The sequence below is a fragment of the Dasypus novemcinctus genome, chromosome 25 (assembly GCF_030445035.2).
Source record: "Dasypus novemcinctus isolate mDasNov1 chromosome 25, mDasNov1.1.hap2, whole genome shotgun sequence".
Lineage (NCBI taxonomy): Eukaryota > Metazoa > Chordata > Mammalia > Cingulata > Dasypodidae > Dasypus > Dasypus novemcinctus.
In genome coordinates, this window is record NC_080697.1 from 38,844,592 (window position 1) to 39,132,949 (window position 288,358).

A 288,358-nucleotide genomic window follows, 5' to 3' on the forward strand; every position below is an offset into this window, starting at 1 on the left:
CAAAGCTTTAGAAGGACAGCTTTTTCAGATAAAGGATAAATTGGCAATGGGCCCTTCCTTGTCCACATTTTCTTTTCACTGAGAGATGCCACTTTTGAGAAATTGGAGACAGATTTACCCTATTCACCATCCCCAACACACACTTCTCCTTTCTTCATCATCTGCTCTGAGTAGTCAAACAACTCTATTGTGATCATGCCTCTGGGAAATAGAGGAAATAAAAATATTTTTTCAACTGAAATTGAAACTTCTCCATGTCTGAGGGACATGTTAGTAGGGAAGACCTAAAAACAGGACTATGCAGACTATTAACTTCGGCATGCTTGTTTTTCTTTCTGAGGCATATGCTTGCCACCTCTGTGCTTGAATAGGGAAAAAACTACCCTCTCAAATCTTCATGTCCTATTCCTGAGTTGGACTAAAGAGCCAGTTTCATATGTTTAGAAGGAATTATTTATTGGAGGCTTGTAACGAGACTAGCCACAATTCAATTTTCTCTTTCTGAGCATGTAGAAAGAGGGAAGCATATTTTCCATCTCGTTTTGCAGTGTTAGGACTCTTGTATGGATTCTGGCTAATGTAATATGGGCAAAAATGATGTATACCACATCCAGGCCTGGTAATAAAATATGCCACACTACTACCTTCCATTTTTTTTCTCTGTAAAGGCACCAGTGCCACAAGATAGAGTTGATCTGGACCTTTGAGATGTCTGCTAGAAAGGAGGCCAAGAAAATCCATCTGCCTCACACTAAACTGTGACATGAGCAAGCAATAAATCTCTATTGAGATACGGTGCAAATTCTAGGAATTTTCCTCCCACCACCCTCAGCATTATTTAATTTCTGGTCCCTGTTATATTGGAATAATGTGCTAATATAATTTTTGAAATATAATATATATGCCCTTGGACAACCATATGAGCAATAGGGAGAAGATCATTGGTATCAAAGACTCAGATGGTAGAGACATGAACTATGCAGTATAAATCAATTGGTCAACCATGTGCCCACTCAGCCTCTGGCTCCAAGTGAGATGCTTGAAAATGTTAAAGAATTATTGTGTGTTTGTGATTACTGACTATTTCTAGAAAGTAATACAAGAAAGAAGTGAGCTCAAGAAATAATTTTTCAAGATAGATAGATACATGATATATCAGATACAATAAACAGTTAAAGGTAGAATCTACAGGGCATGAATATGGATGTTCACTGTAAAATTCCTTCAACTCTGCTATATGTTGGGGAAAATAACTGATGACAAAATATTTTTAAATGGAGAAGAAATTAGCCAGTATGTAAAAGAAATTAAAGGGACTCAAGGGAAACCAGAAATTCAGGGGATTACAGGTTGGAAAAGCTAGCAGCTTCCATGCCCTAAAACATGAGAGATAAAATTCGAAAAAGCTTTGAACAAAAAGAAACCAGCAAAATTTCTCAGTTGAAAGCAAAGATCAGATTTTTAAAATTTACCTTAAACTATTTTTGCAGTTAGCCTCAGAAGAGAGATAGTAAATCAAAAGAGAAAGACATGGAGGGAAAGGTAAAGAAAGGAAGCAGATTTGAGAACTATATTTTGGGGAAAAATTAGGGATATTTATTGAAAAATGGTGCTTACCAGTAGCAAATAAATCAGAAGCCAACTAAATTTTTGAGGTAATTCTATTGTCAAGGAAACAAGCAGCTCATTTTTCAGAAAGTTTTTTATTGTTCAAGAATTTTAAAGATCTTTACATCCCAGTCTTCAGGCAGGGCTTGGAAATACTAAAAACCCCAAGAATGCATCCTCCTCAATATCAGCTACACATATAGTTGTGAAGAATAATGACAAGGAATACCCTCCCAGAAGGCAGAGCCAGGGTCATGGAGAAAGTGGGAAAGGGAATTCCTCTCAGGGAACCTAAATAGGCCTGAACCCCAAATCTTTTAAAATTTCCTCTCTCATGTGTTGGTGCCTGGAAGTAGTTACACTTTCCATCTTGCAGTTCCTTGAATTTCTGTATTCTCTTCAGTTCCTTTCATTTCTTTTACATTCTGGCTACTTTCTCCTTTCAAAAATATTTTTATCCAATTTTCTGTCACCCTCAAGGTGGCAGTTTCCCACAGTGACATCACAGTGGGAGTTCAGAATTGTTGTGGAGCATTATGGCTGTGTGTCTTTCATTCCTGGCCCTTCTGAATGACAGTATGGGTTGCATTGACCCTGACTCTACCCCACCATTGGATATGGCAGACGTTGGGATCAGGGGGCAGACAATTTGTATTTTTATTTTTGTATTTGTATTTTTTCCTCTTTTGCCAGATCAAGAAGACCCCATCTGGACCTGATGGAAAGGAGTGAGTGAGCATCACTTAGCTGTGGATGGGGAATTGGGTTGTCTGGCTCCTTTTAGGAGAGGTTTAGTGTGTTCTGTGAATAGGAGGAAGGTGAAATGGTGGTCAGAGTGAAAGAGTGTGACTTAGTGCTCTCCAAATCCCATCTTCCATGTCACAGGAAGATGACATTTCCAGGCTTCCTTTACAATAAAATGGAGCCATATGACTCAGTTCTAGCTAATGGACGGTGGGTAGAAATAATGGATACCATTTCTAGGCCTGACTTAAAGTCTCCTGCATAATTTTTCATGTTTTTTTTTTTCCTGTCCTGATGAACATGGAAGCCACATGTAGAAGGAAGCCTTGTCCCAAGCTGGAAGGAGCCAGATCCCTAAATCACTGCCTGAAGGACAGTGGCCCAGAATATCTACCAGCTCTGCATTGGCGAGTTCGGTGAGCAAACATGAGACCTTGTCTGCTTCAAAGCAACTTATATTTTAGTGGCCATTACACAACATGGCCTAGTGTATAATTCAAGCCCAATAGCTCTTTTTCAAACTTGGATTGTGTTAGCTGCTCTCTACAATTCCTTAACTCTTTAGACATCCCCATATGAATTTGAACTTAATCATAGGTCTGTTTCTTGCCATGCTCCTCAGTCACATGCAGAAGAGAATAGGCAAAATGATAGCCAAGCTTCACATCTGACATCATCCTCCAAGCCAAAGTCCAGCCCAGCATGATCCAAGTCAAAGGGACATTATCTCATAACAATTCTCAGAGGTGTTGTTACTGCCATTTTTTAGACATGGAACCTAGAATTTAGGGAATTTAAGTGCCTTGTATAAGATTCACAGATCTGGGAAACAGATGTGGTTCAAGCAATTGGGCTCCCATTTACCATATGGGAGGACCATATGGTCTAATTCCCAGGGCCTCATGGTGAAGGCAAGCAGGCCCATGCGGAGTCCTGGCCCATGCATGAGTGCTGCCCCACGCAGAGTGCTGGTCCTTGGCCCATGCGGAAAGCTGGTGCAGCAAGATGGCGCAACAAAAAGAGACACAGAGGAGAGACAATAAGAGACGCAGTAGACCAGGGAGCTGAGGTGGCACAAGCAAGTGAGCACCTCTCTCCCATTCTGGAAGGTCCCAAGATTGGTTCTTGGTGTTGCCTAAAGAGAAGATAAGCAGACACAGAAGAACACAAAGCAAATGGACACGTGAATGGACACAGAGAGCAGTAAGGAAGAGCAAACAACAATGGGGCGGGGTGGGGGGGTGCGGTGTGGATAAATTTTAAAAAAAAGATTGAACCAGGAACAAAATTCAGACATACCTTACAGCAAAGACAATGCTTTTTTCCTTCTATGATTCTTCAAGTACTTCCTACATTTCCATGAATAATCTTTTACTGACAATGCCCTTGTGACCTCTGTCTAAGACCCGGTTTCCTCACCCTCAGCAGATGTGACAAAGGTTACTGATGGCCTGTCCCCTCAGTCATAGGACTGAACAAAAACTCATACAATAGTTCAAGTATTTCTAATAAATGTCACTCAGTTATGTATATTTTTAATTGTTTTTAACATCGTTCTTTGGCTCTGAGACAATTTCCTAAACAGTAAAATATTAGATACTTTAAAAGATGAGTTAAAGTTCCTAGAAAATAATGTTTCAAGGTTTTAAAAGGACAGGAATTGTGTAAACAGAACCTGGAAGAAGGCAGCTGCAATGCCATACTTGATTAATTAAATCCATAACATTCTCAAACAAGGCTTGACCCTCACAGAAATTTACCAGAAAATAGAGGAGGGAGTCAGGGAAAGGATTTTCAATGAAGAAAACTGGCAAATAATGTATTTGAAATCATAAAAGGTATTTTTTAGCAATCTAGTCATTTTAAGTCAAATAACCCTGTAGTTGCCCAAAATTATTTTGGCTTCTGATTTCATATCTAGCTACAATGTTTTACATAACGTTCTGTGTCATTTTTCTCTTCTAAAATTACAATTTGGATAGATGTTAGGAGTAACCTCCACTTCCAACTGGAATATTTTAGGTGTATTTCTAATTTGACCATTGCACTTTTCTAAATAAATAAGTAAATAGATACAAACACCTAAGGTCACACAAATGAAAGCACATACTTACTTTCCATGAAAAGCTCTATGAAATACCTCTTCTACATAGGAAATCACCAAGTTCCATCTTTATCTTAAATAAACTTAATCTGCAACTACATCCCTTTGAAGTTCAGGGTAGAAGAAGAAAGCATGATTCAGGGCTATTATTCCCTGATCATTTTGGCAGAGATTTGCAGCATGTATTTGTATTATTGACCTTTAAAAAGCATAACCAAAAATCTATTTGAGATCCTTAACATCTAAAGCCTTTTGAAAAACTCAGCCTATATTATTTGAGTTAATAGGCTCCTGTGGCTTGAAATTCTATAAATTGGCTTTGCATGATAGGTGGGAGTGTTGTACTTTAACAGGTCAGAATTCACTATTCGGTAATCTCATGAAGCATCAACAGGCAGGAACTGGTGATGTAATTCATGGGGGCCTTCATCTCAGATTAAGTCGAACCTTCTTCTGAAAAGTAACCTGTTAATTAGATGGAGCTCTGAGGAGCCAGCCTATGGATACCCAAGGGCACAGGGCAGTCTCACTCAGACCCAAGGTCAGGTCTTAGAGAAGTCAATGACCTTTTTCTTGGAAGGGGAGGGAAAAAGAGGGGAGGAGAAGAAATAAAAAACACAGCTGACAACATTTCCAGATTCATAGAAACTAAGGAGACATAGCAACCAAACACAACATGTGATCCTGAATTGGAACAGAGGCTATAATAAGATGAAGTTAAAGAATATCCTTGTTCTTAAGAAACAGATACCGAAGTATTAAGGAGTAAAGAGGCATGGTGTGTGCAACTTATTCTCAAATGGTTCACACAAACATGGTTAATGTGTCTGTGTGTGTGTGTGCATGTGTGGGTGACAGCAAGAGAGAACAATAAAGTAAAATGTGACAAAATGTTAACAATTGAATTTGGGTAAAGTACATATAGGAATTCTTTGTACTATTCTTGCAACTTTTTCATATGTTGAAAATGATTTCAAAATTGAAAGCTAAAAAAGGAAATCCATAGAAAAATAATGGAGCAATGCAGGGAACAGAAAATCATTGTTTAAAGCATAATTAATATTCTATGGGGAATCTGAGAAGCTACTACATCCATGAAACTAACACACAAATAAAAAAGAATCATTCAGAGAACAACATCAACAACATCGAACATTTCTTGGAAACAAATACGGTTTCAGAAATGAAAATTTCACTGAAAGGATTAGAAGGTAAGTGTGAAGAAATCAACCAAGATATGGAACAAAACACAGAGAGATAAAAATGGGGGAGGGGTGTCAAAAAAGAGATAGTACAGGAGTAAGTTCAATTTTATGACTAATTAAAGTGGAAGCAAGAAAATGTGATAAATAGTTCAAAGAAATGCCATGAGCTGAAGGATGCGAATGAAAGGACTGATACTGCATCATGAATTTTCAGAGCACTGAGGTCAGACTAAAATCCTAAAAGCTTCCTGACATATGGGGAGAGGAGAGCAACAAGTCCTTTAAAAATAATTAGAAACAGAATTTCAATTACACTGGGATTTCTTAAAAGCAACGCTGGATGATTGAAGAAAAATGACTGCTTTAAAATTCTGGGAAAATGATTTTGAAAATAGAATTTTATATTTAGGAAATGATCAAATGAAGGGCAAAGTCTAAAAAACTCTACTCTCCTACACTCTTTCTTAAGAAGTTACTAGAGAGGAGTGGGTATAGCTCAAATTTACCTCACATATAAGAGGTACTGGGTTCAATACTGTTACCACCTTAAAAAAAAAAGAAAAAAAAAGGGAGTGACTAGAAGATTGTTGTATGCAACATAAGAACATAAACCAACAAAGACGACACTGCAGGATCAAAATAGGTGATTCAAAAGAATAGAGAGGCAAGGGATGATGCACATGAAGCTCAACTGTGCAGCTATCCTAGGAAGTATCATGTCCAGAAAGGATCAGGAGGCAGAAGGTTCTACAAGGAATGTCTCTGACAAAATGATGAACATGATAGAATACCTCATGTGGTTGAATGGATCGAGAGAGTCAGGTTCTGGAAATCAGGTTGGAGCTGAGTAAGTGATCGGTGTACAGAAAACGAAGCAAATGAAAGAAAAAGGAAAATCATTAATTCTGGGAGGCTGTACATGATAAAAGAAAGAAAATGTGCATGAAAATGTACATGATAAAAGAAAGAATACTTTGCATTTCTTATATGTTCAAATGTGAATAAAATGACCTAACGTAAAACACCAAATATTGACTGAATTAAAATTGAGGTTTTAAGTATATTGGGAGTCTAGGGTTCAGAGAACTTTGTGAGTAGGATGTTGGGGAGAGGAAGGTACAAAAACTAATGCCTTATGTTCCGCAGTACAAATCACTAGGTAATACATAACATTGGGAAAGAATTATTAGCATATTACTTTAGAAATGCTGGTGGTAAACAGTAAAAGGAAGATTGTAAAACATGAAAGTCTTTGGGAAGCTGAAATCAGGAGACATTTGATTTTTTAAAATATCTTACATAACTCTGAGAAAATAAAAATTAACTGCTCTCTTAAAAGTAAATAAATAAAATGAGAGGGGTTAGCCTAAAAAAGAGAGTAGAAGAAATATCTCTGGGTTTTAGTTATGATCCTACATATGCCATAAAGCGATCTAGCAAAGAAGTCCTAGGCAGATAAACAGATGAAAATATTAATTTATACATACATCAAGTTTCCTGTCTGATGGTTTGCCTGAAATGCACTTTGTGTTATTGAACGCCATAGCTGCAAACTGGTTTTACTGTTCCCTAATCTACCCCTCAGAGACAGAGCTCCTTGTAACCCCACACAAGTACAAGAAACTGGCTCTTCAGTATCAAGGTGAAAGATGGGTTCTTGAAGTCTAGAGGAAGAAATTATTCAAAGGAGCATTTGTTGGTATTTTGTTTAAGAAGCAAAATGCTAGGTAATCGAATGATGGAAATAACCTACCAGGCATAGTTAAGTGCCCTCATAAAAGACTCTTTATAGAATCGTAATTCTGCAAAAGGCTTCCTCTCCTATGAGTAAGGAAACTGGTCCCAGCAGGCCAAGGTCATTTACGCAGGGTCACGCCACTGTTTAGCAGAATGGCCGGGAGAAGAGAGAACCCGCTCTTTCTGAGGCTTGTTTAGGATGCTATAAAGAATTTTCATTTTCTTCTTAAGCAGAAATTGTTAAGTATATAGGTACAAAGGCTGAAAAGTAAAAGGCAGGTATTTACAAGACAATGGAAAATGAGTAAAATGATCAAATATGAGGCAGAGAAACTTGGGGGCTCAGGGTTATTTAAAGGCATCCTAATTAAAGACCTTCAATCCTGGAAATACTGGTGAATATGTTCTGGAAACTTCATGCTCACACTCATTTCTGGGACCACTTGTTTCCACCCCATTTAGAGTCTCTGTGTGGGAAGCAGATGAAGTAAGTTTCACCCATTGGAAAATGTTCCTGACTGAATGAATGATGTATGAATTGGATCTGACACTTTAAAGGAATATTTTTTTTTTGTAAGGCTGTTTTCCTCTTGTAATGAAGTACAACATGATTTTTTTAAATTTAAGATTAATAATATTATCACTGATAAGTGTTACTTCATCTCCTTTAAGAACAAAACTTTTGGCAGGAAAGTTTCTAGCAGTCTGTGTTCCTACGCCTGAGATTTCAGAGATCTTTCTAACAAAGGAAGTTGTTTCAGCCTATTCATTAATTCCATACCCTGTTTGCCAAGAAGAAGATTTTTATGTCTTAATGGTATATCTGGATACATACCCCTATAGTTGATTTGTGTTTAGTTCCTATGTTCAACTAATAACTTTAAGAGTAATATTTCAAGCCCTAGGATAAAATCATGAGGAAACAGCCAATGAGCATCCCTGCTAGCTAAATCACATGCAATGGCCCTCAGAAAGAGAGGCATCATCACATTATGGAACCGAAAGATCAAGGTGACTGCAGCAGAGAAAATGGAGGACACGGGTTAAGATAAGGTCGACAAGGTAAGGAGGAGATAGATTACTAAGGGTCTTAGAGACAACTACTCAAAGAGGCTAGCTGTGGATCTGTGGAGGACAATTACTCCCTTAGTGAGGTGGAACCCTTCTATGTGATGACGTGTAGGAGCTTCTTTTCATGAAAAGCCAGGGATGTTGTGAAACACTAAGGAAAAGAGGATATGATCCTTTAGCAGGAAGCTTTGTGTAACCAGTAGGGGCATTAAAGGAGCTAAGACGTTAGTTGCAAAGTAGAAGGTAGGAAAAGCCATAGGGAGACAAGAAGAAAATACTGGAGGGATGCAGGGGGTAGATATTTTATTCATAGCTCTATCTCTAGTGAACAGCACAGTGCCCAGGCCATAGTGGGCATTCTGTCAAGTTAAATTCATGAATGGAGTGTAATCATTATTGGGAAATCAGAAAAGGCTTCCTGGAGGTGCCAAGATAGGAGTCTGTAAGGATGGGTTAAATTTGGCTGGTGAGTCTTATTGACAGAGACAGGAGAAGAATGAAAGTGGAGCAAACAAAGATAGCAAAGGTACAGAGAAAAGCCGAAGAGTCACTTTGAAGCCTGAACTGGAGGGGAATCAGGTGGGGTAACAAGGTGCCAACCTTACCTCCAGAAGTTTAAGCTGACTTGTGTCTATAGATGGACTTGTTCTTATGGTCTTGTGAGGATCACTTATTCATGAAGGACTGCCTAGTGGCCCATCATAAAGGCCTGTTGTTATGTGCTGCCCCCAATACCCAAGTTCTTTCCACTTCCATCCTCCTAACCTCATTCATTCTCTTAAAGATTCTTGCTCCCTCCAAGGTGAAAGCTCTCCAAGTAATGGATGCTATGTGCCTAGCTGGGTAAGCTCTTTCCAGATAATCTTCATAAGGACAACCTCAGTCTAAGGATGAACACCAAGCTGAAGCAGTGGAGTGAGACTGCATGAGGCCAGGAAAAGAACTACTGGGAATTTATAAGCTCACATAAGGCTGAGAGACACATAAGCTTCATACAGTCAAAGAATGATTCATCAAACAGAGACATTCAGTAGATCCCAGAAGAATCACAGAAATATCTCAGTAGAGCTGTGATTAAACTAATAACAATAATAATAAGTCTTTCTGGAAGAGGGTAGTAGCAGGAGCAATAGCAAGTTGCCAGCTGTGGCTGATTCCTGAGTTTCCTGTGGCATCAGTGATACAGACTGGATAGCTTATATTCAGCGAGAGAGGCATGGCAACAGTGTCCTAACAGGTGAATCAGTGGCATGATTCTGACAGTGGTTTTTGCTCCATCCTAGCATCCTTTATTCCTGCCCATTTTCCGAGTCTGGTTCTCTCATCTCCCTCAGCCTTTCTATGAGTTATATAACATACATTCAGTAATTTTTTGTTTGGTTAAATCATGCATTATCAGTTTCTCTTTTTTGCAATTAAGTACTGTGCAAGATACAGGATGTGGTACCTACAATGGTTCTAGATAGGAAACTCAGGGAAATAATAGAAATTATGGATTTGGGCCTGTTGAGGTTAGTTAGTAAATATTCAAGTGGTATTAGGGGAGGACTCTGGAAGCACATGATAAAACATCTATTTAAAATAGTAATTGTAGTCACCTTGGATGAATGTCAATACTTTAGAGAAATAGTGGTCACTGCCACAAATGTACTTGAGAGCATTAGGAATTCATGTCTGCTAGAGTTGGTTGGCTAATTTAATTGTGCTAATTTCACTTAAGAAAATGAAAAGTTCAAATCCATAAATATTTTGATCAAGACATGGACTGAGAACCAGGAACTTTTAATGGCCAGGATAAAAGTATCACTGATCCAGTGCAGCTGCAAGGATGTGTCAGCTACAAACCAAACAAACTTTAATTATTCAGGTGGCTACTTGATAGTTTATTGAATTATATAAATGCCAGTTCTCTTGTGTGAATGGGCATTAACTAGGGGAAAAAAATAGACCTCAGGAATTGGGATGAAGGCTTATAAAAAATATAGTAAACTCAGAAAACCTCCAACCCTTCACCTCTACTAAGCCTCTCTAGCCAGTCAAAGCATGCCCTCACGCTCATTTGATGATGCTATTCCTGCTAGATTGGAGTACATGGAAAGCCTTCACTTAAGGGAGCTATTAATACCTTACAAGGGGAAACTACTTTACCTCTTGCCTCAATATGATCAATACTCATTGTCTACAAATCTATAATGAGTCAGACCTCAACATGCTCTAGAATAGGGTTGCTATAAATGTAAATTCTAGAAGAGAATCACCAAATTAATAAAATCTCAAGTCCTTCCTAATTTCTTTAGGTAACAATCTAAGCAAAACTTTCTGGAATGTCACCTGAAGGCTGGTTTTAATTTGCAAAAGTTTGCCAAGGCAATATACCAGAAATGGGTTGTTTTTATAATGGGGAATTATTAATTTATAAGCTTACAGTTTCAAGGCCATTAAAGTGTCCAAATTAAGGTATCATCAGGAGATGCTTTCTCTCCAAGCTACAGCTATGGGTGGTCAGGCACCTAGGGTTATCTGCTCATATCTCCCCTCTCCTCCAGGCTTTGTTACTTTCAGCTTCTGGCTTCAGTGGATTCTCTCAGCTTCTGTATTTCATTGATTTTAGCTTCTGGCTCCCTGGGCCTTTTCTCTCAGCCTCTGGAGATTTCTTTCTGTTTCTGTGACTTTTTTTCCCCTCTGCATTAATCCCATTTATAAAGGACTCCCACAGGAGAATCACAAACCACCCTGGATCATGCCTCAATGAAGTAATCTAATCAAAGACTCCCAACTTAAGTACTTCAACCAAAAGTCCCACACCCACAGCAATGGACCAATTTAAGCACATAATTTTCTAGGGTTCCAAAAAGACTTAAACTGCCACAAGGTTTTAGACCATAGACCAGCAAACTACTATACATGGACCAAGACTGATCTGCTGTCTATTTATGTAAATGAAGCATTATTACTTTCTAGGAACATAGTACTGTCCTTTGGTTTAAGTATATCCTATGGCTGCTATCATGCTACAAGGGCAGAAATGAGTAGATAAAAAAGATCACATGGCCTGCAGTGCCAAAAATATTTACTATCTAGCTCTTTACAGTAAAAGTTTGCTCATCCCTGGCTTAGACCAAAGAAGGAAGAATAAGATTTTATACCAGGCTGTATTTATCACATGGGCACAATAAAAATAGCAGTTCTAGTTTCAATATGCTATCTGGAAAAACTGGAGGTATTTCTAATTATATGGCCAGTGGATTTATGAAACTTAGGCATAATTGTAGCACATCTGAAATAAGACTGAGAAACCAGAAATTTCCTAGTAAAATGTAGAAGTCAAAGATTTAGGGTGGGTGGCAGAGTTGTTGGCAAGGTTGCATCATAGGTTCACCTGCCTACCTATCATCCAACCAGGCCTTTTTGGAAGGCATAAAAATTTATTGGTGAGAGTGGCATCAGTGTCTTTGAAAATCACCTTGGTGGCTACCCTTTGTAGGTCCATATTACCACTGGAAAGAGAACCAGACTGTGTCTTATCTAAAATCTCCTATTTTAGATGAAGCTTTTAATAGTCTTGTGAACAACATGATTTCTCTGTAAATTATAGGAATTACATTCCCAGCTTCCCAGTGCTAGTACAATAGGATAAAGGACAAAGGCTATTGGGACATGGATGAGGGCTTGGCATGGACCCAGAAATATCAGCATCCCCTCATCAAAGCTGGCTTGAATACTGTTACTTTTGAGCCCCTAATTTGCTATCAACAGAGATAAACCAGGTGCTCCAAAACAGCACACTTCTTCTGGCAGACCAGTCAGTCTGATAGGCCAATTACACTGATTTCTTCCATACAGAAAGTGGTAGTTATTTGTCTTCACTCGGATAGGTTCTTAGTCTGGGTAAGAATGCATTAGCCTTTTCTATCATTATCTGTTAATGTGTGAACCTTCAAATTATCATTAGGGTCATGGGATACAGTTTTAGATTTTGAGTGTCTTGCTTTAGCAGTTGTAAAAATTTGTAAGGACTCCTTTTATATAACTTTTAATTTTTTTCTTAGGAAATATTCTAAAGGAAAAAGAGAAATTTTACTCATTTAAAAAAATAGAATAAATCTCATTCTATGTGCATTTACCAGATCATTCTGTTGGATCCTTTTATAAATGATACAAAAAAATCAGCACAATGATGGCATTATCCAGAAGGATGACAAGTGGCAAAATAAACTGTAATCCTTTGGGTTCTTTTTATTGCATGTCCTAAAGTAGTATACCTTCTTTTGAGAAGGAATTAAGTAACACAACATCTTCGCAGTCTGTTTATAACTTTCCTGGAATATAATCAATAATTCAGAATTGTTCATTGTTATCAATAACAGCTGTCAAGAATTGTGAAGGGTCTGAGGTATTTCTGCACTTGCAAGCTACCAAGTTGGTCAACCACAGTTTCATGGAGGTTGGCAGAAAACACAGGGCTCCTGCATCAGAGACCATAGATTTTATTACTGGAAGCATGGAAAGTGGTATGAGCTTCATGATTTTATTGGTTCCTCCTGGCACCCAAGTCTCCTAGGGACAATGTTAAGGCTCCAGGGTACTGCACAAGCAGTGCATTTGTGCCACAGCTAAGGAACCTGAAACTTTGGGTAACCAAATCTTTTATAATGGGCTACAAACCAAACCCGCCCTTGGCTCTGGAGAGAAGCATTATCTTTATTATACTGAAAGTAAACAAACCTGCCCGGAAGGGAGACTTCTTCTGTCTTCCAAGGTGATTTGCTATAAAACCATCCTTGAAAAGACTGAGCAGAAGGCAGACAGCCATTTGCCATTGTCTCTGCTCATAAGACTTGAAGAAATCTAAGACACCCATGGAAAATTGTCTTCCAACAATGGCAAAGAAAATGGACAGAGGAAGATGTTTTATAATTGTTAATGGATCAGAAAAGGCATGCCAAAGGACAGACAGCAGGACTCTTGCTATGAGAAAAATGTCCTGTATCTGTACTGTCCAATAAGTAGCTGCCAGTCACATAGGACTGGTGGGCACTTCAAATGTAGATGGTGTGACTAAGGAGTTGAATTTTTTATTGCATTTAATTTTAAATAATTTGAATTTGAGTACTCATAGGTAAACAATAAAACATCGTTAGACTTGAATGCTGATTATGAAATAGATTTTATAAGTTAAATGTCATATTAAGGGCCTTCAAAAAGAAATATGGTATTCTCATCAAGTTACTCATTAGCAGGAAGGGCTCTAGACTTTGAGACAAGAACCGGGACTATCCCACTTAGTTAAAAGGGCATGTAATAGAATTCTTCCATCATTTTTGATGCTTTTATACCAAAATTCACTTGAAACTAAAAAGTTGTCTGAGTTTAAATTCTTATTAAAATTTGTAATAAATTTGTTTTTCCCTATCCCTTTATGTTTACTTCTGTAAATTCTACCTTTTGGCTTAAAATAAATATTTTTTTAAAGGTTCCATTTGGCTCAGATGCTAAATGGTAATTACTGCTTTTACTGATGTCTGGAGTGGTTAACATCATCTTCATACCCCACAGCAAAGGAAAGACAGAAAACAATGGGCTAATGTCCATGGGATTCACTAGTATTACCACATACTCCCTCCCATAGAAGTTGCTTTTTAAAACTGGGATGAATTACTAAATCAACACCCCCACAATATAGCTGTTCCTCCCATATCCTCTCTTCATTAAACTCAAAGATCGGGAAGTGGACTTGGCCCAGTGGTTAGAGCGTCCGTCTACCACAAGAGAGGTCCGCAGTTCAATCCCTGGGCCTCCTTGACCCATGTAGAGCTGGCCCATGCGCACAAGGAGTACATGTCACACAGGGGTGTCCCCGCATACGGGAGACCCACGCACAAGGAGTGCGCCCCGTAAGGAGAGCTGTCCAGCGTGAAAGAAAGTTTAACCTGCCCAGGAATGGCACCGCACACACAGAGAGCTGACACAACAAGATGACGCAACAAAAAAGAAACACAGATTCATGTTCCACTGACAACAACAGAAGCGGACAAAGAAGAACACGCAGCAAATAGAGACAGAACAGACAAATGGGGTGGGGGAGAAGGGGAGAGAAATAAATAAATAAATCTTTAAAAAAAAAAAAAAAACCTCAAAGATAAAGTCAATGGTACATTCAAAAATTGTTCATTCCTGATTCTGTGACACTAGGCTCTGCTGATTTCAAAGTTTTAGTTCCCAAACGAGGAATGATTCATGAAGGAAAACAAAATTTTTCTAACGAATTTTTAGGAGGTCATTTGGAGATACTTAGAACACGGGTCAACAGCAAGGCATGAGATTCCTGTGTTGGCTGGGTAATTGACCCAGACATCCACCCCAGGTCCTTTCAGTAGTCTCCTTTTCTGTTTATATAGTTTGAGTTGTGTTCTGCCCTTTTAACAGGACACCTTAACTGATATAATCTGACAAAAAGACACTGATTGTTCAATATTGGCTGTCATTCCACCAGCAACTAAGAAATGCCAATTAAAATATGGTTAGAGAACTATGTTTTTACGACATATTATACCCTACATGTCTAAATGCTACTCTTAATTTTGCATTTTCCCTATTTATTTTACACCAAGATATTTTGGTCCACTCTTAAGACTTTCTCCACTAAAAGGATATAAAATACTTATTTTCTTCTTTACTTCCAAGCACTTTCCTCTTGCTTATATCTTTCAAATCAATTCCCCTAATCAATTGATTACATAAACAGAGTTTTAAATTCTATGTATATTGATTTCTTTTTCAGTCTTCAACCTATTGATCAAACTATTTGATTAATTGAATAAAGTAACAGCATCACCTGCCATATTCCACACTTGGGCATTTTTGCTTGAAAGAACAGAACGCAGATGTTTGTTTTTATTCTCTCTCTCAGTGATCCCAACTTTAAATGCCACATTGGAGATGCACGTCAATAAACCTTATAAAAATCACTCCTACCTCTGTTTTCTAGGCTATTTCCAGAGATCTGAGGCCCAATCAGCCTGTAAACAAAACAAAAATTATTTATTTACATAGAGCCTTTCATTTGCTAAGTAGCAGCTTCAAACTTTAACCTTTTATCTATCTCCATCATAACATATCACATTGTACTATTTACTTGTCTTTCTATCCCATTATATTAAAACCTCTTTAAAATGCTCTATATATTCTGTAGAGGAAATGATGGAAAAAAGAGAAAGAAGGAAGGAATAAAGGAAAGAAGAGAGGGAGGAGGGGAGGAAGGAATGGAAAGAGGACGAAATGATTTATCCTAAGAAGTAATTGGCATCCAACATGATCCACTTACATCCAAAAGCATTTAAGAACACTTAAATATGATCTCTTGAACATTTTTATTCTAATATTTCCATTATTCTATCTTCTCCAAAATAGCACTCCTCTAGAGGCATTGGTTAGATATTAAGAGAATATTGGTTGCAGGTATTCAAATTATTAGCACATCTCTCTCTTGTCCTGGCACTAGAGTTTGTCAAGAGTTTACAATAGATGGCTACTAGTAACGTCTAATAAATTGTATTAGCTCCTCAGAAGGCAAAGTTGGTTCGAAATCTCAGAGAGCTTCTTTACTAAGCTCTCAGGTACTGATTCTTCTAGTAAGACTACTCTCGGATGCCTAACTACCTCTATACCTAAGGGTCAACAGAGACAGCCTAAGGGTCAACATTCCAATGGGAGATATAGACATGTAAACAGACAATTATATTATATTATGGCAACATTTTGAGGGAACTAAGAGGAGGGACATCTAAGTAATGTCTGAAAGCTATGCCATACTCAGAACAGCCAAAGATTTATCTAGAATACCTGTAGGGAGCTAATAAATGTCTGAATTATTCTAGAGCAGTATTTTTCAATTTTCAGGCTCTGACCCAGTGGATCAAGAAGTCAATTTACTGAATTGTGACCAGTATTCTTAAAAAATAAAAGAGTAAAATAGAAGAGAATAGAATAAAAAAGGACAAAAAAACGTGTGTGTGAAATATTTATTTGCATTTGTGAATAATGGTTTAAAATGTAAATTTTTTTTACTCTGGTTCTCTGTCAAAACAAATAAGCAACCCATGTTTGATTAAGAGAACACAATAAGAGGGAAAAATAGGTGTAATTTTGGGGCATTTTCAGGACATTGGAATTGTCCTGCATGACATTGCAATGGCGGATGCAGATCATTATATATTTTGTCATAACTTACAAAATGTGTGGGACTGAGTGTAAACTATAAAGTAAATTATAACTCGTGGTTAATAGGAATGCTTCATTATGTGTTCACCAATTGTAACAAATGTGCAACACTAATGAAGGATGTTGTCAATGTGGGGAGGTGAGGGAGGGAGAGGCAGTGGGGCATATGAGAATCCCTTACATTTTTTGTGTAGCATTTATGTGATCTAAAGTTTCTTTAAAATAAATAAACAAGAGAACATGGTAACCAACCCTGACCCTAAAATTACAGTGAGGCTGTCAAAAATCCTGAGACCCGGGTCATTCTTCTCTGAGGCCTATTACTTAAGCTTCAGAACTGGCTGCTAAAATGAATACAGAGTACACTGCTAGAGTGACCTTGGGACAGTCCATCTTCACTCCTTTTCCTTTCTCCTCCTCCACCAACTTCTCCAGGCTGTCCCATCCCAGAGGCATGTGGATTGGAATGGCCTGGCATGGCTTCACCTTCCGAAGAAAGCCTGTCACAACTGGTGAGGCTGGCCTACCACACTCTAGGGAGAAGCACAAAGCGCACATATCAGACTAATTTTAAATGATTTTTTACAGCTAGAAAAACTTCAAAGGCAAGAAGAGAACTTTTCTGCCATCCAGGGGAATAGCATACTTTAATATGTTCAATCTATCCATGCTCCCTGGAATTTGGAGACCCTATTTGCAGTGAAGAAAGCACTGAGTTTGTTACATAACCTGGGACTGAACCCATTTTCTACCCTTTCAGAGGTCTCGGAGAACGCTCTGAGCTACAATAGTTTCATCCTGTAAAGTCATTAGTAATAACTACACTGCTGAGTGGTTACTAATAGACATAAAATAATGTCTATAAAACTCCTGGCATCACATCAGGCAAATATTAGACATACTAATTTAAGTCTCCATTGAGTTTTGTAGGACATATTATTGTACCAAAATAGTAATAGTTAGAGTTTTGCAAAAACTCAGATTCAGGATTTTAAAGGAACTAGGAACACCAAGGGTTCAGGACAAAGGCCCTCAATATTATTTAACATGATGGTAACATTGGAAAGAGAACATCTCAGCTGGAATTAACTGATTTGAACAATTCAAGTCCACCAGGCAAATCAGCACAGGACAACGTACCATGCTGGCAGAGTTAATTTTTTTTTTTTTTTTAACCTCATTTTTGAATGACTGTGATGTTAACAGGAGAGTGTAGGCTCTGGGGTGAATAAAACCTACCTGAGCTGACTGCGAAAGTTCTGTGCAGTAATTTCCTTTGTGGCTAGTAGGGTTGAAGCGGTGTGATGTATTTAGGTCACATTCAGGCAATGACTCCTGCTGTGGTCATTGTGAATGGAAGTTGGCACGTGTGCACCTCTGCCAGCCCTGCCATCCTAACACCCTATTAAAATACTCATTCCCTGTACTTTGGACTGATTCAAATATCTCTGTGTCTGTTATCTCATTTAAACTTCACACCTCATCTGCCTGTGACCAGATATCATGCTAGCTGCTGAGCATGCCCTTTGGGGTGTGAGTTCTGTCCCATTTTGCAGATGAGGAAGATGAAATTCAGTGATTCAGAGGAACTTTCCTAAGGACACACAGCTCACAGGTGGCAGAACAGGGTGTGAATCCAGGGCTCTGGATTCATAATCGAAGGCTTTCAAATTGCAACTCTTGGCTACCTAGATACCCAGTGAAGGCCACAAGTCCTCCTGGAATTCTCTTTTTGATTGTTATGATTTGGCAGAAACAATAGTCTGGCGAATCAAAATACTTTAACACCTTACGCTATCTATCCTCTTGCCTCATTTTTCTTCAATGACAGTCACCCTTCCACCCATCTTCTTCTAGCAAGTTGCTCCTCCTCTTTCTTTCTTTCAAAATCCAATCCAGAAGGCCTCTTCTCTAGGAAGTCTTCCTTGATTTTCCCACTTTGGACTAGATGCCCGTCTTTTGTGCTCGCGGAGAACTTTTCACTTCTTTCTATCATATCATTTACCAAATTGTGTTATTACATTTTTATTTTCTAATCTGCCTTTCTCACTAAACAATGATTTCATTGAGGACTGGGAACAAATTTTATTTCTCTTTGTTTCTTTATTACCTAATTCTCATGCCAAACACATAGTAGGCGTTGAGCAAATTACTGCTGATTAAATGATTGAAGTTCCCATATGTTCATCTGTCTATGAACATATTAATATAGAATTAAAAGAAGACCAAATCATTAGTGGTGCTTAAAATAGCAAAACGGAAAATAAGTAGTTTGCTGTTTCAATATTTAACAACAGCTTGGCCTAAATGAACTCTAAAATTTTACTGACTTAAATAATCAGCAAAGGAGATTTTCCTTCTCACTTTTATAATGTGATGCAACTGGATTTCTCATCATTTTCTATAGAACTGAAGACTCTGCCTTATTTATTGGCTTAGTGAGGTGGTCAGAACATTATAAATTATGGGAAATCTCAGCCAGATAATTTATGCCCCTGGGCATGAAAAAATAAATGTGATTTTTACTAAAACATACACTTCCGAAATTATAAAACATTTTTGCTGTTTTGCGACTTTTATTTTTAATAAAAATAACACATCTACAAAAAACACATACAATATATATGTATCATTTCATATTAACAGTAAAACCAACAGCTGAGCTTGAGAAATACCCAACACAAAGCTTGAGAAATGAAATATTACCAATAATTTTGAAGTATTCTCTTGCCACTGCACAATTACAAACTCCATTATCCCCTTAGAGGTAGACACAATCATCCATTGTATTTTAATAACTCACTTTCCTTCATAATTTTATCTATCTGTCTGTCTGTCTGCCTATCTATCACACTAATTCCCTGACAGATTGTTTCATTTCCCATTTTCTTCAATTTATTTTACTATTTTTATTATACTACAAATTACCTTTTTTCACTCAACATTAAATTTGTAGCTTCGTCCACATTTATATGCATAGCTGAGATTCATGCATCTTTATTGATGTATAGTGTTCCTAATTTGTAAATATATCACATTTTATTTAGTCAGTGTTCTAGCAAATGTTTCTGTGACTTAACTGGCACATATGCCAGAGTTCCCAGTGTAGGTCCCCAGAAGTGAAATTTCCTAATTCAGATTTACTGGACAGTTGCAAACAGCCCTCCAAATAGCCCACCAATTGTGCCAATGTGCACTCCCACCAGCAGGTAAGAGACTTCCCACTGCTTCACAGCCTCACCAGTATTTGGTTCTGTTAGAATTTTGTATTTTTCCGCTCTGGTGGTTTCACTGTGGCTTTAATTTGCTCTTGGTCACTGCCCAATGCGATTGAGCACACTGCTATGTGAACTGAGCAGGCATGAGGCCCAGTCGTGTTAGCAGCTGCGGGGCTGAGGCCTCTGTGTCTTTTTCCCACTCACTTTAAAAGACAATTTTTTTTTAACGTATTGAAGTATATTGCTCATACATAAACATAAACAGTAAGCATATAGCAATAGTTGTAAACTTACAGCTCTTTCATCTTTAGTTAAAAATGTTTGCCATTCACTTTTATAGATGGGAAGACCTGAATTTGAACAAGGCAGAAGTGAGCTGCACCCAGCTCTGCTTTTTACTGGACATGTAATCTTGGCAAAATCCCAGATTCTTCTTAAGCATGAGTTTTTTAAACTATAAAATGAGAATAATAATCCAACCTTATAAGGCTATCATGAGCATTAAATAAGATACTGTGCGGAAAACACTTAGAATATAGTAGGTATTTAAAGTATAGTGGTATTTCCAGCTTTCAAAATATTTTATGTTCCTTACCTCTTACCCCATTCTCCCTACTCAAGACCTGTGTCATCTGATGGGCAGTGATAGGACATCCAACATATGTGTGTGAAATACTTTACTATCTATCCACTGATGGTGGAAATTTCACCATTTAGAGCTTTTAAGAGTTGAGCCTTAAACTGAGAATATGTTACAATTCAACTCTCCTAGTAAGAGGAAATTTTGAGCTGCTGTTAGTCTCTCACCTAATTCTCAGGATATAAATCAGGGATAAACGGAGGGAAGGGAAATAATAGTAATCCAAGAGGGGGCGCTGCTGTCCAGGTGACTCACCCAGTCTTAGGCAAAATCACCACACACAAGTCAAGAGGCAAAAGCAAAGATGCGGACAGAGCTGGGCCAAGGTCAAATATCACAGAGAATGAAGAGAGAAGGTTAAAATCTAGGATGTGAAAAGCAGGTGAATCGACGCAGCAGGCAGCATCACATCCATCCGGGGTGTTGCTTGAGAATCTGACTCTACAAATAATTCTCACTCAAAATCAGCAGGAGCTGAAAATGAGCAAAGCAAAGATCTAGTCAGAAAATATATTTTGAAACCCAACTATGTGTCCAGGAACTTCCTAGGTCCTGGGACTACAAGAGTTTTGAGCTCCACTTATATTCTAGGAGAGAAATTAAACACAAAACTAATTATGGCAAATAATATATTTGTCTCTGTACAAAATGATAAAAAGAAAATAAGGAGATTCTATAGGAAGGTCAAAGACGGGTACTTGGTCTAGTGAACGCCTTCCTAAGAATAAGAAGGAGAAACAAGTGTCACAGAACATTCCAGAAAGTAGCCTTAAGGGAGGAGAAAGGAGGCATGGGGAAAAAAACCTGAAAACAGCCAAGTATGATTAAAGAGAAGAAAGTGAAAAACAGATAATGTTCAATGAAGGTAGAGAGGTAGTTGGGGTGAAAACACACAAAGACTTTTAGGTAAGCAAAATGATGTTGAGCTTTATTCCAAGAGGTATGAAAACTATGGGCAGTTTTGAAGCAGGAAGGTATTACGATGTGATTTGCCTGTTTAGGAGAATCACTGCTGAAGTGAGAACAGATTGGAGAGAGGCAAGACAGACCATTTGGAAAATCAAGTTCAAGTGATTCTTAATGGCAACCTGGAAAATTGTGAATACATCTGGAAAAAACTGTGTTAAAATTTCAAATAGTTCAGGAAAATTCTTATAAATGTGTATTATAATATGTTGCTACTCAATGGTACTAATAAGAGATAAAATAAAGAACAAATTACTAATGTGTGTATATGCTTTAATGAAATCTTGTTATTTGTTTGCAAAGAGGAGCAAAAATTAAGGGAAATCAGGAGGACAGGGAAAAAAGGCACTAACTTGGTACTGAGAAGAAATGAATTTTGATCCTGACTCTGTCATGAGCTTTCAATATAACTTTAAATATTTACTTAACATGCCATGGCCTGCCTTCTTCTGGTGTGAAAAGATGGAATTTGATCATGTATTTTTTTCAGGCTCTTTCCAAATATAAAATAAAACATAGGTATGGAAAAAATAATTGTATTTGTTCCAGTATTACATAACATTGCATTTCACTTTCAATTAAAAATAATTCAGCACCATTCTAAGACTGCAAGAGGCATAAAAACATGACATAGATTGCTACATTTATAAGAGTTTTTTAAATTGAAGAAGTTGGGTAAAATATAAAGATTGCTGTATAATGATTTTAGACAACATAAGGGAACACTTCAAGCTGAGAATTGTACCAATAATATTATAATATTATAATAATATTATAAATATGACCAAATTTTTCTTATTATTCAGTGCCACTATTCAGAGCCAGGTACCCATATTTGCATTGATCTCAAATTTCATCAAACTATCTTAACATGCAGACACATGGCTTTAGGAATATTATAGTTTTCAAAGGGGTTTCATATTCATAGATCACCCTCTATCCTTATTACAAACTCTTGAGGTAGGTAGAACAGATACTACCAGGCCTATTTTGTGGTGAATTCAACTGAGGAGCAATGAAAAAAAGTGTTATTGGACATGCCCAAGATTAGATAGGTGGTCAGTGATGGAGAAAGGCATTGAGTTTAGGTCCAAGGCTCACTGCACATATCACACTGCTTCCAGGAGTAAGATGGCAGAGGAGGGATTCGAATCCATCTTTGGGAAAATAAACTTCACTCATGCATAAACACACACAGCCCCAAAATTGGACAATAAATGTAGGCAATGCTTAGTCTTCTATTCAATCAACCTCCAGCTTGAAAAGTCAGAACTGTTAAGGAGTGCCAGGGGACGAGTCCCTGTCGAGGGGAATCTTCTAATAACAACTTGAACTGACAACATCCACTTATTATCTCTGTCACTGGGATGAGCTCTTAAGGCATTTGTGGCATCTCTGCATTTAGAAAGCTCCACATAAAACATCAATCTTTCCACATTCTAGACTGGCCTTTCTTGACAGCTAGTAATAACAATCCATATGACTGCAAACCCTGACAGGGAAAGCCTAAATACTTGATAATTACTAGTCGAGAGCAAGGCAGAATAAGGAAGACTGAGCAAAAGCCCTTTGAGACAAAGTGGAACAGAAGTGCATCTGGAGCTAAGGGATTAAGGAGTAGAATATGAGCATGGAGAAGGTTATATTTGTAGTGGAAGAACAGGATTAAATAAGGAGGAATGTCTGGAAAAGCTTTAATAGCTGTAACAGATGAGCAAAAATAGAAAATGTGAAGAATATGAAATGCTGGTGGACAATGATAGGTTCTTGTAGAAATTAAAGAAGAAGTACTATGCTAAATGTATAATGAACAATAAAGGCAGAAATACAGATAATTGTTTTCTAAGCCAAACTCAGCATATAAATGCACCACCCTCCCCCTGGCATGGGACATGATTCCCGGGGATGAGCCTCCCTGGCATTGAGGGATTATTACCAAGTGTCAACTAGCAATGCACCTGGAAAAAGACCAAAAGGGAAAAGGTAAATACAAATGAATTTTTATGGCTAAGAGATTTCAAAGTGAATCGGAAGGTCATTCCAGAGGTTACACTTATGCATGTCACAGCAGAATCTCACTGACTACCATAGTAAATACTGCCTCAAATAGTGGAGCTCCTGAGGGCCCTAGAGACATCCAGACACTATAAGCAGGGAAGACCCCTCAGGAGTCTGGCACCTTGCCAGTGGGTCTTACTTTGGAATTTATGGTCCCCAGTGTGACAGAGTTGGACTCAGGTTTGGTTTCCCTACATGTATGAACCTATAGGTAATAGTATATTTGATAGATGTATATCCAAAAGACTTAAATTGTTGGGTTGTCCATGTGCCAGCTGGTCCCTGAATCTCAAAAGAGGTACAACACCTCCTCTCCAGTTCATTAGATTCACCCAGGACAATTAACAAGGAGATAATGACAGACATGCCTATCCCAAGAAACAGAGAGAGTCTGCAACTGCAAGCAAGATAGTCCCATCCATCTGTCCCATGGGATCTAAGCCCCCTCTCAATTAGAGGCAGAGTGGATATCACCATTCCCAAATCCTCAAGATTGGGGAATGAACAATGAAGTAAAGTAGACTTACTCTTATTCTACTATAGACTTATTATTATTCTAGCAATGGAAGAACTTATATCATTGATGTGGAGTCGGTGGCCACTGGACATTCTGAGGAGAGGTGTGATATGGGGGCATTTTCAGGACATTGGAACTGTCCTGCTTGATGTTGCAATAATGGTTACAGGCCATTATATATTTTTTTCATAACTTACAAAATTGTGTGGAACAAAGTGTAAATAACAATGTATACTATGATTCATGGTTAGTGGCAATGCTCCAATATGTGTTTATCAATTGTAAGAAATTACCATACTAATGAAAGATATTATTAATGTGGGAAAGTGTGGGAGGGGTAGGGAGTGGGGATGGGACTACCCTATATTTTTTTATGTAACATTTATGTAAACAAAAGTATCTTTAAAAAATTTTTAATGTATTTAAAAAAAACAGAAATACAGAGAATTGAAAAAAATCATACTAACTGAAATCAACCAACTTTAAGAAATACATCTGTATATACTGCTGTCTCTCTAAGGTTGCTCTGAGGATAAAATGATATAATATATACATATAGGCCTTGCATGCTATAAACCATGATGTAGATGAAAGGTATCAGGCTTGAATTCCCCTTAAACAGATTACTGTGTTTCTTCCCCATGCATTAAATTAAACTATTACCAAAAATGTTGTAGGGATCTATATTTGCAGTTTAAACTCAGGCATCTTTAAATTCAGTCATGTCTGGCTAATAGTAAAGGTTCTATTTGCATGAAGGACCAAGCCATTTCTCAGGAAAGAACTCATTCTAGTGAGAGTGAGTTGTGTTGCATAAGCTTTACATGAACAAAATGCTCTAGCTTTTGAAGAGAGGAGTATTTCTAAGTAAAACTCAAATCAGATAGTTCTCAAGCCCAAATTCCATGAATTCACATCTGAGTACTTAGAAAAGGAGCTGTGCATTAAAATCTAAAAGAAATGTTTAACTAAAATCTCTGGATAATATTGAGAATACAAAGAAGGCCTGCCTGGTAGATTGACTAACATATGGGATTATTGGTAGAGTTTGATGGAACACAGAAGGTCCATAGCTGCTTGAGTGACAAAATACCCAAAATCTAGAAGGGAAAAGAAAGTCAGAGGCTTCAGGAGTCAGCAAGGCACTAGTTTAGAGGCAGCATTAGCTGCTTCAGCAGTGACTCATTGATAAGTTTGGGCAGCATGAATGGTGGCACCACACCACTGGGAGGTGAAACTGGAAAGGAGGAAAGGGATGGGTGCCATGCATTGACCATGTGTTGGTCAAGATGCCTGGTCTGTGTGCATATACACACTTGGACCCTCAAGATCGGTGGAAGGCAATTCTGATCTTGAACCTGAGTTCCAACAAGTCTCAGAGGGGCCTAGAGAAATCAGTTTTCTGACTCTCATTTTGACTCTTTGGGATGAACCAGGTATTAAATGCTTTCCCTTTTTTAGCACCATGTTTTTAGGCCATGATTTTATCATCTTGAGGCATGTTTTTATCCCTTCCTGCTGCCCATTCATTTCTTATCCATTCATACTAATCATTGTAGCTTGCCATTCCACTGGTTATTTCAGCCCCTGTCTTGGTTCCTTTTCAGTTCAGTTAAAGCTCCTTTCTGATCACATAACCTGGTACTCATGGAGAGCCAAGCTGATGTGCATAATCCATGCTTTACATAAAGCAGAAGTTTCTTTTGCCTGTTTCCTTACTGATCCCTCTTTCATGGGGAGTTATTTTGAATTTCTTCCAAGTCCCCATTGGAACAACCTAGTAATCACCCTTCCTTTTCTTACATTCTACACCTAAACAGGTTCAACTATTTAGGATTTTCCCATAGGCAAAGCCTGCCTGTTCTCTTTGTTCATGCTACTCTAATCACTAGGCTAACTAGTACTCATTTTTCGCTGGGCTCTGCTGTTCCCTCTCCTCTCAGGTGAGCTGAATTCTTCCTCATGTGTTCCCACCACACCTTCAGCAAAGCATTTCATTCTTTCATTTATTCTTTTACTCTTCCAATCATTTAAACACTTATTTATTGAGCACATAACTGTGTTAGATTGTATATATAAAAAGGATATGTAAAATTCTCATGAATTTTACAGTTTTTTAAAAAATATGTGTTGAGAACTTATTATATATTAGGCACTGTCCTAGCTTCTAGTGATATAATAGTGAATAAAACCCCCTGATTTAGTTGAGCAGGGAGAAAGGTTAACCAAATAATTACACTAAGAAAAAAATGTGATTATCTCTTAAGCAGATAAATACTCTGAAGGAAAACAAACATTCTGTGAGATCATATTACAAACAAAGTAGGAAGTCAAAGAAGTTTCCTTTGAGAAAATGACACTTGAGCTGAGATCAGAAGGAGATAACTAGACAAAATACGTGAGCAAGAGCTTCCCAAAGAGTGGGAACAGCATGGGCACAAACTGTGATGAGAAGGAACCTGTATATTTCCATAATGGAAATATGACCAGAGTGGCCAAGGCAAAGAGAGAAGAATGTGAAGAATGAGGCTCCAAAGAGTGGGCAGGCAACTGATTCAGTAGTACCATATTGTATGTTATGAATTTTAATTTTTATCCTGAAACCAAAGAGAATTATCTTGATCCAATAAATAAAATAGATTAAAGAATAACATGAGAAGATGCTTAGAAACACAGGTGAGAAATGCCACTCATCTCAGAGTGTTGGCAAGAGATAAGAAAAAATAATGAATAGATATAGGTAAGATTTTAGAGTCAAATTCAGAATGTATGTTTATGGATTAGATATGAGTGGATAATGAATAGCAATATGCCAAGGGTCATTCTTAGTTTCCTAGTTTATGCAACTAGGAGCTGGTGCCTCTTATCATGGACACTTGCAAGCAAAAAGCAGAAGAGGACCAGGTGTAGAAGAGTTCAGGAGTGCTGTCCTGGATGTGTTCAGCCTCAGATGCCTTGAGATATTCAAATGGAGGTGTGAGTAGGAAGCTGAATATATATGGTTCTGGAACATAGAGGTTTGGGGCTAAATATGTAAATTTGGGAGTCCTGGCTGTATAGATAATATTTTAAGCTGTCAGCAAGGATAAGTTTCACAAGACAGAAACTATTACAATGATCTACCTCTACCCTATCTTCTCCCACTAACATGTGAGCTACATGAAATTAGTGATCAAATCTTATCTTTAAATATTCAATTCTTAATATCTATCATACATTTGAATAATGAATGACTAAAAGAATGAACATCAGTAACAATATCAATAGAGGGTGGGGGGTATATGGAGACCTCATATTTTTCGAATGTAACATTAAAAATTAAATAAAAACCAAAAAAAAACAATATCAATAGAGTCAGACACGAAATAAAGAACTTCACAAGATCTTAACCCTCAAAGCAAGTCCATGAGTAAAAGAAAACAATGTTCATCATTTTCTTCATTGAGTAGCTAGATGAAGAGAAGATAAGTAACTTGGCCAAGGTTAATATCAAAGAAATGATCAAATTGGAACTCAACATGAGGTCTATCTAATGCCAGACTTAATGCTACAACTACTACACTCTACTCTCACTGCCCTGAATGACAACAAATACCAAATAAAAACAAATTAAAAAACCAAAAACAAGTCTTCCATAAACTAAACTACCTTTGCTAACATCCAGAATGTCCCAGCCGAGCTTTGTCCAAACTAAATCAAGTGAAAGGGTAGTCATGTAGACCATAGTCTATTAAATATAAAGTTCACCTATTCTCAATGTCATAATCAGAAAGTGCTGATATCATCATCAAGAACTTCAGGAAAAATCAACTGGTCTTATGGATGTTTAAAAACAACTGATTTTTGGCAGTGGACTTGGCCCAGTGGTTAGGGCGTCCATCTGCCACATGGGAGGTCCGCGGTTCAAACCCCCGTCCTCCTTGACCCATGTGGAGCTGGCCCATGCACAGTGTTGACGTGCACAAGGAGTGACATGCCACGCAAGGGTGTCCCCCGCGTAGGGGAGCCCCACTCACAAGGAGTGCACCCCGTAAGGAGAGCCGCCCAGTGCGAAAGAAAGTGCAGCCTACCCAGGAATGGTGCGGCACACATGGAGAGCTGACACAACAAGAGGACGCAACGATATGAAACACAGATTCCCGTGCCACTGGCAACAACAGAAGTGGACAAAGAAGACGCAACAAATAGACACAGAGAACAAAGAACCCAGGGGGGATAAATAAATTAATGAATTAAAAAATAAATCTTTTAAAAAAATAAAAAAATAAAAACAACTGGTTTTAAAACAACTGGTTTTATGGAACTTTCTTTGAAAGCCCATGTGTCACTGAAGAACTGAAAAGGAATTCAGTGTTGGTTTTAAAATAAGTTCAGTGCAACAGATATATATATAGAGAGAGAGAGATGAACAATGGAAGAAATCATCCTTTTTACCTCACTCCGATAGAGGTTTCCTTTCACCTAGATCACCAATAAATTGTTGATTTGATTGGATCTCTCTTTCATCACTTCTAATTATGTACTATTTTATTTAGTTATCTATCAGGTACTCTTTGACAAATATAAAGTCAGATGAATATGAGAAAAAGTCTTTGAGTCAAATTCTAGATTTCAATTCACATCATTTCTTACCAGCTGAGTGTCCTTGATTAATTTCTTTAAAAACTCTCTTCCCAGGATGTGGCTCAAGTAGTTGAGCACCTGCTTCCCACATGGGAGGTCCTGGGTTCAGTTTCTGGTGCCTCCTGAAAATGAAACAAAAAACAACAAGCAAACAATCAGAAAAACCACCTCATGGGAGCTGAAGTAGGTCAGTGGTTGAGGGCCAACTTCCCACATACGAGGTTCCAGGTTGAATCCCTGGTCCTGTTACTGCAAAACAAACAAACAAACAAAAAGCCTCTCTTCCCCTCAGATTCTTCCTCTGCAGTAGAAAAAGAAATAAATAATAAATAAATAAACAAACAAACTGACCTTGCAAGGTTGTCAAGAGGACTGGATACAATATACATAAATCAGCAATGGCAGCATTTAACCAATAACGATAATTCAATAAGTACTATGCTGTTCCAGGATTAGGCTTCTTAAAACTTGCCACAGAGGACTATACTATTTTCCTTCCCTGCACAGCTGAAGTTTCAAGCAGATTTAATTAGTGCCCTTTAAGTAAAAAGCTAAATTGAAAAAATAAGCATAAAAAGATGATTATTCCTTGCAGGTGAAGATGATGGTTTGAATACATGCATATCTATATTAGCTCCCTGCCATTTCTCCTCTAAATCTGCGTTTATAAAGACATAAACCCACAAAAACTGTGAGAACAGCAGTGGCTACAACTCCAACATTGTGGGAACTTGGAAGAAAATGGAAGAGAAGTAAATGGATTTGCAGATCTAAGAAAGTCAAATCCTAAACCTGGTGTAGGTAAAGCCACGAACTAACTTAATCTCCACTAAGACTCCTTGGAGGCTAAATAACCCATAGCACCGGGTGTCGGGATATCTCTCAGAGGGACCGGAGTAAGGAAACAGGGTTAAACTCTCTTAGAAACAAGGTTTCTAATGTCTTCCCCCCTACTCCATGCCCTTGCACAACTGTCTTTCCTTTACCCCAGGCAAGATGGAAATTTTTACTTTCTGAAGATGGAAAAATAGAGGCTCTTTGAATCACAAGGATACTCTTTCCCAAAACAAAACTACCACGTGAATAAAAGCATTACCAAATGCTGCAGGCTGAGCTGGCAGCCCTCAGTCCTGGCCTCCTATTACACAGGCTGGAGAGTCTCCGTTTCCTCCAAGGAATCTCACCATCCTAAGGAGAAAAACCCAGAAATCCTGACATACGGGGTTTTCTAAGATATGCTCCAGCCAGAACACACGACAAAGAAACTGCCCACATGCTCAGTGTTTGCACTCAGGTTCTTAACAGTCAGGTTTTCAATACATGCAGATGACCAAGGATTCTTAAAGAAATCTGCTAACATAAAAGAGATTAAAATACCCAGAAAACACAACTTACAGGAAACAGAGATTGTCCAGAGAGGAAAATAAAGTAAAACAAAACAAACAAAAAACTACCATGTGTTTGGAAAAGTGTGGGAAGTTATCACATTCGTGCATTATGGACCAGACTCTACTGAAAAAAGGGATATTCAGAGAACAAAAACATGGGTCTTGAAAAATAAAGCAATATGATCACAGAAATGAAAAACTTGTCAGAAAGATTGGAAGTTAAAGTTAAGCCTAAAAAAAAAAAAAAAAGGCTTATGACATGAACAGGGAAGAAGAGGAAATGAGATGAGTTCAAGAAGTACAACAGTAGAAATATAAGAGTTCCAGAAATCAAGAATAAAAGATATGAAAGGAGGAAATCAGAAATAAAATTATTCAAAGGAATTTCGTAGAACTGAAGGACATGAGTTTCCAGATTGAAAGAGTCCTTGAAATGGTCAATTCAAGGAATGAAACTAGATCCACATGGTAGGAAATATTATTTCTGCATCACTATGGGCAGAGAAACATCCTTGCTCTTTTGACTTTGGGCTTGGCTATTTGGATGTGTACTGGACAATGGAATGTAAGTGGATATAACATATGCTACATCCAACCAAAGGTTTCAAGTATGCTTGTGTGGTTTGGCTTGACATCTTGCAGTCCTGCCTCGCACCCTGAGGAAAACATGCTGCAGGTAGCTGATATTCTTTCAACCTGCATCCTCTAATGGGAAACACAAGAGACAGACCTGAATTTGACCCATAGCCTCATACAGACCCAGGATCAAATGACCTGCAGATCCAAGAGTGAGAAAAGTCACTGATAATTGGGGATCATTTGTTACGCAGCTCTTTTGCAGCAATAATTGTCCATTACACCCACTGAGAGTATTATTATGAAAGATCAGAACACAAGAGACAAAGAAAAGATCCTAAATGCTATCATAGAAAAAAATCAATTTGTTTACAAAGAATTTTTTAAAAAATCAGAATGGTTTTCAGATTTTTTAACACCAATCTGGAACTTAAAAAATAGCGGAACAATGTCTTTGTGTTTCTGAAAGAAAATTATTTCCAACCTAGATTTCGATATTTAATTCAAAGGCATTTTCAGACATGCTGGGGGTCAAATAATCAGTCTCTTACACTCAATTTCTCAGGTTGAAGAGAGTAGAATAAGGGAATAAAACAAGAAAAGAGACAACGTGAGATATAGGAAGGAGGAAACACAAGAGAAGAAAATTATTTTCTAGGGTCCCAAAACAAGAAATGATGAGAGTCATGGAAGGCAACCTGCTCAGTTTGGAACAGCAAAGTTCAAGGAACAGACTTATTGAGAGTGTGCTCATTGTACCTTTTGCGTTATGGTGTATCTTTAACCTGATGAAGCATCTAAAAATATGGTCCAACAAAATAAAGGTGACAACATTGAGAAGAAGACTTGAGATCCAGAAAGCAGGAATCTGAGTCAAGGCAAAGGGACTTTCTACAATGACTGTGATGAGAAATCCCGGGAGGAGAGCAATGTAGCTGGCCTAGAAAAAAGCCAATCCTGAAAGTAAGAGAATGGAGCTCTCCAGGGGTGGCTCCAAGAAAAAAAAAAATGGAACTGCTGTGGTACCTGATGGGACTGAACTTGCTGGAAGTGATTTAAAGAGGCTACTGTAAGATGTGGAAGGAATGAACAAGGGTGCCCAAAATCTGAAGAAATGATAAAACAAGACACTTATTAATTTCAGGATAAACAAAGAAAGGAAATGCAATCATAATATCTGACCATGCTCAACTGTGAATAGTATTTGCACAGGCATAATAAGAACACTGAATACTGACTTACTCAAAACTTCAAAATTACTTTTTGGGAGGATAGGGGAGATAAAATAAAGGAATGCTAGCATCTGGGAGTTAAATCTTCATCTACAGTAACAGGAATTTAAAAGATAATATCTAAACTTGACTAATGAAAATGTATATGTATGTATATATATATATATATATATATATATTTTAAAGGGCCAGTAAAAACAGCTAAAAAGGTTGAAAATGATTGTGTCTGAGAATGGAGACTTGCTAAATGAGACGAAAAACAGTAAAACAGAACTGCTGCATTTTATCAAAAAACTTTTAATATTATTTTAATAAAATAATATTTTTAAATCAAAAAACAAAAAAAAGGCTCAAAAATCCCAGTTCTGTCATTCAAACCAATGAATGTACCAATGACATAATGTAATGAATCAATACTCAGTCCAGAAATTTTCATTTTAAGGTGTGGAGACTGAGAATTTTTTTCTTTTTTTAAAATTTTCCTATCATCTCACAACTAAGTAAATGATGAATTGGTACTAGAATCTACTATTCATTTTCCCACAGCACAAGTATTGTCCCACTATTTTGTTATAGCATAGGCTTGACTAAAATGAATGGCTAATTACAGGATCCTGGGCTGAAGACTGGTTATAGTCAGTGTTGGTTTTAGAATGGTTAAGCAAAGTATACAAGGTCATGCTTTTCACCTATGGATTGAGCCACTCAGCTTCATGGGGCCTCAGAAATTCCCACTAATCCCAAACAGCTGCCCTGCAATGTATCATGAGTTCTTTATTAATTCCCTCATGCAACAGGCAGTTATTTAGCACCTGCTACTTTTCAGGCACTTTTCTTAAGTACTGGGTATTGCAAAAAGGGAAATAATTTGGTTGCAGAGAAAGGGGCATTTTTTAAACAATGATTCTCTATGAGGGTGGGGAAAATATCATGGAACTTATATCATACATTCCATTAACAAATGCACTCAGATTTACTATTTCATCTGATCCTTCCCAAGAAAGCCTGTGTAGTATATATTTGCTCTTCTCCTTTGACAGATGAGACTTAAGTCTCGAGAAGATTAAGAAACTTTGTTAGGCTCACAGAGCTCACCTACGATAATTCTAAGGCCTTGAATTCATGTATTCTGAGGACAAGTCCAGGAGTATTTAAACGATACCATATTTCCTTGGAATGACTCACCCACTCTTCTCCTTCAACATATCAGGAAATTGAAAGGATGTGGTTTTTACATGTTGGGCACAGAACGCCGAGCCCACAAGTTGAATGACTACAATATCAGCTCTCTTGGTTCCCGTTAGGTATGTCCATTGGTACCTCCAATGACTTCCCAAGACCTTAGCCTTGAGTAGGGTACAAGTTTTAAAGGCCATCACAGTCCACTCTGGCTGGCTCCAGAGCAATCGTTGCCCTAAGTTAAGGTAAGGACAGATACGATTGCTGTTCTAACTTCCCTAGTCTTCCCAGAGGAATTTATCTTGACTAAATATGTAAATTTGCAACCTAAACTGTTAAATTGCTGTTGTAATTCGATGTCATATCAGTATAAGGGATATCTAGGTACAGTCATTTTGGCATCCCTTTAAAACTTTAAATGTAGTTCTGTTAAATAGGGCAGCTCTCTATACCAAGCCCCCACGAGATTCGCTGAATTCAAAGACCAGGGGAATGGATGTAGCTCAAGTGGTTGGGTGCCTGCTTGCCATGTATGAGGTCCTGGGTGTGATCCTCAGTACTTTCTAAGAAAAAAAAAAAAATATATATATATATATATATGTATATATTTATATATGTGTACAACTCAACCCGTGTTATATTTGTCCTCAAGGAGCTCACTAATTAAAATGATTTCAAAGTGATGGGTACTGTGCCAGAATACAAAAATGGTCTGATATACACATAAAGACTGGCAGTATGGAGAAGACATAGAAAAAGAAAAAAAAAAATGTTCATTTTAACCAGTCATTTCTTGTATATTTGAATTCTTGAACTGGAGACTTAAATTTACTTTTAGTGTCTACCATTCTAAGTGCTTATATCTTTCCTTTGCAACACTTATCATAAATTAAATTTATATATTTATTTGTTTTTGCTTCTTTGTATGTCTTTCTTTTACACAAAATACAAAGTTACATGAAAGCAGGAATTGTATCTGTTTTGTTATCCTTAGGCTTGTAACCCAAAGACTTGCATACTTCCTGGCATATAATAGATGGTCAATAAATATTGGTTAAATGAATGATAAAGAGTAGCTTGTGTGTTGACTCTTTCTTGTGAAAGAGTAGCCAAGCCTTTGGACTTTTCAGCTTGCCTAAATAAAATAAATGTATGTTTTCAATTTTAATAATTTATTGGAAAGAATAAAATGAGGTAAAAATGGAGACTGCACAAGAGAATAAAAGATATAACAATGGACCATAGCAGGTTGTTCACATTGGCAAAAAAAAAAAAGTTCAGTTCAGGTTGCTTAGGACCCTAAAATAGACTTGGGGAGAAAGGATTATCATTTATTAACTGTAATCCTCCGAAAAGGTAATATTTCTGCCATTGTCTGGAAGATTGGTGCTTTGTGCTGTGAGACCTGCAGTATAGCGACTGTAGCTCTTCCGTGGCGGTATTCTGGAAAACTAGGATTTGGAGAGTTTGTTACCAGAAAAGCCTTTGTGTGTTCTGCTGTGCCTCTAGACCTTTCCTTGAGTGTATTGTTAGTTTGTTCGTTTTTTAAGTAAACTTTATTTCAAGTTCAAAAATTAAAATGATAGACAATAGGCAGCTTAACAAATATAATAAATATTAATGAGGCCAATTATGAACCAGGCAGTTTGCTGGCTGGAAGGGAGGCAGACTCCAATCAGAGGCATCTACTGCTCCCCAGGAGCTACACAGTGCAAGCAGAGCCCAGTGAGGGCAGCAAACCACGTGATCAGTGCTGTCGAGGGACTGGCCTGCGCTGATGGCGCAGAGGATAAAGTGCTCAGGCAGTATGGATCAGAGGGCACACCAAGAAAGCTTAGCCATTCATTTTTCATATGGAAGTATTTGTGCCCAGCATGGTCAATGCGAAGAATTAGAGAAAAAGGAAGTGCAGTTACTACTCATGATAAAGGCATTAATAATCAAATGGTAAATGGGGGAGAAAGGAAAAACTCCCAAAGCACCTGAAAAGAAAGTGGGTGTTCGCCAAACAGCGCAGATGCTGGGACAGAGAAAAGTCAAAAGAATGTAGCAAGTCTGTTCTTTGCTCCCCAAGACACACCAAATTCCATGTGCTCTCCCCCTAAGGTTTTGGTTTTCATTCCTGAATGACTAAAAGATTTCTGGAAGAGACTCTAACCTTTTCCAGTGTTTGAGGTGAGCCTGTGGAGAGATACTGCCCCACGGGCTACTCGGCCCATGGCTCTCTTCCACCTGACCCGGCAGGCCCTGTGGCACTAGAAACGCTGAGTAACAGAAACTTACATACTCAGTCACATCTGAAACATACTATGGCTTTCCAAACCCATCTTTCAAATGAGGAAATTGAGATTCCTTGCCATAAAGTAAAAATTCCAATGTCAAGTGGGTATTTAGGGGCAGAAGCAGGATTCAAATCCTGAAGTGTCTGATTCCAGATCTTGTGTATTTTTAATGGTGTTTTTCCCCCTAAGATCATGCAGATTATAACTACTAACACACAGGTCTTTTGAAATTTTACTGATTCTAAGGATGGTTCAAAATTATTCTCTCTTTTTCAGTCATTAAATTTTTTTTTCATATTGCTTGCTTTTTTTTTTTAACTCTGGAGTTAACAATGATGAAAATAAGAATTAAAAAAATACTAACTGTCCTCCATTCTGCTAGACAGTACTATAATTATTTATAAATACAAATCAGAAAACCAAGATAGAGAGGTTAATTTGAACACAGTACAACTGAGTACTTGAAGTCAATGAAAACTGAATATTTAAAGTCAACAAAATAGACCTTAGGAAAATAGAAGGGATATAAATAGGAAAATCAGATATTACTAACTTTGAGCATCTAGCATTTAAATATCAGGTTGACTTCCCATGGTTATTTAATGATTTGGCTAGTATGTCTCTTTGCATGGAAAAAAAGACACTGACAACTGAAAATTCCTGGTCAAGCAAAAGAGAAAACATTTACATATGCTGGTTTATTTCAAAAGTGTACAGAATTAGTAGGATCCTTAGTTTTTTTAAAAATTTGCACGAAGTATAAAAATCTACAATTTCCTTCTTGACTTAATAGTATATAATATATTCCATGGTATTAAGCATTTTAATTTAGAGCAATGAAATAGCACTTGGAAAATCACTACCCCTTGTCAATATAATAATACCTTAGCATATATTAAAGAGTTGGATTCCTATCATTCATCAACATCTTCAGCTACCGCCACAGACACCTAACAGTGCTGCCAAGGAGGCAGCCAAGAGTTTACCGGTGAAGCCATAAACTCACCTGCGAATATCTTATATTGACACACATAATTGTTGCTTTTCTTGTTATTTTTAAAATTTGAATTAGTAGCTAACATTTACAGTCTCCTCCCAAAACATCAAAAGGTCCACCAGCACTGATCTAACATCCTCCCGTGGCAGTCAGTGGCTGCTCTTTAGAAGGAGCTTACACTCGGGTTTTCCTCAGTCTCCACTCTTCTCCATTGCTTTATAGTTGGTCTACTTCTTTTATTTATCTTACAAATGTGGCCCTGGGAAACATCTGTATTTGTCACTCCTGGAATAGGGTCCTTTTGACTAAAAGGCTACTCTATTGGTGTGTTCTGCTGCAGCAGCACCTAAAGAAGTAGATTTACTCCCGAGCATGTCCTAAAATCCTTCATTTCGGGATGAAGGAGCCAGTTAGAACTTGTATGGGCCGAGTGCTGAAGAAAGAGGTGGGGCAAAAGTTTGTGAAGTACAGATTACATAAATATTCCCTGAGTGCCTTAATGTGAAGAGCAGTGTGCTAGGTGTGTTCCGAGAAGAAATTTTCTGTCCTGTACTTGAATACCTCTAGGAACAAGATACTCACTACCTATCAGCACCATTTTCATTTAGGGACATGTAATACTGCTAAAACAGAAAAGAGCGCACCGTTACTGAGTTTGTGCTAGTGGACAATGTTGACAGTTTGACTATATTATGCAATTTGAATAGTCACAGTGACCATATAAGGCAAATGCTTTTGTCTTTGCTTTATAGAAAAAGAAAATGGGAAGGCTTAGGGAGGTTAAGGGATTTGGCCAAGAACACAGCAAGTAAGTGCAGCCACAAGCATCTCAACTCACACTTCTCTAACTGGAAAGCCAATATATTATTGGCCCGAAACCCATGGCCTTGTAATTACCTCAGAGATTTACAAAGCTACAGTGTGTTAATCCCTTACAGACCAATTCACATTAAAATGATAACAACTGGAAATGGTTTATTGGGTTACTCCTCACAGAAATACTGACATTTAAAAGAGGGCTTCTGGATTCACTGGGCTTTAACCACAAAGGAATGTATCTCTAATAGAATAGCTCTTGGGCCTTGTGGGAAATGCTTGGCAACGTAAGACTGCAGCCTTGGGTCAAATCACACCCCATTCTGCTCTCCCTGAGCATGAACTCCATGCGTATTCTTGAACAAATTGCCTCCCCTAGGAGGTCCTGCTTTCCTTTCCTGTTAAATGAGGGAATTGTACTTGATTATTCCCAAGAAGACCTGAAGCTCAGTCGACTCTGAGATTCTAACTGCGATTTTGCCTCATTTTACTCACTTCCTGAAAATAATTTAGATACCCAGGTGACTGGATGAATACATGAACAAATGAGTGAATTAGTAAATATTGGGATGGGGGTGTAGTTAGCTGAGCTCAGGATTGGAAAAATAATTCTGTCGTTATCCACACATGTTGGAAGTTACCTGAAGGGTCAGTTTTTCCCTAGTAACATCTTTTTATCTTGGATCCATCTCATTTAAGGCCCTTGGTCTAAGGAAGAGACTGTCACAGTACTCAATAAAAAGCACTGGCTTAATTATAACAGCCAATACTGAATGTTGGAACAGGATGAGGTTTGGAATAAGGCACACTCGGATTGGAATATTCGTCTTACACTTTAAAACTTTATGACTGAACACATTTTCAGCCTTCTAAGTCTTTTTACCATGTAATAATTACAGATTTTTCAGAGTTGCTGTGATGATTAAAGTATTATACAGTAAAATTATACCCTGCAAAAAATAGGGACAATAAATGATGAATATTATTATTTTACTATAGAATGGACCATTCTGAGCACTATGATGAATCTCAGAGGAAAAATCACACTTGAATGAAAGAATGAAGGACAATTACAGAAGCCAGATAAAAGCTTTATGAGTTTAAAGATACGATTATCACTATATTTCAGATAACCAACAGATACTGAGATCTATATTTTTATATTTCTATTCTCCCAGGCATTACCCTTATATTTAAGACGTATGCTTAACCTTTATTTTTCTCACAACGTATCAAGTTACTCAAAATCCCCATACTTCTCTAAAAGAAGATGAAGATCATAGAAAGTTTTATGTGTTTTTTCCTATTTCCACATTGCTATAGTCTAATCTTTTATTTGTTATTAACAATCACAAAATAAGTTTGTTCAACTAGTATTAGCATAGTCTGGTAACCATTTATTGCTTTAATTTTCACCATTGCTTTATGCTCCAAATCCTATCTTCTGTATTAATATTTCTTCTTCCTGAAATATATCTTCAGAAATATTTGCCAAATTCCTGTGGATGGCAAACCATCTTAGATTTGTCACTGCAGCTCCGCCACTGACCCAGCACGGCCATGCGCAGTTGCCCCAGTCCCGCGGGAGGCCTTTTAGATTTTGCATGTTGGAAAAGAAATAGCTTTCACCCTCAGCCTCAAATTCTAGTTCGGCTTTTTTTTTTTTCGCCATCACTGTCTTGAAAGTATTAGTCAATTCTCTTCTCTCATCTGGTGTTGCTAATGAAAACTCCGCTATTTCTTTGAGGGTAATCCTTTTTAACTCTCTCTTTTTTAAAGAACTTCTTCTTAATTCTATATTTTTGTGTAAAATACTCAATATTTTTCAATTTGAAGTCTCTTCAGTTCAGGAATGTAGGAAATTTCTTTGCCTTTAACATTATCCTCCTAACAATTCCTCTATTCTTTCCTTCTATTAAGAGCATGCTAGGCCTTCTCATCCTATCCAACGCATCTCTAAACTCACCTTTCATAATTCCTATGTCTTTTTCCTCTTGTGATGCTTCGGGTTCCTTTTCTCAGATTTATTATCCAATTATCTTAAGACTTTCTTCAGCTTTGTTTAGTCTAAAGTTTATCTCATCCTTTAAATTTTTTATTGTAAATTTGTTTCAACAACTTTGATTTTCATATTTAAAATTTCTGTTTATTTCATTTTAAACTATGCAAATTTATACTATTATATTCTCCTTTTTATGGATTCTATCTATTCTTTTATACTATCAACTTTTCTAAACATTCTTAAAGAATGATTTCACGTCATGCTATATTTATAATTCATCAGGTATAAATTAAATCTTTCGTTACACTAGTGAGTTTCTTTGTACTTTTGGACTATGAGGTTATGTTGAATGGGAATTATTAATATCACCCACTGGAGTTTACATATGCACTAGTTGTAGGAGCATCCATGTTCAACAGTTGGTCTTTCTTTCCAATCAGTCTTCTGTGGAATTTACCAACTCCAGATCTTTTACATGTTAGTTTCTTAGCTGGCTTCCACTCTAGTCGGTAGCACAAATGTGAAACCTATGTGTCTCTAAAGGGGCATATTTTGCTTTTTGATGTATCTCATGTGATTGTTTCCAATCTCTTGTTAGTTGGCTGGGTAAAGAGTTGGACTAAGGAACAAGATTTTCCCAGCCCCCTTCACCAATGTGGCAGCATCTTCTTCCTAGATCCCAGGTACCTAGAGGGAGTCCAACTCTAATTCTCCTCCATGACCAAGGCCTTATCTATATGTGGACATGAATAAACCATTAGGGCATATGCCTTTCTTGGTAGCAGCCATACTGTGTGCCTTAAAAAATGGTCGCAAACACTTCATGGATCCTATCATCAAGAGATGGGGTCTGTTTCCCTTTCCCTTGAATCCAAACTGGTCCTGTGACTTCATTTCACCAATAAAATGTGGCAGAAATGACAGTGGGCCATTTTCAGGCCTACCCCTGAGATTCCTGGTACCTTTCACCTTTGCTCTGTTAGAAATGAGTTGCCCTGCTTTAAAGAAGCTCCAGCTGGATTGTGAAGCCTCATTGGTAAAAGGTCACATAGAGAGTGGCTCTGGAAATGAGAGTCTATTTTGGATGTTCTAGTCCCTAGTGAGCTCCCAGACAAATGCAACCACATACTTGACTTCACCTATAACAGATGCAACAAAGATCTATCCTGATGAACTCAGTCAACTCACAAAATTGTTATAAATTATAAATCATTATGATTTTAAGTGGCTAAGCTTTATGGTAGCTTGCTATGCCGTAAAAGCTTCAAGGCTTCAAATCCTGCTCATTGTTGTGGCTTGGAGTACTCACACCTTTCCCTTTATATCTACTTATTAAGCTGCCATACAGTATACTATTTATCCTCTATTTCTATGCGATTAAAGTGTATTCATTTGGGGATGGGGAGGAGACGTGGTGTTTGTATTTACTCAGTTCTCAATTTTGAACAAATTCAAATGCCGATGACTCTTAGAAAATAATCTAACACCATGTCTTGGCTTCTAAATACCTCTGTGGTGTGACTCTTGCCTGATTCTTGAATATCAGTACTTAACATATTTCTACTTGCTTACCACTTTCTTACAGCTGTTCCAATATGCCATTGTCTTTTTGCTCTGGGGCCATTATGTACCTTCTTCCCCTACCAAAATGGTTGCTCCCCAGTGAATACCTTGTCAGTTCCTTTTCATCTTATAATTCTCAGCTTAATCACCATTCTGTGAATAAAGCTTGCTCAACCCTTCTTATTAAATAGGTTCGTTTCCTGATTCTATTGTCTTTCTCAGGAAGCTACTAGTTTCCTTCACAGAACTTTGCATTTTAAATTTTTTTTTCTTGTTTATGTTCACTACCTTTGTTACAGATTATAAACTCTTTGATTGTAGGGGTTTTGCTTACCCCTGTAACTTAAGTGCCTAGCAAGTGAAAAGTAGATGCTTGAAAAAGAGTTGTTGAAGTAAGTGAAGATGCATAACAATGAACTATAATTCAAGTCAGAAGGACACAGGCATTAGAAATGTCACAAATTAACATGGGAACCATTTCATGAGAGGTCATAGGAAATTACTGGGTAGATGATCTGGAAATCCTGTCAAAGGAAGCAGCCTTTGCATTGAACTTTGGAAAAAAAGAAGAATGCAAATCATGGATGGTGGAGAAGAACCCGAAGGCATAAAGAAAAGCAATGTGCGTAGTGGGGCTCATGCCATGTTGAAGACACAGTAAGTGATGGGAGAGAGAAGTACACGTAAAGGTGTTAGCGGGAGATGGAAGAAACCAGAAGTGTGCAGTTGGGCTAGAAAGACAAAGGTCTTACATTCAAGTGGAGTTTTACTTCTCAACATCTGTTTTGTAGAACTCCCAATGAGAAATCTATCTCCACTCCCCCCTGCAAAACAAAAAGGAAATATGCAAACACACTTTTTCTTATCATTTCTATTGCTTCAGGTATCAACTGGTACCATTTAAACAGAGAGAAGATGTGCTATGCTTGATGAAGGTGAATACACCCAAGAAATGCATACATACACAAATACACAACCACCAGCCCAGTTCGCGCTGTTCACAAGGTCATTTATTGAGGTTTTTACAGAGTACCAGAGAATGTGCTAGATGAGATGGCAGAGTCTGTACAAATGAATATGCACAGAAATAATTGTGCCAAGAGCTGGTGTTTGAGAGGCCAAAAATGTGCTATTTAACTGCCCTGTGTCTCTGCTGCCCTGGAAACTGCCTCAACGGACGGTATTTCTATCCAATACTCATCCTGCACAATGACACCACACATCGTAGCCAATAACCTACCTACATTTAGGATATCAACAGAGAGCCAATTCTCCTTAGACTCAGGAATTTCAGAAAATGTTAGAATCTAATGGTCTCTGATGTCATTCTGATGCTGGCAGTTAAAATATGCTCTCAAACAGAGAGGAGTTATTGTAAATGTTTAATGAGTCCAGCCTAACTTCCTAAGTAGAGTTTGAATTTAAGTCCTTTAATTCCAGCAGCCTGTCCTGGTAAGTACTTGTGCATGGTCTATCTTTCATATATAGGTTGTTAGAGGTGTTCTGATTTTACCATAACTTTCAATATTTGAGGGCTCTGGTCAAAAATCAATTTTCAGAGAAAATTTCTGTACTATTTTTTCCCTCCATTTTTCCCAAAAGTCTCTTTGCTAGTTTTTGTTAAATAGATCACTGCTTTTTAATTAAGGACTCTTTCAGATGCTTAAAAAGGTACAAAAATGTAATATGAAAACCTTGGTATCCTATACTCTGACTAAGAAGTAAAAAATCATACAGTCAAAGCCTCTAGTTTAACCCTCCCTGAATCTGCTTCTTTGCCTAACCTCCTGCCCCAGATTACCACTATTTTCAATTTGATATTTACCTTTGCTGTACATTCCATTGTATTGTAACTACATATGCATACAAATACACATACAATATGTAGTCATAAATTCAATAAAGAATTATTTTCATAGTGTTAGTGAGTGAAAATGTAAACATAAATAGGATATTAGCATAGATTTCCCAAAATCAAATATTAGTTAAAAATGAAAAATAGTTACTTTACTGTGGAGACATCTCCAGACACCATCTTTGTTGAGTATCAAGTTCAACATCATCAGTAAGAACGTATCAGTTATAAAAGACATCATGTGCATCCTGACACGCTGCACCGAGAAGGGCACATCACTAGGTAACATTCTTGACAAAACTCTTTAATTGCAATCTAATCAGGAAAAAACATCAGGCAAACTTAAACTGACATTCTACAAAATAACTGATCTGTACTTCTCAAATGCCAAGATAATGAATGACAAGGAAAGAGTAGAGGAACTCTCACCAATTGGAGAAGGCTAAAAACACTTGATGGAAAAATGGAAGGTGGGATCCTGGACTAGAGTCTGGAAGAGAAAAATGGCATTATTGAAAGTGGTGAAATCAGAATAAAGTTTACTAATGAATGCTACCGTACCAACGTTAACTGCTTCATTTGTCATACTATGATGATGCTGGGTGAAGGGTACATGGGGAGTCTGTAAAGTTTTTGCAACATTTTTAAAGTCTAAAATTAGTTCAATATAAAAGTATTTTTAAAGTAATCCATTGTGCCACTCATCTTTGACTTTTCAGAGAGCCATAGACAGAAAAGTCCATATGCTTTACAGTAAGAAAGAAATGGTCTCTTTACTTGGCCCTGCCACCTATTGTTGTGTAACCCAGGCCTCATTGGGTTAATTATGTGGATTAACTAAGTTAATGTGTTGTGTCACACACTGGCACGTGGAAGGCCCTTAAAAATGTTCACTCCATTCCCCCCCCCCCTTGGTATTTATATTCAAGAGAGTAAATAATTCATAATATGTCATTGTTAAAAAGACATGCCAGAGAAGCAGATGTGGCTCAAGCGATTGAGCTCCCACCTACCCCATGGGAGGTCCAGATTTGGTTCCCAGTGCCTCCTAAAGAAGACCAGCAAGACAGTGAGCTAAGGTTACGGGCTGGTGCAGCAAGCTGATGCAACAAGATGACACAACAAGAGACACAGCGAGGAAAATCATAATGAAAGATACAACAAAGCAGGGAGTGGTGGTGGTTCCCGCAATTAGGCATCTCCTTTCCACATGGGAGTTCCCAGGTTCGGTTCCTGGTACCTCCTGAAAAAAAGAGAGAAAATCAGCACACAACAAACAGACACAGCAAATGCAAACAATGAAGGGGTGGGAAGAGATAAATAAACAAAAATAAATCATTAAAAAAAAGACATGTCACCTTTTTAGTAAAAAAAAAAAAATCCATTCAGGAAAGGCATTTCTGACTACCATGTATAGAAGTCTTTTCTTCTTTGGTTAAATCAGACCAACTTATTAAACACTAAACTAATTTTCTCTCAAGAAACATCAGCATAATTGTAACCATCAAAATTGGTTAACTGTTTAGAAGACAGTTAAGGTTCCCTATTGCATCAGGCAAGAGTAAATTAAAACTTCATTAAACCTTGTTAAAATTGTATGGGTTGAGGGAAAATTACCCCAAATGTGAGATATGGGCTATAGTGAGTAGTAATATCTTAACAATGCTTTTTTATAGTCTGTAAGAAATGTTTCACAGCAATGCCAGGGGTTGGTGGTGGGGAGATGTATGAGAGCCTTCTATGATGATATGCATGTCTGTTTTGTAAACTCATAAATATTATTATACATTTATTGTTTTTCTATGTTCATGTATGAAAGATATACTTCAGTAAAATTTTATTTTAAAAAAACAAAAACCTGTTAGAGCCTTAAAAAGGAAATGAGGTCAATAAAACGAAGCTCTCTTCTGTTTGTCCCTCCAGATCATCTTCCACTCATACCTACTCTGCTTTGTGCCCCAAGAGCTGGTCTCTATGGTCCTCAGTCCTGAAGTTGGGCTCAGCCAATGTGAGGCACTGGGAGAAAATCAAATATTACAGGAGACAAAAATCGGGATTTTCCCACTCCTTTTCCCTGCTCTAGACCATGTCTCTTGTGAGATAATCCTCTCCTACTGCCATAGCTGTCTCACGGTTGGAGAACAACTCTCCCTATACCCTTTTAGGTCTAGAGGTGGTAAAAGGTCCTCATGTTGGTAGATTAAGGTGCTTCACCATCCCTTGTTGGTTTCCTTTAGCTTATCCATTCATTCCATGGAAAATACTTGTCATTAAACATAATTCAGTTACCCTATTTAAGAGTGCTGTTTTCTGCCAGAATCCTGAGAAAGAAAATGTTTTCTGCCAGAATCCTGAGAGAAACAATTCTGCAGATCATCCTAAGAGATGTCTTACAGAAAAAGTCATCTTAGTCTGTATTGGTGGTGTGATTTCAGCAATTTCTGCTAAACTTTTCTCCTCTTGGTAAACTTCTTAAAAGTGGACTTAAAGGCAAAAGGGGGCCATTTAGAACTATTTGGCATCAAACTCCAATTCTGCACTTGTATTGTTCATATGTTGTCAACAGGGAAATAAAAGGTGAAGAGATAATCGATGTGACCTTGGGTTTAGGGGTTAAAAAATCTATATTTCAAGTATTTTCCAATTAGTGAAGGGATTGAATAAAAAATGAGTCAGTAATTCATTAGCTGGGGCCTGTTTTTCTCTGTATGGTTCATGTCTTCAGGTAGCATCTTTAAAATAGCTACTCATCTCATTTGGAGATGGTTATGATATGTTTATATATCTTCCTCTTTCAGCTATTAAAAAATGGCTGTGTATCTCATGCAGTTGACCTACCATTTACCAAACAGGTACTCAGTGTCAGGAACACTGGATGCTCCGTATTCCTTATCCCTCCACTCAGGAAAATGCAGATTTAAGTATCTCTTTGATTCTAAGAATTTCTGAATTTGTGCTACATTGTATAATAGAAATTATAAACCAATAATATAAAAGTAATCTCTCTAGCTACTACGCAGGGCAATAAAATCATTGTAATAATAGCTGTCATTGCTTTTGCATATGAATTTTGTCAATTTTAAAAAGGAGTGATTCATGGTGATTTCAGTTTTGATATTCTCAATGATAGAAATACATTCAATTTTAACTTAAATTTGAATCTTTAAATGTCACTTAAAGTGTTACTAGAATATTGCATTAAAAAGACATTATATTCAAGAATATTTATTGCCTTTCACATAGTGTCAATTAAATTAAAGGTAGTAGAAATCGACGAATCTCTCAGAAGAAAATTACAGAATTATCAAACTAAGAAAACCTAATGTAACTCTCAGGCACCAAGTATCTCTGTTTGAAAGGGTTCTACCTAACTCTTTAGTTTCCAAATTGGGAGGAAGGTAGACATATTTGACTTGAAATTTTCTAATTTTTTTCATGATAGCTGATAATATATATTTTTAATTTGCTGAGACATTATTAGTGAGCTAAGTGTTAATTAATTTTTGTACATGTCCCATTTGTGCTTAAGAAGAATAAATATAGTCTATTTATGGAGTATTCATTTCTCCATCTTTTACTAAATTTTTATCCATATACATATCAGATACACACATATAAATACATCTTCAAAATATATATTCAGATATATGGTTCATAGATATATATGATTCATATTTAGATATATTCATGACTCAAAATATTGATTCTATGTAGGTTAAAAAGTCAAGCTTGTTATTTGTGTTAATCAAATCCCACGTGGCCTTTTTGAATTGTTATAAATTTTATTGTTTTTTGAGCTAACTTATACCTCTAGCAATTTGCTTTCTAATTTTGAAGTTACATTGTTGAGAATATAAAGTTCATATATGCTTTAACTTCCCAGATTAATATTCTTCTTTGTTCCTTTGCTTTTGCATTTCTATAATACTTTGACTGCACTGACTTTATTTTTATTAACATTTTCCTGGGATATCTTCCCTTATTTTCAGCTGTTTTGAAATTTTGTGTTAGGTATTTCTTTTTTACTTTTAGTATGTACTTTAATCCTTTCATACTTATCATGGTTCTGATATGTTAGAACTCATTTCTGTCAATTTTGTGTTTTTTTAATTTACCATGCTTCTCTTTCTTTTCCTTTTTCCTCACATCCTTTGGTCTGACAGAGTTTTCTTTTTCCCATTTGGTCTTCCTCTGTAGGTTGGAAGGTAATTTTCTCTATTATTTCTTTCTACTATTCATCTTAAATGTTTGACAGGTATATATAAACTGGCATTTTTCTAAATTAGTAGCTTAATCCCCATCACTACCACCAACACAGCAGCAAGAATTAGTGTGTCTTGACACACTAGTCTTGGCACACAGACTAGTGTGTCAAGACCTTAGTGTTGTTGGAATTATCTATGAATCTTGTCCTTCAAGGAGTGAAGCTGGGTTTTCACTGTGGGACCCAAGGGGAGGGGGGGAGGGAGGAATAGAATATCTGGAAAAGGGGGTAGTTAGTGTGGAATTGAAGTGTTCTGCATGATCTTGCAATGATAGATACAGGCTATGTTAATTTCATCAAAAACTTATAAAAGTGTAAGGTCTACAATGTAAACCATAATGTAAACCACTGACCATGGTTAGTAGCTATGTTTCAATATTTACACATCAGTTGTAACAAATGTACCATCCACATGAAAAAGGTTATGAATAGGGAAGAGAGAAAAAGGGGAGGATGTTGGGTGCATGTGAGTCCTCTGTTCTGTATGTGACTTTACTGTGACTTGAAACTTCTTTGAAGACAAAATAATAAAAAAAGGAAGACACTGGGGAAGAAATGGGAAAAAAATGCCACTATACATACAGGACAAGTTATTACAGTGATGAAAGGCAAAACGCAAAAAAAAAAAAAAGTTTAGTAATTTCTTAATATCTGAATTTTTTTTACTTCTACTTTTTCTAAATAATTATGAATTTTATTTCTTATGTTTAAATCTATCATTACTATCTCATTTTCTTATTAATTGAATTTGGCAATACTCTTGGCTTCATTTTTGAAGAAGTTTCGGATCACAGAAGGGTTACAACTATGACAGAGGAGGATCATTGGTGTGGGGTGCCAGTGATGGGGAATACATGAGAGGGAGTTCAACTTTAGTATACATATAAGGTATATAAATATGCTCAAATGCTCATGGGGCATTATCACAGTGAATAGAGACTCACACAACTGAAAGAATACTGAATTCCCATCCTGGGGAGCTCTGCCACATTCTCTAATGTAACAGCAAAAATCCCCCAAGTACAGGGGCAAAGACTAGTGAATAAGGATGGCCCATTATGGGTGCTTGATATTGACAACTATGCTTATGAGTCTTTTGTTCTTGAAATTGCAGTTTAGCCTAGTGTTGTAGGGTGCCTAAGAGTTATCTCCTGAGAGCCTCCATGTTGCTCAAATGTGGACTCTCTATAAGCCAAACTCAGCATATGAATGTATTACCTTCCCCCCATCATGGGACAAGACTCCCAGGTATGAGCCTCCCTGGCACTGAGAGATTAATACCAAGCACTGGCTTGTGATGCAACTGGAAAAAGACCTTGAATAAAAGGGGGAAAAGGTAAAGATAAGCAAGTTTATACAGCCAAGAGACCTCAAAGTGAGTCAGGAAGTCATTAGAGAACTTAAGGCTTATGCACCTCTCAGCAGGACCTCATAGACTGCCAAAGTAGATACTACCCCAAATAGTGGGGCTCCTGAGGGCTCCAGAGACACCCAGGTCCCACAGTCATAGCAGATAGATCTGGAATTTGGTGCCTTGCCAGTGGGCCCTACTTTGATGTTTGTGCTCCTGAGTGTGGCAGAGTTGGGCTCAGATGTGACTTCTTTACACATGCCTTTTCTGTCCCATTTATTTGAACCTATAGTTGGTGCTGGAGTTGGTAGGTGTATGTCCAAGGGATTTGAATCTCTCAACTGTCCTTGAACCAGCTTGGCTCTGAGCCTCAGCAGAGTTGCATCACCTACTCTCCATTTCATTGGACTCACCCAGGAAAACTAACAAGGAGGTGAGGATAAACAATCATCACACCAAGGAACCAAGAGAGTCTACAACTGCAAGCAAGAGAGCCATATAGGATCAAATCCCCTTCTCAACTAAAGGTGGCATGGGCATCACCATCTCTGAATCCTCAGGATTGGGGGATAAAATATGGACTAGAGTGGACTTACTGGCATTCTACTACAGACTTATTATGATTCTAGCAATGGAAGAAATTATATCATTTATATATCATTGATGTGCAGACAGTGGCCACTGGGGGTGCTGAAGTCAGGGAAAGAGAAAAAGAGGTGTATTATGGGGGCATTTTTGGTACTTGGAATTGTCCTGAACGACATTGCAACAACAGATTCAGGCCATTATATATTCTGCCATAACCTACAGAATTGATTGGAAGACAGTGTAAACTACAATGTAAACTATAATCTACGCTTAGAGGCAATGCTCCAAAATGTGTTCATCAATTGCAATGAATGTTCCACACTAATGAAAGAAGTTGTTAATGTGGGAAAAAGTGGGAGGTGTGGGGAATGGGGCATATGGGAATCCCTTATATCTTTTTAAGTAGCATTTTATGTAATCTAAGTATCTTTTAAAAATAAATTAAAAATATATTTTTTTAAAAAACAAACAAGTCGGAATGGATGTGGTTCAAACAGTTGAGCACCTGCCTCCCACATGGGAGATCCTGGGTTCAGTTCCCAGTGCCTCCTAAAGAAAAAAAAAAAAAATGAGCAGGCAACAAGCAAAAACAAAAAGCAGATGAGCACAAAGCAATGAGAAAAAAACAATGAGGAAACAGACAAGGGAGCCATCTCATAGGGGAAAAGAAAATAATTCAGTATGATTTATTCCCTACAACTTTTCACTTCCCTTCTTGTACTCTTTAGTTTTTCTATTGTGGGCTTGGCTTTTTTTTTTTTTAAATTATGTATTTTTTATTTTCAAATTCTCTATTTTCATTTCCAATTCTCTACTTTGTATTTTTTTCTCATAACAAACTATTCTTGCTTTATATTCTTCAGTTCTTCTTTCATGGATGATACCTCTTTATTTTTTCAATCATCTCAAATTGACTTATGTTCAAGCACCTTCTGGATTTCTCTTTTGCTTTATTTCTTTCATTTGTTGAGTGTGTTTTCTCTCTTTAATGGCAGTGGGTTTCCTCAGGTTGTTCCTATGGGTCTGGTGCTAGAGGAAAATTTAAGCATGTCCTCATCTTCCTATCTTGAACCTAGATATCTTATCTAGCTGACTTTTAAGAGAATCTGCTTACCAAGCAGGAATAAATCATTTAATTAAGAAAAAAATTTAAAGTGTAAGTTGAACTAGAAGAAATGTAGGCAAAATACTGGTATTCTTCATTTTGCCTCAAAGTTAAATTATCAATAAAAAGTGCTAAGAAAAGAAGATTATGAGCTTGCATTATAAAAATTCATTATGATGTGATATTCAACTTCCTGTCGTAAAATTTTAGCTTCATATGTTGATGGTAATGCTGTATGTTTTAGTTTGCTAAAAGCTGCTGGGAACAATAGTTCAGAAATAGTTTGGCTTTTATAATGGGGATTTATTATGTTAAATGCTTACCGTTCTGAGGCCATGGATGAGTTCAGATAGGTATCACCAGGAGATCCTGTCTCCCCAAGCTGCAGCTCCAGTGTCTCCAAGCTGTAGCATCCTCTCATCTCTCCCTTCTCCTCCAAGCCTTGCTACTTTCTGCTTCTGGATAAAGTGGCTTACTCACAGGTTTTTACTCCATTGATTTCAGATTTTGGTTCTCACGGCCTTCTCTCTCAGCTTTTGTGCCCAGAAGTTCTCTATATCTGCAGCCTGTTTCTATGACTGCAGCTTTTTATTCCTCCTTTATAAAGGGCTCCAGTAAGAGGATTAAGATCAACCCTGGGTCATGTCTTACTGAAGTGATCTAATCAAAAGGAAAATTCCCTAACTGAATCTAATCAAAAGATCCAAGATCTCCAATAGGTTTATGTGTACAGGAATGGATATGCTCTAAGGACAAGATTTTTGGGGGTCCACAAAAGCTTCAAACTTAAAAAAGTGTTATGAAATATTATGAAAATGTTACTATTGCTTGAATATGTGTATGTGTGTATGTTTACATACACATATTATGAAGTACTTTATTTATCTGATAAGTTATTAAATCCATCATGTGTCTTATAAATAATGGCTTTTTATAGTCAGGAAAATGTGTTATCATCCCAAATTTACAGATGAGGTTATCAAAGCAAAAGAGGTTAACTAATTTGACCAAGGTCAGGAAGAATCAGAATTTGAACTTAAGATGTTGGACTTCAAAGCCCTCTTTTCTACACCTGGGAGTCATGTGATCTTTTTATAGTTGGTTAACATGCTTAATTTCTTTGCAGAATAGAAGAAGAAAGCATCTTGGAATGCGAATACTAAATTTTACTTCACTTTCCTCAACACCCCAATGTTGGGTTAGTTAACCTTCCCAGAGTTGCCATAGCATTGCTTTGCTTCAAGTATAACCCTTCTTAAAAAACTTCTACTATGGTTACATAATTGTTTGTCTTTGCTAGTGTTCTACAATCTCATTGGGACCTAGGGCTGAGTTAATTCTCAGTATTTGGCACAGTGCCTGATACATAATAGAATATTAACAAATAGCTGTGGAATGAAAAAATACTTCACTTGACACAATTCAAAATAAGCTTATTTTTTTAAAAAAAGAGTTTGGAAATGAAATAACAGGATTATGTGCTATTTTTCTTCTCTAGTTTCCAAACACATTTAGGATGAGCTGTTAATACTTTGTAAGAGTAAGTATTATCAAAGAAAACTTCGAAGTTCACTGGAGTCAGCAGGAGTGGGTTACTGAACTAGATCTTCAACGAACTAAGTTTGTGGACTTAACATCTTTGGGTTTAAGTAAAATATAAATTTAGGAGATTGGATTAGATGCTCTCAAAAGTTCCTTCCAGCTATAGCAGTAAGTAATATTAAATAACAAACCCCTTCTTAATAATAAAATTAGAAATCTCTGTTCTACTCAAGCATGCATTATAATATCTGACAGGTAGGAAAGAGCAGCCAGGGAGACATTCAACTAAACATTGTGACCATCTACTCTGCTCTCTGCATATGAACATTAACAAAACTGGAGATGAAAATCGAAACCACAACTGGGCATAAACATGTCAAAAGAATCGCACAAAAATAACTGTCAAGGTAGGTCTGAGTGTGTAATTAGGACAAACTTGGTGAATAATTTGACCCTGGGGAAACTGGTCAGACCAGGAACTGACTGTCTTCACAACCATATGATAGTTCTCAGCCTGAATGAACAAGCTCTAGAAGGGTTTCCTTCTTGGACACGTCCATTGAAGGGATACTTTGAGGTCATTTGATCGTTTATTTCCAGGCACTATCTCAGAGGATTGTTATTTTTCTGTTTAAGTATCTACAGGACTCTCTCTTATGCTCTGCCTAACACACTTAATCATTACTTTACAGAAAATAATATGCCTCTTAGGGGCTAACACACCATAGAAAAAATGCTTAAGTACTCAGATTTCAGGCTTTTTTTAATGACTGGAAAGATTAAAGAGGGAAAATGAAGTCACATATGAGCATAAAGTACACTCAAGGAAAGCTCAGACCTTCCCTATAGAGTAAAATTATCTAGGTATTTGAAATGGGATCTAGTGAAGCTGAAGCAGCTTTATAATACTCCGTCTGGAATCTTACATGTGTGAGTATCATTTTGCCTGGAGGGTAAAAGTTATAAAATAGGAATATCTTGTTTAAATAGAAATGTAGCTAATTGGAAACTCCAAATAAGCTGTTAGATGACTTGTCAATTTTAGAAGAAGGAATCAATTCGTAAGAGAAAGGCAATGTATGTATTATAGCTTGGCTCAGTAGAGCAGGAAGCCATTTCTCAACATGCACCACGTGGGCATGTCTATATTCTATTGCATTCTATTCTTTAGAATATTCTATTTTATTCTTTAGAACTGATGTTTTAAAGACTTTTCAAGATCCTCTGTCTCTGCCCAGAGGTTTAGCTACAATCATTAGGTCCAAAGTCTCAGGGGTGAGGTATAGGGTAGGGGGGAATATCCTTCTTTTTTTCAACATTTAAAATTTTTTTTTTATTTGAGAAGTTGTGAGCTTATAAAACAATCATATACAATGTGCAGAATTCCTTTATATACCCTCCCCACCAACACCTTGCATTGTCGTAGAACATTTTTACAGGTTTTGAAAGAACATCATCAGACTATTACCACTAACTTTAGTCCATAGCTTACATTTGGTATATTTTTTTCATATACCCCCTATTATTAACACCATGTATTAGTATTGTACATTAGTTAAGGTTCATGAGAGAACACTCTTATATCTGTACTGTGAACCACAGAACTAGTAGTATTGTCAACTCCACCTTAACTTTACTAAGAGTAGGAGCTTTATTTTTCTCTAAGGAAAATCAAGATGATGCTACCAGAAAAAGAAAAAATGGTCAATGCACAGCAAAACCATAATAATTGTTATCACAACAGAAGACACAGAGAAAACTATTGGGATTTTTATTCTACTGATGAAATGATCTAACACATCTTTGCCAATTGTTACTTCCAAAGAAGCCAAGAAAGATATTTTAGGCTACTTTGGGCTTAAATATCAAACACGAAGGAAGGGTGGACAAAGATTGTGGCCATTTCCCTTTGGGAAAGAACTTTGATCTAGACATTTGTATTTCTCTAGGATTCACTGTTCCAGGCACTGTCCAATATCCTAGATTAGAATTAGGGTGAAGATAGAGTCAAATAAACATTGGAACCTAGAATACTAGATTACAAATTCTTTAGATAAAAAAGAGCAGAAAGATTCTAAAGAGTCACTAGATGAATGAGATATAGGTTAAAAATAAAACAAGTTTTAAACTATATGCAAAACACTGTAGTATTTATGTAACAGAGTGTTACTTAAAATAAAAAGGCAATTAAGTTGCACAGGGAAATATATAAGTTCAGAAGACTGCAAAAGACAGAAAGTACCTGCCCCTAACTCATTCAGTAGGTCCCATTTTCTCAGAGCTATATTCTCCAATGTCCCACATCTACCTTTAATTCAGCTATCTTCCAGTTTAGGAATCAAGTGTGACTAATGTAAGTATATTGCCTTTTTTGGGTGCCACTATTTGGAAGTATTGGTTACTAGAAACAAGATCTGATACATTCCCATTGTCCCGCCCTTAGTAGTCATTTCTTCCATTCAGATTTGAAATCCAAGTATAAGGGAAAATGGGCCTGTATAGCACCCTAATCTTAGTACCAAATTGGCCAAAATCATTGCCTTGATCATCTCCCTAATTTACCTCTCTTCAGTTTCTGCCTACTTCCCTTGTCTTGCCTCTAGCTCTTTCTGAAGCTAAACCATGTTCTAAACATTAGCTGCTTTCTGAAGTTCTTCACCCAGAATCTAATCTTTTTTTTCTTTTTCTTTTCTTATTTTCTTCTTTATTTTTTTTTAATGTTACAGTAAAAAAATATAAGGTCCCCATATACCCCACACTCCCCTCACCCCACTCCTCCCACATCAACAACTTCTTTCATCATCATGGGACATTCATTGCACTTGGTGAATACATTTTGGAGCACAGCTGCAACACATGGAGAGTGGTTTACATTGTAGTTTACATTCTTTCCCAGTCCACCCAGTGGGCCATGGCAGGACATACAATATCCAGCTTCTGTCTCTGCAGTACCACCCAGGACAACTCCAAGGCCTGAAAGTGCCCCTACATCATATCTCTTCTTCCTTATCCAGACCCTCAGCAGTTACCATGGCCACTTTCTCCACATCAATGCTACAGTCTAATCCATTACTAATAACAATAGTTCCATAGTAGAATATCAGTAAGTCCACTCTAATCCATACTCTATTCCGCCATCCTGTGGACCCTGGGATGGTTATGTCCACTCCCCCTCTGTATCGAGAGGGATCTTAGATTCCATATGGATGATGGATGCAATTCTCCTGCTTGCAGTTGTAGGGACTCTTGGCTCCCTGGTGTGGTGGTTGACCTTCTTCATCTCCCTCTTAGCTGGATGAGGTAAGCCCAATAAACCAGAGGGTAGGAGTTGCAAGTCTGCTGAGGCTCAGGGCCTGGCTGTCCCATGGACAGTCCAGAGATTCAGGCCTCCTGAATATACACAAACTCCAGTGCCAACCACAGGTCCAGTAAAAGTAACAGAAGAAGCATGTGTCCAACTCCATCACACTCAGGACACAAACTCCAAAGTAGGGCCAACTGACATGACACTGAACTCCAGAGCCATCTGCCATGACCATAGAAGCTATGGGTCTCTGTAGCCCTCAGGAGAACCAGTACCTGGGCTTCTATCTACTTTGGCTGTCTCTGGGACCCTGCTGAGGTGTGCATAAGCATTACCCCTCTGATGACCTCCCGACTGTTTTTTAGAAACTCATATAGTTATATAAACTCATTTGTCCTTTCCATTTCCCCCTTTTATCCAAAGTCATAAGTTTTTTAACACCTGATATTACATGTAGGCTGAGATATTATGCTGGTCTGAGTTGACCCTTTTATTCAAGGTCTTTTTCTAGTTACATCATTAGTTGGTGCTTGATAGTAATCCCTCAGTGCCAGGGAGGCTCATCTCCAGGAGTCATGTCCCACGCTGGGGGCAGGGTGAGGTAATGCATTTACATGCTGAGTTTGGCTTAGAGAGTGGCCACATTTGCGCAACATGGAGGCTCTCAGGAGGTAAATCTTAGGCACCCTGCAGCTCTAGGCCTAGTTTATATTTCAGGTGCACAGGCTCATAGTTACAGCCATCAGTATCAAGGGCTCATTATTGGACCATCTGTCTTCATTGGTCTTTGCCATTGCACTTGGGGGATTGTTGCTGTTCCATTGGGGAATGTGATAGAACTCCCCTGTCTAGGAACTGAGCACTCCCTCGGTTGTCATTTTTAACTGAAACCACTATGTAAAATGTGCCCCCTATCAATAACACCCCACACCAGTGTTCCTCCCCTGCCATAGTTAAACCCCTCTGTCATCCGAAACTCCTTTAAAAATGAAGCCTAATATATTGCCAGGTTCCATTAATGATAAAATTGAATATAGTGATGGGTTTAAAGGTTAGGTATAGAATACAGACTTAGAAAAATTAAATAAAGTAAAAATAAATTGGGGTATCAAAAAATGAAAAAATGAAAAAGCTTTGTTTTTGACGTTTTGCCTTTCATCACTGCTATAAGTGTTGCCGTGTATGTACAGTGGCAAGGCAATTTCTTCCATTTCTTCCTCTGTGTCTACATCCTTTTTTTTTACTTATTAAGTTTGTCTTCACAAAAGTTTTAGATCACAGTAATTCACATATACAATGTATGATACTCCCACATATCCAACATCAAACCTTTTGTCCCTTCCCCAGCAATGATCTTTTTACATGTTCATATTATATTTGCTGCAGTGATATACAAATTTTGAAACAATAGCTTTCAAACATGGCTCCATTTGGGTGTACATTATGGTTTATATTTTAGATTACAATTTCCTACAATTTAGATTACAATTAGATTACAATTTCCTAAAATTTTAGTTATCTTATGTTTTACATTATGGTTTACATTTTAGCCTATAGACTTTTATACATTTTTGGTATAATTTAGCATGTCCTATACCCATTACTGCATGATCTTGTGGAACACTTCCATTGCCCCACAGTTACACTGATTCCATCTATTCAATACCTCTTTCCCCCTCTCCTCAGGGCCCTCAGTGACAATCAATCTTCATTACCTGAAGGACCATATTAAGACCTACTTGCAACAATGTTGAGGGTTTGACATACTCAACTGTCCTAACTCATTGGGAGTCATCAATCTCTCAAGAGATACAATTCCGTCTGTTTGAGAATATCAGTCCTCCCCAGGGTGTGAGTATACTTTCTCTCTCAATGTATGGGTCTCCACCCAATAATATAACCCACTATGACAAAGTGAGCACTCGCACACTCCCTAGAAGCTTGCCCTATGTCAGATGCCGCCCCCCCCCCTTATTAACAGGTACCCTTCCTTATTATAATTTCTAAAGAGTTTTCTCTACATTATAATTTCAACCATATACCTGGCAATCTCCTATGTTCAAATGTTCCCCCCACACTTACCCAATATCTTTGGCCCTCTGTCCCTTCCCCCCATCCCTAGCCCCCTCAAGCCCACAAAGCCCCACCCAAAGTTATCCCTATGCCCCCATTTTATCCCTTCCCTGCACAAATACTTACCTCCAGCTTACCATAGATTTCACCCATATAGGAATCAGCTCGCAACCTTCCTCTACACCCCAACTTCCTTTAAGCCTATCATCCAGTCTCAAGCTCTCCGAGACAGCTTAATTTACTTATTTCATATCAGAGAGGTCATGTAGTATTTGTCCTTCAATGCCTGGGTTGCTTCATTCAACATAAGGTTCTCAAGATTCATCCATGTTATCACATGTGTTTGTATTGTATTTGCTCTTATAGCTAAGTAGTATTCTATTGTATGTATATACCACATTTTATTTATCCATTCACCTTTTGATTGGCATTTGGGTGGATTTCAACTTTTGGCAATACTGAATAGTGCTGCTATGAACATTGGTGTGCATATATCAGTTTGTGTCCTTGTTTTCAGTTCTGCTGGGTATATACCCAGCAGTGGGTCATATGGCAAATCTATAGCTAGTTTGTTGAGAAACTGCCAAACTGTCCTCCAGAATGGCTGGATCCTTCTGCATTCCCACCAGCAGTGGATGTAGGTTCCCATTTCTCCACAACCTCTCCAGCACTTGTAGTCTTATGATTTTTTGATAGCTGTCAGTCTTATGGGAATAAGATGGTATCTCATTGTTGTTTGGATTTGCATTTCTCTAATAACTTGTGATTTTGAACATTTTTCATGTGCTTTTTAGCCATTTCTACATATTCTTTGGAGAAGTATGTTTTCAAATCTTTTTCCCAATTTTTGAATGTGTTGTCTGATTTTTTATTTTCGAGATATAGGATTTCTTTTTATATGCAGGATATAAGTCTCCTATAAGATATATGATTACCAAATATTTTCTCCCACTGTGGAGGCTCAATTTTCACTTTCTTGACAAACTCCTTTGAGGTGCAGAAGGCTTTAATATTGAGGAAGTCCCATTTATTTGTTCTTTTGCTGCTCATGCTTTTGGTGTGAAGTTCATGAACCCACTTTCTATTACAAGATCCTGTAGATGCTTCCCTACATTGTTTTCCAAGGTCTTTACGGTCTTGGCTCTTATATTTAGGTCTTTGATCCATCTTGAATTGATTTTTGCGTAACATGTGAGTTGGTAATACTCTTTCATTCTTTTACATATGGATATTCAGTTCTCCAGGCACCATTTGTTGAAAATGCTATTCTTTCCCAGTTGAGAGGGTGTGGTGGCCTTGTTGAATGACATATGGCTTTATATATCAGGATCTATATCAGAACTCTCAATTCAGTTCCATTGGTCAGTGTGTCTATCCTTGTGCCAATATCGTGCTGTTTTCACTACTGTAGCTTTGTAGTATGCTTTGAAGTCAGGTAGTGTGATTCCTCCAATTTCATTTTTCTTTTTCAATATATCTTTTCTATTTGGGGCCTCTTTCCTTTCCAAATAAATTTCATAGTTAGTTTCTCTAGTTCATTAAAGAGTGTTATGTTGATTTTTATTGGGATTGCTTTGAATCTGTAGATCAGTTTTGGTAAGATAGACATCTTAATAATATTTAGTCTTCTTATCCACGAACAGGGAATATTCCTTCATTTATTTAGATCTTCTTTGATTTCCTTGAACAGTGTTGTGTAGCTTTCTGTGTATAAATCTTTTATATCTTTAGTTAGATTATTCATAGGTATTTGATGTTTTTATTTACTATTGTAAATGGTATTTGTTTCCTGATTTCCTCTTCAGATTGCTCATTATTGGTGTACAGAAATGCTACTGATTTTTGCGCAATGATCTTGTAACCTGCAACCTTACTGAGCTCATTTACGAGTTCTAGAAGCTTTGTGGTAGACATCTCAGGGTTTTCTATGTATAGGATCATATCATCTGCAAATAGAGAAATTTTGACTTCCTCCTTTCTAATTTGGATACCTTTTATGTCTGGTTCTTGCCTCAATGCTCAAGCAAATACTTCTAAGACTATGTTAAAGAGAAGGGGTGATAGTGGGCATCCTTGTCTTCCTGATCTTAGAGGGAAAGATTTTAAGATTTCACCATTGTAAGTGATGTTAGCTGTGGGCATTTCATATATACTCTTTATCATGTTTAGAAAGTTTCCTTCTATTTTGATCTTTTGCTGTGTTTTCATCAAGAAACAGTGATGTATTTTGTCAAATGCTTTTTCTGCATCTATAGTTACAATCATGTGATTTTTTTTCCTTCAATCTGTTTATATGGTGTATTACTTTAATTTATTTTCTTATGTTGAACCATCCTTACATACCAGGAATGATTCCCACTTGGCCATGGCGTATAATTCATTTAATGTGTTGTTGAATATGATAAGCAATTATTTTGTTGAGGATTTTCATGTCTTGGTTCATTAGAGAGATTGGTCTGTAATTTTCCTTTCTTGTGGTATCTTTGTTTGGCTTTGGTACTAGAGTAATGCTGGCATCATAAAATGAATTAGGCAATGTTCCTTCTGTTTTGATTTTTTGGAAGAGTTTAAGCAAGATTGGTGTTAGTTCTTTCCAGAATGTTTGGTAGAATTCACCTGTGAAGTCATCTGGCCCAGGGCTCTTCTTAGTTGGGAGGTTTTTAATGACTGATTCTATCTCTTTACTTGTGATTGGTTTGTTGAGATCATCAACTTCTTCTTTTGTCAATGTAGGCTGCTTATGTGTTTCTAGGAATTTGTCCATTTCCTCTGAATTGTTATTTGTTGGAATATAGTTTTTCAAAGTATCCTCTTATGATAGTCTTTATTTCTGTGGGATCAGTGGTGATATCGCCTTTCTCATTTCTTATTTTGTGTATTTGCATCTTGTCTCTTTTTTTCTTTGTTAATCTAGCTAACGGTTTGTCAATTTTATTGATTTTCTCGAAGAACCAGCTCTTGGTTTTGTTTATTTTTTCAAGTGCTTTCTTATTTTCTATTTCACTTAGTTCTGCTCTGATCTTTGTTATTTCTTTCTTTCTTCTTCCTTTGAGGTTAGTTTACTGTTTTTTAACTAATTCCACCAAGTGTACAATTAGGTCTTCAATTTTAGCTCTTTCTTCTTTTTTGATGTATACATTTATGACTATAAATTTCCCTCTCAGTACTGCTTTTGCTGCATCTCATAAGTTTCGATATGTTGTGTTGTCATTTTCATCAGTTTCAAGGTAGTTATTGATTTCTTTTGAGATTTCCTCCTTCACTCACTGTTTTTTGAAGAGTGTGTTATTTAACTTCCAAATCTTGTTCCAGATCTGGGTTTCTGGCCCTTGCAGATTTCCAGCTTCTTTCCACTGTGGTCAAAGAATTTCTTTTGTATGATTTCAATCTTTCTGAATTCATCAAGACTTTTTCTGTGGCCTAGCCTATGGTATATCTTGGAGAATGATCCATGTGCACTTGAGAAGAATGTATATCCTGCTGCATTTGGGTGTAATGTTCTGTATATGTCTATTAGGTTCAGCTCCTCTAACATATTGTTCATAGTCTTTGTTTCTTTACTGATTCTCTTTTGAGATGTTCTATCCAAAGTTGATAGTAGTGTATTAAAGTCCCCCACTATAGTTGTAGAAGCATCTATTCCTTCACTTAGTTTGTCCAGTGTTTGCCTCACGTATTTGGAGGTACCCTTCTTAGGAGCAAAAATGTTTATTGTTATTCTTTCTTCTTGAAAGATTATCCCTTTCACTAATATGTAGTGTCCATCTTTGTCTCTCACAATTGTTTTGCATTTAAAGTATATTTTTTTCTGATATTAATATAGCTACTTGTGCCCTTTATTGGTTATTGTTTGCTTGTAAGATTGTTTTCCAGACATTCACTTTCAACCTCTTTGAATCCCTGGGTCTAAGATGTGTTTCTTGTAGACAGCATATAGATGGGTATTTCCTTATCCAATCATTCAGTCTGAGTCTCTTGACAGGTGAGTTTAATGCATTGATATTCAGTGCTATTACTTTCAAGGTATTACTTATATTAGCCATATTTTCTTTGTCATTTTGATTTTTTTTCTCTTTTTGTCTTTTTAGTTGCTCTTAATCTCTCCTCCAATTCTGTCTCTCTTGTTTTTTTTCTTTCTTCCTGCAGAACTCCCTTTAGTATTTCTTGAAAGGCAGGATTCTTGTTGGCATACCCTCTTAGTTTCTGTCTATCTGTGAATATTTTGAAATCTCCATTGTTTTTGAATGCTAACTTTGTGGGATAGAGTATTCTTGGTTGGAATTTTTTTCTTTTAGTACTTTGACTACATCATACCACTGTCTTCTTGCCTCCATGGTTTCAGATGAGAAATCAGCACTTAATCTTATGGAGCCTCCCTTGTATGTGATGGTTCTCTTGTCTCTTGCTGCTTTTAGTATTTTTTCTTTGTCTTGTGCATTGGATAATTTGATAAATATATGTCTTGGGGTAGGCCTGTTGGGATTTATTCTGTTTGGGGTGCGTTGTGCTTCCTGGACATGTACATCCATCTCCTTCAGTAGGTTTGGGAAGTTTTCAGCCATTATTTCCTCCAACACCCCTTCTGTACCATTTTCCTTCTTTTTTCCTTCTGGGATGCCTATAATGCATGGGTTTGTGCATCTTGCATTGTCATTCAGGTCCCTAAATACCTGCTGGATTTTTTCTATTTTTTTATCAATCACTTTTACTATCTGTTTGATTTCAGATGTACTGTCTTCCACATTGAAAATTCTTTCCTCTGCCTCTTTGAGTCTGCTGTTATTTCCTGAGTGTGTATTTTTGATTTCTTGAATTGTGCAGTTCATCACCATCATATCTGTTATCTTTTTGTGTATGAGTGCAATTTCTTCTGTATTCTCTCCAAGTGTTTTCTTCATATTCTTAATCTCTTCCTTTACTTAATCAAATTGATAGCTAATATACATTTTGAGAGCTTTTATTATTTGTTCGATGTTCTGTTACTTTTCCTGATTTTCAGTTTGTTTATTGGATTGGGGCATGTTTCCTGATCATTAGTTTGGTTTGCAGGTTTTTGTTGCTGTCTGGTCATCATTTTATATTGACAGGTTTAATCAGTTGCTTTGCTTCTTTGTCTAGTTTGGGGTTTAATTAGTTGTTTTTGCATGCATGTTAAGTCTTCTCTTTGTCACTTTGTTCTTTTTATTGTATTTCCTTGTTGTTGGATAAGTTCACTTAAAGGAAAATAGTAGGGCCAGAGAAAGCAAAAGGAGTAAGAAAAGAAAATGAATAATAGTGGTATTGACAGTAAATATTAACAGAAGAACCATGTTAGATCTAGGAGAATGGATATTAGACTCATGTTAGCTCTGTAGAGTTATAATAGAAAGAAAAGTAGAGTACCTATAATGAGACAGTAAACTGAAAATGGGGAGGAATATAGTGTGCATTAAAAAGGCCAGTGTGTTCAGGAGAGAGGGAAAGAGGAAAGAAAGGACAATAATATAAAAAGTGAATATGAAACAGAAAACAGAGCAAAAGTATTAGAAATTAAAAGTCAGAAAAATTGGGGGCCAAACAAAGAGAGGTGTAATGTAAGAGAAACAATAAATGATGGAGGATAGAAAGATGTAGAGGAAATGGGATAGTGTTGGTGGCCAAAATTAATACACACAGAAAGAGGAAATGGAGGATGAGGAATACAGCAATTGTGAAGTGCTCCCTGCAGCACCTAATATAAAAAAAATAAAAAAGAAGAGAAAGAAAGAAAGAAAGAAAGAAAGAAAGAAAGAAAGAAAGAAAGAAAGAAAGAAAGAGAAAGAAAGAAAGAAAGAAAGAAAGAAAAGGGACAAAAGGATGGGGAAGCAAGCAAGAAAAATAAAAAGAGAGGGACGAAAAAGAAAAAGAGAGGGGAAAAAAGAAAGAAAAAAGGGCCTTGTGGGGATAAAGAGGAAGGAAAAACAAGAAGACAAACCAACAAAATACCAGACAAGATTTCAAGCAAGGAATACTCTTGGCAGTTAAATAAAACACTTTAGGAATCTGACATTCCCCCTTTCTCCCTTCCTCACTTTCCTCTCTTCCAGGGCAGCAGGACAGCTGCCTGAGAACTCTGGTAGGAGATTCAAGTGGCTCCTTGTTGAACCAGCCCAGCACAGTAAACAATGACTCTTAATTTCCAGAGAGAGAGCACCCACACCTCACCAGGAACCCCAAGTGTGCTACTGGAATCTTGGAAAGCACCTCCTACAGTCCCTCTCCCTTAGGTGTGTTACAAGAGGGCTAGTTGATTTTCTGACTCCACCTTCTCCAGACCAAGTTTCCTATCCCAGGGTGTTTAGGTAAATTGGGCTTTCTCAGCACATATGCCACTTCTTTCTTCCAGGCTCTCCCCAAGTTACCTGGTATGCTCCTTCAAGTGCAAAAAGAAAACACAAAGGGTCGGGGGAAGGGACCAGAAAATTGAACCCGCACTCATTTGGCCTCTCTGGACCTCCCACCGAATCCTTCCCATTCACGGAGTCAGTCCAAAACTGGAGGGCTAGGGTAATCCTGGACCTCTGGGCATGCTGGATTTGGGAAAGGGAAGTCCAGGACACTGCAGACTCAGGGTATGTAGGTCTGTGGGACATGTGCTATGGGGACTTAGGGGACACTGACCTGGGGACCATGCATCTGGCGATCACTGAGCTTGGGGATGCCGCTGCACAAACAACAGTTTTCAGGGAACACTGAGGCCACCAGCCCTAGGGGAAAGGGTCCCGCCTCCCCACAACTTCTGACCTCTGTGCTAGTAACCCACAATTCTACCTTTAGCAAGCACTACTTTTGTCACGGTCTCTCCAAATTGACGTCCATACACCTCCTGCCTTGCAAGACCCCAAAACAGCCCACTCTGGCAAGATTCCAACCCTACTTGGCTGTTTCTTTGCAGGAGAGATTGTGAGGTGCACTCACTCAGATGCCATCTTGCTACCACCCCCCCTCGAAATATACTTTTGTAGAAGACTTTTTCTATGGTCAAAGCACTTAACTCTTTCTGGTGAATCCTCAATTAAGTTTCTCTGAACCCTCCTTTTCCTCCAGGCACCTGTATTTTAACCCTGGATGCACTGAAAGTAAAGGGAAATAAAAATTAAAGTAATATCAACAGCGATAAGGGACACAGGATTTAATTATGGGGCTATATAAGATCCTGTCCTTATGTTGATTCTATATTTGTTGCTTTAAGTGAGAAATATATGAACTGTACCTGCCTATTCAGTTCTCAGATAGGAGATTTATAAGAAGAATCTGTGAACCTGTTTTCTCCCTTACCATGTAGGGATCACAATTCTTGTGCAACCGATTTCTGAGAATTGCTTGAATTAAACTGACACAATAGAATATTGTGGTTAATAATGCAAATACAAGAAAGTTCCCCTATTACAAGGTATTACGAATATGGTGATACATGGCAAAAATACAATTAATGTAAGTTATAGACTAAGGTTTACAATATTGCAATATTTTCATAGCTAAAGCAAAGAAGATACTCTATCAATGACAAAGGTCAAAAAAGAATATGGGATTTAGTTTTATGAATATGATCAAGCATTTTTTTTTCATTTTCTTCATTAGCAAGGAGACCTTGGTCATGTCATTTAACTAATCTGTACTCATTTATTATTCATCGTTTTGAACACTGGAGAAACAATTGAGTATGTTTTTAGGATTAAATAAAATAAATGTGCCTGGGCAAGATTTTTTGAAGTGACGCTTCCATAATTTGTTAAGCTGCCTTTTATCTGTTATTTTATTTTCTGAAGTTGAAATAAGGTGTATTTCAAAAAATAAAATAAAAATAAAATGATGCCATTAAATCTTAGCTTAATATAAGTTGAGAGATGCTACACAAATGTTGAAAATCATCATTATTAAAAGTAAACTATAGTCCCTTAACCCATGCCTTTTTAAATAAAATGTGGGCCTACAATCTATATTTTTCTGACAAGGGGCCATGCTGAAGTTCCTTTGACTCCTACAACCTTCACACGCAGAACAAAGTTACTTTCAAGACACCTTTAAGGCTCACCTGTGAGCCAAAACGTAATGACGAGAGGTCAACCTAGAAAGCATGGAGGAAGGCATCTCTCAAATGGAGTGATTTCCAGCTCTGCAGCCCACCACACTGATTCACAAAGCATGGTCCTCGAGCAGCTGCACTGGCCTCACCTGCGTCCTTGTAAGGAATGCGGAATCTCAGGCCCCTCCCCAGACTTACTGAGTCAGAGTCTTTGGGGGCGGGACCGGCAAACCGTGGATGCCCTGGGAGGTTGCCATGTGCCTTGAAGTTTGAGAAACATTCCCCCATAAAAATCCAAGCCTCAAAGGCCCGGGTCAAACATAGGAGAGATGTGGTCTTGGACTCTGGGAGCTGCACTGTCCACTTCAGGACGTCAGGATGGGTTGGGACTTTTTGATTCCTAATTCTGGGTATTTTCTAATAGACTAGCCTGTCCCCAAATAATCTTTCAAAGGAGAAATAAAAAATACCTGTTAAGACGGTTGCAGTATAAGATATTTATGGTGCAAGATCGGATACTGGATTCTAATGAATTCTGGTTCTTTCACCAACCAACAGTGTGTGAGTGTGTATGTGAGTGAGAGAGTGAGAGAGCTAGAGAGAGAGGAAGGAGAGAGAGAGAGAGAGACAGAGAGAGAGAGAAGAGAGTTGTATATGGATACAGTATTTAGAGAGATTGCAAATGTTCAGATTTTTGATTCATCGTGGTGAATCCTGTAGGACCTGTCTATCAGTTATCTGGAAGTACCAGATTACTTGGGCCACCCAGATCTCTAGTATTCACCTCTCTACTCCAGATATATGCTTTTAGTGAATGTGTCTTTTAATATTGGGCTGAACATCTGCTCCAGCTCACCCCCACCTCCTCCATCAGGACGCATGGAAGGCAGCTGGTACCATCCCTCCTAAGTCCACATTTTCAAAGAAAGAATTCTTCACAATTATCTCACCAACTCTTTTTCCAGATACCTATGAGCTCTGGGGTTGCACCTGTGCCTTTCCTGTATTGAGCTGCACCTGTGCCTTCCTTGTGTTGACTCATGGATAATGTTGTGTGAGTCCCCAGCTTTTCCTGGAAACTCATTTGTGTCTTCGGTGACACATTTAAAGGAACTTTCACCACTAGGTAATTGCTCAACTTTCACAGCAGGCTTATCTCCCACATGATAAGCATTTTTTATGTATATACTGACAGGAGCATGTAGTGAAAGAATTCCAAACATTGCTTTTTCTTGTTTCATGGAAAGCATATGGTCAACTCATTTATGTTATAAGTAGTAGAATCGCCAATTTTGACATTCCAGCCTTTTTTTAAAATTAAAGCATGGTCATTTCTCAAATCATGTCTTTGCTCTCTATTCATTTCTTTTATCAAGATCAATAGTGAACTTTCTTTAGTGCAGAATTTTCCATAAATGTTTTGGTAACTTCACCAGAATCTTATCAACATGTTCAAATGCAGAGTGTCCAGGTTCACTCACCAGCTAAGTGGCTTTTTCTGAAACTCAATTTCGACAAGATTCAAATTTACAAATAGAAAAATCCAGCATTCACCCATTGAAGAAATACATAGCATCTGCTACGTGTAGGGAGAACTAGGAAGACAAATTTCTATATGTTATGAACTATTGGTATACTTGGAAATAATGGAGGCTGAAAACGTTAAAGCTAATCATCTTAGATTCGCATAGCACTTTAGCATTTCATATTCCTTTTCCAATTATCTTTCATCTGAAAAGAGTTATTTTCTTTGATACAAGAAGAGACCAAATAATGTGCCCTTCTACTAAATTAGGACTTCAATATAATCCTTTATCATCAAATTTCTGTCTTTCTACGACATTACAGATAATTATTAAATACCTATTGTTCACTCTTTCCTTCTAGTCTTTGTGTGCAATCATTTCTCCCTGAAACTAGATGGTAACCTCCTGAAGCCTAGACGTTGTGGTTTTTTTAGGAGGCACCAGGGATTGAACCCAGGACCTCCTGCATGGGAGCAGGCAGCGCTCAAACCACTTGAGCTACATCCGCTCCCCATCTGCCCTATTAGTTAATTGGTCCTTTCTGCTCTCTTCCGTCTTCCATTCCTGTGCCTGTGCCAGTTAGGCACGCTGGATTCTTACTGAGGAAGGATAAGGTGGGAAAATGACGGGCACTGGATTCAGGAAAATCTAGGCTCGACTCTCAGCTCTTGAAGGATCGTATATCTCTGAGCCTCGGCTTCCTCGCAGCATAAATGGGGGATAAGAATGCTCACCTGGAAAAGCCGTACCACAAGCTGGGGGTGCTAGCCCGGGGCGCGGGGTACACAGCCCCGCCCCCCCCCCCCCCCCCGGACCCCCTTCTCCCAGCTGCGCCTGCTCCAGGCATCTGCCGAGAGCGAGGTGTGTTCTGCAGCCGCTGCCGGCACGCGCCGCTGTCTGGGCTCCTCTCCAAACTGCTGACTCGGGAGAGTTTGAACCCCAACTTCCCAAGACAACCCACTGGCACCCTTCCCTAGGCCGTGCCGTCGGGTGCTGCATGGGGACTGCCACCTGGCATAAAACCTTGCTGGGGACCTCCTCCATAGCCACTGGAGGAGGGTTCCTGAACCCGGGGGCTGGAGAGGGGCGCGTACATCCTGCAATGGCCCCAGCAGAGTAAGGTTTGGGCCCTGGGCTGCGAGCTTAGGTACCCAATCTGGGATGCACCTCATTCAGGCGCCCCCCTTCGGATCTCGATGGGGGACCTCAGGTAAGAAGCAGAGGTCTCCTTTCCCGACTACCTGAAAGGCCTACCTGTGGGACACATTTGAACCAGTATTCAAATGGACTTGGCCCAAACAAGAAAAGTGACATCTGGCATCTCAAGATTACTTAAGAATATGATCATCTCTCCTTGTCAGTTTCAGCCACATTTTAGCACTTAACTGTTAATATAAAACGAATGAGCGCTACCTCTACAAAACAGGAAAATATCTGAATGAATATGACAGAGTTTGGCCGTTCGGTCAGTTCCTTGGCCAGACACCAAGCTGTGCCCAACACATCCAGAGAGCCACAACTGCATTTTCTTTTTTTTAACTTTACAAAAACAGTGTGACACCATCATAGCAATTTCACATCTTATTGAAATCTAACATGATTTATTTTAATGAGATTTTTTTCTTCTATGAAAATATTCCCAACCTCCTTTAAAGGATCTCAAATAATTCAAAATAGTGGAATGATATCCCAAGTCCTTATAATTTTGCATACCCTGTAATCATCAAAGCTGAATAATGTGGCTCTATTAAAACTTCCCTAACCTGGCTCAATAAATCAGTGAATTTTGAATAAAAGTTTCTTTTTTCCACTCAAAAAAGACATAAATAAATACATGAAAGAATGCTTACCCAACGGGGTTATTTTCAGGATCGCATTAGGATTTCTGTATTTACATGGAGCCTGGTACATTGGAAGGACTCTGTACATGTTCACATCTGTCCACCTTGCTGAGTCCCAATGTTTCACAGATGTCTACTGATCTCTAATTCACTTTCTAACTCATGCCTGGAGGATAGTTACCAACACACTCCAAGTACTGCCACCACAGCAAGCCTCAGGTAACTGGTATGCAAAGTCTGTGTCTTGACTCATTGCACGAATTCCAGATAAGAAAAAATTAATTAAAATTAATGCCATTTGAGTCAGTTCAAGAGTCTCAAGACACCTTCTGCCTTTTGTAGAGAAAATGGAGGAATCCCAACTGTGGAATTATCCTAAAATTCTTAACCCAAGCCCACTCTTCCTCAAAAATGGTTTGTGAAAAAATATAAGCATAAAAATGCTTTTATATTTATGTAAAAGATATCAGTAATCATGATAGGAGAGGTCATAATAATTTCTCCCTTGTAGCTGAAGTTTTGCAAAATTTTAGAGATGCTTGGGGTTAATCTATGGGGTAGAAATTAGACCAAAGGTCAAACATTGTACACAGGAGGTATATTTTAGCTTGATGTAAAAAAGACTGTCAAGAAGAGGCATCCATTCGTGGATTACACTGCTTTGGCAAATAATGAGATCTCTGTTTACAGACACTATACAAGGAGATAATGGTTGCCTTTCTGTCAAGAATGAATGCTACAGAAGATCAATGATATCTAAATTCTGCAAATATTTTAAATTAAATATTTTAAATAATTGCATGTGGTATTAAGTTACCTCCAAAAGCCATTATCATAAAAATGAGATTTTAATTTGTATAATTTTTACTGTCATTATCATTATTATTGTTCTGATGGACTAATAATTCTGGAAATAGCAGTTCCAGTTCTCTGGCCTTTAGTAAAGTGTAGCTCAGAGAGACTTTGCAGGTGTGTGCTGGAGTGGGAAGAGTTTGCAACCTCTAGGACCCTCCCGAATCTCTGACTGACAATAGGCACTTGGATTTCCTTCCCTGGGAAAACGCTTTGTACATTTTGAGGGTCCAAACAAAGGTGAAGTAATACAGGCAGAGAGAAATAGCTTTTTGTTTTCATGATCACAACTATTTACTCAGTCATTTTCTCTCACTTATTTTATAAAGGAAAAAAAAAACACATTTCCTGCATAACATTTGCCCCTGTTTCCACATTTCCCACCACAATGAGGTTGTTTGTTTGTTTTAAAAGAAACTCATTCTAACAGAGGCTTTTCTAAGTGGAATATGCATTGCTGTTCCCTAGATAAACAAACACAGGGCTACGTGAAGGCTCCTGTGGGATGGGGGAGGGGGAAATAGTCAGGATTTTGTCTTTGGTGCTCACTGCATTATCTTCAATCCCATAGTCCTTTATCTCAGTCCCCCCCAACCCCCCAGCTCTTGATTGCCCCAAAACCTCCAAATCCACAGACCAGTTGAGTTGAGGTTGCGTGATGAGCTGTACTCCTCTCTCCTCATGCCTTCATCCTTATTGCTTCTTCTGCATCCACTCTTGTCTCACATGAATTTACCAAGGTCACTATGACCTCCTGACTTTTCAGTTCTTATTTTTCTGGACCTCTCTGTTGTTACTGACACAGTTAACCATTTCCTTCTTCCAGGAGTTCCTTTGGTTTTTCTTGGAACATTTCATTGGTTCTTATCTTCATGAAGCAGTTTCATAAATAACATTGTTCCAAGATTCACACTTATAATTCTCTCTTTTCTTCTTGTACCATCTTCTCACACATTCTTGATGTCAACAACCTTTAAATATTTATTTTCAGGGAAGAGGAAATTGCACCTACCACCATTACTATCAGTCACCTAAGCCCCACTGGTTTACTCATCAGCTCTTCAGGATGACCTTAAGGCAACCCAAACTGAGTCCCTCCATGCCTTTCTTTAAATGGTTCCCTCTGTTCCTATTTCAAACACCCTTCTTCCCATCTCCCCTAAACTCCCACAACTTCCAACCCTCCTTCCAAGTCTCAACTCTGGCTTCTCCTACGTGATGCCATCCATATTCCACATCCCCCAGGCAGCCTGAAGCATCTCATACATACTTCCATCCGTTTTAGTAATTACTCTGTTTACCTGTCTTTTCTGATAGATGATGAGCTCCTGCAAGACAGGAGCTGTGTTTTACTAAGTACTGCATCCCTTCACCCAACACCATGCTTGGATAATTTTGGTTTTTAGAAATATTTTAGAAAGGAGGTAGATGTATCAAACTTTTGTTAAAGCTCTTGACAAATTCTCATTAAAATCCCCAAGCAACAACACAAGGGAAAAACTGCTAGTAACACTGAAACCACATGGCAACCATTCTGCAAAGATATCTATAATCTAGACAAGTTTATTTCAATTCAGAGACCAATAGGACTTAATAGGGAAGAAACCAGTTGATGTCTTACTCAAGCCTTGTGAAACAGATAAAACTTACCCTTCTGAAAATACTAGGAAAACACTTCATTCTTCCTCCACATTTTTCTTTCTGGTCAGATGCTCAAACCAAGAAGAAAAATTTGCAGCCAATTCTCTATTGAATAAATGCACTATTTTTTCATAGCCTGAGCACTGAGCCTATAACACACACATGACATTCATAACACAATTTTTTTTACATTCACTCAGAGACTACAAGTTCTTAAAAAACAGAAGTCAAGAAGCATGGAGAGGAGAAGCTGTGATGGCTTATTGTGTCTTAGAAGATGATTTACATGTTGTAAAACATTTGTGTTTGTTTAAAGACAAAGAAAGGAAGGAAAAGAACAGGACAGCAAAAGGTTAACATTGGTTTTCTGTGAGAGTGAGGTCTTTCTCCTTTTTGCTCATTTGTGTATTTTGACAACTGTCTTTAAGGAGCCTTATCTTAGTCGAAAATCAGAGAAAATGTATTTTTTAATATTTATAGATCAACAGAAGGCTGATGAAAGACCAAAAAAAAAAAAGTTCTTATTCAAATTTGAAACTTGAAAACCAAGATCTTTTCAATATGATTCTCACTTGGAGACACATGAAAATCTTTCTCTGATTTCCAATTCTGATTCTCCTTCCTACAAATAAATATAAACTGCCCACCACTGCCTGTCATTCCAAGAAGATAAGATTTACTGTAGGGGTGGGGAAGAAAAAATGTCGGGAGATATTGATTGCAATTAACTTTGCCACTGATTGCTGTGTGACTCCAGGTGAGCCACTGCTATTTAGCAAATGGGGTGAGCCTCTCAAAGATTAATGAAGGCTGTCAATATGCTAGTGGACTAGGACCCAGAGGGTCACATAACTCCATTTTTCCCACTTTGAAAGTGAAATTATCAGGGAAACTGGGAGAGACATTATGAGAATAAAGAAAGTGATCAATGCCACTGATCATATTCCCATCCCTAATCACCTTGGCTGAGCACAGAAAACAAAACAAAGCTCCTTGTATTGACGTGCTAAAGTGCATGGTCTGGATGCCTCATGCAATTAGATATAATTGCAAGATTCTGTTTGCTTCCTGCTTGATGCTCTTATTTCTGGCTCCAGTTGATGGTTGGTGGAGGCGTGGGTTGCCCTCTTCCACTGTACTCCCTTTACTAAATGCTTTTGTACAGATTTCATGGTGCTGAAGAAAGAAACTGATGTGAATCACAAGAAAGAGGTACCTGAGTAGGGTGCTCCCAAGTCCCTTTATATTATACTAGGCATGTGCACAGCAAGGAGTATAGTTTGGTCACGTCAGGACAGACTGAACAGAAACCATTTCTCCTGGGAATCAGGACTCAAACAGAGATAGGAGATAACCTTGTGTGCCTCTTCCTCAACGTTTCTTCATCACTCTTGGCAACAAACATCTCCCTATTGATTAGCTCATGTGAAAGGCTACCAAGATAAGTACAATTCTTTGAGCTGATTAAAGAATGCAAGAAATCAAGATAGTAGTGTCAAGGATGGAATTAAAAATGCATTACCACTTTACTCATGCAGAGTAATATTGCAGCAGAAAATCTCAGGAAGAAAAGGAGTTTGGGGCAGGTTGATGAATTCATCTTAACCTTAGTGTGAGCATCCAAATCTCCCATAACGGGCTTTTGTAGCAGGGAATGCAGGTTCCCCTAAATCAATATGTTTTCTCAGGGACCATGGTGCTCTCATAAATCATCATTTGCACGACATATTTGTTCTAATAAATCTACCTTGAAGAGAGGGAGAGAAAGGAAACTGGTTAACAATAAACCACAGTTCTAAGCTATAGGGAGAATAACATAAAACCTGGGTTTCTATGGACACAAAAATTTGTATCATATCCCTTCAGTGGCTGCAGTCAAATTAATGTGTTTTCTCCCCTGGGTGTCTGTGGACGCATTTCAGCATAGAATGAATCTAGTGGAATGTAACTTCCTTTTGGAAGAAGGGGCACCATGAGTTGTTCACGTGAGGGAAACCAGTAGAAAGCAAAGCCGTGACAGAGCCAATTGTAAGTTCATTTGTCTTGGATTCTTCTCAAATACTTTTCCGAAAAGGATAAAAATGGAGTAAGTTTATTTTGTGGTTTGGATTGAAAAGGAAGCAGCAGATTACTGAACAAACGAAAAATTTCCTTTTGAACCTCAACTGAAGGCTCAATAACCAGGAACTTTCCTAACATTTCAACATTAAGTTAAGAAGCCAGATGGTTCTGACAACTGAGTGTGACATTCAAAACTTCTTCATAGTTCACTAACCTTATTTGCTGTTTTGTAGATTAAATTGTTTTATCCTTTCATGCAAAATATCACACCTCAAATGTAAAGAAGTTATTGAAAATGACAATGAAAAAGGATAGCTACGGACTCAGACAGACTTAGCTTAGAATTCTTTTACCATCCTGTATTACATGGGCACATGAGTTTCCTGTCCTCTGTAATAGGAATAATAATGATCACATCAGAAGATTATTGGAATGGGGAAGCAGACTTGGCCCAGTAGATAGGGCATCCATCTACCACATGGGAGGTCCATGGTTCAAACCCCGGGCCTCCTTGACCCATGTGGAGCTGGCCTATGTGCAGTGCTGATGTGCGCAAGGAGTGCCCTGCCACGCAGGGGTGTCCCCCGTGTAGGGGAGCCCCACATGCAAGGAGTGTGCCCGGTAAGGAGAACTGCCCCGCACGAAAGGAAATGCAACCTGCCCAGGAATGCCACTGCACACACAGAGAGCTGACGCAACAAAAAGAAAAGAAACATAGATTCCCGGTGCTGCTGATAAGGATAGAAGTGGGGGAGAGGGAGAGAAATTAAAAAGAAAATCTAAAAAAAAAAAAAAAAGATTATTGGAAGGAATAAATAATATATCCTAATTTTTAAAATTCACATGACAACTCATAGCCTAGAAACAGATATGTAGCATATCAATAACGTTCATTTTTCTTTTCACCTTTTAACCAAAAACCATAGAGTTGTAAGGGACCTGAGGAATCACCTAGGCCACCGTCTCTCCTTTTGCACGGATAAACTAGAACTCAGAAACTTTGGAGGACTGCTTGAGCTAAATCAACTAGTTAATAACAGAGAGTCTAAGATAAAAAAACTCAGAATTTCTAATTTAAGCTTTCTTCCCACATCAAATCTTTCCTGTCAAGAGAGGTTGTTTTTGGTGTTTTTTGTTTTCTTTCTGTTTACCCAAATAAAACTTGTATATGGCTCAACATGTGAAAATTGCAAAATAAAACATAAAGGCACTTGAGAATACAACTGCTATAATGAAATATAAATAACATGTAAAAATAACAACAATCACCCTTAACACCCATACCCAGAAATAATTACTATTAGTGCTTTGGTATGGGAATTTGGGGATCATCCACACTGGTTTTAAGAGGATATATGAGAAAGAAATGGCCTTCTTCACATGCAATCAAAGAACGAAATGAATGTCCTTTACCCTTTTCAGATGATGGGTGTCCTCTCTTATATCATCTCCTTCTGACAAGGCAGCTCTTAAAAATGATTATCTTATTTTCACATGTGAACACAAAAGCAGCTGTTTCCAGCATTTTCTTCTCCCTATAGACAGACATAGAGCAAAGGTCATTTTTGGCTAAATGTCCCACTAGCCAGACTCTGCTAAATTTGGAATTAATAAAGTTTTTTAAACTGAAATATTGTTTTATTACATGGTGGAAAATATGCATTGAAACAATTGCCCAAATGTTTAAATTGTTTGGCCTTATAAAAAGCCAAGTTTAAAACAAGAATGTTTGGCAAGAAGGGCTCTCCTGATAAAAAGCATGTGCTGAAAAGAAAACAAAAATATAGTCGGAGTCCATGCTTTCCCTCAGAGTTGGTGGACAAATAATTTACCTTGATCTATATTATAAACCAAAACCATTTATTGCAATGTTTACCTTAACAAAAACTTGTCCTCATTTTAGAAACTTACGGAATCAAATCAAACAATTACATGTAACCATATCTTTGCATGTATATGCACAAACATACAAACATTATATGTAGGTGTATATACAGATAAAGCAATACCAATGCTTTAAGTGTATGTGTTGTATGGTTGTGTACTGAGACACAAAGTACTACATATTGCATAATTCCATTTACTTAATATGTAAATGTAAATCAATTTATAAAGATGAAATTAGATTACTGTTTTTTGTTTATTATTATTATTGAAATAATAAAAATGCTCTAATAATGATTGAAATGATGAATGCACAACTATGTGCATTATGTCAAATACCACTGATTGTATACTTTGGATGAAATGTATGCTTTACTAATATGTATCAATAAAATTGGCTTGTTAAAACTGCTTTTCTTTGGAGGGGGGGATTAAATTTTTATTTCCAAGGCTTTGATAGCTTCAATATCCAGGTTGTGGCCAAATCAGGACATGCATAAATTACCTTCCAATATATTAGACTCCCAAAGATACCAAAAAGAACGGCAAAATTAACACTTTCTTTACAGGAAAGGTATGATACAAATAATATAAAATTAAAAGGCAAAAAACAGTGACACTGGTTTCCTAGATACTGTGACTCTTTACTACTAGGGTCGCCAAAGCCAGGCTGCAGAGCAGCAGCGGGCAGCAGGCCCCCGCGCTGGCTCTGGAGAATTGGTGCCATCCACCCACAATGCCGCTCTGGCCTTGGATATACCGCACACTAAGCAACACAGCTAGAGCTCTGGAAATAGTAAACAGCAGAGTGATTTCCAGGGGGAAATTTTTAAATAAGATGCACATGGACCGGGCCATAGAATGTTTGCCAAGTTAAATTTGGTACATAATTGTTAGTGACAGCAAGAGGGAGAGAGATGGAGAAAAAAAGATGTTGTTAATTGATTCTGAATCAAAAGAAGATGGCACTGAAAACTTTCTGTAGCTAAAGAGGCCAAGGGAAATGGAGATTCTCCAAAAAAGTTGACACTTATACCAGCCACTATGCATGTATGAATTAAGTGCAATATCTATAATCCTCACAAAAATCCCAAAAGGTTGCTCTTTTATCTTTATTGTCCAAGCGGGGTAAAAACTTAAAGAGACAACACAGTGACACACAACTAGACATTAAACCCAGGTCCATGTAATTTCAAATAATTCTCTCTTTTCCCCCCACTGTCCTTCTCTTTCCCTCTTCCACCCAATAAAGGGTAAGCCCAAAGCACTTAGTCTAACAGGGGTTGGGAAGTGAAGAAAATTCATTGAATCCTATAGGAGGTGCCAAAATAAGCCTTTATCTATAGGCACTTCTTGGAATAATCTACAATTTCAAAAGAGTATTGGAAGGAAAATCATGCACCAAAGGAGAATCATTTTTTTTTTCCTAACCTCATTCCTTTTTCCATTAAATATTTTTTATTATCTTTTTTTTACATACATAAATCATACAAAATGTTACATTAAAAAATACGAGGTTCCCATATACCCCACTCCCCACACCCCCCACTCCTCCCACATCGACAACTTCTTTCATCAGTGTGGTACATTCATTGCATTTGATGAGTACATTTTGGAGCACTGCTGCACAGCATGCATTATAGCTTATGTTGTAGTTTACACTCTCTCCCAGTTCATTCTGTGGGTTTGGGTGAGATATATAGTATCCTGCATAAGTCCCTGGAATATCATTGAGGACAACTCCAAGTCCCGAAAATGCCTAATATCACACCTCTTTTTCCCTCTCCCTGCCCGTGATCCTGTGGCCACTCTCTCCACATCAATGATATAATTTCTTCCACTACTAGAGTCACGCTACTTTTATAGTAGAATATCAGTAAGTCCACTCTAATCCATATTTTATTCCTCCTTCCCGAGGACAGTGAGATGGTAATGTCCACTCCACCTCTAAATCAAGAGGGGAATTAGATCCCACTTGGCTGATAGATGGAATTCTCCTGCTTGCAGCTGTAGACTCTCTGGGTTCCCTGGTGTGGTGGTTGACCATCCTCACCTCCCTGTTAGCTGACCTGGATAAGTCCAATGAACTGGAGAGCAGGTGTTGCAACTCTGCTGAGGCTCAGGGCCCAGCTGGCACATAGACAGACCAGAGATTCAAGTAGGAGAATCAATTTTTAACGTCTCTCTCCTCTATATAACAAAAGTTATTTTCACTGCTAGTCATGTAATTCTCAGTAATAAATTTCTTGGTGTACTCTTTTCTTTCAAAACAACAAGTTAGGGAAAAAATAATTTTAATTTTAAAGATATACAAATTTAGTAAATGGCATTACAAATGAACTAAAATTTGCACTTAGCCAAACAAAAATATTACACCTCTCAGTTCGCACCCTGTCTTACTGTTTTAAATTTTAAACACAAATAGAACTTCCAAATGCTTGCACAGAATGACAGAACTGCAAGAACTTGAGTTCTGTTTCTTCATCTTTCCAAACTCTGATACCTTCTAAATTTAAATCTAAATCTTGTGTTTAAACATGGGAATATATAGTACCCCAGGTGTTAGTGACCCCAACTGTGCCTGAGGGCGTTCAAAGGATTGCAAGCAGTTGAACTTACCCTTAAAATAAAAGCGTGAAGGCAGAGCCAAGAGTAGGACCTACAAGCTCTAAGTCATTGTGCTGGCAGTGCATGGTCTTGTATACTTCTGCACCCCAAGCATCCCCCCTTTTGGGGGGAGAAGGTTATTTTTCCTGCCACCAATAGATACTAAGGATAAATAGCGTTTCTTTGCAATTCCCAACACTTAACCAGTCTCCCTATTTGGGGAGAAGACAGGTCTCTTGATATGATCTGTGGTTATCAAATAGATATGGTTGATGTGATGGCCTCAGGCTCCACAGCCAGTGTTTAGAGGAGACGACGTAGAAACTCTAGGCTGCCTGACTCCAAAACTTATGTACCTTGCCATCTAGAATTTGTGCAGGCACATTTTGGGAGACAGAGTGGAATACAAGGACTATGACTAATCTATGAAGAGACTTGTCTACTCAGTTTGGAAATTATCATTTAGGCGGTAATGGGGAAAGGGGCAGGCAGTGGAGTGGAAAGAATGGAAACCACTGCAGGTTCCTGACTAAGGGTAAGGTTTAAGAAAGATTAGAACAGCAGAGGGCTAGAGTGTAAACTGGAGGGAAAAACCTTTCACAAGATTTTCTAGGGAAAAAACATTACTTTTCTTTAAAGAAAGATGAATATTACTTCAATAGCCAGGTATTCATGTGAGGCAACCAACAACATCATACAATACCTTCCATGCCAAATTGGAGTTTTACTCATGCCTGACTTTCTGTGAGTTGCTGACTCTTGTTTGCTGAAAAATAAATGCCTCTTATTTCCATGGAATGTTTTTTCCCCAACTGACATACCTAGAGCTCCTTTCTCCAGCTGGAGTAGGCATTCTGCCAGTTTTGCCAGAAAGACATATCCATGCATGTTTTACTGGGCCTTTGGGGCAGCTTTATCCCATATTGCAAATGTGAAAGCCACATTTGGAGTGGTGTTTCCCTCACTATTTTATGCTGATGATTTTTCATTTCTACACTGTCTGTATTTGCCAAAAGGCTTCTTTTCTTAATTAGGGAAACAGGTTTAGGGAATAAAATTGCATGAACTAACAGAAAATAATTGCATCTCAGATGTAGGGTTTTAGGTAAATTGTCCACTGATCCCCTCTCTTTGGCTACTTACCTCCAGCAGCCCCTTGCCAATATGTATCCATTGGGAAGAATATTTTCAAAGGCAGCAGGTAATTAAGATGTTTTTGGCATAGAATAAAAGTTCCATGTGATTCTTGATTGTACAATGGATTTGAAAGCATCCCCATGTGGTCTAAGTATCATCAAAAACTGACAAACTTGAAAAGTTGGAATTGAAAAAAAAATCAGAATTTTTAAGTAGAAAGCAACCTTGGCAATTCATCTTAATGTCCTTACTTCACAGATGAGCAAACTGAGGCACAGAGAGGTTACCTGACTTGCCCAAAACTAGTTAGTGTCAGAAGAGAGAACAAAACCCAGACACATTGTATCTCAAGCTCAGTTATTTCCATACCGTTGTCTTATTTCACAGAAGAATAAAAGCTTTTATTTTATTTCACAGCTCAGGTTAAAAAAAAAGATTACTTGAATTTGCTTAAGCAAAAATACATTTAAATTATGAGCTTAATTATAACTATAAAATCACTACATAGTGTTCATACAATTCAACAGTATTAACATAATATTAAGCTAGTCCCACAATAAATAGAAATCAAATTAAAACTATGACATCAAAAGGGGGAAGGAGAAGGAATGAAGGACATAAAGTCATTTCTTTCATTCATTCACCTATTCATTTACTAAAAAAACATGGACTTTTCAGTTTTGTTTTTGTTAACGATGGTATAAGGACAACTAAAGGAGTTCTAACTCCATGTTTTAGCCAGGAAATGATAATCAAAAACAAAAGGTGTTTGATATACATAATAAACACCATGATGGTGGTATATATAATGAGCTACAAATACACAGTGAGAGAGAGAATATGTTCCGGCAATGTATCCCTAATAAAGAAATATTTGCGCTGGTTTTTCACCATTTCAAATCCATGATTCAAACACTCCATGGACACTTATTATATGCCAGGTGCTTTATTTGGATGATGAACAAAATATAGTCTCTGCCCTCAAGGAGTTTTCAGTCTTAATTGCGGGGGCAGAAACTTAAACATGACTTTCACATAAAGTATCTCCACAGAAGAGGGAGTGTGCAATGCAGCCCAAGGGTGTTCAAGAAATGCCTTCAGAGGAAGCGGACTTGGCCCAGTGGTTAGGGCGTCTGTCTACTACATGGGAGATCCAAGGTTCAAACCCCGGGCCTCCTTGACCCGTGTGGGGCTGGCCCATGTGCAGCGCTGATGCGCACAAGGAGTGCCGTGCCATGCAGGGGTGTCCCCCACGTAGGGGAGCCCCACGCGCAAGGAGTGCGCCCCATAAGGAGAGCTGCCCAGCACAAAAGAAAGTGCAGCCTGCCCAGGAATGGCGCCACACACACAGAGAGCTGACACAAGATGACACAACAAGAAGAAACATAGATTCCCATGCCACTGACAACAACAGAAGCAGACAAAGCCGATGACACAGCAAAAAGACACACAGAACAGACAACCGGGGCAAGGCTGGGGGAAGAGAAATAAATAAATCTTATTTTTTAAAAAAGAAAGAAAGAAATGCCTTCAGTAAAGAATAAGCCTCCCAAGAGTTGATGAAGAAGAAAGAGGTAGCTGATATGTTAATCTTCTAGAAGAAAAGTGAAAGGGCAAAATGCACTGCAAGAATTTCAGAAATTCTGGGACATCATTTCATTGGGAGGAGCAATGAGCAACAAGCCTAGTTCAGTGGGCAGAGGCTAGGGAATGGGAAGCTTCCTTAGGACAATGAGGACACACTGAGATTTCAAGCAGACAAATGACATAGTAAGTTCTGCCCATTAGATAAGGTCAGTTCAGAGAATGAGAGAATATGTGTGGGCTAAGCCTAGAGGTTGGGGTCCAATTTAGATGACATTTAAAATGTTCAAGCAAGATATGGTAAACACTTGAACTAGGGGAGAGGCAGTAGAGATGGAAAGGAAGGAATAGATTTTAATTTAAAAATTTGGGGCACAGATGTGGCTCAAGCAGTTGTGCACCCACCTCCCACATGGGAGGGCCCAGGTTCAGTTCCCCATACCACCTAAAGAAGACAAGAAGACAACAAGAAGATGCAAAGGGCTAGTACAGCAAGCTGACACAACAAGATGCCACAATGAGGAGACACAACGAGGAGGCACAATGAGAGAGCCAACAAGCAGGGAGTGGATGTGGCTCAAGTGATTAGGCACCTCCTTCCCTCATGGGACATTCCAGATTCAGTTTCCAGTGCTTCCTAAAAGATGAACAGACAGAGCACACAACGAAAAGACACAGAGAGCAGACAGCGAGTGCAAACAATGGGGGAGAGGGGAAGAAAGAAAGAAATCTTTAAATAAAGTTTTGGTGGTGATCAGTAAGATACAAAGGAGACTGAGTTCAAGAAGCTCTGCTCCATTTCCTATTTGCATGATTAGATGAATGCTGATGTCATCAACTGAGATGGTAAAAAAAGTCTGAGAAGTAGGTTTTGACAGGGTTAGGTGTTAAGTCACATAAAAGGGCAAGAGTTATGATTTAATTCGACAAATTGAATAAAATAGTTGGAATATAGGGCATTTTTAGGGCGTTGGAACTGTTCTGGCCATGACACATTTTGTAAAAACCTATAAAATTGTATGGTACAAAATGTAAACCTGAGTGTGAACTATAGACCAGGGTTAGTAGCAATGCTTCAATATTTGTTCATCAATTGTAACAAATACACCATCCTAGTATAAGATGCTATTAATAGGGGAAAACTCGTGAGTGGGGAAGGGAGTAGGATATATGGGAGTCCCCTATATTTTTTAGGTAACTTTTCTGTAAACTAAAACTTCTTTAAAAATAAAGTTTAAAAAATTGGAATGTAAAAAGTTCTGTTTACTGTAAGAGATTATTATTATCAATACTAGTAATGCTATTAATTAATTTGAATAGCTATTTAATTAAATACAAGGTTTAACTGAGCATCCAAGTGCTGGGCCTCCTCAGAGAGTGGCATGAGCTTAACAGAAGCAAAACAATCCCTGATGATTGAATGAGTACACAAAATCCCACATCACACATTTTTAATAGTGGACATTTTATTATAATCTAGGTACCTGTGAATTGGTCGTGCCTATGTAATGAGCCTGGGAGATCCTGTGAAGTCTACTCCCACCCCCTTTGTTCATGACTGTAGGTCACATTATCATGAAGGGGGAAAGAGGGAACCAGCTGCCCCACCAGCCCTCCGAAAACCTCCAGACATGAAATTAAGTGTCTCCCTGAAGGGCTATGGATGTCACCAGAGGTTGTCTTACACGAGTTCACCATCCTCTCTGCTAAAATCCCGTGGTGTCTGCCTTTCACCTCCTTTTCTTCTTCACTCCTGATGATGATGATTTTCGTCCAAACCTCAAAAATCCCAGAATGTCAACTCTGCGCTTGGAAACTGCTCTCGGAGCTGCTGACCCCTGCCCTGGCGGCACCGAGGGCATTCGTTGCCCTCGCATTCCACTGAGCCTCCTGCACCACATCCTCAGCTGGAGTCTGCCCAGCCTTACTGGATTATCCTCTTTCCCTTCAACTTGAGCCATACTCTGCTTTTTTTTTTTACTTTAAATAAAATTTAATTAAAGTATCTCATTCATACATGAACATACTTAAACAAGTGTATATAGTAAAGGCTGTGAATTTGCAAAATAAACATGCATACCATTATGCAAGGCTGCCATACATCTCCCCACCACCAACACCTTGCATTGCTGAGAAACATTTGTTACAAACTACGAAAGAGCATAATCAAAATATTGCTGCTAAGTATAGCCCATATCTTACATTTGCTGTTTTTTCCCCAATCCACCCAATTATTAACAAGCTGTATTAGTATTATATATTTGCTATTGTTCATGAGAGGATGTTCTTATATTTGTCCTGTTAACCATAGTCCCTCATCCACCGCAGAATTCCTGTGTTATACAGCCCTATGTTCTGTACAATCCATTCAGAGTGAACGCTCAGTGGCTCTCATTTTCATCACAGAGTTGTGCTGTCATCACCTCAGTCAATTTTAGAAAGTTTCATTACTCAAAAAGGAAAAATCTCATACTACCTTATACCCCATTGTTGTCCATTAGAATTAAAATAATATCTTCTTACCACTGCTACAGAATCTTACAACATTACTGTTAAGTATCACCCGTTGGTTACATTAGTTACGATTTTCCCATTATCATTATATTCTTAGCACTCTGTAAAAGAAGAGCTTTCTTATATTTATATCATTAACACACAATCTTCATCTACCACCAAAATCACTATTCTATACATTCCCTAGATTATTCTCTAGTTTTCTTTCAATTGACATTTACACATTTATAAATCAGTAGTGTTAATTATACTCACTATAATCACATTCTGCCTTTTGAGGTCCAAAAAAACTCTGCCTGGTGTTACTGATACTTTTGTAGAGAGGCATTTCTGTCAGCTTTTATCTGTAGCCTCTTACCCTAACTTAGCCATGAGTCCTACGAACAAGATGAAGTAAGTCATGATTGCTGACCTTCTCAAAGTGGATCTTTCCCTTAGATTACGACTACGTGCTTGCCTCCCTCTGCACTGACATAGGTTTTCTCTCAGAAGGATCCTTCATTTCCAAGCAACCAGACAACAATCTAGCCTTTACAGCAGCACCCTTATTTACCTGAATTCTAGGGTAAAAATCTACTTAGGCTCAAACTGGGACTCCTGTAGGTCTTTGCTCAAAGATCACCTTCTCAATATAACTTCCACTGACCAACATTAAAAATTGCAAACCGCCCCACCCCATCCTCAGCTCTCTCTATCCTTGCTTTTTATGTTTTCCATAATATTTAGCACTCTCTAATATTTCTCTGTAGATATCAATAATGTATTTATTATTGTGTATCTCTGTCCGATTGAACATAAGCTTCATGAAGGCAGGGATTTTTGCATGTTTCGCTCACTGCTATATCATAGTGCCGAGAAGAGTACTCCAAATGGTAGGTCCTTGATAAATATTTGTTGAATGGATGCTTTATAGATGATGGAATTGAGCCCCACAAGAGTTAAATACCTGGTATTTACATATAGAATCCTAATTTCCTTAGCAACCAGGTTAGGTAGGCAGGTTAGTTTAACTCCACCAAGGCAATGAGAGTTAGAAGACCTCACAGACTTTCTCGAGGTTACAAGCTCTGGGTAGGTACTTGGCAGAGCCACAACTGGAATTCAGATCTTCTGACACCTGTCCCAGGATTTATCCTCTCCCTACAATTCTGGCCTGAATAACTTTGCAATGGTCACACAGCTAAGTAATCAGTGGCACACATCTGGTATACCACCTTTCGGGCTGGAGTCATTTCCATTAATCCAGATTGCTTCTCAAGAGGGCTCAAAACATCTTAATCCAAAACTATGAGGCTCAATGGAAAATTTCCAGAAAAATCTCCTAAGCTTTCCTTAAACATGAGATGAAAGGGGGTATTATTTGAAATCAACAGTTGGTTTGGATGGCATCCCAGTTTTATGGTTATCACCATCCTAGTATTGTTTATTACTAATTATGTCATAACAAAATAGAAGGTTCAGGAAGCTGGTACTGCAAACATATGTTGCTATGATATATTTTCTTTTTTTATTCTCCTAAATAAATTCTCAATTATAAAATCTAACTTACCTGCATGACTGTGTTTCTGAGCAAGACAGCCTCTCCAGGCTGTTCTTGCCAAACATCTTTCACAACCAGATCTTAATCCAAAGGAACTGTGGGTGGCAAGATATTTTTTTAAAAAATCTTAACTTATGTTGACTTTTACTTTTGCTAACATCATATAAATCACCTCCATCCTTTGGAAGAGGAAGGTTAAATCTTTTGAGTAAGTTAAGATAAGAGTCTTAATGTAGATTGTTTTGCATTTTAATTTATAGGGTGATTGATTGTGTATTTCCTGTTCTGGGCATCTCTCATCCTAAGACACCTTCAGATATAAGATGCAACATCGCCACTGGTTCTTCTTCCAAAACACATTAATAAATGTTTTAAAAGTGGTAACATATAGGCTTGTATGATCCTTTTATAGTTTGTTGTATGGAATTTTAGCTGTCTCTTCAATCTTTTCCCTGGTCTTTCCATTTCTAATTTCAAGGCTTAAAAATTACTTTTGAGAGCCAAAAGATAATACAGTTAAGCTGAGGACAAAAGAAGGGGAGCGACATGGCACTCTAAATACGAATGATTTGCGGATTAAGTTGGACAGAGCTGTTTTCTCCTGTGTCAGCCTTTTACAGCCTTGCAGAATAAAGACACCCTTGTGCCTCTGTTCTATGCTGCCCGAGCCTGTGTTTTTATGGGGCGCTTTCATTTAAAGCACATAAACTTCTCATGCTCTCTCAAGAAGAGTGGTCCGTGCCTTTCCTACACTGTGCTAATAAGTGGGGCGGAGTCTGCCCCTGAAAACCCACCCGCGACTAACTTTCATAAAGCTGCTCTAAGCCTGTGATCGCTCTGGCTCCATGGAACTCCTTGCAGCCCACACCCCAGGAAAGAAGCAGCCGTTCCTGAAGACGGCTTTCCATGGTAGTGACAACAACACTTAAGGAGTCTGTACACAGAGGCAAATCTGTCATGTGTGGGAGCAGCCTCAGACGATGCTCAGCAGAGACAGAACCCAGAAGAGGAAACTTGGAGAAGTGAAGAGAAGATCCGTCCACCTCTTTGAGTATTTTGTAACATGATAAACCTGCATGCTTTATGTAGTTAGCACTGATATTTATTCTCTCACTGTATGCAGGACCCTCTGCCTCATTTATCTTTGATCACCGGGGCTTGCCTTGGTGGGTGGTACACAGTGGTCCATTCATGCTGCTGCTTAATGAATGCTGCAAGAATAAATGCATTGCCCACTTCATGGGTATAAAACTAGGGCTACCCAGCCATAAAGTTGCTAAGTAACTTAAAAAAGAGCAGAGGAAGAGTCAAAGAACACAGCAGTAATATCTGTGCAGGGCTGGTCATGACAACAACTGGATCTTACAATTTCCTTTATCTGTATGTATGAGAATCACAGAACATTGAAAAGTTCTTAGCAGATTTTAAAGCAATCTTCTCCCGTCCTAAATAGAGAAATTGTGTCAGAGGTTAAGCGGTTTCAGATCACACAGCTAGTTAATGGAGAAAGCAGTAGCAGAGCCGAGATCTTCCAGCTCCCAATTCAGTGCTCTTCTCAATACACTCCCCTGCTTCCAAGGCATCCACCTCTCCTGTGGCATGATAAACTATGTCTTAGATCTCTTCATCTGTGCCACAAATAGTAGCCTACATACAGTAGGTGCTCAATAAATACTTAAGAATAAATAAATGAATACATGGGTAGATGGATGGATGGGTAGATATATATATATATATGTATATATATAATATAATTATAAGTGAAACAGGATCTTAATCTTATAATCCACTAAAAACACTTGTCAAGTGATACAGGATATTAGCCAAAATATTTCCCCCTCCTACATCTGCCCAAAACCACTAGGTAGCCAGAATAAAGATTTTTTTATCTCCCTTACATATCTTGGGTCTATCCCTAGTCTTTCCCACTGCAGCATGTTGAACACACAAAGAAATAGGCACCATCGGTAAAGAATATAAAATGAATGAATAGTACAGTTATGTGTGCCTCTTCAGGATATATGTTTATGGGAGGCAGCGAAAATTCTTGCTCTCTTTCTGTTTGTTAAATGAACATATGTAAGGAACAGAATGTTATGTACTCTGCAATGCCTCCAGTTAAAACCCTTCTCAGCCACGTTTCAAGTGCATTCAAAATTGATATAAATGAATGCAGTGACTTGACATCAGTATACATTTCCTTCTAGTGTATCGTCAGCTCTACCTATGAAATGTTCCTTGAATGTTTCCTCTCCTCTACCCGCTTGTGCCTCCATCAAGCCGACATCTTCTCTATATCGATTAGTGCCCAACACATATCAAGCATGATATTAGTAGGAATGGTCTTAGTCATTGTACTCAGTCATTTTCCCTAAAGGAAATTTAATCTGCTCTGCATCTCCATCTGCCAGCTTCACAGAAATTTCTATCTCAGTAATTACTGGGGTTTCCTGCTCCAACCCAAGGTTTTGTGAAGATCCTGTGGAACAGGCCTCTGAGAGAGCGATGGGCAGGCTGGACTAAGAGCGGTACCAGGCACTGTTCATGCGCTCCAAGAGGAATCCTTCGTGCTGTTTCAAAACCAGGCGGCCAGCTCCATGGCCCTTTGGCCAACCTGGAGTGTGTGGCCTTAGCTGAGGCTGGCAGCCTCTGTGCTCAAGCTCCAGTTTCCCTAAGTCTTTCTTCCACACAGTCCATCCCCTCTAAGGTTCAGCTCCCTCCCTGAGATGCTTTGAGAAGACAAGAGTTATATTTCTGCTTCTACTAGACCCACATGCCTCCTTCCTCGGTTAAAACTTGATTTTACCCCAAGCCTTTTTGACTCAAAGTCCTTGTAAGAAATTAAAGAGGTAAGAAGTGGGAAGAGAAGAAAAAAGCTGCTCTCATTACTTCTGCTCATTCTACAGCAATGAAAACAAAATACAAATTGGCATTTTCAATAAATTATCCTGCCACAGAAAGTACTGTGTGATAACTTCCAGATTAGGTTCCTAAAACTTCCTTGCCTGCACACCTGCCATTCCCTAAAGCAACATATACTTTACCATGGATTTGTACCATTTTACCTCTCATTCCCTCATCCATGTCTTGCCTAGAAGAGAGAACTCCTAGCCATCCTTCAAAACCCTTATCAAACAGTACCTCCTCTGGCAAATGTGCTCAAATTTCTCCCCACGGAATTTTTTTCCTGCCCTCATCTAGACTTAGCTCTGAGATTCCTAATAGCCACTACAGAAGGAAAGCTCCATGGGCTGAACAGCTCTCACTGACCAAGGAAAACCTGGTGAGCCCATGAGAGAAACACCTACAATGTCTGGAATGGGCCAATCTTCCCAGAAACCTTGGCATCTCACACTGCCTAGAAGCAGACCTAGATGGGCCCGTCCCCTTCGTTCACAGTTTTCACCCGACAATATCAAATCTTGGGCTGAGCGATGCGACAGGAATTGCTTAAAAATCCTCTCATTTTGTTAATGCCAATAGCAGTGTCAAATGGTTTGCTCTGGCAATAGTGGAGTTTGGAGTCTCAGACATTGGAATTCTCCCCTCGGCTTTTCTCCCAGGTGGGTGCGTGACCTTGAGCGATTCCCTTGACCCCTCGGAGACTTTGTGTCCCCCTCCACTCTCCCTTGGATGCTTGCGAGGCGCTGACTTGAGACAAGGCGTGGGGAAGCACGGGGGAAGCGCCCCATCAATGCGAACGCGCCGTCCTCCCCTCCCGGTGAGCAGCTCGCTTTACTCAGAGACCTCGCGCAGACTGCTCTAGCCTTACTGATGTTCCGGGCCAAGGGGTAGCTGCACTTCAACAGCCGTAATGAAGGAGGCAAGGCCTGGGCAGGATGGACCGGGGAGTTTTTGCCCTGAGAGGAGGCCCTGAGGTTCCTTTTCCAAGCAGGGACTTGTTCGGGCTGCGGAGGAGCTGTCTCAACTTGAAAGATGCTTGATAACTTGATAACTCTCTCCCTTTCCTGGGGCTCCCATTCCAGCTACTGAGCAGCCAGACCTCAGGAAAGCAATAACCTGGGGAGACTCAAGGATCTTCCTTCTTTTAATATTGGCTCCCAGTGCTCACGTGAGCAGGTTGCTCTTCTGCTGATTGTATGAGAACCACCACGCCCGTAGAGGGATGCAGCTCAGAACGGTTTACATAATGCCTCTGCCCTCACCCTCCCGCTTAATTCGGACCAGGACCCTGTGAGTTTGGGCAGAGGCAATGTGTTTTCTCCATTTCAGAGAGGAGGGAACTGAGGCTCCGAGGGGTGAAATAACTTGTTCAAGGTGACACGCAAGTCATTGGAAGAGCTGGCAGGAAAAAGTAGGTTGTCTAATACTTCCTGATACACAGCTATTAATTAAGCCATGCTGAAATTAAAATACCCATCTTCTCCGTCTAAATAATTTTTTTTTTAAATTTTCTCAAAAAGCATTAGAGTGGAACAAGTTGCCAATATTCTTAAGTACTGAGTACAAGCCAGGCACATTATTTACATTGTTCTATTCCTCAGGAACATTCTAGAAGCCAATAATATAATTTGCATTTTACAAAGAAAGAAACTGAATCTCAGCAAAGTAAAGTAGCCTGCAGAGAGTCACAGCAACAGTAAACATGAGAAGTTGGGCTTCTGGTCGAGAGAATGCTACTTTGTACTGCCTCTTGTCAGCCTATGACAGAGGACACAAACCAGCACAAGTGGCTGAGATACCAGGCACTTCCACGGACTCCTTTGACTCGTGCTGACTCTGTGACCTAGGCGGTTCTTGTAACTTTGCTGAGTGTGTGCTCTTCTAAAAGGGGGATAATAATATCTCTCGCAACTACCTTGCAAGTTTAGAGTGAGGTTTAAATCCATGCATTTAACAAACATTCTTCCAATAAATATTTATTGAGTGTTTACTATGTGCCGGCCATGGCTCTAGACTCTGGGAATACCCTGGTGGACAAAGTAGTCAAAGATCTCTGCCCTCAGGAGTTTATTGTCCAGTAGGTCAAATGCGATCATTGCTCTAAAAATGTAGAAATTTCAAAGCGTCAGGCAAACTCTTTTATTCCCTGTACATGCTCACAATGTTTTCACTGCTTCAGAAGCTCTTTTCTTATTCATCACAATTCCCAAGTCTGACTTCTTCTTGGAAACCCTTCTTTAATACTATATAACCTTTATAAACCTTTCCTGATTCCCCCAGCCAAAAGCAAGCTCTTCCTAATTTGAGCCAGTAGCCATCTTCCTGGACCCGTTACCTTCCTAGGAACCTTGTTTTCTAACGTCACATTCTTCAGGACAAAATCCAAGACTGTTATGTTTTATAACCCTATAGTACTTGGCACAGGATCTCACCCACAGAAGGTTCTGGATATTTAATGAGTGAATAAATGAGCAAGTTTAAGTTCATGGCCATGTGTTATTTATATATTAAGACTTCAAAAGCACCAACAGGAATTGTCAAGTTCACTAAACCTTTTGCTATTACCAATAGCTGAGATCTAGTAGGCTCCTATTTAAAAAGCAGATCTAACAGTCAAAAACAACCATTGATCGAACAACATACATTGAGAAAGGTGCTTAGTATGTGTGCCTGATCACCCACAGCCAAACTTCTATGAGACAGCATCTCTGAAGATACCTAGATGTGGACATTTTCACAGCCTCAGAACAGTAAGCTGTTAACCTAATAAGTTCCCATTATAAAAGCAAAACCATTTCTAGTATACTGCTCTCAGCAGCCTTTAGCAAACCAGGAAAATGAGGTGCTGCTGCTATGCAAATACTAAAAATGTTGGAAAAGTTTTATAAAAGGGTGAGGGGTAGATTCTGGAATAACTGTGAGATTTTTTTTTATTAAAAAAGGCCTAGATTGCTCTGAAGAGACTGTTGGTAAAAATATGGATGCTAAAGATATTTCTGATGAAGGCTTAGACAGAAACGATGACTGAAGCATTGCAAACTGAAAGGAAGGCAATCCTTGCTTTAAGGTGGCAGAGAACAAGGCAAAATTGACTCCTGATGCTAGATGGAAGGTGTAAATGGAAAGTAGCAAGCTTGGATATTTAGCTAAGGAGATTTCCAAACTAAATTTAGAAAATGCACCCTGACTTCTCCTTGCAGCTTATAGCAAAATTTGGGAGGAAAGGGATAAGCTGAGAACTGAACTCCTGGATACAGAGAAACCAGAAATTGATAATATAGGAAATTCCCAGCTTCTGGATAATGAGTCTCCAGAGAATAGATCCCCACATGAAGATTTACCTGAACATGGAACCAGTCTTCTCAGCACAAGTTAGGATTGAAAATGCAGTTATCAGGAAGGATTAGTGGAAAGCCATAGTGTCTGATGCCTTGGAACCTTGTGACCGCGTGCTAAAACAACAAGTTTTTGCAAGACCTGTATGAATGAAAGCACTGTCAACCCTAGCTAAAAAGGGACAGAAAAGGGAGACTGAAGGAAAAATGACTTTAAGAGCAAAACCATGGAAGCTGATGTCTGGACATAAGACATCTCCTCCAGTCAAGAGAGGGACCCCCACCCATGAATGTGGAAAGGTAGAGTTTGCCCTGGCATTTGAAAAGGAAGGGCTTTCCACCCATTCTTCAGAGAGAATGCTGCTACTCTAGGCAATAGAGAGGGTAGGAACATGTTCCCTAGGGGTTGGGGAGAGCTAGGTGGCCACCCCACTGTTCTGAAGGGGTTGGGCCTGAGTCCTGGAGATTAGGGAGAGTCTGGCCCTCACCTCAGTGTTTTTAGAGGCTGCGGCCTAGAGCTTCACCACCATCCAATGTTTCATGAGGGTAGAACCAAGAAGATGGCCACTGGGCTAGCCATCTCTCCATAAGGCACCAAGGAGAGGAAAACGTCATTCTATAGATGACTCTGAGACTCTGAAATCTAATGGCGTATACCCCGCAGGTTTTCAGAACTGCTTGGATCTGTGACTCTTGTTTGCCTCCTAATTTCTCCCTATGGAAATGGGATCTTTTATTCCAAGACTGTCTCTCTTTTGTATACTGGAAGCAGACAACTTGTTTTCTAAGTTTCACAGGTTTACAGCTGGAGGAGAATGATTTCCCAAGACAGACTTCATGACCATAATGGATTTTGATGAAATTTTGTACTTAGCATTGTTGCTGAAATGATTTAAGGTTTTTGAAATATTGTGATGGAATGAATGTTGTTTTCATTTCAAAAAACATGTCTTTTTGGTATCCAGAGGGTAGAGTGTGGCAGTTTAAAGCTTTTTGTGAATCCCAGAAAAAAACCCACATCATGTTCTTAGAATGAATCCATTCCTGTGAGTGTGGGACCCTTTGATTGGATTAGATTCAGTGGGGGAGGGAGGGGTTGATTGTATTATTTCAGTGAAGTGTGACTCAGGGTGAATCTTGGTCTTTGTATCACTCAGAGTTCTCTAGGAAAACAGAATCAACAGGAGATATCTGTAAATAGTAAAAGATCTTATAAAATTCTCTCACATGCCCATGGGATGCACAAGTCCAGGTTCCACAGACTGGCTGCAAACCAGGGGTTCCGATAAAAGTCCAATGAAGGTCCTTGATGAGTTTCAGGGAGACGTTAGCTTTCCAGAGATAAGCTAGGAAATTCTTTCTGAATGCTGAAATCACTTGCTCTTTTAAGGCATTCAATTGATTGGCTAAAATGTCACTCGTTGCTGACAACAATCTCCCTAGTTGATAGTGGATGTAATCAGCCATCAATACAGTAAACTCACTGATGATTAAAGTCCATAGATGTTCTTGTATTACAATTAGCCCAGTGTTTGCTTGGCCAAACAACTGGGTACTACTACCTGGCCAAGTTGTCACATTAGCCTAACCATCACAGTCCCCTTGCTGGTGTCCTTTATTAAAGGAGGACTGAACGCAGCAGACATGGAGGAAAAATGGCAGAGACAGAGAAATCCTGAGGCTGAGGAAGAGGCTTGGAAGGGGACAGGCTAGACATAGCTCAATATGAGCTTAGAGAGAAAGCATCTCTGATGCTGTCTTGATTGAGACATTTTCACTGCTTCAGAATTATGTTTTTAATCTATTAAAAACAAACCCATTTCTGATATATTGCTCCTGATAGCCTCTAGCAAACCAAAACAGTAGGCATTCATTTAAGCATCTCTACAACTTCATGGAGTATGTGAGATTGTTTTCCTATTCCATCCCTGACTGAAGACTTAAGGATATGAAACATCTCATCCAAAGTTTAAGTGTACAAGTCTATGGAAAAGCCAGGATCTGAATCCAAGTCTGTGGGACTCCACTGTATAGAATCTTAACTACTCTCCCACACTGCCGATTCCACTTCATGGATATTGTAAATAAAAAAGAAACTCTACCTGTCTGCCATATGGCTGATCTCAACTTCATCCCTAATGGCTTTCTTTGAAATGTGAGGTTAGACTCGGGGCAGAAAGACATGTGGAACACATTAGAGACTATCTGAGGCAAGGATTATAAGCACCTCTTGTGTAAATCACATTGGCATCTCCCCTTTGGGGAGGTAGATGGGGAGAATTGTTTCTAAATTCAATTAATTTTAGGCTCACATTTTCTTATTTTGTGAAAATGGCAGCTATTTTCAAATTTCCTGTAATTTTTATAAAATTATCTTAAAACGCCGAGAAGTGAAAAATCCTCTCAGAGTGACCTTTCCTTATGGCAAAAATTATTTCTAAAGCCTAAGTGTACAAAATGTTTCATTTTAAACCTGGCAGTCAATACTGGGAGTTAAAGCTAAAGCTAACAGATTTCATATTTGTATAGCAATTTTAAACTCTGTTTGGAGGTGGGGCTGGGTGCCCGAAGCAAGAAGCGGCAGTGGAGTTGGGATGTGAAGAAGCAAAAGGAGTGTCCACAGCCAGACATGGGCAGCACTGTCTGTCAAGCAAACTTGGGGAAGTTACGGCAGGTAGGCCACAAGGCCACAGGCTGTGCTTTGAGGGTTGCCTGGAGGACTGCTGCTTCCTACATGGGACAAATCAACAGGTTAGGCAGGCTCTTCCCTTGGAAACCATTCAAACACCAGTGTTATTCTGAAAATGTCCAAGTCGCAGGACATGCCACAAGGCAGGTTTTCATCATAGGAAGCTACAGATAAACAGAGCAAAGAAGGTAGCTTCAGACTCTCAGCCAAAGGTTCTGTATAGCTTCTCGTGAAGTCAAATAATGACACCCTGAGACGAGCTTCACCTGCGAGGCACACGGGCCCTTGATGGCTCTCCTTCTGTAAGGATGAGCTAGATGCCCCATTCTGTTGGGAAAATCATCCGCATATTCAGTTCCAGGGCTTTGCCAGTGGTTCAGACCTTGAGTACAGGCCCGTTATCACTTGTCCCCTCTTAGACTCCACAGAAATATATTCATTAAGTCATTCAACGAATATTAACTGACTACTTTTATAGGTGTTAGGGTCTGTTCTAGGCTCTAGTGTTAAAACAGTGAACAAAGCATGGGCAAATCCATATAGAATTGGAGTTTACATTCCAGGGGGCGAGAGAGAATAAGCACGTAAATTGTGTAGTAAATTAGAGATGAAACATGCTATGGTTAAAAATAACGCAGGCACGGGAAACGGACTTTGGCCCAGTGGTTAGGGCGACCGTCTACCATATGGGAGGTCCGCGGTTCAAACCCCGGGCCTCCTTGACCCGTGTGGAGCTGGCCATGCGCAGCGCTGATGCGCGCAAGGAGTGCCGTGCCACGCAAGGGTGTCCCCCGCGTTGGGGAGCCCCACGCGCAAGGAGTGCGCCCGTGAGGAAAGCCGCCCAGCGTGAAAAGAAAGTGCAGCCTGCCCAGGAATGGCGCCACCCACACCTCGCTGAGGACAACAGAAGCGGACAAAGAAACAAAAGCAGACAAAGAAACAAGACGCAGCAAATAGACACCAAGAACAGACAACCAAGGGGAGGGGGGGAAATTAAATAAATAAATAAATCTTTAAAAAAAAAAAATAACGCAGGCAAAGAGAACAGAAGGTCTAAAGGAAAGGGTGACAGTGCAAAATAGAGTGTTGGGAGACCTCACTCAGAAGGTGAAATTTGAGCCAAGATTTGAAGGCAATGGGGAAGAGGGAGTGGAGCCAGGAGGGAAATGGCTAGCCCTGAGGGTACCTGGAGACAGGAGTCCCAGGCAAAAGGTACAGGTCTAAAGGCCCAGGGATGTGTGGGGCTGACATGTTGCGTGATACCACTGCCAGGAGGCCAGGGAGACTGGAGCAGACCGAGCATGGGGCTGTGATGGGTCTAATTGCACCCAGCAAACAGATTATGTTGAGGGAAGTGAACTTGGACCAGTGATTAGGGCATCCGTCTACCACATGGAAGGTCCACGTTCCAAATCTGGGCCTCCTTGACCCGTATGGAGCTGGCCCATGCGCAGTGTTGATGAGCGCAAGGAGTGCCCTGCCACGCAGGGGTGTCCCCGTGTAGGGGAGCCCCATGCGCAAGGAGTACGCCCCGTAAGGAGAGCTGCCCAGTGCAAAAGAAAGTTCAGCCTGCCCAGGAATGGCACCACACACATGGAAAGCTGACACAAGATGATGCAACAAAAAGAAACACAGATTCCAGTGCCGCTGACAACAACAGAAGCGGACAAAGAAGAACACACAGCAAAATAGACACAGAGAACAAACAACTGGGGTGCAGGTGGGGGGAAGGGAAAAGAAATAAATAAATAAATAAATCTTTAAAAAAAAAAAAAGATTACGTTGAAACCCTTACCCCCAGTACCTCACAGTGTGACCTTTGGAAATAGGGCCCTCGCTGATGGGATTAAAGATTGTTAAGATGAGGTCATATTTGAGTAGGGCAGTCCTTACCCCAATATGACTGATATCCTTATATGATGAGGAGACTCAGGGAGAATATCATGTGACAACTGAGACAGAGAGCAAAGTGCTGCAAGCCAAAAATTGCCAGCAAACTGCCAGAAAGTAGGAAGAAGGGAAAGATTCTCCCCAACGGGTTTCAGAGGGAGCTTGACCCTGGAAACACCTTGATTTCAGAGAGCTAGCCTCCAGAATTGTGAGGCAATAACTTTATGTCATTTGAATCCTCCAAGTTATGGTGCTCTGTTACAGCAGTGCTAGCAATCTAAGACAAGGGCACAGAGGGTATGGGATCTGGAGGGGATTAAAAAAAAATTTATTCCCTCATCCCCCTTGTTTGTTGTTGTGCTTGCTGTCTGTTCTCTGTGTCCATTCGCTGTGTGTTCTTCCATGTCTGCTTGTCTTTTCTTCTTGTCTTTCTCTTTAGGAGTCACTGGGAACCGATCCCAGGACCTCCGGTATGGGAGAGAGGCACTCAGTTGCCTGAGCCACCTCATCTCCCTGGTCTGCTGTGTCCCTCGTTGTCTCTCCTCTGTTCTCCCTTTGTTGTGTCATCTTGCTATGCCAGCTCTCCACAGGGTGAGCCAGCTTGCCTTCACCAGGAGGCCCTGGGAATCGAACCCAGGCCTCCCATATGGTAGATGGAAGCCCTATTGCTTGAGCCACATCTGCTTTCCTCTGTAGTGCACTTAATGGACTGAAGATTTTATTCTGAGCAGGTTAGGGAAAAGAAAGGTATTTGAACCAAAGAGTAACTTGATCTTACCTGGATTTTAACAGATCGTTTTAGCTGCTATGTGGGACTTGTGCCTACCTGAATAATATTGTGATAATCCAGGCTAGAGATAATGGTGATTTGAACCAAAAAAAATGATGGTTTTGAAACATACATTTTAAAGCACAATCAAAAGGACTTGCTGGTAGATTATGTGAGAAAACAAAGATGCAAATATTCCTCTTTGGCTTGAGATAGAGTCAATCACCAGCTGAGAAGGGAAAGTTTGCAGGTTATATCAGTTGGAGTAGCTGAAGATCAGGAAGTTAGTTTTGGACATGTTAAGTATGAGATTTTCTTAGAATTTTAAGAGATATCAAGTGGGCAAATTAACATACAAACCTGGATTGAGAGGGAAGCAGATGTGACTCTGGTAATTGGGCTCCTGTCTACCATATAGGAGGTCCAGGGTTTGATACCCAGGGCCTCCTGGTGAGGGCAAGCTGGCCTGTGTAGCAAGCTGGTCCACATCGAGTGCTGCTCTAAGCAAGGAGTGCTGCCCCGCACAGGAATACTGGCCCACAGGCAGAGCTGACACGGCAAGATGATGCAACAAAAAGAGACACAGAGGGGAGACAATAAGAGACACAGCAGACCAGGGAGCTGAGGTGATGCAAGAGAATGATCGCCTCTCTCCCACTCCGGAAGGTCCCAGAATTGGTTCCTGAAGCCGCATGATAAGAATATACAGAAGAACACACAATGGAGGGAGGGGGGAGAAATAAATATCTTTACCTTTAAATTAGATCTTGAAAAAAAAAAGAAAAAAAAAACCTAGACTGAGAGACTGGGATTGGAAATGTAAATTTGGTTGATTCGGCATACATATGGTATTTAAAAAGATGAAAATAGATGAGATTAACAAGCCAAGAAATAGATGAGAAGAGGTTCACAGCTGAACCTCCAATGTCAAGGAGATGAAAGAAAGCAGCAAAGGACATAACATCCTGGAAACCAAGTGAAGAAAGCATTCCTCACAGCAAGGGATTATGCTACTGATACGTCAAGATAATGCTTATGAACTACTCATAAGATTGAGCAAAGTAGGAGGTAAAATAAGTTTAGAATAGCTTAAAGGAAATGGTAGAAGGGATGTTCTGGGTTTATAAGAGACTGGGAAAGAAGAATTAGAGACAGCAAAAACTCTCTCAAGGAGTTTTACTCTGAATGTACAAATAAATAAGACTGCAGGCACAAGGGGACATGCGATTAAGAACATTGTGCTTTTGTTGTTGTTTCTCATTTAAGATGGAAGAACATGTTTTTGGGTTGATGAGAATGCTCTGATAGAGAAGACAAGTTGAGGATGCCGAGGTGAGAGAGGAGAATTGCTGAAGTGATATCCTTGAGTAGGCAATAAGGTACAAATGGCAAGTGGAAGGCTTGATCTAAGGTACATAAAAGTGTGGCCAGTTCATCAACAATAAAAGGATACACAGAATACATATGATGCAAATCCTGGCAGGTAGGTAGATGTGGTAGCAACAGCTTATGAAAATTATGGTTCATTCTTAATTTTTCTTACTCAACTAGGAAACAATGTTTTTCACTGAGAATGACAATCTGCAAGGTGTTAAAGATTGAAGAAGAAAGAAGGTATGAAATAGCTGTCTAATGGGAGAGTGAATAGCCTATGCAAATTCTGGGTAGATTTAAGTGCTCACTTGAGGTTAAAGCTCATAAATTAAAAGTGAGGCCAATCGCCATAGCTGTGTTTTTACTTCAGCCACATTCAGCCGCCCAGGTAAAGATGTGCCCAAGAAAAGAACTTGAGGTCTTTAAGATGAAAAAAATAAAGATACAAAATGGTGTAAGAATAGCACAGCTTTTAAACATATTTAAAAGCTTACGCATTCTGGAGTGTGAGTTCATTGATATAAGTAAGTGATTTATGTATATCTGAAACCATCTCAAAATTGTTGCCTCCCAGTGGAACCCAAAACAATTTGTTGAATTTAAGATTGCTAAGACAGCACAAAATAGCAAACTAAGTGCTGGAAGATTTAGGTATGAGCTCCAGGTCTGGCCTTTAAGCACAGAGCTACCTCAAGAAAATCATCCAGTGTCCCTAAGTTTTAGCCCTTTGCCAAAAAATGAGAGTAACAGTTAAAGTGCCCACCCCCTCCATTTTCCCAGGACTGTCCTGACTGAAGCCCGAAAGTCTCTGGGAAAGTCTCTCAGTCCAGGAACAGCTGGAGGGTTGGTCATCCTTCGCCCAGAATTTTTAAAGAGAACAAAAAAAAATGACTGATGAGCAGGTTAAGGATCTACAAACTATAAAAATTTAAAAAAAAGGAAAAAAAATTATTGTGGTTAAATATGTCCAAAGCTGGCTGTTACTTAAATTCTTTCCTCAAATAACTGAAGGCCATTGCTTAGCTGTGAGTACCAAGCAAAGGGGTAGAGTTTTCCTTGGTGTTCAGTGAAATAAGGAAAACTACAGAATGAGTTTTTCATCAAGCTAAATATCGTCCATTTAAATGACAGTCCTTTACGCTAAGATTATAGCCTTTCACTGGGGGGTATTAAAAGTTTGTCGTTTTTGAAATGGCAGGTGATTGTTTTATCATTTCCTTACTTGGCAAAAGAAGGAGTTGTCAAGTTTATGTCAGTCCCCTAAGTTCTTTTTGAAATTTTAGTACTCTGTGAAATCCAAAAGGCTGAGAACGCCTGCCCTCGAGCACATTATAAGGAGCTCTGGAATTTACACTGCTTACCTGTCTGCCCCAAACACAATTCAGTCCTCCCTTCAAAGTCCTAAATTGTCTCAGGTATGCTTACTCAAGTGAGCTTTTTCACTACTCCAGCATTCTGACAGCCCCTGAGCAACTAAATCGTTCCTGCTAACACACCGGAGCTTTTGAACTTTAAGAGCTTGGGTCAGGTCACTTTCTATAAAAATACTCATTTCTTTGAAATTCACTTTTCTCACAGATCCAACAAGGGCCACATTCACTGGCATTCAAAAGATGCCTTCACAGCTCTCTCTTTGTACTTTGCAGTGTTTTTTATTTTCCAGGTGTGTTAGAGAAGTCTGTTAAGTTACTCAGAAAACTATGTAAATTTTCTGCATTTAAATAACTTTAAGGTTAACCTAGGGTGAGGTGGGCCCAGAATTCAATTGCAACTACCTTGGTGATACAAAATCACCCTTTCTGACCAACCTTCAAGGAAAGGCCAGCAGAAAGGAGAAAAGCGAAAGAAACTCCCCTCCTTGACTGTTTGCTATCTGCTAGGCAACTGCTGCGTGTTTTAAATCTCTCATTTGAGCTTCAGTTTGAAACTGAAAGCCAGGATTTGTTTTTGTTTTTTAATTTTTTAAGAAACTTTAGATTACACAAATGTTACATCAGAAATATAGCTGGGATATACTTACCTGGCAGGGGAGATACCATGATCACAGAGATGGTTTTCCCAGGGTGAGGCTTATCCATTGCATTCCAGATGTGCTGACCCCTGCGATTTTTCCAAATGTGAGAAACTAGACTGCAAAAAAAGAAAAGAAAGAGAAACTAAAAAGAAATATAGCAGGGGAACCGATGTGGCGTAGCGGTTGAGCGCTAGCTTCCCACATCCAAGGTCTCAGATCCATTCCTGGCCCCTGGTATCTAAAAAAAAAGAAAAAGGATTCCTATATACCCACTCGCTCTTCCTCCCACACTTCCCCACATTAACATCTTCCATCAGTGTGGTACATTTGTTACAATTGATGAACACATATTGAAACATTGCTACTAACCATAGACTATAGTTTACATTACAGATTTGTCCTGCACAATTGTATAGGTTTTGACAAAATGTATGATAGCCTGTATTCATCATTGCAATGTCATGCAGGATATTTCCAATGTCCCAAAAATGCCCACATGTTATACCCATTCTTCCCTCTCCCACCCCTCAGAACCTCTGGTGGCCATTGCCTTTACATCAATTACATTGTTAGAATAATATTGAGTCTACTTTAGTCCACAGTTGAAAGCAAGGTATTTTTAATTTTATTGTACAGCTGAAGGTCAGAGAATTTAAGTAACTTGCTCAAGGTCCCCAGTTAGTAAATGGCTGAGATTTGATACCAATAAAATGAAGGCATGCTTTTCTACATGGCCTTTCCTTGGATCGGTAACAAATTTTTCTTACAGGGTTTCATTTTTCCTTAACCTTTTTGTACATTTCAGTTATTTGTTTCACCTCAAAACACTAGGGATGCCAAGCACTTAGAGGATAACAAAAGTTCTGAGAACACCTTTTCCTTATTAAATTGTCCTTTGGAGTTTGGTGTGTCCAAGATCCCAAAAGACTGTGTTCCAAATCCAACCAATATTTATCAAACACTCAGCGTAAGTCTAGCATTCTGTAACATATAGAGGGCCTAAAAATGGATTGTAAAGAGATTTAAGACAAGTTATTTTAGGGGCATTATATTCAACTGACTCTAGAATACCATAAAAAAATGTAGAAAACTTCATTAATAAAAAGCCCAAGGGGGTTCCTTCTCCCATTGATAAATTAGTCTAAATATATCATAAAATAAGAACCTAGTCTGTTTTCCTCTTTCCTATACCATCATTTTAATCCACATATGACAATTTGCTTTCTTAATTTCTCACGTTGAGACAGTTCTCTATATCACAAAGGACTCCTCATTGCAAAATACTACAGTTCTCATTTTAGCAACTCATAGAAGCCAATGTTTAGTAAAAGTCTATTATAGGCCTAGCACTATTTTAAGTGGTTTATATGAAGTAGGAATAAATATTATCTATTTTGCAGATGAGAAGACTGAGACTTAGAATGATTCACTAACATGTCCAAGATCACAGGGCAGGCAAAGTTGTATCAAGCCTAGTCTTTATTTCTGCACTTGAAGTTTACTGTTACCATCTTTAAACTTGAGGATGCCTCTGCACATTGAAATTATTATTTTTTCTCCACTTCTATGGTAGCCATTTCCATCTGTAGTCTCTATCTCAGCTCGGTCTCCTATAGCTATTTTCTTTCGCCCTCCAACTGCCATTTAAATGTATGTTCTAATTATAAAACTGATGTGGAGACAGTGCCCACTGGAGTTGCTGAAGGCAGGGTGAGGGAAAGAGATGTAATATAGGGGCATTTTCGGGACTTGGAGTTGTCCTGAATGATATTGTAGGGACAGATGCAGGACATTATATAGCCTGCCATAACCCACTGAACAGACTGGGAGAGAGTGTAAACTACAATGTAAACTATAATGCATGCAGTGTAGCAGTGCTCCAAAATGTATTCATCAATTGCAATGAATGTAGCACACTAATGAAAGAAGTTGTTGATATGAGAAAAGTGGGGGTGTGGGGAGTGGGGTATATGGGAATCTTATATATATAATATATATTTTTTAAGATTTTTAAAATTTATTTCTCTCCCCTTCCCTCCACCCCCCCCCCCCCCCACAGTTGTCTGTTCTCTGTGTCCATTTTGCTGCGTGTTCTTCTTTGTCCACTTCTGTTGTTGTCAGTGGCATGGGAATCTGTGTCTCTTTTTTTTGCGCCATCTTGCTGTGTCAGCTCTCCGTGTGTGCTGCACCATTCCTGGGCAGGCTGTACTTTCTTTCGTGATGGGCGGCTCTCCTTATGGGGTACACTCCTTGCACGTGGGGCTCCTCTACACGGGGGGCACCCCTGTGTGGCACGGCACTCCTTGCACAAATCAGCACTGCGCATGGGCCAGCTCCACACGGGTCAAGGAGCCCCGGGGTTTGAACCGTGGACCTCCCATGTGATAGACGGACGCCCTAACCACTGGGCCAAGTCTGCTTCCCTCTATATTTTTTAATTTAACATTTTCTGTGATCTATATATCTAAAAAATATATTTTTAAAAATAAATATGTGTTCCAAGAGATCTCTTTTTATTTATTCTACTGCTTCTTCCTGGGTTGCTCTTCTCTTTCATTTGTGGCTTCAGTGTGACTCCCAAATCTCTATGTCCCCTGGGAGGTGATCAAACTCAAAAAAAGGATTGAGGATCAGAAACTATGATATTTTAGTTGTTCCAAGCTACACTCTGGGCAATTTTAGGAATGTTTATGGGATTGATCCTATTGAGGTTGTAAGATAGCCCAGGAGCTGGATAGCCACGAGGACAGAATGTGGATTCTAGAATCATTCTGGTTGTCTCTCTGTCCTCATAATGAGAGACCTAGGGCACAAGAATCTGGTTTTTAGCAAGCATACCAGGTGAAGCCGATGCAAGTAGTGGGCATATCATACTTTCTGAAATACTCCAGCCCAGTAATTTGCAAACAGCAAACCAGAATTACCAAACAAATCAAACAGGACCTAGTTAAGGTAGTTCCTAGAGTAGGTTAATGAGGAGCCAATAGGGTGGAGAAAAAGACTACGGCAGGCTATTAGGGAAGGAGCCCAGCACTGGAAGTCAGACCATGGAGCCCTAGGTTTTTCATTGAGGCAACATATTTAACAACCTCCTTTGCAAATTTACCATGGGCATGAGATTCAGTTTGCAAAATTCCTCACATGACACCAGACATATAGAAGGCACTTTATAAACCTTCACTAAATGGATGAAAATATCAAGTTCTTCTTAAATTGTAGCCTAATTACTAAACTTAATAATTGTTGATTAAAAGTCATATTATTAATAATGTGATGTAGCAGTGGATGGTTGTCCCTATTTGAAAACTAAAAGAAAATCTTGCGAGGGGAAAGAAACAAATCTTTATGTTATAGTGACGGTGATAGAAATGAAAATAACATTTTGAGAAGCCAAGCAAAGGGCACAAATTCACATAAAGAATGGGCTTCTTTGGGCGTGTTCACATACCAAGATTCTAACCACTAAAGGAGTTTTGCCCTGTCAGAAAGGAAGAAGAAAAATCCCTCATCTTGTTTTGGCTTGTGCAACCGGAGAGGGCTGGGATTTTGGAAAGAAAGCCTATATTTATGCTCGACCTCAATGTGATTTACTGTAACCGACAAGTCAGCCTAAAGCGACGAGCTCTGTGTATCCCGTTTGCCATCTCACCTCTCCTGCTTTGTAGGAACTAGAAAGCCATACCTGTCAGCTGATTCCAAATTTAATTTCAACTGTCCCTCTCAGACTTCCCTGGAGCAAATAGGAAATGAGCGGCTGTGGTATCAGAATACTTCCTGGATATAGGGCAAGCAGCACTCCAAGTGTAAACAGGTAGTTGAGAAACGAAGCCAGATTAGCCACAGATAAACTGCAATTTGGAGAGTTTACTTCTGAGAAATAGAAATATGCATGCAGGGAAGAGCTCTTTCTGTAATCATGTGTCCTTTCAAGCCATAGTCAAATGAGTTACTCTTTAGCTGGGGGAAGGAATCTAAATTTTTAGAGGCCTGGAATAGTTAAAATTGAAAAGGGAAATATCTTCATTTCCCTCTCTCCTCCCTTTGGCTCACAGTATAAGAACATGCCCAAAGGATCTGTTCCTTGACCAATAAATGGAATTTCAGACTTTTACCTCCCCATTTCCTTATAGTTTTGTGGCCTGCATGATTCTCTAGAGAAATGAATCTTGTATTCATGCATTTATTCATTTCAGCAGACACTCATTGACTTATACAGCAGGTGTATATTGAGCCAGGTTGGTGCCAGGTGCAGGAAGCACACCGAACAGCGCTATGGGTGTGCTCCGCCAGTTTTTTAAAGGCAATTGAAAAAGAAATGCCATTCTATGTGATTAGTGAAAAGACAGAAACGAATGTAGGATGCTACAGAAAGTCAAAACAAGAGCATCTAGTCCAGTAGAATGCAGGGGGTGGGGTGAGGAGCAGATGGAAGAATTCCCAGAGAAAGAGACAAATAAGACTATCATTGGAAGGTAAGTGTGTTAGGTGTTAGCTAGCTCATATACGAAGAGAATGGCGCATACTAATTCTAGGTTTTTGAGTAACTAAATTGGTTCATCCAGAGTGAGAGCAAAGTTGGTAGTAGGGAGATAAGTCAGAAAGGTGAACTGGAACCAGATAGCAATGGCATAGAGGCCCTTATAAATCTTAAATGTTTGTATTAAGAAAAATTGAGTGCATTTGAAGAACTTAAGGAGAACAGTGACTTGATTAGATTTGCATTTTTTCCTCTATTTTATTTTTTAACGTTACATTCAAAAAAATGAGGTCCCCATGTAACCCCATCCCCTTCACCCCACTCCTCCCACATTAACACCCTCTTTCATCATCATGGGACATTCATTGCATTTAGTGAATACATTTTGGGGCACTGCTGCATCACATGGATATGGTTTACATTATAGTTTACATTCTCCCCATCCACCCAGTGGGCCATGGCAGAACATACAATATCCAGCACCTGTCCCTGTAGTACCACCTAGAACAACTCCAAGTCCTGAAAATGCCCCCACATCATATCTCTTCTTCCCTCTCCAGACCTTTAGCAGCTACCGTGACCACTTTCTCCACATCAATGTTACAATTTCTTCCATTACTAATCACAATAGTTCCATTGTAAAATATCAGTAAGTCCACTCTAATCCATACTCTATTCCTCCATCCTGTGGACCCTGAGATGGTGATGTCCACTCCACCTCTATATTGAGAGGGGGCTTAGATTCCACACAGATGATGGATGCAATTCTCCTGCTTGCAGTTGTAGGCACTGTTGGCTCCCTGGTGTGGTAGTTGACCTTCTTCATCTCCCTGTTAGCTGGATGGGGTAAACCCAATAAACCAGAGGGTAATAGTTGCAAGTCTCTGAGGCTCAGGGTCTGGCTGTCCCAGGGACAGCCCAGAGATTCAGGTCTCCTGAGTATACACCAACCCCAGCTCCAACCACAGGTCCAGTAAAAGTGACAGAAGAGGCTTGTGTAGAAAGGTCATATCTGAGTCCAACTCTATCACACTCAGGAGCACAAACTCCAAAGTAGGGCCAACTGACATGGCCCTGAACTCCAGAGCCTTCTGCCATGACCATACAACCTCTGGGTTTCTGTAGCCCTCAGGAAATCCAGTACCTGGGTTTGTATCTACTTTGACTGTCTCTGGGACCCTGCTGAGGTTTGCATAAGCGCAACCCTCTGATGACCTCCCAACTCTTTTTTGGAGACTCAAAGCCATATATACTCATTTGTCCTTTCCATTTCCCCCTTTTATTCAAGGTCATTTTAAAGATCACTCAATAGTGCATGGAATGGACGCAGGGGAAGCCAGACTGGACTCAAAGGGATTGTTATCATGCTATAGGAGAGAGATGCCTATAACCTGAACAGTGATAGTGGTTGCTGAGATAGAGAGAGATAAAAGGAAAAGAGAGCAGAAGGATCTGGAGAGAACTTTCCCACAGTGATAGAGGGTTGACACCTGTGAAAGGAGAGAAGGAAGGAAGATGGGGTATGAAGAGCTTCCAGTCACAATGTATGTCAGAACAAGTCTCAGCCAGGCAGGTGGGAAGATCTGGAGCAGAGGATGCTCATTTCTGCAGGAAACCACTAGGGAGAGTGTGGCCTCAGTGCAAGCGCCACAGCTGAGCTAGAGGCATGGCAGCTGGGGAATGCCAGATAACCACACTCCTGGCAGCAGGTTCTCTCTTGAAGGGAGAGTTGAGCAGTATGCATGACTCTTTTTTTTTTTTTTTTTTTATATGCATGACTCTTAAATGGCTGCCTTGGCTAGTTGGGCAATGATGGTGCCATTTAGGGTGACAGGGAAAAATGAAGAAAAATCACATTTTTCAAGGGTCAGAGAAGTTGATGATGAGATCAAACTTGAGTATATCAAGTATGGGGATGTCTCTCAGAAATTCATGAGAAGATGGCAAATGGGCAATCAGAACTATGGATTCAGAACAGAGAACAGAGAGGTCTGGACTAGAAATATGTGGTGATGGGACTGCCATGGGACAATGGAAGAGAGAGGAGGGGAGGGGAGGGTAAAGGAGGGGACAGGAGAGGACTTTACAGAAAACTACTTTAAAGTACAAACAGAAAACAAAGAAGCAATAAAGGATCTTGAGAAGGAAACAGTAGATAAGCACGAGGATAGTAAACTAAAGTATCATGGGAAGCAAGAGAAAATCTAAAAACAAGGAAAATCAGTCAAACATTAACAGCAGTAAAGAAAATAAGGGTTTAAAATGCCTGTTGAGTTTACATACTCCAAAAAGTCAAGGGTGCCTTTGACAAGAGCAGTTTCAGTGGACCCATGGAAACCAAAATCTGATGAACGAATGGCAGATGGGGAAGTAAAGGGGGTGTATAAAGCACAATGTAAAATATGTCTGAAAAAGGGACAAGAGAAAATGTGGCAACTAAATGTGGAAACGAGTTTGAGGGAATTTTTTAAGTTTGCATAAACTTGAGGTATTTGCTTAATACAGGAAAGAACCAGTAGGCAGGGAAAGGTTGAAGAGTTTAGAAAAGGGACATAAGGAATAGAGAGAAGCAACACCATTCCCAATGCAAGTGAAAAGAGAGAAAAAAGATGATCATGATGAAAATAATTTTGTAGTCTTTGTGGCAATAGGTTGACAATTTTTTTTTTTTAACCTTAGGTTTCCAAGTGCTGTGAAGCAGATAAGATTAACTGTTGAAGTTCAAGAGAGGTGGCCAGACCTACAGGGAGAGGAACCTGGTTCCTGCGGAGCACCCAGGAGTGAGAGGTGTGTGGGAAATCCTGGGAGAGGATTAGCAGGGCAGCTAAGAGAGCTCAGTTGGAAACCAAACATTGTTCCACCTCTAAACTAGAAGTGGGGGTCTTGCCTTTCACTTGGTCAGGGCATCCTGTGACATATTTCCGTTAATAATGACTTTTAGGGGAGCAGGTGTAGCTCAGTGGTTGAGTGCCTGCTTCTCATGTACAAGGTCCTGGATTCAATCCCCAGTACCTTCAGAAAAGAAAAAAAAAAAAGAATAATGACTTTTTAAAGAAGAAGATGAGACCTCCATATTATCATAAAGCCAAAGTATTCAATGTTGCCGCCTGATCCAATCTCCTATCCTCTTTTTCGAATGAAAAATGAATAAGTTTGCATGCTTTTGAAATTGTAGTCTGATTCTGTTTTCAAACTAGCTAAACCATAATCAATCCTTTTCAGGAAAAAATCCAAAAGATTTTCACAGCCCCTTGATAATACATACTAAAAAGTTCTATCCTTATATTAACTTCTAAACCATGATCTTAGTTAACCCTTCTTATGCACTAGACAATGCACATGGAGTACTTCCATTAATTTTGTATTAATTGATCAATTTAATATTTATTCATTAAATCTAAGAAGTATGGGGGCATAAAGTGTGCAACTCAAGAACTTTAACCTAATGAAGAACCATGTGGACCAAAGCCCAGTAAATGTTTTAGGCATGTTTTTCTTTGTTTAAACAGAAACTCAGTTTATCAGCTAGATCAAAGTAGCAGCAATTACTAATGCTACAATAGTACCAACCCATCCTTCCTCTTAACCTGTCCAGTTTTCCCCAGAGCCACTAAGGGGTTTCTACAGCACACAGAGGGATCTGGAAATCACAATTTAAAAACTACTGCTTTGTACTAACTAGCCATACTCGGCATTCAGCAAATTGTCCTCATAAGAGAGGAAATGGTACATCTGCCCAAGAAACCATTCTCAAATCTTACTTGAACACATTTCTCTAGCAGAAAGGCATTCCACTGTCATGGGCATCTGAGCTAAAATGGTGATGGCACAATGTTTGGAGAAGACAATTTCGATATGAGAATCTGCTGCAGATGAAAAGCTTGCAATACATAAGACCCCAGCCAAGAAAATTCTTTATATTTTGTATTTCAATTTAAGCATTTCATGTGATTCATTGATTCTGACCTCTGACAATTGATTCTTTGCTTTGATTAACATGCCCAAACACAGATTTTCACTGATTTTAATTTAAAAAATCTTAATATAGTTTCTTAAAATAAATTGGCTGTTACAAATTGAATATTAGGTTATCTTAAAATAGTACTCAAAATACCTCAATGCAGAATTTTTTTATTAAAAAATCAGAAATGACAATGCACATTTCAAAGGCAGCTAGCTCAACATTCAGCTGCCTATTTTTAAGGAAAAGATTGAAATCTAATCACTAACGAGTAGTCATTCCTTTTAATATGGTTCAACACCTTCTTTTTCCTGGGCCTTTTCTTTTTATTGCCAAAGTCATGCAACTGGACAGTCAGAATTACGCGTGAGGTTTAGAATAATGCCCTTCTTTCAAAGCTCAGGAACTTATGAAGGTCAGAGAAAGGAATGGAAAAGGAAAGAAAGACATACTCACTGGTTCCCATATTAGGTCCCACAAAAAGGCGATATTACCTTTTGTAAAGTGCATGCAATACCAAAACAAGCCCATGTAGATCCCCTTTCATTTCAATCTTCACCACAAACCTGCTGGATGAAAAATTCTCATTTCTTTTTTTTTTTCTATTAAGTGTGTAATACTATCCCCCGCCTTGTGGCTTTTTGTATGCTGTCTGCTCTGTGTCCATTCTCTGTGCGTTCTTCTGTGTCTGTATTTATTTTATTTCCCCTCCCCACTTGTGGCTTGCTTGTTGCTTGCTCTCTGTGTCCATTCGCTGTGTACTCTTCTGTGTTTTTGCTTGTCTCCCTTTTTTTTTATTTCTTGCACCACCTTGCTGAGTCAGCTCTCCGCGGCGCTTATGGGCAAGCCTGCCTCCACAAGGAGATCCTGGGACACGAACCCAGGGCCTCCCATGTGGTAGACAAGATCCCAACTGATTGAGCCACAGCCACTTCCTTCTCATTCCCTTTTTACAGATGAGGTGACTGAGGCTCACCCAGCCAGATTCAACAACCACCTTCCCTGGAAACCTTCCTAGATCTCCTCTGTCTTCCCAAGTTAAACTGATCCCTCTCAGGTACTTGTACACACCTCCAATGTTGTTTTATCCATACTGTGTCAAAAGTAATTAGCTAACATGTCAGTCTTTTACTGCAGATTGGGAATCACTTGTTATACTTGTATACTTAATAATGAATGAAGGAATGAATAGACTTATCTTGAAATAAAATAAGTAAACAAAATTTAGAGTAGGTATCTGATAAACTTTCCTCACAGATGTCCACTACAGAAACAGCTTATGTAATTACGGTTGAAAAGCACCATAAGTAGTGATTCTTGGGGTGTCATTTATTCACAAACATGTCTTCTTCAAGCAAATTCTAAAGTACTCTGGCATCCATTAGTAATAAAACTATGCTTATGATATCTTTTAGCAGTCCACTTTAGGGGCCTCGTTGGTTTCATAATGTGAAATTGAGAAAGCAATGAGCCTAGTTTCTCCTCATGGCAGAAAGCTATATTCCATATTGTTTTATGAGTGCTGGTAAAGAGTGCAATGTCAATCTAATGCTGTGAGAAAACGTGGGTCATTAGCTTAAATAAATCTCGAAACCCACAAGAATTCTGAAAGAAGGCAAAAACTGATGTAGCAGCTTGGATGTACCCCAGAAAAATGTGTTCTTACTCGTAATCCATGCCTGTGGTGTGAACCCATTGTAAGCAGAACCTACCGATGAGGTGACTTCAGTTGAGGTATGACCCAAGTGAATTAAGATTTGTCTTAATCTTATTACTGTAGGCTGTCTAGAAAAGGCCACAGAGAAAGAACCTGCAGGAAGCAGCCAGAAGCTGGCAGTCAATGGAACTCAGTAGAGAAAGGAAAATGCACCACCATGGGTACTGCCATGTGATGGAAAAGCCAAGATACCCTCAAACCTCTAAAATTATGAGCCAATAAATTCCTGTTGTTAAGCCAAGCCATTGCATGGTATTTGTTTTAGCAGCTAGGAAACTAGAACAGCTGGCATATCCATTTTATGACACTTAAGATTCTAAAGGCTTTGCATCTTCTTTTATCTCCAGTATTGACCACTAGGACAAGAAAATGTCCCATCTACCAAATTTTTATTAAATTGATGAAGTTGCTTCTAAGGAAGCACTTAGCAAATTTTTAGCTTGTCTTGATTATGTAAGTATAACAGGGATACACTATTAAGCCTTTAAAAGTCTGAGTAATGGGCTCTGAATTCTACCGTGGAAGGTTAATGTGCACTTACATCTAATTTTTTCTGTAGCATTTACTCTATAATGTGCATGTGCAGTGTGACCATAAAACCCTGCTGCTGTTTTTCTTTGCCTGGAAATAAATGTCCCTTTTCCAGAAAACTCTTTTAGCTTTAATGTCAAGCACCACACAGTTATACCTGCAAATGAGTAATAATCACTAGTAATTCTAACACGGATTCCTCTTCAATAAAGACTGTTACAGGAGATTGGGTTTTTTTCTTTCTTTCCTTTTAATTCATGATGATGTTTCACAATTTCCAAAAAAAAGCAAACAGATGCTTAACCTGTTTTTGCCAAGATCTCATTTTAGCATGCATGAAAGAAAAAAAAACAACAAAACCCAAAAACTGGTAAATTCACTTTACATTTCCTAGAAGTTCACCACAGAGACGAGGCAATGCAGGATATGAAACATAGTGTTTTAAGTACCTTATTTAAGTACATGCATACACACACACATAAGGAATAAATAGTAAGCTTTTAAACCTAAAACCCATGGAAGAAATCACCATTCTAGTTATATTAGTAAAAATTTGGAAAATCCCGACTTACTAACCTTCTTCACACAGGCAGACCTCCTGCCTCCTGAGGCACAGTCTGAAAAGTGGAGTGCCCAGTGTGATTATTGCCACACCCAGGAAGGTGGCAGGTTAGCTTGCCAACAAGATTTTAGCTGCCCCAATTTTCCAGAACAGCCTGTCCCTTCCCAGTGATTGCATCAATCTCTAAAGCATTTGCCTTAGTTATAAAATCAATTAGAACTTTAAGAAATGGCATGAAATCAAATTTATTCTTTTCCTTTAACTGATATTCCTCAGTGACCAGTAGAAAAGACATGCAAAAAGGGGGGTGGGGGGGGGTGGCAAAGGGATAAAAGAAAACAAAACAAAAAAACAAAAACTAAACACAAAGGGAAAGAAGAGGATCCACTGCCCTAAGGCGAATACCTCTGGTTACTAGTTATAGCCACTTGGTGAGAACATCAAGGAGCCCAGCAAATGTTCCTCATAGGCAGTGAGGCCTCAGTTTCTTTGGGAGCTCACCTGTAATCATCTGTACAAGTAGAACAAGTGACTGCAATAAAAACGAATATGTAAGTGTAGCCTGAGGGGAAAGCCACAGCATGGTAAATATACACCGAGGTGCTCTAAGGAAAGACCATAAGACAGCAAAGGATGTAGCCACTCCCATGTGCTAATAGTGCAAGCCAAGAAAACAAGAAAAGCCTAGACTCCTGCCTAGAGGGCAAATTACTGCAAAGTTGGTGTAGGTTGGATTCCCAGTCTCCAGGCTTGATTACTTCTAGTCAAATCCCGGACTAATGGGGAACAGTTAGTCCCACAGTCCTGCAGCCGCTTCAGAAGGAACATGTCACCCATGCCTTAAGAGTCAAGTTGTTGCACGGCACTACCATCCCCCAAGGCTGCATGAAGAATCAACCCAACTGAATGCCCTGCTTGGCTGTAGAGTGTTCAGAAGTCCCAGATACAATCCAACTATTTCAGGCTAGGAGGTGAAATGCGTAGAGAAAATACAAACCTAACCCCAGCTGTGCTGTTGGGGAAGAACTCAGGGGTGGATCTGGATTCATTTGGACTGGTTTGTTGCTGCTACTGACCCTCCCTTTACTGCACTCCTCCCAGTCCCACACTGGCCCTTCCACATTCTCCTGATCCCTCCGAGGGCTTGAGGATGTTCTATTCCTATAGGATGTCTTGTTTGTTTTTCTCTCTCATCTCCTCTAGTTTTCTGCTTGCCAACCTACACAGACTCCCCATTTCCTCTTAGACAAAGTTGTTCCCTAAATGTGGTGTCGATTCTGGCCCACCTTTCCAGACTCCTCTGGTTCTGTCTTCATTCTCTAGCCACAATGAGCCACCTGACGTTTCCAAAGTTTATCGTCTACTCTGCCTGCACATCCTGCCGTCTTGGTCATGGAGACCTGCCCCATCATTGTGGTAAACGTCCCTTCTTTAAGGACAAGCATGAACGCTGCCTTTTTCCTGTTGCATTCTCTTGTCTTCCATCCCATCCAGGCAGATATCCCTTCCTCAGCTGTATTCCACAGATCGCCATAAATAACTCCACTACAACCTAGGGTCACCCAGAGTCTTAGCTCTTTCGTGGTGATTCCTGGGACATTTGTTGGTGAGCTCCTTAGGGCAAGAAGAGCAGTGACTTTTTAATGCTGCATTCCATCCCCACAACATAGTGCCTCAATGCAGATAGCTCCCAAATGATGGTCAAATTCACAGGTCACTTTGAGTTCTTCTAATCTTCCAATCTGTTTGTCTCATCTTTCCACTGAGATTGTAAATTCCTTCAGGGTGGGCTCCCTGTCCATTCCTGCTTCTCCATTTCCCACAGCACTAAGCTAGTATTAAGTAAGCATTTGAGGAACACTTGAGTACAGTAATTGGACAAAAACAAAACAAAACTGGCATATAAGGACTCCAGATCTACCTTTGTGCTTGCTCACGTAGACTAGGGAACAGTTCTTTAAAAAGGCAACAGGGTGCACGGTTTCAGGACCAAGACTTCATCTTTCACATGAACAGAGTTAGAGAGTCCTGAGAGGTTTGCCTGATTTCCCCCTTAATTCGCTCGCCTCTGAAAATAGAATTTCCCTTCTGGGATCTTCTCATTCAGCACCCTGCATCTGAAAGCAGGCAGTTGGTATTTTCCTAAATATATTTGGGTTGCTAATCTATTGACCCTTCAAGTGATTCTCTCAGTAAACACATTTAGCATTTAAACAAAAGTAGCAAGTGTCACTAACTAATTTTAGGTCAACACTACCCTATAAAGCATGTGATTTCTTTTGGAAAAAGAGTTTCCTGGCTTTAATGAGTAAGTTGTCTGTTTCCAACAACCTCCAGTTTCAAGGTATGCCTACTAGATTTAAAAGGCAAACATCCTGTACTTTATTCTATGGCTACACCTTCTAATTGATATAGTCACAACACAAAGGAAGCAAATGCTTTCTTTATCTAACTGAGGGATGTCACAAATGTACACTTCCTGCCTGCTGCAGTACACATTTAATGGTTAGTTAGGATTCCAATCGAATGTGCATATTCCCTTTGAATTAAAACTCCTAAAAGACTAAACAGAAACCCAGGAGATTGAGAAAATGGCTGAAATTTACTCTATTATTTTTTTATTAGCAGATTTATTACAATATAATTCACAAACAATAAAGTCCATGCTTTTAAAATTACAATTCAGTGGTTTTCAGTATATTCACAGAGTTGTGCAGCCATCACCACTAACTAATTTCAGAATTTCAGTAATACTGTACTCATTTACAGTCACTCTCCATCCCTGTACCTGACAAACGCTAGCCTACTTTCTGTTTCTGTGGATAAAAGTAAAGATTAGCTTGAGGAATTGGCTGGTATATTTTAATGTTTTGATCAGTAAACAAAGGCAAAGTGCAAAAACTCAACACCAATTAAGTTTAATTTTACAGAAAGCAGTATACGTTCATAAAATCATTATGACTGATGATGAATGTATTTAATTCATATTACTGGGGAATATATCTGATAGACAAAGGTGAAGGGAAGCTTTGATACTGTCCTTCTTCATTTCTCCAGGTGTGATCTGATGGCATGCAACTCTGAGGGCATGCAACTGAGAGCTATTACGTGAGTCCATAACTGACTAGATGGTGGTACTTATGAGAGATCGTCAATAGTCTGTTGTCACTTTAACATCAGATTCTGCAGGGCAGCTCTAGGCTGACGGTGCTCAGCTCCCGCATCAGAAACCTTCCTATGGGAGCTGAGTACTGGCTGATTAATTTTCCCAGTGATAACAGAGTCTGGGTGGGCCAACCCCTTCAAAGGTGAACTAGAGGGCAGGACCTGAATTTCTAGTATCTTTGAGCACTCACCACCCTGCATTGAGCTAAAATAGATAAGAAACTAAATAAATATTTTCTCAGGATGACCTTGACACTTTAAAGTCATAATTCAAAGTGATTCGGGAGGATTGCAGATACATGTCCATTAATTTATTCAAAATATATTGTGATTTTCAAGAAAGTCATACTTGCAGAACTCTATGATAAAGAAAAATACAGAGCAGATATGAACACCATCCTCAAGGAAGTCACAGTCACTTTCGAATATGTGCCTAGGGGATAGAAAAGAAGACACACTTACTAACAACATTACAAATGAAAAGTCATAGGTGGTAAAAAGTCCTGGAAGGAATAATAGGTTTAAAGTAGGAAGAGATTATTTTCACCAAGATGATCAAGAGGTATATGATTACCCATTATTTCCCATACATGCATGCACACACACATGCACAAGCACACTCAGAGCTAATACATACAAGTACTATATTAGTGAACATTCACTACTAGCCAAATGTTCCAATAATAGCATAATAATGAGCATTATTTTCCTTGTGTCTTACTATAATTAATCCGAATGATAGATACCCTTATTCCTGCTTTTTCCAAGGAAACTGAGAATGCTCAATCATATGGCTAGTAAAATCGCAATTTGAACTCAGAGCTATCTGATTTTAAAATCTATGCTCTCAGCCAGTAAGTTAAATTGCCTTTCCGATGCATAGCAGAGAAAGGCACATCTGAGCGAGCTCCAAGAACAAGGAGTATTTGGACTCCCGAAGATGAGAAGGGTTGCTAGCCAGGTGGAAGGAGCAGAATGAATAAAGCTTCAGGGATGAAAAGACAGGGAGGGAGAGGTTGAACAGAGTTGAACAGTATGTGGCAGAACCGGAATTCTAGCTCAAATCTGTCGGACACAAAAGCCTCCATGCTTAACTTCTACAATGCCTCCAATAAGAGGCAGAAACTATGTACAATTCTCATTTATCAGAGGGCTTTATAGGATTCAGCATAGATGAAAGGCTTCAAAAGCCAAGCCAACCCCATAGCAGGAGGCACAAACAGAACGTCCCTGTGGTAACCACGAGTTAATCCTCTTGTATAATGAGCACATCCCAGAGCCTGCCGTGTCCAGCCACCAGCCCATGCCCAAGTACCACAGGGAGCATGAATGGAAGAGCCACAGGTTTGGTCAAAGACCAGAAGATGAGATTTCTGAGGAAAGGTTCCAGGACCGGTGGCCATTCAGCCTACAGAGCGGAAGTGAGAGGAAAGCTTAATGAGAGTCTTTAAGGAGAGAAAGGGCACTTGCTCAGGGGGATTATATCTGGATCAACTCATTTCTAAAGAAGAAATAAAAATGAGTAGATTGCAACACTTTAAAATAACCCAGCATCAGAAGGCAGCACTGAATTAGCTATGCCCAAGTTCATTAAAAGTTGGGCCAGAACTTTGGAGCCCGAGACCTGGGCTTGCATCCTCACTCTGCTGCTTACGAGTGGTGTGATTTGGGGAAAGTTCTTTCATCTCTCTCTGCTTCAGTTTTGTGAACAATAACAATACCAGTTGAGAGTGCTGCGAGGAATAAATATATTAATCGCTGTGAAGTGACGAGAGCAGTGCCCAGTGCGTATTAAGTCCTAACAAATATGAGTTCTTTTCCTCTCATGATCGCTTCCCGGCAGAGAGCTTGGTGAAATGCATGCTCTCCATAGGCTGTTCTGATAATGGGGGTTCTTGGAACAGGAGAAGATTCTTGAAGTTGCATGTGAAGGCGTATTTGCAGATGTCTAAAAGTAGGGTAAATTTTTAATAGTGCCTAAGTGTCACCCTATTGAAGGGCACAATTAGAGATGAGTAGATTTTGAGACATCTTCAGAAATACTGATACTATTAAACGCCATTTCAAATCAGCTGAAATAAATCATACATACTACTTGTCACCATACAACAAAGGGAAGACAGAGCTAATAAAATAAAGGGAGGACAGAGCTTAGTGAGTGCACCAATTACACCAGTTACTTGAAAAAGTATGAATTACCTAACATTCTTAGTCTATTCACTCGTTTCATTCATTTTATAAGCATTGTCGAATACAATGTTTATTTGCATGTGATACTATAGGTTATAAAGAAGAGAATCAGGGAGGTGGACGTGGCTCAACTGATAGAGCATCCATCTACCATCTGGAGGGTCCAGGGTTCAATCCCCAGGGCCTCCTGACCCATGTGGTGAGCTGGCTCACGTGCAGTGCTGCCACACGCAAGGAGTGCTGTGCCTCACAGTGGTGCCTCTGCATAGGGATGCCCCACGAACAAAGAGTGCACCCTGTTAGGAGAAGGAGAGCTGCCCCGCATGAAAAAAGTGCAGGCTGCCCAGGAGTGGCACTACACACACAGAGAGCTGACGCAGCAAGATGACACAACAATGAAGAGATGCAACACAACAAAAAAAGAGATGCAGTTTCCCAGGGCTGCCGGATAACGCAAGCAGACCCAGAATAACACACAGTGAATGGACACAGAGCAAACACCGGTGGGGGTTAGGGAGAAAAATAAATAAAATAAATCTTAAAAAAAAAAAAGAAGAAGAGAATCATGATGCAAATTCCAAACCACATCCGATCTTATAAAGGTCATCATATATAATTACTAACAGAAGATTGAAAATAACATAATAATTGTATAAGAGAATAAAACTATAGGGCATTCTTCCCCAAAATGTTTAACTTGAATCTAATCAAGCCCTTAGTTAGACATAAGTAACAATTTATAGACTATACAGGGAAAAAAGGATAAAGGTAAACAATAATAATCTAGAACATTCTACAGAACAGCTAGCCTGTTCTCTTCTGCAATAGAGTCATGAGAAGAGGAACTGTTGTGATTTAAAGGAGGCCTAAAAGACATATTCAGGAACAGATATTACTTTGCAGACTATAAAGAATATTTTGGAGACAAATGGGAAAACCACTGAGTGTTGTAATATAAATTTTAGGTCTATTTTCTTTATATCCTATGTGTGTTCATTACTTCAGTAACATTTTTTGAAATGAATCCTAGAAGGTGTGGAGAGTATGTGCTAAGAGTTTAGAGAAGAGAGAGATAGCTGTAGCCTAGAGTGACAGGAAAGACATAAAAGAGTAATGCAAGGCATAAGCTGGGGCTTAAACATGTAATTTAGTGGTAGGTAAGCAGGGCTTTTTAGTATGTGCTGGGTCTTTCTTGGACAAGAGTTTTAATTTAACCTGAAAACCACTTACTGAGATCGACATTTCATGCTAAATATTATGCATGTTAATGTAAAGCATTCAGTACAGTGCTAGTCCAACAGGAACAATTAAAATATTGAGACTAATCCATTACTAAATCTGTTAATACCCGTTACAAAAAACATTTCTCCAACCAAAAACTTCACTCCCTTCGTCCAAAGAAATGAGGCACTGTAGTTTTAATGGTTAATAGTGCATACTCTGGTTCCAGAACGCCTGGGTTTGAACCTCTCCTGTATTACTCACCAGCTAAGCAATCTTGTCTAAGTTAGTTAACATCTCTGTGCCTCAGTTTACTCATTTTTAAATGCCACAGATAATAACAGTACCTAGGTCATAAAGTTTCTGTGAGTAATACCTGATTTAGTATATGTAAAGTACTACAACAGTGCCTGGCATGAAGTAAATTCTAAGACAATTTCAAATATCTTGGATTCAAAATAATGAAAATGCCAGGTATTATCTTAATACCAAATTCATTTTAATGCACTCCTAGGATTTAAAAAAATGTATTTACAATAGTTAACTCTGGATTGTGAAATTACGTGTTGAGTTTTAATATGCTCCTTTATGCTATGGTATGTTTTTTAATTTGCTGCAATTAACAAGTGGCACTTCTGTAAGGACAGCAAAGCACTGCAAATTAGCTTAGCTGTAAGGAATAATATACTCTTTGTTTATATAGCTTTTAATTGGTTAGAAAATATTCCAAAATATTCTTTTATTTGAATCACAAAACAACCTGTTATTATTCTCACTATGACAGCGAAAATAATGGGCAGAATGTGACAAGTTAAGTTACTTTTCCAAGGTCACAGAGACAGTCCTAGAGTTGGCCAAAGCTTTTTCCCTTTGCTTCTTATTCGTGATGAAAGATACAGAAATTCAATTTACAGACCTTCTTCGTGATACATATTTAAAAGTCCCTTTTAGATATTTTAAGATGGTAATATGTTCAGGAGCACCTGTAATTCTTAAGTCTTCTACAAGATTAGTTGGTGTTTTGCAGGGAGTAAGAGATCAGTTCCCTGCCCCATGCCCTCTGCTTTCTTATGCATGCTCCTTCACTAATTCTGAAAACCATGACAAAGCGATGAAGGCTTAGGAGATGCAGGGGTCCCCTAGGTCAATTCAAATGCCTCTGACCCAGTTTTCCATTTTAGAATGCCTGCAAGAGTTGGAGAAAATGCCCAAGGCTACATGTTGGCAAAGGCTTCTAATCTTAGCTCTGCCACAGCCCCACATAAGATCTGGAGAAGTCACTTTTCTTCTCCTTCAGGAAGTCCTTTCCTCCTCTAAAGCCATTTTATTGTTCTAAGACTGCCTCTCTCCCATCCTTCTGAGGTCTCTTAGGAAAAAAAAAATGAGAAAAGGACTTAGTTAATGATTGTTGCTGATCCATCAGGGTACCTTCAGCAAAACTCCAACCATAATCACTGCTGATTGTGCATAATGCTGTAGAGCTTTTCACAAAAGAGGATTAAATACCTAATTACGGCTTCCTTGCTTGCAGTGTGGTTCTATTGCCCTAGATTTCCCTTGGCATTGTACAGATTTATAATTCTTTTTTTCTTTTTCCTAAATTGTTGCTTTACATTTCTGTATTCTTTAACTGATCTGACTGTGCCTTACAACTAAGGCAAGACTTCTCTGGAATACTAGAGGAGGAGACCTGTTACAAAAATGAAAGGAAAGAGGACTCCCAGGGAGAAAGTGATTTGTAAGATTTCATAATTTAACAATTGCCATCAGTGCAAAAGACACTGATAAAATGGGGGGTGGGGGTAGGCAGTAAAAATACAGCAAACGATTCATTTTCTCCCCAAATCACAGGAACACTCTTTTAACATTTTTTTTAAATCAGGCTGGCAGAGTATTTAGACCATTTTATTCTTTTAGTACAGAAAGGCCTAGTATCATCTTGACCACTGAAGTACCATAAAATGAAGCAAGAATGGAAACCATGGGTACAAATCTTTTCATAGAGATGAACACTTTTTTCCTTTTAAAAGTCTTTTACACTTACCCTATCATCCTCCTGTTCAAGGATCACAATCAGTGCTGAGATTAGTGCTGGAAGACTAACAAGTACTGGTGAAGAGTTCACTATGAACCAGGCATTGGGCTAGCACTTTGCATTCATTATCTCCTTGAATCCTCATAAGAACCTATGGAGATAGGGACTATTATTCCCTTTTCACAGATAAGAAAACTAAGGCAGAAGGAGGTTAAATAACTTGCTCAAGAGCAGTAAATTATTCTGTGGGGATTCAAACTTAGATTGATCTTCTTAGGCCCAGAGCCCTACCTATTAATCACTATACCACAAATAACCACAGATAAGGAGGTTAAGGCCCAGTAGAGTTAAGGGATGGCCTAAGATTACAGTGGTTGAACAGGAGCAGACCCCAGGAAATATTATACATTTCCCCACATATTTGCACACATAACCACGGAGTCAACAGCATTGCTTAAAAAGAAAAAAGTGGGCACCATTTGTAATAACTTTTGGGGCTAGGACCTATGTGACTACAGATGGTTTAGATAAATCACCCAAAGTGACTTAACAAAAGGGATGAAATATATTGATTCAATGCAACAAACATTTGCTGAGTGCCAACTATCTGATAGGCCTAGTGTGAGGTGCCAGGGCTACTGAGATTAATGAGACAGGTCCATGGCCTCCAAAAAGCAGTTTAAACAGAAGGGACATGAACCCAGGGATCAATGTAAGCAGTTGTATAAACACATAAACACAAGTGATAAATGCAGTTTCAGAGGTACAAAGTCCAAGGGTTAGCATTCCCTCCAAAAGGGCAAAAAGGTTGACCATAGAGGATCAGCAGGAAGCCTGCTTGCTGTCCTCTTAATTTAGGGTTGAGTGGTCTCTGCAGGAATCCCTAAGGGTTGAGGTGGCAGGTGAAAGACCCCAGCATGGAGCTCTTTGCTGCCAAGGCCCCTCAGGCTGGGCCCAGCCTAGGGCCTAGGGCACAAGTACCTTCTTAATCAAATGGGAAGGAAGTTCTCATGAGCCCCAAGCAACTCCAACTGATGTTACTCCCAGGCCTGGCAGCATTTAAAGCAAACACTAAGGCCAGTCGGACACCATACTTTCCCCATAACACACAGCTCATAAAAATGATTTTAAGATGTCACTCTCAACATTGACCTAATTTGATGATATCATTCAGAGATTCTCATTTCAGAATGCCTTCTAGATATTTCATGAACAGCTGTATTGGCCAAATGGGGATGCACAGTGACAGATCAAGCATTGCAGGGCCAAAAGACATGGGTTCAACGTTTTCGCTAGCTAGTTTAAATACCTTTAAGGTATATGAAATACATATACAACTTATAGAATGACTAGTCTATAATAAGTACTCAATATGCAATAATATTCATCAGACTTAAATAAAAAACTAATAACTTACTTTAGAGTGAAACTTGCCATAAGTTTTAGGTAATGAAGTCAACCTTCAATACTTTTTTTCCTTGTTGGGTTCTTCCAATACTATATAACCTCCATGAGAATTCACAATAGGTAGTCGGGAATAATTAAAAGGGTGACATTTTATAAAAACCAGTTGATTCAATATATCCATAAATTAAAAATCACCATGTCTCTACATGGCTTCAAATATGTTATGTGGACTGGGGTAAAAAATAATTGTGGTAGACTATTTCACACAAATGCCAAAGTAGAGTCCAAAGAACCCCATGTTCCCATAAGCCAACTTCAGAAATCAGATTCATGGCTACTCTTGCTTTATTGATTGCTCATCACTAGATTATTTTGAAGCAAATCCCAGATTTCATATCATGCCAGTGATTTTTAAGTTCTTCTGTTTATATGTTTATACAAACACAGAAACACTTTGTGGCCAGTGATTGCCATGAATTAATTTGTTACATTTCATTTGTAAAGCATAGATTGATTGGATTTCTTATACTTCTCCAGCAGAGCAATGGATCACTAGAAGGCCTTCCTATTATCAGTAACAACTAATGTTTATTAAGTATCTATTTTATGTCAAGTCTATATCTAAAATTATCAAGGAAGATAAACTCAGGCAGTTGAAATATTTTGCCTAATCTAAGTAGTTGGTAAATGGCTGAATAAGGATTTGCTCCTAGGGCTTTTGGAATCTAAGATTTTGCAGTTGTCACATTGGGAAAACTATTATTGAGATTCCACATTTCATTGGACCTTTCCACATAAGTGTGCCCTGAGAATATTTTAAAGTATTAACCAATGCAGCGGTGCATTCTCTTTTGACTCCACCATCTGTTACCATTCAACTTAGAACTTAACTTTCACTGTCTTTATAGTAGAGTCGTTTAAAAAAAAAAAAGTGCAAAGAAACACAACCAAGTAATTCTTGACTTTTCAGTGTAAAGCCTGGATTTGTATGAATGCCTGAAAATATTGTAGGCCTCCACTGCCAAGAGGCCCACCCCACCCCAAATCCAGGCAACCAGTTGAGTTTGAAAGCTACCAAGTTGCTTAATTCTGCTCTGTCATATCAGCACATTAGAGTAGAAATGGTGTCTGGGCAGAGGGTTGACATAACCTCCAGCACCCTGGAGCACGCCCTATCAATTCATGGGAGAAGTCAAATTTCTTTCCTTTACATGCAACTGAGAACACATGGGCTAGATCAGGGGTACTGCATTCCAAGGATTGCCAACAGGACAGAGCTCAGTACCCCAGGCAAGTGTAACTCATCTCAGAAAATGCTCCCATGGTCAGATTTAGATTACTAAGGAATCTGTATACCTTCACCACCAAAGCTAATCCCTTCACTATAATTTATACACAACCCTAAACATCTGTTTGACCCTAAATGTCTAATAATGAGTTTCTGCTACTAGGCAGTATAGGAGCTTGATGTTGTGTTCAGTTATAGAAGAGAGCAAATTACAATGTTTGCATAAAAGTGAGAAGCCTCTATAATCTTCCCTGCTTATTAGTAGTAAATGATTTGGGTATTAAACACAACTTTTTACTTTATGAAACAGAAATTACCTAAACTAATACATTAATCATCAATGCTTTTCAGTAAATATTTGTAGCCTTTGACCTTTGATCTGAGTAAAATTGTACCTCTTGGACCCACTGTGCTAGTGTGAAGCCCATTTGACTAATTTTAGCCCATGACTTGTAAGAAGAGATAACATAGGTAATTTCTAGGCAAGAGCACTTAATTGCTAGAACTCTTTCCCTCTGCCATAATAGCCAGAAAATTTTTTAAATATTGGCTTTGGGCCTAGAGTGATGACGTAGAATAGTGGCCCAGCTGACTGTAATAGACTTGTGGTGAGAGCAGGAAATAAATCTTTGGTGGATTTTTTTTCTTTTTCAACCATTGATAAGTTGGGACTTTTTTTTTTTTAAATTTCTCAGCACAGCAAAACCTAATTCATCCTGATTCAGTTAACTTCCCAGAGTAGAAAAAATATTTAGAAAGCCTGACTTCAAAGCCTTTTTCTTGGCAATTTTATGCTACAAATTTGAAAATTAACATCCAAAAGAATCTGAGTCTCATTTTCACCTCACCAAACATTTTAGGAAACAATGAAAGTTTGAAATAAACTTATAAATAAGAATATTTTTGCTCTAAAATTTGGCTGTCATCATTTCCATAAGGAAAAAACATCTATCAATGCCAGTTCAGGTAACAGCATAGAAATGCTGTTCCTGTTATCTCGTTTTCAGTTTGTAAAATGATTTATTTATGGTACAGATGCTGCTTCTCTTGAGGATGACAAGTTTTTCATATACTACACTGGCCACATTCCTGAGGTAGGCAGTAATACGATCCCCCATTCAGTTACCTCCATCTCACTTCAGTGCCTTCCTTTCATCTCTACAGTCTATACAAATTGTTCCCTTAGACAATTTCAGCTGTCATTTTTGATAGACAATATCTTTTGGAGAAAAATGCATTGCAAGTGGCAGAAAAGGTAAATTTCTGACACTGGTGTGAGTTGCCTTAAACCAGTTCCTGGATATGACAAGCATAACTAGTTGGTTATCATTCATACATACCTCATCTCAGCATAGATTTTTTAAACTTTTCCAATCTGAGAAACTGTTCACAGGGAAATCTTAGTTCAATGGTTAGCAAGGAGGTGCTTGCAAAGCAGGTTTCTCTTGTGCGAGTGCTGAGGTGTAGCTTTCTCCACGCTGCTTAATCCCTCAATATTTCCTTTTTTGATTTTCTAAAACTGTGACAGAGACTCTGACAAAGTGTCGTACAAGCATGGATGTCTTCCCCTACCTACCTGTTTACTATCTTTTCTGTGGGATTGGGGAAAAAGAGGTACACAGCTCAATATACCATACTGGGAGGCATGCCAAAGTTAACGCAAATAAAGCTTTAGATAGTAAACACTCAGACTGCCTATTCTATAATAGTATTATCTGTACAGTGCTTAAAATCTTTTCATATGTGTATCTTATCCATGTAAAACAGTTATTAGTAGAAAAATGAGAAAATTTGCTCTTCAGTTTTTTTCCCTTTTCATCACCTGGAGCTGCCGCCTAGTTTTAGACCTAATCTTAACCCAACCCAGAGGGATAACTTCAGTCCCCTGGTTAGGAAAGAGGAAGTCCATAGCCAGACTCTCTTGGGAATAAGAAATGGAACTAAGTAGAACAATGAGGAGATGGTCAGATGTGACAGTAAGATCAGCGACAGCACCAGTGACCCCAGCAAAGTGCAGCCTCTTAACATATAACCCTGCAATGTCACAAGCTGAAAGTAAGGTAATGTGCACAGGATTTGCTAAGAGAAATTTTCGGTTTGATTCCCAGCTCTCACACCTACAATCTGTGCTATCCAGGACTAAAGTGCCTAGACCTCTCTGAGTGTCTTAAAAGAGGGATGCTAATTCTAGCCTTTTGTTACTTTGTGGTAAAATAACATAAGAAATGCACTGTACACCATAGCATCTGACATAAGTGTGTCTTCTACCAGACTATGAGCAACCTCAGGGAAAGGACCATGATTCCTTGACTGTATCAGCATTTAGCACACATGAAGATGTTCAGATGGGTTCTAAATATTTTTTGGAATATTTACTAAGATAATTTTGGAAATGAGGTTTATATTTCTATTGGTTACTTTACCAATACAAATCTTGATTTTCTGCAATCCATATTTGTACATATGTGCACATGTTGCCTATAATTCCTCTTCTGCTTCATTACCTCCTTTGATACATGAATATTGATATGGATATAGATATTGTGTTGGTCTGAGTCTTTTGTGTGGATGACAGAATATTATGTTCTTAAATTGAACCTATTATGAAGTCTTTAATTAGATTATATCAGTTAAGGGCCTTTTGATTAGATTGCCCCAGTAAGGCATAGCCCAGAGTGAGTCTTAATCCTCTTACTAGAGTCTTTTATAAATGGAGGTATAAAATCCACAGACAGTGCTATTTTTTGCTGTCATTTGAGTGTCTCCCTCAATAGACACTTCCAATCTCCTAATTTGTTGCTTCTAGTCTACAGTGCTGTCTTTGCTATTCCTCACATATACCAAGTACACATTCACCTCAGGGTCTTTGCACACACTGTTCCTTCTCCCTGGTTCTTTCACCAAGTGTCCTCATTGAGGTCACCCTCCCTCCATTCAAGCCTCTGCTCTGATGCCACCTTGGCACAGGGGTCTTCCCTGACTATTCTACAGCAAAGTGCAACCTCCTTGCACAAAGACTCTCTGCCTCCCTGCCCCACTTTAATTTTATTTACCAGTTGCTATGCATTTATTTGTTATTTAGGATCTCCTCTACTAATTCCATGAGAAGAAGAAATTTTTCTGTTTACTGCTATTTCTCAGAACCTAGTGCAGAGCTGTCATATAGAGGTACACAATAAAAACTTGTTGATGAATGAACTAAACTGCCATAAACTTTAAAACTTGACAACTAAGGTTATTAGATTTTTCTAAGATTAGAGTAAGTAGTTCTTAATGGACTCTAAAGAAGTCATCTATAAATCAGGTTAATGAGAGACAGCCTTGTACTATCTTTTTAAACTAGTCAGAGGCTTTGGTAAGTTTGAGGAGTAGAGAATATAAGGCTCCTTATTCCATGTTCTTGGTTGCAATCCAATAGTTGAGGCTGTAAAAGGAACTTCCCAATAAGTGATGCATTAGAGAACACAATTAATAATACAGAACAGCTTTCACTTTGCTTTGTTATTTATAAGCTCTTCCATCCTTAGGAACACCAAAAAAAAAAACACACCTTTTTGCCCAGAAGTCAAGTAGCAATTATTTGTGTGTTTGCAAAAGTGAGATCCCTGGTATATAAATTTTGCACATACTGATGTATGGCTAAGGACCATATCTCAAGAAAGCGGATTGTAAATCTTTGACTCAGTGTTCAGGGTTCACCGTGTAGAAATGAATGGCTACAGCTCCTGTGTCCAAGCAGCCTTTTTCCAAGGTAGAAGCACAAACTCATCAAATGGCACTCTTTGCAATATCTCTTCTTTACAGATGAGACAACAGAGAATCAGAGATGCAAAGGATCTTATCAGGGAGCAGAAATTGTACTTAAAACATATTTCCACAAATGCAGTGTGAATTTCAACCCCAGGAAAACTTCCTAGACTCCTAAATTGAGTCAGGCTCTCCTGTGATAAATTCTAGCTACACCTGAACTCCTCCTTGGGCATTCTTACCATAAAGGTAAAAAAAAAAAAATTATTTTGGGGAGTTGCATAATTAAAACCTGTCTTCCAAATAAATGTTTTGTTTTAGTTTGCTAAAAGATGTTCAAGCAGATACCAGAAAATAGGTTGGTTTTTAACAATGAAAATCTATTAGTTTACAGGCTTGTAGTTACAAGGCTGAGAAAAATGTCCAAATCTGGCAATGCTTTCTTCCCTAAGACCCACCGTCAGCATCCTGGGCTCCTATCACATGGCAAAACACATGGCGGCATCTGCTGGTCTCTCTCTTTTCTTCTGAGTTTTGTTTCTTCAGCTTCATATTTCCATGGCTTTTTTTCTTTAATCTAGAAAGACTGAGACCCACCCAGGATCATGTCTTAATTGAAGTAAACTCATCAAAAGGTCCTACTTACAATAGGCTCACACCCACAGGAATGGATTAGTTTTAAGAGAGCTTCAAACCATCACAAATAGTAAATTCTATCAGTCATTTTCATTGCTGTATTCCTCCTGATTTTGTTAACAATACAAGTAAGTTAATTATTGGTCAATTATTCATTGAACGAAATGCACGTGAGTCAAGAACAGAAAGTATAAGAATAAGCTAAAGGAACTTCTACTGTCATTGATGCTGGAATAAAGTTGTCTTCTAGGTCTAGTAGATACTGATACCCTGGGATTAACAACACAAAAATCATTCTGGTAGAATCTGATGGAGGAAAAGGATAAAACAAAAAAGACCTGCTTGTGAAAAAAAAAATGTCAAAATGCTTCCTCTGTGATCCTAGGTGAATAAATGCAAGGAATGATAAATTATATTTAACATTCTGTGTGTAGTGAATACTTGAAAAAACTATTATACGTGTGTGTGTGTGTGATAAGTGGTCAGAGAGAGAAAAAGAAGAAATATATCCTTATTTAATAGTGGTTGTTCCCAAAAGGGAATCTATATTTTTTGTTTTCTATCTTACGATTTCTTAGACTCCAAAATTGTCTATAATGAATGTATATAAAAGATATCAGAATAAATATGTTTTTATTCTATTTCTCTCCCTTAAAGCCACCTTAAATAATAAATGGTTTCATAGACATTTGATGATGCTAAACATTCTAGACGATACAGAAAGAAGCACTACCAAATTCTTTTTACCAATATAATGGTACTGATACAAAAACCTGGCAAATGATAGCATAATTCATATATTGTAAACATATACATATATATGTAATTATGTGTATGTATATATAGAGAGAGATATTTATCTATTTGTCTTTTTTCTCCCAGCATCAAAATCTTCTTCCTACAGTTTGGAAATGCCCAGCTGGAGAGTGGGGGATTGGGGGTAAAGCCTGCTTCTCACTACAGAAACTAATAAAGACCAGGTTCACAGCCAAAGGAAGCACTTATTTGGAACTTTGAATCAGAAGTTCATGATTCAAAAAGTCAGGATTGTAGAGGAATTCTGTAGTGGTGATTGGTGGCAGCGATATTGCATTTCTGGACGAGTCACAATGCAGTGACAGTAGAGTATCCCATACCCAGTACTGGCAGAGGGCACAAGCTGTGATAAATGGTATTCTGCCAAAGCCACAAGGGGGTCCTCGTTGGACTGGTTTGTGGCATAACTTTTTGGGCCTGGTACTGTCTGCTTCTTTGCCTTTCATGTTCCTCCCTGTTTTCAAACCATGTCCTGCACCTTTCCTAAATATTCTGTTTAAAAAAAAAAATTGTTTTCTTTTATATTAACAAGAGTTGATTTCTAGTGTCTGCAAGGAAGGCCCCTGACCAATCATAATATTTGCTACATTACAATGCCTACAGTACGGCACCAAGTGTGACCTTAGAATTTACATGAGCTTATAGTTCAGAGTATATTATATATACCCTCTATGAGAAATACTGGTTTAGATGTTAAAGAAATATGTAACTTTCTGCATAGGAAGCCTGAATCCATTAGTGAACTCCACTAATAGGTCAAGAAAAGTAATAGCTAGTAAATATTTTATTAGCATTCTTTGAATCTTGCTAATGGGAAAGCCAAGTTTTCAAAAATAACAGGAGACACATTCAACATTAAGTCATTACTCAATGTTTATTGTCTGCCATTTCTTATGACTTTTTTTCATGGAATAATTAGAAAAATTCAAATAAAATTATGTGGGCAACCGTGAATATTTTTATTTTTCTATTGTAAACCATCATGTTTTCTTACCTCATTATTTACCTACATTATGTATTCAAAAGTAATATTCTATCTCTGACACAGTAAATTTATGGCTATGTTAATATGTTAATATTTCTCCATCCAGGAAATGATATTAATGGTTTTTACATATTTTGTTTTTAAAATATTAACTAAAATAAAAGTGCATTAAATATAGTAATAAGAGTCATTACACAATATCTTTAATCTAGAACATTAGAGGCCTATACAAACTAAAAGAAAAAATAACCAATAATAACAAAAATAATAAAAAAAGAAAAAACACCAAAGCTAATAGAACTACAATCCATCACTGAAAAAAGAGCTCTAATTGTTTTCTTAACCTATTTGAAACCTTATCTCTCAGAAGAAAGAAAAAACACAAATCTAAACTACTAAAAATATTAGCATTTTCTTTGTATTCAATTTCTAATATGACTCAATAATTCTCTCACAATTAAAGTGTTTTACAGTTTGCAATTTTCAAGGATGGAACTGGTTGGAGGTAGTAAAAAGTCATTAGGGTATTTCGGGATTGGAAATGGGAATGAGGATCAAATTTGGGTTCCCCAAATGTGCTGTATAAGTTTTAGGTTGACCCTTGCTATAAAACAAAGAGCTGAGGGCAGTCGTTGTTGCAGCATGATAGTCCCCCAGACTTACAGGCACTCATCCTTAAGCAGTTAGGTAAATCACTCAACAGCAGTACCTCCCAGGTACAAAACAAACCTCAAACCCTCCTTTCCCAAGGAATTTGCTTCTATGTAAATAAGAGGGGGGAAATGTATTTCTCAGTTTGTTTATTCATTACACAAATACTTACTAAGAACCTAAAGATGCAAATGCAAAAAAAAAAAAAAAACACCCCAAAAACAACAAAAAACAAAACAAAATACACCAGCCACTAAAAGTTTTGAGAAGGAAGTAATATAATGACATTAGCTAGAGCACAAGGAATATAAGTGTGGCATAGTGAACAGCAGAAAAGCTATAGAACTGGAAAGCAGTAGTTTTGGATACTGGTTCTGCCACTAAATTATCTGTGTGCCTTGGGCAGTTCAGGCAATTCAACTTCCTCTGTAAAATTAAGTAGTGCCTGTTTTGCAAAGATGGGGAAAGTTCAAAAGGTTTTATATAAAAACCATGGCATATAGAAAGTGGTCAATATATTGCAGCTCTTACTGTTCCTGATATACCTATGACTAAAGACAACTCTGGATAGCCTAAGACTGCATTTCTAACTTTAAGATTCTGTTGTAACTGCTGATTTTTCATCTTGAGTCAAGTCCTTATGGTTGTACTGAACAATATAGTTAGGTACCACCTACCACCTATGGCAACCAACCTGTCCCAGTTTGCCTGTAAGTCCCATGTCCTGGTATACCCCTCAGTCCCAGACAAATCAGGACTTTTGGTCACACTAGCATTACCCAGATTCCAAAACTGCACACATCAAAGCTACCCCTTTATAACTGCTACTCTAGATTTGTTTAGATACAGCAAATTATGTTGTCTTCAACTTCATTCTTACATTTAAAAAGAAACTATCATTACAGATTTCTGTAAGATAGCAAAGATCTCAATTTACCATTTAGATAAAGAAATAAGCATAAATCTGATATGAAATATACAATAGAAAATAACACTGTAAGAGATAATGAAAAGATATGACTGTGTCCAATTAGTCGTATACTAATTAATAATGCTCTAAAAAAGAGAAATCACCAAGGTTGAAGTGATCTGGAAAGTAACTGTTAGAATGTTTCCAAGAGCAAACCCAACCCAAACTGGCTGAACCAACAAACAGGACTTATAGACTCACACAACTGAGGTGTCTAGAGGTACAATGGGCTTCAGGTTTGTTTGATTTGGAGGCTTAACAATGTCAACAAGTATTTGGTTTCTCTGCTTTGTCCCCCCGTGGTATCAGGTTTAGCTTCAATCTAGCCTCCTCTCTGATGGTCAAAGGGTTGTAGCCATTTCAGGCTGCAAAATTTTACACAGGGGAGCTCAAGTGGTTGAGCGCCCACCTCCCACATGGGAGGTCCTGGGTTCAGTTTCCGGGGTTATCTGAAAAAAAAAACAAAAACAAACAACAAGCAAAACAAACAAAAAAAAAACTCAGGGGAGCTGCTGTGGCTCAGTGGCTGAGCTCCAGCTTCCCACATACGAGGTCCTAGGTTCAATCCCCAGCTCCTCCCCCAAAGAAACAAATGAAAAGTTTCTTTCCCTTGCCTGAATCAGGCTATCTGTCCATCTCTGACCAATAACCCTAGCAAGGGGATGGTGTTATACTGATAATGTTAAGCCCTGGAGATGTGCAGAGAGGAGGAGTGGGGTGTCAGGTTGGAATTACCCAGAGAAGGGGAAACAGATGTTGAAAATATAATCACAGTTGCCAGTGCAGATAGCCTCATGAAAAAGATGGCATTTAGAAACTTGCAGTGTCCAAATCTCTGTAATATAAAATCAAAGGACTATTTCTATTCCAATTTCACAAAATGACATCTAGACAGAGGAGAAGCCAATCCACGGAAACTAGGCTGCCTCTGTCCAAACCCCAGCCCTGCCATTTCCTCACCGTGGACCTTCAGTGAAGAATTTAGTCTTCATCTGCAAAATGAGGACAATCCCTACTTCATCTGGTTGCTGTAAAGAATAAATAAATCATTTAATATAAAAACATTAAGAATAGTGCCTCATACACAGTTAAAGTTCTATCAGGATTTTCTATTATTTTTCCCAAGCCAGTCTTTTTTACCCAATAGCATCCACTATTCAATAGTGTACAAAGAAAAAGGGGTAAGAGTCAGGAAATTTTATGTGCAAGGAATGGAGACCACTGTCGTAGAATGAGAACTTTCAGGAAAATGGTTTAGGACCAGGTAATGGAGGGTTTGAAGGCCAGGTGAAGGAGTTTGGGATTTACCAAAGGTCAGTCAAACAGTGTTCCTTAAACTGTTTGAGTTCGTCCAAAATGCACTTAGAAATACTTTCATAGCACTGACTAGCTCACATAGGAAACGTTTCACACGTTTAGAGGGGAAGCACCCTTACTCATCCTTTCCCTTATTCTAATGGCAATGTCTCTGGTCTTACCTTCTAATCAAGTTGCCTTAAGAGAATCATTCCATAAGTGGAATTTGACTAGGGAAATGGTTCTAAGATGCTTCCATGGCTTCTGATAATTCTTTGCCGTATCCTGTTTGCTTCTCTCCAAGGCCACTGTCTGGACCAAGTATAACTTCTACAGGCAGTGGTTCCAAGAAGGGAAGCACTTGTGACAATACATCAAGTCCTCAATTTTGTACCTGATCTGGACTTGTGTGTATCAGGGATGAACTGTGTCTCCTGTGTATGCCAAATTCTCTCATGCTTTCTACTTGATAAGATTTTCCTGTTACCTTGGACTTCAAGATGAAGAGTGGGCTCTGTGGTTCTTAAGTCACAATCGTTTCTCCTGCCTAATCCAAGTCAATGGACACAAGCCTCCTATTGTAACTGCACTCTGGTCTTCCATTCCCCTGTTTCTTATCTGAAGCTATAAACACTACTCTTCACTGTCAAAGTGTATCTCATTGGCATGATAAATCACTATCTCCCTGCTACCCTTATATCTATCTGTATTGACATTCCAATTCTGAGAAGTCTTCCATATCTGTTGTATTTGGGAGGTAATAATTTCATTTACCTCACCCTGTGGCCACCTTTTTTTCTTCTTCTTTTTTAATGTGCTCTCTACAGTTACATGGAAAATGTCCTTTTTGTTTTATTCTTTGCCAATTATTGCAAAATATCTCCATCCTCTGTCGTTTTTATATGTTAAAGCATGTAACCCATTGTTTGTTCCAAACTGGACTTCTTTTTTTCCTTCCTTTTTCTTTAGTGCCCAGTTCCAGGATTCCATACCATGGTCTGCCAATTTTAATACCAGTTCAAGGCATATGTACCCTATTTTACAGGTGGATAAAGATCCAAGCACAAAGATTGAGAGGCATTAATACTTGGCTTTTATTTGAAACCTGCTAACATTTTTTATTGCTTCTGACCCACAATATCAATGACATGGTGCATGTCACTGCTAGTGCCCTACTTTTCAGATGAGAAAATGGACTGAAAGGTTAAGTCAGCATCAGAATTATGCAAATATTCAGAATTGCTCATTATTCACAAGACCTATAGGGTCTTCTATTTTATTTATTTCTCTACTTTTCCCTTTTCACTGCAATGTCACTCACTCAGCAAGCAATGGGAAAATCAAGTTGTGATTTTAACATGATTTGATTTACACCAACTTTCAGAATGCATCCATGAAATACAAACCTGAGGTATGATGGTGGGGAGCAGGCAAGAAACACAACAGTGAGAGGCAGAATGATTAAAAACAGTGACCAAACAAAGAAGCCAACTCTCACAGAGGAGCAGCTGTAGCTCAGTGGTTGAGTGCCTGTTTCCTATGTACGAGGTCCAGGGTTCAGTACCCAGTACCTCCTAAAAAAAAAAAAAAAGGCAGTGACTCAACACAAATGTCCAGTGTTGGAACAAAACTAAGGATGCAAACAGCATGTAGTTACTTATCACCCACAATGCACAGGGCTACTCCCCTCACCCCATGGCTCCAGGGAGAACAAAGGGACTTAGCGTTTCTGGAGCATGTTCCTTGTTCCACAACTGCCTGGAGTGGTGCTGCCTAGAAATCCCAACCTCCGTCCTTCTTCCAGGTAGACTTGAGGACTTAGAAAGCACCTCCTCCAGCCTTTGCTGTCACCCACCCTGGGCTGACTACAACCCAGCATTCACCGCAGTCATAGCCCTTGCTGCACAGAGCACCAATTTCATATTGGCTTCTTGCTCTCCTCGTCTTGCTGTGAACCCCCTGGAGGGAGCTTTTCCTCTCTGAGTAACAGGCACCTCGGAGCACTCAACAAACATTTCTTGAATCAAGTCTGACCAAAGGTATACAGGTGGCAAAACAAGAAGTGTGTTTAGTCAACAGCTATCTTACTTCTTGGTCCAGAGAGGATGATTTTTCTACAAATCTGTTCTTTCACTGATTTTGGACTACGGGTCTCAGAAGTTGGCTCAAAAGTCTTAGAATCAACTGGATACATCTGCTAAAAATACAGATTCTGGGATTCACTCCAAGCACACTGAATCAGTATTTTGGGAATGGGACCCAGAAATCTGTATTTTTGTTCATGTGACTTTGATGCTTGGTATTTTTGGAAATCACTAGTTTAGGTGAAAACATGCATTCCAGATTCCTGAAATGTGCTATTAACCATATTCATGCTTTAATAGTTTATATTTTTCCAGTTAAAGAAGTCTCTCAACTGAAAAAGCAATATATATGTGTGTGTGTGTGTATATATATATATATATATATATATACATACATACATATCATTTTTTTAAAAACTGCTCTCCCCCATTTTAAAATTCAGCACAATAGTTTGCTCTTGGATCAAAGCAACCAGAGCATTCACAAACCACACACCAACCCCCAAAGAAAACAAAATGAAGTCCTTTCTGCTTCCCCATGGCCACTCAGTTTGGAGCACTGAGTTTTTGAAAATGTTTGCACGTGAATGTCTCTAGCTGGGGCTTGCCAATACTTTCCACAGGTCACAGGTCCTCATTCTGCCTTGCCCCTCATTTACGTTACCTGCTGGTCCCTGCAAGCATGAGTTTATATACCAAGGTGTACAAATTGGCACTGAGTGAAAATAAGTAGTAACTAGTGGTATAATTTGTTAGAGCTGAAAGGACCCTCAAATAAGATCACTCTAGTTCAGTCACAATTCATGCATGAAAAAAACAGAACCAGAGAGATAACTCTAGTAACATAATATTGCATAGCTTAATTGGTGGCTCAACAAGATTGGAACCAATCTCTCTAGCTCTTCATGCATTGTCCCTTACATTATCTCTTTTATATTCTACAACACAGGCCTCTAAACTTATCTCATAGAGAAGTCTTATCCATTCAATTTCTTGAGCGTGCACCCCAATGTGTATTATTTTTTAAGTTACATATGCCCAATGTATAATGGCATGTGCAATCCTTTATGAGGTCTCTCACAAATAATTTCTAACTAATCATTGATAACATACCACATTTTGGAGATGATTGAATTATTTTAAAAATCGCAGTATACTAGAAAACTCATATCCAATTCTAACCCTTTTGCAGTCCTAGCCTTACATGCCTTGTTGAGGGATAAACACCAAGGACTCTCTTTATCTGTTAACCCGTATTAGCGACAGAGCAAGCCAGTAATAGCCCACTCCTGATACACTGTTGACAGTTGGGGCAATTATGAATTACTGCAATAACTGTGAGATTTTTGTTGCACTATTTAAATTACCCTTCCACTGTTTTTGTTCTTGTTTCTTTCTTTCTAGGGCTCTCCTCTGTTTTACATGTGGTTGACATTCCTTAAGTAACTGCGGCTGAAAAATCCTGCTCTAGAATCCATCCTCCTTTCACGTCAACAAGCAGTACATTTCATCTTCTCCTATGGGGTAATAAAATATTGGAGAAAAAGTCTTGAATGCCAGTCTCTTCTTTGCTTGTACCTTCTTCTCAAGAACAAAACAGTCTTCTGCTCTGAAACCATGCTTACTCACCTTGGCGGCCTCTTCTCTGTCACCAGAACTTGCCAACTCTAGGCTTCCAGCCTAGCCATTCTACCAGAAAAATTTTCTAGTTTCCAACAGCATGAGAGCCTTCCCATTCTGATTTCACTTCAGAAGCATTCATTCCATATGCATGTCAGTAAGCACCTACCAAGTTTCGTGCTTGGTTCTGGGGGTACGGGGGCAAACAAGGTAGCAGTGTCCCTGCCCTCACAAGCTGATGGTCCAGAAAAATTCAAAATTGGAAACCGCTGTCCTCACCCTCCAAGGGCAACGGCCGCGGAAGACCGGCCAACAGAGCTTCCAGAGCGCACGTAAGGCCCGCGGGGGTGGGATCCGTGATGTGCGGCCCCTACCTGGGGCCCCGCCAAGCCCGAGCGTCCTTTGATTTACTGAGTTCTCTTTGTGAGTCCAGACTCTCATGGAATCCTCACAACAACCATATGAATGAGCTCTAGAATAAAGCCCAGAGGAAAGTTAAGCACGGTCAGACAACATAACTTCTCCAAGGTCACAGGGTATAAAAAGTGGCTGAGCTAATATTAAAAACCAAGTTAGTCAGACTACAGAGCTCAGTCTCAACACCAGTGTGTTGTCCCTTAATCCCTTCCACGCTCTACTTTACACTTAGAGAGGGGATCACGTATAACTTATCCAAACTGAAGCAAAGTGGGGGTGAAAAAGGCTCGATTAATACCTCAGAACCACTATAACTGGGGTTGCCCCAGGCAAACTTTGACCATTTCTCCTTGAAGCGTTTCCAAGAACTAAAATGTTAAAGGCCAAAAAAAGAGCGCTCATGATTTGCTCTCACACACTGCCCCCTCACCTCCTTCTCTGTTCCCGATAATGTCACATCAGTCAAGCAAAGAATCGGATTTACAACAGACTACAGCTTTTTCCTGACCCTCTCCTTTATCCAAACACAACAAAACTCCAATTTTTTTCTCATTTTGTATTCACCCTCCTACCACCACTTCCTCTCTCCTATCACCACCACTTAGTTCAGCTGCTTATCACCTCACCTCTGGATCCCAGGCAATCTCCCGGCTTTGCTGAGGTAACCTGAAGCCTTTTCAGCCAGGGTGGAGTTCACCTGCAGGTCTCTCTGCGGTGCTTCTGGCTACAAATAATTCCGAAAAGCCTTCTTTTCCTCTTCTCTTAACCACGTCTCTCACCTCCTTTACAACATGGCTCAGACTCATCTCAAGAAATTTCTCTAACTGACCTTATCTGCCTCTGTTCAATTTTCTGGATTATACAGATTTGGAATTTAAATTTTGTAGGATCTGAGTCACATGGAGTATCAAGAGTTCTTCAGTTCATCCAACTGGAATGTTCTATTTTGTCTTTTTGTCTTACATGCTCCTCAAAAAGCAAAGTCTCTTTCCCTATATTATCTGTTAGCTCTTGAATGAAAAATACTTTTACTTATAAAACACTATCAAGTGGAAAAGTTTTGGCAAAAGTGGTTCTCCCAGAACTGTCTTATTTGATTTTAAATTAGGCTGAGTAGAAATATTTAAGAAGATATTTCATCCTTCCCTGCCTTCATAAATAGAGCACAGTGAATGATTTAAATTGTTTTTGTTGTTGTTGTTTTTTTGATGATCTAGTGTTACTTTGATAAGCACTGATTTTTGTAATATGATATAAAACAGTGATGTGCCTAGAGTTCATCTGAGTAGAGCTGTTTATCTATACCACTAAATGATCCCAGGCTTTTGGGTTTTTTGTTTGGTTTTTATAAATTTCTTGTCATCTATAATGTTTTTGGTTTTGTTTTTGCTTCTTTAGGTTCTCTATTCACCCCTCTAAATGTGTTGCTTCTGCTATTTTATGCATTCGAAAACCAAAATTTTAACTATTGGAGACAAAATGGGAATAAACAGTATTGTATTTAGCCTGAGCAAAATGAGACTTTAAGAGCAACCTAATCTGGAAGTATGGAAGATGGTGATGAGAGCCTATACAACTAAGAGAGGTACTTTATTTTGCAAAGAAGTAATGACATACTGGAGATATGAAGACAAATGAAAGACCTTGTTATGTAAATATGTAAAAAACGGTGTAAGGCAATTCTCAAACAAATCTTTGATGTAAATATTTCTTTAAAATAAACCTAAAATTTAAGCCAGTAAATCTTGTATCTTATTTGTTACTATGAAAATACTTAACATTTCTTTCTTTCTCTGTACTCACCTCTCTTTCTCCTTTTTAAATTCTCCTTTACCAGTTGTGACTTTTATTAAACTCTCTCCATGTGCTTTTTAACATCTAATATATCAACCTTTGGCTACGTAAACTGCTTTTAGTTTGACTTACTGAGTTAAAAGCAAGACAAATCTTCTCAAATACTCACAAGGAAATAGGATGCTGTGGGTTTGATCACATTTAAGAGAAAATCTGAATAACCGTGACTTACCCAAACATGAGGACAGTGGTTGGCAAAGGTTCAGTAGCTCAAGGATGTCAGGGCTGATCAAGGACTCTGCAATTCCTTTTTCCTCTCCTTCATGATCACAAGATCACACCTGCTGCTTGAGCTTCCCTGTCTAAGTTCTAGATGGAAGGAAGGAGCAAATGCAAAGAGGTACATGTTCATTAATATGCCTCCCTGTGGAGATGCCTTCCTGGAGACCTCACTAAACATCTTTAACTTACATCTCATTGGCCAGATGGGTGTCTTCAAAGGATGCAAGGCAATGTAGTTTTGGGGCTGGGCACATTACCATTCAAACCAAACGTAAGGTCTTGTTAGAAACGAAGAATGGCCAAATAATAATTAGGTAGGCTACCAGCTGTCTCAGCCACAGATTTCCTCCAGTAAACCCTGATGATCTAGGGCCCGAAAACCAACGGGGACCTCCCCCTCCTCAGACTTATGCAATTCTTTCAGGGGTCACTCGATTCTCCCTCGTGCTTTCTCTGCTTCTTGCTTTCTGACTTCCTCGTTTTCCACTCGTTTCTGACTTCTTAATTTCAGTTTGTAATGCTTACCTCAGTCTTAACATTTGATCTTCGTGACCTTTCAATTCAACTCCTTCAGATGCAAAGCCAAGTTGTTTCTCAATTCCAAGAAGAAGTCTAGGCCAGCTCGACTCTTGGTAGGTCAAATGAATCAAAGGTTACTAGCAAGCCTTTGTAGTAAGGAAGCTAATCTATGGGCCACCCTTTATAGTAGGTAGTCATACTGGCCAAATTAACAACAGCCAGGATCCCTAAGCCACATGTAAGGGAACACCATTATTTAGTCCAACCGGTAACGAGCATGCCCAGAAGGGATTTAGGCTAAATACACCTTATTGATTGTTTTATAGAACGATAAGGGTTTTTCTCCTATTTTTTTCAGATCTTTGCATGTGCTGCCTATTATGATTAGACCCCATTTTCTGTTGATCACAGATCACAAACTTTTAAATCCACAATTCCATCCTATCAGATAACAAAAAACACAGAGTGGTCAAGTGAACTGCCCTGCCCTGCCCTCCATCCACTCTCATTATTTGAAAACAAAATATCAAAATGAGTCATACTTTTAATAAAATTATGATATGTGCTTTGACCAGTGTCAAAATCAGGGTGCAATCATTTCAAGTTCACCGAGTGGCTCATTCGATAAAGGTAGGTACTTTTAAGTAGAATCAATGTATTTTCCAACAAGATACTATCATTCACATTTGGATCAAGACATCCCATCAAGGTAAACTATTCCATTGGTATTTTATGGGAAGCCAGAACTGGAGTATGTCTATTACCAGCTCTTCCTTTCACTCCACATTTACTGTGAGAATGTCAAAGGCATTGTTTTTACATCTTGTGTTTTCTTAAAAATCTTATCAGTGACATTTCATTCACAGGTGTCTCTTCAATACATTTAAATATTGGATTAAAAATTATTTCTTTTTTTTTAAAAAAAGAAAACCCCCACATGACCAAAAGGCAAGCAACATAATGAGTAGTTTAAGTAGCCTCAATGAGAAATTTTACACATATTCAGGATCCTTTCATGTTATTGTAAACAATAATTTTTACTAGGTGTAACTTATGTCAGGGTCTATTTTTTGTTCTCTTCAAAATATGAATAGAAGTAAACTCTAATAAGATGAAACACATCCTAAACTATTCTGGAATAAAGATGAAACAGTGGCTACATTATATAATGATTAAACAGAATCACCATAGACAGGTCTGCTATTTCTGCTTTGGTTTGTAGTGAAGACTGGGATAACTAAGAACTGGAAGAGTGGTTGTGTTAATTGTGCACTTTGAAATTGGTTACAATACAACACAAACGTTTCTACAAAACCAAATTTAATATGCAACAAACACTCACCATGTAAACACATCTTTTTAAAAATCTGATAATTCCAAGGATCACTTACAGGCTTTCATAAAAGCATTTTATATCAAGAATCTCAATACAGAATGATTTCTATGTCAAAATACATTTACACTGTAAATTGTTTATAGGAAAAAAAAAAAAGACACAGAGAGATGGAGTTTGCTGGCATTGAATTCAATAGCAGCAACTGCCCCTGATATTTTTCCTTCCTTCATTTTCTACTTTAAACATTTCTCACAAAACATGTTAAACTACCCTTCTATACTCAGTTTATGCTTTCATTCACTCTATTGGCCAGTTAAAAATATCAAGAAATTATTACCATGCTTATTCCACTTTTCAGCATCTCTGAAACGTGCCCAGAGTAGCATTGCCGACGTGGCCTATTCCTCTCCAAGCTAACAGCTATGTTGGATGCTGAGACACCCAGTACTTTTCAAGCCTGTCAGTAATGATCAGTTTTGAGACAACACTTTTTAAGAATCCAACAGTAGTTATATCAAATGCAAAACTGGAAAAAAAATTCACATAAAAACCACAGGTGCAGATTGATCACACAATTTTATTAGAGTCTTTTGAACAAATGTCTTCCTCTGTGAAAAACTCTTGCCAAAGAGACATTGGAGTGTACTATTTTCAACCCTGAGCGTTAACACTGCATACCAAGGACGGTAGTCAAGAAGCTGGTTAAATTGGAGCACTAGCACAAGCCACTGATATTCTCTATGTGATCAGGTTTTTACAAAAAAATACATAGTTTTCAATAAATAATGCTTAATTTTACAACTTTGATACAGCAATGTCATACACTGTTTTAACACACTAAACTCTGCATGCTATATAGTCTACTAGAAGACGAAACTTTGCCATGCATTTTCTTTGTTCCCCCCTAGCGCTATCAAACACTGCATCCTCCAGTGCCCTGCCACAGGTAGCTCTACCCTCTCTCTGTTTCACAGCAATAGGCCGTGCACTGGCATGCAAACCCTAAAACAGGTTCCCCCCACCCCCACAAACCACTCAGACTTCTAAACAAAAGTGTTTTTCAGCTTTTCCGCTCCCAACCCTGGAGTGGCTATGAAAGTAAATTTCATGTGGCCTTGGAAAATACAGACTTTAACAGTGTCATGCTGAAAAACTGCTCTAAAACATCAGAGGTTTCTGTCCTGGTGGCCATCATCACAGAGCATCATGGAATGCTGTAACCACTAGGAGTCCCATAACCAGAGAATAGGCCTCCGTTTTAAAACAGTCCATTCAGAAAAAGGTGTCACAGAACAAATGCAAAAGACTCTTAAACCCACAACATATGTACAAGAGTAAAAGTAGACAAAATGGGAAAGTAATGGTCATGGAATAGAACGTTTCTCCCCATGTGATACAAGGGATGAGGCATACTGTTTTTTTGAACATAAACTGAATGGGAAAAAAAATGTGATAGAGGGCCCTTTGTCAATATCTATTTGATCAAAATTCTTTATATGATATATTATTATTTCCAGTTGCTTTCATTGGGAGGGGGGGATGGCATGTGGCTAATAAAACAATGTAAGCATCACATATATATATATATATATATTTTTTTTAAATCACCTTCAAACACCCTAGAGCCAATTATATTTTTCACGTTTTCAAACTTTTTTGTCCAATTGCCTTATTTTGTCATTTTCACAGCAGAAAATCCAGGACTAAGTGACTACATAAAAGAAGTTTGATCAAACAATAAGACTGGAGCCTCCACGTTTGCACTTCCAGGTTGTTTAAATTCATCGATTTCTCATTGAAAACCACAGACCAACTTGATCATATTGCTTTTAGTGGTTTGTTTTCTTTATAGAGAAGTTATCTGTTTGCAACTGCCGGCAATCAGAAGTTCCTAAGACATTTAAAACAGTCCTATCTGTGCATTGGTAGAGGTACTGGTTCTTTTAAGAATATCTCTACCCAATAAAATTATTACTTTTATACATGGAACATTATGAACTTATGTTTCCCTTTGTAAGCCATTTTATACTTTCTGCACTTTTGTGCTTTTATTGAGTATAAAAATAGGTCTCCTTTAAAATTCTGTTTAAGTTCACTAAAAAACTACATGTTTGTGAAATTCTCTTATAAACTCACTGCATCCACATGGAATAGATAAAACTAATTAGGCAGCTAATCAATACAGGTAGTGTTAAAAAAAAACAAAAAACTACAATTTAAAAACTGAGAATATGTTAGGATTCAAGAAAAAAGCCAGCAGTAAGCAAAATGGAAGAGAGCTCAGTTTAATAAACTTCGTTTAATCTTTATTGTGATTGAAAACGTGGGCTCCACAGGAAGGGGGGAAAAAAACTGAGTTGTTATCAAATAGCAGAATTTGCTAGGTCATCAAATAAAAGGGAAAGGGGTAGAATAAGTCAAACAGAATGAACACTGTGAAAGAACCATGAATTAAAATCAACCAAATCTCAGAAAAGCATGTGCAATAGTCTTAACATGGAGACGGTTACTTTGGGAACTCGTAAATTCCTGTGTTAGGATACATAAGGCTCAGTCTTGTTATCCTCATAGGCCTAGGCTATACAAAGGGTATTTGAAACTTGCATTCCTAATGGAAATTTTATAAAATTTGGCCCTTAGAATTACTGAGAAATATCCTGAAAAAATCTTCCCTGAAACTGTAATAAAGAAAGTTTCTTATCTACTGATAAAATTGACAACTCAGTAAACTATTTTCACTGGTCTTCCTACATAAGAAAAAAGCACAAATATATTTGCCTCAGAAATCTGTTAAAATCAGGGGACCACGCAATAAAAGAGTATAAAGAGTCTATAAATGGGAGAGTCCAAGAAAAGCTCTCTCCAAAGTGTCCACAAGGATACATATGCACATTAGAAGAAAAAGTAAGAATATACACATTATTAATCATATCAGAGAATAAAAAAGTTAAGACTGATATATTTATATTGAATGACTACTTTAAAATAGAGCAACTTATTTGCTTTATTTCTCAGATTCCTTGGGCAAAAGTCACTTATCTGAAGTGAAAAACAAATCTACATTTCCTGTACTGTACCAATAGCAAATGATTATGGTTTCAACTCCCAGAGAAGAGAAAAACAAGTCATGCCTTTTTCTTTTAGGGAAAAACAATGAAATTTTCCTGACTCTGCTATATGCATGCATATTTAAATCACTTCCCCTTGATTAACATTAAAAAGACACATCTCTGCCCAAAATGGTTGCAAGATTTTTTCTAGCTAAAAGATAATCGTTCTACAAATAATTTGCCCTGTGACTGTAGTCATTCGTAACATACATATTTGCAAAGCACAGTTTAAGTACACTGCCTTTTATTAGCATTATTTTGTAATAAAGAGGATGCATATCAGAGTGTTAAGAACTGGAAGATTATTTCCACAGTTTAAAGAATTAATAAGAGAATGCTGGTTCAAGTTCTTAAAGATGGAAATCTTATTAAAATGCCATCATCATAGTCTGTGAACTTGTTAGAAGCAGCAGGACAACCACTGCCTGGGCTGCAGTGCACTCCGCTCCTACCCGGCCCCCACCCCATGTTACAATTTTAAGATATTCTGTCAACGTTAAATTTAAAAAAAAAAAAAAAAAAGTACTTAAGAGACCAAAAAAAAAAATCAATTAAACTTTTATTGAAGTCTATCCAGTGGCAAGAATACCTTGTGTATTATATGCTTTAGACATTCAATAAAGAATTCATTATGAATGATTTCACAATGCATTCATCAAAACAGCCTAAATATTGTTAAAGGCGTCTTCAAGTGCCTGTCCTGAGTTCTAACAGGTTTTAACGTAGAGGGCCAACCATTTTTTTTTTTCTTATTTTACTGGCAAAAACTGAGGCTAGATAGTTCTAAAAAAAAAAAAATCTTGACTGTTTCCACATGAGACCAAATTATTAATGTTCCTAATTTCAATTAAAGTTTCTACCTCACTACAGAAAATGTCCAAGATTCATCTATGATTAAAACATAAAATACATGCAAGGTTTTCCAATTTTCCGAATACATTGATTAAAAGCCTTCCAAATTTGGATACAGGGTTTGTTTCCAACAACTTTTAGAGCTGCAGCAGAGGACCGCCACGTAAAATCACCAGCACAGAGAATTGTTAATTGTAAACCACCGGTTCGTTTACTCGTGGCTAAAATAAATGTCCGACCAATGACTACGTTAGTTTATCATTTGGGAGAGGGGAAAAGAAAAAAAAAAAAAAAAAGGTAAACAATTCCAGAAATCCAGTTCTCTATGGAGAACCTTGTTAATACCAACAGCCCTTTCTTTTCCCGGGAACTACTGAAACCTGATGGTTCATTAGGAGAAAGCTACGAAAAAGAAATCGGTCTATTTGCAGCAAAATGCTGGCTCGCTACGCATCCCAGGGGTGGAGGGCTCAAGTGGAGGTTCGCCCAGAGCCGGAGGCCCTTGTGGGGGCAGCGGCGGGGTAAGCAAAGGAAAATGGAAGGTGGGGGAAGGAAGGGCACAGGGGCCCTTTGGCCTAAAAGCTCCTGGCAGCAGGCGGACACTTCCATTTAGGCTCCACAGATCTCAGTTAAAAAAAAAAACAAAAAAATAAAAACAGGCAAGCCCTAGTGAAACCCTTTCAGTAGGTCGAAGAAAATAGTGGGGCACTAGCACGAGTTTCAATTGGCCACGGCAAAAACTCACTCCAATCGCCTGCGCCCCGAGGCTGTCAGGCTGAGGCAGCCGCAGCCCCCGGCCGCCTCCCTCCTTCCCTGCCCCCCGGGAAAGCAGGCGGCGCAGGCCAGAGGGGAAGGGCCCGGGCCCGGGCGTGCGTCCCCGGCCCAGCTCGCCGCGCGCAGCCTGCCCGAGGGCTCGAGGATGAGGGCTGAGGCCAGGACTCCGCGCTGGGAAGGGCCCAGCAAACGGTCCCCCGGGAGCGGGGAGCGGGCGCGCGGGAGGAAGGTGCGCGCGCGCGCGGCAGGAAAACGCTCGGCGCCCCCCGCCACCGCCCGGAGCCTGAGCCCCGCAGCCGGAGGAGGAGATTTTTAAACTAAAGTGGAGCCAATCTTCCCCAAGGCGCCAAGGCCCGGGAGGCAGGGTCCTGGGGGCAGTGGGGACGGCGGGGGGCAGGGGGGAGCGGGCTCAGGCCGGAGGCCCGGGGTGCGGCGGTGAGGGAGCGGGCCTCCTCCTGCCGGTTGTTTCTTTCTGCTCCCAGTCCCCGGCGGCTCCCCGTCCCCACTCCGCACCCCAACCTCGTGGGGCCCAGATGGTGCCTCCCCGCGCGCCTCCGAGAGGATGCGCCCAGCCCGACCTCCTGAGGGACTCTCGTCCCTAAGGACTTTCGGAAAACGAGAACCAGGCCAGGGAGAGCAGAGACGGGCAGGCGACGGGGAAGACCTGGGGAAGGCTCAGAGCCCGCGCTGTCCCCTGGGCACTCCGCGTCGCCGCCCGGGGTCGGGCTCGAGCGCGCATCCCCGCGCTTTCCCCTCGCCCCTTCCACGGTGGCCCGCGCGCTTTCCCCACTCCTCCCCCCGCCCCCGACACCCAAGCCCGGAGGGACACTTTCGTGCCCGGCGGCGCCGGTCGTGCAGGGACCCTCCCACGTTCTCTCCCGGCTCCCGTGGACCTCTCCACCCGCGCCCTCCTCCCGCAGCGCTCCCGCCCTGCTCGAGGCCCACAGCTCCGCGGCAGCCTAGACGCGGAGCCCCGAGCCCCCGCCGCACGCCCCCTGCCCCCTCGCCGACCCGGAATCTGCCTCCATCCCGCCATGTGGGGGTCGCGCTTACCGACGACAGCCGGCGCTGCTGCTGCCTGCGGCCACGCTGGGCCCCGGAGACAGGCAAGAGACGGCGAAAATCACCTCCCCATTCCGCCCCCATCACTCGCTAGAGGTCCAAAACGGCGGCGGCTCTTCCCACCAGCATCTACACCTCCCCCCACCCCCGCACGCGGAGATGGAGCGTTAGGAAAAAAAAATTCAAAATTGGAAACCGCTGTCCCCACCCTCCGAGAGCAACGGCCGCGGAAGGCCGGCCAACAGAGCTCCCGGAGCGCACGCCAGGCCCGCGGGGGGTGGGATCCGCGACGCGCGGCCCCTGCCCGGAGCCCCGCCAAACCCGGGCGACCCGGCCCGGAAGAGACCACGCACATCGCCCGAGCGCCGAGAACGGCCCGCGCCAGAGTCAGCCGCGAGCCGGCCTGCCCCCCGCCCCTCCCCGGCCATCTTCCCGAGCCGCTCGCGGGGCGCCGCCTGCCAGGGTGGGGGGACCGCCGGGCGGAGGGAGGGAAGGTCGAAAGGGAAGGCGGTGAGCCGGCGCACGGGGCGGGGAAGCGCAGAAAGCGAGGGAAGGAGGTCGGGAGGAGGAAGCCTCCTCCCGGGGCCGCCAGAACGGCCCGCAGGAAGAGGAAAAAGACAGCCCGGTATTCCTCGGCTCGCCGATGGAGCCCTTTGAAGCTTCGCTCCTTCTTAATGTATAGTTCTCTTCCGCCGCCTCAGCCCTCCCACCCGCGCACAGCACAGCCTCGCCTCTGAATGCGCTGCGACAGCAGGACTTCCAGTTTGACTTCCATAGAGACTATGGGCGATGCGAGTTTCTATCAGTTCCAGCTGATTTATTAAAATTGTCAAGATACAGACTTCCAGCACAAAAAAAAAAAAAAAAAACCCAACAGGCAATGATGTTGACAGTGCATGAGTCTGCTTTGCCACCATTTGCTACAAAATATGCAGATGGTCTGTACTTTATTTAGATTATATTGCACAAAATGAGAAACTTTTTAAACTATGTGCCTTTTTTTTTTTTTTTTGCTAAAAATCGAGAATCCAGTTTCAAACCTTCCATCTGGGGCCCCATCCACATATCACAGCGTATGAGATACATAAAGTCCTACTATAGTACAGTACATATACAATCTTTAAACTAAGATAACAGCTCTGAGGTCTATATCACCATTTTCAATAAATCTTTACCTACAAATATTGAACAAATCTCTACTATTCTGTACAAAAAAAAGTTTGCTTTTTTTTTTTAAACCACAAGGCCTTTAGATGCAAGGATTATTAAAAAATTTTAATCCTTTTTAAACCAGGACATAACGTACCAACATACTTGCATGCTAAAAAAAAAACAAAAACAAAAACAAAAAGAGGAAAAAAAAGAAATCAAAAGGGAAGAAGTGCCTGAAAGTCTTACTGAAAAAACACAGCAAGAATGTTCCCTTTTCACTGTACAAAAATACGCCTGAAAATATATTAATTTTTAAAAAAGACTGAGGTCTGTTATGTATCAAAAATGTTTCAATACCTTTTGTACTGAGGTCTAGGCTGTCTGGTATTCAATCAAGGAGGTATAAGGGAACAAGTTACAAAAAAAAAGTTGGCAAGTAGAAATCACATTTGTAAAACCATAAACAATTTGATCTGAAAAGTAAACTCTGATCTTTAGTCAGTTCACAGTTTTTTTTTGTAAGCGTTTGTACAGTCTGCATTTTTTCAAGCTCCCTGCAGTTTTGTTAAGAATCGGATGCATAGAAGACATCAGTTTTCTCCCTCCAAAAAATAAAACAAAATAAAAAAAGCTGCAATGGTCCCTTTTTTTGTTCTGTGTTTGTTAAAAAAAAATCACCAGTTCTTTAAGATCTCTTAAGGAAAAAAAAAAAAAATCTCCACAAACTCCCTAGAGTAACAGTTGTGCTGCCAAAAGGCTCCTCTGCAGACGTCTTCCAGACTTCAATCAAAGACCGACAAGCTTCAAACAGCGCCTTCCGGGGCGGCTTCTCCCTCCCCTCCCCCGCCCGGTCCCCTATGCCTTTGTTGCAATCACGAATTTCAGAAAAAAAGAAATATTAATTACAAAACACATTTTGGGGGAAAATCACAACTCCAGACTAGGTATGCAACTACCTTGAGACACGATAAAGGAAGGGAGGGGGGACAAAAAAAAAAAAAAAAGGACAGGAAAAATGTTTAAAAACTACTAATTTCACTTTAACTCCACCAACATTTTCATCTTTTCCAATTTCTTTGCGTCACGACATCATATCAACATCATCAGCATCTTCTTCTCTTCCCTCCACCCTACCACCACCACCATCAACATCATCATCATCACCACGATTTCCTCCCAAGGAACCCTGCTCTGCACCCGCCGAGAGAAAGAGCGAGAGAAACTGGGCGCGCCTTTCAATACGTGAACACCAGGTCGGAAAAGTTCGCCTCCAGCCAGTCCCCCGCGATCATCTCGCTCAGCTCGGGCGTGCAGTAGTCGGGGAACTCGAAGTGGGAGCCCAGGCTCCCCTCGCTGAACGAATCCAAATCCTTATCCACCAGCGACAAGGACAGATTCCCCGCCGCCGAGCCGCCCCCCAGCTGCTGCTCGCTGGTGGTGTGCGGGTTTTGGGAGAAATTCAAGCTCAGGTCGAACATCAGGTCGTCGGCGTCCTCGCCGCCGCTGCTGCTGCTGCTGCTGCTGCTACTGCTGCTGCTGCTGCTGCTGCTACTGCTGCTGCTGCTGCTGCTGGAAGAGGAGGTGGAGACGGAGCGCGAGGACGCGGGCGACAGCCCCGGCTGCGCGAGCGGCTGCGTGTTCTGCTTGGTGATGTTCTTGAAGCTGTAGTAGAGGCGGCTGGCGCTGCCGCCCCCGCTGTGGCTCCCGGCGCCCGAGGTCGCGCCGGCCCGCACCTCGTCGTAGAGGCTCGCGCCCTCGGTGGACTCGGCCGAGCTGCTCAGAGTGGGGCTGGCTGGCACTTTGGCGACGTTGTAGCGTCTCAGCAGCTGCTGCTGTTGCTGCTGCTGCTGCTGCTGCCCGGGAGGCTGCAGGAGCTGCTGCTGCGGGTGCTCCTCGTCCTCCTCCTCCACCTCCTGCTTGATCCGCAGCTGCAGCTCGTCGTCGTCGTCGTCCTCCTCCTCGTCCTCGTCCATGAAGACGCACTTGACGGTCTTGCTGGCCCCGCCGCCCCCCGCGCCGCTCACTTTAAGGCTGCCGAACACGTAGTCGTCGCCGCCGTATTCCCCGTGGTGAGCCGCCTTGCCCGCACCGGCCTTGGGGCAGGCGGCCGCGGTGGCCGCGGTGGCCGCGGCGCTCTTCAGTTTGCTACATTTCTTGCTCGAGCCCTTGGCGCTCTTGGCGCTGCCCGCGCCCCCGCCGGCGCCGCCGCCCGCGGCACTTTTCTCCGGGCTCTGGCTGGCGTTGGGCTTGGCCGAAGGGTCCATTTTGGGCTTTTTCCTGGGCCGGTACTTGTAGTCGGGGTAGTCGGCCATGTGCTTGAGCCGCAGCCGCTCGGCCTCGCGGATGAACGGGATCTTCTCGCTGTCTTTCAGCATTTTCCACCTCTTGCCCAGCCTCTTGGAAATCTCCGCGTTGTGCATGTCCGGCGACTGCTCCATGATCTTCCTCCGCTCGATCTTAGACCACACCATGAAGGCGTTCATCGGCCGCTTGATGTGGCCCGACGCCGTTTTGCACCAGTCCGGGTCGCTCTCGTCCAGGGCCACCGGGCTACAAGCCATGAATTCGCCCTCCTCCGTGTCCATCGCCTCCCGGGGCAGGTTGCTCTCAGTTTCCAAGCTTTCCGCCTGCTGCACCATGATCCGCCGGGGTGCTTTGCCTTCCCACCGGAGCAACTTGGTCTCGTGCGGAGATCCCCCTCCCCCTTCCACCCCTCCACCTTCCCAGGCAAGTTGCAAAGTCCTCGGCACCCCGCGTCGTCGACGGCTCCCCCCCTCCCCCCCGCCCCCCCTTCCAGGCTGCACCCAGCTGCGGTGGCTGCTCGGGCGGCGACGGCCGCTCGTGCTCGGGGTAGGTGCGGCGGCGACGGGAGAGGCGGCGGCGGCGGCAGTCGAGGCAGCCCAGGACCCCTCTCTCCGGCTCGTGCGCTCCCGCCGCAAGCGTCGGACTCGGAGCACTCCCAGGCGCGCGCGCTCCTTCTGCAAAAAGTTGAGGGCTCTCTCCCAACTAGTTATCAGGGTGTCATATGGGTGACATCACTCCCGCAGCCAGCCAATGGCCGCGAGCCGGCTCCGCCCATCTCCCTTTATTAACTCTACAGCCCCACCCCCTTCACCCCGCCCTCGGGGCTTCTTTGGAAAGATGGGGGGTGGGGGGTGGCGGAGAGGCGGAGGCCGGTCTGGAAATATGTTATTTTTAAAAAATCCGCGTGTGTGCACTTCTGCGTGTTCTCCCCGGGATGCGCGCGGGCTGCTAACGGCGCGGGGGTGAGCGGGCTGCCCGAGGGCCGACGGCGCTGGTCTGGGCGCTGGCGCGCGACCTGGGAACGCGGTCCCCCAGGAGAGGCGAGGCGCTCCCTTCGAGTCCCCACGGGGAAGGTCAGGGTGGGAGCGGACAGGGGCGCGCGCTCCCACTTCCCGATTTGCACACGCCCAGCCTGCGACGGTGGGTGCCGTCCGACGAGAGGGTTTGCGGGAGCCCGGCTCGCCCCCGGCGCGGGCTGCGCGAGTCCCCCGGCCCCGCCGCCCCGCGGCTCGGTTTTCCCACCCCGCGTCTGCCTACCGCGCCTCCAGCCGACTGAAGGTGGCGCTTTAACACAACCACCTTCGCGAAGGCACGTGGGCTTTTTTTTTTCCCCCTTTCCTTCCTTTTCAGTTTTCCTTTTCTTCCCTTTCCTAAGACACAGAAATCAATGCAAAGCCCGAGAGGTTGCGTTTTCCCTCTCCCGTTGGCCTGGACGGGCTCTGGCCTTCTTCTCCAGCGGTTTTCCCATCGTGGATGCGGGAGACGCCGCTGCCGGGCCGGCTCGCCTGCCCCCGGGCTCCTCTCGCCCGCCCCGCCCCGCCCCGCTCCCGAGGCGGAGGTCGGAGTAACGGTCTGCGGGGTTTGCCTTTTGCTGGGTCCTCCCAGTGAATTCGACCCCCTCCCTTGGCTGTTTTCTAAACCAAACTCTGAGTCTCCAGCCTGGAGACCAGGGGCTTTCGCGTAAGACGCCCTCCCCGCCCCCCAGCTCTCCGTCACTTGCGAAGTCTCTCGCTCTTTCTCTCCCCGAGTCCCTCCTCCCGTAGCTGTCTTTTCCTTTCCAGTCCTCGTCCTCTTCTCCACCCCCACTCTTCCACCTTTCTGCCACCATCGCCCTCCCAGAAAGAGCAGTGGAATACCGACATCTAACCACTGCAAGGTGACACGTCTTTTGGGTAACTCGCTGTTGCACCAACATGAACCAAAGAGAAAACAAGGTGCTCTCCCGAGTTTAGAGCCACAATATTTCCTGTATATATGTGAAAAGGAGGCAGGGACCGCTGGTATAAAATCAACACAAGGAAGAAGCTAGATGATATGAAATAGTCCCTGTATCACGTCAATCTGGCTGTTACTTCGAAACCGTGTTTGTTTGTTTTTCTTTATTCTCTATCACCCAATTTGTGGATATTCTGGGAGCAATCAGAAGAAATCCACAGCTTCCTATTTATTGTCTCTCCAGCGCCGGGGAGCTGGCGACTCTGAACAGTTCCTAAGATACTGCCCAGGAGCCAGATCGCAAGAGAAGTCAGCTGCTTAGGACTACGTAAAATTATCCATACCTGTTTCCTTTCAGGTACCCTCCCTGAAAATAACAATGTATTACCTAAGTATCACTTTAATAACATAAACTGGTACCATGGTTTCAAAGACCACTATTTTTTATTTTTTAAAAATTACCACCATCACTATACCCTCCCCCACATTCACCTTAGAGTAAAACACTGCTTCAAATGCTTGTAATAGGCCAATTTAAATCTAGATAATGCTGACATTTATTTTTTAGAGCCAACTGAACCCAAAGTATTTACAGTAATTCATGTTGGCTGACCTGAAAGCTTGAGATGTCTAAAACCCAAGGCAGTGTGTGAAAATTCATCTTCACTCACTGGAGGCAACCCCTGTATCTTGCTTTTCTCTCACCTCGCACATTTCCCTGCTATTGGGAACACCACGGGAATGTGGGGGTGGAGTGAACGGTTAATCTACACTCCTCGCCCCCCAACACATGACAAATTCGCACTTCAGATAGAGGGCTTGAAATATTTTAGCTCAGCTGCATGATTTTCATGTAAATAGGGGGACACCTATCATTCTAGATGCTGAAAGAGAATACATTTGAACATCTTTGCAAATGCAATGTTTATTTGCCTTCTTCACTCCCTAACAAAACCTATGCCTAACTTCAGTGGAGTATAATATACTGTATAATAGGACTGAAAAATAATGGATTTTATTCTCAGACTGCTATGATCTTCTTAAGGAAATACAAGTTAAAAATTACTCTTTCAAATAAGAAACTTAATTTCTGCTCAAAGCAAGATGTGTCATTTGCCTAAGAAGATAAAGATGGAGTAACAGTGTTGTTTGTTAGTGTCAGAGCACAGAAGAGGAGAATGACAGGTAAGTGGTGTTACTTGATGAGTCAATAAACATTTGTGGAGATTGGGGGTGGTAAATCACATATCACTGGTGTGCAGAGGAATGTCCAACAGGAGATTTCTCCCCATAGAATATAGGCAAGGTAAGGCAGTTTCAGATAGGAAGTGGACTTCTGTTTTGTAACATGAATCAAACCCCACATTCAATGTTAGCAGACTTAGTGAACACATGAAATGAGAGAAGGGGGGAAAAAGTAAAATAACTAATCTGTATAGTTTTTTCTTTTCTTTCTTTCTTTTTTTTTTTTTTTGGCTTCCTAAAAGGAAAATTTTTAAATAAATGTAATACTTTTTAAAAAGAGACAGAAAGACATCTGAGACCCTCCAAGTTTCTTACAGGAAGAGTATTTCATGGAGAAAAACATGTTTGTGACCTCAGTAGTAACCAACTATTTAAAAGAATTTTAGGCTAGCAAGTAGAAAAGGTGGGCTTTTGAATAATGCTCCTCTTGAAAATCTAACTTAGTAAAATGTAATGTATCTGCTATTTTAAACCAATGAATGTGTTGTGTGTATCTCCAGCTATGTATTTATTTGAAAGTGAGATATAAATATAGCGATTTTCCTACAAACAACAAACATTTTTGGGTATACAGTTAATGTTCAGAATCTTAACATTCATATTTGTTTAGTGTCACCATAGCTGTACTTTTATGGTTATTATTATTTTTTTACAGTATCATCTTTACCATGAGGTGATCTATGACTTAGATGAAAACAATCATCATTTATGAGACATATTATATAAGGGAGTAAGACATTCTACAAAGGCTCTCAAAAGTGTAACACAATCAGAAAAAAATATGACACATGCTTTTTTCCTCTTAAGAAAAAACATTTCTGATAAGCAAATATTACTTAAAAATATCACTGGGTAAATATTTGGCTCACTTAATTGAACAAATCATTTTTAGAAGTATTTAAACTCTGCATGTTTCCCCATCTCTGAAATGATGACCTACAGTAAAACTCTTTCCTTTTCTTCCCTCTTTACCCATTCTCCTAAGAGAAATGCCTCCATGCCTCTGTGTTCAGCAGCATCTTCATATCTCTGCTTCACAACTGGATCCTGAATCTGAATATCTCCTGCTTACCTGACTGTGAGACATTTCCCCTGGAATGTCCTTCACACATTATGATGTGTATTTGTTGAACTCACTTTACCTTCAAAACACACACATGCAGCATACTTCATTATTGTTCTCATGTGTTCATGAACTTGGATCATATCACAACGTATCTGTTGACTAAAGTGGAAATGTGGAGTCATCTTGGAATCTTCATCTTAGATTCATACACCAAAGCACTGAGGTCTCCACAAGGTGAATATTTTTGTCTCAAATAATTCCAGCAAGCCCTGTGTGGTCTGACTTCTCCGGAACACAGCACATCCCATCTTGTGCCATTCTCACTACACTTCAGGCCTTTTGCATTTCATTCTATCCATTTAGAGCTTTCTTCTCACCTGATCTTTGCATATTCAGGTCTTTCACTACATTCAGAACTCTGAGGCAATGCTGAGAGGCCTTTCCCGACCTCCTCCTTGGTAAGGTAGAGCTGCTCACTCGCCACTACCCCGCCCCCAAGGACTCTCATTGCTCTGTTGGGTTCATCAAAACACATTTCAATAACTAAAATAATCTTGTTACATTTTCCCTTGTTTTTTCTCTGAATCCCCACACTAGAGAGTATACTCTATTCAAGCCAGAGGATGGTATAGCATAGGCCAGAAGCTTTCAAACTGATTTTGATCATGACCTGTTGAATAAAATATACCTGGATCCAGGCCACATGTTATACACATACACAAGAGAAACCAAAGGTTCAAAAATCAATAGCTCATACCACATTTTCAGGTTAAGCCACTGGGTTTTAGCCTACATGGTTTAAAGAAATGGAATGGAATGGAACAGAATAGAATAGAACAGAGTAGAAAAGAACAAAAAGCACCGCTTTAAGTCTTAGAACTGAGTCTCTGGAACATTCTACCTTGGACTGAAAATTCTAGACCCAATGTCTTTTGGGCAAGTTATTTAACATCTCCTGTGTCACAGCTTTCCTCATTGTGAAATGGGGTAATAGTAACTATCTCATAGAATTTTTTTGATGATTAAAAGGATTAATAAAGAGGAAGCACTTAGAACAGTGGTTAGCTCAGGTTAAGATACAGATGAATATTATCGTTTTTATGTTTGTCTTTCTTTCTCCAGTACCTAAAAGAGTTCCTGGCACACAGTAGGTGTCCTGCAATTGTTCACTGAGTGGGTGATTTTTCATACACCTTCCCATTCCACAGTAAGCTCAGTCAATCCTCCCACTGAAATCCCTCTTGAATTCATCACTATGTAAGTTTAGGCTCTGGTTAGTACAGTGCTGGGTTTCCACAACCAACACCATACTGGTGTCCTTGGCCCCTTACTGCCACCAGGCTACTCATTCCAACAGGCAATGTGGACCACGTGCCTCCCCAACATCACATCCAGGAAGCCCCTCTGCCACCACAACTAAGTCCACTCTCATCTGCATTGCAAGCAAGTCATTTTTTGTGTTGTTTTTTTCCCCTGTCTCCTTCTCTAGCTTCATCACTTTCATAATTAACAATGCAGAGGAGCAGCAGGACAGCAGAGAGTAGGGCAGTGGCTTACGCAAACTGTACACACATAAAATGGAAACCACAACAAGAAGGACATTTGTGGTGCCAGGTAAAGCTGTTTTACATGTTCCCACTGTTTAATTAACCAGGCACTTGTCAGAACTTGATTGCTTTTGCAGTTTAAACAAAACTTATTTTCATTAAGAATGAAGTAAATTAATTTAGTCATTCAACTATTTTTTTAAGCCTGCTCTTGGAAGAGGCAATAAAGTGGGCACTGCAGGGATAATTTTTTTTTTTTAATAAAGACACAAATCACTGTTTCCTGAAAACCACATTCGGATACATGTATTTTTAATGTTAATTAAGCTGTAGCATTACACAGTGCAGACTGCACTCTCCCTTGCTTAAGTTCTTCAAATGCCCAATACATGGCTCCAGAAAAGGAAGGATGGCGTGTAAGAGGTGGGGGTGGGGTGGTGATTCAGAGCACAATGTGCTTTTCCTTTACCAGATGAACAAAAGAGAAACTTAATTGCCACAGAAATGCCCTAGTGGACATAGTGTTGCATTCTGTAAGAGAAGGGGGGAGGCCGAATTCAGGAGGATTTGAAGAATCTTCTCATTTGAGACATTGTTCCCATTTGTATCACCATCTTGGTCTTGTACACTAAAGAGGAGGATGCCTGTGATTTTGCAAGTGTGGTTTGGTCTGTGTGATTGTGATTGTGAGTGCACAGAGGAGTGTAATGTAAAAAGGAATGGATAGGTGACTTTGAAAGTACAAATTTAAAAGCCCGCAAATCTGATTTCTTCAAACAATATTTCTATTAAATTTTGTAAATGTCTTCTTAGCTAGAGAAAGTCTTGTGTTCATAGCTGTGAGTGTGTCATCACACGGGATGTGAGAAAGCTAATGAAAGTCCACCAGATTTCAGAGATGTGGTTGGTAGAAGTGCATTTAGAAGAAGCCTATGAGCAGGGCAGACTGGAAGGTGAAATCATTGGTTATGTCAAATGCACCGCCTTCCCCCCTCCCTTAGTGGTATGAGGTAAAGCCCTAGCAAGGATTCTTAATGACTAAGCAGCTGGGCTGTGTCCTGGACTGCATCACCTCCCCCCACCATGAACCCAGACTCAACTAAATCTTCACTTTATTGACTCTCTTGAACTCAGGTGTCTACTGCTATTTTCTTTTCTGGTCCTTGTTGAATCACTGGCTAGCTCCTTCCTTCCTTCCTTCCTTCCTTCCTTCCTTCCTCCCTCCCTCCCTCCCTCCCTCCTTCCCTCCCTTCCTTCCTTCCTTCCTTCTTTCCTTCCTTCCTTTCTTCCTTCCTCCCTTTCTTTCTTCCTTTCTCTTCCTGTCTTTGTCTTTCTCTGTCTTTTTGTGTTCAGAATAGCTAAGATTCCTCCTCCCCCTCTTTTTTTAACCATGAAACCATATTATTTCTTTTTATCCTTATGGTATAGACAAAGCTGTAGAGGGCACAAGTAATTATTAAATTCTAAATAACAGAGCACAAGCAACAAATAGGGTGAAATAAATCAAACCTCATAGAGTGGCAGAGAATTTATACCTTTCCTTGGGGAAGGATTTCATTAATTTGACCTGCCTCTGGCCATCATTAGAGTAGCTTTTGGCGCACTGACTGACAGGGGGAGGAGAGAAGGGACAGTTCTAGGAGAATATCTCTACTTACCCTCAGAGATAAACCTGTTTAGGGGGCAAAGGAAGAGCAGTGGACTATGAGTCAGGAAAACTATGATTCATGGCCTTAGTTGGAACATTCTTAAGTCATATGACCTTAGGAGTTTTGGATAGCTGCTTTGGTTCTGGGTTTCCTCATTGGTAATATGAAGATTTGGATTAGATGACTTACAGAGTCATTTGCATCAATTAGTCATTTGTAGTTTTTATTCACTGAGAATGTAATTCCTACAGAGCTCAGAAACTAGGAAATATTTTTTTTGTAGTCTTAAGTCTATGGCATCTTTGGATTAATTTTTTAATATGCTCATTTTATTTTGATTTTGGTACTTTATTGTAAGTTTTGCTTTCTCTTCTACCACTTAAAAGGGAGCATGTAATCATTATACAAAACAAAAAAGGAGAAAACCAAAAAAAGTAAAGGATATATATTTATAAATACCTTTCTCCATGGTTAACATTTTGGTGTCTTGCCTTTAATTTCAGTGATGCGCTTTCCACTTCCTTTGTGCCAGAATCCACATTTTTTTTCCCTCCCAGAGCAGGAGATAATTAGTTATAATTTTTTAAAAAACAATTTTGCTTTTCTTCTTTTTAGCACCATTTTTAATCTGTATCTATTGGGTGTGTAAATGGCTTATGGAATGGGTTGAACTAAATAAGGTAAGATCCAGGTAACAGCTTTGTTCTTCTCTGCCACTGGCCTTTAGCCTCTCTATCATTCCTTTCTGGTCCAACTCAGACTGGTAGTGGTTTAGAGCTGAAGTGGCAGTTCTGGTCTTGTTCCATGCTCTGCTTTCTGGCCGCTGGGGCATGAAGGATGTGTGGAAGCATTAGAAGAGCAAGGGGCAAAGGTCTTTCTTTGCTTAGCTGACCTTATTGTGGCTGGGCTGTGGAATGCCCTCTGACATGACAGGGGTCCAAGCTGCTGGGCCGGTTTTGTGGGTTATTGGATTAGCTACTGCTGCAGCACTGCGCTTGCACTCCCCAGATGCACTCTCCAGATGACCCCCTTCAGATTCCTTCTCAGCTTCTGTCCCCATTTGTAACCCTCTATATTATTCTTGCTTGTGAGCACAGCCCTGTTTGTCAGAGCCCTTCCAAGGCAGCTGGATTCCAGCTTCCATGTCCCTCTGGTTCATTTATGCATCAGGACTATATGCCCCACCAGAATCTGGAGGAGAGAGTGTTATGCCCACAGCTTTGCAGCATCCAGTCAGAAAGTATTAGCCAGCCTTGACTTCTAGAAAACCCCAGTGCTCTCGTAGGAAGCCCAGTTAGCTTGGTGTAAAGGAGCGTGGAAGTAGCTCTTCCTCTCCATCAGGTGAACAGAAAAGTCATAGAGCCCTCTTCTCTTAAACATTCTCTTTAAAGAATTCCCCCTTTTTAATGAGTTTCTAAACTTCTCTTTTATAGGCACCAAGTAGATGTTAGAAGTGGTTGAAGGAAAGTCTGGTTTACCTACCACATAGCTAAATTTTCATGGCTGTGTCTCGTAGCTTCAGAATGAAAGGGCACTGTATTTTCTCATTTTAGCTTTGAGATCTCAGACAAAACTCCATGAGAACTGGAAAAGTATAATTCAGTACCTTATTCAGTTTAAAGAGGATAACTTAAGTACATTTGAGGCTTTAAACTGTATTGCAGAGATGATTATTTCTCACTATAACTTGTAAATACTTCTGTAAGGGAAATATCATCAATGTACAGTGCTTTAGTAGGTCACGGACACAAAACTTTCTAAAATCACATTTTCCTGACCATTCTTCCCATTTTAGGCAGAATTTTCACATCACCGTCCAATCCCTGCAATAATACATTATATATGCCTTTATTATAGTTCTTACCATATTTACACACTCCATCCTTTCCCAGTGACAATGGGCTCTGTAAGGGCAGGAATCAAATCTATTCATTTTTACAATGCCCAGGCCTGGGACAAAAAGAAGACTTGAGAAGCTTTGGTGGGACTGAGGTGTATTATAAAGGAAATGCCTGACAGTGTCAGCAATTCCTCTAGGCTATTTATAAAATCTTGTTTCAGTGTTAAGACTCTGGGATACAATTAAGTTCCTTTGACCAGTTTCCCTAGTGTGTTACTGTGGCAAGAACTACAACAGGACAATTAATTATGAATTGCAGTTTGTAAATGTTGTGGTCACATTATTGTGGGTGATACAGTTGGAATCATAAAAAATAATATTATGGATGTATATATGTCTTTCTTATTCTACTCTGAGTGTGTGTATGTGTGTGTGTAGATTTATTAGAGGAATTGGTTCATATGACTGTGGAGATTGGCACGTCCAAACCCTGTAAGGCAAATTACAACCTGGAAACTCCAATGAAAGTAAAGTTGTATTCCCCAGGAAAAGCTAGCTAGCTGAAGAAAAAGCAGGCATTCTTCTTTATAACTCCTGAAATCCTCAGTTCTTGCTTTAAGATCTCCAACTGATTAGATGAAGAGACTCCCCTCATTGCTGAAGGCAATCTCCTTTGTTGATTGTAGATGCAGTCAGCTGTAGATACAACTAACTTAATATTGATATAAATCCATCTATGAAATACCCTTACAGGAACAATCAGGTCAGTGCTTGCTTGAGGAAACAAGGACATCATCACCTAGCCAAGTTGACACAAGACATTAACCATCACAAGCACATTGATTCTCTTTCCCTTAGGGTAAATTTTACAAGATTTCTACATCCCATCAAACAAAATTCCCAAAGACTCTTGGAAACTGTAAAGATTACACAAATGTATGTATTGCAACATGAAATTATAGGATTTGAGGGAATTTCTTGAACCTTGAAAGCAGTCCTGGGATGAGTCTAAATAAGTTAAAGAGTAAAATGGGGAGGGAGTGGATTTGGCTGAACTGATAGAGCATCCACCTACACATGGGAGGTCCAGGGTTCAAACCCAGGGCCTCCTGACCCATGTGGTGAGCTGGCCCACGCACAGTACTGATGCGCACAAGGAGTGTCCTGCCATGCAGGGGTGTCCCCTGCATAGGGGAGCCCCACATGCAAGGAGTGCACCCCATAAAGAATGCTGCCTAGTGTGAACAATGTGCAGCCTGCCCAGGAATGGCGGCGCACACATGGAGAGCTGACACAGCAAGACGATGTAACAAAAAGAGACACTGATTCCTGGTGCCACTGACAAGAATACAAGCAGACACAAAGGAACACGCAGCAAATGGACACAGAGAGCAGACAACTGGGGGCAGGGAGGGGAGAGGAAAAAAAAAGAGTGAAATGGGGAAATCGTGATGCATACCCACACTCTGCCCATGGAGCAAGGAAACAAAAAGCCCATTGGTCTTATTCTGCAAGGGGGTCAGGGTGGGGTCACTGATTCCTTACCTTATGGAGGCAATAGTGACAATTTCTTCTCATTCTTAAAATAGTTTTTATACTCCCCAAAAGCGAGGTGCATAGGTTTTTCACCAGTTCTCTTTCTCCAACACCTGGCACCATGATGTTTAGTATTTTCTCAGAATTTAGCTCTGTCATTCTTAATACTGTATGACATGCCTCTATTTACCCTCTTGTAAATGTGGACAAGGAGATATTTACTAGTATTCTGGGTAAATAAAGACAGTATGAGTGAAAAATTTGTGTGTATATTTTTGGTTCTAGTAATGAAGAATACCATCTGAGGTGGAAAAACAAAGTTATGTGCAGTGTTTCCAGGTCATACATTTACTTGTTGAACTGCCTCAAGCTGAAGCTTGTTTACTGTGTTAATGCTAATTACAGTAATTCTATAGGATAACGTGTGCTCAGTATAAAAATGATTAGAAAGGTACTCTGTATTACATATTCAAGACAAAGAACATGGTAGATATAAAAACTCCTAAGTGCCAGCCACTCCATTGACATGAACAAAGTTTAAATTCTGATCATGTTTTCCAGAAGCCCAAATATGAGCTCCATGCAAACTGCACACATGCAAATAACTGATATTCCTTAAATTCAAAGACATTTTATAGGGAAGTGGATTTGACTCAATGGATAGAGCGTCCGTCTACCATATGGGAGGCCCGAAGTTCAAACCCAGAGCCTTCTGACCCATGTGATGAGCTGGCCCAAGTGTAGTGCTGATGCATGCAAGGAGTGCCGTGCCACGCAGGGATGTCCCCTGAGTAGGGGAGCTCCACGTGCAAGGGGTATACCCCATAAGGAAAGCTGCTCAGCACAAAAAATGTGCAGCCTGCCCAGGAGTGGTGCCACACACGTGGAGAGCTGATGCAGCAAGATGACACAACAAAAGGAGACACAGATTTCTGGTGCCACTGATAAGAATACAAGCCAGCATAGAAGAACACACAGCAAATGGACACAGAGAGCAGATAACTGTTGAGGGGGGAGGTGGGGAAGGGGAGAGAAACAAATAAAAATAAATCTTTAAAAAAACTAAAAACAAAGACATTTTATGGTATCTGTATTCCATATTTAGGAAAGAAGCAGAGTGCATATTCTTTTTACATTGGTATTCTTTATTAACTACTAGGACATATTAGACTGAGGGTACAGATACTGCCTTTTTGGGTACTATGTTAATAAAAGAATACGCACATTTTCATGCACACTGCCCTTTGAAATGTACAGATACACTGTTGAGGATATAGCACTGAAAATTTTGCCTCAAAATTCCTGGTTTATGACTTTGACTTTCTGCTTATTAAATCTGTGAACTTGGACTAGGTAGTTGGCCTTTATGAACCTCAGATTCATCATTGTGAAAGTGGTTCAGAAATGCCTATCTCTGAAGGTTGTGGAGAGATTGTGAAATAGGATGTGAAAGTATTTTGTGAAGCTCCCCTGTACAATTATAAAGCATTTTTTATGAAAATGAACCAGGAACCTTTGGTAATTGAGGTAAAAATCAGGAAAGAATGTAGGTTAGCCATCTCTCCTGGAGACACTTATTTTGTTTATAATGGGGGAGGTCTTTTTATACATATTTTCTAGAGAGAAGAGGTGTGAAGCAAAATTTAAATTCTTCCTAGTATCACTTAGGCAAAGTTTTCTTCATAGATTGGGGGCCTATGGAAATAAAGGCATTGAATTCTAGTGGCTATAAAGACAAAACTGGGGGGTTCTTCAACAAACAGGGATGAGCACGAGTCAGAGAGGGGCCAGCAAGGAGCAATGCTGGCTGACTGCTGAGTTCATCTGTACAACACACCACTTAACCCCATGCCAGTTTCCCTCTTGATTTTGTTCATGCTATTTTTAAAGTTCTATAATTTCAGTTATATTGGGGGTTGACAGAAAATAGGGGTTCATCAATAAGGTATATAGTAAATTATATAATACCTTATTGATGATTTACTTTGTCATGCAGGATCTAGGGTACTTCTACCTCCAACTAAATTGAGTCTAAAGAAAAACAAGATGATGTTGAACTACCTGGGACCACAGTTTAAGAAAAACAGAATTCTCTCTTCTTCACCCCATGTAAACTGGGAGAGTTCGACTGCAATTTCAGGTTCCAGAAGTTCAATCAGGACATTTGATGTAACATTCTGCCTGGAAAACATGTGATGATGAGCTCACACAACTGCTCACTACTTCAGAAACTCAATCTCTTGAATTTATTGTTGTATATTGTTCTCATAGGAAGCTCAGGGTTGTGTCACCATGACTCAATTATAACTTAAAAGATGTAGTTCCTATTGATTTTTATAATTCAATTAAGAGTCTTTCTTGTTAGAAATGTCTCAAGCATTGCTGAAGTCATTGAAATCAAGAAAGCCAATGGTAATTGTTCAAGAATCCAGGTTGTTCTGACTACAAAAATATATTCCAAATATAACAAAACATGTATCTGCTTAATATATTATACATATATTCTTTCATGCCATTTTATGTCCCAGGTTTTTCAGTTAGGGAGTATCAATATTATTTAATCATTCATTCATTCATTCATTCACTTGCTTGTTTAATACATACTTTTTGAACATCTATAATATACTGGCCATTGTGTTAAGATCATTACTGCTTTGATATATCATATTTTATCATATTTTTACTGAGTGCTTATTATGTTTTGGGAACTGGGGATATAAAGGCGAAGATTCAGGATTCTTGTCCTCATGGAATTCATAGTCTTGTAAGTGGGGGCAGACAGGTACACATTTAAGATTTTTTTAAAAATGAAGCTTTAGATTACATAAATGTCCAGCCATCACAACTGTGTTCCAGACAGCAGGGTGGAGGAAGGGATAAACAAGAAAAAAAATGGCAAAGAGCATACACTAGTAGTTTTCTAAAAAGGATCCTAGAAGCTGTTAAACAACCCTCTGCTCATATTCTACCAGCTATAACTAGTCATCTTGCCTCCTTTGGCTGCAAGAGAGGCTAGGAAATATAGTTTTTATTCTGGATGGCCATGTGCCTAACTTAAACTTGTGGATTCTGAAAAAAAAGAGAATAATATGTTGTATTACATTAATTGATTTTCTTATATTGAACTACCTTTGCATACCTGGGATAATACCCACTTGATCATGGTGTAATTCTTTTAATATGCTGTTGGATGGTGGTGATGGTAGCACAACATTGTGACTGCAATTAATAGCACTGAAATATATATATCTGAATGTGATTAAAAGGGGAAATGTTAGATTGTATATTTGGTAACAGAATATTATTTTTAAAAATCCACAGAACTACACTGCCTACACAGTGAACCCTAGGTTAAACCATGGACTATAGTTAAAAGTACAATTATAAAAATGTGCTATCATAAATTATAACAAATGTTTCACACCAGTGCCAGGTATTGGGAATCATGCATTTTATACATGACTGTTTTGTAAACCCACAACTTCCCTAATAAAAGGAAAAGTGTCCATTTGTCAGTTTAAAAAAAAAAAAAGATTACATAAATGTTGTATCAAAAATAAAGGGGATGGGAAGCGGACTTGGCCCAATGGATAGGGCATCCGCCCACTACATGGGAGGCCCGCAGTTCAAACCCCCGTCTCCTTGACCCGTGTGCAGCTGGCCCATGCACAGTGCTGATGTGCGCAAGGAGTGCCCTGCCACGCAGGGGTGTCCCCCTCTTAGGGGAGCCCCACGTGCAAGAAATGCGCCCCATAAGGAGAGCCTCCCAAGTGCAGCCTGCCCAAGAATGACTCCGCATACACGGAGACCTGACGCAGCAAGATGACACACAAAAAAAAACAACAAAAACCCCACAGATTCCCAGTGTTGCTGATAAGGATAGAAGTGATCACAGAAGAACATGTAGCGAATGGACACAGAGAGCAGACAATGGGGTGGGGTTGGGGAGGGGAATAAATAAATAAATAAATCTTAAAAAATATATATATATATGGAAGGGAAGCAGAAGTGGCTCAAGTGGCTGAGTGCCTGCTTCCTGTGTACAAAGTTCTGGGTTCAATCCCTGGTGTTTCCTAAAAACAAACAAACAACAACAACACAAAACAGCTCTCAATGCAGAGCGGATGTAGCTCAGTGGTTGAGGGCTTGCTTCCTGGGTTCAATCCCTGCTACCTCTTTAAAAAAAATACACATACAGAGACGTGGATTTGGCCCAATGGATAGGGTGTCTGCCTACCACATGGAAGGTCCAAGGTTCAAACCCAGGGCTTCCTGGCCCGTGTGATGAGCTGGCCCATGCGCAGCGCTGATGCACGCAAGGAATACCATGCCACGCAGGGGTGTCACCTGCGTAGGGGAGCACCATGCACAAGGAGTGCCCCCCATAGAGAGAACCTCCCAGGGCAAAAAAAGTGCCGCCTGCCCAGGAATGGCACTGCACACATGGAGAGCTGACACAGCAAGATGACGCAACAAAAAGACACACAGATTCCAGGTGCCGCTGACAAGAATATAAGTGGAGACAAAAGAACACACAGTGAATGGACAGATAGCAGACAGCTGGGGGGCGGGAAGGAAGATGGGGAGGGAAGGGGAGAGAAATAAATAAAAAATAAATCTTAAAACACACACACACACACACATGGGCTTGCCATATACTCCACCCCTCCCCCTCCCACACTTTCCCCCATTAACAGCATCTTTCTTTAGTGTGGTACATTTGTTACAATTGATGCAAGCATATTGAAGCATTGCTACTAACCATGCTTTATAGTTTATACTTTGTACACACAATTTTACACAATGACTTAAACCAGAAGAAACCTGTAAAGCCAGAAAAACCACAAAGACATTTTGGATAATAATTCCCTATTAAAAATTGCTTCAGACTATCTTCCCTTGTGGAGAGGCAAAGCGACACACTCATTTTGAAAGGAAATGTGCTCCGTATTCCAACCCTTCTGGAAATAAGGTTGTGAAAGAGGGTGGGCAGTGTGTTCTACTTGAAAGAGCACAGGCCTTAAAGTCGAGAAAACACAGTTCAATTCCAGGCTCTATTTGCCCTTAACATCTTCCCTGGCAATACGTGTCCAAGGATCACAAAGGAGAGACAAAAGACTATGTGAGGCAAAGTAGCATTCTGATTCTGTCAATTACCTTTTAGCAGATGTTGACCTGGGAAAAGTCACATAATTACTTTGATACTCTCCTTATCTATAAACTAGAAGTGATAACATCTTCATTGTTTATCTCCAAATTAGTTTAAAAACCCAGCATGACAAATGCCTATAAAAATATTGTAAATTATAACATGTTGGATACAATGTAAGATATTACTGCTTTTTCCTTAAGTTTCAAAAGGCCCTTATGTATGCAAGGGTATGTAACTAACATGCATTTTGTATGTTTTCAAATGGGCAATAAAAGGGTTAAGGCTCAGGTTGAGAGGTTTGTGTGTGTGTAAATTACTTCTTTATCGAGGTGCTTTTTGAAAAACAGAATGAATTTCTCAGTGCATCTAAGTCTGTCAGACCAACTTTAAAAAAATAGTGTAACAAAATTGGGTGTTAATATACTGCTTTTGTTTCATTTTGGTACAATTGCATTTGCAACGTTGAGGTCTTTTGCTCTCTCCTGAAGTTTTTAACAGTAATGTCTAAGTAGGATTCAGTAGAGATATCCCATGTTAAAGATTTCCTGAGTTAGAAGAGTATAGAGAGTATAGATGTCAGGGAAAATACGTCCTGTTTTGCACGTCGCTCAAGTTACAAACATATACTGTGTTCAGGACTATTCATATTCGGTTTTCACTATTGGTAGATGATTGTGCTTCTTTTAAAGTGTCATCCATCTGGTCTTTTCCAACTATCATAAACTTCCAGATTAATCTTCTTCAAATTCATAACTCCCTCATCTCACAGTTTGGTTCCCTAATACAAATAAATCAAACAAAACCTCTTTTTCTGGCATTTGCGTTGCTCAACAATCTGTATTCCTACCTGCTTTTCTAACTGTACTTCCATTTTTGAAATATATTCTTCATTCAAAATAAACTAATCATGATTCTCTGTGAACATCCCATGTTTTCCTCTCTATTTGCTTATTTATACTCTTCCCTTGACCTGAATTCCCTCCATCCAAAATGCAGGTGTAATTCTCATCCATTTTTCCAGGCCTGGGACCCCATGCCCTCCGGCCTCTGTAGGCCCTCACTCTTCAGCTGTCCTGTTTCTCTCCATCACCCCTCTCTCCCATTCTACCTGTCATTCCTTTCAGCTTCCTGACTTGCCATGAAATCACCTATTTTAAAAATATACCTTTCCTTGGTCCCACATTTCTCCCCCCATCTCCCATACAGTCCCTTCTCTCTCTCTTTATCTTGCCAAACTTTAAAAAGAACTGCTTATCCACATTATGTGGTCTCTACCTCCTCACCTACCATTCATACTCTCCAAATCACTCCAGCGGGTTTTGACTCCATTCCTTTAATCCACTCTTCAAGGTCTAAGCCCTTGGAGTAACCCATCCCAACAGACACAGTTGATACTGTACCCATTTCCCTACCCTCTCAGGGGCATTTATTTTGTTTATCCATGCCCTCCTTCTTGAAACACTCTTCTTGTTTGGCTTCTAAGCTATGCCTCTCCTGGCTATTTTGGGGCAGTCTCCTTCCTGCCTCCATGCTTTGGGGCAGGCAGTTCGGGGTCTAGAGTGGAGGCGATCAAATGCTCTGCCTGCCACTTTTCATAAGCATTGGTTCTTTCTGTTTTGGCCTAAATGCACCCCCTCAGAGAGACCTTTCCCAACTACTCCATCTGCGATAGGTCCATAGTGCTTCTATCTCAGAACTCCGATTTTGTGTTGTTGCTTCTGCTGTTTTTGTTTGTTTGTTTTTGTTTTTAACTTCAGTGCACTTGTCACAACTTGGAAGTACATACGTTTACTTGTTTGTTAGGTTTGGGCCAGTCTCTAACATTAGACCCTATGACCCATGATGGTAGGGACTTTTTAAGGCTTTGCTTGTTCACAATCACATTCCCAAGGATGAGCCGAGTGCCTGTGTCATGTCTGTTAAATGAACAAGTGGTGGATCTGCTCTAAAGCCACCACCTCCTTACACACTGGAAAGTTCTCTTTCTTCTGAACCACACAGGACTTTGCATTTTGAGCATATTGCCTTGCACTGTCAATAATATGTTACCTATCTCCTGTAAAACATAAACTAATGGGTTTAGTTACATCTCATATATCTTTGTATCTTCCTTACCACTAAACGTATTTTAGGGGATCAAAGAATATACATTTCAATGAAGTGCACACACACAAAATTCACAAAAGGGATATTCATTTATCTATTGACGGCAGATCTATTTAACAGTTCCCACAACATGTTTTTAAAATGTCACTTCATCGACCTTTCCCCCTTTTTCCTTCTGAGCTTTGATTTTCCTGCCTAGTCACCTCCAATAATGTTGTCATTTTGACATGTGTATATAGTGTTTTCTGAGGTGAAATTAATGTTTTCTCAGAGAGGTTACCTGGAAATCCCATATTTCCTTATCATACAGAGACATAGAGGCTCTTATATGTGCTTTTTGAAAACTTTCTTTTGCTCCTTTAAATATGAACATTTCCCAAGGTGTTCTTTAAAGAATCAAAGTTTATCAGCATATTGGGGTTAATGTGATATTAAAGCTCAGGCATTTCTTTCCTAAGACAGCAGTAATGCAGGTCCTTCAACAAGGAAGAAATAACAAGACTTATGAACAAGGAGAATCAGTAAATGTTGAGATTAAATCTCAGGTGAGACCTTCATGGGTTATGTCACAAATATTGAATGTTTGGATAATGCTTGACCAAAAAATAGTATTTAAGTTCCTGAAAATAGTGTTGGATCAAAAGATAGGTAATTGTATGTGATTACACTCAAAGCGTATGTCCACCGAGGTATATAAATTGCCTGCTACTCTGAGTTATTATTCAAGTATAGACCTTTAGGTTAATATTCCCACATGCCATTCTGGGGGACTCACTTTGAAAGGCATGAGCTTCCAAATTCACATGAATTACAGCTACCAATTGAACACCAGGAAACTATCACTAAAATGAGGAAAAGTTGTCTGCTTAACAGTTTACCTGGGGGGGGGGGGGGGGGGAACCCACCTAAAATACAACCATGATGTCTTCTGTAAAGAAAAGCAGATAATATTTCAGATTAACTGTTCCTTGTGCTTGTTTTCGATGAGAGCCAAGATGCTTTTTCCAAAGGTACGCGTTCCACAAATCCTCTCTTTGCAAGCTTTTCCTCTTTACCTGATGCGTTCCCTCCCGCTCCGCTCCGTATTCAATTCCGGGCTGGGGCAGCGATTATCCCCCACTCTTTTGAAGCCCTCCTCCTGCCTCCTGCTCTCCACCCACAACAACTCTGTTTTCTTCTCAGCTGCTCTTTCAGACAGCGTGCCTCTCCCCTTCTCCTCTGAAAGGACTCACCCAGGCTCCCCAGCCACCTGCCTGAACCACAGCCCTCTAGAGACTCCCTTTATTAAACTGCTGCTGCTGCCGTATGGTTTTCCTGCTGCCAGCTGCCTCCTCCCCCCAGACTGCCCTCGCCGACACCCTCTCCAGCAGACTCTTCCACCTGCAGTACCAACCTCTGTGCCCTTGAACACTGCCGCCCTAGGCCCTTCTTGGCAGCAGGGCTGAACCCAGTGCAGCCGTGGAGTGGGCAGGTGTTCAGCTGCAGGAGCTGTGGTTGCAGGTGGAAAGGAGCCAGGTGCTTCGTGAGCATTGGCGCCTCTGGAAGAAGCGGGAGCCAGCAGGGAGAGGCACTGAATGGCAGAGCTGGATGCCTGCCAGGGCTCCCGCAGGCCCTGACACAGCACTCCTGACAATTCAATGGGATCTTCCCAGGGCATCAGGGAGGAGGGAAGGTGGGGGGGGGGGGGCGCTTGTTGGGGTCCTGGGCACAGGCGCCCCTCCTGGCTACAGTCGTGCGTTTACCAAGTTATGGATGCACGCCTCCGGAATTCGGCATTTCCCCCCAATCCTGCTTTCTCTCTTTTAACTTATCTCTTCTATTTGATCTCTTTGCCTCCAGGCTCTTCCTCGCTGTTAAAAAGTGGTCCACGGACCCGCAACGTCGACATCATCTGGCAGCTTCTTAGAAATGCAGAATCTCAGCCCTCGCTTTCAGACCCTCCAAATCAGATTTTCCATTTTAACCAGATCCTCAGGCGATTCGTGTGCCCATGAAAGTCTGAGAAGCACTGTTGCAAGTCACTGTTCCTAAAACAAAAGAAAACTTTATGGCTGCTGAAGAGATCTCTGACTAATCATTTTCTCACTCGAAAACCTTCCATAAATTCCCATTACCCCCTGGACTTAGGAAAAAGTCCTCATGATCCAATCCAGGCCTCTTTGAAAGTAGCTCTTGACCTTCCTTTTCAGTCCTCCCAGCTAATCTCATAACTTCAGGTGGCACTCCACCTAAAGAGCGGTGCTATATATAGGGGAAAAAAAAGTTTTTTTAATCAAAATGGAATTCAGGCAACTTACAAAAATATGAATAAAACAATAAAATCAAATAAAAGTATAAAAGATTCTGGACAAAGGAAAATAAGGGTAGGAAAAGCCAATAAAACAATTAAGCTTGGTCCCTAGAATACAATCCGCAAGGCTCAGTCTTAGTAGTTGACCGTTAGGCTTGGAGTCAGCAGGTAGCTGAAACAAAAAGGGAAACACCATCACTTGTATGATTCATGGTATCCGTAACATAAAAACAAACCAGATGGATTTGCTGAATGAATTATTCTTATTACTAAGACCTGGGAGAATTGTTTTCCTTGTGAAATCACATAATTAGGGCAGACTCATGTGAAGGACAACTTCCATGATATTTTTTATAAGCAGATCTAATATTGAGTGTCCTCTGTTTCTTCTAATGTCTTCCAGGATGAGCCCACGGAATAATCCTCAAACACATCAGGTGAACAAAAATCCGAAACAAAACAGTGCAGCCCAGAGGAGCTGCTATTTGATGGTCTATCCACAGGTACAATGAAGACTGTTGAGAGCCGTGGAAGCTTCAGGCAGTCCTCTATGGATGTTGTAACCTGCTCTATTCTTACATTATCAGATTAGGTTGAATTCTCTGGGAAGGGCCACAGATATGGATATTTCCTATTGGTGATTAAGGGCAGAAGAGGGAATTAAGTTAGTGTGATCATGTCTCATTTTCAAATCACACTCGTCAGTCTAACCATCCCATCTTTTAAAGATTAAGACTATTTTCACACATTGGGTTTGGGTCACTGTTTATTAAGAAATCAACTAGCTCTCCTTAAGGTAGAACTAACTCCTCATTTCAAGCAATTATATATTTTAATCTATATATATGCAACAAATATATGTCAGAATCATGGAATCCTTACAATAAGCAACTTCTTTAAACTGACCAATAAAAAGAGTTGCTTCCAATAATAAACCAAAATGCAATCTCTTTGAAGGACTGACGCTTTGACTTCTCCATGGTAACAGGGTGTTAATTGATATTTACACCTTCCTAAACTGTATCATATTGGAATGAAAGAAAAAAAAAGAAAAAAAAAGGAGGAAGCTATGTATTAGGCTCTTTTTATTACCTCATTTAGTTCCTATGGCAACCTAAAAAAGTATTAGCAATTCTATTTTAAACATAAGGAAACTAAGAATCAGGCAAGTTTAGTCCCTTACCTAATGTCATATATTTAATATGTGGCAGAGTTTGATTCTAATTCAGATTTGCCCAACTCCAGAGACCAAATTGAAATTTATTCTAACAAAAATTTATTGGATAGCTAATAAGTTCATGATACTTGTATAATGTAGTAGAAAATGAGTTTTTTTTAATTTTTTTATTTTTAAGCATGTTCTGTTCTGAAGGATTTCACAACCTAGAAGGAGCATCAGGGACACAGAAAACTAAGTATCATTGAACTGTAGTAGGTATGTTCCATAGGTGGGTCATAATATGCTGTGGGTAGACAGAGCAGAGTGATTAATTCTGACTAGAGAGATCAAGGAAAGCTTCAAAAAGCAAATGATATTTGATCTTAGCCTTGAGGGATCAGTAGGATTTCAACAGATGGAGAAGGTGGGAAGAGTATTATTTTCAATTTAAGGAGGCTCCTGGGTGTTTATTCAGTACTCGGTAAGGAACATCCGAGTTCAATATTTTACAAAATAATACGAATCATGTTGTCAAATATCAGTGAAAATTTAAATGTAAGTCCCTTCCCCTAGAATGAATTATTTGAGGTAGAGAGTGTCTGGTTTTAATCTGTATCAACAATGTCTGCTATAGCCATTCTCTCTTCCCTTGATCACTTTACACTTATGGAATGCAGTCTTGTGAGTACAATGATGAATGAAGTATAAATGTGAATAAACCTAAAACCTAGCAAGACCCGAACAATTCTTCTTATTCACATATTTTAGATAATGAGTTACGAGTATACATTTCAGTTATAAGAATAATATATAATAATATATACCATATAGTGAGCACAAGTAACATTTTTTTCTTCTTAATGATTGATTCTATCTTAGTCCTAAGGATACAGGGTTGTGATTCTCCATTTGTACTGCCCAGGGTTTTAGAGTGAAGAAAGTTGAATGGTTGTATAGAGAATAAGTTCAGAATAAGCTTGGTAGGTTTTTTTTTTTTAAATTGATTTGCTGCTTTGTTTTCTGTACCAACTTCTAGTCTGATTTTGTCTTGTAGTCTTTCTTCTGTTCTATTTCTATTTCAGCTAAAGTTCAGTCTTTTTTTTTCTTCTTCTGGTAAACTGAAGCTACCAGTGACATGGGTCTCCCTTGAATGAGATTCTGATGACAGCAAACTGTGGAGAGAGGCTAAACTCCCTGTAACTTCTTTTGAGATTTTGATTTGTAGTTGCCTTTAGTATGTTTCTCTAGAAATGTGAATGGTCAAGGTGCTGCTTATATAAAATTGCAGCGTTCAGTGGTAGAGGAAGCTCGTGCCCTGAAATCATGGCTGAGGGAGACAAAAGGCTTCGGTTAGGATGAAAATATCCCTTTAGATAAAGAGTGAGGACTTCATGTTCAGACGGACACTGGAGTTTCAGGAGTGCTAAACTCTGCAAAAAGATAAACATAAGCGAAATGTTACCAGGACAGTCCCAGGTAAAAATGGAGTCCCAGCTGATGGAAACTTCAGGGCGAGAGAAGGAGGGATCCCTTTTCTTTCTTTCTCTTGTTCACCTTCGAGTCATGGCTCCTCACGACCTGTTTTTACACTCTATTTGTCAGTATGTCTCTATTGAAATCACTGCCGTGTTCACGTCGGCCCAGAACATGCTCCTTTGTCTTTTGGCCCCTCCCCACCACCCAGAGTAGCCCTGTGGAAAACCAAAATTTCCGACAGTGTGTCAAGAGGCTGACACAATTTAATGATATTCAGGTCATGTAGAAAAGAACAGCTGCCCTCCAGGTGGTAGTCCATAAATGCTCCCCAGCGCTCAGCAGGAAGCTGTATAAGTTTAATTCGGTGAAGTAAATTTAATCATGTGCTTCTTTGTAAATGAGGACACAGGAAAAAACAAAAAAGGTTTTCTTGGTAGAGCGCTAGTGAAACAGCTACTCCTAATAGCACAATTTATCTTTCATGGGACTTGCAGAGGTGCGGAATTTTCTAGTAGCTGTCAAGGATGCAAGTATGTATCATCTTAAGAAGATGCAGCATCTTCAGTCAGTATCTCTGATCTCACCTCTTGCGTGGAGATCTAAAAGCATGGTTCCTCCTCACTTAAAGGAAATAAAATGCATTCAGACAATTTTGTCAAAGGTCAAAGAAGTCCTTCCATATTCTGTAGCTTTTCTTCTACTAATTTAGGGCAGCTCTAATTTATGACCTATGAATACATTTATCGATTTTTAATTTATGTCTGCTTTTTTTTTTTTTGTTTCAAAAAACCATCTGCAAATTAAATCTACAATAGAAACTCTGCCAATTCAGAAACCCCTTTAATACTAATTATTGTGTGAGGGCAGAAGATTTGGTGCAACCTTTCATAATTGCTATCAAAATTTATCACGGGTTTTATGGTAACACTGCACAAATCAAGCTGATATGCGGCCATTTTATGAGTGCTCTGTGTTTTCATTGGGTAGTTATACGTCTGTCAGGGTTTTCTTTGTAAAGAAACATTTTTTTGAAGAATGATAAAATTTCCATATAGAATTCTCTACAAGTTAAAATGAGGTCCCCCAGTGACTAGATTGCAGTTCCTTTCTCTTGTTTCTATTGTATTTAATGGGCTTTTCTCTTTGGGTGGATTAACTGGGGCCAAAGAGTGCATGTTTGGGTTTACCTGATAAGTTGGATTTAAGTTAAATAATTTATTTTCTTTTGAAGAGAAAGGGTAGTCACCTGTGTTCTAGGTCTCCATGTGTTTTTTTCCTAATGAATTTTTGAATTTTAGAAACTAATGGGAACTAATCTTGTATCTATTCTTCTTCATCACTGTCGTCATTATCACCATCACTTAAAATTGAATTTCTGCAAGGGTGATGCTTGCCTGGCAGAGAAGAGCGCAAGGTGTAAAACCCAGAGGACCCCTCATTTGCCAAGTGGGAGTGGCATTGGCATCACTAAAATATTTGGTGGCAGCTCTCCTCTGCAAGCCAGGAGTGTTGGTAGAAGACTTTGTTTTTGTTTTTGGTGGCCGTGAGGTGGCTTACTGCCGTTTCACGATAGGTCAGGGAGGAATAAAGGTGAAATGCAGGTAATTTGTCTAGGTGCCTTCTGGTGCTCCTCAGCCATTGGGCAGCTCCAGGAACCCTGCCTGAGGAGAGCACATCAACCAGGACCTGAAGCCCTCAGGCATGAGGATCTGAGTTTCTCCTTCAGGTAAGTCACTGAGGTCAGCAGAAGAGTAGCTAAGGGTGAGGGGAGTCTGGAATTTCACTGGTGGCCCCAGGACCATTTGCAGCAGCACGGGCTCTAGTTCTTTCCACCAGCCCCCATCTTCCATCTTCTCCCTCAGAGGGAGAGGCCCACTGAACCCTTGGAGCTGTTGCTCCCCAAATACATGCAGAGAAGTGAGTTCAGATGGCACCAGAGGTGGTCTGTGTTAGACACAGAGAATTGCCTCTTACATCCCTTTTCAGGGGAGAACTTGCTGCTCAGCCAGGTTGCAACTACAACAAAGCACTCAGCTGTCAGCTCCTTCAGGGCCATCCTCAGCAGCACAGTGACACCTCACCGAGTCATTCACTTCCCTGGTCATCTGGTGATGAAGTGAGGGGGCGCTATCAAGGGCGGCCACTGTGGCCCACTGCAGAACAACTCTGAAGGGTCAATGTTCCAGAGCTTCCACAAGGAGTTGGCCCCAATTCTTGAGACCTGTCTACAGTCCACCTCTTCCCTCTGCCAAATCCTGCTTCACCCTTCTTTTCTCAGGTGTTGATTGGTAATAAGCATCTTGCCTCTCAAACTCTGGATCTCAGCAGCTGCTTGAGGGGCACTTGACAGGAGAGGCCTGGGTTGCCCATTCCCTAACTTTTCTGATATCTTGCTCCTCAGGGAAACAAAAAGAAGCTGTCAATTGTTCAATAGTTAAGGTTATCTTGTATGTGAAGCTTTTTTTGATTCCACCCTCCACTAAGGAAAATTTACTAATTCCTCTTTACCTCCCCACCTAACCTCTTTCTCTGTGTGTAAATATTCATGTGCATTTATACCCACTCACAGTGCACTCTCCCACTTGCACACTTTCTCACACACTCATATATAACGGTGTTTACACATGTGTATAATAGGTAGAAACACATAATATACACAAGTATATGTATATATGATTGTATACATGATAAATATTTCTATTGTTATACCTCTATATCTTTATTCCATTGGCTGTGTACATTCTGCTTTTTTTTTGATAATACTATAATGTCCTTAAGCAAATAAAACAATAAAAGCACTTTGCCTTTGTTGCTGTCATGTATCACACAATAAATGAAAGGAAAGGAAAGAAAGAAAAGTATGGAGTAAGGAAGTGACCGAGGAGACCTTGCTTAAATCAGGAGAGGGGCTGAGTAGATTTGGGAATATAAGGAAAATAAGTAATCCAAGAGAGCTTTGCAATGAAATGGGGGAAGTATATTGAAGTTGTTCCTTACTGGGGATTATTAGAGATAAAAACACAGTGAAATTGAAGATTAAGTAGAAGTACCTGAACTTACCTAAGGTAATAGTAACTTCCATTCTGTACAATATACTTTTTTTAAAAAAGATTTATTTATTTTTATGTATTTCTCTCCCCTTCCCCTCCTTCACAGTTGTCTGTTCTCTGTGTCTATTTGCTGCGTGTTCTTCTTTGTCTGCTTCTGTTGTTGTCGGTGGCACAGGAATCTGTGTTTCTTTTTTTTGCATCATCTTGTTGTGTCAGCTCTCCATGTGCACAGTGCCATTCTTGGGCAGGCTGCACATTCTTTCATGCTGGGCAGCTCTCCTTATGGGGCGCACTCCTTGCACGTGGGGCTCCCCTACGCGGGGGCATCCCTGCGTGGCACGGCACTCCTTGCGCGCATCAGCACTGTGCGTGTGCCAGGTCCACATGGGTCAAGGAGGCCCAGGGTTTGAACCGCAGACCTCCCATGTGGTAGGCGGATGCCCTAACCACAGGGCCAAGTCCACTTCCCGTGTACAATATACTTTTAATACTTTCTCTATGACCCTCAGAAAAATCCTGTAGTATAGATGAAGCAGATACCATTTTTTCCACTTACCCAAATAGGAAACACACACCCAAAATAATCAGCTGTTTATATTAAACAGCTAGTAAGTGAAGGAACCAGGACTAAAGCCCATGGCATCTCACCCTGGAACTATTTCTTTATTTACAACATCAAACTGTGCCTACAAGGCAAAGTAATTTTCAGGATCACTTCCCCATCAAAGACTGTATAATACTACTCAAAACTGTTTCTTGGCTTTTTTTGGTGCGCTGTTAAAAGGGAGAGATAGAACACTTGTCACCATTTATTACAGAAGCATTTATAAGATTTTTTCAATGGTACCATTTATGATGAAGAAAGAACTTACCACTTCAATTTTTCTGAGTTCCTCAGAATTTACCAAATAGGTACCATAGCTATATATCTCAGTCCAGAACTCAGATGTTGCAAGAAATATAATTTTTTTTTTCTGTATTTCAATGTAATTTTTATTTTGAGTCTCCATCCCAGCAAAGTGGCAGAAACTTCATGTTAGCTATTTAGGGATATCACCTTTCCTTAGAGTTGACCTGAGAGTCTAGGAGTTTATGTTGTAAGTCATGGGTTGAGGGAATGAGGGGTGCAGCCAGTCCTCAAGTCCCCCTTTGCTCACAGTTTGCATATGCTTAGACCTCCACTCTTCGACCCCATCCTTTTACTGGCCCACAAAGCTCACCCCATCACGTGTCAGTGCCCTTATCCTCCTCAGGTACAGTGACTCTCCCCAATACTTGTTTATCATGCAGGGGGCACTTCCCTAATTCTTCTGTGTCACACTGGGACCAAAACTCTGTCAAGGTTGTCCAAAGCCCTTCGCCCTTACCCCATTTAGAGTTATTTCCTATCATGGTTTTACCATTTATTTTAGTTTCCCAACTACTAAAGCAAATACAATATGATGGGCTGATTTAACAACAGGAATTTACTGGCTCACAGTTTCTGAAGCTCAAAGACTTGGTCCCTCCCAGGGTTGGTATCTTCTTGACTGGTCAGCAATCACTGAGGTTCCTTAGGTTTTCCATAACATGGCAATGGACATGGTGGTGTCTTCCCCTTTCTCTCCCTGGTGCCCTTGACTCCCAACTTCTGGCTGTTTCCCGTGGCCTCTCTCTCTCTGGTCTTCTCTATAAGGCCTCCAGTAATAGCATTAAGAACTAGCATAAATGGGTTGGGCCAGCTTAACTGAAGTAACCTCATCAAAAGGTCCAATCTGCAGTGGGTTCACACTCACAGGAATGGATTAAGATTAAGAACATACTTTCTTGGGTCCATAATTCCAAGTCACCACACTTAGGCTTTGCTCAGAATGAGGGAAGAGGACAGTAAAAAAATCTATAACTCCTTTTCAACCCTATCTCTTTCCTTCTTACTAGTTGGAGACGCTTCACTCATAATGGGGCTATGGTAGTGATAAGGAGAAAGGGAAAGCCATTTCTTTTTGAATGCTGATGTCCATCAAGATTTTATCTGGGAATTTCTGATATTCTCCTAGACCTCAAAGTCAGAAAAAGACTGTCAGGCTTTTTCCTTCTTCTGACCCTGACACCGTTTTTCCATGAGGGGAGATGAAGACATTCCATCTGCTAAATGGGGCAAGAAGCTGGGGTTGAATTTAGAAAGTATAAAATACAGTGATGAAGGGAAAAAATAAAACATTTAATATTTTTAACACCTTATACCATCACAAAACTATAAGAAATCCTTATTCCAGTGGTGACTTGGGATTCTATTTTTTTTTTTTTCTTTTTTTTTAGTAAGACTTGGCTCCTCCCTGAGTCAGGTTAGGCAAAGGTGAGATGTTTTTCAATCATAGCCATGTGGTCATCCATCATGCTTCTCAACTTTCCTATAAGGGCATGTTTCCTTCCCAGCACATACGATTGAAGCAGAGACCTGTCCTGCAACAAAGCATAGCTGCTCTCTGAGTAACTGTCATGGGTTATAATCTCAAACTCACTCATCTACCTTGATTTATGGGAAGCTTCTTTGAGAGAAATGACATCTATGAAGGTTTTCCTGAACTGTAAATCCATACAGCCCATTCATTCTTCAAAATGTTACAAAAAGTCATCCTTGAATGAATAAGACTATTAGCAAAATATGTATGGAGAAGACTTTGTTTTGCCTCCCTCCCATCAGAAATTATTTTAACTATTAAAAATGTTAATGATAGAAGTTCATATTTATTCAAGACTTACAATGTGCTTAAAAATGACGTTTAATCCTCCCCCAAACCTGATGAGGTATATATATGTTTCCATGTTAGGTATGATGAAACTGAGGCACAGAGATGTTAAATAATTTGCCCAAGATGACAAGTGGCAATGTTAGGTCCTAATATTTTACTGGATCTTTTTTTAGGTTGTATTGAACTGATTAGTATGACCTGACTTTTTTGTAGGCTTGTAGGAGCCCTAACTTATGGCTCTCATTTTCCTTGTTTTCCGTGCTTACTTCTCTAGGCCTAGCCCAATACTTGGTACATAGCAGGTGAAATAATTACTTGTTAAATAAGTGGATGGATAATTTTCAGGTTCCTTAAAATTTTTCATAAAACACAAAATCTTTCCTTTTAATCATCTCCTGATTATGTTTCTTTGTTTGGGTTTCGCTTATATAAAACATACACTTCAGTTGTTCTGACTCACTACTAAAGGTATGTGTATCATAAAAATGCAGGCAAACAGATGCTAGTGTGCATCCCACAAATGGTTGCCTGAAAGCAGTGTGTATAAATCAGATTGTTCAGTCTGGAGTCAGTTCAGTACATGCATATTACACTATCGAACATTTGCTGATTAAATCACCCAAGCCGAAAACAGTTACAGTAATTCCAGACTCCAATTGGATTCCAATGTCAAGGCAAATCATTCGTGAGCACTGAGCTCATTTAAGTCTGGGAAGTAAACCTTACAGAGAGCTGTTTGCCTTCCATACCACTTTATTGCTCAATCCTTGCATTCATCATTGTGTCTAGCAAATCGCACATCAAAATGCCATTAAATAATGTTGTTGAATAGGTTTTCTTCTTCTGCACAATTGAATATAATGTGACCTAATAGATTGTGTTAATACTTCAGTGGAAATGTATAGTCTCCAAAGAGTGGTCTCCAAATCCTTTTTATTTTTCTTTCATTTGGGGGAGAGGTGGTTGTGGTGTAAGATTATGAAATGCCGTTTCTGAATGGGAAACCAAATAAAAGTTCGAACTTGACTATGTAGTTGACAATACAGCTCCTGAGTGATGACCATAATGGAGTTACATCTGGGTATACTGTGACAAGTCTCCCAGAAGGGCCCATTTTATCTGTGGAAAAAACATGACTTCCTTGTCATGCGACCTGGGTCCCAATCTCAAATCTGCCCCTGGATTCCTCTGAGAACTTGGACAAGTCCCTCAGCTAATATTTCTGGATAAAGTAACAAGTGAAAAGTTTGATCTCTCGTTTCTATGACTTAATGGAGAAGAAATGCCAGGCTATATGGGCTTTTTTATGTTTATTTGCTTAGTGGCTTACTACCTGGGAATAGAAGAGAGTAACTTGGAAAGGCATTTAGTTCTTAAGATTTTGTGAAAGGTATTGGAAAAAGGAAAGGTTTTGGAATCAGGAAGATTTGGGCTTAAATTCTGAAATTGTCACTTGCTAACACATAATTTCCTGGGCAAGTACCTTAATCTCTTTGATTCAGTTTCTCAATCTACAAAATGAAGAGGGGCAGTAATAACCTGACTTGAAGGGTTATACAGATAACATATCTGAATCACCTAGGAGAGTCCTCGACAAAGTGGACATTTTCTATAAATAGTGGATAATTTTATGATTAGCAATTCTATTAAATTACAGGAAAGGAAGCAGGAGGACATTCTCTAAGGCACCAAATTTTTGAGAATTAAAGGGTTACTATTCTAAAATTGATTCAGGTGATGACAGCACAACTCTGTAATGAATATGAGAGCCACTGAGTGTACACTTTGAATGGACTGTACAAAACATAAGACTATAACACAATGAATCCTGTGATGGAAGATGGACTGTGGTTAACAGAACAAACATGAGTACATTCTTTAACAAACTATAACAAGTATATAATACTAATACAGTGTATCATTAACTAGGTGGGTTGGGGGGGAAAATGCACCAAATGTAAGATATTGGCTAGTTAGTGGTCATATTTTGATGAAGCTTTTTCATAGTTCATAACAATTGTTTCACAACAAATGCAAGGTGTTGGCGATGGGGTAGTGTGTGGATGTATGATGATATGCATGTTTGTTTTGTAAGTTCACAACTTATACTATACACTAATTGTTTATAGGTGTAAAAAAACGATTGCCGAAAGGAAGAAAATAACTCAAAGCAACATTTCCCATACTTTCATTCGAGTCTGACTCTCCCAATGGGTGTATAGTTTGGCTATTATTCATGAGGAAGAGGAAGAAAACTAGACCCAAAAAGATTAGTACATTTGAATTTCTTGGAATATTAAAAAATATATCCTCTCTAAGATTAAAGAAATATGAGATTTCATTGGATCTACTTCCACAGAATGATTTTAGTACTCTTTTGAAAATAACTACTTATTTGTACAAGGAAGGGATAAAATAGGGGCATAGGGTTACCTGTGTGTGGGGCTTTGCGGGCTTGAGGGGGGCTAGGGATGGGAGGATGGGTAATATTGCCCAAGAAATTGGGGGGAGGGTGGGGGAACATATGAACATAGGAGATTGTCAGATATTCGGTTGAGAGTATAAGGCTGAGAAAACTTTCAAAAATATAGTAAGGAAGGTTACCTGTTTAAGATGCTTAAAGGGGATAATCTGATGCAGGACAGGTTTCTAGGGAGTGTGTGAGTGCTCATTTTGTCATAATGGGTTATATTATTGGATAGAGACCCATATAATGAGAGTGAAGGTATACCCACATCCTGGGGAGGACTGATGTTCTTAGATAGAGGGAATTGTATCTCTCAAGAGAAATGGTGGCTCCCAATGCATTAGGGCAGTTGAGCATGTGAAGCCCTCAACATTGTTGCAAGTGTCTTTGAACATGACCCTTCAAGCAATGAAGATTGACTGTCACTGTGGGCCCTGAGGGGAGGGGGAAAGAGGTATTGAATAGATGGAATCAATGTAAATATGTGGGCAATGGAAGTGTTCCACAAGATTATGCAAGGATTTATATAAGACATGTTAAATTACACCAAAAATGTATAGGGGTCGATAGGCTAAAATGTAAATCATAATGTAAAATGTAAGATAACTAAAAATTTAGAAAATTGTATAGTCTAAAATATAAACCACAATGTAAACCCAAATGTTACCTTGTTTGAAAGCTATTATCTCAAAATCTGTACATCAGTTTCAGTAAATATAGTATGAATATGCAAAAATATTATTGCTGTGGAAGGGAAAAGGGTTTTATGTTGGACATGTAGGAGTACTATATATTGTATATATGAATTACTGTGATTTAAAACTTTTGTGAAGACAAGCTTAATAATTAGGAAAAAAAAAAAAAAGAAAAAGAAAGGATGTAGACTCTGAGGAAAAGATGGAAGAAGTTGCCTTGCCAATTTGCATACAGGGCAACACTTATTGCAGTGATGGAAGGCAAAACATCAAAAACAAAGCTTTTGCATTTTTAAATTTTTGGATATCCCAATTTTTTTACCTTAATTTTTCTAAACTAATATGTATTCTATATCTAATCTTTAAACTCATCACTATATTCCATTTTACTATTAATGGAACCTGGCAATATATTGGGCTTCATTTTTGAAGATGTTTTGGATCACAGAGAGTTTCAACAATGGCAGGGGAGGAATACTGGTGTGGAATGCTATTGACAGGGGACACATGGTTAGCAGGGAGTTCTCCAGGGCATATATCCAGGGTACATAAAAATGTTTGGATATTTTCATAGTGGTAACAGTTAAAAATGACAACTGAGGGAGTGCTGAGTTCCTAGCCAGGGGAGCTCTATCACAGTCCCTAAAGGAACAGTAACAATCTCCCAAGTGCAATGGCAAAGATCAAAAAATAAGGAAGGTCCAATCATGAGCCCTTGATACTAATGACTATGCTTGTGAGTCTGTGCACCTGAATAAGAACAAGGCCTAGAGCTGCAGAGTGCCTAAGAGTTACCTCCTGAGAACCCCCGTGTTGCTCAAATGTGGTTAGTCTTGAAGCCAAACTCAGCATGCAAACCTCTGTCTTCCCCCCAGTGTGTGACATGACTCCCGGGGATGAGCCTCCCTGGTGCTGAGGGATTACTACCAAGTACCAGCTGATGATGTAACTAGAAAATGACCTTGAATAAAAGGATCAACTCAGACCAGCAGAATATCTCAGTCTGCATATAATATCAGCAGTTAAAAATGCTTTTTTGACCTGAATAAAAGGGGGAAATGGAAAGGACAAATGAGTTTATATGGCTATGAGTCTCCAAAAAGAGGCGGGAGGTTATCAGAGGGGTTACCCTTATGCACACCTCAGCAGAATCCCAGAGACAGATAAAGTAGATACAACCTCAGGTATTGGTTCTTCTGAGGGCGACAGAGACCCTCAGGTTCTATGGTCATGGCAGATGTAGTTCAGTGCCATGTCAGTTGGCCCTACTTTGGAGTTTGTGTTTCTGTGTGATGGAGCTGGACTCACATGTGATCTTTGTTCACAAACCTCTCCTGTTATTTTTATCAGATCTGTAGTTGGCGCTGGGGTTTAGTGTATACCCAGGGGACTTGAATCTCTGAATTGACCAGGTGATAGCCAGTCCCTGAGTCTCAACAGACTTGCAACTCTTACACTCTGGTTTATTGGACTCACCCCACTGAGCTCAGTGGTAAAAAAGATCAACCACCACACCATGGAGCCAAGAGTGCCTACAACTGAAAGCAAGAGAACTGCATCCAGCATCCATGTGGAATCTAAGCCCCCTCTTGATATAGATGTGGAGTGGACACAACCATTCCAGGGTCCACAGGATATAGAAATAGAGTATAGATTAATGTGGACTTACTGATATTCTATTCATGAACTATTGTGATTAGTAATCGAAGAAAATGTGGCATTGGTGTGGAGAAAGTGGCCATGGTGGCTGCTGGGGGTAGGGAGTGGGAGGAAGAGATGTGATGTGGGGGTGTTTTCGGGACTTGGATTTGTCCTGGGTGGTGCTGCAGGGACAGTTACCGGACATTGTACGTCCTCCCATGGCCCACTGGGTGGACTGTGGGAGAGTGTGGGCTATGGTGTGGACCATTGGCCATGAGGTGCAGCAGTGCTCAGAGATGTATTCACCAAGTGCAATGAATGTATCATGATGATGGAGGAGGTTGTTGTTATGGGGGGAGAAGTGGGGTGAGGGGGGTGGGGATAAATAGGAACCTCATAAAGACAAAAGAAAAGAAAAAAAAGGAAAAAAGTATAGGTACTGGAAAAAAAAAACTACCTAAGACAATTACATGAAGGAAAATTTTGAAATAAAAATATGGAAATTTATTATATGTATATTTTTTCTTTAGTTTGTTGTTTGAGTGTAGCAGTTATTAAAAATGATTAATGTTAATGTATCTCCCCTCATTATAAAAAAATCTTTCTAGTCCATGTCTTATTCAATACATCTTTTAAAAAATTTACTATGTGCAAAATATTACATACCAAATATTCTATGATAGAGTAAGTATACCAGGCACAATTATTGCCTTAAACACTTTACAGTCCATGCAGGGAGAGGATATTTGCATTTACTTGTAGAAAAATGTAGAATGTTGTCTATAATATAAGGAAAGGACTGATAAAGTTTCATATCCAAATGGATAATTATCTAGAAATATTTTCGTTTTTTTATTAGAGAAGATGTGAACTTGAAAAACATTCATGCATAACGTGCAGAATTCCCATATATTATCCCTCCACCAACACCTTACATTGTGATGGAACATTTGTTACAGATTATGAAAAAACATGATCAGATTATTACCAATAACTATGGCCCATAGCATACACTTGGTATATTTTTTCCATACACCCCTTATTATTAACACTATATATTAGTATTGTACATTTGTTATAATTTATGAGAGAACGCTCTCTACTAGTTCTATTAACCACAGTCCATCTTCCACCACATGTTTCAATGTGTTATACAGTCCCATGCCTGTATAGTCTGACCAAAGTGCACACTCAGTGTGTCTCACTTTCATCACAGTGTTCTGCAGTCATCGCCCTAGTAAAGCTTTGAACATTTTCCTCAGTTCAAAAGGAAAAATCCCATACCTTCCCTGTTATGGACACTTACTGGTGATATAGAACATTCCTTGACACTGATGTAAGAATATTACAATATTGCTGTTAGCTATAGTTTATGAATTACATTAATTGTATTTTTTCCACACATTAGTACATTCTTACCACCTTGTAATAGTGGCTTACATTTGTTCTAGTTTATAAAGAACAATCTTGTATTTGTATTATTAACCACAATATTTTTCCACTTCTATCCTATTCAGTACCTAGAATATTCTCTAGCTTTTAATTTCCATTCACATCCTTTTTATAAACAATCACATTTATAAACCAGCTGTGTTAGTTAAACTCACTACAATGTTTTACCATAAACTCTACCCATTTCCACACTTTTACAGTCAAGTTAATTGAAAACTACATACAGTAAGCATGAGTACCCCTTCTCAGTCCTCATACTATGTCCTAGTAACTGATAGTCTAGGTTTTACTCCCTGCGCTTATTCTTCATATTTAGTTCATATTAATGAGACCATACAATATTTGTCCTTTTGCATCTGGCTTATTTCACTTAGCATAATGTCCTCAAGGTTCATCCATGTGTCAGAATATCATTTCTTCTTACAGAAATATAATATTCCATCATATGTATATACCACATTTTGTTTATTCATTCATTGGATGATGGATATTTGGGTTGTTTCCATCTTTTGGAAATTGTGAATAATGCTGCTATGAATATCCATATGCAAATGTCTGTTTGCATCAGTATTTTCAGTTCTTCTGGATATATTCCTAGTGGAGGGATTGCTGACTCAAATGGCAGTTATATTTTTAGCTTCTTGAGGAACTGCCAAACTGTCTTTCACAGAGGTTGCTCCATTTTACATTCCCACCAATAGTGAAGGAGTATTCATCTTTCTCCACATCCTCTCCAGCACTTGTTTTCTGTTGTTTTTTAAAAAATAATGACCATTCTCTGAGGTGTGAGAAGATACCTCATTGTAGTTTGGATTTGCACTTTCCTAATAGCTAGTGATAGTGAAGAGTTTTTCATGTGCTTTTTCACCATTTGTATTTCCTGTGGGGAGAAATGTCTATTGAATACTTTTGCCCATTTTTAAATTGGATTGATTGCCCTTTTATCTTTCAGTTGTATGATCTTTTTGTATAATGTGGAAATCAAACGTTTATCAGATACGTAGATTCCAAATATTTTCTCCCAGTCAGTGTGTTGCCTTTTCACCTTCTTGACAAAGTCCTTTGAAGTACGAAAGTGTTTAAGCTTGGGTAGATCCCATTCATCTATTTTTTCTTTTGGTGCCCATGTTTTCAGCATAAGGTTACAACATCCTTACATACTACCAGGTCTTGAAGATGTTTTCCATACATTTTCTTCTAGTTTTATGATTCTCAGTTTTGCATTTGGTCTTTGATCCATTTGAGTTAATTTTTGTATAAGGTGTAAGGTAGAGATTTTCTTTCTTTTGGCTATGGATATCCAGTTTTCCCTGTGTCATTTGTTAAATGGACTGTTCTGCTCCAGCTGGGTGGGTTTAACCACCTTGACTAAACATCTCTTGACCATAGATGTGAGGGTCTATTTCGAACAACTGATTCAGTTCCGTTGGTCTATATGTCTATCTTTATGCCAGTACCATGCAGTTTTTTTTTTTTGTTTTGTTTTGTTTTTGTTTTTACCATTTTAGCTAGATAATATGATTTAAAGTCCAAAAGTGAGAGTCCCCCAATTTTTGTTCTTCATTTTCAAGATATTTCTGGCTATTCAGGACACTGTGCCATTCCAAATAAATTTGATAATTAGGTTTTCCATTTCTTTAAAAGACTGTTGGAATTTTTATTGGGATTGCAGTGAATCTCTATATTAATTTGGGTAGAATTAAAATCTTAATGATATTTAATCTTCCCATCCATGAACACAGAATGTTCTTCCATTTATTTAAGTCTTCTTAAATTTCTTTTATCAATGCATTGTAGTTTTCTAAATACAAATTCTTTAAGTCCTTAGTTAACTTTATTGCTAAAGACTGAGTCTTTACATCACTATTGTAAATGGAAATTTTCCCTGTCTTCCTCCTCATATTGTTCATTACTAGTGTATGGAAACACTCCTGATTTTTGCATATTAATCTTGTATCCTATTACTTTGCTGAATTTATTAACTCTAATAGCTTTGTTGTAGATTTTGGGGGATTTTCTAGGTATAGGATCATATCATCTGTGAATAGTGAAAATTTTATTTTTACCTTTCCATTTTGGACATCTTTTATTTCTTTATCTTGCCTGATTGCTGTTAACTAGAAACTTTAGCATTATATTGAACAACAGTGGTGTCAGTGGGCATCATTGTCTTGTTCCCTTTATCAATAGGAATGCTTTCAATCTTTTGCCAATGTTAGCTGTGGGTTTTTCATATATCTTCTTTATCATGTTGAGAAAGTTTCCTTTCATTCCCATCTTTTGAAGTGTTTTTATTAAGAAAGGATGCAGGATTTTCTGTATCCGTTGAGATGATCATGTGATTTTTCTTCTTTGATTTATTAATACAGTGTATTACACTGATTTTCTTGTATGGATACTCCCTTGCATGCCTGAGATAAAAACCACTTGATCATGATGATGTTTTTGGATTCGATTTGCAAATATTTTGTTGAGGATTTTTGCATCCATATTCATTAGGGAAATGGGTCTGTAATTTTCTTTTTTTGTAATATCTTTTTCTGGCTTTATTATTAGGGTGATATTGGCTGCATAGAATGAGTTTGGCATTATTCCCTCCTGTTGTTTTTTTTTTTTTTTTTGAAGAGTTTAAACAGGATTGGGGTCAATTCTTCTTAAAATGCTTAGTATAATTCATCTGTGAGGACATCTGGTCCAGGGGTTTTCATTTTGGTGAGTTATCTGATGTCCGTCTGAATCTCTTTGCTTGTGATTGGTTTGGTGAAGTCTTCTGTTTCTTCTAGGGTCAGTGTAGGTTGTATATTCCTAAATTTTTTTCCATTTCATCTATATTGTCTAGTTAATCCACATACAGTTCATAGTATCCTATTATGGTCTTTTTTTTCTGTGGGGTGAGTAATAAAGTCCCCATTTTCATTTCTGATTTTATTTATTTGCATCTTCTTTCTTTTTTATTGTCAGTCAAGCTAAGTGTTTGTCAATTTTGTTGATCTTCTCAAAGAACCAGCTTTTAGTTTTGTTAATTCTATTTTTTTGTTGTTGTTGTTCTCAATTACATTTATTCCTGCTCTGATTGTTGTTATTTCACTCTTTCCACTTGCTTTGGGTATAGCTTGCTGTTCTTTTCTTGTTCCTCCAGAGTGTGTATGTAAGTCCTTGATTTTAGAACTTTCTTATTTTTTAATGTAAGCATTGGGGCTATAAATTTCCCTCTTGGCACTGCTTTTGTTGCATCCCATAGATTCTGATATGTACGCTGTGTTCTCATTTTCATTCATCTTGAGATATTTATTGTTTTCTCTTGCAATTTTTTCTTTGACCCACTGATTATTTAATAGTGTGTTGTATTTGTGAATTTTCCCTTTTCTCCCTGTTGTTGATATCCAGCTTTATTTCATTATGATTGGAGAAATTGTTCTGTATATTTCAATCTTTTAAAAATATTTGAGATCTGCTTTGCTACCCAACATATGGTCTATCCTGAAGAAAGATCCATGAGCACTTGGGAAGAATGTATATCCTGCTCTTTTGGGGTGCAATGCTCTGCATATGTCTATTAGATTTATTTTGATTATCATATTGTTCATGCTCTCTGTTCTTTATTGGTCCTCTGCTCAGATGATTTATTCAGTGATGAGAGTATTGTATTGAAGTCTCCAATTCTTATTGTAGAGACATCTATTTTTCCTTCAGTTTTGCCAGCGTTTGCCTCATGCAATTTGGAGCATCCTAGTTAGGTGCATAAATATTTATGATTGTTATTTCTTCCTGGTGAATTGCCCTTTACACTAGCATATAATGAGCTTCTTTGTCTCTAATAATAACTTTGTTTTTAAAGTCTATGTTATGCAATATAAGTACAGCTACTCAACCTTTGGTTTTGTTTTATTTTTATTACTGCATGTGTGGAGTATCTTTATTTAGCCTTTCATTTTCAATTTATTTATACCCTTGGGTCTACGTTGAGTCTCTTGTAGACAGCTTACAGATGGCTTATATTTTCTTATCCATTCTGTCAGTCTGTCTTTTTTTTAAAGATATTTTATTTAATTTATTTCTCTTCCCTCCCCCCCCCCCCCAGTTGTCGGCTCTCTGGGCCCATTCACTGTGTGTTCTTCTGGGTCTGCTTGCATTCTTGTCAGGTGACACTGGGAATCTGTATCTCTTTTTTGTTGTGTCATCTTGTTTCATCATCTCTCCATGTGTGTGGCGCCACTCCTGGGCAGGCTGCACTTTTATTGTGGGGCAGTTCTCTTTGTGGGGCACACTCCTTGTGCATGTGGTACCCCTATGCCAGGGAATCCCTGCATGGCATGGCCCGCCTTGTACACAGCAGCACTGCATGTGGGCCAGCTCACCACATGTACCAGGAGATCCTGGGTATCAAACCCTGGTCCTTTTATATGGTAGGTGGGTGCTCTATCAGTTGAGCTACATATGCTTTTCATCAGTAAGGGTCTTTTATTGGGGACTTTAATCCATTAACATTCAGTGTTATTACTCTAAAGGCAATTCTTACTTCACCCATTTTGATGTTTGGGTTTTATCTGTCATATCTTGTTTTGACCACTTTTTACACTTTTAGTTACTTTTACTGATATAATCTTCATTTCTAGACTCTCTTCCAAGCTTCTCTCTCCTGTCCTTTCATTTCAGGCTGTAGCACTCCTTCTATTTCCTGGAAATTGGTCTCTCAGCTACAAATTCTGTTTCTGTTTATCTGTGAATGTTCTAAACTCACTCTTATTTTTGAAAGACAGTCTTGATGGATACAAAATTCTTCTCTGGCAGTTTTTCTCTTGCAGTATCTTAAATATATCATACCACTGCCTCTTGCCTTCATGGTTTTTGTTGAGAAATCAGCACTTAATCTTATTGGGCATCCCTTGTATGTGATGAATCTCTTTTCTCTTGCTGATTTCAGAATTCTCTCTTTACCTTTGGTATCTGACATTCTAAGAAGTATATGTCTTAGAGTAGGTGTATTCAGATTTATTCAGATTGAAGTACATTGTGCTTCTTGGACATGGATATCTATGTCCTTCAATAGGTTTGGGAAATTTTCTACTATTATTTCCTGAAATATTCCTTTTCCTCCTTTTCCCTTCTCTTCTCCTTCTGGGATACCCATGACACATATTTTTTCATATCTCTTGCTGTCATTTAGTTCCCTGAGACACTGCTAAACTTTTTCTTTTCTTTTTTTTTTTTTCTCTCCCCTTCCCTGGCCCCCCACCCCCTGGTTGTCTGTTCTCTATGTCTATTTGCTGCGTGTTCTTCCTTTGTCTGCTTCTGTTGTTGTCAGTGGCAGGGGAATCTGTGTTTCTTTTCATTGCATCATCTTGTTGTGTCAGCTCTCTGTGTGTGCAACGCCATTCCTGGGCAGGCTGAACTATCTTTCGTGCTGGGCGGCTCTCCTTACGGGGAACACTCCTTGAGTGTGGGGCTCCCCTATGCGGGGGACACCCCTGCGTGGCACAGCACTCCTTGTATGCATCAGCTTTGCATGTGGGCCAGCTCCACACAAGCCAAGGAGGCCCAGGGTTTGAACTGCAGACCTCCCATGTGGTAGATGGATGCCCTAACCACTGGGTCAAGTCCACTTCCCTCTATTCTTTTCTTTATCTGTTCTTTTGTAATATATTCACTTTCAGAGGCTCTGTCTTCAGGTTCAATGGTCCTTTCCTCTGCTTCTTCAAATCTGCTGTTATCCCTTTATTGGATTTTTAACTTCATTTATTGTGCTTTTTATTCCATAAGATCTGTTATTTTTCTATGCATGCTTTCAAATTCTTTGTGCTCATCAGTGTTTCCTTAATGTCCTTAATCCCCTTAGTTATCTCATTGAATTTATTAAGATTTGTTTGAACATCTATAATTAGTTGTCTCAACTCCTTTATGTCATCTAAAGGCTTATTTTGTTCCTTTGACTGGGTCATATCTTCCTGTTTCTTGGTATGAATTGTAATTTTTGTTGGGGTTTCAGCATCTGACTTACTAGTTCTATTTATTTCTTGACCCTTTTCTCTTTAGTCTGAGGATCTCTGATTGGCCACATATTACAACCCCTCTTTGAAATTGGTTCAACTGTATTTGGAACTTTATAGAGACTTATGTTTAGTTAATTGGAAATTTTCAGCTCTTTTTCATCTGTTTCTTGCCCTTTCTCCCTTGCTGGTTGTGGAATAGGAGCCAAAGATGTGATTGGTACTTTAAACAGTGGAAGTTGAAACTGTTTGGGTTTTCCCAGGAACGATAATGCTTCTCCCACCTTTCTCCCCTGCCAGTGGTAGGGATGGAGCTACATCCATGTTCAATATTCCTAGACATGCTGGCCAAGACATCTGTAGTTGCCCAGAGAGATTGATGAAGCTCCATGCCCCTCACTCTCTTGCCTGGGGCAGGAATGGACCTTCAGGTGTGGATAGCAAATTAAGCCATGCAAGCCAAAACTGACTGCAGTTGTCAGGTAGACTGATGAAGCACTGGCCCCCCTCCTTCCCTGCCAGGGGTAGGAATGGATCTACCAGTGAGCCCAGCAATCTAGTCTGTGAAGGCCAAAAGTGGCTTCAGTTGCCCTGAGAGGGTGAGGGAGATCAGTCCCTCCTCCTTCTCTGTCAGGTACAGGGATGGAACACAGATATGTCTAATAATCTAGTTTGTGCACACCAGAAGTGCCTTCAGTTGCCCAGAGAGGTTGAGGAAACATCGCCCACTCCTATCCTATTGAGAGTGGAGATGGATCTACAGGTTTGTCCATCAGTCTGGTCTGTGTGGGGCAAAAGCAACTGCAGTTGCCTGAAGAGGTTGGTGCAGATCCCCCCCAGCTTCCTTCTTGCTGTGGGTGGAGCTGGAGCTGGTCCCTACTGTCACTGTGATTTTCAATCAGCCCCACTTCCCTTTATGCCAGAGGCAGAGTTAAAATGGAGGCTACTGGCCTCTTTGTGACTTGAACAATTTAAAACTCTAGCTGTTCTTAGGATTGGACTTCAGTCAGCCAAATTTACCAATCAGTACCTGAAATAGGTGACCCACCATTTCTTCCTTCCCTGTTTTTGGGAAACAGAGCTTCCAATTTTAGCCAGGAAATAGCTCCTGAGGTGCCTTGCACCATCAGTGGAGGGAGGGCGCCAGCCTCCAAAGTGTGGAGTGCGCTTCTCATGAATCTTCACTGCAGCTGGGCAGTCTCCTCTTTCTGTTCTTTCAGGGATGTTGCAGGATGCTCTTCTTGTCTCCTGGGCCTCCCAAACAGGTTATTTAGATAGGTCTGGCTGATTACTAATGGCTTTTTTGTTGGACAAGCTGACTCTTGGAGCTCCTTACTCTGCTACCATCTTGCCCTCTTCTAGAAATATCCTTAAAATTCAATGTCTATAGGGAAAATTTACAGCATTGTTGAGGGCCAAAAATATGAATACTATGTGCTTGGGTAAAAAACTTCGATATCATAATGATGCAAATTCTTTTTGAATTATCTATAAATTTAACAAGATTGCTATTAAAATGTCAATAGGATTTTTTTAAAAGTTACATAAATTGATTCTAAGTTCATAAGAAAATTTTATGAAATAAAAGTAATAGGGAATTTAGAACTATTGGATATTAAAATGCTATAAATATAAAGAAGTGTTGTCACATGAGAGGTACCTAAATCAATAGTACATAATATGAAATTAAGAAATATATCACAATAATATGGCAATGTAGTGTATAATTAAATTAGAATTCTAAGTCAGTTGGTGGAAAGAAATAGATCACTCAAGAAGTGTTCTTTTATTGAAAACCATGGATAAATATCTTGAAAAAAAAGGTTGAATCCATGCCTCACTTTACTTAAAAAATAAAAATTGTCAGTGGTGAGAGGATGTGGCTCAAGTGGTTGAGATCCTGACTCTCGCATGGGAGGTCCCAGGTTTGGTTCCCAGTGCCTCCTAAAGAAGACTGTGGTAGTTTGATATAATTGATGAATTCTAAAAAGAAATATTGGATTATGCTTGTAATCTGATCTGTATCTTGGCATGATTGAGTTATGATTAGGGCAATGAGTCCCCATCCCTGGGTGGGTGGGGACTCACAAATAAAAGTTGTAGAAAATAACAGAGTTGAGGGTTTCTGATGTTGGGAGTTTTGATGTTAGAGTTTGATGCTGAAGACTTAAGTTGGAGCCCCAGGAATTAAGCTCACAGAGGAAAGAGAAGCCAGCCCCAGGAAGAAAGGAACCTTGAACCCTGAGAAAAGCAAGCCCCAGGAACATAGGAACCCAGGAAGCCTGAACCCTCACAGATTTTGGCAGCTATTTTGCTCCAAATAGACTTTGATGAGGGAAGTAACTTATGCTTTATGGCCTGGTATCTGTAAGCTCCTACCCCAAATAAATACCCTTTATAAAAACCAACCAATTTCTGGTATTTTGCATCAATACCCCTTTGGCTGACTAATACAAGGACAAGCACCAAAAATACAAAAAAAAACATAAGCAGGCAATGAGCAGACAATGAGAAAAAACAACAAGCAGACAAAGAGCAGGCAATGAACAAGAGCAATGAGCAAAAACACAAATGAGCAGGGAGCAGATGTGGCTCAAGCTGTTGAGCACCTGCCTCCCACATGGAAGGTTCTGGATTCATTTACTCATGCCTCCTACAGAAAAAAGAAACAGACAATGAGCAGACAACAAGCAAAAACAATGAGCAAAAATGACAAGGTGCAATAACAAAGAGTAAAATCTTCAAGCAAACAGATGAAGGAGATATCTTGGGGGTGGGGGAAGGTTGGTGAATCAGATATTTAAATGTAAAATAAAATAATAAATTAGTACAAATAATTCACAACCTTGAAGTAGGGTGGTCCCTTATAAATATACACTAAGTCATAAAAATTTAAAAATTGCTTCTACTTAAAAGAAAGTTAAATGACAACTGCCAAACTTCAGAAAGCCATATCACAGACAAAGGACTAATTTCCTTAACAACATAAAAATCTTCTTACAAATCAATATGAAAAAACAATGATTATTGTAACATGGGCAAAACGAATAAATTCTTTACACAACAGGAAATATAAATGTTTTTAAGTATTAAAAAAATCCTCAAAAAGACTCATACTAAAAGAAGTGAAAAAATAATACTAAAATGAGATGTAATTTTTATTTCTGTTTGAGAGATTAAAATTTGTATAACAGATTGTGCCCATTATTGTGCAGGAAAGCAGGTACTTTCATATGTTGTTGAAGAGAGTAAAATTAGTACAACTTCCAGGGAGGCAATTGGAAATATTTTTAAGAGTTAAAAATGTACTCTTTGGCAAAGGAGTTTCTTTCTTAATATTTGTCTATAGATACACTTGCATATGTGCAAAACAAGTATATGCTTATTAAAATATAAGATAGCAATAGAAAGATATATCTGAAACTGATAAGGGGTTTGATGGGTGACAGGGAGGAAAGCTGGATTTACTTTTATCATATGCACTTTTGAGAATATTTTTGTCATATGAACTTTTAAGAGTATTTTTGTCCCATGTGTACCTACCACAAATTCAAAACCATAAAATAAATAGATAAAAGTTAGCTAAAAATACATGGGAGTGAAAATTGACAATAAAGTGGTATAAAATAAAATACCATGGCAATAAAAAAGCAGAATCACAGAATCACATTTGCAAGAAAACTCAGAAAGTTAAAATAACAGAAACAAAGATAAGAGGGGTTCAGAAAGTATGCATTGTAAGAAAAAATAATAAAATAATAATTTAAATGCAAAGAAGAAAGGCAAAATAAAATTGGTAATAAAGTTATATTTTGACATATAGATACTATCAAGTAAGAAATAATACCAGAATTAATTAATTAAAGCAATATACACAAAGGAAGAAATGCTGTATGAAGTTTTAAGTCCAAATATTTAATGTCACCCCCCACAAAAGTTGAAAAGAAGAGATCTATGAAAACCTCTACATTTGCCATCTCAGAGTCTGAAGTTCACTGGAGAGTTTTAAGATTTGAAGTCTCCACAAGAAAGTACGCAACTTAGTATCTAATTTCTATATAATAATACTACACATATATAATTTTATATAATTTCAAGTCCTTCCATTCTTCTCCCACAGGTTTGAAAAGAAAATTCACCATTCTCCATCCTTGGAATTGGAGAGAGATAATCGTGATGTACCCTATATGTCTTTATTTTAAAAAGATATATTTACTTATTTCATCCCCCTTCCCCTCTTCCCACCCTGCTTCTTTTGCTATCTGTGTTGTCTTCTCATTTTCTCTCCCTTAGGATTCACTGGGATTTGATCCTAGAGACCTCTGATGGGGAGAGAGATTCCCTGTCAATTGCATCACCCCAGCTCCTGGTTTCTGCTGCGCTTCACCTTGACTCTCCCCTTGTCTCTCTTTTGATGTGTCATCACCTTTTCTGCATAACTCACTTGTGCTGGGCACTGGCTCACCAAGCAGGCACTCGCATAGGCGCTCCTGCGGACACTGGCTCACCATGTGGGAACTCGCGTGGGCACTGCCTTGCCATGTGGGAACTCGCGTGGGCACTGGCTCGCCATGTGGGAACTCGCGTGGGCACTGGCTCGCCATGTGGGAACTCGTGTGGGCACTGGCTTGCCACGTGGGCAAGCTTTCTCTTCTTTTTCACCAGGAGGCCCCAGGTATCGAACCCAGGTCCTCCCATATGGTAGGCTGGAGCTCTATCATGTGAGCCACATCCACTTCCCTACCCTACATGTCTTGGACTCATTCTGAAGCTTAGCTCTGTCATCAGCAAAACAGAGATGTTCATTTAGGCCTGGCAGACTAGCTTGTAGCCCTGTGGTAGGATTCAGGACCCAGGATCTCCGGCTACTGCTGGATGACCCTGAATCTTCTGCATATAAACTAACTAGACCATGTATGGATGTAGACATTCATTCCAGTTTGAATGAAAATCTATTTTAAATGTTGTCTTTCAGTTTATGTTAAAAGTATTTAAAATTATATTTGCCACTAATATGGACCTGTGCTTTTTAGCTCCTGACCTTTTTTTTTTTTTTTTTTTTTTGAGGTTAAGCTATCTTGGAAGAGACTCTTTCATTACATGTGGTGCAGTGCTTGGGCATTTTTGAAACCCAATACACAAGTAATAAGAAATAACTCATATTTGAAATTCCTGTTGCCATGCAAATCCAGCCTTTGCTCCTGTGGAGTGGTTGCAAATGGATGATATCTGGGTTGTTAAATACCATGGAGCTAACACACCCATCCTCCCACAGAGAGTAAGATATAGCCCAGAGTTACTAGACCATAAATAGCTCAGGGATCTAAATTCCTTTATGGTATTTAGAAGCAACAGTTGTAGGAAGAAAAGTGTATAGTCATGGTTATATTTCTTAATTATTCTCTTTTTTCCTTCTATAACACTAATTTTATAATGATTCCTTATTATTTCTTATGGAAAAAGCAATGGACTATACGGAAAAACACAAAATTAAAATTAAATAACAATAACTTGTAACATGCTAACCAGTGTTAGTCACTGTTAATGTTTGAATTTCTTGTTTTCAAACATTTTTCTATGTATATAAATATTTGAAAAACCCCAAATGACATCACAATTTACAAAGGAAGTTGGCCTGAGCAATGAGGGGGTCTCCTCATCCAATGAGTTAGAGGTTTTAAAGCAAGAACTGATGATTTTAGCAGTCAGAAAGAAGAATTTCTATCTCTCAGCCAACCCATTCCTTCTGGGAAATTCAATGTCACCTTCAATGGAGTTTCCAACTTTCTACTTGCCCTATGGTATTTGGACTTGCCATTCCCCAAGGTCATGTCAGCCAATTCCTATAACAATCTCTTAATGCTTACATGCACACACGAACACACATATACATATGTAAATATACCTTGTTGATTCTGATTTTTCTGGAGAATCTTGACTAATACAGCAGTATATTTTATTATCTCCTTTGGATAAATTTCTATTAGTGGAGGGTCTGATAAATAGGTACTTACAATGTAAATGTTTAGGTGTACATTGAATTGCCTTCCACAAATGGTCCACATAAACGTGTTAACTATGAGGGTGTAACTATTCAAGTCCCTGGCCCTTTAACCAGTGTTTACTGGTTATTATTTCAAATCATTTTTTACAAATTTAATTGACAAATTATACTGTCCCTGTGTTGTTAGTGAATATGCATTTCTTTGATTATTTTCACTTGATAGTTGAATAAATGAAAATTCAATAAATTTCAGTGAGTTGTCCAAGGCTAATAGCTAACAAAATTAAGAAAGCATTTGATTCCTGGTCCATTCATTGATACACTCAATTTTAAAATATTCAGGTCCTTTTCTGTCCAGTTACAGTACAAGCCTCCAGAAATTCAAACAGCTAGATACTATGGTCCCTGGATTGTAAGAATTCATTGGTAGAAGGGCGTGAGTGATGGTACATGAATGTCGAGAATGTGGGAGGTGATACACAAAGAAAAGAAGCCGGAGAGGGGAGGAGAGAAGAGTGGGTTGTGAGTAGAGAGGATCCAGGGCAAAATCTTCAGACAATACAGGCACAACATCCTAAAAAGGCCTAGAGATGTGAGAGCACAGAAGGGAACATTGTTGCACGATGAGTATTGATTGCGTAAAAGGAAACTTGGGCACCTCTCTTGTTCTTTGTTGCTAAAGAGTGGGCAATAGAGGTGGAGAGGCAACCAAAGCATCCCCTGATGTTGAACTGAAAGGGCACCAAGTCACATAATCTGGCGGTGCAGATTAACTTTCTCAGAATGGTGTTAAAACGCCATTGATTTGCCTCCCTTTTGGCTTCATATGTATAAAAGACAGAAATGCTGTTGGAAATGTGCATGATTCACAGTTACAAGCATGTTTGAAGCACAAGAACCAGCAAAGGAAATTTGGGTCCCTTCAAATCTGACAGTCTTCTGTGACGTGCCATTTGTGCTGCCACTGAGAAAGAATGAAGCAAAACCCAGAGTGTGGGTAGAAAAATGTTCATAGTACAAAAAAAATAAAAAATAAAAAAGCAAAACCTGTCTTTGTGGGAGAGAAGGAGAAATTATTTCATGAGACTTAATGATTCTGCACTATCTTTTCCAGAGGCTGCAATTCTGTAATTTTTTTCTTTCCTAAGGTAAAAGAAATAAATGCTCTTCTCCTGTGTCCAAGAAACAATGTTTCTGTCATAAACTATGTTCTTATCTACTATGAACATGATGACCATTTTCAAGCTTGGATATTTATTTTCTCTTTTAAGAGGGATTTTTTTTTAGGGAGTTGAAGGCATATGCCTTGAGGGAGACTTTTTATCCACTTGCTAAAAAATATATTAAAATATTTAGAGTGCATCTTGAATTTAAACACATCATCTAGAACAATTTCTCTCATGGAGAGATCGTGCTTGAAAGATTTTAGTTCATCTTTATATGTGCTGGAGCTCACAGACATATGCCAGTGTTGGCTAAAGGGGAACTGTCATTTTCCTTCTGTTACAAAAATTACTGGAGTGAACATTTTATACTTAAATATATATTTTTTAAGAATAGGGGCATTTCTATCTTGTTGCTTATTTTATCCCCAAAACAAAACTGTGTCCATAACTGTGACAATTAAATATTTATTAAATCAATGGATGAAGTACAGACACAGGTCCTAGCATGATAAGGCATTATCCAAGTTATTTGTCCTAAGTTTAATGGGAAGTATTTATTTCTCCATCAAATAGGCTTCAAATCAGAAAGAGTAAAAAGGCAATACCTGCCTTCCATTTCCATCCTAAAGTTTGGTTTGCTCAATTTTTATTCCATCGACTACATTCCCAGTACTAGAGGATGAAAAAACTATGCCTCTGAGTTTGCTTATTTTCTCAGCTCTATGAAGTGAAAACTTTAATAAGAATCCTGAAGAGATTCAGATTTATACTCTGGGATTAAGAAGATGTATGTCTGGATATGGGAACTCAACCCTTAAAAGAAAGGAGAGGGAAATAGTAACTCATATAGTCTCCTAGAGAAAGTCTCTGTGCTGATGATGACAGAGTTGCTAGGGACAGAAATGAAGAAGACCATGGCAGCTGTAAAAGAGATGGCATGAGTGTTGGTAGCATTGATATTGGGAAAAGAATGGTGTTGATGAAATCACCTAAGGAGGGGTGAAAGCAATGTCCTTAGGGACTATCGGTGGTTCTCTGATACCTAAGACATTTATGGCAGCAGTGACCTTGATGTGCCCCAATGAAACCAGGAGGTAGTGAGAGGAATCTTGTAGAAATTCCATGTACTTGCATTAACTTGATCTTTAAAAAAAAAATTTTTTTTAAAGAAATTTTAGATTACATAAATAGTACATAAAAAATATAGGGGCCTGGGAAACGGATGTGGCTCAAGAAATTGGACTCCTGTTTACCATAACAGAGGCCCAAGCTTCAATTTCTGGGGCCTTCTGGTGAAGGCAAGCTGGCCTGAGCTGTGAGCTGACTCGAGCAGAGAGTTGGCCCATGTGGAGAGATGACCCACATGGTGAGCTGGCTTGAGTGGAGTGCTGGTCTGTGCAGGAGTGATGGCCCATGCAGGAGTGCTGACCTGCCTAGGAGTGCTGGCCTTTGCAGAGAGCTGGCCCAAGCAGAGAGCTGGCACAGCAAGATGACACAACAAAAAGAGACACAGAAGAGAGACAATAAGAGACACAGCAGCTAAATCTCCATAAGGAAAGTCTGTTTTCAAGAAAGAATTATTCAGAAATAGCTGAAAGAATAAAAATAAAACATGAATTTGACAAAAAGAGTAGTAGGAATGAAATTGGGCAATCAGGAAGACAGAAGCTTTTTTGAATTAAAGCTATGGTGGGGAATCAATGAGTTGCTCTAATATCTAATTTATTGCTAAACCACCCTGTTTAATGAAACATACCATTTAGCTAAGATTCAGGGTCCAACTGGCATGTGGATGGACCAAAGATTTAAATCTCTTGGACATATACCTATCAAGTATAGTGCTATCTATAGGTTCAAATAGAAGGTGCAGAAGTGCCATGCATAGGGAGAACACACGAGTCTAACTCTCACACTGGGGGCCATAAATTCCAAGGTAAGGCCCACTGGTAGGGTGCCAAACTCCTGAGCTGTTTGCCTTGCCTATAGTGTCTGAATGTCTCTAGAACCCTCAGGAGACCCACTATTTGAGGCACTATTTATTGTGGCAGCCAGAGAAATCCTGCTGAGAAGTGCATATGTAACCTCTGGAATGACTTCCTGACTCAGTTTGAAATCTTTTAGCCATAAAAACTGATTTCTATTTACCATTTCCCCTTATGGTCAAGGTCTTTTTCCAGGTGCATTGCTAGTTGGCACTTGGTGATAATTCCTTGGTGCCAGGGAAGCTTGTCCCCAGGAGTCATGTCCCATGCTGGGGAGAAGGTAGTGCATTTATATGCTGAGTTTGGCTTAGAGAGAGTCCACATTTGAGCAACAAAGAGGCCCCCAGGAGGTAACTTTGAGGCAATATATAATACTAGGCAAAATTTCAATTTCAAAAGGAAAGATTCATAAGTACAATCAACAATATCAAGGACTCAGTGCAGTGGTCCATCCTCCTTCTCTAGGCACTGCCCCTGTACTTGGGAGATTCTTGCTGTCACAGTAGAGAATGTATCAGAATGCCCCAGGATAGGAATTCAAAATTCTTTCAGTTATTGTGTGGATCGCCACATATGTGACAATGCCCCATGAATACCTATGGGATGTGCAAGCGTTCATCTTGTCATAGTGTGCTATATCAGTGAATGAAGACCCACATAATAAACTAAAAAATATTAAACTCCCATCCTGGGGAGTAGTGCTGTGTTCTCAAATAGAGAGGCAAGAACCTCTTGAGAACATAGATAGTGCCTAATAAAAGAAAACAGATAATATATCAAGCCCTCAATATTACTGCAAGTAACTATGAATCTTATTCTTCAAAAAGCGAAACTTAGTGGTTAAATTTACCTTTTGGTAACTATACCAGAAAGTTATGCAGTTGGAGCAGAGTAGAAGCTGGAAAAGTATGGCGGGGAGTCCACTGAATCTGAACTTGGGTTTGTGGAGAGAGACATGGGGTGTGTGACTCTCCACGAGAAACCTGAGAGTGACTCTCCTCTGAAGAAGTAGCAAGTTATGCTTTTCAACTTCTGTTGAGGCTAATCATCAAACCAGAGCATGTTCTTAAGTTGAAATTGTAGATATTACATTTAACACCATTTCTAAAGTGTGGAAAGGGGAGCACTGGTAATTTTAGGCAGTGATGTTTGAACATTTAGATTGTGATGACTGAATAATAAACAACTACTAGAAAGTAAATGATTTAATGTATTAAACCAATTAATTGGCACATCAGAGTCAAACTCTTATAGACATCATTGCATAAGGTGAAGAGAAAACTTTTTAAAAGTAATGTGAATTAAAAAATAATAAACGAATATAGATAGGATAGTACTTGAATATGACAAAAATGATGACTTTTTGGGAAGTGGCTGTGGCTCATTTAGTTGGGCTCCTGTCTACCATATGGGAGGCTCTGGGTTCATGTCCTGGGGCCTCCTTGTGAAGGCAGCTCTCCTGCAGCTGCAGAGAGGTGCCTGGCCCACAAGTGCCATGGAGCATTGCCCGGTCTGCAGATGCCATGGAGCACCACCTGGTCTGCAAGTGCTGCAGAGAGCCTACTCAGCAAGGTGGTGCAACAAAAAAGGGAGACAAGCATAAACACAGAAGAGCATGCAACGAATGAGCACAGAGAGCAGACAGCAAGCAAACCGCAAAGGGGGAGGGGAAATTTTTAAAAAACCATGAAGTTTTGTATGAGAATGTTGTGATTTATAAAGATAGCAATTTTAGGGAAGAAAGGGACCAGTGGTATTTTCTCCCCTTTTCCCAGAACTTTTGTAATTTGTTATATTAGTCACTTTAATATATGGACATCAAAGCTTTGGCCTGGGAAAAATTTAAAATTATTTAAGTAGCCATTTATAAGTAATAATAAAAATACTGGGTACTAGCACTTCCAATGTGACCTCTTTATAGAATCTTGATCCATGTTAAGGAGAGGAAAGTGTGATGATGGAAGCTAGTGTTGTTGAAGGGCACACAGTTGGTAAGGGCAGAATGTTTTTCTTTCTCTGGCAGTTTTGATTCCTCTCCTAACTTTGATCTGATGCAAAGCAATCTGGAGACTCCTTCCAGCCTGTCTGTCTTGCTCTTCCCTCTTTGTTCTTTTCTCTTACACCAAGGAAACTTGTGTGGGTTGGCAGGGAGAAGAGACAGTGTGCCTGGGATTGGATGTGTAGTTGGGGCGGAAGAAGGAGGAGCTGCCATGTGTGAGAAGACTAACTTGAAATACCATTTTCTGCCAATACCAACTCTGTACATAATCCCCAAATGCAATCAAGTCCTTGCACAGAACAGTATGTGTTATTTTTAAAAAGTATTTTTACTTGGACCTTTACAGATACTTCACTGCAAATTTTTTAGTGTATTTATAATTGTGAATTATATATACAAAAGAGTTCATAAAACATTTAAGAACAGTTTAAGTTTAGTTACAAAGCAAGCACCTGTTTAGTTAATGTTCAGGTCAAAAATTGAATACTATGCTCATGTTCACAGGTACATGGCTAAATATATGACTGGTTGTGCTTGTTTATTTAAATTTTATGTAAATGAAATGCAACTGTATACATTATTTTGTCTTGCTTTTTTCCTTCACTGTTATGTTTCCAGGATTCTTCTATAATGTGTGTAGGCAAGGTCCTTCCATTTTCATTGCCATGTTGTGTTCCATTATATGATAATACATTTGATTTATTCTTACTATACTTAATAGGTATTTAATTTGTTTCTAGATTTGGCAATTTCAAAATATACATATATATGGTGCATATGCATGTTTTCAAAGCTATATATCTAGGAGTGGAACTACAGGGTCATGATATATGAATGTTCATTCTTATAAGACAATGCCTAATTATTCCCAAAGTGATTGCACAAGTAGGGTAAGAATGTTTCCAATTGTTCTAAATCCTTGGCAAAAGAAGAAAGAAATAAACAGTTTTCCTTCCCCCCTTTAGGTCTTTGATAACCTGAAGTTGACTTTTATAGATGAAGTAGGAGTCTAGTTTCATTTTTAAAAGTAATGATACCCAATTGCCCAGGCCACATATGAAAAGTTTATCAATTTCAAATTGATCAAGAATCCACCTCTATGATCTATCAAGTGTCTGGTTTTAGGTAGAACTGTTTCTGGGCTCTCTGTTCTGGTTCATTTGTCTGTTTGTCTATCTCCATGCCAGCATCACACTGTCATATTTACAATGGATTTATCATAAATCTTGATTGGACATACCCTTTCCCTGTATTTTCTTTCTTAAAAGGTATTTTGGCTATTCTTGGTCTTTTACATTTCCATAGATATTTTCATATCAGATTGCCAATTTCTACAAAAAATCCCTGTTGAATTCTTGATAGATATTTTATTTAATCTAGTGATCAATTTGAAATAATTAACATTTTACACATCGAGTCTATCAGACATAGGTTCCCACTTATTTAAGTCTATAAATGTCTGCGGCGGCTTGCTCGGTCGGTAGAGGTGGGGTCTGGCTGCGGACGAGGGGTCGGTCCAGCTCTGGACGAGGGGTCGGTCCTGCTTGGGACGAGGGGTCGGTCCCACTTGGGACGAGGGGTCGGTCCGGCAGCAGACGAGGGATCGGTCTCACAAGGGGTTGCGCGGTTCGGCTGACGGGGTCGCCCGGCGAAGCCGGCGACGAAGGGGTCGCCCGGAGAAGCCGGCGACGAATGGGGTCGCCTGGAGAAGCAGGCGACGAACTGGGGACAAGGAAGGCCAGGCCCTTGTCGGGGGCTCTCAGGACTGGAGGGCGCACGGCAGAAGAACTACCGCGGAGACAAGGTAAACACGCAAGTCCACTTTACTGAGGGAGAGGCAACAGTTTTATAGGGGCTGGGGAAGGCTGATTGGTCGAAGCCACGCCCTGTTCTGATTGGTTGCCGGCGAAAGGTCAGTGGGCGGTACTGGACGGGGGAGGGGTGGTGGTTAGAGATTGGCTGTCGCTGTTGCTGGGGGAAGGGGCAGGGTTTAGGGATTGGTGGCTGCTGTTGCTGGGGTGGAGGGCAGACTGGATTTTTCCGCCCACGCCTGGCTGTTGCTGCTGTCGGGGGAGGGGAAAAGGGCAGACTGGAATTTTCTGCCCTGCGCCTGCGCAGGGAGAAGGAAGAAGAAGGGTGCCGCCCCACAAGGCATCGGGTGGCGCCATCTGGGAGGAGGGGTGGCCGCGGAAGCATGGCTGCCGAGAAGGGGAGACCCGAGGGCACTCTGCGCCCATGCCGAGCTTCCTTCAGGGGTGGCGGTGGGCCCGACCAACCACCCTATTATGGGGGCAGCGGAATTAGGCCTACCGCGGCCGCTCCCCTGCCAGGCCAGCAAACCACACTTCAGCCCGAGGGGTGACCGCATTTCCCCCTTCTTTTCAAATAAGGGCCAGGATGGCAGCAGCAACAAGTAGCCGAGGCCCAAGAGGCAGTAAGCAATGAGGGAAGCGGGGCTGAAGAGGGAGGTGAGTATGATGGGGATACAAATGTACAATTTGGGGGGCAGTATCTTGCCGTTGCAAGCAAGGGTGGCCAATGTCCAATTCTTGTTGATCTCGGTGGCTATAAGGTCCATCTGCTTGTTAAAAGTCCAGGATGACAGCGCGTTACAGGTAGTTGATCTCTTCTTGGCGGCGAAGAGCGGTAGAGGCAGACTGTGTGATGGTCTGGAGGATCGCAGCGGTGAGGACAAGTCGCGTCAGGGCACCAGCGATGGTGGTGGCGGCAGCGTCGGGAATGGTGGAGACGTAGGCGAGGACAATAAGAAGGCCAAAGTCTTCACGGGCGCGAGAGAGGCCGATGTTAATGGGGCGGGCCAACATGGGGCGGCCCAATCTGCAACGCAGTAGGGGTTTAAGCGAAAAAAGGAGGGGGGCGGGGGACGAGAAAGGACGCTTTGGATGGCTGAGAAGAGGAGTGAGGTCGAGACAGGAGGAAGCTCCGCAAGCTGCGGGCCGGGGAAAGCGGGTTGCGGGCCGTTTAGCGGGGCTGGTGAGAGGGGTTAGCTTGGCCAGAGGTGGCGAGGGAGAGCATAAGGAGAAGGAGAGAGACTATGTTAATTGGCTCGGCAGCATGGCGAGGGTTGCGGCGTCTGCACTGACGGTAGAGTGCAAGCAGTGAACGGACTTCAGGGTTGGATGGTTGCCTCTCGGGGTGGAGGGTGAGCTGGCTCAGTTGGTGCTGGATCACTCGCATCTGGCGCCGTGCCCTGCGGGACATCCGCTGCTGAGGTGGCGGGTTTGACGTATCTCCCGGGGACCCAGATTGGCTGAGCGGCATCCTTGAGAGCGCGGCGATGGGAGCCGAGGTGCGCGGTGAGACGAGGGGTCGGAGCCGGTGGGGCTCCGACGGTGGTCGCGGGCCAAAAGAAGGCCCCGACGAGGGGAGGGCGGGACGACGAGCAGTGGAGCAAGGCAAAGGGGAGCAAGCGTGAAGGGGAGGAGGCAGAGGTGAAGGCAGGGGTGGAGGTGCTCAGGCACGTGCTCCTGAGAGTTTTATTGGCGCCTCTTAATCATAGCGGGTCGGTATAAGCCCCCGACATGGAAGGAGAAAGCCATCCAGCGATTCTCCCAGACCACCGTGGATCATATGAGGTCGCCAAGGTTCAGGAGCAGCAATGCAGAGCGAAAAGATAGGGGTGAGAAGAGAGGAGAGCGTAGGGCTATGGTAGGGTTACTTCAGACATGCAAGCGCGTGCTCCCGAGAAATCCAAGGCTCCTCTTAATCATAGCGGGTCGGTATAAGCCCCCGACATGGAAGGAGAAAGCCATCCAGCGATTCTCCCAGACCGCCGTGGATCGTATGAGGTAGCCAAGGCTCAGGTAGCAGCAATGTTGCACGAGAGAAGTCCCAAGGTGAGAAGAGAGGAGGGCGTAGGGCTGTGGTGGGATTACTTCAGACGTGCAAGCGCGCGCTCCCGAGAAATCCAAGGCTCCTCTTAATCATAGCGGGTCGGTATAAGCCCCCAACATGGAAGGAGAAAGCCATCCAGCGATTCTCCCAGACCGCCGTGGATCGTATGAGGTAGCCAAGGCTCAGGTAGCAGCAATGTTGCACGAGAGAAGTCCCAAGGTGAGAAGAGAGGAGGGCGTAGGGCTGTGGTGGGATTACTTCAGACGTGCAAGCGTGCGCTCCCGAGAAATCCAAGGCTCCTCTTAATCATAGCGGGTCGGTATAAGCCCCCGACATGGAAGGAGAAAGCCATCCAGCGATTCTCCCAGACCGCCGTGGATCATATGAGGTAGCCAAGGCTCAGGTAGCAGCAATGTTGCACGAGAGAAGTCCCACGGTGAGAAGAGGGGGGGGGGGCGCCAGGTTATGGAGTGAGGCTGTGGTGGAGTTGCCTTGCCCCACGTTGTGCTGTGGTGGGGTTGCTTTGCCCCACGTTGGGCGCCAACTGCGGCGGCTTGCTCGGTCGGTAGAGGTGGGGTCTGGCTGCGGACGAGGGGTCGGTCCAGCTCTGGACGAGGGGTCGGTCCTGCTTGGGACGAGGGGTCGGTCCCACTTGGGACGAGGGGTCGGTCCGGCAGCAGACGAGGGATCGGTCTCACAAGGGGTTGCGCGGTTCGGCTGACGGGGTCGCCCGGTGAAGCCGGCGACGAAGGGGTCGCCCGGAGAAGCCGGCGACGAAGGGGTCGCCCGGAGAAGCAGGCGACGAAGGGGTCGCCCGGAGAAGCAGGCGACGAACTGGGGACAAGGGAGGCCAGGCCCTTGTCGGGGGCTCTCAGGACTGGAGGGCGCACGGCAGAAGAACTACCGCGGAGACAAGGTAAACACGCAAGTCCACTTTACTGAGGGAGAGGCAACAGTTTTATAGGGGCTGGGGAAGGCTGATTGGTCGAAGCCACGCCCTGTTCTGATTGGTTGCCGGCGAAAGGTCAGTGGGCGGTACTGGACGGGGGAGGGGTGGTGGTTAGAGATTGGCTGTCGCTGTTGCTGGGGGAAGGGGCAGGGTTTAGGGATTGGTGGCTGCTGTTGCTGGGGTGGAGGGCAGACTGGATTTTTCCGCCCACGCCTGGCTGTTGCTGCTGTCGGGGGAGGGGAAAAGGGCGGGCTGGATTTTTCCGCCCACACCTGGCTGTTGCTGCTGTCGGGGGAGGGGAAAAGGGCGGGCTGGATTTTTCCGCCCACACCTGGCTGTTGCTGCTGTCGGGGGAGGGGAAAAGGGCAGACTGGAATTTTCTGCCCTGCGCCTGCGCAGGGAGAAGGAAGAAGAAGGGTGCCGCCCCACAAGGCATCGGGTGGCGCCATCTGGGAGGAGGGGTGGCCGCGGAAGCATGGCTGCCGAGAAGGGGAGACCCGAGGGCACTCTGCGCCCATGCCGAGCTTCCTTCAGGGGTGGCGGTGGGCCCGACCAACCACCCTATTATGGGGGCAGCGGAATTAGGCCTACCGCGGCCGCTCCCCTGCCAGGCCAGCAAACCACACTTCAGCCCGAGGGGTGACCGCAAATGTCTTTTAAAAGAGTGTTAATATTCTCCATAGAGAACTTGTACACCTTTTATTAGATTTTTTCCTTGATGCTTCTTTATGATGCAATTATAAATGGTATCATTTTGTAAAATGTCATTTTCTAACTCCTCATTTTCTGCAACTGAATAGTGTATATTGATTTTGAGTCTAAATAACCTTGTTAAGTTCTCTTGTTAATTCTATATAATTAATCTGTAGAGCTATTATGAGTTATCTATGTATATAACTGAATTATATGCAAAAATAACATTTTGTTTATTCCTTTCCAATCTTCGCATCTTTTATTTCTTTTCTATGCATTTTCATGGGACTTGATGCCTTCAGTAAAATGTGGATTAAAAATGATGGTGATGGTGGGCATCCTGTTTCATATATATACATTCATACACATACATCTATACCCACATGTTCACATGCATGTCTACATATATGTATATGAAAATCATGCACACATATATACATATACATACATGTATATGAAAATTATACACATGGTCATGTACATGAAAAATTTTAAATATATATAATTTTAAAATATTTGTCATCATGTTAAGGAAGTTTCCTTCTATTAAAAGTTCAGTATTATTTATAAAGGCAATAGCAAATTTATCAAATGCTTTTTCTGCATCTGTTGAATGGATTGTAGAAAATTTTGTTTTTTAATCTAGTGTATGAGTATGAGTCAGCCAAAGGGGTGCTGATACAAACTACCAGAAATCTGTTGGCTTTTATAAAGTGTATTCATTTAGGGTAGAAGCTTATTGTTAGTTACAAGGCCCTAAATAGTCCAAGTCAAGGCACTGTAAGAGGTACTTTCTCACCCAAAGTCATTTGCCACCTGTTGAAGCAAGATGGCGTGTTGTATCTGCAAGGATCCAGCCTTCCTTCTCTCTTGAAATTCCATGGTCCCAGCTTCTTCCAGTCTCAGCTGTAGACTGGCATAAGGCTTATCTCTCTCACCAGGCCTCATTTCTTTTTGGGTTCAGCTGCTCTGGTCTCTTCACAAGGTCAGCTGTAAACTATCAGCCTCATCTCTCTTCCCAGGGGCAGGATCCTCTGTATATCTTCTCTGTGTATCTACATCTGTGTAAGAGTCTGTTTTATCAGCTCGCCAAGGGGGCAGGGACTCAATGTTGTTGCACTCTAATGACATGGGTGAATCAAAGCCATAATCTTAACATAAGTTGATCAGATTTCTCAGCTGAATCGAATACAATCAAAGCGTTATTACACCCAGAAGAACAGACCAGTTTGCAAACATAACCAATATCTCTTCTGGAATTCATAAATAATATCAAATTGCCACATTTGGTGAATTTTTTTAATTGATTTCTATGTTAAAGCAACCTTGTGTTACTGGGAAAATTCAGCTTAATCATCTTATTACTTTTAAAAGTATATGCTCTATTCAGTCAGTTTCTTTTTTTTTTCCTCCCTCCCTCCTCCCTCCTTTCTCCCTCCTAACCTCTTTCTTTTGAAGTTTTGCATAAAATGTTGATGAATGTAGTTTATATAAAAATTCCCTCCTAGCTTTTTTACACCTAGGTCATTTGTGCTACACAATATGATTAAAGAACATTTTCTCTCTTTCTATTCTTTGAAGATTGTTCATAAGTAATTATTACTTCCTTATTTGATGGAACTTGTGTGTCAGGCCATCTGGGTCTAGACTTCTCTTTGTGGGAAGATTTTTGACTATTGATTCAATTGGTATTAGGATTATTCAAGTTAAAGTATCTCTTGCTTTAGTCATATTTGCTATGCTATATTTTAATAAAAATTTGTCTCTTAACTTCAAAATAAATTTTTGTTCATGGTCATACTTTTAATAACTATAACGTTTATTCACATTCTTTTTCTATTGCTGACATTGGTTATTTATTTTTCATTTGTGACTTCTCTCCTTCACTCCCTCTCCTCAGTTCTACTCTTTTTCTGCCAAGTCCTCACTGATTTTTCAGTTTTCAGTCTGAAGAAGGGACTTTATTTTTAGATTCTTTCTATTGAATATTTGTTTCCTAATGCATTAATTTCTGCTCCTATGAACATTATTACTTATATTCTTTCTTTGGTATTATTTTGAGACTTTTTAAGGTAGCTTTCTGAGCTAAGTTCCTACTTCATTAATTTTTCAGATTTACTCCTCTTTTGATATAAACTCCTTAGTATAGCATTTTCCCTCTCTACTGCATTAGGAGTTTCCATATGTAGCAATTTTGTTATAATGAAGTTCAAAATATTTTCTTATTTTCATTATTCTCTCTTCTTCAAACTCTGGCTATTAAGCTTGTGTTTTCTGATTTCTAAACATACGGAGGTTTTCTAATTGTTGTCATTGTTGTTCTAATGGTTATTATTCCTGTTGTTGTTAGTAGTAGCATTGACGTCTAGCTTAATCACATTGTCACCAACTTATTCTGTGATGATTTCAGTTCTTTGAAGTTTGCTGAGATTTGCTTGATGGATCATTCTATACTCTGCTTTAAAATTTTTTCCTGTCTATGGTGAATTTGTCTAAGACAAATTTGGACAAATTTGTAAGCTGTACTGTCCAGATCATCTGTATTCTTACTAGTTTTTCTATCAACTATTGAAAAATAATATTAGCATCTCACATTTATTTTGGGCTAATCTCTCATTGTTTCATTTATTTAGAATATGTGCTTTAGATACATGCATTTTAAAGTTATTATAATCTCCTTCTTAAATGAATTTTTTTTCCCTTGCGTTTAGCCACTTTATTTTTTTTTCCAAATTCTACTCAATTTATTCATTTTTTAAAAAATATTACATTAAAAAAAATGAGATCCCCATTCACCCCCACTGCCCCCACCCCACCACTCCCCCCACAGTAACACTCTCCCCCATCATCATGACACATCCATTGCATCTGGTGAGTACATCTCTGGGCATCGCTGCACCCCTTGACCTGTGGTCCACACCATAGCCCACACTCTCCCACGTTCCATCCAGTGGGCCATGGGAGGACATACAATGTCTGGCAATTGTCCCTGGAGCACCACCCAGGACAGCTCCAAGTCCCGAAAATGCCGCCACATCTCATCTCTTCCTCCCATTCCCCGCCCCCAGCAGCCACCATGGCCACTTTTTCCATACCAATGCCACATTTTCTCGATTATTAACCACAATAGTTCATGAATAGAATATCATTAAGTCCGCTCTAATCCTTACTGTATTCCTCCTTCCTGTGGACCTTGGCTTGGTTGTGTCCATTCCACATCTATGTCAAGAGGGGGCTTAGATTCCACATGGATAGTGGATGCAATCCTCCTGCTTTCAGTTGTAGGCACTCTAGGCTTCATGGTGTGGTGGTTGACATTCTTCAACTCCATGTTAGCTGAATGGGGTAAGTCCAATAAATCAGAGTGTAGGAGCTGAAGTCTGTTGAGGCTCAGGGCCTGGCTATCATATTGTCAGTCCAGAGATTCAAATCCCCTAGATATATCTTAAACCCCAGCACCAATTCCATTAAAGTAGCATGAAAGTCTTGTGAAAAGAGTTTTTGTTTTAATGAAGTTCTCCTCTGTATCTGAAGTTACGCTTTTGGTTTTGAAGTGCTCTTTGTCTGAGCCCAGTTTCTTTGGTTGTCTTTGCAGGTTATATACATTTATTCATCTTTTTCTTTCAGCCATCTGTGTCAGTTTTAGATATGTCTTGTTTGAACACCAAATAACTGGACTAAGTTTTGACTTAAGCATTTAGTCGTCATCATTTTAGTGATTTTTAGCTACCATTTAATTGTGGACTTTCTATTTGTTTTACTTATACTCTGTTTCTTTTTTATATTTTTCTTGACTGTTTTGGGTACACTCTTTTACCCATTCCAGTTTTCCCTCTATTAGTTGAGCAGTTAAACACATTGTTGCTTTATATGGCTACGAGTTTCTAAAAAAGAGTCTGGAGGCTGGCAGAAGGATTGCCCTCATGCACAACTGAGCAGAGTCAGAGAGACAGATAAAGCAGATACAACCCCCAGATATTGGTTCCTGTGAGGGCTAAAGAGACCCATGGGAGTTATGGTCATGGCCAATGGGGTCAACTACCAGGGCAGATGGCCCCTCTTTGGAAATGGTGTTTATGTGTGATGAATCTGGACTCAGATGGGATCTCCCTTCATAAGACTTTCATGCTAATGTGCTGGAGGTGCAGTTAATGTTGGGGTTTAAGATATATTTAGGGGATTTGAATCTCTGCACTGACAATGTGATAGCTAGGTCCTGAGCCTCAACAGACTCCAGCACCTACAATCTGATTTATTGGACTTACCACACTCAGCTAAGATGGAGTTGAAGAAGGACAACCACCACACCATGGAGCCTAGAGTGATTACAACTGAAAATGGGAGGATTGCATCCAGCATCCATGTGGAATCTGAGCCTCCTCTTGACATAGAGGTGCAATGGACACAACCAATCCAATGTCCACATAGAAGAGGTGGCATTGGATTGGGAAAAGTGGACATGGTGGACGATGGGTATGGGGAAAGGCAGGAAGAGATGAGAGGTAGAGGCGTCTTTGGGACATGGAGCTGCCCTGGATGGTGCTTCAGAGGTAATCACCGGACATTGTAAATCCTCACAGGGCCCACTGGATGGAATGGAGGAGAGTATGGGCCATGATGTGGACCATTGACTATGAGGTGCAGAGGTACCCAAAGATGTACTTACCAAATCGAATGGATGTGTCATGATGATGGGAACGAGTGTTGTTGGGGGGGGGAGAGGGGGGGTGGGGGGTGGGGCTGAATGGGACCTCACATATATATTTTTAATGTAATATTATTACAAAGTCAATAAAAAAAAACACATTGTTGCTATACTTTAGTGGTTAATCTCAAAATTATAAAATATATACCTAACTTTTCAATGTGTAAATTTAAAGAAAAATTGTATCCTTCTAGAAATTAAGTGCCACAGAAGGCAGTATCTCCATTTCTGTCTACTCTCAGCTCATGCATTATTCTTGAATTGTATTTTAATTCTAGCTTCTTGTTTTCCTGGAAATTCTAGATTGACATTTATTTTATTTTAGCACACTAAAGATATCATTCTAAGGAATCTTTCAGTGTTGCTATTGTGAAGTCAGCTATCAGTATCACTCTGCTTTCTTGAATGTAAGCTGTTTTATTTACTTTCTTGTGTGTGTGTGCATGTATATGTATATATGGTTGTTTGGTTTGTGTGTTTTCTTTTTAGATTTTCTCTTTGTTTTTTTATATTTCACCATGATGTATTCAAGCATGAATTTGTTTTTGTTCATGCAGCTCTGGATTTGCGGAACTTCCTGTTGTCTTTCTTTGACTGAAATTTCCGAGTCATTATATGGAAATATGACCTTAAAATGCTTTTCTCTGCTCCATATTATTTCTCTTTTCTTTTAGGAAATCCAGATAGAGATATGTTAAAATGCTGCAGTCTATTACCCATGTTGCTTAGGTCTTTATTAATTTTCCTATCACTTTGTTTTTCTGTCATGCATTCTGGGCAATTTCTTTTGTCCAGTTTTCTGATTCACTAATTCTTATTTCAGCTGTTTCAAAACAGTCCTGAAGTAACCATTGAATGTTAAATTTTTTATTGCATTTTTCAACTATAGAATTTGAGTGTATCTTTTTTTCACATATGCTTTGTCATTTTTAATAGAATTCTGTCCCTGAGGTATTTGCAAACTTGTTAAAGCTTTGTACATTATGAGAAGAGTTGTTAAGAAAAGCTTTCTCTGATTATTCTTATATGTGGAATCTTTGAAGAACTGATTTTTTTCTCTGTATTTCTGCTGTTTCTCTTCAGTGTTGCTTTGTTTCTCTGTTTTGTTATTGTTGACTGTGAATGCTTATTTTATTTGGTATATTATTATGAGAATTCTTTCAGGACTAGCAGGAACTGAACATGTGTTTCTGTCAGGTATGCTTATGGTCTCTACTATTTTTAAATTAATTCATGGTTTGACTTTTTTTAACTATAAGTATATACAAGGACAGCATTTTGTCCTGTGCTTTTCTCAACACTAACGACAATTTCCTTGCTTTCAAGAAGAGGAGTGGCGATAGTGTACATTTACTTTAGCTTTATCCTTACCCTGAATTTATAGCTCTTTATGGCTCTAGTTTTGTAGAGGGAAGGGTTCCTATTAGTATGCATATATTGACAGAGCCCTGAACTTTAGCTCCTTTTCCTCTTTTTCCACAGGGTCTCATAAATAAATTCAAATTCCCAGCTTTGGCAAATACTTGCAAGGTGAAAATGGCTTCAGCATTTGGCTTATTTCTCTGGGATTAAGACTTCACTTAGATCTTAGCCTGATAATTACTTATTATCTTGTGTGCTTCTTGTTGTTTTTAAGCAGCATTTTCTTTGCTATCTTCTCCATAATTTCTGTTTTCAGCAGGAAGGTTGCTGTGAATAATCTAACAGACTATTTTATTGCCGGTGCACAATTTTTGTTGTTGTTGTTGTCCATGCCCAATTATTCAGAGGATCTAGAAATGACTTACTTAACTCTCTAGTAAAATGAGACTAAAATTTACTCAATACATTATCTATTTTTTATAAAGCTCTACCATACTAAAAGAGATTCAATATAAAAATTATGATAAATAAAATATCCTCTAGTGTGATTAGGAAGTATCTAAGCCCCTGCAATCTCCTTGAATCTTCTTAAAGGCCAGTGATCGTCAATTAGTTTAGCAAGTAAGGATTTTTACTTTTTATTCTATTTTTTTAAAATTTATTTTATTTATTTTTCTTCCCCTCCTGTTCTCCTGTTGTCTGCTCTCAGTGTCCATTCACTGTGTATTCTTTTGTGCCTGCTTGTATTCTCATTGGGTAGCTCTGGGAATCAATCCTGGGACCTCCTGGAGTGGGAGAGAGGCGATTACTGTCTTGCACCACTTCAATTCCCTGTTCTGCTATGTCTTCTTATTTTCTCTTCTCTGTGTCTCTTGTTGTGTCATCTTGCTGCACCAGCTCTCCACATCAGGCGTCACTCCTGCATGGGGTGTCTTTCCTGCACTGGGTGGCATCCCCATGCAGGCAGCACTCCTGCGTGGGGCAGCATTCCCACGTGGGCTGGCACTCCATGTGGGTCAGCTCTCACCAGGAAGCCCTAGACATCGAACCCTGGACCTCCTATATGGTAGATGGGAGCTCGAATGGCTGAGCCACATCTGTTTCCCCATGTAAGGATTTTTAAAATATTGGTTTGAATCTTTGATGCACCCTTTATATACCCACATATATATATTTTATATTTATCTCTGATCCCTAACAGTTACCTAACTATTTGAGGTTAGCAGTTTAGTGGAAGATGTAGGCTTGTGGGTTTAAGTGGATACTGCGTCATGCCTTACCTAAGTGATTGGATAATTACCTCACCCCTGTGCTTGTTAGCTTTCTCATTTGTAACAGTACAAATAATTCTTGATCAGGATACCTCACAGCCTTTTGGGGAATATCAGATAAGATCAAGACCATGACTATGTTTTTTAAATCTTGAATTTCTATACATGTGTAAATATATTATAACAATTGGTAGGGTACAGAATGCACAAGAGAAATAAAAATCCATTTTTTCCATTCTTTTTTATGGATTCCAGGCCATGGGAGTCTTGTTAAAGTCACCCAATAGAGTATTTCTGCCTGGCTGTTATCAGTGTTGTATACAAACAGCTTTTTTTTTTTTTTTAAAAAAAAAGAAAAGACTCTGTCACCCAAGAGCCCAAGAGGACCTTTTATTTTCCCACTACTGGTTTGAATATTCACTTCATGTTTTCACCCAAAGTTCTTTTGTATTAGATAGACATTACTCTAAATTATTATTATTTTTTTAGTTTTTAAAGAAGCTTTAGATTACATAAATGTTACTTCAACAATATAGAGGATTCCCATATACCCTCCACCCCCACACTCCCACTTTCCCCATTAACGACATCTATTCATTAGTGTGGTACATTTGTTACTATTGATGACACATATTTGAGAATTGCATTAACCATGGACTATAGTTTACATTATCCTTTACGCTTTGTCCTGCACAATTTTATAGGTTTTGACAAAATGCATAATGGCCGGTATCCATCATTGCAATGTCATGAAGGACAATTCGAATGTCCCAAAAATGTCCCCATGTTGCACCTACTCTTCCCTCACCCTCTCCTTAGAACCTTGGGTGACCACTGCCTTTATATCAATGATGCAATTTCTTCCATTGTTAGAATAAGTCTACTTAGGTCCATAGATGTTTTCCCCACCTTATGTTTGTTAACTCCTCAATGCTGAGGATTTGGGGATGGTAAAGCCCAGCCTGCCTCCAGCTGAGAGCAGTGGTTAGATCCCAGGGGGCAATGATATTACTCTATTGAACAGGTTTTATTTAGTTCTTTTTTGAACCATAAGTCTATGTTGCCATTATCTGTTCATTTAGCATGGGTATTGTAAGTTTTGTATTTCTCAGAGTGAACCCCCAAAATGCCTTAGTTGGCCCACTGCTGAGCATTTCTTCACTTGCTGTAGTTACCTTGAATCAGGTAGTGTAAAGAGGACAGACTTGGGCACAAAACATCTAAGTAAATGTCCTAGTCTTTTACATTTTTAACTGTGGGATATTGGCAAATTACTGCATTTTCCAGTGCTCATTTTCTTCACTGAAAAACAGGAAGAAAGACATCTTTTTAATAGGCTTTGGAGGAGAACCAAATGGAACACTGTACATTATATTCATTTATAAATTGTGAAGGAAATTAAGAAATTACAAATTTGTCATGTCTATATATCTTAGTCTTTATTCTGACTGTTGCAAAATAATTATGTGACTTATGGAAAAAATACATACGTACAGAGATAATTTGTTAGATATAAATTAAAATGTCATATTCTACAAATAATGTTGTTCAGCTTTTTCACGGTTCTATCTGTAGCACAAAGATCAGTGCTGGCACTGAGTAGGAAACAAAAAAGTTAAATCAATTAGGGAACTTTTAATAAGGTAGAAACTCTTGGCAAAGGCAAGGGTAAGTTTAGAAAGTAAAAATCCTTAGAGTGAGATACTAAGAAGTTGCTGAGGGTGAGTTGCTAACTTGGCACTATCTTATCAGGTTAACACCATAAGTTATAAGATTCTGTTTGCGAAAGAAATAGAAATATTATCTCTTTTTGTCACTGAGCAAGGCATTTAATTTTTTTGAATGCATTTTCCTTATTTGTAAAATAGGGATTATAATGTGTGTATTGCGTGATTTAGTGTTGCTAAAAGAGTCAAGTGAAGTAGGGGTGTATTAATCCTTTGTAAAACATAACAAAGCCTTTGGGTTACACATGTGAGTGATCCTTATTAAATGCTGTCCTCATCATTGGGGAAGAATGAAGCATTTATGGATCTTGCTCTGTGTTCCACATACAGGCCCCCAGGAAATGCAGACTAGATGACTGATTTTCCCATCTCCATGGTAACCTTATATTGGACATTTAGAAGAAAACAGAAAAAGTTAGCAATTCCAGAATTGCTTCATCATAATTGTCATTTTCTTTTGTATATTTCTACATTGGCCACAAATAAGTGCCTGCTCAGATTTTTGATTCCAAAGGATGTCTCTGTCTCCATACACTCACATATTAAAGAGACTGTGGTTTATATGAAATAGGAAATAGTCTCTTCTGTTTCTCATCTTTGCATGTGGCTACAATGAAGAGGGTCTGAGAAATATGCCCACTTCTGGAATGAGAGAGGTAGGGATAAAAATATTCGTTGTTTAATTTCCTTTCTCCTACTTTTATTTCAAAACTCTGTGTGGATCTCTTCTCTAAGAGGCGTTTACTGGTGGAATTTTAAACATCTTCTAGATATTTCTGAATATTTTAACAAATTATTTCAGTAACTTAAGGCTAATTTATTCATTTATATAAAAGCTATTGTGGATCAATTTGGAGAGCGATTGGTATGCCTCTGACAATCACTGAATTTCTTTTTTATCTGAGAGACTAGTGGCAATGAGAGATTTTCAGAAAGGAGCAGAGAAGGAAAAGAAAAAAACAAAAACAAAAACACCCAACAAATTAATATCAAATGATGAAGAGATTGTGTCACTCATCCCCCAGCATGGCAAGTGCTTGCTGGTATGAGAGTGGGATATAAAAACCTAGCACCCCAAGACCCTGAAATGTGTGGTCTGATGATTGATTAGTGCTTTTGTTTAGCTACTACAGATTGTTGGGGCTTGAAAGTAGTGTAACAATTGAGCCAGTTGGCCTAAGGCAAAGGCTTACCTCCTTTAAGTGTTGCTCTGGAATAGCCAAGAGAGGAAAGTCTGTTTCTTGGGTAGTAGAGAGGGTATTCAAATTTCTATAAACAAGGCAACTAACTCCCAAGAACATTAGGAAGCACAAGTCCAGAGAAAGGCACCCATTCATGGTTGGTGGGGATGTAAAATGGTGCAGACATTGTAGAAGACAAAGTTCCTCAGAGAGTTAAAAGTGGGAATTCCACTTTTATGTATATATCCAAAACGAATTGAAATCAGGGACCAGAACAGATATTTGCACACTGATGTTCATGGAGCTTTATTCACAGTTGCCAAAAGATGGAAGCAATCCAAGTGTCCATCAACTGATGAATGGATAAACAAAATAGGGGATATACACACAATGGAATTAATTCAGCCATAAAAAAATGACATTCTAATAACACAAGACAACATGGGTGAACCTTGTAGACATCATATTGAATAAAATAAATTAGATACACAAACACAAAATTGTATGATTTAACTGATAGGAAATAATTAGTATTAAGGAAATTCATAGCATCAGAAACTAGAACAAAATTTTCCAGGGGTTGGGTGGGGATAAGGATTGGGGAGTTAATATTTAAATTTTACAGAATTTCTATTTGAATTGATGAAACATTTTGGGCAATTGGTGGTGGCAATGGTAGCACAATGTTATGAATGTAATGAACATTACTAAAATATATATTTGGATGTGATTGGAAGGGGACACTTTGGGTTGTATACATGTAAGTAGAATAAAAATTTTAAAAAATCTGTAGGATTGTGAAACACAAACAGTGAGCCCTAAGTTGAACCATGGACTATATTAATATTACAATTTAAAAATCTTGGGAAACGGACTTGGCCCAGTGGTTAGGGCGTCCGTCTACCACATGGGAGGTCCGTGGTTCAAACTCCGGGCCTCCTTGACCCGTGTGGAGCTGGCCCATGCACAGCGCTGATGCGCGCAAGGAGTGCTGTGCCACGCAGGGGTGTCCCTCGTGTAGGGGAGCCTCACGCGCAAGGAGTGCGCCCGTAAGGAGAGCCGCCCAGTGTGAAAGAAAGTGCAGCCTGCCCAGGAATGGCGCCGCCCATACTTCCTGTGCCGCTGACGACAACAGAAACGGACAAAGAAACAAGATGCAGCAAATAGACACAGAGAACAGACAACCGGGGTGGGGGTGGGGGGTGGGGGGATTAAATAAATAAATAAATCTTTAAAAAAAATAAAAATCTTTCATCAATTGCAACAAATGTACCACACTATGCAACATGTTAATAATAGAATGGTATTTTGAAATTCCACATTTTATGCATGATTTTTCTGTAAACATATATTTATATCATCTTCGCTCATAAAAAATTAAATGATGGAATTTTTTTTAAAGGGAAAGGAAGAAGAAAATATTTATACAAAAAGAGGAAGGTGAAAGAGGCAGGAGAAGAAGGAAGAGGAAAATTCAAAGAGGAAATAAACCAAATATTATGCAAGAAATGAAAAGCAGAAAGAAACATGAATATATGAAGGTAACATTAGAATCAATGAAAACAAATATTTCATTGTAACATTTTATGTCCCGTCTCCAACTTAACATCATCTATTTCAAGTACTTTTGATTTTAAATTCTACATTCAAATTATCCAAATCTCTGAAGACAAATTTTTACCTCAGATTGACATAGCTGAAGATAAATTGACTTAGTTGAACAGAAGAACCTACTGAACAATTTCTGTCAGCAGCATAGCAATAGCATTTCAGAGTTAAATAAAGTTGTTTAAAAATTTGCTTCTTTATGCTCAAGATCTCAAGCTATACAGTCTTTATGAAACTCAGTTTATTCATCTGTGAAATGGAGATATTAACATCTACTTTACATATTAAATCTATGTATAAACCATAGAAGCATCTCTGAAATTTCCTCTTGTTACAACCCAACTCCTGAAGGGCACAAGTTGCTAAGGACATGAGACCAAAGAACACACCTGGCATTTATTTTACTTTTTTAAATTTATTTTTCAAAGATTTATTTATTTATTTTCTCTTCCCTTCTTCCTCTCCCTCCCCCCCCCCATTGTGGTTCTCTGTGTCCATTTGCTCATGCCTGGCATTTAGTCAGGTGTAAGCTTTATTAGACTTACAGACAGGAAAGAATCTCTGCTGGTGGTGGTTCAGAGAATGAGGATAGCATTCTGCAAAGAGACAGGAAAATGAACGGTGATATATAAGGGATTTCAGAACAAGGACAAGTCATAGGGTATGAGAACAGAGTTCCTCCTAGGGTCGCATGAAGCATGCACACGGGGTGTGGTGATGTTTTCACTCTGCTTGTAGGAAGGACATTTACCAAGGACGTTTACTGCTTTGGAAGGAACATAGTTTATAGCATCTACACATTATCTTCCCTCTGGGGAGGGTTGTTAACCTTTAACTTACATCTAGTTCATGCAGGCAGCTATGAGCTGAAGATATAGGGAGGGCCCTGGGTTCCCACAATCCACCCTCATGTAGCAGCCTATCTTGACCACAGGACAAGCATTGCATCCACATTCCACAGCAACAGTATAAAAGACAACAGAAAAATAGGGGTCCTCCAACAAAAGCTTCTAGACCTATAAAAACATGTATATATATATAACATTGAACATTAATGAGGATACAGGTCCCACTTTGTGACACAGTAAGAATATCTAAAACCATCCTATTTTGTTAAATTACCTTTTGTAGTTGGGTAGTTTCTTCATTTAGTAAGGAAATTACTATTTTGGAGTCATTGAAGGTTTAAACAGCATGATTGCCTAATGCTGTTACATGTTTTTCAGTGACAGTGGCAGTTTCACCTGGTACAAAAACGGTCAATAGGTAGAAACACCAGGAGGTGAACTTTATATCTAGACGCAATAGTAAAATTATACAACTCAGGGGAAAACCACCTCATGTCATGGATTCCCTCTTGTCATTCATGCAGATAGGAGCAATGTGATCTATGGTAACAGACTCAGCCGTTAACCATCCTAAACCATTATATACAGCATACCCTAATAAAGTCCTGGGCTTATTCGCCTGTTCCCTTACAAGGGAAAAATATAATTACGAGTCTCATTGAAAGACTGCAGCCAAATCTCAGTCTTAAATGAGAAGGTCTTGTTAATGGCTCATATTCTGCCATGTCAGCAAGGTGTTCCATGCTGTCCAGTGTGCAGGAGTTATGGTCCAAGGAAGGCCATAAGCACCCAAGAATGGCAAGTCTTTGCAAACCCAACATTTGGTTTGATCGTCGGCCAGGGTGATTGCTGATACCTAGCCTCAAATTCCCCCTCAGAAGCTTTGCACCTCACCGCGCATGTCTGGGAGGCCTTTTTCTTTTTTATACAGAAGGGAAAGCTGAAGGTCAATGGTCATTCTTCTGTAGCTGCTTCCTTCTGGTTAGGGGTAGAAGACCTTGCCCAAAGAGGTGTGAAAATCTCTGGCTATTCTACTGAGGTTGAAGGAAGGCAGGTCTGTCACCGTGGTTGGAACTGGATGAAATCCCCACGTGACTAATACTTTGCTCTGGAAAGCAATGATTCTGGAAGAAATAAAAGATACATGGTCTTATTAAAAAGATAGAGAAAACGGTGGTATGTGGTCCCAAAAAGAGGGCCAGCCGTGATATATGGGACCATGGGAATGAAAAAGGCCAGGTGCCTCCCGAGGTTACATTCCCCTGAAGTTCATGGGCTTGATCTCATAAGTTTCAGATTCTATCTAGGAAACTGCCACTCCCAATTCCCACAGCGACGGTTGTGCTTAGGACACCTAGGAGAGAGAGGCATTGCCCTAGACCTAGACATAAACTCACAAAGACAATATAGGCAATAACAAGATATGCTAGAGTCACATTCATTAATTACCTAGAAAATGAATTATGTTTACCAAGGCTTTTTAATATATATATTTTTTGTGGTATTGGGGACCAGGGATTGAACCTGGGACCTCGAATGTGGGAAGCCAGTGCTCAACCACTGAGCCACATTGGCTCCCCTGAGTTGGTTTTCCCATTTGTTTTGCTTGTTGTTTGTTTTTGTTTTTTTCAGGGGGTATTGGGACCCAAACCTGGGACCTCACATGTGGGAGGTGGGACTCAACCATTTGAGCCATATCCACTCCCTATCAAGACCTTTAACATGTTCAGTATTCTTCTGCATATGCGCTAGAATAGAAGAGATATTATCATATTCACCAGGTATATAGTACAGAACTTAAAACTAATCAATTCACTAATCAATGCACAAGTTTCTCTTTGAGTTGCAGCTAATATATCTAAGATCCAGGTTTGCACTCTACATGGGAGCAGGCCATAATGCCAATTGTATCAGTTTAGGTTCTAGTTACGTTACTCTGGTAATTATTGCTCCACTTAGTATATCCTTCACACAGCCAGCAAGCTTCAGCACCATTGGCCCTTGGAGAGAAGTTCCAGCATTTCACTGGCCTGGCGCATAGAGCCCTTTGGCACTATGAAACAGACCCAGTCTGGAGGCAATGCTCATTGCGATTCTGGCCATATTGAACCATTGCCGGCTGCTGCAGGAATCTGAAACTGCAACGTACTCTCCATTCACTTCAGGAGCATGCCCAGATCTGTAGATATTTCTATTATTTTAGCGGTCATTGCGACCAACCTGACCAATAACTTGAAGGCAGAGGCACCTTGGAGGGTCCTAGAGGCCTGGTTTGAATACATAAGAGAGTTTGATAATACTGAAGTCTATCTTCTTAAAAATTGTATACACTTTCTAAGTACCTCCAATGCAGTTTATAACATATTAAATCAGGGGTTCTTAAGTCTTTTTTTTATTCCATAAACACCTTTGCCAGTCAGGTGAAAGCAATAGACCCTTCTCAGAATCTAGTGGCAGTTAGTTTTATGGCACTTAACATCAAAAGTCAGAGAAAATAAAGATAATAATTTGATTGTTTTCAATTCAAGCTCATGGATTCCCTGAAATTTTTACACAGATTCCTTGGGGTTCCATGAACCACTGATTAAGATCCCTTATATTAAATGGACTTAACTATTTTTAGTACTTTCCTTTTTACTTCTACGCCTTTACCATGATTGTGTTAATTAGCAGGTATTTTACTTTAGCAGTATAAGAAAAACTACTTTCTTTATTATTTTATGAAAACCTAAGATTCCCAATGGAATCAAGATTATCTTCCCTTACCACCACTTTAATATGCAGATTGAGGTGACCTCTGAGAGGTTTCCCTGTTATGAAGTTACTTTTTGTTGTCAATATCAGTTCAGGTTTCTATTTAATAATGGCTTCCAGGAATTAGCCATTTCTTACAAAACACATTCCCTACTTAATGCTACCTTCTATGATACCTTGTACAACTTTGTATATTCATTCAAGCCTTGTCTTACATATTTCCACACTGATTTTATGAAAACCAGCCAACTTATCTTAGGACAAAACACATTGCCTTAAACAAACATTAAATATTAGTTGTGGTCATTGACCATGAATTCACTTCCACAAACTTTTACTTTTTTCTATATCCATTTAAGTCTTATATCCCTCATTCTATTCTGTGGAGAAAGAAAATCTATGCATTTCAGTTTAGGAAAAAAACTTCTTTTAAATAAAGAGGTCTGTAATCATTTGATTAGCCAAAAACTTACAATTTTCATCATTTTAGATATTTAACACATATAATGCTAATTTAAGACAGACCTCAATTTCATTAAATACAAACTTATAATTTTTATGGTCTTAAAGATTTATTACATACAATGTTAATTTATTTCATTAATATCCTATAAACCTATTGAGATTACACCCAAGCTAAATAAAATTGAAACCATTATAGTTTATGCAAGAAATGTTCTTTTTTCTTCCTTCTTACATAGGAGGTTAAACCTTCTTTTTCTCTTTAATCAAATTCTAAAATTGTGAATAACCTTAAAAGCATACTGACTGCCAACTTCTGGAATAATTATAATTGTTTTATTTGTTTAATCATGATTTAGAAAAATCTTTCCATAGCTTTCAAGGACTTTTTCTTTGCTCACTGAAATTTGGCCATTGGATCATTATTGGCATCTCAAAAGCTGTTAAAATTTAATGGGGGAATTACAGGACAGACTATACAAAACAAGATCTACCCTATAATTTCCCCTCTGTTCCTATCATTTTAATTTCCAGGTGTCGTCGACAGAATTCTAGGCTAAACTTGCATCTCCCCTATCTTTCCACACCCAGTCCATCACCTTAGGTTCCTCAACTGGTTTAAATGAATCACTGGAACTCAGTCAAGTTTAGGAAAAGACTCTGTGGTCACAATAAATAATAAGCTATAGAAAGATTATGGGAGAATTTGGGATAAACTTTTTAGTTTCTTTCCTTTAAATAGTTTTCTTTATTCACCTTTTATGTGACTTTTTATCCTGTTTGACTTCTCCAATTTGAGCTTAAAGAGTACTCATTTACCTATATAGGCACCCATTTAATTTTTAACAATTTCAATAGAGCCCTTTTAAGAATTTTCATTTGTTAATTTTAATATCTGGAGGTGTGAAAATGTATACTGAACAAACAGACAAACACAAGAAGAGTTAAGGCACACCAACAGAAACATAAAGCTCACTAAGTTGATTCATAATTCTCACTCCTTTGGTATGGCTGTGTCCAAGCTCTCCATCATTTCACATTTCTGATTTTTACTGCTTTTAATAATTCCTTTGGAATTAGTGTTGCTTATAATATGCAAACTTACCGCTGGAAAAACTTTTATTAGTAACTAGCAACAAGTTAGGAACACTTGAGCAGTATAAATGCAATTAAGCACTAATTTAGCAGTTTATATAGACATTTAACTCATATATTATGGATTACTCTTCAAGAGTACACTTAGACTAAAAGTTCAGAAGTAAGCTATTGATTCAAAATGGAAATTTTAATACCTTGATAAAAATCCCAATCAAAATAAAATGTGAATAAAACTTAAAACACTGTCAAAATAAAGTCTCATTAAGCTCTTCCAGTTACACAGTTTTACAATATAACTGATTATCAACTTGGTGCAGGCGATCAGTTAAAGAATATTTTGTCTCTGCCTGTGTTATGCCTATTTCCATTTCTAACTTTAAATTTCCTTCTAAGTGGCACATGGAGGTCTTTCTTGCTGCTTCTGCCTTGGTAGCCACCTGCAAGTCCCTAACAGGGGCCGGACTATAGCTGCCACCATTTGGCAGTCTCCCTTTTCCTTATTTAAGTGCAGCTGCTCTGCTCTCTACTGTAGCACAGCCCGCATACTTGCCAGAGTTTTTTGGGTGTCCCCATATTTTCTTGGTGGCCTCTGCTTATTCTGGAGTGCAGCCACCTCTCCCCACATGGATGTTATAGGCCAACCTGGGATTTCCCCTGTTGATTCTCCTATCTCTAAGCTCATGCCTCCTATAGCCGGTACCTTCGGTCTCCTGCTTGTGGCTCACCAATTGGTACAATCCAACTCCTGAAGGGCAGAAGTTGGTGAGGTCATTAGACCAAAGAACACACCTGGCATGTAGTCAGGCAATAGCTTTATTGGGACTTACGGATAGTAGAGAATCTCTGTTGGCAGTGGTTCGGAGAACAAAGATAGCACTTGGCAAATAGATGAGAAAATGAGGGGTGCTATATAAGGGGTTTCAGAACAAGGACATTCTATAGGGTATGAGAACAGAGTTCCTGCTAAGGTCACGTATACATGGGGTGTGGTGATGTTTTCACTACACTTGTAGTAAGGACCTTTGCCAAGGATGTTTATTGCTTTATAACATCTATACATTCTCTTCCCTCTCGGGGGATGGTTGTTCACCTTTAACTTATGTCTATGACATGCAGGGGGCTAAATGCTGAAGACTTAGGGGGGTCCTGGGTTTCCATGCCTCTAAAGAACTGTTAAGGAAGTGAGTTCTGCTCTGAGTGAGTCCTACTTATGGGTATACGCTATTTGGGCATCAAAATGGCAAAGCATAGGATGATATTCACTATTTATGAGACTGCTGAAAGTAAAAACATCAAGCTCAAGCATTTGTCACTAAGAGGAAATTTGCTCTTAAGTTTCTTATTTGGCAAAATTGGAAGGCTTCATGGATCATATAAAGTCTGAAGAATGGCTGGTCACACCACCGGGTCTCCTTCCACTAGAGCAGAGCTTCCCTGGTCCAGTATTCTAAATCCAGAATGCGATTGAGAGAGTGAAACCTGAAGCTGCTGTTTCGATGATAATTGGCATATATAGCTATAGTCCTTGACTTCAAATATATCTTTATTTGTCTGAAGTTTTGTGTTTTGTCAAAGCAAGATGTCAGTAATCAAAATGACATTTGATTGCTTATTCATTATTCAGTGCAAACACTTAGAACAATTTTGTTTTTATGGCTACCAACTGGAAGAGTTGATAAAATTAAATATTGGATGACTATCAAATGGGATGGAAAGTCTGACATTGACTTCAGTCATCAAAACTTTGGTTAAAAACTATTGGCTGTATAAGGGAGTTTATATTATGCATATTATACAAAGAAAAAGATCAAGAAAAATAATACATCTATGTGTGTATGTATGTGTGTGTTTCCTTTTTTTCTACTTTTTAAATTTATTGAAATATATCACTCATACATAAATATACATAAACAATAAGTGATAATAGCTGTGAATTTACAAAATAAACATATATAATATCAAACAAACATATATAACATCTCACCCTACCACCAATAACTTGCATATTTAAAACTTTTTAACTAATGATTAAAGAGCATTGTCAAAATATTACTACTAAACAAAGTATTTTTCCCCTAACCAATCCGATTACTATTATCTTTATATCATTTATATATGAACATACATAAACAATTAGTGTATAGTAAAATTTGTGAACTTACAAAGCAAACATGCATAACGTCATGCAGGGGTCCCGTACATCAACCCTCCACCAACACCTTGCATTGTCCTGAGACATTTGTTACACACTATGAAAGAACACTGTCAAAATCTTACTACTAATCATAGTTCTTATGTTATATTTGGTGTGTTTTTCCCCCAACCCACTCTATTATTATTTTTTAAATGTATTTTTTTTATGACAGAAGTTGTAAACTTATAAAACAATCATGCACTTGTGTAGAATTCCCAAACAACACCCCTCCATCAACACACCACAATGTGGTGTGTCATTTGCTACAGATAAAATAATATCATCTGATTATTACCATGTCCATAGTGTACATTTGGCTTACATTTTCCAAACTGCCTCAGTATCAATGCAGTATATCTTTTGCATAGATGCAAGAATATTATATTATTACTACTAACCACAGTCCTTAGGTCGCTCCAGCTGTATTTTTTTCCCCATGCTTCTCCACATTCCCAATACTCTGCAGTAGAGATGTACATTTGTTCTAGCTAACAAAGGATACTCTTGCATCTGTACCATCAACCACAATTCTCACCCACCTTTTGGTTTACTGTGCTATCCAGTTCCTAGATTATTCTCAAGCATTCTGTCAATTTGCATTTACATAACTAGACTACCATTTTCAGTCACATCCCCATGTATAAACTAGCTGTTACTCACTGTGTGTTACCATTCACTCTATACATTTCCACACTTGTACAGTAAAGATAATAAAAACTTCTCCATACATTAAACATCAGTAGTCCACTCAGTCCTCTCATCTCCTTTAAGAATCCATCACCTACCACCAGGTCTTGAAGATATTTTCCAATAATTTCTTCTAGAAGTTCAATGGTTTTTGCTTTTATTTTTAGTTTTTTGAACCATTTTGAGTTAATTTTTGGATAAGGTGTGAGATAGGAGTTCTCTTCCCTTCTTCCAGCTATGGATATCCAATTCTTTCAGCACCATTTGTTGAATGGATTGTTCTCCCCGAGCTGTGTGAGTTTGTCAGGCTAGTCAAAAATCACTTGACCCTACCTGTCTGTTTCTGAACCATAAATTTGGTTCCAGTGGTCTATTGTGTCTGTCTTTAGGCTAGTACCATGCTGTTTTTACCACTATAGGTAGGTATTATGATTTAAAGTCTGGAGATGAGGGTTCACTTTTCCTTTTTATGATGTTTCTGGCTATTCAGGACTCCTTACCCTTCCAAATAAATTTAATGATCATGTTTTCAAGCTTTTCTTTAATGGAATTTTTATTGGGATTACATTAAATCAATATATCAATTTGAGTAGAATTGACATTTAATGATATTTATTCTTTCAATCCATGAATATGGAATGTTATTCCAGTTATTTAGGGCTTTATGGTTTGTTTTAACATTGATTTGCAGTTTTCTGAATACAAGTGCTTTATATCATTGGTTAAGTTTATTCCTGACTATTTGAGTTTTATCTGTCATTTTATTTTCACCACTCTTTTGACACTTTTAGTTACTTTTATTGATATAATCTTCATTTCCAGACTCTCTTCCTAGCCCCTCTCTCCTGTCTTTTCTTTCCAGGTTCTAGCACACCTTTTAGTATTTCCTGAAATTCTGGTCTCTTGCTTAGAAATTCTCTGTTTCTGTTTATCTGTGAATATTCTAATTTCACCCTCATTTTTGAAAGACAGTCTTGCTGGATATACATTTCTTGGTTGGAAGTTTTTTTTCTTGCAGTATATTAAATATATCAGACCACTGCCTCTTGCCTTCATGGTTTTTGTTGAGAAATCAGCACTTAATCTTATTGGATATTCCTTATATGTTATGCATTGCTTTTCTCTTGCTGTTCTCATAAGTCTCTCTTTGTCTTTGGCCTTTGACATTCTGATGAGTATGTGTCTTGGAGTTGGTCTATTTGGATTTTTTGGATGGGATTATTTTGTGCTTCTTGGACAAGTATATCTATGTCCTGCAATAGGGTTGGGAAATTTTCTACCATTATTTCTTCAAATATTCCTTATGACCCTTTTCCCTTCTCTTCTCCTTCTGGGACATCCGTGATATGTATGTTTGCACACCTTTTGCTGTCATTTCGTTCTCTGAGACCTTGTTCCATTTTTTCCAATCATTTCTTCATCTGTTCTTTTGTATGCTCATTTTCAGAAGCCATTTCTTCAAGCTCACCAATCCTTTCTTCTGCCTCCTCAAATTTGCTATTATATGATTCCAATGTTTTTTTAAAATTTTATTGATTGCACCTTTCATTCCCATAAGATCTGCTATTTTTCTATGTATGCTTTCAAATTCTCCTTTGTGCTCATCCAATGTCTTCTTAATATCCTTAATCTCTTTAGCCATCTCATTGAATTTATTATGGAGATTTGTTTGAACATCTATGATTAGTTGTCTCAACTCCTTTATGCCATCTGGAGGCTTATCTTGTTCCTTTAACTGGGCCATAGCTTCCTGTTTCATGGTGTGGATTGTAATTTTTTGTTGGTGTCTTCGGATCTGGCTTACTAGACCATTTTTATTCTGGCTGTAGTTTTTTTCTCTTTAATTTAGGTCTTCCTACCATTTCTCCCTTGCTAGTTATGCAGTAGGAACCAAGCATGTAGTTGGTGCTGTATGCTCTGGAGGCTCAAGCTGCCCTCATTGCACCAGCGACAAATGAAGCTTCTTCCAACTTTATCCTTTGCCAAGGGCAGGGACAGAGTCACAGCTATGTGGAATAATCCACATGCAGACCTAGACTATAGTTGCCCAGAGAGACTGATGAAGACTCACATACCTTTCTCCTCTACCTGGGGCAGGGATGGAACTGAAGGAGTGGGCCGGAATCTATGCAGTGCAGGTCCAAGATGACTGCAGTTGCCCTGGTAGACTTCTGATTTTCAGTCTATATAGGTTGGTGCAGGACTCCTCATCCTTCTCCCCACCAGAGGTGGGGCAGAAGCCTAGGCAGGCTGCAGGCTCATCTGCATGAAAGAAACTGGATCTTGCCCTCACTGAGATATTCAGTCAGTCTGGCTTCCCCTCAGGCTGGGGGCAGAGTAAGAATGGCAGCTACTGGCCTCTTCTGACTTAAATTATCTCTTAGCCAGCCAAATCTCCCATTCAGTAGCCAAAATCAGCAGCCAACCATCTCCTCCTCCTGTTTCTGGGAAATGGAGCTTCCAATTCTTGTCACAGAATAGCTCTTGAGGCTGCTCTTGCCAGCAGAGGAGGACGATCACCGGCCTCCGCAGCTTGGCCGGTAATTTCCCGGAGACGCTGGCTCAGGTCCCTGCAGCTTCCTCCCTGCTGGAGGTGGCACTGGGGCCTAGGCTAGACCTGCAATATGATCTGGATGGGAAGAAGCCGGTCCCCACCAGCACTGGGATCCTCAGTCCGCCCCGCTTCCTCGTGCAAGGTGTGGAGTTAAGATGGTGGTTCCCGGGCTCTTTCTGACCTGGACAGGCTCAAACGTTAGCTGTTCTCAGAATCATACTGTAGCCCACTGAATTTCCTCATCATAGCTGAAATTGGTGTCCAACTGTCTCTTCCTCCCCCTTTTGGGGAAATGGAGCTTTCAATTCCAGCCACGGAACAGCTCCTGAGGCGGCTTGTGCCTCCAGTGGAGGATGGGCACCAGCCTCCGGGGCGTGGAGCCTCTACTTAAGAGTCTTCTCTGCAGACGGGCAGTCTCCTCCTTCCACTTCCCAAGGATGTTGCAGGATGCTCTTCTGGCCTCCTGGAGCCCCCAAACAGGTGCTTCAGCTAGCTCCAGAGAGCCCTGGAGGTTTGCTAACTGCCCTGTAGCAGAAGCTGACTCTAGGAGCGCCTTAATCCATCACCATCTTGCTGGTTCTTGTATGTTTCCTTTTGCAGAGTCATTTCCCCATTTTTTATTTGGCCTGAAAATCAGTATAATTTATCTGATAAAAAAAATACATTTACTAAGACAAGGCAACTTAGGCTACAGGGTTTTTTTTGTAGATAATGACCTTAAGTGTTTCATGATCACAATCCTCCTTGTTATATAGCCATAGCTATATGAATTCCCATGTTATGTAACATTTTGTAAAAGTTTTGAGGTTTTCACAGACCCTCATGCACCCTAAATTAGGACACACTTATTCATATAATTAGTAAACATTTAAAGGGTAAGAGCAGAGAAGTGACACATAAAGTAGTGTTCTGGATTTCTTAAATTTGCATTAAAAAGAGTGAATCTGGAGAAAAGGAATTCACTCAGGAAGTAAGTACAGAGGTAAGAGGATGAGTTCCTATGCTCTGAGAGTAGCAATGGGTTTGAAGAGGTAGGAATTGATTTTTCAGAATTATAAAGTGGTTCAATCAGGGTGGTTGATTTGTTGTAGGGATTGAGTCAAAAGAAATAATTTAAAAGGGAATTCTCATGATCGGGTTTAGAATACCATTTCTTAAGTTCCCATAATAACCATTATCCCATTATAGGCAGGTATAATATTCAAAATATTTAACGATCACTATGGCAGAGCCCTTGAATGAATAAACTAGATAGTAGCTTTAGCATTGGAAAAAGGTCTGTGGGAAAGGCCTTAGGGGTGGGAGCAGACTCAGGGTGAACTCTGTTTTGAACTTAAATGGCAGTATTTCAGTCTTTAACAACCAGAATATATGTACCAAGCCATACCTGTTGAGTGTGTGCCCTTCTCTCAAGATTTTAAATCTTACAAAGCATGCATTTTTCTCATTTATCTTTACTTGTGATACAATCATAGATATTGACATCATTCCCATTTCACATTTCACAAGACTTGAAAAGTGAAGCTCATAAATTCTAGAACCACAAATGTAAGTAGTGTAAATTTTAGGAAGGAGTTGACTTCTAGACCCATGAATTAACTATGCACCATTTTTTTTTATTTTTTATTTTTATTTTTTATTTTTTTATTTTATTGACTTTGTAATAATATTACATTAAAAATATATATATATGAGGTCCCATTGAACCCTACCACCCCCACCCCACCTCTCTCCCCCCCAGCAACACTCCCTCCCATCATCATGACACAGCCATTGCATTTGGCAAGTACATCTCTGCACCATTTTTTTGTTATACAGCCAAAATGTGTGGAAGCAAGGAGGGTGTGCACACAGCTTTATCCTTCATTAATCAAGCAAGAATCATCTGAATCCATCTTGTCATCTTTTACATGGTAGTCAAGGGACCTGAAATAGGCCCATCTGGAAAATAATAACAGATGAAATTAACTTTCTATATAGTTGGAACAATGATAGGGGAAAAAAGAAAATCTAATTGCTTTGACCAAGTTCCTGATGGAATCTGTATATAATTTAGAGTCTTTCTACTTTGTGGGCAAAAAAAAAAAAAAAAAATCACATTATAGGCAAAAATTTGAAAAGGCTAAATCCAGCTGTCCAAATGAAATAACATTTACTTTTTGAAATACTTTCGGTATTTCACAAATACCTAAAGTGGCATCTTACTGGTCAGTTAAAAGTTTGTTGCATGAAAGAATAAAATATTTTTAAGCATTTAAGGGACATGCTTCACAAAGATTGTATGACATTTCATAAGTACCAAAGAGGTTTTGTTTGTTTCTTTCAGATAACTATAAACATATACACATTCCTATTAAAATAAGCAGCAAACATCTAACTATTCTTTCACCCTTTCCCCAAAGAATAAAATTTCCTTTTTAATCTCATTAGATTCCTTTGATATATTTTACAATTTCTAAATTCAATGTTGTATACTTTGATGAATCATTTATCAGAGAAATAGATGTGGAGTTAATGACCTGAAAATAGCAATGACATATCAAGTCCAGTAATAAGTTAAGTCCCCAAGGTGACAGACATAGAGAACATTATAGGAGAAACTGAAACAGTATAAGAAATTTAAATAGGAAAAACATCTTACTCTGCTCTATCCATATGATCTGGTTGTCACATCTATCCTATCCTGTCGCTTCAAAGGCCATTTATTTTCCCTGAAATAATTTGGTATAGTAAAAGGAAACAGGCTCTAGTGTGAGGCATAGATTTAAAAAGGCACAGATATGTGTAACTCTAAGATGTTCAAATAATTCTCAATAATTTGATGAATTAGTTGTTCAACACTTTGATTTTGGCTTTTTGTGAATTGTTATTTTAATGTTTTGAAAACTGCCTTAGAGCCCTTTTTTCTCACCAGTGCAACCCTGTCTCCTTCTCAAGCATATCTGATTTCTGAAAATGGTATTAATACTATCCGGTATCCAACCTACAAACCCAGAGACATTATCAACTCTTCTCCTCTCTCCCACCATTGATTTGGACACCAAGTAATGTTGATTCCACCTTTAAATACCTCTCTCAAGTCTCTCTTCTCTTCTCCATGGAACTGTCCTCAAAATTTCTTCTAGATTGTGCAATGGTCTCTTAAAGATGTCCCTCTGTCTCCATTCATTCCTTTTCCAGGTTCTGGGAATACTGTAGGGAAGAAAACAGACATTAATTCCTGACTTTACAAAGTTACAATCTAGTGGGTGAAGATAGACGATAAAGAAAATAAAAAACAAAAATGAATGGTATGTTAGAAGGTGACAAATATTGTGGAAAAAAACAAAAATATATTTAAAAAAATAGTATGGGTTGGAGGAAATATACACCAAATGTAAGATAGGGAATATAGGTGGTAGTAATATTTTGGCGATACTCTCGCATGGTTTGTAACAAATGTTTCACACTGATGCAAAGAGTTAGAGGAGGGGTGATGTATGAGACCCTGCATGATGTTATGTATGTTTATTTTGTAAGTTTGCAATCTTTACTATACACTTATTGTTTACGTGTGTTCATGTACAAATGATATACCTCAATAAAAATAAAAGTTAAAAAAAAACAAAGCAGGAAATGGAAAATGGGAGTACTGTTCAAGGAGATTGTGGTTTTAAATGAACATATCAGGGAAGATCTCACTGGGATGGTTCTGTATGGACAAACATCTGAATGAATTGAGAGAGCTCTCTGTGAAGGGGACTTGGGTAAGAGCATTTCATGGAGGGGCAACAGCAGAGGAGTATCTGAAGTGTTTGGAAGTAGCAGAGTGACAGGAACCGAATGGGAGAAGAGTAGGAGAGAGGGCAAAGAAGGGAGAGGGACTGAGCAGAGCTCTTTAGGGCTAGGCCATGGGAGTGTGACTGAGTAGACTTTCCAGAGTTTTAAACAGAGGAGTGAAAAAATATGGCATGTTTTAACTAGAACACACGTTGTGAGGAGAATAAATGGTGGCAGCAAAGGTGAGAGCAGGAGGACCAGATAGGAGTTGTGGAAACAATCCAGGAGGTGAGGTGGCCAGCAGTGACATGGAGGCTGTGAGAAGAGGTCAGCTTCTGAATATACGCTGTTGATGGAACAAAGAGGATTTCCTCATAAATTTGCTAGGGGATGTGTGTGCATGGAGGGGAGAAGAGCTTCAAGGTTGAATGCAAGGTTTTTTGGCTTGAGTAACTAGAAGAGTGTAATTTCCATCAACTAACTTGGAGCAGTTAAAAATATAGCAAGTTTGTAGGAGATGATTAGGAGTTTGGTTTTAGCCACATTATGTTTGAGATTGGAAATATGAAGACTTTTTGTCCCTTTTTTATAATTGAAAAAGTTTCAAAATTTACAAGAGTGGTCTGAGACTGCTAACATAGTAATTCTGATGATGTCTTCTATTTATTTTTTTGTTTTTGAGGCCTTCTATTTTAAATATTATAACAGGATGATGAGCACTCATGAATCCATGATATGTTAGAATATTAAACTTTTTTTCTACTTCTTCCTCCCTCCCTCACTCTCTCCTTCCTTTCTTCCCTTCCTCCTTCTTTCTTTCCCCAAATATTAGTGTATTTATTTAAGAAAGTGTCTGTAAAGATATAATTTGTATGTATTTGTATAATATGTAAGTAAATATTATTATAAAATATGAAAAATAAACTTTAATGCTGTTAAAATAATTGATTTATTTCATATATCAATAGCTACATAAGCATTTTGGCTATTGTTAAGACAAAATTAATAGTATTTTTAAAAGAAATGCTATTGTAAATGCTATATTACTTTTTGAAATATTGGTTTAATAATTTGTTACAGAAATTCAAACTAAATTTACCTTAAATTGGCTTTGATGGTTATTATAGCTATAAATACACCTCACAAAGAGGTACCTCAATGTAGAAGTGATTAACCTGTTCTTTACTAAATCATGTTATTGCATCAATCCTTCCCCAGTTATGCAAACGTTTTGTGGAAATTTGAAATTTAACAGGTAACTTTCTATTCTTCATCTTCCCCAATACAAGTTAATCAGACCATGCAACATTTTCATATTTTAAGCAAATTATTCAAGACACTTTATTCATAGTAAACATTTCATTCAATTTTATTTCAAAGAACAAATTAATTCTTTTGAAGTGATAAAATTATATCATTAGATAAAAAATCAGATAAAAATGGAAATATTTAAAAACAGATTTTCAGGAAACGGACTTGGCCCAGTGGTTAGGGCGTCCGTCTACCATATGGGAGGTCCGCGGTTCAAACCCCGGGCCTCCTTGACCCGTGTGGAGCTGGCCCATGCGCAGTGCTGATGCACGCAAGGAGTGCCGTGCCACGCAGGGGTGCCCCCGCGTAGGGGAGCCCCACGCACAAGGAGTGCACCCATAAGGAGAGCCGCTCAGCATGAAAGAAAGTGCAGCCTACCCAGGAATGGCGCCGCCCATACTTCCCGTGCCACTGATGACAACAGAAGCAGACAAAGAAACAAGATGCAGCAAATAGACACAGAGAACAGACAACTGGGGGGGGGAGGGGGGGGGGAGGGGAATTAAATAAATAAATCTTAAAAAAAAATAAAAATAAAAACAGATTTTCCACAATCCTTTTTCCATAGGATAAGTTTCTTTTGAATAGCAATATTTTTCTGACTTACTCTTGAATTATTCTCTTTAGTTTGACTGTATATGTGTTTACATATATGCTAGGTAAATTTTTACTGTCAGCCACATGTTCTTAGAAAAAAGCGCAGTGGATTTTATAGGTTCATCTACTTGAAAGAGAAAAACACAATATTCATTTCTAAAATTACATGATTGTTGATAGTAATTTGTCAAGAAAAAAATGTAGCACACTTCTTTAATAAAAATAATGTATCTTGGGAATTAGAAAGAACTCATAAAAAGTTTATTTCATATAGAAGTATTTCATTATTGTTCATTACATCATTCTGATAGTAACTTCTGAAACAATTATTTTTTCATTGCTTTGTTACTGGAAGAGAGCTTAGGAATTTCTGTAAACTGAGATCAGAAAGAAGCATTAGAACTTTCAGCCAGGCTTATAGCAAAATTCCCACACTGTATAATTTGTTTACTATGCATTTCATCACATGTTTAATAACAGCTTCTATATGTCATCTGGTAGTAGGCAAAGACAAAGAAATGCATTTCACTCTGCTGTTAGATTTCCTCATTTTATTTGTTCCAATTATTATGCTTTCTTATCTTTCTGCCATTTTTATCAAAATGATAGGAAAAATAAGCTTTTATGCTAGAAGAAATTTTCCTCCAATGATAAGTGGCTTTTTGATTTCGCTGTTGGATGAAAGATTTCAAAAAAAGAATTTTAAATTTTATCATTAAATTGCATTAAATTGCATAAAGTAGTTACTTAAGTGTTACGTGGCATCAAGGATGAGTAACCCTATTGTATATATTTTCTCAATACTAACACCAACTTTAAACCCCAACTTAGAATAGACAATTAGGATGAGGTTTATTGTTAATGACAGTAGATATGATCTATACTTTAAAATGCTTTCCTGATCATTTAGAGTTCTTGACTGTCTCCTTGCCAGTGTCGTAAACTTTGTTATGTAGCTGACAAGAGCACATATGAACTAATTGAAGAAATAAAGCTCTGACTTTTTTCATTCATTTACTTTATTTTATTTTATTTCTCTCCCTTTCCCCTCCCCAGTTGTCTGCTCTCTGTGTCCATTCCCTGTGCGTTCTTCTGTGACTGCTTTTAACCTTATCAGTGGCACCAGGAATCTGTATTTCTTCTTGTTGTGTCTTTCCGTGTGTGTGGCGCCATTCTTGGGCAGGCTGCACTTCCTTTTGCACTGGATGGCTCTCCTTACGGGGCACATTCCTTGCGCGGCGCACTCCTTGTGCATGGGGCTCCCCTACGTGGGGACATCCCTGCATGTCAGGGCACTCCTTGCACGCATCAGCACTGCGTGTGGGCCAGCTCCACATGGGTCAAGGAGGCCCCAGGTTTGAACCAAGGACCTCCCATGTGGTAGGCGGATGCCCTATCCACTGGGCCAATTCCGCTTCCCTTCATTCACTTTTGTTTGCATTACCTTTTATCTTTAATTTTCTATTTCTTTGCAAGGAAACCTTTTTGGCCATTTATCCTTTAAAGCATGCAGCTTAATCTTTAAATTCACTTAACTGGCTGTACATGAACTGCAATACCTAACAATATATTACAAAAGAACCAGTGAGTAAGACTACCGTGGTTAATTCCTCTGAACTGTGAGACTCCCACTTATCTCTTGGGAACCTATGTACTAATTTGATGTGCAAATCTCTGATATGCAGATAGAGTGAGGACTCCAAAGTCAGTCTGAACATTAAACATATAATAATAGAAATAGAAATTCTAATATTTTATTTTCAGAACCAAATCTATTACTGTTATATGCCATGAGGAAAAACAGTGGTCAGCAGGATCATGCACTAGTCCATATTGGTTCTTGACAAAATGCATAATGGCCTGTATCAGTCATTGTAACATCATGCCAAACAATTCCAATGTACCAAAAATGTCTCATATTATACCTATTCTTCCTTCTCCTTCCCCTCAGGAACTCTGATGACCAACTGTCTTTATATCAATGTTATAAATTTTCCATTACTAGAATGATGCTAAGTCTACTTTAATCCATAGTTACATTCCCCCCTTATGTTTGTTCATTCCTCAGTCTTGAGGATTTTGGGATGGTGATGCCCACTCTGCTTTGGATAGAGAGGAGGCCTAACTCCCATGGGGCAGACGGTTGGAACTGTCTTGCTTTCAGTCGTAGATACTCTCTGTTCTCATATTGGTTCTTGATCCATACTGGAGTTTTAATACTCTCAGGGCCAAATCTTGGGATTCTTGAATGAAATAATCGTGATCACCCACCAATTAACTGTTTACTTAGAATTCATTTGTTCTTAGTTTTGGCATTGCCAATATCAGTAATAATTGAAATGGAATATCAAAGTTCCATTTTAGTTTGTCCTCCATTTAACCTGAGAAGAGGTCGTAGGGACTGGAATCACACAGGAAGAATTGCTCCAGTATTAAGTCAAACGTGTATTTCTCTCCATGATGATGGCTGTATCCTCAAACAGTAACAGCGAACTTTCTTCACTATGTTGAATGAGACCTGCTTGAAAAATGCCAGAACACTCTCTTGGAACCCAAGTGTATTAGCACAACTCAAATATCAAAGGCCAGTTCGTCACCCCTCCCCCAAAAAAGGTTGAAAAAAGTATGGACATGAATGTCTCCCATACAAAGACAAGTCAGAATTTGTAACCTGTGTAAATGGTATAATTAAAACCTTGTTTTTACATGGATCCATTATGCTAAATTTTTCACAAATTACTGACATTTTCTTTAATGTGACATGTGGGGAACATGAGGATATGATTAGTTGAAGTTAAAAGTGTAAGCAGTAATGAGCACGTTATAGGTTTCCCTTTGTCTTTGGTCACTCTAAACTTCTTGACAATGAGGCCTGACTTTTTCATAGGTTTGATACACTAAGCAATTGGCTGTAAGCAAATAAATACATAAAGAAGTAAAAATGACAATGTTTATATACAAGTTAAATGGTACTTCTTCACTGCACATTAACTTTCGTAGTTACATCCTTTCTCCTTGTGTAGGTATGAGTAACTGATAAAAGTACAGAAAAACTTCCAAAATGCTGGAATTACCCTACTGAAAATCTCTGTCTTGGGAAAATATGCAGGTAAGGAACTCAAGACAGAGATAAATGAGATTGGGGGACCTGAGTCTTGACTCACCCCATGGAAACACTCATAAGTATCATTTTTATTATCTGTTAAAATACAACAATAGAGGTAGATCTCTTGAGAAAAGACACTAGCAGGGGCATTTGACACAGAGATTAATATAGGGGCTCTCTGAAATGTATTTCCAATTAACATTTTTTTGCTTGAAAGGATCCTTTCAGGATCTCCTTTCCCAATAGTTTCAACCAGATGCTTGTGAACACATTTTGCTTCCTTGCAAAATGAAGGAGAGACTTATTCCCCTCGGTATGTTTCTTCTGGATCCAGTTTTTCCACAAAATTCCTAGTTGAGATGAAGGTTTGGAGGTCTGTTTGCCAACTTTTTGCTATTTATATATATAAATAAATATAAAAAAATTTAAAGAAGCTTAGGTTATATAAATGTTACATTAAAAATATAGGGGATTCCCATATACCCCCTCCCCCACTCCTTCTTTCCCCCATTAACAATCTCTTTCATTAGTGTGGTGAATTTCTTACAATTGGTGAACATATATTGAAGTATTACTACTAACCATGGTCTATAGTTTACATTATGGTTTCCACTTTGTACCACACAATTTTATAGGTTTTGACAAAATGTATAATAGTCTGCATCCATCATTGCAATGTCATACAGGACAATTCTAATGCCCCTGAAAATGCTCCAAGTTTCATCTATTTTTCCCTCCCCCTCCTCTCAGAACCTCTGGTAAGCTCTGCATTTGCTAGAATAATAATATATACTTAATCCATGGTTGCATTCCTCTTTTATGTTTGTTTATTCCTCATTCTTGAGGATTTGGGGATGTTGATGCCCACTCTGTTTCTAATTGAGAGGGGGCTTAGATCCCATGCTGTTTACCAACTTTGATGGCTAGTGTGGTCACAGCACAGTGACCTGCAGTCTACCCCTTGAATGGACATCCATAATCCCTCTTAAAAGGGACACAGCCCAGATTTCAGAATTTTTCGCCCTCTCCCAAAGTCCTATTGCAAAGAATATTACCTAGCTCTGCCTGCTTCATTTAGTTGTTTTTACTTTCTTTTATTCCCTGTTTCCCACCCAGTCCCTCTTTTTCTAATTATTCCCAACATATAGAACTCATATATCATCATAGAATTAAAAACCATGCTTACTAAAAGTTCACATAAACAAAATTCACAGATTGGGAAGGATTTCAGTAATCCCATAGCAAACCCACAACGGGAAAAGGCAGTAGTAGATTGCTTAGACATGAAGACCATGAGAAGAGCCAGACTAGATATCTTAGGCAAACAAGATTGACTCTTGCTTTTAACCTGAACTTTGGTAATTGTTCTGACAATTCTATGCATGGATGAAGTCACAGATAATCAGTTTTGAAATAAGATTTCTACACCTGGTTCACTACATCACAAATAATTTTATCCCATGGTCTTCTGATTTTAAACAGGACTCATCCTCATTAGAATGTTAAAGTTGTCCTCTTGCTTTCAGCTTGTGATTGTTGTTCACTTTTTCCCATTTGTTTAGAGCTATCTGGTTACCTGTTGCTGGTTCCAAAAACAGCTGGTCTAACCTGTCTTAGGCATCCTTTCCTCTTATATGACTTCCATCATGCGGTACTCAAAAACTACCTTTTCCTTCATTTTGAAATGTTTCAACCATTAAATAAACTGATCTTATCTAGCATTCTGGGTAATAATTTAATGGGAATAATTTATTCCAGGTTATCCATAATGGTGATTTAATGGGTTCAAATAAAGCAGTTTTATCTTAAAGGGATATTTGTTAGTCAACAGTGATAGCTTTCGCATTAGACATGTTTTAGGATGAGAAGGGGTCTTTTTGCTGATTCTCAAATTATACAATGTTTGGGATAATGACTAACATTTATTTACTGCTTTGCAATGTGCAAAATTTCTTTCATACGTATAATCTCATTTTTTCTTGTGAGATACAATTTACTACTATTTCAGTCTTCCAGATAAAGACAGAAAGGTTTAGAGCACTTCAGAATTTGTGCAAAGCAGAGCAGAGCCTGAACATTCTTTTAATGTCTGAGTAAATTAGCAAAAGTAGTGATCAAGTTTTCTATTTATCCATTCCTGTAATTCTCTATTCAAAACACAATTACTGAGCTCCTGTTTCCACTAATCATTATATCTTGAACTGGGGTGACCAAAAACATCAGAAGAAGTACCATCCCTGCCCTAGAGGAATTAACAGTCTAATGGAGGGCATCATTCATGTATTCACCCATTCATCCATCAAATACTTACTGAGACAGTAAAATATCCTGAGCAAAAGGCAATTCACTTGAGATAAAAGATAAAAGTCATAGTCTTTACCTTCAGGGAATTCACAGTATTGTCAGGGAGATAGACAAATAAAAAGATAGAATAGAATGCATAGTAATAAATTTAAAGACAGAGAGCAAGTCAGAGTGCAATGTAACTACCAAAGAAAATTGCCTAACCTATTTAGAGAGGTAAGGCAGAAAAGTATGGTGGGACAAGGAGATATGGGAAGGTTTCCTGGGAAAACATGAGACAAATCTTAAGGATAATTCAGAATCTGGTATATGAAGAGTAGAATAGTGCTTTTGACATAGCATGGTTCAACAAATGTCAACACTGACTATTAATTTGCCAATTAGTATTATATGCTGCTTTCATTTCTTCTTACATTCTCTAAGTGCATAGCATTCACAATTTCACTCCCACCACTACTGTGACCTGCTCTTTTCAAAACTGCCAACACACTCTACCTTGCCAAATCAAGTAATCACTTCTCAGATTTTACCATGCCCTATCTGCAAGCAGCATTTGACATGGTTGATCTCTCCTTTCTCTGTAGTGCACATTCTTCTCTTGATTCCCAGGGAACCATACTCTATTGTTCCTTTTTCTTCACCACATACTTCTCAGTCTCTACTGCTGATTCCTCCCCTTGTACCAGACTTTTTAACATTGGAGCATCTCAGGAGTCAGCCATTGGCCTGCTTTCCTATACATACTTATTACCTTGGTGATCTCATCCAGTCTCTAAATGTTTTTTAAATCTGATGATCCCGAATTTTTATCTTCAACCTATACCTCAGACCTGAATTCTGCCTTCGCATATCCAGCTGCCTGATCAGAGCATGGGTGAAAGTAGATCTCTCAGAATTGTTCCAAATTATGAGAATATTTATGTTTTTCCAAAAGTGTTTTATAGAAAACCTCCAACTTGTGTGGAAGGGGCTTATTACCCTCAGGTAGAAATGTCTGGACAACCAAGATGGTGGTATAATACACACTAGGGTGCCATTTCTATACATAATCTTTGAACAACTAGCAAATACTGGCAGAGCCATCTTCCTCAAAACTCTGAAAAAAAGTGAAAGGGTCATAGTAACTGGCTGAGTGTCAAATCAAGAAAACGTAACAGAAAAAAATGATAGGAGAAACATACCTGACATTCCCATTGTGCATCCCCTGTTCTGAAGGGAGCATGGAACTCCTTATGTGCACACTAGGGTGCCTGTATATCAGTGCCAATCTATAGGATTGCAGTCTGAAAGCAAGAACCAGAACAATAGTTTCTGGCTCTCCTGACAGAACTTGCCCTGAAGGCAGAAGCAGCCTGCAGACAGCTAAAGCAGTGTAAGAAGCAATTAAATTACAGCTGCCCAGGGCAAAGGATTATGAGATTTAAGACATACAGCAGGGCACCTCAGAAGGGGAGAAAGTCTGTTTCATATGGAGAAGAGAAGGTATTTGAATTCCTATTAACTGGGGAATTGCTAAAATCAGGGACAAGACCTAACCTCAGAAAAGACAAAAAGGAAGGGGCACTAGCCAACACATTTGAAAAGACTGCAAAAGGTTTTTCTTGCATTTATTTGTTTGTTTTTATTAGCTCTTGTCATTCAAGAAAATCTCTGCAGTATCATTATCTGGAGACAAAACTTAAGGAACAGACAGCTCATGTACTAAATCCCAGATTTAATATATCAAAATATTAAAATGTATAATGTGCAACAAAAGATTACAAAACAAAGAAATAGGAAATGCTGGCCCATCAAAAAGAACAAGATAAAACTTCAGAAACCTTCAATGAAGAACACCAAACTTTGGACATATCAGAAAAAATGCTCTTCAATATTCTCAGGAAGTAAAGGAAAATAGAAAGAAAGAACTAAAGAATACTAGGAACATAATAAATGAACAATATAAGAATACTGATAGAAAGTTTTAAAAGGATGCAAACAAATACTGAAGTTGAAGACCAACAGTAACTGAAATGAAAAATTCCTATGGTGTTTTGGCAGCAGACTGGAGTAGACATAAGAATCAATGAACTCAAACATAAGAAAATTGAAATGATTCAGGCTGAGGTGCAAAAGAAAAATAAAATAAACAGTTACTGCACCTAAAAGAACTCTTGGACACCATCAAGCCTACTAATAAACAAATTATAGGAATCCCAGAAGGAGAAGAGTGAACAGGGTAGAAGGAAAACTGAAAAAAAAAAAATGACAGCGACTTCCCCAATTTAATGAAAGACATGAATATATACATCCAAGCAGTTCAACAAGTGCTTAACAGGATAAACCTGAAGAAAACCAGGCCCAGAAACACAGTAGGCAAACTGTTGAATGCCAGGGTCAAGCAGAGAGTTCTACAAGTTATAAGAGAAAAGCAATGCATTATGTGTTAATACGAGGGACTCCTAATAAGATGAATCATCAATTTCTCATCAGAAACTGTGTAAGAAGTCAGTGAGATGAAATACTTAAAGTATTGAAAGAAAACAATAGTCAACCATAATTTTATATTAAATGGGACTGTTTTTCAAAAATGAGGGAGAAATTAGGCATTCTCTGATAAACAAATGCTTAGGGAGTTCATCACCCAGTAGACCTGCTCTACAAGCAATACTAAAGGGAGTTCTTCAAACTGGAGGGAAAGAACACTAGACAATGGATCAAAGTTGCACACAGAAATAAAGAGCTCCAGCAAAGGTAACATTAAGGGTAATTATAAATTAGTAATATTGTATTGTGTTTTTTGGTAGATAACTCCATTTTTTATGTCTTATAGGTTCTAAAATGCAAACCTATAAAAAGCATGAGTTAATCTATGGTTTGAGATATATAATGTATAAAGAGAAAATTTGTAACAAGTACAAGGAAAATCTGGGGGGTGGGGGGGTGGAGGAATGTAGGAATAGTCCTTGGGTAGCTATTGAAGTTAAGTTGGTATCAAATTAAGTGTGATTATAGATTTAGGACATAAAAAAACATGACCCAAATATATGCCATTTACTAGAGACATATCTTTTAAATTCAAAGTCACAATTGATTGAAAGACAAAGGCTACAAAAGTGTTCCATGCAAATAGTAACAAAAAAAGAGCTGGGGTAACTATATTAAATAAAATGGACTTTAAGCCAAAACTTGTTATAAAGGACAAAGAAAGAAAATATTTACTGGTAGGGGGGATCAATTCAAATAGAACACATAACTATTATAAATATATATGCTTCTAATAGCAAAGCCCCAAAATATATGAAGCAAATATTGACAGAATTGAAGGGAGAAATTCAGTTCTTCTTTAATAGTAGGAAATTTCAATACACCACTTTCAGTAAAGGATAGAACATCTGGAGAAAATCAACAAGGAAACAGAGGACTTGAACAATGCTAAAAGCAACTAGACCTAACAGACACATAGGAACAGTGCACCCAACCACAGCAGAATACACATTCTACTTAAGTGCACATGCATCATTTTCCAGGATAGACCTCAAGTTAGGTCACTAAACAAGGGTCAATAAGTTTAAAAACACTGAAGTTGTACAACATATCCTCTCTAACCACAATGGAATGAGGCAAAAATCAATAATAGAGGGAGAACTAGAAAACTCACAAATATGTGGAAATGAAACCACAATCTTAAATAACCAATGGGTTAAAAAAGAAATCACAAGGGAAATGAGATGAAGGAAAATGAAAACACCTCATACCAAAATGCAAGGGATTCAGCAAAAGACAGTTCTGGAAGGAAATTTATAGTTCTAAATGGCTTACATTAAAAAAGAAGAAAGATCTCAAATCCGAGACCTAACCTTACAACTGGAGGATCTAGAAAAAGAAGAGCAAACTAAACCCAAAGTGAGAGAAAAGGAAACAAGGAAAACACAGATAAATTAAATAGATAAATAAAGATAGCAGAGAGAATCATCAAAAACAGAATTTGGTTCTTTGAAAAAATCCGTAAAACCAACGAACCTTTAGTCAGACTGAAAAAAAGAGAGAAAAGACAGAAATAGCTAAAACCAGAAATTAATGAAGAGATATTACTCAGATCCACAGAAATAGTAAAGATTATCAGAGGAGACTATAAACAATTTTAGGACAGCAAATTAACTAACCTAGATAAAATGGACAAATTTCTAGAGACACACAAACTACATACACTAACTCAAAAAGATATAGTAGATCTCAGCAGAACAATTACAAATAAAGATATTGAATCACTAATCAAAAACTTCCTAACATAAAAAGGGCAGGACCATATGATAATCCTGAACTTTCAGAATTTTCTCCATATAATATCACATCACCTACAAATAGGGAAAATTTAATTTCTTTCCTTTGCAATTTGTTTGCCATTTGTTTCTTTTTCTTTCCTAATTTCTCTGGCTAAAATTTCCAGTACAATGTTGAATAACTGGTGACAGTAGCATTCCTTGTCTTGTTCCTGATCTTTGCAGGAAAACTATCAGTCTTTCATCATGCAGTATAACATTAGCTGTGAGTGCATTATATATGTCCTTTATTGTGTAGAGGTAATTTCCTTCTATTCTAGCTTTCTAAGTATTTTTATAAAGGAATGTTGCATTATGTCAAATGCCTTTCTGAATCAATTGAGATAGTCATATGTTTTATTTTCCTTCATTCTATTAATATGGTGCATTATATTAATTGTTTTTCTTATGTTGCTCTACCTTTGCATACCTGGGATTATTCTTTTATTGTGCAATTGGATTCAATTTGCTAGCATTCTGTTGAAGATTTTTGCATCTATATTCATAAGGGCCATAAGTGTGTAATTTTCTGTTCTTGTGTTTTTATCTTGGGTTGGTATTATAGTGATGTTGGCCTCATTGAATGAGTTAGGAAGCATTCCCTCTTCCTCAAATTATGGAAGTGTTTGAGCAGGATTGGGGTTATTTCTTCTTGGGATGTTCCTGAAAATTCACAAAAGAACTATTAGAGCTAAAAAATCGATTCAGCAAATTGACAGGGTAGAGAGTCACCATGCAAAACCAGTAGTGTTAGATAAAATAACAATGAACAGTCTGAAGAAGAAATCAGGAAAAAAATAATTCCATTTAAAATAACATCTAAAAGAATCAAATGCCTAAGAATAAATTTAACCAAGGATGCATTCTATGTTCATGGTTTGGAAGACTAAGTATTGTTAAGATGTCATTTCTACCCTTAGAGATTCATGGATTGAGCATCATTCCAATCGAAATTACAAAAGCTTTCTTTGAGAAAGGGAAAACCAATCATGACATTTGTATGAAAGGTTAAGGACTCTGAATAGGAAATCCCACCTGGAAAAGGTGAGCAAAGTAGGAGGACTCACACTTCTTGATGTAAAAACTTATTACAAAGCTACTGCAATCAAAACAGTATCATATAAGAATAAATTTATAGACCAATGGAATCAAACTGAAGTGTTCAGAAAGAAACCCTCATGTCTAAGGCAAACTGGTTTTTGACAGGGATGTCAAGTCCAGTCAAGGGGGAAAGAAGAGTCTTTTCAACAAATGGTGCCAGAAGAATTGACTATCAATGTACAAAAGAATTAAATTGGACCTCCACCTTACTAAATACAAGAATTAACACAAAATGGATCAAAGCCCTAAACATAAGAACCAAAATTATAAAGCTTCTGGTAGAAAATGTATAGAAACATCTTCAGGACTTTATGTTAGACAATCTTTCCTGAGACTTTATAGCAAAAGCATGAGCAACATAAGGGAAAACAGAAAAATAGGACCTCATAAAAAATAAAAACTTTTGTGCATCAAAGAAGTTCACCTGAAAATAAAAAGCAGCCTATATAATGGGAGAAAATAGTTGGAAACCACATATACAATAAGGATTTAATATCCAGAATATATAAAGAAATTCTACAACTCAGAAAAAAGCAATCTGCCCAATTAAAATGGCCAAAATACTTGAATAGACATTTTCCCAAAAAGATACACAAATTCCAATTATCTCATAAAAAGATGCTTGACATCATTAGCCATTAGGAATATTCAAATCACAACCCAATGAGATATCTTCACATGCCCACTATAATGACTACTTTTAAAAATGGAAAATAACAAATGTTGTAGATAATATAGAAAATAGGAACATTTGCACTTTGGTGGTGGGAGTGTAAATGGTCTGGTCACTGTGGAAAATAATTTGGTTGTTCTTCAAAAAGTTAAGCATATAATTGTCATACGATTGGGCCATCCTACTTTTAAGTATATACCTAAAAGAATTGAAAGTAAAGAAACCAAGCAAATATTTGCACATCACTGTTTGTAGTGGCATCATTTCCAATGCCACAAGATGGCAGCAATTCATATATCCATCAACAGGTAAACTTAAACAAAATAGGTCATATAAATACAGAGGAATATTATACAGCTGTAAATAGGAATGAAGTACTGATATATGTGACACATGTATGAACCTTGAAATTATCATTTGAATGTAACAAGCCAGATTCAAAGGGTAAATATTGCATGTTTTCACTAATATGAAATAGAATAAGCAAATTCAGACTCAGAAACAATTAGACAGGTTACCAAGGGCTTGGATGGGGGTAGGAATAGGAATTTACAGAGTTGCTCTTTGGGGTGATGGAAATTTTTGGTAATGGATGTTGGAGATTGTAGCACAGTGTTGTGAATGTAATTAATGCCAGTAAATTATACTATTGAAATTGTTAAAAGGGGACGTTTTACATTACATTCATGTTCTTAGACTAAAACTTAAAAAAAAAATGTGAGAATGTAGAACACAATGAACCCGAATTATAGTAATATTCTTTCAACAACTGTAACAAAATTCCACATAATTTAAAATTTTATAATAGGGAAAATTGTGGGAATGGATGGTATATGGGAACTTTTTATTTTTGGCGTGATTTTCCTGTAAACCTACGATGTCTCTAGTAGAGAAAATAAATAATAAAAAAAAATCATGTGGATCAGAAAACCTACATTGCAAGTGTCACTTTGCCTCTTTCTCTAGACATGCCTCTTTCTCTAGACCTTCTTTCTCTAGACAACAGTCAAAACAAATGAAAAAACCAACTCAGGGAAACTGATGTGGCTCAGTGGTTGAGTGCCTGCTTCCCACATATGAAGTACCAGGCCCTGGGTACCTCAAAAAAAAAAAAAAAAGGAAAATGATATACCACACAAACACTAATCAAAAGAAAGTGAGAGTGGCTGTATAAATATTATACAAAGTCAGCTTTAGAATAAGAATTGTTACAAAGGAATTAAAGAGAATTTCATGATGATGAAGGAATTAATTCACCAAAAATACATAAAAATACTAAATGAGTATATGCCTAAAATAGAACTTCAAAAAACATGAAGAAGAAAATGATATAATGGATGGGATAAAAAAAATTCAGTTATACTTGGAGATTTGAGCCCTCCTCTTTCAGTAACTGAGAGAATAAGTAGAAAGAAAATATTTGGGATATAGTTAATATTATTAATAGTATTAACCAACTTGACCTAATTAATTTTTCTAAAATACTCCACGTAACAGCACAATACACATTATTTCTAAGTGCACATGGCATAAAACAGACCATAATTTGGGCCTTAAAAAGAAGTCTCATTAAATTTAAGAGGATAGAAATCAGACAAAAAAAAATATTTCCTGAGTTCAAGCAAATGAAACTAGAACTAAACAACAGAAAGAAATCTGGAAATCTCCAAATATTTTAAAATTAAATAGCATAATCCTAAAACTCCTGAGTCAAAAAGTGTTCACAAGTGAACTTAGAGAACAATTTATCTTGAGTGAAAAAAACAGAATATGTAAAAATGTGTGGAATGGAACTAAAGTAGTGTTGTTAGAGGAAAATGTATGGCATTAATTGCATATACTATGAACAAAGGAAGTACTGAAATTAATGATTAATATTCTACCTTAAGAAACTAGAATAGGAAGCACAAATTAAATACAAATTAAGTGGAAAGAAGAAAATAAAACAATAAAAATAAATCATGGAAATCAAGAAATAGAATAACAATCAATGCAACCAAAAGCTTGTTCTTAGAAAAGACTTTTATAAATTGAGAGACTTTTACAAGGATATTCAAGAAAAATGACTAAAAAACAAGACAAAAATTACCAAAATTTGGAACAAACAAAAGGGGACACCAATAAAGATTCTGCAAACATTTAAAGGCCATTATGGAAATACCATGAACAACTGTATGTTGACTCATCAGTTGAAATGGCAAATTATTTGAAACACACAAAGCATCAAAACTATTTCAGTAAGAATTTTCCCCCAAAACTCAAACTGTTTTGGCCCCCTATCACTGTATCAAGTGATAAGACTGCCAGGTTTGGGGTTTTTAATTCCTGCTTTTGCAGGTTTCAAACTACCTCCAGGCAGGAAGTTGGTGCAATAGGAAAGCTCACCGTTTGGATAAACTCTCTCAAGAATGACAGTTCTACAAAGTCTAATGCTCAGTGATTGAATTATTATTTCATAGATTTAGTTTTCTCACCCCTTTTTAAAATATTCGTTTTATTTATTTTATTTCTCCCCCACCCTTGTTGTTTGTACTTTCTCGGTCTGTTTCTTTCTTTTTTCTTTTTTTTTTTTAGGAAGCACGGGGAGCTGAACCCAGACATCTGATGTGGGAGGGAGGTGCCTAATCACTTGAGCCACCTCCGCTCCCTGCTTTCTTGTGTCTCTCATTGTTTTACCTCCCTGTGTCTCTTGTTGCATCAACTTGTCAAGGCAGCTCACTGTCATCTTTAGGAGGCACCGGGAATTTCTGCTCCAGGCTATGTTTGTGTTTCTTTATGTTCCTTCTTCTTATGCCTCTTGTTGTGTCAGCTCACCACACCTGGCCTGCACATCAGCCTGCTGTCTTTTCTAGGAGGCACCAGGATCTTAACCAGTCACCTGCTATGTGGTAGGCAGGAGCCTGGTCGCCTGAGCCACATTTGCTGCCCAGTTTTCTCACCACTTTTAATTAACATGGTACAGTACTGGTGGTTTTAGCTAGTGAAATGTGGCAAGAAAAGAAATGAAAGGCAAACACATTTCAAAGGAATTAAACTTTACTTCCAGGTGGCATGATTATTTATGTAGAAAATCTTAAGTAATCCACACACAAAAAAACCATGAGTTCAGCAAGTTTGCAGGATACAAGGTCAATGTAAAAGGTCAATTGCAATCTTTTATACTATCAGGGAATAATTGAAATTGAAATTAAATAAGCAACATTATTTGCAATATTATCAGAAAATCAGACATATTTAAGAACAAATTATCAAAATATTTATTAGACATCTATACTAAAAACTATAAAACATTGCTATGAGAAATTGAAGACTTACATAAATGTTGAAATGCACCTTATTCATAGATTGGAAGAGTCACTATTGTTAAGATGTTATTTCTCCCCTAACTGATCTATCGATTCATTCAATCTCAATAAAAAATCAGAAACCTCTTTTCTTACATATTGACAAACTGATTCTAACAAACATTGAGAAATGCAAATATCTTAGGGTCTCCAAAACAATTTTGAAAAAGACAAATGAAGTTAGAGAATATATACTACCTGATTTAATATGAAACCACAATAATCAAGACACTTAAAAGACACATGGATTAATGAAATAAAAATTTCAGAAATAAAAGCACATATATATGATCAATTAATTTTGAAAAATTTTCCAAGGCAATTCAATAGAGAAAGAACAATCTTCGCAAGAAATAATTCTGGGAAAATTGAATAGTAGTAGGGAGAAAAGTGATATCTGACTCTAAACTTCAGATCCTATAACGAAATTCTTCAGCTTAAACACTTTTATATGATAGGTAAATTGCTGTTACACCATAGGTGATTTCAGATATTAGAATCAAAGAAGTGCTGGCTCATTATAAATCACCTGTCCAGATATGTATGGACCTCTTGGGGACTCCCTCTTTTGTTCCTTTGGTCAGTTTGATTACTCCATTCCAATAAAAAATGTAATAAATATAATGAATTTATAATAACTCTTTATATCTTGTAAGCTTCTTAACATATTTTTTCAAGAATATTTTGACATTTGTAGTTTTTTTTTACATTTATAAGTTCTACAAATAAAAACTGGCCATTTCATTGGAATTTTGTTGAAACAAGATATCTCCTTGGAGAGAATTAGCTTCTCTATGACAATGAAACATTCAGTCCATGAACTTTGTATAGCTCTCCTCTTAGGTCTTAAAAAATTTATATTATTCTACATAAGATCTTGTACCTCACTTTTAGGTTATGCCTGAATTTTATGTATTTGATGGGATTAGAAGTACGTTTTGAAAAATTGTATATCCTGGAAGCAGACTTAACCCAATGGATAGGGCATCCGCCTACCACATGAGAGGTCCATGGTTCAAACCCTGGGCCTCCTTGACTCGTGTGGAGCTGGACCATGTGCAGTGCTGATGTACGCAAGGAGTGCCCTGCCACGCAGGGGTGTCCCCCAATAGGGGAGCCCCATGTCCAAGGAGTGCACCCTGCAAGGAGAGCAACCCAGTGTGAGAGAAAGTGCAGCCCGCCCAAGAATGGCGCCGCACACATGGAGAGCTGACACAATAAGATGACACAGCCAAAAAAACACAGATTCCCTGTGCTACTGATAAGGATAGAAGTGGTCACAGTAGAACATACAGCAAATGGACACAGAGAGCAGACAACAAGGGTTGAGGTGGAAAAGGGGAGAGAAAAAAAATCTTAAAAAAAAAATAAAGAAATCTATTCTCAACATGAAAAAAAAAGAAAATTATATATTCTAACTTATTTGCTGGTATAAATAAACACAACTGATTTTGACATTGAATTTTGTATTACGCAACCTTGTTAAACCTGCTTACAAACTATAATAATTCATCTGAAAATGCTTTGGGTTTCCCAAATAAATAATCATATTCAAATTACTGCATTAAATAGGATGGTTTATATTATTTGGTTTTCTCATGATAGATCAATCTTGTACTCTTGGAATAAACCTAACTTGATCATGATTTTGTTTATGTATGGCAGGGTTCAGTTTTTGATAATATGTTTATAATGTTTACATTATGTTTATGAATAAGATTTGCTAGTAATTTTCTCTATTTGGATTGTTACTGTCAGCTCAGCATCAGATTATACTAATCTTATAAAATGAGTTGGGAGTCTATTCTAATTTTCTCTTATCAAGAAAAATTTTATAAGGTTTAAATGATTTATCTCTTGAAAGTTTGGAGAACTCATTGGTAAAACTATTTGAACCTGGGTGATATTTTTTGGGAGGGGGATATATTTTGTCTTCTAATCAGTTAGTCTCATGATTATGACCATTCAAGATTTTTTACCTCTTTCTGAGGAAATTTTTGGTTAAATAATATTTTTCTAGACATTTGTCAGTTCTTCTATATTTTGGGGAAAAAAGCATGACATAGTTTGTAATATCTTCTTAATTTTTGCAACATCTGTATTAATGTCCATTTTTCATTCTTAATAGCACTTATTAGTGCTTTTTCAAATTTTTTTTCCTAATGCTTGCAAGGTGTTTGCTAACTTAGCCATTTTGAAGAACTATCTTTTGTTTTTTCTGGTATTCTCTATTGTATGATTGAGTTCTATTTCATTAATATTTGCTGTTACACTTAGTCTTTAGTTACTTACATCTCTCTTTCGTGTGTCTTTTCCTACCTTTCCTAAATTTTAAAATTGAGGTTCATCAATATTCTTTATTTCTTCTTTTCTCATATGTAAATTTGAAACCCTCTATTTCCTTCCATATACTCCTTCAGTTTTGCATAAGTTCAAAATGTTAAAAAAAATTCCTTTTCTTTAGCTTGGGTATTTGTATTGTGCTAACTTTATTGAAAACTTTTGTAGATAATTTATTTCTTAGTTGATCTCAAATACATTTTTTACTGTTTCCCGTTTTTAAAAAACTCCTTTTTAACATAATATATTGATGGAACTTATTCTAGAAAAGCAGAGCATGTATCATGTATTTAGATTCTTTATTTAAGCAGCATGGAGAGGAATTATCTCATTATAGTTCAAAGGTGGAGGCTGAAAGCACACATGTTCTTAGATTGAGTATATTCTGTTTGAATCAACAGTCATGCAAACAAATAAAATATCATAAACCACAGATTTCAGTATCATTATCATTTAGGAGATCATGGTGTTACTTCAAACAAGCTACTGTGGGGATTTTATAAAGTACATATGAGATGACTTTTCAAGAACTGAGGTTCTGCATAAAGTGTAGCCAAATGGCCCACTGTGAATTTATAAAAAATTTGGGGACAACCAGCAAAATGGCAGTGGAGTAAGGAGCTCCTAAATCAGCTCCTGCTACAGGGCAGTTAGTAAACACCCAGATCTATCTGGGCTAGCTAAAGCACCTGTTCTGGGGCTCCAAGAGACCAGAAGAGCATCCTCCAAATCCTGGATGGAATGACAGGAGGAGACAGCCCATATGCAGAGAAGACTCATAGGTAGAGCACTCCATGCCCTGGAGGTCAGTGCCCATCCTCCACTGGAGGCACAAGCCACCTCAGGAGCTATTCCATGGCTGGAATTGGAAGCTCGACTTCCCAAAAGTGGGGGAAGAAGAGATGGTTGGGCAGCAACTTCAGCTATTGATAAGTAAATTCAGAGGGCTAAAGTATAATTCTGTGAACAGCTAAAGTTCGAGCCTGTTCAAGTCAGAAAGAGGCTGGGAGCTGCCATCTTAACTCCGTGCCTGGCATGAGGGGAAGTGGGGTGGACTGAAAATCCCAGTGCTGTTGGGGACCAACATCTTTCCATCCAGGCCAGATTGTGGCTCTAGCCTAGGCCCCAGGGCCATATCCAGCAGGGAGAAAGCTGTAGGGACTTGAGCCAGCCTCTCCAGGAAATTGCCTGCCAAGCCATGGAGGCCAGTGATTATCCTGCTCTGGCGGCATGAGCCTCCCCAGGAGTGATTTTGTGGTTGAAATTAGAAGCTCCATTTCCCAAAAACAGGGGAGGAAGAGATGGTTGTCTGCCTATTTCAGCAAATGATTGGTAGACTCAGCTGGCTAAGAAATAATCCTGGGAACAGCTGGGGTATGAATCTGCCCAAGTCAGAAAGAAGCCAGTGGCTGCCATTTTGACAACACCCTCAGCCTGAGGGGAAGCGAGGACGAAAAATCACAGTGACAGTAGAAACTGGTTTCTTTTACCCAGATCAGCCTGCACCCCTAGCCTAGGTTTCAGCCCTACCTCTGGCAGGGAGGAGGCTGGTGGGCCCTGCACCAGCCTATCCAGGTAATTGCAGGTAACTTTGGCTGGCACAGACTAAAAAATCAGAAATCTATCAGGACAAAAACAGTCATCTTCGACCCACACTGCATAGATTACTGTCCACACCTGCAGCTCCATCCCTGACCCAGGCAGGGGAAAAATGTATGTGAAGCCTCATTAGTCTCTCTGGGCAACTATAGTCTAGGCCTGACTAATTTGGATTATTTGACATAGCAGTTACTCTGTCCCTATCCCTGGCAAAAGATAAAGTTGGAAGAAGCTTCATTGGTACCCGGCACAATGACAGCAGCTTAAGCCTCCACAGCTTATAGCAGCAATTACAACCTTGGCTGCTACTGAATAGCCAGCAAGGAAGAAAAGGCAAGAAGCCCTAAACTAAAGAGAAAAACTGCACCCAGAATAAATACTCTAGTAAGCCAAATGACAAGACAACAAAAATTTTAAATCCACACCAAGAAACAGGAATCTATGGCCCAGTTCATGGAACAAGATAAGCCTCCAGATGACATAAAGGGATTGAGACAACTAATTATAGATGTTCAAACAAATCTCCTTGATAAATTCAATGAGATGGCTAAAGAGATTAAGGATATTAAGAAGACATTGGATGAGCACAAAGAACTTGAAAGCATACATAGAAAAACAGCAGATCTAATGGGAATGAAAGGTGCAATAAATGAAATAAAAAAAATTGGAATCATAGAATAGCAGATTTGAGGAAGCAGAAGAAAGAATTGGTGAGCTTGAAGGAATGGCCTCTGAAAGTGAACATACAAAAGAACAGATTAAGAAAAGAATGGAAAAAATTGAACAAGGTCTTTGGGAACTAAATGACAGTAAAAGGTATATACACATACATACCATGGATTTCCCAGAAGGAGAAGAGAAGGTAAAAGGGGCAGAAGGAATATTTGAAGAAATAATGGTAGAAAGTTTCCCAACCCCATTGAAGGACATAGATATTGATGTCTAAGAAGCACAATGTACACCCCTGTGAAAAAATCTGAATAGACCATCTCCAAGACCATACTCATCAGAATGTCAAATGCCAAAGACAAAAAGAGAATTCTGAGAACAGTAAGAGAAAAGCAACACATAATATAAGGGATACCCAAAAAGATTAAGTGCTGATTTCTCACCAGAAACCATGGAGGCAAGAAGGCAGTTTTCTGATATATTTAAGATACTGCAAGAAAAAAACTTGCAGTCAAGAATCTTATATCCAGGAAACTGTTTGTCAAAAATGAGAGTGAGATTAGAATATTCACATATAAACAGAAACTGAGAGAATTTCTGAGCAAGAGACCAGATTTTCAGGAAATACTAAAGGATGAACTAGAGCCTGAAAAGTAAAGACAGGAGAGATAGGCCTGGAAGAGAGTCTAGAAAATGAAGATTATATTAATAAAAATAACAAAGTGTCAAAAGAGTGGTGAAAATAAAATATGATAAATAAAACTCAAATTGTCAGGAATAAACTTAACGTACAATGCAAAGCACTTGTATTCAGAAAACTGCGAGTCAATGTTATAAGAGATTAAAAAAAGGCCCAAATAACTGGAAGAACATTCCATGCTCATGGATTGGAAGACTAAATATCATGAACATGTTAATTCTACTTAAATTGATATACAGATTCAATGCAATCCTGATAAAATTTCCACCAGTACTAAAAAAAAAATTGAAAAAATGGTCATCAAATTTATTTGGAAGGATAAGGGGTCCTGAATAGCCAAAAACATCATTAAAAGGAAAAGTGAACCATCATGTCCAGACTTTAAATCATATTTCCTAGATATAGTGGTAAAAACAGCATGTTACTGGCATAAAGACAGAGAAATAGACCAATGGAACTAAACTGATGTTTCAGAAACAGACCCTCACATGTATGGTCAAGTGATTTTTGACTAGCCTGTCAAATCCATTCAACAAATGGTGCTGCAAGAATTGGATATCCATAGCCTAAAGAAGGAAAGAGGACTCCTATCTCATACCTTTTCTAAAAATTGACTCAAAATGGATCAAAAACCTAAAAATAAAAGTAAGAACCATAAAACTTCTAGAAGAAATTGTAGGAAAATATCTTTAAGACCTGGTGGTAGGTGGTGGATTCTTGAAGGAGATAAGAGAAGGACTGAGATGGACTACTGATGTTTAATGTATGTAGAAGTTATAATTATCTTTACTGTAAATGTGTGGAAATGTGTAGAATGGATGGTAGCACATAGTGAGTAGCACCTAGTTTATAAATGGAGATGTGGCTGAAATGGTAGTCTAGGCGTGCAAATACCAACTGACAGAATGCTAGAGAATAATCTTGGAACTGAATAGCACAGTAAACCAAGAGGTGGATAAGAATTGTGGTTGACGGTACAGATGAAAGAGTGTCCTTTGTAAGCTAGAGTAAATATATATCACTACTCTAGTGGGAATATGGAGAAGTATGGGAAAAATACAGTTGGAGTGACCTATGGACTGTGATTAGCAGTAATAATATAATATTTTTGCATCTATGCGAAAGATGTACTATGTCGATAATGAGCCAATTGTACACTATGACATGGTAACAATCAGATGATCATATCTAATCTGTAGCAAATGTTCCACCACAGTGAGGTGTGTTGATGGAGGGGTGTTATTTGGGAGTTCTGCACATGTGCATCATTGTTTTATAAGCTTACAACTTCTATCATAAAAAATATATTTAAAAAATAATAATAGGGTGGGTTGGGGGGAAAAACACACCAAATAAAAAGATAAGGACTATGATTAGTATTAAGATTTTGGCAATATTCTTTCACAAATTGTAACAAACATCTCACGACAATGCAAGGTGTTAGTGGAGGGTTGATGTATGGGACCCCGGTATGATGTTATGCATTTTGCTTTGTTAGTTCACAACTTTTACTATAACATTTAATTGTTTATGTATGTTCATATATAAATGATATAAGGATAATAACAATAGGGTTGTTGGGGGAAAATACTTTGGTTAGTAGTAATATTTTGACAATGCTCTTTAATCATTTGTTATAAATAGATTTAACAAGAATGCCAAGTTATGGGTGGTAGGGTGAGTAATGAGAGTCCTATATGATGTTATATATGTTTGTTTTGTAAGTTGTAAACAACTATTATTATACACTTATTGTTTATGTATATTTAAGTATGAGTGATATACTTCAATAAATTAATTAAAAAATAATTTGCACTTCTGATTTGATAATGTACCTAATTATATCTGGGAATCATGGTATTTTGTGCTAAGTTGCTTTAATGTCCTTCTTATGAAAAATTAAATGGCATCAGATTTTAAAAAGTACATATAAGAAAGCACTTTACTTAAAAGTGGAAACTTAATAAATGTTAACTTACTCTGAGTATAATCCAATAAAATAATAATAATGATATTTGACACAAGAGTGTATTATGTGCTAAGATTTTTCTAAGGTTTTTATATTTGATCCTTTCTCATTGATACTAAGACAAATATTTGTTCAAATTTTTATAACTGAACTTGCACTGCCACTCATAATTAGTTGATAGGCATGATGAAATTGGCAGCATTGTTTTTATATCAGTGCATAAAAATTGTGTATCTCATCATCAATAGATTCAATGATATATAGTACCATTATTTCCATTTTACAGTAGAAATCTTCCCAGTAACTTAATTTTCTGTTGCCACCAAGAAACCTGTTGGTACAATCAACAAAGGATCCACTTTTTCTTATCCTCATCTCTTCATCCTGGATCTTGACAGATTCTCAGCAACATTCTTCCTGCCATTTGGAAACTACTACACATTTCCCAAATGTTCTATGAAACCTGGGGAAGGGAAGCCAGGTAGTCAAAGAGGAAGGATATCTGGAAACAGTAGAAACAGTAGAATATATGTTCTACAAAGGCAGGAATTGTTGTTTGTTTTATTCAGTGATATACTAGGAACTTGATAAATATTTATTGAGTTGATGAATGAATGAAGTTGTCAGATGAACTAAATAAATGTGTAGTGCTCTAGAATCATTCAGGAAGTAGCAAATAACCCTCCATGACCCACTTTAAAGGGATATCATCGTAAAACTTTTCAATTTAATTGTGTCTTCATAATTATAACCCTTAGTTTTCTATAAAAATGTTGCTGTATAATATGACCAAGAAAGAAGCAAACAGTGAAATAACATATAGGAAAAAATCATTAAGAATGATTTAAACCAAAATTCCTGACATTTATAGGAAAAATTCATTTATCAGAAAAAAATTACATGGTATGACATTTATTCCCCAATGAATCCTAGTAAATGAGAAGATAAACCTTTGAAAATGAACTCTGTCAGAAAAAACGATCATTATTTCTAGAAGAGTAAGAGTTACAAAATGGAATAGGCCAGCAGTAACACAGATAATAGCTGAGGTCATAAAAGCAATTTAGAGAAGTCAAGTTTATAACCATCTAAGCAGAGCCAGGCTGCTCTTCTCCTCTGCTTCCTCTTCTCCCAAAGCTCCCCGTCACTTCTTTTGAATGCTTTTCTTGCTCCATCACCCATCAATGATAAGATTTTCTATAGTTCCACCTTGTCCATTTTGCTTATTAATATGCATAGCTTCAATTACTACCCATACACCCAACTCCCACATCTCCAGCTTGGAACTCTCTTCTCAATTCCAAACTCAAAGACTCATCTATTCCCTAGACCCTTCTTACCTGAATGTCTCACAGGCACTTTGAGTTCAATGTGTCTACACCTGAAGTCATAAAGAGCAAAGAACACATGCTTAATGGCCAAGCCACCTTCACGTCTTAGTGATGAGGCTGCTTCTTAGTTGATCTGATCTTTCGAACATTCAGATTTCATTGCTATAAGCTGACAATAAATTTACAGGCTTGTTTCTGGAATATCATGGAATAATGTAGCTTAATTCCCATAACCATCATTTGCTCCTGGCGTTGCTCTTCTTTCAAAATGAGCAAAACATTCTCCCTCATTTAAAGGCAGCACAGTTAAGCAGGTAATCTGAGCTAGAATTCGAGAGTGATTTATACAATCCTCTTGCCACCTCCAGTGGTTGTGGATTCTCTTTACTAATAGTTTCTGAAGTGTGATTCTCTCTTTTGGCACCAGCTCTCAAATTTCCCCTAAATCAGTTCTTTTTCTAATCTGTCCTCCCCCAAACAATTCACTGAGAAAACTGTACTATGTCTTTCCTGTGACTTAATTTCCCCCACAGCCTGGAGAAGGGAAATCAGGTTCCTTGGTCAGCAAATGAGGCTTGTCATCATCTCACTAGCTACCTTGCTAGCTTCACTTGTTGGCCACTTCCCAGTGTGCATCTGTGCTTCAGCGTCATTTATAATTTCACAGTGTGTCCAGCCCATCGTTCCTGCTGGTGCGCATTTTCACACGCTTTTGCCTCTTTCTGAAGTGCCCTTTTGTTTTTGTTTGCCTGGGGAATCTCACTCAGGTTTTACCACATGCCTCAGGTGTCACCTCCTTGAAGAAGCCTTTCTTGATTGATGCGGATGGAGATGGTCTAAACGGTACCAGATCTTTAAAACAGGAGGGAAAAGATGGGTGGTGTGAGGAGAATGAGCTGACGCAATTTCGCTCTACTTGAAGCTGTCATCTAGTTTGTGGTCTGCGATGAGACTGTTGTTTTTTTGATTCTTGCTGCTGCATTAAAAATCCAGTTCTGCTGAAGCATTTATAGTCTTCCTGACACCTTCCTGACACACGCCTACAGCATATGCCCTGTCTTTTTCTGCCCACGAGCCTTTCTTTCTTGTTTTTCACTTCCTTGTTTTAATTTGGTTGCTCTATAAATTAATAAAATAACCAAAGTGAGACACTCCAGCTATTTACAATCACTGTGTTTCCGGGGAATCTGTTCTGTGTGGAAGGAAAAAAAACAGTAAAAACTCTGACCCGTCTACATGAATAAGTTTGCTTGGAGAATAGCAGCTGTTAAAATATAAACGTGAGATTTGAATTCAAACAGAAGCAGAAAATAATACACAGTTTAGTCAAATGGAAGTTATTCTGATGATGGTGCTTCTTCACCTGGAGTTTCGTGTTCCATTCTGAGGTAGAGAAAAGCAGGTCCACGATTGGAGTGCAAATGGGAGTCTGGAAGTGGACATCAGAAAACAAGCTTTTCAAACCCTACCTCCTGTAATTAGCTGAAGAACCTGAGCCTCTTTTATGAATGGAAAAATAATAAGTTGCTTGCCTCCCTCACAAGAATATTGCAACAGTGTACAAACAAACCATTAAAGATTCAAAACATCAGACAAGCACAAGTCTTGGTAAAAAAAGATGTCTTTATGTGAAGAGCTATGAAATCTTAACAAGGTTTATCATGGAAAGGCAAAATAGGCTCATTTATGTCCATGATTTAAAATATTTGCCTTAAACTGTGTATCTTTCCATTTTAAACCTAAATTATAGTAGGAAAACAGGATGGAAATACGCAGTGTTACCAGGTGTTTGGCCCATTGAGCCAAAAGCCTAAAGTTCCTACATCTATCTCTTCTTTAGCCTTTGGCTTTTTAGTTTCAACAAACTTCTTCCCTAGGTCTAATTTTTTTAAAAATGACTTGTGTATGAAGAAAAAGAGGTTTGTGATATTTTTAAAGCTGTCCACAAAGTGACTTGGAGACATTTAAATGGTGTGTGAGAACTGAGTCACCCATACTCACAAGGAAAAACAGTTGCTCTTGTTGGTAAAAGATGACACTTCTGAAAGTGTTATTTCCTCTGTTGCCATAATCAGCCTGACTTACACTTGACCTCTGCAGTGGTGACGGCTGTGTCATAACATCCACACCCTCCGCACTGTGACCCTGCATCTCCACGGCATATTGTGAGAGACAGCTGGCAAAAGTTAGAGTGCTGGTTTTGGTCATTGGCAAAGAATTCCCCAGCTTGTCAATAGCAACTCCACAGCTGTTATGCATTCACATACCTGACATATCTACATTCACCATGACAACTGCTGGGAGGTTTGTGATAACCCCAATGGCTCTTAGTTTTGGCTGCCTTGAACAAAACTAACCCCAGGGTATCGAAGGGTAGTTGTCTAGGTGTGGGGTGAGCAGCCTGAGGAAAAAGTAAAAGTGATAGCAGTGGGATGAAGAGAAGAATTTAAGGGGGTACCCAATCTGGAGAAGATGGAAAGGAAAACTGGGGAACATTTGGTGAAAAGAGAAAGAAATTCCATTTCAAAAATAGCCTTTCTATACCAACTTAAACTTATTTACAGTTATTCCTTGAATATGTAGCTTTCCATATATATCCCATTTAAATATGATGTATTGAAGTGAAGAGCAGGTATTCTTAAACAAAACAGAATTGAGTTCAGCTGGTGACTTTGGGTAACTCACTTAACTTCTCTGAGCCTCAGTCTACTCATCCAAAGAACAGAGGAAACAATGATTCCCACTGTGAAGTGCTGTAAGAACTTTAGATAATGCACATTTGAGGCACTGAGCACAGGGTAGCCATCCACCTCTACCCAATTAGAGTACACAAAAAGTCAGAGCACATGTTTGGCTTTCCTGATAAACTTAGTGGACTAAAGAGGGAATGCTTTGTAAAGCTTATTGTATTTATGTTAAATTTCAGGCTATTAAATTCTGTATCTGTTTCTCTTTTTGTCTTCTCTTCTCATCTTTCTCCTCTAGGTTCCACCGGGATTCGATTCTGGGGACCTCTGATGTGGAGAGAGGTTCCCTGTCAATTGTACCACCTCAGTTCCTGGTCTCTGCTGTGCTTCACCTTGACTCTCCCTTTCGTGTCTCTTCTGTTGTGTCATTATCTTGCTGTGTGACTCACTTGTGCAGACACTCAGCTTGCCACTGGGCATGATTCATCCTGCAGGCACTGGCTCACCGCGTGTGCACTCAGCTCTCCACATGGGCACTGACTCGAAAGCAGGCATACTTTCTCTTCTTGTTTTTCACCAGGAGGCCCAAGGATTGAACCCAGGTCCTCCCATATGGTAGGAGGAGGCCTTATCACTTGAGCCACATTCACTTCCCTCTATTCATTGATAAAGAGAAAAAGAGGCATTCATTTGTCAATGAGACAATAAAAGGTGAGCCATTACTTAATATGAAAAGAGTTGAGAATCATGATAATGGAATTTTTTAGTACATAAATGATACTGTATTGTCCTAAAGACATGTTTTGCAGACTTTTTTGTTATCTGATATAAATATACAAATATATAAATATATATGCACACAGTCTCATTCTTACTCTTTTCAGTACAAGTACAGATTTTCCTTTTTTTCTAACTCAAATTTCTTCTTTTCTCATTTCATTTAACTTCTAATGATTGGGATTTTTAAAATTTAACATTGTTTTCTTGTAGCTGAATGTGGTGATCAGATCTTATCGCAACTTGACACATTGATGCTTTCTTTGATTTTTCACCGATGTAGAATTGACATTTAATGGACCCTCTGAAGAAGAAAAGTATCATTTAAATAACTTGCCTAAGATGTCATTTTTTTGAGAAAAGTATCAAAAAATGGTACTTTTGTTTTGCTATGTGCAAATTTTCTGAATGCCTTCTGAATTGTTTGGATGTCAATATATTGAAAGCAAAATATTTTATACATAGAGACACTCTTAGCCAGATCATTTAAGTGACTTTCTCAAAACCATGTTTCTTGTTAATCTCTGAAAAACAAACAAACAAAGAAAAAAACCCAAACAGATTGAAATGTAGATCTCCTCTCTGTTAGATAGCACTTGACTCCATGGTTTAATTTATTGAGTCCTCCTAAGCATTCAGATTTCTCTCTTTTTAAATCTTATTTTTATCAAAATAATAACCTATAATTACATATCAAAGTACACAAAAGTTCTGATGACTAGAATGAGTCCCCTGGCCCCCCTCCCTACTTCTAGTTCTGCCCCTTAGAGATTTTGCTTTTGCTTCTACCACAAGTTTCTTCCAGCATTCCAGATGTTGTGCTCTTATTTTTCTTTCTTGGTTTCTTGACATGAAAGATGAGAACTTAGCTCACCAACACTACTTGATCTTCCTATTTTCTCAATATTTTCTTATATGTAATCATTTTTATTGGTTGCCTTTGTGGCTTTAAAATATACTTAAATTTATTTTTCTCATTTCATCAATATTTAGCAATATTTCTTGACTCCCCACTTTTAAAAGCAATGATATTGTTGGCTCAATTTCATTACATGTTACTTACCCTCTTCTACCCTATATCATCTCTGGCAACATCAGGCACAGGTAAGATCCACTGGCTGAGGTGAAGTGAGGTTGAGAAGATTCAGGTAAACATATGGACATGGGACAAGAAAAATGTTAAAGATGAAGACAAGGAAAGCAGACTGAGACTCTAAAATACCTAATTTAGAATGATCTTAATAGAAAAGCTGAGTTCTTTGATACATACTGAAAAGATAAGAAGTTCTACACAAAACAAGAGTACTTTGGCCATTAGACCAAAAACTTGAGAGTTTTAGTTTCTTATAACATTAGATATGTTATTCATTATTACTGTAGCTCTGAGAAACTTACTTAGATACCAGGGTCTGTTTCTACCATGAGGATTAAATGATTGATTCCCCCTCCCAGTTCTAATATTTTATACTCCTTATGAAAGATTATGGCAAATAGTTATTAGATACATCAAGAAAATAATGTATAAAGTTAAATTTAGATAAAATACAGGCCAAGAAATATTAAAACATTCGATTTCAGAAAGACAAGCCCAAAAGTAGATAGAAATCTTACAACTTGTAATAAACTGAGCCCAAATTTTGAATGAACTGCCAATTAATCAGTCCAATAACGTTCAATCCATTCTTTTATAGAATTGGGCTTATGAGAAAATAATTATAATTTATAGAGAATAATGTTTTTTTCAACCTCACTGATCAGATTCACTTTTTACAAGCACAAATAGACCAACACTAATGTAGTATAAATATGTGTTGTGATAATAAAAGATATTTATTAAAAATTTAGTCTAACATTTCTCATGGAATGTGAAGCTATTCAAGTGCTTTGTATAAATTGACTCCATAGGGGTCTTGAGAAAATAGCAAATGAGTTTCTTAATGTTATGAAATCTTTGAAACTAGTCCATGAAAGAGAGCTATATTGTGTTCCAGCTAAGCAATTGAATTGAATGCCCATCCTTCATAAAGGTGGAAGAACTAATTTGGGATTAGCCATTTATTCTTTTCAGAATACTAGTAAAATTACATGATGTATTTAATTTGTGTATCAGCAAGTCTTGCTTCCCAATTCAGTTCATCAGTCTCAAAACATTTTATAAGTACAGTTGTTGCCTTGTTCCAGAACGAGGTATTCCAGCAGAACTAGAGGAACCCAACCAGATTATTATGGATTGAATTGCATGCCCCCAAAAGATATGTTCATATCCTGAAGATATGATCATACCCTAACTCCGGTTTTGTGACAGTAATCCTAATTGGGAATAGGACCTTTGAAGGTGTTATTGTTAAAATGAGACCAAATTGGATTCAGGCAACCCTGAGTCCAATATGAACAGTGTTGTTTTAATAAGGGGACAATTGGACAGAGAGAGAGAGATCAGGAAGACAGCAACATGATAAGGCAGACATTGAGTTTTGGATTTCTGGCAAGCCATCCCAGAAACCCTACAAACTTCTTGATTTTGAATTTCTTTTGCCTCTAGAACTGTGAGAAAATAAATTTCTATTGCTTCAAGCCACCCCACATGAGGTATTTTGTTATAGAAGCCCTAAGGGACTAGGCACAGATTGATAAAACAACACAAGTAAGACAATGTCTGATGCATAGAAGGAGCTCCATAAATGGTTGTGGACATGATGCAAAGTTAGAATGGGTGAGATGCGGTTACTTGAGGCCGTGGTAGAAGAGCCTGAATTTCAATGCAAAGATTTGTCTCTACTTCTTAATAAATCATAAAATCTTGGAAAAATCCCCAAGACTTAGTTTCTTCATCTGTAAAATGGGGTTGTAATGTCTGCGTCATAAATGTGAATGACTATAACTTCCACTTAGTAAAACTATAACCACCACAATAATAATCCTTGGGATATTTACATTTCACATCAGACAAAGGATGCTGCAGGGATTGGTAAACTTTGAAGGGCTGAATAGACATGGGCTATCATAATTGTTTAGGGTATTTTCCCTTTCTCATTACAAAAAAAAGTAAAACGAAAATTTCTCTTCCCTATCCTGTCCCTCTTCTTTCTCCCAAAGAGCTCTGTCCAGTTCCCTTTTACCTTGGATGTTTTGCTTGGAAATTTGGAAGTTAAAATTTGCAGCTGTCATTCATGTTTCTAAACCTGTGAAAATGACCTATGCCTCCCCTCATACCTGCCTCCATTTTTGTTCCTAATCTGAGCAATTCTACCAAAAAATACCCTTCTGTCACTCAGAAGCCTGTTACAAATGGATGTATTAGTCAGTCAAAGGGGTGCTGATGCAAAATACCAGAAATTGGTTGGTTTTTATAAAGGGTATTTATTTGGGATAGGAGCTTACAGATACCAGGTCATAAAGCACAAGTTACTTCCCTCATCAAAATCTATTTGGAGCAAGATGGCTGCCCATGTCTGTGAGGGTTCAGGCTTCCCGGGTTCCTATGTTCCTGGGGCTTGCTTTTCTCTGGGTTCAAGGCTCCTTCCTTCCTGGTGCTGGCTTCTCTTTCCTCTGGGTGCTGACTTTCTGGGTCTTCAGGATCAAATGCTAACATCAGAAACCGCCAACTCTGTTCCTTGCCATGCCTTTTATACCTACCAAGGGGTGGGGATGCAACGCCCTAATCATAATTTGATCATGCCTAGGTACAGATCAGATTGCAAGTATAATGCAATATTTCTTTTTGGAATTCATCAATTATATTAAACTGATACAATGGAGAAGTGGTACAGGGAAGGATATTAGCAGAGGCATGCAGAATTGTGCAACAAGTATCCACAGCAAATCTCAAGCACCAGTTTAGAATCCAGTGCAATTGCAAAACAAGAACGTATTTGAAAAAGAAAGGAGAGGCCGGCATTCCAATGAAAGTACAGGGGAGTCATTTCAGGAGACCACCTAGCCAGTCTTCTCCATCAGCTGCCATGCATGGGCAATGAATCCAAGCACTTTAACTAGATTCTGAGAAAGGGCTGAATAATTGCATTATCAGCCCAAACATCTGGACATTTATAATAAGGCAGGATAATCAAATCACAAGAGACTGCACCATTCTTCCCCATTCTCATCCACACAGTATTGCCAAATTCTATCATTAGATCAAACCAGCCCTGCTCCCCAGCTGCCAAACGGTGCTAGATACCACACAGATATACTCATGAGCTCTATCACTTGTTTTTAAATTCCCAAACTCAGTCTGGCCTGCAGTGGTTTCAGCAATTCTTAAAATGATCTTTTGTTAATTAGTTTCCCATTCCCTAAAGTGATTGTGCCACTTTTTCAAGACTTCATGTGCTATTTCCTTAATCCCTGGCCCTCACTACATTAACATTTTCTGTTCCTTATTTCCTGAATAATAAAAATCACTAAAGGTTCATTCCTTTCAACCTTTCAACTCTTCTCCTCTCCCAATTCAGTATTTAGTAAAACTCTCTACTTCTTCCCATCTCAGGGCAGAAACATAATTTCTCTAATGCATTATTTGATGTCATTCACTCCCTCTTTCCTGCCTTTTAAGATTTTAGTATATGTAATATCCTCTCTTTAAGTTGGATATTGTGATGGTTAAGTTCGTGGGTCAACTTGGCAAGGTTATGGTGTCCAGTTGTTGGGTCAAGTAAACTCAGTAAACTCTGGCTTGCTTTTTACAATGTATTTCACAAATTTTGTTTGATTCTATGGCTGATTATATCTACAATCAGCAAAGGAGATTGCCTTCAGCAGTGAGCGAAATCACATCCAATCAGTTGACAACCTGAAAGGGAGAACTGATGATTTCAACAGTCAGAAAGAATTTCCATTTCTACTTCAGCCAACCTCCTTCTCCTAGGGAATTCATTGGGAACTTCTTCAGGGTCCCAACTTGTGGTTTTCCCTACAGAATCTGGACTTTCCATTACAGAGTCATGTGAGCCAATTCCTATGGCATATCTTATAATATTTACTTATATCTCCTTTCAGGTCTATTTCTCTGGAGAACTCTGAGTAATATAGATATCTACTTTATTTGTCTTCACTGTATCTTATCCCATAAACATACCCACCTACCCCATGGTTTGGAAATCACTTTGGAGACTTCACACATATGTACAGAAATTTTAGCAGTTTTCTGGTAATATTTCTTGAGAAAGGGGTGACATTTTCACTCACGCACAGAGCATCCATATTGCCTAAAAGAGGGGCTGACCTCCCAGAATGAAAAACTGACTTTTATCAATTCCCTTTTTTCCTTTAATCTATGGCTCTTTTCCCTCCCTTCACAGAATATGTCTTTAAACATGTGTCTAAACCTACTATTTTCACTTCTTCATTCTCTATCTCAATTCAATGACAACTGCAGTTTGGCTATAATTTGCACCATTCTGCTGACGTTGTCTAGACAGTGTTCACCCAAAAGTCATTCCATTTACCAAAATGGCCTTTTCTCTGACCTTGTCTGGATTTTGATGCTCTCTCCTTCCATTTGTTCTGACATATCAACCTTCTATTTCTTCAGTTTCTCTTAATGTTTCCTCCAAAGTTTGTCAATGGTTCTTCTTCCCTTTTCTCCCATGAACTAGGGATGCTCCTGAGATTCTGTCACCATTTCTATGAAGGAAAGTTGTTCTTGGCCAGGGCATGATTGATCAGAACTTCATTATCTTGGTTGTGGTGTACTCTGAGGGAGGGCAGAACGAGCTCTTGGCAGAAATGGACTTGAGGTATGTTTGGGAGGACACAGCAATAGAGAAAGAGCTGAGAAGTGCATTAGTCAAGAAGGTGTCAAAATTCTAAATGATCAATTTGGATCCAGAGGGTAATTATAGGAACAAATGATTAAACCACATTAAAGAGTTATAGAAATGACAATGACATAGACAAAGGATCAGAGAAATTTCACTGGGCAAAGATTGAGTCATATTGCTTTTTAAACATGAACTATTTCAGGTATACAAAAATATTGTAGATATAATTTTAAAAAAACACTCAATTTGAGAAATGCATAAGAGATAGCTGAATTTCTCTGAGTATTTCTCTATTCAATCCCATCTTCTTCTCTCTCCTCAGAGTTAACTGTTACCCCGAATTTTTGTTTCTCTGACCTTTGCAAGTTTTTAAACTTGATCTATGCATGAGTATATTTATAAAAAAATAAATATTATTCTTATTTTTTAAAAATATGGGCGTGACTTCTTATTGTGCATATTTATCCCATCCTGACTTTTTAATTCAGCAGCATTTTTGAGCTATATTTATGGTGTCTTATATATCTAATAAATAATTTTAACTGTTATATTTAACTTTGTAAGAAAATCCCATTTTTTATTTAGCCATTGTCATTTTGATGGACATTCATGTTGTTTCCAGTGTTTTGTTATTTAAGAAAACACTACACAGCATTCTTACATGTACTTCAATGTGTATATGAGCAGAGTTTTCTACACATAGTGATGGAATTTTCAGCTTGTTGGCTCTGCATACCTTTTGTTTCACTAGACATAGCCAAATTATTCTCCAAAGTAGTTGTAATAGTTTACTCTCATAATAGTATGCATGAGTTCCCATCACTGCATATTTTTTCAATTAATGAAATTATCGAACTTTTAAATTTTTACCAGTTTGATGGTTTTGAAATGGTATCTTGTTGTTTTACTTCACATTTCTCTGGTTTCTCAAGAGGCTGGAATTTCCCCATAGCTTTTTGCTTTTCTTTTCTTTTCTTTTTTTTTTTAATGTTAGTTGACTACCTTGATGATTAGTAGTAATTCTGGTTATTGATGTTTTCATGCTTTGTGAGTTGCAAATATCTTCACTGTCTGTGGATTGTCTTGGAACTTTGCTATGATGTTTCATTTCAATAGGGCAAAGTTTATTTTTTTCATTTATAGATTGCATTTTTAAAATCTTGTTTAAGAAAGACTTCCATACTCTAACAGTCATGAAAGTATTTTCTTAGATTTTCTTTAAAAATTTTTAAAGTTTTGTTTTTTAAACTTTAAAATTATGCCACTTAAACTTATTATTTTACATTTGGATAAACTATTGTAGCAGTATGTCAGCCATGCATGTTTGTGTTTTAATTAATTTATCCTCACTCTTTTTGTAGCTCTTGTACTCCCAGCTCTTACTGGTGCTTTTAAAGATTTCAGACAGATTCCATTTGCATTCCTCTTATCTTTTCATGTGCTCTTCAACTATCCTAATGACTAAACAAATCTGTATCTCGAGGCTTGGTTCTTGGCATCTCTTCTTAATGACACTCTTGTGTAATTAACTTCCCACTAGCTATCTTCATTAGAATGTCGGAAAGTCAGCTCAAACCCAACAAATCCAAAATTGTTTTTCTTATGTTTCTTCTCCTGTTTGGTGATTTTCCAGATCAAATGATGGGGGAAAAGGGTGGAGAGGAAGGAAATAAACAAAATCACTTATCTTCAGCTTGGCCATGAACAAGATATGTAAGTAATTCTGAGCTTTGTTTTTTCTCACTTGTAAAAAGGAGATAATAGTATCTTCCTTATAATGTTGTTGTGAGGATTAACAAAGGATATACAATTGTGTGTGTGTGTTGGAACAATGCTGGGCCCAGAGCCAGCCCTATACAAGTGTTGCCTATGTATTAATTTTCTTACTATATTGCAGGTTGTCTATTATTTATCCACTGCTAAAATGCAAAGAGAAGATTTTACAAGATAAACGTACATAATATGATACTTAAGTTGGCTAGGTTCACTTTGAAAGGACATCTTCTATTGCTTCTCTTTTCTGATAAAAAGCATGCTATATGGTACTTGCGGATCACTTTCCAGAATATTTGAGCTCCCCGAAGAAAATAACCAACGTTCATTCTATCTCTATGGAAATCCTAACATGAAGTGATTTTAATCCCTTTCTGTCACCAAGAAGTTATTTCTCCAGTTTGGCTTTGTCCCACCCTAACTTTCTCTTTACTCTCGTTTAGCTCAAGATTCAGCATGCTTTGTTGCAGTGAGAATTCCAGTAATAATGCAATGTTGAAATATTCCTGAGCTTGCCAATTGAAGTGTGACCCAGAACTGTTTTGCTAGATGAGTGTAGTGATTGTTTCACCAGCTGCTCCCATTAGGATAATTAATATAATTAACAATAAAGGCTTTAATTATAGATGGTTAATGAGAGGCATTATAATTATCACCCAAACCTGATCTAGATACATGGGAAACTTTATTGAGTGCCTACTAAGTATTTTACATATAGTACCTTACTTAACCCTTACAAGAATCCTTCAAAGGTGGGTATTACATTTAAGATCATTACCAAGATTTCCCAGTTAAAAATTAGCAGAGCCGAAACACGAATTATAATTTAAAGCCCATCTATGTCCACACTGCACCTATTCTTCTCACTGTTTTACTTGAGGTGTCCTCTGCTCATCTTGGTCTTATTTCCGTCTTTTCCCACCTCTCAGAATTTTTAATGTCTTCATTATTGTATTTATACTTTACCTTGAAAGTTTCTACCTTTTCCTCCACATTGCCATTTAAGCATGCTGGAATCTTTCCTGTTGTAAAAAACATTCTGTATGTCTAAATCCAATTTCCCCAATTACCCATTATCCTGTCTCTCCTCTGCGCCTCATCTGAGCAACCTGGAGTAATTAGATATCTCCACTATTTGTTCTTAGGAGACTATGACTTTACACTTTGGCATTGTCATCTTACTGGACCCCTCAATGTATTTTATTTGCTAGACCATGATCTCTTTGATATACATTGCCCTCTTCAATTCCATTCAAATGTTGAAGTCCTCCTGATCACCTTAATTTTCCTAGTAAATTTGTCCTCTGAATATTTTCATCTCTGTTAACAGATTTACTGACTTTCTGTATTTTGATGACATCCAACTATTCTGATCTCGGTCCTGAGCATAGTGCTTCTTCAATATCTTTATTTCAGTGTCTCTCAAAATCAATAAGTCAAAATGAATTCAAAATTTCCCACTATCTCTAAACCTGTTCTTTCAGTGTAATATATTGAGAAAATGGCACTTCTATTTTCAGATCAAAACACTGAAAGTCAATCTTATTTCTGTGCCTTCCATCTTTAGTCCAATCAGTTACCAAATTCTGTTACTATCTCCTCTGGCAGGACAAAGGGTGGAATACTCTAGAAAATAGAGGTAAGAAATTCTTGAAAATGACTCCTTTATTTCAACTCTCCCTATAAACACTTTTTCAATTTTGTTAATTCCTTAGCTTTCAAAATTAGGAATCCTCAATGTCACAACAACTTTACCAAAAACATACTCGGGAAGTTCTTCTTTAGCTTAAAGTAAAAATAAAATAAAATAAAAAATATTCTTTGGAAATAGCAAATCTGTATCATCTCTCTCTCTCTTACTACCTATGATGTGGAAACATTTCACAATTTATTTTGGGCCCTCTGCCTCCACCACCATTAGCATGGCTTTGAACATAAGAAGAAAAGGTTATAGCTAATTTCTGCCTCTTAGAACTTAAAAACTGTTTGAAGTTTTTAACATATGAGACCTTCTAATCACTAAAAAAGTAATTTTGTTAGACACCAGATCCTCTTTTCATTCTCGGAGTTAAACAAGCATGCCTAAAGCATGATTATTTGGAATTTAAAAAGTTCAGAATCGGTGGATAGGTCCTGAATGTTAACGTATGGTCTGAGATACTTGCAAGGCTCTGAATGGTGGGAAAGAGCCTTAATATTACGTTGCACACAGCCAGCAGCCGGGGGTTTGGAACAGGAACAAAAAGAGACCAAAAAAAAAAAACCCTCTGAAAATACAGAACCGCGTTATAAAAATGTAGAAACACTCCTTGTGATCTTTCATGGAATTGACATGTATAGCAAACAGCGCCGACTTCATTCTTTTCCGGTCCTTAACTAGGAGCAGACGTGGGGCGCCTAAGTGCGAGAGGGGCTGGGGTGGGGCTTAAGGGCTTCAGGGATTACTGGGGGTGAGGCTGAATGTCCTGCTCAGAGGCAGAGAAATCTCTACCTGAAATATTTGGCTAAATGAGCCTACGCAAATTGAATTCTTCCTTTTTGGAACAAGAACTATTTTTTTGGTCCCTGAATTACTCCAGCTAATGAACAGTGTTAACTATCATTTTTTCCCCCCAGAATGGAAAGATTTAAAAATAATGGGTCACTCAACTTCCCTACAGGCTATCCATTTGTCTGTCTTCTTTCTCAAAGAGAGTTATCTCGGACAATTTTCTGTGCTCTATTTAAATCAACATTACAAGCTTGGTGGGCTTTTATGAGCTTTCCTTTCCTGTCTGCCCACGAGCTAGATTAAGAATGTACCGCATTGGCAATATAGACATTTTTGCAAGAATAATACTGAGGAAACTTCAGGTGGGGAAGATCTCAGACATTTGTTGACAAATACTAGGTTTTTAAAATAATCTTATAAGGTTGGTATTATCATTTTCATTTTACAGAGCAAACGAAGAAGCTGAGGCTCAGGGAGGAAATGGTTTCCCCCTGCTTCTTGTTCCGAGCTCGGAGCTCTAGGGGCTAATACGATTTTTAGAAGAGCCACTTCCTGCTGCCGAGATACATTCAGAATGTGCAAGTTGGAGGTGGGCTGGGAAGGAGGAGTTACCAGTAAGGAAGCTAGTATCATCCCTGTTTTTAAAGATGGCCCAAGATGTCTTACCAGCGTCATTCAGGTAATTATTTGGCTGTATCTGAATTTGAATAAAGTGTTCTTGCTAAAATCCACCGTCCTGCCACATCACTTTGCTGCCTCCACAGGTCAGAATGACCTGATCCTGGGCCTGGCTCTTAGGATAATTCAAGTTCCATGAACAAACTGTCGTTAACAACGCACTACATGTAATAATAGGCACCTGCGCCAGCACTTGGCTCATAAAAGAACTTCCTCAAATGTTCGTTACCTTGAAATAGCATTTCCCTATTAGTATTCAGTTGACAAATGGGACAAAGCCTCAAAAAGTCTGGGAGGTAATTTAAGGTTCCCTTTGATGGCCTCTGCACTCACAATCTGGGTAGAAATGTCTTCTTTCACCTGTAAGGGCCTCAGTGCCTTAACCTTGCTCGTTTGCATAACTAATGAAACACACACTCCAACAGACCCTTCCTCCTCGGACTTGGCCAATCCCCGAGACTAGCCTCAGTCATTTCCTGCCCTCAGTATTTCAGACTGTGGAGTGCTTCCTGCCTCTCCTTCACCCTGCAGAGAAAAAAGAGAATTTGCTTAGTCGAAAACCCTTCATAGTGGTAAAAAGTCAAAATTGGTGGATCTGGGACTTAGGGGTATGTTGGAGTTCTATGTATGGAGTATGATTATTTTGGTAACTGTCCTCTAAATTAGAAAGTATTACAAAATAAAAAGTAAAAAAAAAAAAAAAAGCCAAGAAAAAACAAATCTTCACAGAATAGGGTGTTTATGTTTTTATTTTTTTAAAGCCTTTGGGGAGGATATAAAGTAATGAGGGTAATGACAGGTAACAGATAAGGGTTGTAAACCCAGGGACGTCAGTCTCAGCTGAGGTTAGGAAGCACCACGTTCCAGGGAATCCGTGTCTACAGGACAACTGAGTCCATGGCCAGCAGACCTGGACAGTGAGGTAAGCCTGGGAAATCAGCTAGTGTGAGGAAGGTTCTAGCCAAGTTTGCCTGGCAGAACTCTTTGCTCTGAAAGGTCGTTTGTCGGGCTGCTGTCTTAACACTGCATTCTTTTGGCATATGATTCTGAAATTGCAAAGCCTCTGGTATTTTTACCCTGGAAATGCAGGATTGAAGCAATCCATCTTTAGGTTTGACTAATCCAGAGTTCCAAAAGTGAGGCATTGAATTTGTACATGGCAGGAAAACAGAGGGCCTGTGAGAACTACCAGGAGCTCTTTCTTTGAAGAAATATATTTTATTCTTTTTGGAAATAACAATGTTTTTCTAATTATATTTAGATATTTCATGGCTATGTTATGCTCCTGAAACTTTATTTCTTCTCGCTACTCTTGCTTTCCTTCTCCCCGCTTTGTCCTCTTTTCTTCTTCTCCTCCTCCTCTTCCAACTCTTTCTTTTCCTCCATCATCTTCTTTTGGTATTCTTAATACAATAACTTTAAACCCCTTAATTTTGCTTTTAAAGGAAACACTTTCCATATGGCCAGAGTCAAAATGTGGACCTGTTTGCTTATTTTACATCTGGGATTATGCAAGTACTAGACTTGGCATTCTATACCAAATGAAAGGCATTCATTTGATGTGATGATCATTTTTAACATTGGAAGATGAAATGCTGTTATAAATTTGAAAGCTTATGTACATGGAATGAACCACTCAGTTAAGGAAGGCTAAGTTAATTTTATATATTTTCCTTTTCTCTCTGTACAGTTTCCATAAATAGGATTGTATTGAGAGGCACACATGACATTATATGTTCTGACTAATCATTTTTGAAGTGAAGAATTAAATTTTTAAATGTTTTTTTTTTTTCAAATAAAAATTTTTATTTGCAGCCATTGTCTTCTGCTAAATAGCGATCTGTCCTTCAGCAAGCCTGTTCACCCCTCTGGGTTTAGATTTCTTTTCTATAAAATGTGAGGGCTGGAGAAGAGTTCTGAAGTCTCTTCCACTTTGATGTCTTTTAGTAAAATAACCATGATCCCAGTTGTTTCTCTCTAATCCATTTAAAACATTTTTTGAATGTCAGAACTTTCCCATACATATCACTTCTTATAAATGATGGAATGATACATCCAGAATAGAGCCAGTCCAAGGTAAACCTGAGAAACAGACAAAGATGGTCTTGAGGGCTCTCCCACTTTCCTTCCTGCAATGCTGCCCTGCCCTCCAGGTCCCCCCACACTGCCACTTCAAAGTCTGAGGGCCCTCCCCCAGTAGTATCAGCTCACGGAACCTGCTTCTGCTTTTGTTCATCTCCTCCTCTCTGATGCCAGGCCTCAGCCTTCCATTTTCTTCATTCACTTTCTTCTGTCTTTTCCATATTTAAGCAACCAGTGCTGTATTTCTCTTTCCTTGAATTTTTATTTCCTTAGAATCAGAGAATGTTAGAGCTGAAGGAGATGCAAGATATTTAGCCCAAGCCCTGCATTTAGTGGGGGAAACTGAAATCAAGGAAGGGCTAGAAGAAAGTGTATTTGGCCCAATGGATAGGGTGTCCACCTTACCACATGGGAGGTCCAAGGTTCAAACCTCCTGATCCGTGTGATGAGTTGGCCCACATGCAGTGCTGATGCGCGCAAGGAGTGCCGTGCCACGCAGGGGTGTCCCCCGCTTAGGGGAGCCCCACATGCAAGGAGTGTGTCCTGTAAGGAGAGCCGCCCAGTGCGAAAAAATTGCAGCCTGCCCAGGAGTGGTGCTGCACACATGGAGAGATGACGCAGCAAAATGATGCAACAACAAAAAAGACACAGATTCTGGGTGCCGCTGACAAAGATACAAGCGGATACAGAAGAACACACAGTGAATGGTCACAGAGAGCAGACAACTGGGGGTGGGACGGGGAAGGGGAGAGAAATAAATAAAGAAGAAATCTTAAAAAAAAAAAAAAAAAGAGGGCTAGAGACTTGGCCACACAGCTCAGTATTGATACAGCCACCGGTAGAACTTGAGTCTCTTGACTCCTGCCATTCTAATGAAGCAACACTGCTATCAAATATGTCACAATGGCCAGAATGACAGCAGAGTTTCATACAGCCTTAAATATCAATAAGTAAGGATGTTTCATGATTTCAATTCATTAAATGTATTAATGAGCCTTGATAGTCATTTCTTGCATTTTAATAGGGGACACCTAGGTGTAGGAAAAGCACTTCCTTAAAAGTTAAATGATCCCAAAGAGGATGTATTATAACCTGCTGATTTTTGTGGGATAAGGGGGTCAGTTACCAAGCAAGACGGAAAAGATAATACTTGGTATGGAGGTGGAGATGACATGTTTCCCACAATCCTGCAAATGCAAAAGTGGTAAGGTCAGCCCTGAGGCCAAGAGGTCAATTTTTAAGTATTTCCTTTGTTTTCTGAGCAAGCAAGTTAAATTGTATTGCACTATTCCATCTGTGTAACTGCGTTGTTATTGTAATTTTTGTTATTGTTGTTGTTATTTGCACAGGGTCAGAGAAAAGATATTTTCATTTTCTCTGTAACCAAGAGCAGGTTTCTAACTAAAATTAGTCAAAATGCTAATCACAAATGCTGACTTTTGAAAAAAACAGAAATTTGATGGGAAATTTTCCCTATTGAGAATATCGGTTTGAATTGTGGATTTGAAATTTTTACAGTCTTGTAGACTTTTCCTCTGATCTCACTTGAACATCTATTAGGTCAGAAAAAGATGATTAGCCTTGTAGATGCTGCTTTGGCATTATCTCAGCTGGAATAGCCAGGGAAAAATTCTGGGAATTACATGTGAAGCAGAAATTAAAGGCTAGTGAACCCTTTAGGTTTGGCCACCAGGTTTTTCCAAACACAATGGAGTGGTCTGAAGAACAGAAAGACAGGAAAACATTTTTCTCTGGACTACATGAAGTTTCGGACAAGACGAGTCACATGTATTTGTAGTACCTTAATAGATGATATATTCTTGGCTCGATATCTTCGTCACAACCCCTTTTGTTGAGATTTTCTTAAGTGCCAGACATTGGGTTGAAAACATTGCTGCACACATTACATAAATGGTCTGTGACTCTTAAAATAGCTCTGTAAGCCAGTCATTAACTCAACTTGGAGATGTGCAAATCAAAGGTAAGTACCTTATTCAACATAGAAAATTAAGTAGGTTGAAATCTAGAATTGGACTCAAGTTTCTAGAGTTGTTCTTTTAACTAAACTCCAAATCTCCACCCCATTAATCTTCTCCATGCTAGAATAGTTATAGTGTGGATCATTTATTGAGACTCTGGAAAATGACATGAAGGGTAATGGAGTGACATCTCAGGGACAGTAGCATTACTCAAGGATCTTGAGTTTGAGACTCAAGGCCACAGAATGTTTTATGTTCTGAAATGACTGGAGTGTCCCAGTGAAGGAAACTGGTTAATAGTTGACAGAGCAATGCACAGAATTTTAGTTAGTTGTTGGAGTGCAGAGCCATACATAGAGATTGGAGAGGAGGATTTGGGAGTGGATGTTTTTTATGGCATGAATAGCACCTGCTTAAGAAATTTACAAGGAGGTAAGTAAAGAGCAGAATAAATTTATGAAAAATTTTCAATTGCTTACTAGGGATTTATGAAGGACCTTTTCTGTGCCAAGCACTGTGACAGATACAAAGGACATAGGAATGGATAAGACAAACTTTCTCCCATAAAAGAGGTCAGTCTACTAAGGAAGGTAGACTGGGAAAAAATTTTATGGCACTGTAATCAGTGTGAACCTTGAAGTGTGTACAACATGCTGTGGGACTGTAGAGAACAGGACAACTGCTCCATTTGGGCTGGGCCTTCCAACAGGAATAGACATTGGGTGGTAGAGCAGGGGAAGAGTACTTTTTGGGCAGAGGTAATGGTGTTAGTACAATCACAGGAAGGCATGAAGAGAGGAGGGGACATGGAGAGCACATATCAGGAAGTGATGGGAACCTAATCAGCAAGACAGCATGCTCCAGTGTACAAGTGCTTTCCAAGACTCTGCCTAGCCTTGCATTTGCTAAAATCCCACTGATCAGAACAAGTCCTCTGGCTAAGCTATGATTTAAGAGGTTGAGAAATAGGCATTGACTCTTGATGGAGTTCCTGCAAAATTGCATTGTAAAAGATGCTAAATTCATGAATGGCAAGTATTTATGATCGTTTTGGTGATCAACAATGACTAATGCATACCAGCACTGTCCAACAGAACTTTGTGAAATGATGGACGTTCCCTGTCTCTGTTGTTCCATATGGTAGCACTAGTCGCTTGAATATTTGAAAAATAGCTGAAACTAAGAAGCTGAATTTTTAATTTAATTTAATTATAGTTCATTTAGATTTAAATAGCCGCATGTGGATAGTGGTTACTGTATTAGTGCAGAACACTTTCCAAATATTTTTGACCCAATCTAGCTTTGTAAAATCTTATTGTAGTCTCCCTAGTATTATGTTGTGCAAGGAAACACATTTTTCTCAGCATCATGATAAAAAATGTCTTCTTTCTCCAAAGTGTCAGTTACTTCTTAAATTTTCTAGTCCAGAAAATGACTTGCTATCTCTATGAAGCTTCTGGTAAAGTCAGGAATTTCATTCTAGATCCCCTCATGATGTAGAGTAATGACACCTGAGCTAGGTATCCAGGACTGGTTACCTATGGTATCCAGTGGGAACTGATGGGTTCCCACTTCAGGGGTTAAAAACATTTCTCATGTCTTTTGCAGGAGCTCTAGCACAGGTGTAGCCCAGAAATGAGGAGATGTAAGTTGTGAACACCTCTGGGGGCAACCTCCAACAGTAGGTTTGGGAGTTGTCAGATGAACGCTGCAGCCTTTCTAACTTTGCTGGGGACAAATCTGAGACTCATTTTATCTTGTTCCCCCAGAGCATCACCCGTGGATTGACCCGCAGTTGGTCACAGGAGTAATCAACAATGTCCCTTTCACTATCTTTCCCTCTTTCCCTGTTGCTCTTTTCCTGCTCCCTCACTTTGGCTTCCGGGAACAACTCCCAAATAAGCAACTGAGACTTTGCCTCCAACTCTACTTTAGGGAAATCCAAACTGAGATGTGAGAATGCTATTTCAGTGGTCCAGGTGGTGGAGATAACAGTGATTCAGTCTCTTAGAGCAGCAGCAGAAATGAAGAAAAGAGTGGACTTTTGATAAGCGTTTTGGAGATAAGAGTCAACAAGACTTGGTAATGGGTTTTATGAATGCACTAAGAAAAGAAAAGTGTTGAGGGTAGTTCACTGGAAGTGTCTTTTATAGGCAGAGGTGGTCACTTCTGGGAAGGTCCGGGTTTGGTTGGAAGATTTGAGTTCACTTTGGGATATGGTTGTGTCCACACTAGGTTAAACACTCAAAATTATTTGTTGAGTAATAGATAAGTGAAGTCACTCTTTTCATGAGTCTTAATTGTCTCATCTGTAAAATAAAAGTTATGATACCTACTTCACAGAAATGGCATAGTCAATTCTCCTTATTAGTGAAGAAAATGAAGAAGAGAAAAGTGTTCAATCATATTCATAGCTCACAAACCCAAACCCCATATTCTTTTCTTGACTTTTAGCATTATAGAGTACTGTGTTTGCTTTTGCTACAAAACTATTACAATATTATTGTTAACTATAGTCTATAAGTTACATTAGTTATATTTTTCCCATGTATCACCACATTCTTAATACCTTTCCTTGGAAGAACATTCCTATATTTATTTTATTAACCATAATCATCATCTACTGCTAAAGTCATTGCTATACATTCCCTTTATTATCTTTCAACTGTCCTCCAGCTAACATCAACATCCCTACCTGCGCTGCTATTTTCTTTCAGATGCAAGATGAGACTGGAAGGAACGCCCACAGTGGGAAAGATAGTATCTATTGAGCACTAACTCTATGTCGAGGACCATTACCTAGTCATGACTTTCACAATCTCATTTAATTCTTCCAACAATTAACCTGGAATGTTTTCACCATTTTTACAGTAAGGACACCAGAATCAGAGAGATGAGTGACTTGCTCAATACCACACAGCCAGTAATTATTTAAACCCATGTCTTATCAAAACATTTTCTGTCAGGAAAGTACTTTACAAATGATCAAGTTCAGTGAGTCCTAGAAATATTGGAATCAAGGCATTTTGTGGCCCATTTTGTATGGTTGCACCATAGGAAATGGCTGAATGCCCGATCTTATTTCACCTGCAAAAGAAAAATTTCACATGGTTTCACCTCACCCCCAGAACCACAATCTCTGAAGGGTCTAATTTTCTATCCTAGAATGTCAGTCTCCATTTTTCTACAATGCTTTTTTTTTTCCTAAATATTTATTTTTATTTATTTTTTTCTCCATCCACTCCTACCCCGCCCCCCCCATTGTCTGCTTTCTGTGTCCATTTGCTGTGTGTTCTTCTGTGTCCACTTGCATTCTTGTCGGGTGGCACCAGGAAACTGTGTCTCTTTTTGCTGCATCATATTGCTGCATCAGCTCTGTGTGTGTGTGTTGCCACTCCTGGGTGGGCTGTGCGTTTTTCGCACGGGGCAGCTCTCCTTACAGGGCACACTCCTTGTGCGTGGGGCACCCCTACATGGGGGGAACCCCTGCGTGGCACAGCACTCCTTGGGTGTGACAGTGCTGTAAGTGGGCCAGTTCACCACACCGGCCAGGAGGCCCTGGGTACCGAACCCTGGACCACCTATATGGCAGGTGGATGCTTTATCATTGAGCCACATCTGCTTCCCTACAATGCTTTCTATACAGGCATATCTTGGAGATATTTTGGGTTTGGTTCCAGGCCACCACAATAAAGCAAATATCACAATAAAGCAAGCCATAATTTTTTTTTTTTGCTTTTCCAGTGCGCAGTAGTCTATTAATTGTGCAATAGCATGATGTCTAAGAAAACAATATCCATACCTTAATTTAAAAACAATTTACTGCTAAAAAATGCTAGCTATCATCTGAACCTTTAGTGAATCATGATCTTTATGCTGCTGGAAGGTCTTGCCTTGATCTTGATGGCTGCTGACTGATCAGGGTGATGGCTGCTTGGAGTGGCTATGGAAATTTCTTAAAATAAGACAAAATGAACTTTGCTACATCAGTTGACCCATCGTTTCATGAAAGATTTCTCTGTAGCATGCAGTACTGCTTGATAGGATTTTACGCACAATAGAATTTCTTTCAAAATTGGAGTCTATCCTCCCAAATCCTGCTGCTGTTTTATCAATTTTAGTTCTCTTGCTATCTCCACTTTCTAGTCTTATTACTTAAGGTATACATTTTGTAAGGCTATAGCTACCATATTTACTGATTCCTCTGATGGATCTGGGCAAAGTAACTTGAAAATATTCTGGAGAGGATTCACCGTTCTATCTACTGTTAAGAACATTGGTGATTCACGGGAGAAAGTCATAATATCAACATATATGGGAGTTTGGAAGAATTTGATCCCAATCCTCATGGTTAACTTTGAGGGATTCAGTGGAGGAAGTAACTGCAGATGTGGTGGAGATAGCAAGAGAACTAAAATTAGAAGTGGAGCCTAAAGATGTAACTGAATTGCTGCAATCTCATGATAAAATCTTAATAGATAAGGAGTTGCTTCTTATGGATGAGCAAAGAAAGTGGTTTCCTGGGGTGGAATCTACTCCTGGTCAAGATACTGTCAACATTGTTGAAATGACAACAAAGGATTTAGAATATGACATAAATTTGGTTGGAAATCTGTTGTTTAGTGTAGCCACCATCATTATTTGTCTGACATAGATCTTCTGGATAATGTGCTGCAGCTTCTACATCAACACCTGCTGCTTCACCTTGTACTTTTATGTTACAGAGATGATTTCTTTCCTTAAACCTCATGAACCAATCTCTGCTAGGTTCAAACTTACATTTGCAGCTTCCTCAACTCTCTCAGTCTTCAAAGAATTGAAGAGAGTTAGGGACTTGCTCTGCATTAGCCTTTGGCTTAAGGAAATGTTATGACTGATTTGATCTTCTGTGCAGACCACTAAAACTTTCTCTATATCAGCAAGAAGGCTGTTTTGGTTTCTAATCATTCATGTGTTCACTGCAGTAGCACTTTTTTTTATTCAAATGTCAAATATAATAATTCACAAACTGAGCTAAATATGACAGTAGATCACTTTTGTTTTTTAAAGAAGCTTTAGATTACAGAAATGTTACACTGGAAATATAGGGGATTCCCGTATACCTCACTCATCTCCCTCCCACACTTTTCCCCATTAACAACATCTTTCCTTAGTGTGGTATATTTGTTACAATTGATGAACACACATTGAAGCATTAATACTATCCATGGTCTATAGTTTACACTACAGTTTACATTTTGCACTGTACAATTTTATAAATTTTGACAAATGTATAATGGCCTGTATCCATCATTGCAATGTCATGCAGAACAATTCAAATGTCCCAAATATGCCCTGTGTTGCACCTATTCTCTCCTCTGCCTCCCCTCAGAACTTCTGGTGACCACTGCCCTTATATCAGTGTTACAAGTTCTTCCATTACTAGAATAACAACAAGCTTACTGTAATCCATAGTTGCATGCCCCATCCCCATGTTTGTTCACTCCCCAATCCTGAAGACTTGAGATGGTGATGCTCACTCTGCCTCCTATTGAAAGGTGGCTCAGATCACATGGGGAAGAACTGTCCCACCTATTGCAGTAGTACAATTAATTTAGTTCAAGAACTTTTCCTTTGCATTCGCAAATTGGCTAACAGGCATGAGGGGTTTAGCTTTCAGCCCGTCTTGGCTTTTGATATGCCTTCCTTTCTAAGCTTAATCATTTCTACCTTTGTATTTAAAGTGAGAGATGTGTGACTCTTCTTTTCACTTGAAAACTTAGAGGCTTTATGAGATCATTAACTGGCCTAATTTCAATATTGTTGTGTCTCATGGAATAGGGAGGCCCAAGGAGAAGGAGTAAGATGCGGGAAGAGCCGGCTGGAGGAGCAGTTGGAACACACCCAACATTTACCGATTCAGTTCACTGTCTTATATAGCACAGTTTGTGGTACCCTAAAGCAATTATAATAGTAATATCAAAGATCACAGATCACCATAACAAGTATAATAATAATGAAAAAGTTTGAAATATTGTACAAATTACCAAAAATGTGACAAAGAGAAATGAAGTGAGTACATGGCTGTTGGAAAAATGGTGCTTATAGACTTGCTTGATGCAGGGTTGCCACACACATTCAATTTGTGAAAAAAAAAGAAAAAAAGCAATGCATGTGAAACATAATAAAGCAAAGAGCAGTAAAACAAGGTATGCCTGTACCCATCCTGCCCATCTGCCTGGGCCTCTATTTCCACCTCAGTCACTGATGGAACAGAAAACACCAGAATCAGTTTGGTGTCTTGACTGAAAGTATTGGTTATTTCCCTGAAACTCTCACAATGAACTTCTGTCGTTCATAAATGTCTTTAGAATCTGATCTTGGTGTCTTAAATAATTCACTCTTGTCATTGTTATCATATTCTTTCTACTCTTCCTTTCATGAGTTTACTTGGACTTTCTATCTTAGTTTTCCCCACTCTTGTCCTTCTCATCGATCAGCATGATGAGTGCCATGTACTGAACATTGGAATCAGCCATATTTAACTATGTCCATTGAGATCCTCCCAGGAGCAGACCTTGAAGCAAGGATTTGAGTGTGTAGTTTCTTTGGGAATTGATTCTAAAAATGACACAGGGATAGAAAGATAGCCAAAAAAAGATTTGTTTTCAAACATGTGACTAGTGTGGTTAACTGCAGCTTGATTCTGCTGGTTAAACCCGAGAGCCAATGTAGAATATATCTCAGCATTCTTAAGCAAGAGTGCAAGGGCCCCGGGATAGATACAGCAGCACTGTCAGTCATTGGATGAACACTGTTCCAGGAGAGTTTGATCCCCTTGCACTTCCAATATACTCATGGGCAGACAGGGTGGAATATGATGACCAAAGAAATCCCATGGTCAAAAAATGGAGGTGTTAGCAATGAGATGTTTACTGGCTTCCAAGGAAATGGTTAGGGATATAAATGGGGTACCATCACTGTCTTTAAATTCAAACTCCAAATTTATGTGGTCTTGGGCAAATCTCTGAGCCTCAATTTATCACTTAAATTATGAACTAGTTATATTTCACTAATAATAGTGAGTAGTAAAAATATTGCAGTTCTTTTGTATCAATTAAAGATTTTATAATATATAAAGACTATGTATATATATAAATATATGTATATATGTATAAAGTATGCCAGTCTTTTTACAAAATTTTACCCCATTTCTGAATTCTATTCTGTAAGTATCTGAGCAAGAATTCTGGGCTCTATCCAGTTACCTTAACTTAAAATTGAATTTGGTAGCACTTTCTATTTGGAAAATACCTACCCCATATCAAAAATGAAATAAGTAATCAGGTGGTTTTTAAATTTCTTACTTATATAAATCACAACTTGCTCTGTGCAATTGGGTCTTTATAAAGCTCTTGCCCTGGTTCTTGTTTGGGGCTAAAATTTTTTAAAAAAATTAATTTATTGAAGTGTATCACTCATATATAAACATACATAAACAATAAGTTCATAATAATAGTTGCGATCTTACAAAACAAACAAATATAACATCATACAGGACTCTCATAACTCACCCTACCACCAATAACTTGCATTGTTGTTAAACCTTTTTAACTAATAAAGAGCATTATCAAAATATTACTACTAACGAAAGTATTTTTCCTCCAACCAACCCTATTTTTATTATCTGTATATCATTTATATGAACATACATAAACAATTAAGTGTATAATAAAAGTTGTGAACTTACAAAGCAAACATGCATAACATCATACAGGGGTTCCATACATCAGCCCTCCACCAATACCTTGCATTGTCTTGAGATGTTTGTTACAAATTATGAAAGAATACTATCAAAACCTTACTACTAATCATAGTCCTTATTTTGCATTTGGTGTGTTTTTCCCCAACCCACCCTATTATTATTTTTTAAATATATATTTTTAGGACTGAAGTTGTAAACTTATAAAACTATCATGCACATGTGCAGAATTCCCAAACACCCCTCCAACAACATACCACACTGTGGTGGAATATTTGTTGTGGATAAGATAATATCATCTGATTGTTACCATGTCCATAGTGTACATTTGGCTCACATTTTCCATACTGCCTCATTATCAGCCCAGTACATCTTTCACATAAATGCAAGAATATTATATTATTACTGCTAACCACAGTCCATAGATCACTCCAGCTGTATTTTTCTCATGCTTCTCCACATTCCCACCACCCTTCAGTAGTGAAATACATTTGCTCTAGCTCACAAAGGACACTCTTGCATCTGTATCATCAAACACATTTCTCATCCACCTCTTGGTTTACTGTGCTATTCAGTTCCTAGATTTTTCTCTAGCATTCTGTCAGTTGGCATTTATATACCTACAATAACTTTTTAAGCCACATCCCCATTTATAAGCCAGCTGTTACTCAGTATGTGTTACCATCCACTCTATACATGTCCTCACTTTTACAGTAAACTAATTAAAATGTCTACATACATTAAACATCAGTAGTCCATCTCAATCCTCCTCTTATCTCCTTTAAGATTCCACCACCTACTAGCAGGTCTTGAAGATATTTTCCTACAATTTCTTCTAGAAGTTTTATGGTTCTTGCTTTTATTTTTAGGTTTTTGATCCATTTTGAGTCAATTTTTAGATAAGGTGTGAGATAGGGGTCCTCTTTCCTTCTTTCATCTATGGATATCCAATTCTTTCCAGCACCATTTGTTGAATGCACTGTTCTGTCTGAGCTGAGTGGATTTGACAGGCTAGTCAAAAATCACCTGACCATACATGTGAGGGTCTGTTTCTGAACCATCAGTTTGGTTCCACTGGTCTATGTGCGGGTCTTTATGCCAGTACCATGCTGTTTTTACCACTATAGCTAGTAATATGATTTAAAGTATGGAGATGAGGGTTTGCTTTACATTTTTATGATGTTTATGGCTATTCAGGACCCCTTACCCTTCCAAATAAATTGGATGATCATGTTTTAAGTTTTTTTAAAAAATTTGAGTAGAATTGATATCTTAATGATATTTAGTCTTCCGGTCAATGAGCACGGAATGTTCTTCCAGTTATTTGGCTTTTTAAATTTCTTTTAACATTGAGTTGCAATTTTCTGAAGACAAGTGCTTGACATCATTGGTTAAGTTTATTCCTATTTGAGATTTACCCATCATATTTTATTTTCACCTCTCTTTTGATACTTTGTTACTTTTATTGATATAATCTTCATTTCTAGACTCTCCTCCAGGCCAATCTCTCCTGTCTTTACTTTTCAGACTCTAGCACACCCTTTAGTATTTCCTGAAAATCTGGTAACTTGCTTAGAAATTCTCTCAGTTTCTGTTTATCTGTAAATATTCTAATCTTGCCCTCATTTTTGAAAGACAGTCTTGCTGGATATAAGATTCTTTGCTGGAAGTTTTTTCTTGCAGTATCTTAAATGTGTCAGACCACTGTCCTCTTGCCTCCATGGTTTCTGGTGAGACTCCACACTTAATCTTAATGGCTATCCTTTATATGTTATGCATTGCTTTTGTCTTGCTGTTCTCTGAATTCTCTCTTTGTTCTTTGGCCTTTGACATTCTGATGAGTATGTGACTTGGAGTTGGTCTAGGAGTGGACTAGGAGTAAGGAGTAAGGAGTAAGGACTAGGAGTGTGTTGTCCTTCTTGGACAAGGATATCTATGTACTTCAATAGGGTTGGGAGATTTTCTACCATTATTTCTTCAAATATTCCTTCTACCCCTTTTTCCTTCTCGTCTCCTTCTGGGACATCCATGACACATATGTTTGCATGCCTTTTGCTGTCATTTAGTTCCCTGAGACCTTGTTCCATTTTTTTCTGTTCTTTTCTTCATCTGTTCTTTTGTATGTTCACTTTCAGAGGCCATTTCTTCAAGCTCACCAATTCTTTCTTCTCCCTCCTCAAATCTGCTATTCTATGATTCCAATGTTTTCTTAATTTCATTTATTGTACCTTTCATGCCCATAAGATCTGTTATTTTTCTATGTATGCTTTCAAATTCTTCTTTGTGCTCATCCAGTGTTTTCTTAATATCCTTAATCTCTTTAGTCATCTCATTGAATTTATTAAGGAGATTTGTTTGAATATTTATGATTAGTTGTCTCAACTCCTTTATGTCATCTGAAGGCTTATCTTGTTCCTTTAACTAGGTTATAGCTTCCTGTTTCTTGGTGTGGATTTTAATTTTTTGTAGGTGTCTTGGCATCTGGCTTACTAGAGTATTTACTCTGGGTGCAGTTTTCCTCTTTAGTTTAGGGCTTTCTGTCCTTTCTCCCTTGCTCATTGTGCAGTAGGATACAAGGTTGTAATTGGTTCTATAAGCTGTGGAGGCTCAAGCTGCTGTCATTGCCCCAGGGACTGATGAAGCTTCTTCCAAGTTTCTCCTTTGCCTGGGATAGGGGCAAAGTAACAGCTGTGTGGAATAATCCAAGTCATGCAGAGCTAGACTGTAGTTGCCTGGAGAGATTGATGTAGCTTCATGCCTCTTTCTCCCCTGCCTGGGTCAGGGATGGAGCTGCAGGTGTGGGCAGCAATCTATGCAGTATGGGTCCAAGATGACCACAGTTGCCCTTGTAGACTTCCAATTTTCAGTCTGTGCCAGCCAAAGGTACCTGCAGTGACCTGGATAGGCTGGTGCAGGCCTCCTCAGACTCCTCCCTGCCAGAGGTGGGGCTGAAGTCTAGTCTAGGGCTGCAGGCCAATCTGGGTAAAAGAAACCAGTTCCTGCCATCGCTGTGATTTTTGGTTCTTGTTTCCCCTCAGGCTTGGGGCAGAGTTAAAATGGCAGCCACAGGCCTCTTTCTGACTGGGGCAGATTCACACCCTAGCTGTTCCCAGTGTTGTATCTTGGCCAGCAGAGTCTACCAATCAGTAGCTGAAATCTGCAGCCAACCATTTCCTCCTTCCCTGTTTTGGGGGAATTGGAGCTTCCAACTCCAGCCACAGGATAGCTCCGGGAGTGGCTTGTGCCACCAGAGTTGGATGATCACTGGCCTCTGAAGCTTGGCTGATAATTTCCTGGAGAGGCTGGTGCAGGTTCCCTCAGCTTCCTCCCTGCTGGAGGTGATGATGGGGCCTAGGCTAGAGCTGCAATCTGACCTGGATGGAAAGACGCCAGTCCCCACCAGCACTGGGATTTTCAGTTCGTCCTGCTTCCTGTTGTGCCAGGCGTGGAGTTAAGATGGCAGCTCCCAGACTCTTTCTGACTTGGACAGACTCAAACATTAGCTGTTCTCAGGATTATGCTTTAGCCTGCTAAATTTACTCATCAGTAGCTGAAGTTGTTGCCCAACTGTCTCTTTCTCTCCCATTTTTGGGAAATGGAGCTTTCAATTCCAGCCATGGAACAGCTCCCAAGATGTCTTATGCCTCCTGTGGAGAATGGGCACAGGCCTCTGTGACATAGAGTGCTTTACTTACGAGTCTTCCCTGCAGATGAGCAGTGCCTTCTTTCATTCCTTTCAGAATGTGGCAGGATGTTCTTCTGGTCTCCTGGAGTCCCCAAAAAGGTGCTTCTGGTAGCTCCAGATAGCTCTGGGTATTTACTAACTGCCCTGTAGCAGGAACTGACTCTAGGAGCAACTTACTCTGCTACCATTTTGCTGGTTCTGGGGCTAAAATTTTTTAAAGAATATTTGATGCTTTCTCAGAACTGACCTGGAACATATATAACAAGTCCACAAAGACAGAGTGTTCTGTTGAATTTAATTTGCGCAGAGAATGAACCAGAATTCAGCCAATACTCACACTTTAGTACCCCAATTGGAAGAGGGTAAGTGATTTGGTCCACTGTGCCAGGAATGGATGACTTCAATGAAGAGTAGCTCTCAATTCCCAAGCAGTTTCCACCACCAGGTGATCTCTCTGACTTCCTATACCTCTCCAACAGTGCACAAATGACATCCAAATCTCTCGTGCAAGTAGATGAATTAAATAAATAGCACAGACCCAGTCAGTAACCACCGGAACAGTGAGTTGCAGTGTGAAGCCATTGGGCTTGGAGCTCATTTGGTTTGATCTGAGCAGTCTGGGCCTCTAGCAACTTCTAAGTGATTTGATCTTTGGGGATAGTCCAGTCTTTGAAATGAGAGCTCTTTTGCTCAAATTTCAGCTCTAGCCATCAGATGAGCAAGGTAATTTATCTTTCTGTCTCTATTTTTATATAAAATGAGAGTTAAAAAAATCTATTCACAGTTTTATTGCAAAGATTAGAAATAAGCTTTGTAAAATTCTTGGCACAGACTCTGTGCTCAATAAATTATAGATGCTTGTATGCCTTTTGGGCATTTCTGATTTGATGGCCCATTATCACTTTAAAATCAGCATGTCAGATCAAATTTATTAATTTCCCAAATAGATTTCTCTTTAGATTTTCCTTTTCCTAATACTGTTTCACAATTTCCATTCTGAGCAAATTTGGCTCATACTTCTCTTTCTTTCATCCCTTTACATTTAATGTGTTAAAACCTATAGATCACCAACAACCATCCTGGTCTATGTATGCTCTGTCTCTCCTTATTATTCTGGCTCACCTTCACACTGCTGACAGGTTAGTCATTCTGAAATATCTCATCCATCCTATCTAGGATGGTCCTCCCACCAAGGCCAGAGGATTCCACCTTGTGTTCAGTTGGCATTTGCAGTAATGGTGAAAGTCATGTTTGTCAGGATCCAAACAGAGAGCATGAGCCATTTCCATAGATTTTACACACGCAAATGTCATGGATGGAGAATAAAGCTGAGCTGGTAAAGACAACCCTTTGCTAGAAAGGGTAAATCTAGAAAGTCAGTAGTATAAAAGCAGGCATATGTTCCCTCATGGGCAACAACGTTTATTCAGCAATAGGCAAGTGACCCAAGACAATCCACACATCATGATTCTAGGACTTG

General features: G+C 39.0%; 1 protein-coding gene, 1 non-coding gene and 1 pseudogene across 5 annotated transcripts; 1 reads left to right on the forward strand and 2 right to left on the reverse strand.

Annotated features, from left to right (window-relative positions):
* Positions 1-15,444: 15,444 nt before the first annotated feature.
* On the reverse strand, positions 15,445-144,782 carry LOC101445216 (SRY-box transcription factor 11). Of its 4 annotated transcripts, XR_011647481.1 has the most exons (7): positions 144,531-144,631; positions 137,412-137,514; positions 136,837-136,973; positions 99,041-99,150; positions 74,207-74,328; positions 28,721-28,833; positions 15,445-15,488 (listed from the first exon to the last, which is right to left on the reverse strand). It is a non-coding gene; the product is annotated as an SRY-box transcription factor 11 (transcript). The 4 variants fall into 4 exon arrangements; XR_011647480.1 differs by lacking the exons at positions 15,445-15,488; positions 28,721-28,833; positions 74,207-74,328; positions 99,041-99,150 and adding exons at positions 125,794-125,921; positions 129,595-129,842; positions 130,354-130,421 and having other exon boundaries at positions 144,531-144,680; XR_009183469.2 differs by lacking the exons at positions 15,445-15,488; positions 28,721-28,833; positions 74,207-74,328; positions 99,041-99,150 and adding exons at positions 118,903-119,044; positions 125,794-125,921 and having other exon boundaries at positions 144,531-144,692.
* Positions 99,033-99,160, forward strand: LOC111766295 (U1 spliceosomal RNA; annotated as a pseudogene).
* Positions 144,783-145,335: 553 nt separating the features above from the next.
* Positions 145,336-148,692, reverse strand: SOX11 (SRY-box transcription factor 11). Its single transcript, XM_058287925.1, has one exon. It carries the CDS (start codon positions 148,328-148,330, stop codon positions 146,927-146,929), a length of 1,404 nt encoding a protein of 467 aa, XP_058143908.1. The 5' UTR covers positions 148,331-148,692; the 3' UTR covers positions 145,336-146,926.
* Positions 148,693-288,358: the final 139,666 nt, after the last annotated feature.

What these genes read in the sequence shown, in the direction of transcription:
- SOX11 (XM_058287925.1), bottom strand. Translation starts at nt 148,330, where the DNA reads ATGGTGCAGCAGGCGGAAAGCTTGGAAACTGAGAGCAACCTGCCCCGG.